Source organism: Sturnira hondurensis, unplaced genomic scaffold (genome assembly GCF_014824575.4).
Source record: "Sturnira hondurensis isolate 20B ecotype Veracruz unplaced genomic scaffold, ASM1482457v3 Scaffold0022566, whole genome shotgun sequence".
Lineage (NCBI taxonomy): Eukaryota > Metazoa > Chordata > Mammalia > Chiroptera > Phyllostomidae > Sturnira > Sturnira hondurensis.
In genome coordinates this window covers 11,620,008-11,842,673 of record NW_028095197.1, presented here as the reverse complement: position 1 = coordinate 11,842,673, position 222,666 = coordinate 11,620,008, and the positions used below count along the sequence as shown (strand labels likewise).

At 42.8% G+C, this 222,666-nt stretch overlaps 2 protein-coding genes, 1 long non-coding RNA gene and 3 pseudogenes across 7 annotated transcripts; 1 reads left to right on the top strand and 5 right to left on the bottom strand.

Annotated features, from left to right (window-relative positions):
- Positions 1-6,396: 6,396 nt before the first annotated feature.
- LOC118979854 (serine/threonine-protein phosphatase with EF-hands 1-like) lies at positions 6,397-16,059 on the top strand (annotated as a pseudogene).
- Positions 16,060-40,559: 24,500 nt separating this feature from the next.
- On the bottom strand, positions 40,560-64,513 carry LOC118979767 (uncharacterized). The gene is made up of 3 exons (XR_005064987.1): positions 64,393-64,513; positions 56,842-56,942; positions 40,560-42,213 (listed from the first exon to the last, which is right to left on the bottom strand). It is a non-coding gene; the product is annotated as an uncharacterized LOC118979767 (long non-coding RNA).
- Positions 64,514-67,518: 3,005 nt separating this feature from the next.
- Positions 67,519-91,724, bottom strand: CAVIN4 (caveolae associated protein 4). Of its 2 annotated transcripts, XR_005064985.1 has the most exons (3): positions 90,956-91,724; positions 83,437-84,636; positions 67,519-67,529 (listed from the first exon to the last, which is right to left on the bottom strand). XR_005064985.1 is itself a non-coding variant. In XM_037035997.1 (2 exons), exons 1-2 carry the CDS (start codon positions 91,361-91,363, stop codon positions 83,929-83,931), a joined length of 1,116 nt encoding a protein of 371 aa, XP_036891892.1. In that variant the 5' UTR covers positions 91,364-91,724; the 3' UTR covers positions 82,098-83,928. The 2 variants fall into 2 exon arrangements, 1 of the variants encoding a protein (XP_036891892.1); XM_037035997.1 differs by lacking the exon at positions 67,519-67,529 and having other exon boundaries at positions 82,098-84,636.
- A 143-nt stretch (positions 91,725-91,867) lies between these two features.
- On the bottom strand, positions 91,868-215,076 carry LOC118979684 (myb/SANT-like DNA-binding domain-containing protein 3). Of its 4 annotated transcripts, XM_037035880.1 has the most exons (11): positions 214,918-215,070; positions 199,121-199,571; positions 149,754-149,863; positions 140,331-140,460; positions 136,457-136,483; positions 134,950-135,046; positions 116,515-116,663; positions 114,413-114,478; positions 104,001-104,124; positions 96,574-96,732; positions 91,868-92,979 (listed from the first exon to the last, which is right to left on the bottom strand). In XM_037035880.1, exons 2-11 carry the CDS (start codon positions 199,536-199,538, stop codon positions 92,895-92,897), a joined length of 1,365 nt encoding a protein of 454 aa, XP_036891775.1. In that variant the 5' UTR covers positions 199,539-199,571; positions 214,918-215,070; the 3' UTR covers positions 91,868-92,894. The 4 variants fall into 4 exon arrangements, with proteins under 4 accessions (XP_036891775.1, XP_036891772.1, XP_036891773.1 ...); XM_037035877.1 differs by lacking the exons at positions 199,121-199,571; positions 214,918-215,070 and adding an exon at positions 170,371-170,983; XM_037035878.1 differs by lacking the exons at positions 91,868-92,979; positions 96,574-96,732; positions 104,001-104,124; ... (4 more) ...; positions 140,331-140,460; positions 149,754-149,863 and adding an exon at positions 186,064-191,138 and having other exon boundaries at positions 214,918-215,076.
- Positions 121,233-121,881, bottom strand: LOC118979686 (activated RNA polymerase II transcriptional coactivator p15-like; annotated as a pseudogene).
- LOC118979921 (uncharacterized) lies at positions 212,177-212,291 on the bottom strand (annotated as a pseudogene).
- Positions 215,077-222,666: the final 7,590 nt, after the last annotated feature.

The window sequence follows — 222,666 nt, the reverse complement described above, 5'->3', positions numbered from 1 at the left end:
GGCAACCCACCACCCACTACTAATGCCTCCAGCTAGGCTGGTAACCCACACATGGTGGCTGCTGCCTGCCCATGGCCCATGCCAATGCAGGCTGGTCAGTTTGACCCCAGTGTAGCTGGGGAGGGTCAGGCCCTGCACCCCTCCCTGAACACTTTAGGCCTAACGAGAAGCACTACAGGTGCTGGGAGCAAGGCTGCTAAGAAGGGGGCAGTGTGGGATGGGGAGAGGACATTTGAGTGGGCAGGTCCTGGGAGGTAGCCTGGCTGGGTGACACATCCCATGCCCCTCCCCTGCACACAAAGCTGTGGGAACAGCTGTGGTGGTCACCTACCAGCAGTCTGCTCATTCTTCCAGCTGCAGGTGCAGGGATGGGCATCAAGAAATCTACTGTCTATATCTACACGTAAATAAAAATTCCATTTTCCCTTCCACCTGATTGTGTCTGCACAGTTATTGCCTATGGGCAGCAGGCAGTGGGACCCCACTAGTTTGATTACACACAGACAAAAGCCCCACCTCTGGCCCCTGATTGGTCTGTCCTCATGCAAATGAGGACTCCAAATACTTGCAGTTTGATTAGCTCAAAAAGGCATAGTCCTGACTGGCCAGAATAGAGCTGTTCTGGCAATTTTGAGAAAGAAGAACAAAGTAAGAGGGATCATGATACCTGAGATCAAACTACTATTACAAGGCCATGGTAATCAGAACAGTCGGGTACTAGCAGAAGAACAGACACATAGGTCAGTGGAACAGAACAGAGAGCCCAGAAATAAACCCAAGTCTCTGCAGTCAATTAATATATGACAGGGGGCAGAAGCATAAAATGGAGTAAAAAATAGCCTCTTCAACAAATGCTGTTGGGACATCTGGACGGCTACATGCCAAGAAAATGAAACTTGACCACCAACTTACACCATACACAAAAAATAAACTCAAGATGGATAAAATTCTTAAATATAAGTCATGATACCATAAAAGTCCTAGAGAAGAACATAGGCAGGAAAATCTCAGATATTCCACACAGCAATATTTTCACCAATCCGTCCCCTAGAGCAAGGGACAGAAAAGAAAGAATAAACAATTGAGACTTCATCAAAATAAAAAGCTTCTGCATGACTAAAGAAAACATCAGCAAAATGAAAAGAGAAGCAACTGTATGGAAAAACATATTCACCAATGATGTCTCAGACAAAGGTTTGATATCCAAAATATCTAAAGAACTCACCCAACTCCACACCAGGAAGACAAACAATCCAATTAAAAAATGGGCAAAGGACCTGAACTGACACTTCTCCAAGAAAGACATACAAAGGGCCTAGAGACATGAAAGGATATGTGGCATCATTAGCCATCAGAGAGATGCAAATTAAAATCACAATGAGATACCACTCCACGCGGGTCAGAATGACCATCATAAACATACCAACAAATAATAAGTGCTGTCAAGTTGTGAAGAAAACAGAACCCTAGTGCACTATTGGTGGGAATGCAGACTGGTGCAGCCACTATGGAAAACAGTATGAAATTTCCTCAAAAAACTCAAAATGGAACTGCCTTTTGACCCAGCAATTCCATTGCTAGGATTATACCCTAAGAATCCTAAAACACTAATTCAGAAGAACCTATGCACCCCAATGTTCATAGCAGCACAATTTACAATAGCCAAGTGCTGGAAGCAGCCTGAGTGCCCATCAGTAAATGAGGGGGTCAAAAAACTGTGGTTCATTTATACAATGGAATACTAGGCAGCAGAAAGAAGGAAGGAACTCCTACCCTTTACGACAGCATGGATGGAACTGGAGAACCTTATGCTAAGTGAAGTAAGCTAGGTGATTAAAGACAAATACCATACGATCTCACCTATAAGTAGAAGCTAATTAACAAAACAAACACATAAGCAAAATATAGCCAGAGACATTGAAATTAAGACCAAACTGACAGTAACCAGAGGGGATGGGGGAGGGAGATAATGGGGAAAGAGGGGGCAAGGTCGTCAAGGAACATGGATAAAGGACCATGGACAAAGCCAAAGGGGGTAGGACTGAGGGTGGGAGGGGGAGGTGAGTAGGGCAGGAGAAAGTAGTGGTGGGAAAATGAAGACAACTGTATTCAAACATTAATTTAAAAAGTTTAAAATAAAAAAAGAAAATAACAGAACTGCTCCGATTGGTTGGTAAAGAAGCTGATGGGTCTATCACCGTGTGGCTCCAATTGGATGGGGGAAAGTCTCAGTCCTACTGGTTGAAACAGGACGCCAGAAACTGCTTTGTAAGGGCTGCTCCGAAGGCAGGAACGCCCTGCAGGCAGGCAGTGCAGGGCAAGGGCAGGTAGTTCAGTGTAGACTTCTACATGACGTGCAGTTTGTGTGAGAGGCCCCTGTGTAGAAACGGCTGTTGGGCTCCGTTTTATAAATTTGAGCCCAGTTAACCACCCAGTTACCACCACTTCTTAATAGGTAACTTCATTCTCAGGTTCCATACAATGAAGGACAATGAGCTTTTTTGAAAGCAAGGGACAATTTTATTCATTTCAGAAACCTCACACTCTAACACAAGGCCAGGGATACGCCGACAGTAGGTACTGTTGCTCAACTTCCTGGTTACAAACAGAGTTATGATATCGAATGGGACAGCCATGGAACCACTTTCTTTCCTTTGAAGAGCTGCCACATCCATTTACTGTTCAGATTCCCACATGAGGCTATTGCTCTGAACATGCAGCAAAATTCATTGTTCATCTAGACTCAGTGTCCATAACTATGTAAGCAGCAATAAATTAAACACTGTACACATCAATCGTCAAGTTGCCTAATCCAACTGAAAATCCACTGAACTCTCATTTGACTTTGTAGGTGTCTGGGTAACTGCATTCAATTCATAATTTAGTGGATGATGAGAAAAACACAGTGCGCTGCGGCACTAAGAGCCTGTCTGTTTCCCTTCTCAGGCCTCTGTTTACAGAGAACCTTGGAGTCTTACTTAGAGCTGCTACTTGATCCTCCATGAAACATGCACATTAAATCTCTAAACCCCCAGAATGGAAGTGTCCCCAAACTGGTTCCTATTGCCCTCAAATTTCTTCTGTGATTTAGGGTAATTTCTTTTACTTTGTCTCAGGAAAACAACATTAAAGGACCACATGGAGTAGTCCTTCTTTCTTTCTTTAACTCTTCAAGTGAAGTCTTGAAAATTATGTCATGACATAAGGCACTCAAAACATATAGGCCACAAGTTCTCTGAGGGTGTACAGACTTCACTTTCATAGATGTTATCCACATCCCGCAGATAGGGAAGCTGTGCTCATCACCTACAGGCACAAACTAAATGTAGACCATGGGACTATGTCACTGAGAAACCAGTAACCTAGGCACAGGGAAAAGCCCCTGTTGGTTACTAAAATATTCATCACAGCAGAAAAGACTTGCCTTACAAGAACCACAGCAAAAAATGGGAATTTATCTGAAGTGATGTTTTTAAACTACTTTGCCCAAGAAGTAATTACTATAATGAAAATATCACAATGATACAATTTATAATCTTTGGTGAACTAAAAAAATATGTCTACTCCCACTATCATTCACTTCCTATTTTGTAAACTGGGAATAAAATGACCAACTTAAGCTTCACTTCACTAATTTGACTCCAGTTAATGCCCCACAGGGAGTTATCAGCATGTCTCTCCCAACTGCCTTCCAGGGAACAAGGGAAAAATACTTGGCCTATTAAAAACAATGGACACATTCACTTCTGTGCTGGCCTGGTGAAGACCCTGGGACTCTGTTTACAACTGCCAGGTCCATTCGGCTCTTTGATTACGTCCTATCAGTGTATTCACAGCCGATCAAGCCAACAGCAGGGGACAACCAGTGTACGTGCTGCCGAAGCAAGCACAACAGCAGGAGACAATGAAGTCAACTAAAGCAGAGCAGCTTTTACGACCACACTTGCCTAGTGTCCCCCAGTCTATTTTCTGCACATGTAATTAACAGTGTTCTGTGCCAACAACTCAGACCTGAAGTGAGCCTTGGAGTGAGCCAGGCCTGGGCTTATTTTCCAGATGAAACACTTGGTGGCTGTGTTACCTTCAACACATTATTCAATCTCTCTGAACCTCCATTTATCTATAAACAAAGGTATCACCTCCTGAGAATATTGATATAAGAATCTAATACTCAGCATGTACTCAACCAACATTAGTTCATTAACAAACACTGCTCAAAACTATGTTAAAATAACTATAACTTTGACCTTATGGGACTAAAATGATGGAAATGAAAATAAACAAAGATGGGTTCAGAATTGTTGGGTTTTCGTTACATACAAATTAATTTGTCACATAACTTCAAATAGCAAATAATTTAATCAACTGATGCCCATCGAATGTAAATACGCCCTTGTGAAGACACACTGCCCAGACAGGGGAGCTCTCACACAATCAAACTCACAGAGCGGAGGGTAGAAGGGTGGTTGTCAGGGGCTGAGGGAAGGGAAAAATGGAGATATCCGATGGGTATAAAGTTCCAGTAATGCAAGGTAAGTTCTAGATAGCTCCTGCACAACAAAGTGCCTATAGTATTGGTTAAAAACACAGTGTCCTACACTTACAAAATTTTTAACAGAGCACATAACTTGTTAAATGTTCTCAGCAGAAAAAGAGAAAAAGTTGGAGCAGCCTAAGGGATGCACTCTTCACACCATGTTGGAATGGGAAGTCAAAACTTTTTTAACGTACACAATCTAGGGAGCATGGGCTGTGGTACTTCACCTTCAACAAGAAACTCTGAGAAGGCACTAAGGTTGGCACTGATCACCCAGACCTGGGACCGAGGCTACGGCACTCAGCTGAAGACCAGACAACGCTGTGTGCTCACCATCTTCCAGTCCACTCAAGGCACCAATACATAAGGTGGACTGCAGCTACCCAAGTTCTCTTCCATCATGTTGGAACACTACATACATATACATGATTCAGAATTAGCAAAAAGACTGTGTGGTTACACCATCCAGGACAACAAGGACAGACAGGACTGTGTGGGGCTGACACAAGTCCCATGCTTCTATGGTAGACTTTGGCTGCAATTTCTGCTCACATTTACTGATACTGATTTCAGTACTGAGACATTCAAGAAACAGATACGTCATGCTTATTATGTCTTAGAAATGCTACTGAAATCAAGAAAGGCCTGAAGCAAAATGCCAAACTTTACTTACATAAAAAGTTCTCCCGCCAGAATACAGACTGGTACAACCACTATGGGAAACAGCATGGAGGTTCCTCAAAAAATTAAAGATGGAATTGCCTTATAACCCGGTGATTTCACTTCTCGGACTATATCTGAAGAAATGTGAAACACTAATTCAAAAGAATATATGCACCCCAATGTTCATTGTAGCACTATTTACAATAGCAAAGATATGGAAGCAACCCAAGTGCCAAGTGGATTAAAAAGAAAGATAAGTGAATAAAAAAAGCACATGTACACAGTGAAATCCTATTTGGCCAAAAAGAAGGAATGAGATCTTACCTTTTGCAATAGCATGAATGAACCTAGAGGGTATTATGCTAAGAAAATAAGTCAGACAAAGAAAGACAAATACCATATGATTTCACTTATATGTGGAATCTAATGAACAAAATTTAAAAAAACAGAAACAGACTCACAGTGAGCAGACTGACAGCTGTCAGGTGGGAGAAGGGTTGGGAGGTGGGTGAAAAAGGTGAAGGTACAAAAAGCAGTAAAAACTGATAGTTACAGAACAGCCACTGAGATGTAGATTACAGCATCAGGAATATAGTCAATAATACCTTGATAAATATATGTGGGGCAAGGTGGGTACTTGAAGCAGCAGCAGGGGTGGGGGGACAACTCTGTAAAGTATATAATTTTTCTAACCACTTGGTTGTATACTTGAAAGTTAATACAGAATAATACTGAATGTAAACAGTAATTGAAAATTTTTAATTTAAAGAATTGTCCCTCCAAAGAGATATAATATGTGGTAATCTGAATGGGAAACTAGATGACCTCTTTTTTTACCTTTTACAAGAATGGTCTTCCCTCAAGAAAAATCCCTATGTTTTATACGGTGATTTTGTAGATCAAGGAAAAAATTTCAGAGATCCTAACAATCCTGTTTGTGAGTTTTCATGTCTATGCTGGTGACCTGCACTTAACAGAAAGAACCATAGAGACTTCTTTTATCCTCACTCGAGGACATTTTTTCGTTGCTCTTTTAGACAGGGAGAGAGAGAAACATCGATTGGTTGCCTCCCATATGCACCTGGACCAGGGATCAAACCCACAAGTGAGGTACGTGTCCTGACTGAGAATCAAACCCACAAACTTCCAGTTACAGGATGACACCCCAACCAATTCAGTCACACCAACCAGGGCCCATGAAGATTTTTTTGATAAATACAAGGTATGGCTTCACAAAAGAAGTCTTGCATAAATACAAGGTACGTGGGGAAAAAATCTTACAAATCTTGGACGTCATCTATACCTGGCTCCCAATTGGTAAAAACATCGACAATGAAGCCCTGGTCATATGCGGTGGGATATCACGGTCCAGAGATTTTAGTTTACTTGACTGTGCAGAAAGAAGCAAAATGAAATCTGTGCTAATGCCACCAATTCCAATAGATGGAGACCATGTCACTGACCTGAAGAGAAACAAAGTAGGTACTCCTTGGGGACTCAGAACAATTTAATTGGACCCCTTTCTGAACACTTAACAAAACATGAGTGGGAAGAGATTATCAATATTCTGCAGAGTGATCCCAAAGGAAAAAGAGACTGTTACACAAACACATGTATCACGGAGGGAACTGCTATTTTGGACCAGGTGTTACCAAGATTGTTCATAAATACCAGTTGAAGATACTCATTAAGTCTCATGAATGAAAGAAAGCCTGAAGCATATTGAAATCTGCCATTATGGGAAGATTATTGCTACATTTTCTGCTTCTAATTATTATGAAGAAGGCAGCAATCAAGGAGCTTACATCAGGCTGAGTTTGGGTATGACCCTTCAATTTTTCCTGTGCTATGTAACTGAGGCAATGCTCTTACGGCCTCTTATCAACGGGTGAATACTATTCAAAGCAGTGCCATCAGGATATTAAAAGAGAATGATTTCATAAAACACTGACCTCATTCGTGCTTTCCAGCTTCAAGACCACAATAAATCAGGAAAATTTTCTATGGGCAAATGGGCTTTTTCCATGGAGAACATTTGGAGGCTGAACTTAACCCTGGAGAGTCCTGAGTTCGCACCTGGTCTCCACAGACAAAGATGGTAATAGTAGCTATGTGTGTGCTCTGCTTCTGTTGTGTCCACACTGAAACGCCTGTGAAAGAGGTTCAGCCAGCTCCAACTGAAACTCTGTCCAGATACTGATCTTACCTGCAAATCACCTTTAATGTCATTGACTCTGATCACTCAGGTCTGATCTCCAGGGAAGAATTTCATTCCTTATGGAAACTTTTCAGTAGTTACTACCATGTTCACATCGATGACTCCCAAGTTGATGAGTTCACTGAAAGAATAAACTTAAACAAAGATGGAAGCATCAGCTTTCATGAGGTTTTTCATTTAAAAAAAGTTTGTATTCTTTTTATTTTTGTCTCTTTTTTAATTAGCATTTGCTTTTATTATTATTTTATATTGGTTTCAGGTGTATAGCATACTTTAGTTGCATACTTTACATAATACCCGCCCCCGATATTTTCAGTACCTAACCACCACCATCCATAGTTACTGCAGTATTTCTGACTTTATTCCCTATGCTGTACTTCACATCCCTGTGCTGCTGCTATCTGTGACAAATTTGTATTTCTTAATTCCTACACCTCTTTCTTCCAGTTCCCCAACCCTCCTCACCTTTGGCAAACACCAGGCTACTCTCTGTGCCTATGAGTCTGTTTCTATTTCGTTTGTACATTTATGTTGTTCTTTAGACTCCACACTTGAGTGAAATCATATGGTATTTGTCTTTGACCAACTTATTTCACTGGGCATAATACTGTCTAAATCCATCCATGCTGTTGCAAATGGTAAGATTTCACTCTCTTTTATGGCTGAGTGATATTCCATTGTAAATATGTACCAGTCCTTCTTTATCCGCTTGCCTACTGAGGGCTACTTGGGTTGCTTTCGTATCTTGGCTATTGTAAATAATGCTGCAATGAACATAGGTGACATATGTAATGACACATATATTCTTTCAAATTGGTGTTTTGGGTTTCTTTAAATAAATCCCCAGATGTGAAATCACTGGGTAATAAGGCAGTTCCATTTTTAATTTTTTAAAGAAGCTCCATATGGTTTTCCATAGTGGCTGCACCAAAATGCACTCCCACCAACAGGGCATGAGGTTCCCCTTCTCTCACCGTATTTGCCAACACTTGTCATTTGTGGACCTGTTGATGATAACCATTCTGACAGGTGTGAGGTAAGCTCCTAGCAGTTTTAATTTGCATTTGACTTATGATTAGTGTTGTTTTGCATCTCTGCATGTATCTACTGGACATCTGTATGTCCTCTTTGGAGAAGTGTCTATTCAGGTCCTTTGTTCATTTTTTATTGACTTGTCTGGGGTTTCTTATTGTTGAGTATATGAGTTCTTTATAAATTTTAGATATTATAATACATCATTAGCAAATATATTCACCCATTTAACAGGCTATCTTTTTGCTTTGTTAATGGTTTCCTTTGCTGTGCAAAAACTTTTTAGTTTGATGCAATCCCATCTGTTTATTTTTATTTCCCTTGTCCAAGGAGATAGAAAAAATATTGCTAACAAAATATCAGAGATTTTACCGCCTATGCTTTCTTCTAAGATTTTTATGGCTTCCAGTCTTACACTTAAATCTTTAATCCATTGTGAGTTTATTCTTGTACATGGTGTAAGAAGGTTTCTTTTTTTTTTTGCATGTATCTGTCCAATTGTCTGGCAGCATTTATTGAATAGACTACTTTACCCTATTGTATGCTCTTCCCTCCTTTGTCAAACATTAATTAACCATATAAGTGTGGGTTTATTCCTGGGCTCTCTATTCTGTTCCATTGATCTACACACCTGCTTTTATGCTAGTACCATGCTGTTTTGTTTACTATAACCTTGTAGTTTGGTGTCAAGTGGTGTGATGCCTCCAAACTTTGCTCTTTCTCAATATTGCTTAGGCTCTTCAGGGTTGTTCATGGTTCCATATAAATTTGGGGGTTATTTGTTCTAGTTTTATGAAATACAGAATTAGTATATTCATATGAATTGCATTGAATCTATATTGTTTTGGATAGTATAAACATTTTAATGATGGTAATTCTTCCTATCAATTAACCCATATATGCTTCAATTTATTTGTATTTCCTCTCATTTCTTTCTTCAGGATCTCATAATTTCCAAGTACAGGTCTTTTACCTCCTTGGTTAAATTGATTCACAGGTATTTTTATGTAATTGTAAATGGGATGGTTTTCTTATTTTCCCTTTATTTACTGGAGTATAAAAACTGATTGCTGAATATTAACTTTGTATCCTGCTACTCTACTCTGAATTCATGTATCAGTTCTAGTTTTTGGTGGAATCTTTAGGGTTTTCTACATACAGTATCATGTCATCTGCAAATAATGACACTTTGGCTTCATCCTTTCCAATCTGGATACCTTTTCTTTCTCCTCCTGGTCTGACTGTTATGACTAGTACTTCCAGTGCTACGTTGAGTAAGAGAGGTGAAAACAGACACCCCTATCTTGTTCCTGATCTTAAAGGAAATGCTTTTAGTTTTTCCCCATTGAGTAAGATGTTGGCTATGGGTCTGTCATATGTGGCCATTATGACACAGATATGTTGAGATATTATGCTGATATGTTTCCTATATCCCCATTTCGTTGAGAATTTTTTTATTGCAAGTGTGTCCTGGACTTTGTCAAATGCTTTTTCTTCATCTATGGATATGATCATGTGGTTTTTACCCTTCATTTTGTTTATGTGCTGTGTCACATTAACTGATTTGCAGATATTGTACCAACCTTGCATCCGAGGAATAAATCCTACCTGATCATGGTATCTGCTCTTTTCAATGTCCTGCTGGATTCAGTTTGGCAATATTTTATTAAGGATTTTTGGACCATGTTCTTCAGGGATATTGGCCTGTAAATTTCTTTATAGTGTCTTGTTTTGATTTGGGATTAGCATAATGCTGGCCTCATAAAATAAACTTGGCAATCCTCCCTCCTTCAAATTCCTTGAAGTTTCTGGAATAGTTTGAGAAGGATAAGTTTTAGTTCTTCTTTGAATGTTTGCTAAAATTCAACTATGAAGCCATCAGTCCAGGATTTTTGTTTGCTGGGAATATTTTGAATATTGCCTCGATTTCATTTAGTTGTAATCAGTCTGTTCTGATTTTCTGATTCTTCTTGATACAGTTTTGGGAAACTGTATGTTTCTAAGAACTTATCCATTTCTTCCAGGCTGTCCAATTTGTTGGAATATAGTAGTTCACTAAATTTTTTATATTCCTTTGTATTTCTGTAGTGTCAGTTCTCACTTCTACTCTTTTGTTTCTGATTCTTTTTTTCTTGATAAGCCTGGCTAAAGGTTTATCAATCTGGTTTATCTTTTCAAAGAACCAACCCTTGGTTTCATTGGGGTTTGGGGTTGTTGGTTTTTGTTGGTCTCCACTTTGTTTATTTTTACTCCGATCTTTATTATTTCCATCCTTCTATTCACTTTGGGCTTGTTCTTTTTCTAGTTCCTTTAGGTGTAAGGTTAGATTGTTTGACAAACAAATGAACTGGTTTCTTTGTTATCTAGTCTAGATTAGATTGACAACAATCAAAGGGGTATCTGTATCTAAATTGTTTGTATGCTCTCATAGGAGAAAAACCAGGCTCACAGAGGTATGTTGATGGGAATGAAAGAAGAGAGTTTCAAGCTCAGCATATTTATATTCATTCCACAACAATGCAAGGGAAGAGGACAATTGTTTCTGCTTTTCACCTAAGGAAAAAGTCTGAAAGTGGTCACCTGACTTACCAACCCAGCCAAAAAGACTAGTAGTAGAAGGCAATTTCACCAGCGTCCACGGAACCAGATTAGCAGAAGGACTGAAAGCTACGAGCAGTAAGCAACTATCATGGGGCTTTGTGGTTTCCCATGACCACAGCTATGATCATGAGTTGGGGTGGGATTTTGCCTCCTGAATGTACCTAGTTTGGAGGAGGGATTGTAGAGGAGAAGATGTGGCCTCAAGGGATTCAGGCAGTCCTTACACTCCAAATAGTCCCTAACTTTGCCCATTTGTCTTTCAAATCAAGCAAACCAGAAAAGTGCAAGGCAGTAGTTCTCAACAATGGCTATTCTTTGGAATCACCAGATCAGACTAACAGCACTAACACCCGGGCCCATCCAGACTAAGTGCAGCAGAGGCTGTGGGAAAGCAGCCCGGAGCCAATAATGTAAAGCCACAGCTTTCAGTGAGGGACCACAGACTTGCTCGTGCCTACATCAAATATGAAGGGGCTCCCACCTCTGCTATAGCTTTTCTTGTGACCATCATCCCAAGGAGTAAAAGGTCAGAGAGGGAATGACTAGAAAGTACAAGAACATACATACGGTTCATAAACTGAGCATCAAAATGAAAAGCAAAGCAATGCAGGCAGCCCCAAGAACATCACTTTAGCCAACATTAAACCACCGGTTCACATCTACAATGGGTATTGGATAAATCCTTTACAGGCTCCTTTCCTTCCACTCAGCTCTTTCTGCTGTTTTTGACTTTGTTCTCTCTCTAGAGGTGATCTCTGTGGATTGTGCCAAACAAGCTTATTCTGATTGAGTCACTATTAAGACACTTCCCATGACTACCCAGCCTCAGTGCAATTGTGGAGAGGATTCCCAATCCATTTAGAGGTAGCAAACCAATACAATGTTAGAATGTATTATCACAAGGCTGCTGTAACATTACAGTTAATAATACACTGTCTTCCCACAAACAGGCTAGAAGGGTGGAAGTCCTGAATAGCCCAGGATATTAATGAACTTGATTTCAGCTGGGTGCCAATGCTGATCAGCCTGGGCAATTTGTTTTTCAACCTCAAAATAAGTACACAGCCTAATTCACTTGAAATGTAAAACATAAGAAATTGGTCCTCATCTGAGTTCGATGTTCTCCTTGAGAAGGTGAGAACTAGCAATATTAGATACTCTGTGAGCTGCTTCTTAAAAAAGAGAAGCTGCTATGGGAAGATCTGGCCACACTTAAGCCAGTTATATGGCACTATCTACCCTTGAAGTATTACCAGGTGAGGCACCTGCTAAGAATCAAATTATGTCTCCCAAAATAATGCTGAAGGCCTAACCCCCAGTACCTGTGGATGTGACCTTACTTGGGAAATAAGGTCTTCGCAGGTAATCAAGTTAAGATGTGAGTGAGCCCTACTCCAGTGTGACTGGATCCTCATAAAAAGTGGAAACTCGGACACAGAGACAGGCATTTGCGGAAGGAAATGATGCGAAGCCACAGGGAGAACACCCTCTACAAGTCAGGGGCTGCCTGCGGCGACCGAAAGCCAGGAGAGCAGAACAGAACAGATTCGCCCTCACAGCCCTCAGAAGAAAGCAATCCTGCTGGCACCTTGATTTCTGACTTCTAGTCTCCAGAATTGGGACACAATAAATTTCTAGCACGTAAGCCACCAAGCTGGTTGTACTTCATTGCAGCAGCCCCAGGAAACAAATAGAGCACCAAAAAAAGTACTGATTTTAAAACTGGTGGACCATTCAAAACCATGCCAGTCATCCAGAGACCTAGATAAAAAGAGGCATTCAAGGTGGTACGTCAAAAAAGGCAAGCACCAGACAGAGATAACTGGAGAAAGTTAAAGGGGTAGAGGGAATAGGACCAGGGGCAATCTCAAAGAAAAAAAAAAAAACAGCAGTTTAGGTTCACTTCACGACCACGGATTTAACACCCACTACAGGCCAGCGCTGTCCAAGTGATTACGGAGTTCCCACCAGACTGCTGGTGATACGGTGTGCTGAGGTAGCAGTAAGCGGGATGCATCGATATCAAAGGGGCAGAGGAGGCTTACATACAACCAGGAATCTGGAGAAGACTACCTGGAGAATAGGATACCTAAACTCAATCCAGAAAGATGAGAATTGGCAGGGTGGAGCAAATACCTACTTTCATAAAGAATCCAGAGACCTTTTGGTACTATGTTGAGACTGTCTAATAGGATGTGACTTTTTTTAAAAAGGAAGGAGACACAAGCATCACACACGCACTTGAACATAAAGCACCACGAGTCGGGCACCTAAAGAGCTGGAGAGAACCTGCAGAAATAACCAGTAAAAGCAGCAGCCACATTACACGGCAGGGGAAACCATGCCAGGGGGAGTAACTGGCCCCTGCCTATGAGGACATGAGACCAGATGATGACTAAAACTTCATGTACCACGTGGAAATCAGTTCTATTTGTTCGTGGTACATGTGAGACACCCCACACCACTGCCACCTTTGAGAACTACCTGAAAACCACGGAAGACTTTACAGGGGTACATGACAGTAAGTGGGAGCAAGCCAGAGAAAACAGGATAAAAATTTACAAAAATAAATAAAGGTGTCATCTAGATATTATAGAAACTAAAGCATAAATAATATTTCAAAGCAAATTAATTGCCCTCACACCATCTATTCACGTTCAGTCCAATCGGCATTTGCTTTTTTGTCTTGTGTTAATTTGTCATCACTATCACTTACCGACATCCATTTCTGGAAAGCAACCTATTTGGGGGATGATGGCTCCAAACCACAAGCGAGGCTGCTGTAAGGACTCTGGCGAGTGACAACCTAATGGGCATCACTGGGGCCGCACACGTACACGAGCACAGACAGGCACAGTGTGGACCTCCTCTGTGCGGCAGCGCTCTGCTAATTGTGTCTAACGGAGGAGTCGGAAGTATTCTCCTATGTTTTCCTAATGATGTTAACATCTTCATGAGGTTAATGAAACCATTAACATGGGCCGACTATAAATGGTTTCCTGTATAATATAAAACCATCTAAACTCAGCCTTACGCAAACACTAGGGATTACTATTGTTGTGGTGGTTTTGTATTTGTATTTGTTACTGTGTAAAACATCGGGGCCTTTTTCTTGTTAGGGCCAGAATTAGAGACCACCAAGGACCTGATTTGATTCAGAGATTCCTAGACTGCCAGGTGGACACCAACTGGGAGTGTTGAAGGCTATCCCCCAGGTTTGGTCCCATCCTTTATGGTCTCTACTGCCCCCTGCTGGCCCACAGAGGGAGGCGCAGATCTCCAGCAACCCCTTCGGAGATGGAAAACATCAAAAGACAAGACAAAATACAAACTGTACTATCAATTACTAGGTGCTTTCTGAGTTAATACTTACAACATTCCCATGGGGTTGGTCTTATTACTGCCGTTGCACAGATAAAGAAAACTAGGCTTGAGTAGTAAACTAAATTACCTAGGGACACAGGGCTCCAAGTGGCAGATCCAGGGCAAGTCATAAATCTAACTCACAACTCTTTCTACACCTGTTGTTAACCCACTGGGAGGTATGGGACAGTGAAAGGCACATGAACTTCACAACCAGACAAATCTGGATTTTGATTTTAATTCTCCAACTTAATCCATTTAAGATAAACAAGTTACTAAATGCATTTAAATTCGTTGAGCTCGGTTTCGTCATCTGTAGAATGTGACTCACCATACCTGCCTCGGAGGACTGCCATGAGAATACATGATACAGCAGGTAAAGCACAGCACCTGGAATACAGGGGCTGCCCAGCAGGAGGCAGTTGCTACTCGAGGCCAGAGACAGAGGGCTGACAAGGATCAGCTTTCCTGTGGCTCAGCAGTTTCTTCATTCAAGAACCCAGGAAGTTTGTAACTTAAGTCTCTGGTTCAAAAAAAAAAAAAGCTAGAATGTTCAAATAATGACGCAATACAGCTGAATAGCTCCTTAACACTTACAAACCAGTTTTGTGTGTTTTTTATTTGCTCTTCACAAATAGGTATCGATAAATGCATAAATATGCCATAAATAATAGAGGAAACTCGCAATATGCCCAGCATTACATTATACACATAAAATACATGGTTGAATTTCATCTTCAACATATAGGTAAGTATTATTATTTTCCCTATTGTCTAGATGAAGAAACTGAGGCTCAGAAAGTTTAAATAACTTTCCCAGAATCACACTGTACTAAGTAGCAGACCTAGGGGCCCTCTGACCACAAAGCTCACTGCTCCAACCACTGGCTCTAATGTCTTTTCCTGAAGCAGGCGGAGCAACAGTTACATTTCCAATACACACATGAGCAATTCTGACCCGTGTAAGGGTAAGAAACTTGCTCAAGGACTCAAAGTTCTATCTGGAAAATCAGGCCTGAATGATGACCAGGGGTGCCCGCAACCAGGATTAAGTTCCTTGTCTCTGAAGATCATAGTGAGGTTAAGATAATCACTCTCCAGGTCAAATACAGATAACACTTATGAATCAAGTAAATTACATGTTTTCATTGCCTCTAAGATTCTTTTCAAAACTTTAATTCTGTAACTCCGTATTTAACGCAGGAGGACTCAGCCTTAAAACTAGAATAATTTCTTATCGAGATAAAGCAACACTGGCAGGAAAAGGTCCCTCCCACGCATGTTGGGTTTACAGAGTGACAGCTGGAGACGAATTTTGGGAAACCAGCCATCGTCCAGAAGCATTAATGTCCAAAGATAAATTAATAGTAATGGGAAAAAACCATCATTCACTGAAACTGGAATGAAGTAAAGAAAAAAACAGTATCTCTTTGCAAATCTGACCCAGCACTTTCACTATAAATTAAAATGAATGATAAATCACAGAGAAAGTGACTGGACATCTGCAGCAGAAATGAAATTATGAAAGGAAAGCGGCCCATTTGGGGAACTCGATGAATGTGGAAGCCAGTGTGAGAGGAGGCTTTCCTGCGGGTTCATCTCTCATTTGACTCTTTTACAGGACAAACGTGACGCCTCCCGCTGACGAGCTCCTTTTGAATATTGTGTATTTTCTAAGAACTAGACTGCGAAGAGGGCTATCTCCCGCAGTAAACCCAGAAAATGTCATTGTCATAGTGTCAGACACATAAGAACACTGCAACACAGGGAGTAGAATACATAGCCATAATGTCTAATTATAAATTTATCAAGTTGTGGACACAAATCTGAAACTTGTAACCGTGGCATAAAACAAATCCCAGTTTAGCCATAATTATGATTATCATAAAATCTGAATGGAAAGGAAGCCTTTATAAATATGAACTTGCTCTAAAGACAGCTTAGGTTTCTACATATAAAAATCCTCTTTGTATTTACAGTGAACAGTGAAAAGAGTATAAATAATCTACAACTACAAATAAAATAACATTGCATTTCCTAAAAGTTGTATATAAAGTGAAACTTTAAATTACTGCAGATATTGGTATTTAAAATAAACCTGTAGCTTGGCCCTTTCCCTTTCTAAAGTGAAAAGTAATGTACTGTTTCTCAGACCCTGTTGATTTATTTTTATTTTAAATTCCTATTTTTCCTTTTAATGAAAATATTTATATTTTTCTTCGAACAAGACGTTGAAGATCTGAAAGTGCATTAACTGAGGAAAGTTTGCCTCAAACACAGACTTTCCTGCTTTTCAAGGAGAGTTACCCTTTCTGTGACCACAGCATGAATGAAAGCACACTTGGCCATCCGGCAACACTCAGCCAGGAAATTGCCTTCATCCCATAACCACCATGGGCCACCGCAACATAAGGACAACACAGAAAACTGGCCAGCGTCCAGGAGCTAAGAAGGAAACCTCCCATCTACTACAACATGTTTTTAATGTAAAGGGATGAGAGGAAGTCATGTTGACAACACGGGACATACCAAATTCCAGCCTTTCCTCTCCAAGTCCGTGACAATTAAAGAAGCATTAAGTTTATCATACACACCATACTCCCTTCATATCCTACACACCATACCTTACTATTTATGCTCTTTCCCATTCCTGTTGATGGTATGGTATGTGTAAGGCTCTCCTCTACCTCCAAAAGTGCGTCTCTTGGCAAAGAGGCAAATGTAGGCGTTATTTTATTTACCTCTTAAGGCCACAGAAACAGGGAGTTAGGAGAGCTGCCATCAGAAGAGCCAAAGCAGATCCATGTGCTCTTCACACCTTGGGTGGGACATGACACCTGAAGCAGGCAACTAGGCCCAGAGGGCCCATGTGTCAGAACAAAGCCTTATCTGCCCCCCAGCGAGGAAGCTTTAAGAACCCAGCCCATACAGCAGCTGTCTATCAAGCCAGAGTGAATGCCCATCCTCAATCTCTGCCATGTGTGAGGCTAACTCTGACATATTAGTATGTACTTCATTTGCATGAGTAAACTCCTTTCTTTAAAAAAAACAACAGACTGGCAGAGGGGACGCTGTTTTTATTTTCAGAAATCCTTAGGGGGTAAAATCAACCCAAGCAGCCTAGAGAAAGAAATCAATAAATTACACACCAGAGCTTAAGGTTTCATTGTACGCTGCCTGTGAGTGGGAGAAAAGAGCAGCAGAGATTCATTGGCCCCCTAGACGGTCTCAGATAGGGTATCACTGGAGCTGGGACACTGCAGGCAGACCTGAGAAAATTGCCTTCTGCCTCCAGGAACAGAAATCTAACTCCGAAAGCAAGAGACATCTCTTTATATAGCACCTTCCTGATCTGTGGTTTATAAAAAGAAGCTGGTACTTCATTTTCTAATGGTGTAACATTATACAAATGGTAATGAGAATCATCATTTTGTAGAACAAATGTAGTCACACTTAGAAGGAACACGTGCCAAAGCTGTGTGGTGTGCTGTGAAGAAGACTGGACCCATTCTCAGAGGACCTGGGCTCTAACACTGCCCTGCAGTACCAAGCTCCCAGGGCTCACTCTGGCTCTCAGTTTCCTCATCTGTAAAACAGGGTGACTGCGAGGGCTGCGAACTGACAGCCCCTGAGCTGACTGCTGCATCTTTCTAAAAAATTTGAATTTAATCATCTTCAAATGAGGTACATGCATCATGTTTTTGTCTTATATCTGGTACTCCTTACACATTTATGATATCAATGCTTGAAATTCAAGAATCTCAAAGAGTCTTCCCCAGTCTTCAAAAGAAAGTAGTGTTTTGACCCAGTCAGCCACAGCTAATGTCTCCATATTGCATCTCTACTTGGATATCTCTGATTGAGCTGCATTTTGAAAATGAAAGAGAGATACAGGCAGCAAGTGGGAGGAAGGAAGCACACGTTCATGTGTGGCACTGTCAAGCATCACACCATGTTCTAGACATGCAAGCAGTTGGGCGTGACCAGACAGGAGGGTGTAAGGGGAGAGGTAAGCAGAAGAGAAAATGGAAGTGAGATGCACAAAAAGAAGCAAATCTTGAAAAGAGCTGTGAGCTAAACTGAAGACCTTGAACTTCGCCCAGAAAGTTGAAGGGAGAAGGCAGAAAGGGGATAAGGATCACTGAAGGTCTTTAACTTGCTGGATTTCTATTTTAAGCCTCTCTACTCTGGAGGCTGACTGGAAGATGGACAAGTACTTTCTCCATCAGTAGAAATGAGTTGGTGGAGACGAAGGGTTCACAATGCTGGCTGCAAGTTAGAATCACCTGAGAAGCTGATGAAAGTGCTGCTAACCTAGCCTCATCCAAAAAAATGTTTATTGAATTCAGTGTGGGGAGAAAGGAACTGGTAAATTTTTTTAAGCATGCAAACCTTAAGCACTGAAATTTTATCAACTATATCAAAGAAAGTTCCTACCATTCCAAGTGAAGCGTGGTAAAAAGCCATTTTCTTTGCATCTCCAGAGCCCAAACCTGGAACAAGGTTTGCAAAGCACCTCAAACAGTGTCTATCACTCTTCTTCAAATTGGTTTTATTCTTGGGTACCAAGCATCCCCTAAAAAACACAGGATTATTTCAGAACACAAGTTCAAATTTCTATTTCAGAATTTCATGCTATCAAATCATTTGGTTGTGAAATACCAGCAACTCCCAAATAAATATAAGACCAATAACAAATGATCTTACAAACCTGCAGGGGTCTCCACTGTGTGGAGACTCCAACTTTTTAGCATCTCTGGGCCACACTGGAAGAAAAAGAGTTGTCTTGGGCTACACATTAAATACAGTGCAAAACGTTCATTGAAAAATATGATGTTTTAAATAAATTAACGATTTCATGTTGGACCACATTCACAACCATCCTAGGCCGCAGGTTGGGCACCCCTGTGATTGTTTTTAATTAATCAGTTAATGAGCATATATTTAAAAATAACCTTAGTCTGCAAAAAGTATTTCCCAAAATCCCAGCATAGTAAGTGAGCAGACTCCCTACTCATTTTCTGCCTCTCTCTCCTCCTGGTCTGAACCTGAGGAGCTTGTCTGTTTATAGCTGTTTTCAAAACGAATTATTTATTGAGCACCTCCTATGAGCCAGGCATCATAGGAGACTGCTGAAGACTTTACAAATAAGTTAGTATTCATCACCATTTATTAACAGGAAACTACAGAGAGGAAAAATAAATCGCTGGAAGACACTGACCTAGTAAGGAGCAGTGCCAGAACGTGAATCCAAGTTCATGTCTCCGAAATCCATGCGGTTCTCAATCACCCGACACTGAGCTGTCGTTCCTCCCCACTCTCTAATTGTACCTGTCTCCCACCCGCAAGCCCACACCCGCACCTTCACCCTGACCTGTGGAGCAGGATTCCACTCGGAATTCACGGAAGGTAGATGAAAAGTTGAAGTAAGAGCTGGCACACCCACACACCCAACCCCAGGTCACCTGGTCCTCACTCTGGGGTGACCCTCCGATTACTGTCAACGGGGTGCCCTCTGCTGTTTAAGATTAAATATGGGTTAAGAACTGAGGGCCTGGAAGATTCAGAGGGCCATCTTATAGTGAGGAGGCCTAATCTCGAGATGGATTTGTACCTTATAAACCCTTATAAAGAAAACACTCCTACAAAACAGGGATTCACCCCCCCCACTACCCCCCACAAAAAAAAAGACACGAATCTCGGTTTCAAGATTTTGTCCAAATTCAAGCCACAAGCCACAGATCATTGTATTGGCCCTGAAATTAGCCCCCACCCCACGGTTAGATGTTGTTATTTTCCTGTGTCCTCAGGGTTCACATTAACCCAAAGTGTTAACCTGTATGGCTATCCTCTTCCCTAAAAGTATGGCTGCGAGGAGGACCAACGTCTCCTACCTCAGGCATTATAATGAAGCAGAACCCACTACAGGAAGCCCACAGCCTGGATGCGCTCTTTCTTTACCCAGAAATTATAAAACATTTAGGGGCCCTGCAGCAAGTTCATCATAAAAGATTCAGCAACATCTGCGCCCGACTAGCTACTGACAGCCACGACCCAGAAAACATGGCGCCGGCTCCGCAGGCCGCGCTGCGTCACGTGGCCGTGGCCGTGGCAGTTGGCGGGGCTGGAAGGCGCCGGTCACGCTCCTTCGCTCCTACCACCCTGTTTCTCCCCAGCACTACCCACTCCCTGGGCAAGTTTATGTGAGCAGGACTGTGCCCAGCAGCTCCCCAACAAAGCAGTTTCTATCAAAGGCTGCCTGGCCCTGCGGGCATTGGGCTGTATCCCCATCCCCCCACCCCCGCCCCCGCCCCCGCCCCCGCCCCCACCCCACCCCCACCCCCGCCCTTTTCTGAAACTTACGCGAGCGAGGTCACAGCCTGGGGACCGCCTCGCAGAGCCTTCAAGTAGGTGAGAGCGCAGCGTCCTCCCTGCAGTTTGCGCCTGCGCACAGGCTCGCAGGCACACGTGGAAGCTTCAGGCCGCTCCGCCCTGGAAACTGTCAGAACTGTGTGGAGAGCAAAACGGGCTGAAGGTCAAAACACCTGAGTTCCGTCAGGCAATCAGGCAATGTATCAACTCCTTCGGTATGCCAGACGCAGTGCTAGGCTGTGTTCTACCTCCGCCACCTTTTCACTCTAATACTTTTGTGACCTTAAGTGTGGGTTTTAAGATGGGGCGGGGAGGCGGGGATACAAGGCAGTCACCCTGAGAGCTGTTGTAAATACAGACTCGTGATACCAAAGTCTGCTCAACGACTGCCCTCTCTGCCCCGCTCTTCACCTCCCCATCCCCAATTGCATACTTATATTGGGAAAAGTTTCTAGAGGTATATAGCCCATCTCCTTCAAGAACTGCAAGATCAGCCCAGGCTGGTGTGGCTCAGTGGATTGGGCATCGTCCCACAAAGCAAAAAGTTAACTGGCCCCTTTCCTAGGTAAGGCACATGCCTGGGTTGCAGGTTCGGTCCCCCGCTGAGGGTGTGCAAGAGGCAACCAATTGATGTTTCTTTCACACATGTTTGTCTCTCCTCTTTTTCTTCCCCTATCCCCACTCTCTGAAAAAAAAAAAAACCCTACTAGATTAGATCCTTCAGAAGCAGAGTGATCATACACCCAATTTGTCCAGGACAATTTACACCTGGCAATTTTTATTGATAATATCTCCTTTTATTCTCAAAAGTGTCCCAGTTTGGGAATGTAAATTATATGGACGCCCCGTATAATAAGGTCCCCTACAGAGTCGATGTGACTTTTAACACACCTCACCAAAAATTTCAGGGCTTCTAGAAATTTCCCTACAAAACTCTACCCAGCTATTTTGAGATTCTCAGTTGGGATGTCTCTCCTGAGTGTCTCAGCCTTCACACCGAGGCGTCCATATTGCCCCCTCTCTTGCTCTGCCTCCCCCAGTGTCTCCCACGAGAAGCTATGTTCAGACCCCTCACCAACGAGGCTGTTCAGCAGCAACCAAACTAGCCCCAGCTCAGCAGAATGAAGGAGGAGAACCCCACACACCAGCTGGGGCCACACTCTGGCACGGGGCCTGGGAAGCAATGTGAACTCAGGCTGCTAACAACACCCAGAGGTCTTTCTTGCATTGTATCTATTATTACAGCACAGTGCTCTTTTTAAAAAGACCACAGAATTAGGGGCTATCGACCAACCTAAGTCATAGGCGGGTTTCCTTACACCCACCACGTGTTTTATTTGTTCATGTTGAGCCAACATTTTAAAATTAGATTTCATAGAAAAATCTGTGGTGTGCTAAAGAACCACTCATGAAAACCAAACAAATGTTAAATTTTCAAGAAGTTTGTGAGCTATCATTAAAACTTAAATTATACACACAGACACCTAAATAAATTCTACTAAAACAAAGAGAATACTTTAACTGTGGTAATTGTTGAACAGTTCAGAAAACATTCTAAAATTTATTGAACTATACACCTAAAATGTTTGAAGGGTAAATTTTATGGTATGTCAATTATATTTCAAAAAGCTGTTAAAAATTAAAGTTTTTAAAGTAATACATACTCGACAGGCATCACTCATTATTATTGTTTACTAAAATCAAGATTGAACTTGGGGTTATTTACATCCATTGTATCTGTGCAGTGGCAATTCCATCCACTAGAAAACTATTGCACATCTCTTCCCAACTGCACTTTCTGTAAAATCTCTTCAAGGCTTGAAATAAGTCGTGATGCGAGATTATTCACACCATGGAACTAGGCTAATGTTTCACACCGAGGCTTGGTTCATTATTTGTTGACTGTCTAGACTTACGGTAATGGAGAAAATGTTACTAATGCCAATTAAACTTAATAGTGTGTTGTGCCTGTTGTGTTTACATTGTGAATAGCTCCAGAATGGAGTGTTTTTTCAGGTTTTGAAAACTACCAGCCAGTTCAGAAGTCGTTCACGTCATGACAAACACGTGAACTTATCAGTGATGGCTGGTATTTTCAATTACCATTAACAAGTGCTGTGAAAGTGAAACAAAGACTTATATCAGAATTACACTCATAATCAAGCTTTTATTCGTAGTCGGATTTTGTGACCCTATTGTTGGTGAGAGAATTATAAAAACTGAGAGTGGATTTGGATTCTGTAAGTGGAGTGGATTCTGTAAGAAATAATAGTCACCCATAGTTTGTTCAATCTTATGAGTATTTGCAAATTGGGTGTTAATTATCCTGTGCATAAGTAAAATTTATAACACATTACATATATATTTATTTATATATGTATATATGCATACACTTTCTGTTGTTACCAGCATGCCATTGTCTAATATCTTCATTTCCAGGTTTCTCTTATAAAGTCAAATCTGGTAATACTATACCTATATGCCCACCTAGTAACCTCAAGTTGGCTGGAGTTGATGCAATGTCGTCTACCCCTTAGAGGGGCACACAGTCTCCAGGTCACGCACAGTCCTCCCCACTTCCTCCTGTATTACATTCCGTTTCTCATGAAGCAGAGGATACCTGCCTGACTCCTGTGGGCAGGTCCTCTCCGGGAGAATCAGACCCAAGTCCATCATGCTGAGCAGAGGACCAGTAACTAAAACAGACAGACCGACTAATGGTGGGATACCCAGAATAGATAATTAAAATAAACCCAAACTTCCCTTCAATCTGTCAGCAATATATTACCTATGGCTACCCCATTTCCATCTCTTTCCTTTTGCCAACCCAACTTTTATTCTCCATCTCCCCTCCTACTTTGCCTTTAAGCTCAACTAACTCTCCAACCTGGTCTCTTGGCTGCTGATCTTCTGACTTAGCTTTCTAAACTCCGTCTAGCATGCTCATTCCTGCCATTGTGCATCCATGGACGGGTAACTCAGCCCTGAAACCTCTCCACTTTCCACGGAAGCTGGTCCTGTTCCACTGCTCAAAGCCCTTCTCAGCTCAGCTGTAAAAGAACTCGAGTACTTAAAAATCATGAGAACAAAGTGCACTGAAAACAAAGCACACTGTTGATACATATTCTCTTTCTTAACAGCAGTATTTGAGAATTCAACTTCATATCACATTTTCCTATCACGGTAACATTATAAATGCAGTGTACAGCTCAGTCCGTTAAACACATGACTTGCCTACACTACAATACAAGCAAGCTGTGGAGTTCCTCTGTATCCTAGGTCACAGAGTCAAGAGGAAGAGGTTTGCTGAGCTCCAGGCCAGCCATGGGTAAAATTCTGAAGTGTCTGAACTCAGCCCTATTTGTTTTTTTTTAACTTGGTCTACTTTCTATTTCCCTCATACCTAATTAAATCTAAAATCTTCCACCACCCCCAGCGACCAGCTGAACTGTAGACTACACTATCTAATCTAGTAGCCACTGGTCACATGTGGCAATGAAGCACTTGAATTTCAAAGACTTAATACAAAAAAAGAATGTAAAATATCAGTAATACTATGTACATTAAGTAGATGTTTAAGTGACATTATTTTAGTACATTGGGTTAAATGAAATACATTATTAAAATTAACTTCACTTTTTAAAGTTTTTAATGTAGTCACTAGAAAATCTAAAATGGTATAGTTGGCTCACATTTGTGGCTTACATTGTGTTTCTATTGGCCAGCATGGCTCCCAGGGGTGCGATAAAACTCCCAGGGATGCAATAAAACTCCCAGGGGTGTCTGCATGCAGCTCAAGATGGCTATGAATTCAGCCCAACATAAAATCTTAAATTTACTTAAAAGCTTTTTTTTTGCTCATGAGTTTTTGTTAGTGTGTGTATTTAATGTGTGGCCCAAGACAACTCTTCTTCCTCCAGTGTGGCCCAGAGACGCTAAAAGGTCGGACACCCCTGACCCTTACTATCCAGTGTGTCATCCACTGACCAGCAACTCGAGCATCACTTGGAAACTGTTAGAAAGCAGACTCACAGGCCCACTGAACAAGATAGAGTTTGCAGTTTCAGAAGATCCCCAGGTGATTCATCCGTACATGAAACTTGAAACACACAGTTCAGGGACCCACAAACTTTTTCTTTAGAGGGTCAAATAGTAAATATTTCAGGCTTTGTAGTTCATACAGTCTCATTCACTACCACTGAACTCTGTCATTGTATTCAATATTACATGGAAATGAGTGCATGTGGATGTGTTCCAGTGAAACTTCACTTACAAAAAGAGACCTCAAAGTTTATCCATCCTTAGCTAGACCAGTGGTTTCTCAAACATTAGTATTCGTTAGCATCCCTTGGAGAACCAGATGAAACACAGCTTGCGGGGCACCATCCTCAGAGTTTCTGATTCAGTGGGTTTCGGGAAGCATCTGGGAATTTACATTTCAACAAGTTGCCAAGTGGCAGGTGCTGTGAGACCAGTGGCCACTTTGAGAGCCACTACTCGGGAATTATGGTTTTCAATTCTGACTCTACGCTGCAGCGATCTCGGAGTCCTCTTAAAACGGCTGTGCCCGGGGCTCACAACAGACCAATCAAATCACAATTTCTAAGGGTGGCCCCTGGTGGCATCAATATTTTTTTAAAGTTCCCCAGGTGTTTCTAATATGCAACCAGGCATCTGCACATAACAAAATCACCAACATCCCCTAAATAACAATGGCAAGGAGTTAGGAAGACAGAAAGAAATGTTAACAAACTAATTTATTTACAATTATTTCTGAGAGACCTATATCACCTTAACACACCAAAGACAAGTATTTTCCAGGGGATTTCTTCTTATGGCTCTCAACTTGGTAGAACAAAGCACAACTTTAAAACTTTCAGGTTGTTTGAGGAGGGGTTTTTAAGTGAGCAGGAAGAAAGACAGACCATCAGGATTTGCTCTCCTCTACTATTTCTGGTTTTGGTTTCACAAGCCAACAACTCAGCAACAGCAGGTACCAAGACTTGACTCCGACTTCTGACCTTGCTGTTTAACCAGCTGCGTGACCTTGGATAAGTCCCCTGAGCTTGTGCTTCCTCGACTATAAAACAAAAGGGTTTGACTTCTGTCCCTTTTAGCTCCAAATGTCTTTGGTTTTCCTATCTGCATTTTATAAATCATGACTTATTAGAAACATTTCAAGATTTTTCTGTCTGCGGCAGCCACGGGTATTTTTGTCAATACAGCCGGGCCAAGAGCGAAGGCAACTGTTTATCCAGCGATGTTCTGGACATGATTTTTGTTTATGTGGTAGCAAATCCATCAGCACCAAGTAGTTTGCCAGCTTTGTGGACCACCCTCAGAAATCAGAATCATGGCCAGGACCAACATCAGGAGGAGACTTCTGCTACTGTGCCAAGTTCTCAGCCACTTTGGGTAGTGATATTTGGCCATGAGAGGAGGAGGGGAGTGAACAATGTTAACCGTGGCCAAAAAGAGCAAACACTATGTCCTAGGAGAGAGGAGGCTTTACCCTGAGATGAAGGAAGAACTGAAGGGGCCCAAGAGAAGTCAATGGAGACATCCCAGCCCCGATGTGAGAATTTAGATCAAGTAGAAAGGACAATTGCTGCGTGCAGTTGGGGAGGCAACAGGGACATTCGTGTGAACCAGAGAAAAACACTCATAAATGAGGAGGAAGAGAAGCAGGCATATATAATTGGCTTTCTGCATTTATATTTTAAGCCTAACTCATTTGTAAATATTCCAAATTTCCTTAGGAAAACCAGTAAGTTTACAGTAAAGTAATAAAATCCAGTCTGATCCTTTGGGAGAACCCTGTAAACACAGGTGTCCTTGTGGCTGGACAACAGACTTTGGACATGAGGAGCCATAATTTCTATGTGGACTTTCAAGGAACACATTTTATTAACTTCACTACATATTCTTTCTACTGACTAGGCTTTTTCATGTCATACACCCCTGGGGACTAGTTTTTCAGGCAGATATTTTTTTACTACTCTAAATAATCTTGGTTTAATGAGGAATTAATTAAACTGATATAGTGAAAAAAGCAAGCGGAATGATCACTAGCCACAGCCTAGCAATTCATCTTTTAGCAGTAACGGAAATGAATCAGTGTAGAGTGAGCTCATTTCTTTAAGGGGAGTGAGCTCTCCCCTTAAAGTCCTGACTAGATTCAACAAATAGAAACTTTACTAACACATTCACCCTCTCAACAACAGTCCTACCCGCTTATTCTTCTGGAAGGAGGAACAGCAACTTCTCTGGTTGGTGAGATTGGGGTAAAATGCATAGCTGATGCACATCTTTGGCTGAGTCTCGAGAATGAAAGTGAGTCTAAACACTGGAAAGTTATGAAATTGGGCTGAATTATTACTAAGCATCCTGTTTCTCAGTGGGGGTGGGGGGTTTGAAAGATGTAGAAAGATGACAATTGTTGAAGGAGGCAGAAGCATTACCCATTCATGTTCCAATAAGGGGCATATTTGTGTTTTCATTCTTCTTTTTAATCTAAAATGGGATAATAGACTGTACATTAGTCTCCAACTTGCTTTTCTCACATGATAATGTACCATTGGAACCCCTCTAAATGAATATATGTAAATCTAATTCACTCTTTTTGCAGCATGACAGCTTGTAGTAAAGATTATTATCATTTATCCTACCATTCTTTCATTAATGGTTATTCAGATTATTGCCAACTTGGCTTTTTTGCCGCCACAAACAACATTAAATAAACATCCTTATTCATCTATCTGTTAGTATTTGTGCTTTTGTTCCACAGTATAGGTTACCAAAAGAGATTATAAGATCACATGGTATGATGTGTTTTAAATATATCTTAGCAGATGTTGCCAGATGTTTTCCCCAAAAGTTCTCCCTATTTGAATTCCAACCAATAATGTATGACTACTCATTTTTAATTTCACCAACACATGGTGTTTTCAAAGTTTCCCATTTTTAAAACACACTAATGATTTAATTTTTATTTTCCTAAGTACTAGTGAAATGGAGCACCATATTATGTATTGATTGGCTATATGCATTCTTTTGTGAATTTTCTGTACATATACTTATCTTGCCCATTTTTAAAAATTAGGTCATTTCCCTTATTCTTATCACTATTTATTAGGGCTGTTAAATTTGTCCATCATAGATGTCAAAATATTTTTTCTTTTTGTCTTCTGTCTTTCACCTTCATTTGTTATGTTCAAATATACATATTTTGAAGTTTTTTGAAGTTTAATGTCTCAGCCTCTTATTGCAATGAGGTTTTCTAGTCTCGATTGGGAAGTTCTTCCTACCCAAGGTTATGAAAATAGGCCCGAAATTTCATTATTTTACATTTCTACATTGAAATGTTGTACATATCAATCATGTATTTTTTATTGAGATAACATTTGCTTACAGAGAAAGGCACAGATCTTAAGGGCATGATTCGATGATTTTTGGCAAATGTGTACACCCAAACAAACAAAAAACATTGAGATCCGGAACATTTCCATCACTCCAAAGAGTTTCTGTGTGGCTTTTGCCATTGATTCATGGGCCTCATTGATGGCCATTGCTCTCATTTCTATCACGTACGTTAGTTTTGCCTATTACTGAACTTCATCGCAATTGAATCATGCAGTGGGAACTCTTTTGTGTCTTCTTTCACTCAGTATAATGTTTTTGAGATTTTTCCATGTTACTGAGAAGCCTGCTAAGCTGTATTCCATTGCGTAAATGAATATACAGAAGCCTGTCTACCCGTTCTTCTGCTGATGGACATTTGGGTTGTTTCCAGTGTGGGCTCTTCTGAATAAGGCCTCCATAAACATTCACATACACATACCTTTCTGTGGACAGACTGGAGAGATGTTTCCATTTCTCCCCAGGGGAGTAGCTAGGAGTCGCATTGATACATCTTCGGGCAGATGAAGATTTAAACTTTTAAATAAACTGCAAATCTTTTTCCAGAATGAGTGCACCATGTGATACGCCTATGGCAAACATGAGAGGCCCTGTTGCTTTCCATCCTCACCATTCGCTGCAGCTTTCTTCGTCTTAGCCAGGTGAGCAGGTTTGAAGTGGCTTCTCCTTGTGATTTAAATCTGCAATTCCCTGGTAACTGACACAGACCCCCTTTCATACCCTAGTACCTTTAAATCGGGTTGTTTTCCTTTCGTGAATGAGTTGTAGAGTTCTTTATACATTCTAGATACAGCCCTTTTGTCAGATCTATGCATGTGGCCTTTCATTTTCCTAATAATGCCTTCTAACATTGGCATATTTAATTTAAATAAAGTCTAATTCATTAATTTTTTGGTTTGTAGTTATTTTCATAAGAGATCTGCACTCTCTGGGTTCACAAAGATATTCTCCTATGTTTCCTTCTAGGAACTCTACAATTTTACCATTTCAATATGGGTCCTTGACTTCATCCAATTAAATTTTGTTTACAAGTATGAAATAGGCCTTGAACTTCAGTTATTTCTGAATCTTTAATCAGTTGTTCCAGCACCACCAGACTGAAATCTTCATGAAGGCGAGACTAGTCCATTCAGAATGAAAAGATAAAAAAACAATTGTAATGCCTGGAACTGTCAAAGATAAGAATTGGGCATTTTTATAAGCTGGTAAATCATAAATTGATGGTACCTTTCTCCAGAGCACTTTGGCAAAGTATGAAATCCTTAAAATATGTGTAAATTTTGAACTAGAAATTAATGATTCAAAAAGTTGAACTGGCAATTTAATGTCTAAGAATTTATGTTAAGGAAATAACTCATACACCCAAAGATTTGTGTACATAATAGTCACAGGATAGAAGTAATCCAAATGTTTAAAATCAGGAGGTAGGTAAAATAAATTATGATATTTATAATAAATTTTACAATAGAATTTTATGCAACTATAAATTTGGCTTATAAATGCTTTATGGTCCTATTGCTATACATTTGTAATATAGTAAGTCTGAATGCATTTTTGCAAAAAGATGACATAAAAAATCAGAGAGATATACACCCAAACTTTCTACTCTTAAAAGAGTAGTTTATTCTTTACGCCCACTCATTCTTCAATCCTCTACAAAATTTGGGGTTGGGGTTATAGGTAAAATTATTATTTTGTCTATATTTCCTTCTTTCCTCTACAATTAGAATATGTTGCTTTATTATATACATAATAACTTTAAAAGGAAAAAGGTGGAGCCTCCAAATCCAGTATGTGTTTTGTTCATAATTTTTCCCCAATCAACTTCTAAACAGCTGTATTTTAGGGAGTCGCTACTTTGCTTTCCTCGCCCTGTGCAGACATCGTGTGGATACACGGTGGGTATACAGTGATGCCTCTCTACTCGGCACATCTACGGTTGCCGTCACAGCTCTGGTAGGCGTGTGTCCTGTGGGCAGCCATGGAAGAATGATGAGCCCCTCTCAACACTGCCAGAGTCAGACAGGGAATAGAAGACTAACTTGAGATAAAAAGATCATTCGTAGCAGGTGTATCCAGAATTTCATGTGGAGAAAGAAAGTGAGGGAAAATTTACAATTGCATTCACTGTCCACGTGCTAGAACAAAGAGAACCTGTATCCTTATCTACTCCCGCCCCACTCCACCCAGTTTGTACTACCATTTCACACATTCGCTGCTCACACAGATAACATAAGGGGTGTGCTGTTTCTGGTTCTGTCTCCTCTCTATGTCAGTAACACAGTTTTAGCCCTGTCCACTTGACCAGTGCCTGGAACCACGGGCTTCCCTTAAAACTCAAGCTGACAGCATGGTTCGTTAGGATGTTTCCCTCTTCTGAAGTCAGTTACTCTATGGGGAAAGGAGTGATTTGGTCCTAGCTCCCAGTTACTCTTTAGTCCTCCACAGCACCAGAGCGTGTTGGAGCTAGAAAAAGTCTCAGATAATAGCAACTATCACTTACAAGGGTGCGCTTGGAATAGGCACCTTCCTAAGAGCCGTGCATCTGTATTAACACATTTAGTCCTTACATTTCTGAGGTAGCATCTATCCTCATGACAAAGATCAGGGAACTGAGGCACAAAGACATGAGATGAAACTGCCCAATGCCACATGAGAGGGATTCCAACACTGGAAGGGAGTCCGTCTGACACCAAAGTCCCCTTCACCTTCGTGCCCTGCCTCTCTGACATCATCCCTAATCCAGTGCCACCCTTCCAAAACGAACCATTACCACTCCTGGGGCAGGTAATTCAGGAAACACAGGTTGCAAAGCAATACATCGTTCATGCATCTGTCTTTTATTTTTACTTATTGTGTTTCTGACATAGAGAACGTTATCTTTATGTATCAAATCTTTCCATTCTATATTTTATGGTGTCTACCTTTGGCGATACTTCCTCACACGTCCATATGATATATATAGTCACCTATGCTTACTTCAGCCTTTCCACATTTATTTACTTACTCCATATCCTATTTACTTCAGTTCTTTTTAAACACTGATCTCTCTAATTTGGGTGCGATTTGCTTTGATGTATGAAGTAAGTGAAGCAACTTTTTCCCAAATTGTGTAGTCTGCTGCCTAGCATGATTTCTGATACATTTACCCTTTTGCACTGATTTTAAATGTAGCCTTTATCACATGAGTCTGTTTCAGGATTCTTCCTTGTAGTCTATCAATACATCTCTCAGCACTCTTTTTAATCCGTATTTTGATTTTTAACACATTTTAATATATTTTTATCCTCACCTGAGGGTTTGTTTATTGATTTTATTTTTAGAGAGAAAGGAAGGAGAGAGAGAGAGAGAGGCATCTATGTGAGAGAGTAACATCGATCAGCCACCTCCTATACACGCCTTGATTGGGATTGAACCCACAACCTAGGTATATGCCCTGACGGGTATCAAATCTGCAAACTTTTGGTATATGGGCCAACACTCCATACAACTGTGCATGCCACCCAGCCACGACCGCGCACTTTAATATTTTATGGGAAAACATCCTTGTAAATGATGCCTTTTCTACAAAATGTTTCTCAATACTTTGAAAATAATTGATATCAGTTGATACAACTTATTTTTCTTTCATTTAACAATCTGTTGATCTATAGTTGTGTGGCTTTCTTTTTAGATCTTAGATCATGTCTGAAATACTAGAGTCCCCATTTTATCTATATAAAAAGACATGTTTTGCCCTGGCTGGTGTGACTCAGTTGACTGGAGTGTTGGCCCATAACCCAGAAGGTCACAGGTTCAATTGCTGGTCGGACGCATCCCTGGGTTGCAGGTTTGGTCCCCGGGTCAGGGTCAGGGTCAGGGTCAGGGTGCAAGAGGCAACCAAGCAACAAACAAATAGCTGTTTCTTTCTTGCATGGATATTTCTCTCCCTCTCTTTCTCCCTCCCTTCCCTCTCTCTGGGGTCCATGAGCATGTTCTCGGGTGAGGAAAAAGAAGACATGTTTTTAACCCAGGAATATTTTCATCAATTATAACTTTGATAATTATTTCTGTTCTATATGCTTATATTTCCTATCAGGAATGACTTTACTTCCTAGGTTTGCTCATCTACCTCTGTTTTCCACATCTTTCATTTGCCTGTGGTTCCTTTCATCCCTTCCCCTTTTTCTCTGTATTCTCTGAGTTTGTCTCATTGTAACTGTTTTGGTTTTCAGTAATGTCACCACCGCCCATACTGCCTCTGAGGCCGAAGGCACACTACTTCAGAGCACTCCCTCTGGACCATCTAGATTCAGAATCTGGGTGCTTCTCCTAAGCAACTCAGTGACCTTAGGTGAGTTTCTGCTCCCCTCTGCACTGTAGTTTTCTCATCTATTACATAGAGATTACGTTAGTCACCAGGTCACCGAGCTGAATACAATGAGCCAATATATGTGAAGCACACAGTTGATGATCAAAAACTGTTAGCTGTTGTTATCAATTCTGCTATTGCATTTCCCCAAGTTTAAAAATACACCATGCATTAATTTGAGGTTAATTAGGAGAACAAGTTTTGTCATAAGGCCAAACACCTCCTCTGACCTGAGGGAATGATCATTCAGAGCATGTCATTCAAGGTGGCAGAGAAGAGCTGGGGTCACTCAGTTTTTTTTCAGAACTTTCTTTACATGGCCTTTTTATAATTTTCTACTTGAATCAAGGAATTAAGGAATTTGAAGAAAAAATAACTAGTATCCATGTTCAGCATTCTTTTCATGTGTGACTATGTTCCCCAGACATTTTTCCTAGAGAAAACATTAATTCAATAGAGAAGAATGCTGAGAGAGCAGGATATGCCTGGGTTATAAATTTACAGCTCATATTATTCAATGATGAGGGTCACTCATTAATGAGCTAAATACAATGGACCAAAAAAAATGCATTTTCCTTCTTCCAAGTCATTTGGTGAAATGCTAGAGCTTCATTAATCATAGCCTGAGAAAGAACATGCTCTAAAAATATTTTGACTTGATTCTTCAATAACAGAATCACACTATTTAGCTTCCAGGGGTCATAAAAATCTGTCCTTTAAGCTCCCACTATTAACAATTTTGTACTTGCAACTGCGAGTTACTAAAAATATTGCAGGAATTAGCCCGGGGTTACAATGGACACTCAGAGCTGAAATCCTACGCCCAGAAACTGCTGTCGGTTTTACAATCACCCATCATCGCTGAGTCAGTTGTTCCCGTGCGTGTCTGCTGCAGAGCAGTGATCATTCGGTGCCAAATTTGGCAGGTGTTGTCCTCGTATTCCAGAGTAGGGGCAGAAGCTCTAAAAATATCTCCCTTCCTTATTCACACAGGCACCATATTATTCTAGGAATGAATTGCATTACTCCCAACTATAGGATGGGTATGTATTTGTTTATCTTTTACACCATTCCTTGTTGCAAAAAAAATTGTGTTTATGTCGTATTTTAGGATGGAGCACTTGACCTGATGACTAGAACTTAGTACTCAGCAGATGCTGGAGAATGAATGATTCAGCAAAGCCACTCAGCCATTCTCATTCCTAGGAATTATATTGTAAAATACTAAAAACCCAAAGAAATTGGCTTTTTTTATGTTTAAGTACCAGTGCATTTCTTATGCATTTCTATTTATTTTTATAATGCTCATCCTTATCTAGGTATACAACAATAGTTTATAAAAATACAACTTTCATTGCCAACATAGCTCTTGGCTCTGTCTATCTGAGCTTTCTTCCATATGTGTCTCCCTTGGACCCTTCTCGGTATCTTTGATCAAGCTACTACCTCCTCCTCCAATGATCTCCTTATCATTTATAACATCCTGAACCATTTAAGTCCCAGCTCAAAATTCACCTCTTGTGAGAATCTTTCCCCAGAAGCCTTCCTTCTTTCTCCAACTTCACAACCCAGCACATCCACACTACATCTCAGCTGATTACCCTGGTACTTCTAGTCTCCTTTATAGCTGTTTTCAAACTACTTATGGTACACACTATTCTGTCTCTCCTTAATTGGGAATGCCTTTCAGGAAAGTATCTGTTCTGTCTTTTAGACACACACTCCCTTCCACTGCCCCATAAGGTTGATTTCCCTACACTGCATACAGTAAGAACTCAATGAATGCTTCACTGTTCAAAGATCACACTCCACAAGGTATCTGCCAAAGCTCAAAGCACTTTTTTGCTCTTGGTTCTCCGGGCAATCTATTCAGCCCTCCGATCCAGAGCCTTTGCCCCTGGCACTTCATATACACACACTTTCCTAAAACCACGGTCACATTTTGGTGATATATTCTAACTGATCTTTTATATAGACCTTCCCAACAGGACCTGACACGTAAATAAATGCACGTCAAAGAAATGTGTGCGTGTGTTTCTCTTTCTATGCCTAGAGCTTCCTTCCGCTTGTTCAGTGTAACAGTAGACTCTTTAAAAGGTGCCATCACTGCATAAAACCATCTTTACTCTGGGAGCAAAACAAAACTTCGTATTTTATTATCATGTGGAGTAGAAAACTGACTCCTGTCCTGTTCCAAGTTCTCCAATAATAATGCTAAAAAAAACTCAGTGGGAGCTTTGCAAGGCAGGCTAGAGTGTTCAGATTTTCTTCTAGTGTATGGGAAGCCACTGGAGTAGGTGGGGCTTTCTTAAAGATCAGTGAGGAAAAGAAAAGAAAAGATCACTCAGGATGCAACATTGAGAATAGTTTGTGGGGACAGAGGATAATTGCAGGAGGAGGCTAGAGAGCAGGCCCCATGAGGCTGGCTTGGACCATAGCAATCTTATCCAAGATCAGATTGGAAAATAGCTGTAAAGAAAAACTGGTGGACAATTACAAATAGGAAATCAAATGTATCTTTCTGCAATGCAGCCTTAGGGGGGAAAAACAATAGAAGTTGAGTCGATAAGCACAAAAAAACTGGAGCATTCCTGGATTGCTTGTGAGAAAGCTGAGAGACGTGCGTATGCGTCAAATGGAGCGCGTAAGATTTTCTGACTGCGCCCTGATGCTTGCCTTCTGTCACTGCCTTGCACGGGGTTCAGGAGAGTGGTCCATGTGTTGGAGAGTTGAGAAGTGCTCCTGCTGGTGGGTCAGGATTTCTCCCTGTGCTGTACCAGGCTGAGAAGGCTAATTAGAGTCCGCCTAAGATATGTTCATCTCAAGCACCTGTTTACTGTCCTTCCTCAAAGCACAAGCGCTCACATCTACAAGGACAAGTTCACCTGTGGCCATGAAGCCCTGCTCTCAGCATTCAACCACGCATACCAACTATCCATGATTTCACTCAATAGGGGTAGGTAAGATATTTTATAAGGGTGAGGGAATAGGAAATAATATTTATTAACCTCCTCTGTGTCAAATTGTGGTCGTTATTTTATATTCATTGTCTCATTTATTTCTTCCATCAAGCCAGTAAGGTAGTTAGGACCATCCCCAATTTATGGAAAAGTGAACTGAAGCCCAGTAAAACCAGGGACATACGGCCAAGGAGTAGCAAGGCCCACACTGGATTTCAAAGCTCATATTTTTTTAAGGGAGCCACATACATAATATGACTTTGCTTTCTCTAAAAGTTGATGTCTTAAAAGTGAACATTTGTGCCTTAAGATAAAATAGCTTTATTTTTGGTTTTGTTAAATTAATATATGTTCAATGGAAAAGGTTCAGATAATCCAACAGATGTCACTTCCTGCCAATGCTCAACTCAGACTCATCCATGCTTTCTTCTCTCTCTGGTAAATTCAGAGCCTTCTACAATTCTTAGTCCACATTTCTTTCAAAGCCTTCCTTGCATTCTCCACGTTGGTCCCCATCTCCCCTTAACCAGACAGAACCACTCCATCCTCCACCTCTTGTAGATCTACGCTTATGCCTCTTGCCTCTGAAAGCACCTCTACAATGTGCTGTTTATGTCTTTCTGTCCTCCACTAAACTGTGAGCACGAGGAAGGAGGAGCCAAATCTTACTCACCTTTGTGCCATGAGCATAAATGCCATGGCACCATTTGCAGCACAACCTGGCTATCGGGGGAAATACACAATCTCCATCATTACATGGAAAGGCGGCATCATGTGGCAGTTAGGAGCACGAACTCGGAGCCAAACTCCCTGGGTTCAAAACTCGGCTTGGCTCTTCCTAGCTACAATGTTGGGCAGGTTAATTAACGTCTCCACCCTTCAGTTTTCTCATCTGTAAAATGGGGATGCTGCTAGCACCCGCTCACAGTGAGACCATGAGAATTCATGAGGCAGTATTTGCCTAGAGCTTAGAAAAGTACCTGGCACTATGTAAATGTTTGCTTTAAAATATTTCTTTAAAAATAAATATTATTCAAGCCCTATTCCTGTGCTGCATCATTCAAAAGAGAAGAAAATACAACTCTGATTTGAACTCTTCAGCCTGCTTTCCGCCCCCCACCCCCACCCAATTGTTTTCACCAAGTATTTGTGCAGTCGGTGCACACGGACAGTTAACATCCCTGTCCTGAAAAGACGACTTTGGAACCGATTTCAGAGATCACTGAGTTTGAGCTTCTCATTTTATGGGCGAGGANAAATAAATATTATTCAAGCCCTATTCCTGTGCTGTATCATTCAAAAGAGAAGAAAATACAGCTCTGATTTGAACTCTTCAGCCCGCTTTCCGCCCCCCACCCCCACCCAATTGTTTTCACCAAGTATTTGTGCAGTCGGTGCACACGGACAGTTAACATCCCTGTCCTGAAAAGACGACTTTGGAACCGATTTCAGAGATCACTGAGTTTGAGCTTCTCATTTTATGGGCGAGGAACCCAAGGTGAAGTGGCTTTTGGAGGACACAAGGTGCATTCCGGACAGTACTTCATTCGCCAACCCAGCGCTCTTTCCACACAGTCTCAGGTAATACCTTTGGCGTTATTAAAATTATTTAGAGAAAAGAAATTCAGCGAAACTTGTATGAGCACAAGGCCAATGCTGATTAAATCACTGTTCTTACTCAAAATAGACTGTTATTTTCGGACCATAGTTGGATGCTACCCCTTCTGGTGAGCTATTGTGCCCTTCTCCTTAGATAAATTATCGTCAGTTTTGGAAAATGCCTCTAATTGCTTAATGAGTGGCAGAAGGAGTTACAGAATGTGAAATTGCCTTGGTGTCATGTGAGGAGAATCTCTGCCATTGTGTGCCTCTGGTAGGAGAGCTCACAGATGACTGTTACCCTTATAATGTGGGGAGATCATATAAGACAATGCAAAATGTGCACACTTGTTTTTTAAGGGTTAAAGTGACATGGCAAAGAAATTCCTCATGTATGAGAGGGATGCTTCAGGCTATACCTCCTACCCCTAGAGATCAAGTTCACTCTCTGCTCCCCTCCTGGATTCTTCATTCAGATGTTTTGTGATACAGTGAAACAAGCAAAGTCAAGGATATGAGCCACTTGGTGGGTTCACATTCAAAATCCTCCTACGTGAAGTCTGGTCCTAAAGACATAAGCAAAATCAAAAACAGCGTGATCTGTTGGAGAGATGATTCCTGGTTTTTTGCCTGCTTCTCTTTGACAAACATGATGTGCAGCTGGGAAAAAGCATTTTCATAAATGTTTCATTCTCCCTCCTCCAGGCATAGCATCGCTAGAGCGTGAATTACGGCCGCTCAGCCGACAAGCATCTCTCCGCGAGCACATCCTTTCTCATTTGTGGTTGCGGCACTGCCTGCAGTGGAATTGACTGGGTGAAAAGGGCTCAGTGTCGGAAAACACTCCCGGCATCTGCGACTGCTGACCCATCCCCTGCCTGAGAGTTTACCAGGCAGTTGATTTACGTTGTTTTTTTTTTTCTTAAAGCCAAGATGAACGGGGTTTTGTTTCCCTGCTGCTTGGTTGCAAACAGAGAGAGATTCTGCTGCTGCTGACTTCTCCCTCTTAAAATCAATCCCCCTTTCAAGCACTATTTCTGGTGTGTCAGAGTGGAACAATAAATTATTGTTGATCTTTTTTTAATGGGAAAGAACTTCCATGGTTGCTCAGTGAAAATGCTCATAACTGACATCCATCAGGAGAATCTGTTAATGTGTATTGCCTTTGCAGCTGTAACCACAGTGTTGTGGGGGACAAACAAGGAGAAAAAAACATTATGTAGCCAACCCCAAACACACACCCTCTGACAGCCTCATTCGTCTCTCCTGGAATTCCTCTCCCTGACACATCCCTACCTATTACACAAAACCACCCACAGAATCCACTTAACTTATTGAAAGGCCCTCATGAAAGACTTTCATAATACCTGGAGAAGTAGAAGTCACTAAAGCAGAAAAACGGAGTCATCTTTAAAAGGAAACCCTCACTGAGAGCTATGGCAAAGACATTCACTCTGAGAGTATTGTACTTTGGAGGACTCTGCTCCTCCCGGGTCCCCAGCGCACTGCCCAGCGCACTGCCCACTGTCCCCACCTCTGCCCACGCAGCCGTCCAGCTCAGAATGCCTCTCCCCTCTACCTCACCACCAACGCAGTCAACTTCTACCTCTGAAATATTTCTTAAATGTGTCCCCTCATCCCTAACCTCACTGTCACAGCCTTGATTCAAATCCTTATTTCTCTACAACAGGTCTTGTGGTTCTCGAAGTGGGATTCTCATACCGGCAACATCAGCATCTCCTGAGAACTTTTCGGAAATGCACACTCTCGGCCCCACCTTGGACTCACTGCATCAGGTACTCTGCGGTGGGCTCCAGCAGACTACGTTTTAATGAACTCTCCGGGAGGCTCTGATCCCTACTGGTTTGAGAACTACTATTGCACTTAAATTGCAGTAGCATCTGAACTTATCTCCTTGCCTCTTGTGTTGCCTCCTTTCCCATTACAGCACAGTGCTCCCCCTACCTGCAGGCGCAGCTACCCTTAATAAACTAGGGTATTTTATTCAGTAGTGTGGTGAACTTTTGCACCATCCTGCTCCACCCCTCCTGAGTAGGGAATTGTCCCTTTGTCCAGTGTCTTCACCCTGTGTACACTTCCTGCCTGTTGGTCACTTAGTATCCATCTCAGTTATCAGAAAGAGAGCCACCGACAGAGAGCCACACTCATATAACATTGATTACAGCGTGTTGCTATAATTGTTCTAGTTTATCATTACTTATTTTTGTTCATCTCTTACTGTGCCTCATAAAGTAAACCTTCCCATAGGTATGCATTTATAGGAAAAAACATAGTATATATAGGGTTCCATAATATCTGTGACTTCAGTCATCCACTGAGGATCTTGGAACATATCCCTCATGGTTAAGGTGGGAATACTGTATCTTCCCATAATGACCCGCCTGAATGCAAATATGCCCCATGTAAATCCCCCTGCTTAACACCCTTTTGTCCTATCCTGACTTCCTAGAACAGCATGCAAGACCCTCCCTAACCAATAAGCTCACGTCAGCAACATGCTCCAACTTGTGCAGCAGGAGGCCTGCCACCAGTGGCTCTATTCAGGCTACGGCTTTCATCCACAGGCAAAGGTTAGTGATCTTCACGTGACAGTAAGAAAGCAAAGATAAGGTATATTCTGGAAGAGCTCTTGAGTGACTTAGGAACCACTGCACTGAGTGGTTATTTTTCAGGAGATTTATTAAAAGGCAACTGAGGCTGAGAAACAGGAGGTAAAGCAGGATTAATGGCCTGTCAGCGTGAGACATTGCTGGTTGTAAGACCTTGGGTAATGAGCAACCTCTCTGTGCTTCGGTTTTCTCATTTGTACAATGGAGATAGTAATTGAACCTACCTTACAGAACTACAGTGGGTAGAAAATGAGATTTTTGAAAGTAGATTACTTAGCATAGCTTGGTACGTAGTAAGCACTTAAAAAATGTAAGCATTATTATCACTGGGACAGCAATTCTTGATATTTTAACAGCCAATCAATGCCACAAAGTATTATTTGGAAGGAAGTATATATATGGGACAAAACATGTTCTGGAAGTCAGGAAAGCATAAGATTCAAACTGCTTATATCAAGACAGTCTTTGCACTTGTCCTCAATTCACTCTAAATGGAAGGTCCACTGGAGGTCCTCCTTGGTGAAGTTAACCAAGCCTCAAATAATTTGTTAAGAATTTGAGAAGATCATGGGCAGAGCTTTTCTCCAAACTTTATTCAATGTATCCAAGAATCCAACTTTGGAGATGGAGACAAAAGTGGAAATATTACCTAACAATATCTAGTTCACAAAAGGAAACTTCATACATAGAATTATCTCAATAGCTTGGTTTCCTTTTGATCAATCAGTATTACTCATCAGTTTTTACATTTCATTTATTGATTTTCAAGACAGAGAAAATGGGGGAAGGAGAGAAAGAGAGAGAGTGCCATTGATGTGTTGTTCCACTCATTTATGTATTCGTTGGTTCCTTCTTGCATGTGCCCTAACTGGGGATTGAACCCACTGCCTTGGCTTATTGGGAAGACAATAATCAACTGAGCTACTCAGCCAGGGCTACTCTTCAGTGTTTTACTATAACTCCCACATTTTGTAGGCTAAGCTATCCTATCGGTAGCAGACAAAACTGGGAGGTGCTTCAACAAGAAAGATTTTGTTCTCCCTCCACATTCTTTCCAAGTTCCTCTAATGCTTGGCCTAGGTGCCTAGTTTGATTAGGTGTTAATGAAACAATCAAAATCAAAGAACATGACCCCTCTGCTGTCCTAACTGTGCGTCTTAGGAATAAGTCCTAGTAGCAATTAGTCACAGTGTTTCTCCCAAGCTTTCTAGGTTTACTCCATTCATTTTAGAATGCAAGTTTCAAATTTTAGAGTCTGTAATTTTGTGATCGAGAGACCTAAGTAATGGAAACTGAATTAAACTGAACCGAAGCCACTAATTTGCATACATGAGGCTGTTAACAAGAGAACTCATGATTGTTTTTAGTCATATTTTAGGACTCAAAATGAAAGTGACGACCTCGAGGCAATTTTGTCCCCATCACCTTAGTCACTGCTCCAGGGTCGTCCCGTGATTAGCAAATGTTTATCATGAATTTCCTTCTAGCCCTAATTGGCTCAGATAGCACATTTAGCTTCTCAGCCAGATTTGGGCTGCCGTAGGCAAAACAAAAAGTTACTGAGTTATAGCTAAAGAAGCCTAGCTTTGAAATAAAGCGTTTCTAAGAGGCTTATGCATTTTCTCTACGTCCATGGTAACAACTAACATTTTTGGAATGCCAGATCTGTCCTGAGTACCAGGTTAAATACATCTGTGGACCCTCTCTTTTAATCTCTACAATAAACCTACAAGGAGGCTACAATCCACATTAGCACTTAATACATGAGGAAAGTAATGTTTAGCGTGTTTTAACGTCCCCACGCTGTGAGAGCCAGACCAGGCAGAAGGACTGATGTGCCCATGCTCTGAATCACAGGGCTCTGCTGCCACCATCTTGAATCTGAAGCCTGTGTTTCTGAGCAGTTCCTGGCTTATCACAGTTCTTTTTCCGTCTTTTCACTCACCGACTCTCTCTCCTTTCTTTAGTCGCTGAGGAAGACAGGACCAACTTGCAGCGCTTGCTGGGGAACCGCCAGTTAGCACACTGGAGGGTGGCTCGGCTCTGATCAATCAGATGCAGGCCCAGGGCTCAGCCCTGCCTCTAGCCCTGCAAAAACGGGCCAGGGGTCTCACCCCGTGGAGCTCCGTTTCCTCATTTAGAAAACAGCAACAAGGTGCCTGCTTAGGGTTATTAGAAGGAAACAGGAAAATTCATGTATGCTGTCTGTCAGGAAACTGGTGGCAATCCGTTTGGTCACAGGGGTAAGCACCTTTCATAACATGTCTGGTGTGAGTGCTTGTGCGCATCTGCTGTGTCCCCAAGGAAAAGGTGTTTGAGGTGGGGCCAAAGCTCCAGAGCCACTGCTCTGACCCCTCCTCCCTCCCACCCTTTTTCTCTGAGATCTCAGGGGTCTCTTTCCGCCCTCTTTGTGTTTCTCTTGCCGTGATAAGTGGAGTCTCCTTTTCCTTCGGGGCTTCCTGGGCTTCCTGGAAGAGATGTTAGAAATATACACATATTCATCACAAGAAAAGAAACTCTTGTTCACAAGCCTTTTCTAATCTGGGGCAAAGAAACCAAGAACATGTTCACAGTGTCTTCGGCTAAGTGGTGGAAATGTGTCTAATTCTCAAACGCTGTCAGCATTTTCTCTGTACATAGAAGAAAGCCCACCACAGTTCTCCCACCAAGCAGCTTGTTAATAATGCGAAGTATCCAAAAAATATCCCAGGTGAGTGTGTGGTGATTGGGATCCAGTACCTCATCCCGATTCTTCTGGCTTTGCTGTTTATCCTGTTCTCCCGACCGCTTTTGCTTATTCTTTTACCTCCTTAAATACCTCTGTCTATTCTTCCTTCTGGCCAAGTAACTTACTAGAATGCAAAATGCTAATTTATAGCTCTTCATCATGTATACCTAATGACAAGTACACAAAAATCAACATCCTTTAGTCCCTTTGAATTACCACAATCCTTCAGTAAGTGGGTCATCAGAACAGATCTGGGGTAAGTTTGAGGGTGGGAGGCAGAGTTGAACGGAGTGGGGCGGGGGTCGTGGTGGGGAGAAAATGGAGACAACTGTACTTGAACAATAAAAAAGAACAGATCAGAGTAGTAGTATCAATAACAGTTGTTGCCACTTTCCACCTGCCATCAATCCATCGTCAGGTACATTAAGTTTGCCTTCAACTTCCGAATTCAGACAGCACCTCTACAAAATGACTTATGAAGCTGCCCTTTGATTTGCTAATTATGCAGGCTTATAGTAGAACTGCCCTACATTCAGAAGGCCTCCTCGCAGAAGCAAACAGCTCTATTAACAACCTGAAACACTGGCACAGTTATTCCAAGCCAGCAGTATCATTACATACACAAAACAAGATGAATGGCACAGTTTATGAGGCCAACTGAAACCCTTTCCAATTCAGGATTTAAAAATAAAACACCTGATATACGGCGAATTTAAGAGACAATCATTGTCCTGTGATATATAGTCACTTTTCTTTACTGCAGACTATGAGGAAATGTTTCAATCATGTTATCTGGTGTTTTTACTTTTACCACAATAATTACTATTGACAGATTCATTTGGGGTAAGAAATGGCCTTTCAGAAAAACACTGGGGGATTGCAGCAGAGCCCAGGCTGTGGGAGCAGATGTGCCTTATAAAGCAATATGTGGCATAATGAGAAAAGCATTCTTCCCTATCCTATTAATTGTTGGCTCTACCTGGTAATCAAGAATTACTGACCCTCTCACCCTCCAGCCAGCAGATATCTGTGCACTGTGATGCACCGTGGTCCAAACACAGGCTCAGCTCCGTGCAATGTTGACAGCCAGTGTCTCCGTAACATCAGCCTGAGCTCTGCCTATTCCCTCTGTGTTGCTGTATCACAACTTGTGGATAATACATAAATTCCTTCCAATAGGTGAAGAGTCTAGTAAATGATACAATGTAATTGATACACTACTACAAAGAAATTTTCATTGTTAATGACAAAGATGACTTTAAAATATGGAAAATGGTTCAGACACAGGGTTAAATGATAAAAGCAGAATGTAAAACTGTCAGAATACTAAGATTACAGATACATAAAAATGCAGTCTGATGTAGAAAATCAGGAAAAGGCAAGCTGTTGCATTGACAGCTAGGAAGACAAGCAATTTTTTTTTCTTTTGAAAATCCCCTTTAGCCTTCCTGTATATTGTTAGCATGAAAGTTATTTTAAAACCAAAGCTCACCTCTTACGAAAAAAGTTAGTTACTCCTTACCATGAAATGCGTAAACTACAAGCTGCATGTAATAAATGCGGGAATGAAACCTGCATGTAATAAATGCTGAAACTTTTTTTTCAGGTTCAAAAATAGTGTTGGAATCTGCCAAGGAATTGGCTCACATTATTCAATGTCAGACACATTTACACTCAAGTGTATTAGTGATTCCTTTGGTTGACTGTTCCTTGCCATCGCTATGGCAACCGTTTCCACTGCCATTAGTACCTCTGGGGCCTAGCTTCATATGCATGTTTTTAGGCCGTTTCTCTCTAACAAAGCAGTTAATACTTGTGGTATATCTGTATCCGAAGCCCTGGTGGCCTGTTCTGTCTCTTAGAACTGCTGAGCGTTCAGCTTCCTTCTTTTCTGCTTTTATAGGCGCTTCTGTTCCTCTCTGTGGTACATTTCTTCACTAAGTCTTCCAATCCTGTTCCTAATCATAGCTTGTTTGGGTTATTGGCTGTTTCTAATTATATCCTATTTGGGTTATTTAAAGGTTCTGTGTTTCACCCATATTTTATGTTTCCCCATCAAATGACCCTCTATCCATCATCAACAAAACAGCACATTTTCATGAATGGACCACTGCCTTAGAAGAGAATCAGAATGTTGTCGGAGTAATTGAGACTTTGGAGTGATTCTGGACGGATAATCACAGGACTGTCTGATCTGGACTTCCACGACTCCAGTCACAGGGAGTTCACAACAGCCCCAAACATCCCCTTGCATTTTCTGACACCTGGAATCACCTACTAGTCCTTTCTAATACAGACTAAGAATATTAGCTTCCTCTTGTCATGTCAGATTAATTTTTCATAGTAACGACCAATGTGGCCGGGTTGCTATAAGATGGACTTAAACTGCGGAATAGAGAATCCACTGTGCACTCTTTGCTAAGCAATAACCACTATAAAAAGTCTTGTCAATGTTTACTCTCTTTGGCTCTAAATTCTTGCAGGAATCTTTTATAAGAAAAATAATCTAAATGGTAGAAAACTGGGTATATAATTTATTGCAAAGTTGCTTATAACCACAAAAATTTGGGGAGCCATCTAAATGTCTAATAGTAGAAAAACAGGTAATATTTACCAAGTAGAATATCATGCAAATGATACATCTACAATAGTGTAGCAAGTGCAAGTAAGGTAATGGTAACTTAAAATATTAACTTAAAAAATAGGATGGGAGTATGTGCTAACTTTATAAAAAGAATAAAAGAAAATACAACCTCATAAGAACAGGAATCATGTTTGTCTTATCTATCTTGTATCCACATAACATATAATATCTGTAAATATTTGTTGTATAGGTGAGTGAATGAATGGACAGATGAACATATGTACCAAAAAATTGAAAGTAATTCACTAAATTTTAAAAAAATGATTGTCTTCAGTGTTTTGTAAATTGTTCTTTACTTAATTGTATTTTTCACCTCATTAACTTTTAAAGGCTGTTTTGGATTTATCTTCTTAGGTCTATACCCTTCCTAGGAATCTATACAGAATAAATCTATGCCTTTTTTATATAGAACCACTCAAATAGTGGAGATCAGCTGCAGGATTTCAAACAGACTTTGTATGACACAAATTCCCAACCTCACGTGAGGTTTTATCTACTTCATTCTACAGGATTAAACATTTTTAGAGTAGATAGAAAAGCTATGCAAACTCTACAACTCTGTACACATATGAGAATTCTATCCACTAAAATTACTTTTATTATTTTATACATTTTCTTCCTAATGCATGGGTCAGATATTTTACATCTTCAAAATTTGTCTTGACTAATGAATAAAATTCAGCGTATTAGTTGGCATTCAAGGCCTTCCAAAACCTGATTTCAAAGTGCATCTCCAATTTCAGGTCCCATCACATTACCCAAATGCTACACACCAGCCCAGATTGTTTTCCATTTGCTGTGTACACAATACAATGCCTCACCTTCCTGCCTGCTAAGGGCTCACACTGTGCCCTTAACTTGAACTGCTCTTTCCCCTTCCCTCTTGTCAAAATCTTTCAACATCAACTCAAATATACCGTGGAATGCTGAACATTAAATCCCTTTTACATTTCCAAATACTCATGCATTTTAGTTTTTGCTATCAAATGGATCAAAAATCAAAGCATCAATTTCTCATTGTCCTTCTAATTAGGATCTACTGTGAGTGAGCTTTATTCATGATAAACATCCATTTCACCTGGCAGAGGTTACTCAACTCCATCCTGACGGGACAGTGTGTACGTGTGTGTGTACGTGTGTGTGTGTGTGTGTGTGTGTGTGTGTGTGTGTGCGTGTGTGTGACAGAGGTTTAGATTGAGGGTTAATGTAACCAGCACTCAGCAGCATGTGTTAAATATGTGCTTTGGGCGATGGAGAATAGCACATAGAAAAAATTTCCAGGATTGTGAAACCACTGGATAACTTTTTTTTTTAATTTATTTTTAGAGAGAGGGGAAGGGAAGGAAAGAGGAGGAGATAAACATCATTATGCAAGAGATACATTGATCGGTTGCCCCTCGCACCCCCAACTGGGGACCTGGCCCACAACCCAGCATGCACCCCGACTGGGAATTGAACCTATAACCTTTCCATTTGCAGGCTGGCACTCAATTCACTGAGCCACGCCAGCCAGGGCAGATAACTTTTTCAGAAGTTCCAACACTGAAGTGTGGATCACGGAGGGTGAAGAAACAAAAAGAGAGTAGTCATTTTTTAGCCTGGTAGATGGGCCAAGAATAGCATGTGAAGGAAAAATAATAATAAATTTCAAAGGACATTTGTTTCTACCTTTTAAGGCATACTTGGAAAAACTCATCAAAAGATGACATTTCCAAATGTTTCTCTTTTACAATGATTGCCCAATACTAGCCTTCACCCTGCCAATGAGCACACACGGGAGATAAAACCACCAACCCAGAAAAACACCAACTGTCAGAAGAGACTGACACATGGCAACCTGAGTTAATTCCAGTACAGACATACCTTCACAGAAGTGCCACGCTCTCCCCGCCCCCTCCTCCTGCAGGTGACACCTCCGCAGAGCCAAGTCGTTGCCTTGTAACCATCTTCCTGCAGTCTTTTAAGGAATTCACTACATTTCCATTTTTTTATAAATGTTCACATTTTCATCTTAATCATTAAAGACCATATTTATGACATCCCCCCTCCAACTGGTATAAAAATTCACTCAAGCAGTTCATCCCCCACAAACAGAATACACTGCTCCTCACTGTGTACATCCCTAGGTCCCTCAATGAGCTTTAACGGAATTACAGTGATATTTCATCTCCCAGTGCCGTTTCCCACTAACTCACTGGAGGATTGCTAGTTCAAACTACTTCCAGGGTCCAGATAATTGATTGATGCTGACTGTTATTACTCCATCTCTCCAGAAGACCAAACAAAAAGAAATAGAATTAAATCACCGCTAAGGGGAAATCCTGAGACAGAAGGAAAAAGCTTCTTGAGCATATAAATCAAATATTACAAGAGTTTCTCTGAGGGTTTTAGAACACCAATCATCAAAGTTTTTCACAAAGAAGTTAAGTCTATTTTTAAAGCCCCAATCTCCTTGGAAGATGTGATCTTGAATGAAAGACTTCTTGATGCCTTGTCCTTCGCAAAAAAAAAAAAAAAAACCACCTATGATTAGAGCAGCAGACACTGCTAAATGCCTGCCCAAACATTCGTTCTTTCCTCTTCCTGGCCAAGAGAACATCCTCAGGCCACTAGAGATGGGAACGTAATGTGGCCAATGAGAGGTAAGCAGAAGTGATTGGGAGGGGCTTCAGAAATCGGAGTCAGCTGACATGCTCCTTTGTCCTTTGCCCTTTGCTGTTTACCTTGTCCCTTGCTTCCCACTGAAAGGCAAACTTAGAGCCTAGAAATGCAGCCACCATATCAGAAGTGTGATGAAGGAAGCCGTGTGTTGAACACAGTGTTGAACACAGGAGAGAAAGCAGAGGCCTCCTGCACTAGCTCTCCAGCCAGGGGTGGCGTCTTCCACGGTAATAGGGTTTTCCATTGTCTGTAGCTACACCCAAAGCTAACTGAGACCATTACATTCCCTCTTTCTTAAAACTACTTTTGGCTTCTATGACACACTTTCCTGGTTTTCCTCTTCTCGCATTGTCCCTTCTTTGCCCTTCTTCTCCTTCAGCCCCCTAGGGGCACTCCAGAATTATTCCTGGGCCCTTTGATAGGCAAAATAATTACCCTGAAGTTTTTCACATCCTAATCCCCAGAACGTACGAGTGTTTTAGCTAACACAGCAAAGGGACTTTGCAGATTAAGGATGTTGACATGGGGAAGTTATTCTGGATTATCCACACAGGCCCAATGAAATCCCAAGGATTTTTATAAGGGAAAGGGAGAGGCAGGAGAATCAGAGTCAGAAAAAGTGGTAACAATGAAAACAGGTTGGAATTATGTGCTTTCAACATGGAGGAAGGAGCCACAAGCTAATGAAAGCAGGTGGCCTCTAGAAACTAGAAAAGATGAGTAAAGAGATTCTGAGCTGGACTCTCCAAAAAAGGCTCAGCCCTGCCAACACCTTGATTCCATCCCAGTGAGAGATACATTTTTGACTCCTGACCTCCAGAACTATAAAAAGAATAATTTGTGTTGTTTTAAGCTACTAAATTTGTAATAACTTGTTACAGCTGCAATAGGGCATCACTACAGGCTCCAGGCCTTCATCTATCTACATAATCTTCCTCGGGGACCTCAAGGTATCCTGCGGCTTTGAAACCTACCTATATCCCAAGACCAGCAAATCAGACCTCTCCCCAGGATTCTAGATTCGTATATCCAAATTCCTTCTTGTGGGAGGGAAAAAAAGTGGCAGCCACTTTACAAAATGCAGACTTACCTAGGTTTCTTTTTGTCTGAATGTGTGGTTAACCTGTTGAACCAGTCTGTCTCCTTCTGTGCTTCCCACATGGAGAGGCGGCATCTGAGGGGAGTGAGGACGCAGTGACAGAGCAGGCCACCAGCTCCTTCACACATTCATTCTTCCACCCAAACATGGTTACAGGACCAATTTAACATGTGTCCGTTGCCACCCGCATCTTTCCCTCCCCCTGCACTCCCTCAAAAAGAAAAAAAATACAACCTCTTCTCCCTTCCAAGGCTTCTGCATCTCATTCAACTGCACCATCATCCACCCAGTTGCTTACTCCAAAAACCTAACAGCTTACCTCCCATTCATTCCTCTTTTTCTCACAACACACTTTCAGCCTACAGGCAAATCCTGCCAACTCTGTCTTCGAAACACACCCCAAGTCCAGGTACATTGCTCCCTCTCTACTGCTTTCTCTGCATCCAGGGTTCCACCTCTATCCCATGGAATGCTGTGACCGCCTCAATGACCTCGTTCCCACCCACACAGCAGCCAGAAGGGGTACATTTTCTCACGTAAGCTAGACAACATCACTCCCCTTCCTAAAACCACCTATGACGTCTCAGTGCACTTACAGTGACAACCCACCTCCTCTGTGCAGGCTTTCAGAGACGTCCCTGCCTGTTCCTAACTCTGCACCTTTCTCCCACGCCCGACCTGCTACGTGCCGGCCATGCTGCCTCCTTTAGAACATGCCAGTCTCCACGTGGCATTAGGACACTTCCACCAGCTTTTCTCTCTGCTTCAACACTCTTCCCTAATTTTCTTTCTCAACCTTTAGATCACCTTCTCAAGTGTGTCTTTCCTGACTACCCTATATATAATAGCCTGTTGTTCCCAAAACACCTATTTTAATTTTTTGCATAGCATACACCCCTATCTAATATTTTTGCTATTAGTTTACTCTGTTTCTGCCCAGGAGAGTACAGAAGTCATGACAGCAATGGCCTTCTCTTTTTCACTGGTGTGCGCTCTGATGTTTGAAAATCATGTGCCACGTGGTAGGTGTTCAACAAATATTTGTTGTATGAGTAAACCTTTTTCCTGAGACCTGTCGTTACAGTTATGAGCTGCCCTCATCTACTCATCGTTACAAGATATCTTCACCATCATTATTCTTTCCACGTAGCACTCTATTTAATTTCCTTGTTTCTTCCTCTGTCTTCTCTACTGGATGGGAAGTGCTTGAAAATGAGCATCATGAAACTGATGCGGCGACTGATACATGCAAGGCAGTCAGCCACCGTATTTGAATGAATCCGTGAATGAATCAATGGATGAACTAAAGAGAAAAAGAGGACAGTGCCCTGCTCTGCCACATGCATCCTCATGTTGCTTGCCGCATAGGAGAGGCACATGAAGATGCAAGCTACATTAACTGTCAGAGAATTCACACAAAAGTGAATTTCGAGCCTGTGTTCTATAAGGGGGCTGCTTATATGGCTCTAGTTTTCAACCCGGTGGGTGCGACAGTCAGGTAGGGCCAGCCTGAACTACGTGTCAGTGTAGACCGACACTGTAAGGGTTCTCTGGTAGGCACACTATGAAAAGTACAAGAGGACTTGTGGGAGTTCCTAAACCCTCACTTTTGTAATGAGAATAGATACAGCTCACTCGCTATACTAAAAGCCCTGACAATGTTGAGTGGCTTCAATCAGTCTCATTTCACTATGGAACTAATAATACTATCATTACATTATCATTTGTACAGCTAACATTTTCTGAAAATTGAGTAGGTTCCAGAAATTTTGTTCCGAGCTCCACATGGGGCGTGCTATTGTTATTCTTCTTTTACAGACAGTGTAACTGAGTTTGAGAAACACAAGGTCGTGTAGGGAACACATAGCAGATTCAGGACCTAAACCGGGTGTTCCAACTCCGGAGTCCGCCCACACACTTAGCCACCACACAACCCTGAACTAACTAGCAGAGCCAGGGACTGGCTGGCCTTTCTCAGGTGGTTTTCACTGGACCCTCTTCCCAATGGCTTTGAAAATGTGGCTCCCCTCCCATCCAGCCTGTCCACTGCTGGGCTGTCTGGATGTCTTATGTTTATTTCAGGGCTCTTGTTACAAAGACTTGGGTCTCTGGTTAAGTGCTTACTCAAAGACTGATTTTATCATATCCTAAATCCCTAAACATCTGGCTTGGCTTCCCTCCCACATATTCTGGGCAATGCTGTGCACGGCGGCCTGGTGGCGGAGCTCCCCGCTTCTCCCGTCTGAGTGCTCTGCAGCTAGCTCCCTTGGCCCTGATGTTCCCTGCTCTGTAGCTGAGCCCTGGCAGCAGGGTTAGCATATTGCAGCCCCTCCAACATAAAAGCAACACATCTGCTGGAAGTGGCAAGTTAAAATGGCTCCCTTTCACACGGGACAGCAACACGGGAGCAATGACACTCCCCGTGAAACACCACTGAGCGACCCCACGTAAAAAAATGCTTGATTACTTCATGCCCAGTGTTGGACAGGTTATTCTGGACTACACTACCAGAGAACAGAGCTTGTTCATCCCACCGGTCAATTCCAAATTGAAAACACTTTAATTAAGCACCATCACCAGGTACGCTCATGTGTTTGGCATCCCCACCAGGGGATGCTGTCTGCAGCGCACACAGCAAGGGCGTCGGTCTTTGGCATTTGCGCCGTACAGCGGTACACGTGTCTTTCTATAATCTGTTTTGCTCTGGCAGTTGGCCATTTACCACAAAGGACGTGAGGGCAATAGGGATAAAAGATGGAAACGTGTAGTTCTACTACTTTTTTCCTATCCCCCCACCACCAAAATTTAAAAGGCACGTGATTTCTACATCATATGTCTTTGCTCGGGGTTCACATTATGGGGATATGTGAAGAGCCTGGGAGAATTCCAGCCAAATTGGAAAAGGACAAGGCGCCAAGATAGTCATCAGTCATGTTTCCAAACAGGTATCATCAGCATAGTTTTTAAATGCTGAATAAAAAGGCATATCAATAGGGGTATGTTGAAAAACTAAAAAAAATCATGTATCTACATTTTAACTGCTAAAATCTCCTACTTCACTAAATGCAACAGGCACATTCCAAACACAGGCCGTGTAGCTTTATGAATATTAAGGCCCTAAACATAGTAGAAACAGCTGATCACAAGTATCAAAAATAATTCCTCTCTCTTGCTTAGTGCACAAGGCATCGCTTATATGCAAAAAGAAATATTAGGGCACCGTGGTGTGGTGGCTTCACACAGCTGTCAGAGGCCAGTTTTTTTATCAGTCCAGCAGGAGTGTAATTAAAGACAATAGCCAGAACAGCTGTATTGAAAAAGCAAGTCGTTTGTCTTCCCCTTCCCCCACCTCGTCTGTTCAAGTAGTTAATCTGAACACAGCATCGGCTCCAATCGTCAACACTTCTTCAAAAGGCAGAATAATAGGAAACATATATCTGCTTCCCGCTGTGGATTGTGAGGGCTGAGGAAATACTTGCTCTTATCTTACTATTGCATTATATAAAATGCAAGTAGTTTAGGCCTGGAAATTCAAACGCTCCTGAGATAGGGCAAGTTTTTGAAGAATGAGAAAAATTGCCTTAGGGAGGGAGAGAACCTAGGAAAACAGCTTATACTCAGTGTTATTTTGGAAAATGTTTCACAGCATGGTCTCCGCGGAGAAAGCCCTTATTTGGAACATTTTCCCGTGTCTGTGGTGTGAATATCCCTACCACAGCTGATGTCAGGCGACCAACGTGACATCATGGAACACAGCTGGAAAAGGATGCACGGCACGGTGCCATTAAATGGCAGGCGGTAGTACGGGCAGAATTCCTGAAGACAACCCTCTCTCACAAGCCGATACAAGCCGACTTCAGCCCACCACTGTCTGCACTATGCTCCTGCTACCCCATTACTGGAAGTAGTAAATAGCCCTCTAGTTATAACAAGTGAGAGGGAATGCACAAGAACAATATTCATGTTTTTCAACAGTAGGATTTGGTCATTTCTTTACTAACCTTCCCAAGACCTACCTTTCCACAGTGATCTCCCTCAAGCCAGAAATATGTATAGTCTAGGAACATGTTCATACGTTGTCACTTAAACAATGAAAATCCATGTTGAGACTGTATCTTGTAACCCTTTCTTCCTCTTCACGTGTGTGTAACTAGAGCCCAATAGGATACTTTGGCCGAGGCACCAAGGCAATACCGCACATGCTGAGTGAGGTGCACAGCTGTGCTGACAACTTGCAGAAGAGCTGATGAAAAAACAGGGCACAGATTTCCACGTCTGGGGGGCTGGGGGGGATGGAGTTCTTCCTCCCATCCCACTAAGCACATCTAAAAACTTGGACATTATAAACACAACAAACGGAAGACAACTCTGAAAGGTGGAGAGAAGACAGAGACCAGCTAGTGAATAACACTGGTGAGTTGCCACGCTTTTAATTCTGCCTCATAAATCCCAGAGCACAGTGGAAGCTGAAGAAGCCAGCAACCCCCAAACAGCAGAGTGTTGTTTAAATAAACCGCCCCCAGAGCCCAAGCTCTCTGTCCAAATGACCTGGTGAGGACGGGACTGTTGTGTTTCGTGACTATGCCCGTGCCAGTGTCCCAACTGTGACGTTATCACTGGAGGAAACTAAGGAAAGGGCACACAGGATCCCTCCGAATTATTTCTCACAACTGCGTAAGTGGACAACTACGTCAAAATAATAAACCTGTTAGAACAGAAATAGTTCTTCTATCAGGACATAAAAGGGTCAGAAGGCAGAGGTTAGGAAATTTTGGAGAAAGCTATCAGTTATCAGTGTACCAAGAGGTCCAATCCACCCCCCAAGGCAATAAACTAGGGGGTGTTTCCTCCATCCCTGCAAATCAAAGCAGAGGGGCTTTAAGAAGACCACTTGGGGAGTTTGATAGTTGGCCTCCAGAGATGGGAACAGATAAACTCACCCTCATCCGAAAAACCTAAAGGGCAAGATACCAGCCAGCTAGAGGCTTTGATAGAAAAGCAAATGAGAGGCAGCCGCCTGGGGCAGTGTGCATTCCCAGAGTGTGTGACGCAAAGGGGGGGGATGTGACCGTGTCCTGTGGACCAAATGGGGACCACACACAAGAGAGCTAGCAATTCTTCTTAGGTCAAATCCAAGAGAGTCGCCCAGAGGCACAGAAAGACCTTGACAGGAATAAGCAGGATACTTCTGAGCTCCCGAGGGTGAGGGAGCTTTCCTGAGCCTCGCTTCAGAATAGGAAGGACCCTGTTAGTGGAACAGTGCCTCCTCTCTCCTGAGGAAGCAAAAGTCAACATGGGGCAAAGGAACGGAAGTCCTAGGCCTGCAGCAGCCAATGCTGTATAGTGTTCACACGTGGAGTTTTATTGTGTTACCACAAGATTGCCAATGCTCATTATTGGTTCTCAGATTGAGCAATCCTATGGACTTCTGTAAATGGGACCTTACAGATAATTATTCTTAATCATCACTTAAACAGGTGAGGGTTTTCATTATTCAAATGTACTTTGAAATGGTTTTTAATTAACATAATTACAGTATAAACAGCAAGAGTAAATTCATTAAAATTAATTAATTCAGTGGAATCCCTTTTTTCTTCCTAAACATATTCTCTGATGTTGCAGGCTTTCGTGAGAAGACATGCTTCCCTAGCTTTCTCTTAGCTCCACTGCTCTCCTCACGCCCCTGCTCTGAACCCTATCCCCACCCCATTCTTCTGTCCAAAGGGGAAATTCTAAAGTCAGGTTCCAGGGCACAGTTCACACCACACTTGCTAATGGGTAGAGTCACCATGCATAAAAGGGTCAGCATAGATCTGGCCAGGTGGTTCGGTTGGTTGGAGTCCCATCCCACATACCAAAAGGTTGCAGGTTCAATTCCCAGTCAGGGCACATCCACAGGTTGTGGTTCTATCCCGGGTCTGGGTGTGCACAGGAGGCAACCAATCAACGTTTCTCTCTCTCTCTCCCTCTCTCTCTAAAATCCATTTCTAAAAAAACACACATCCTCAGGTAAAGATTAAAAAAAGGAAAGTTTTTTTTTTAAAAAAAGGGTCAGCATATGAGTAAGTGAAAAGGTGACCTATGTCCAACCATGTGCTCTGTGAGGATGACATAATGGTTCTCAAAAAATCTTAAGGGGAAAAAAGAAGGTTGTAGAAAATTACTATTGTATGATGGTATCTATTTCTTTCTCATGTTCCCTTTTCCACCCTTTTCAATGAAAAGCATTTTTACATACTTTTTAAGTGTTGCACCCAATACTATTCCATTCAAAACGCTTGAAGTTCTAATTCAGCTGCTTGTGCCCGGTGGCGCTCACTCAAGGTGAACGGCTTCCATACGTGTTTTGCGCTTTTAGACCGTGAGCTCAAGTTTAGTGGAGCCTGTCATTTGAAAGCTAACTGCCCAACAAAGGTGTTCTCATCATTTATACTTTAGCAAATACTAATATGCCAGGTAGACCTATTCATAGTCTCTACCCATTAGGATCTTTAGAGTCAGATCTACCTGTACAGTTTGGGTCAGGTAGTCAATGTCCTACTCACCATATTAACAGGTAACCATTACTAAGCAATCATTGGGTGCCAAGCACTTGATATGCATTACAGTAATCCTTCAACAACACGTTAAGGTCGGTGCAATTATTATCCCCATTTTATAGATGAGAAAAGCAGAGGCTTATAGAGAGTTTGAGAATTTTTCCACCATCACTCCTAGTAAATTGTAGAGCCAGAATTTAAACTCATGTCATCCTATATTGTAGGCTATCTTGTCACATGTAAATTTCAAAGTACTCAGCCTCAGGCACAAAGCAAAGGCAACAACATAAGGCCAACAGGAGAGGGACTGGGCTGAGATCCATAGGGTCCTCATTCATTTGGGTGTAAAACATGGGCTGAGAGTAAATAACTTGTGCAGAAGCCAGCCTCAGGGACGCCACACCCCAGGTCTGGTCGGAAGCAAGGTTTAATTTCAAGTCTCACAAAACAGGCTGACCGAGGCTGCTGCTTCCCACACCCGCGTCAGAAGGGTCCTGGGTTTTCAGGAGTCCAGCTGCAGGGAGTTGGAGGGAGAACATAAAGTGGAGGGTTCTGTAGGAGGGACAGACGTGAAAGCCAAGAAGTGTGGTTACACCAAAGCTGACTGATAGGCGGAAGGCCACCACCTAGCACACACGTTTTATTGGGATGAAGAAATCAGGATTTTCACAACATGCTGTCGTATTTGAAAACACCGCTGAGAGGGTCTGGAGGACACAGCTCTGCAAAATCTATGTTTTCTGTATTTTAAACAGAAAAGAAGGTCAAAAGAAGATTTGCTGAGTTGAAAACATGAGGCGCTCAGGGCAAAGTGGGGAATGAGCTTCGAAACAGTACTTAAGTCATGAGATAGGGAGGCGATCAATACCAAGAACATCAAGAATGCCTGTGCCCACTTACTAGCAGATGCTACCTCTTCTAGAGAAAAGGTATTTGCAAAAGCTCAGACTAAATGAAACATGGTAAAATTCTTACATCTCAATAGAATACATTATACAGCCTTGAAAATCTTTTAACTTTATACCACTATTCGCCGTCTATAAAAATTCTACCTGGAGCAATAAAAAGAAAAAACTGTATACATTTTTTCAAGATAACCATGCTCTCCCATATTATGGATACAAGCACTGTGTAATTATTAAACATTCAGATTCTTGCCCGAGGCTGATTAACCTCTGGAGGACACCCGGCAGGGCTCTCGTTAATGAAGCTGTGTGGCCAGGGGTCAGTTCCTAGGAAGGCTCTGCAGTGTCACTGTGCTTCATGATTTCTACCACCCCAGCTGGTGGCAAGGGGGACAAAGGCAGACAGAGGAGGAAATAGCCCTACTGACAGCACAGGAGTGGCGCTGCCTTCCCATGGAAAGGAAACCGCGTTGTTGGGTCATAGCCTACATTTAATAGGTACTTCACTCAAATGACTTACCATTTCATACCCTGTAATTTGAGGTGGCTCTCCTCCCAAAAGCACATTCCCCATTGACATTCCAAATGACAGCGATTTCTCCTTTCACCGGTACTGCTCAGCTAAAGGATGAGGGATGTGAAAGTGAGTACACCAGGAAACCGTATGCAGACCTCTGTACTTAACTGCCCGCCGTATCATCACGCCACCTGCCTCCGCCCTCTTTGCCTGAATGAGCCCATTTCACCCCTTCCCGGGGGCACTGCCTGCTTTCCTTTCCACTTCAGAGCTACTGCCACCTGAGCCATTTCACAGTTTCTGTCCCCCTTTTCGCTGCAGGTACAGGACTCAGTTTCCCTTGGTGCAATCCCCCAAAGTAAGCACCAGAACAAACCTGAGTGTATTGCTGTTTATCACGATGGGGAAGCAAACAGGTGTTAACCACCATAACAAATACACATAAATTATGAACTGATAGGACTACTCAGGTCCCTCAGTAATCGTGTCCTGTGATAAGTGCAGTTCTGGAGATAAGAGAAGATTCAATGTGTGTTTCCAGAAAGAATGCTCTACCATTTAGCAGCTTATGGTATAACTGTTTAAAGCTGCCTTAAAAAAAGAAGATGAAGGAGTGGAGAGGGGAATGTACATTTATTAAGTGAAAACTAAGCATAGAATAGATGCATTTTGTTTTTTTTAAAGGAGAAAATACAGTTAAACATATTTATTTATAAATGTCTAAGCTACTCCTAGAATGAAACACTAGAAAGAGAAGGGATCTGTGTGGCTGGAGGGGTCTCTTGGCAAGAAAACTTTCTCTATCCTTTTTATATCTTTTCCAGTTTTATTCTTTCCCTTCTTGACCTCTTCACATGTAAACATACCTCTCCATAGATATGAATGAATATATGATGGACAGGTTTTAATGTCAAGAATCTGAAGAGATCATGCAATTCTCTGGCATGAAAAAGATGACGCTCTCTTTCCTCTCCCTGCCGCTCCTGCCTTCACCCATCCCCCCATTGAAGGGCTGCTGTGAAGATAAAATGCCTTCCTGAAGTATAAGAAAAGATGCAGTAGGCTCTAAATGCCTACTTCCCTGCTCTTCCCCAACTCTCTCCTCCCCTCTGCCCTCACGTTACACAGAGCCTTCCTCTTCTTAAAAGTAAATTTTGAAGAAAGCTCTTGAGAGATGTTTAATACCTTGTGGACTATTAAATTGAGCTTTCAAACATTTTTAAAGACTTTGTGGAAACACAGCCCATGCTCCTGGTGCTCTTCATCTTTATTTGAGTGCCGCCAGTAATAACTAACGACCCAAAGTTTAAATGTTCTCTGAAAATGAAGTTGAAGGCCTTGCAAGTCTTCTGATAAAAGACAACAGTCTCCTTCACATAATGTTCCCTTCCATCAAGCATTGTTCTAAAGAAAATTAACATCCTCAAGTTTAGAAAAAGCAATTTGATTCAAAGGAGAATTGATTGTTACAGATGTCCCTCAACTTCTGTTGCAGCTTTGGAAACGTTCTTCCCAAGCAACCAGAAATTATTAGTCAAATATGAAAAAATGAGAACTCAGCCCAGCCATAGAAAATGTAGCAAGAGCCAATAGCTTTCGTTTCTGCAGAGCTGGAACTGAGGAAAAAACAGTAGATTAAATAGAGGCACCACACTGAAATATTTGTCATTTTCCTGATAGCTGACAACTATCTGCTCCCTACCATGAGAGAGAATTATGCATCTCCATTGTTTGCCCTAATTCCTGCAAGCTGGAGCACATCTCGCTGCCCTTTGTCAAGCCTGACCATGAACTTGACTGGCCAATGCCCGTCAGCAGAAATGGCAGTCTGCTCCTTCCAATCAGAGGCTTAAGAGGCCTGCTCTTGCTTTTTAACCTCTGCCTGAACAACAAGCAGCATCCCCTAGATGGGCTGCTCCATTAACCTGGATTCCAAAAGGAAGACTCATGGAAAAGCGCCACGTGGAACAGAGCCCCGGCCACAGCTGCGACCACAGGCATCGTGCCGCAGCAGGGGCGAGCGTCTGCCCATCCGCAGAGGGCAGGCAAGGAGATAGAGAAATCAATCTCTGCCGTTAATTGCCACTGATATTTAGGGGTTGCTTTTTATCACAAATTAGATTGTTAATCCAACAAACAAATTACAATGCACTCATCCCAAAACTGGGGAAACAAGATATCTGTGTTCTAGGAAAGGGGGGAAAGAAATGAACATTTACAGAAAATTTGCTCAAGGCCAACTCCTGTTCTAGGAGTTTTCATGAAATTGCCCACCAACCGGATGTCTGAAATAACCTCTTGACCTCATCTACAAAATGAGGCTTGGGTTCGATAATCCGTAAGCTTTCACAGTCACATTCCACATGAGTTCTTTATGGGAGTCTTTTACATTAAAAGAAAAATTAGAGAGAGAGATTCATGATACAATTTATAGTGACTACAATATATAGTGACTATAATTTATAGTCACTGCTTTTTTGAGGGAGTGGGTAGCTGGCCTAGATTAATCCCCATGTTTTCTAAATAACATGCTAGTGTTTTACATGTACCAAGAATTATTAGTGCAATTTTCAAAGGGGACTTTCTTCTAATTCACTAATGTTTGAATTTTTTTATTTCAGAATACAAACCCATCTTTATTTCCTATTTTCGCCTCCTTAATGTTATCTAACTTCCAAAAATCTTGGAATTCTTCCATTTTTAAGGGCAATCTTTAATTAAAATTTAGCTTCCTCTTATATGCCCATGTCATTAAGACACCTAGAAGTGTAATAATATAAATGTGAATCTAACTACTAATTTGTCTTTTCTAAAAGTTTATACCTGATAAGAAATATCATTAAGAGATTTCAAGTCATCAGAGTCTAGTATCATTAAAGATCAATACCATCATCATTAATAATACTTGGATATTGTTCTGAGAAGGAAAATACATCTAGAATTTGACAAATGGATTTCAAATAGTGGAAATAGTCTATTCGGGCTGAAAGAAAGCTTTTTTAAAGGCAGGGAAAGTCAAATGCAATATTCTGAAGCTAAATTCTCCACTGCCCCTCCCAATGGGGAAGGAGAAGCATCTGTAGGAAGAGACCATAAACATCTCTGAGTGACGTGAATATTTCTAACCATTTTATTCAGCATTAACTCTATGCCTATTGGGCAAAACAAGATATCTATAAATGTGCCTATCTTTTTAATGCTAGGCAGAAAAAGGTGTTGGGGCAGAATGAGAAACAGGATATTAGCAATAATATAAGGAGGCTATTTTTTCCAATGTACATCATTAAAATTCAATGCTAAGAACACTCATTGAATATGTGCCCTGTTACATCTGCATATGAAATGTAGGCACAGACTGAAAAACATAAAAGGTGAGTTAGATCAGGTGATTTTTGGTGCTGTTTTTGTTGATACATCTTTTATTTGTTATAGTAATAATTTTAAACAATTACATATAAATGCTGCTACTAATATTTTATATAGATACTAATGTTAATGTTCCATTTATATACCCTAATTTCAATAAATCTAAGTAATCATACTCTTTTTTTCAGGAAACATATACATCAAGAGTACAAGGGCTCTGACTGGTGTGGTTCAGTGGATTGAGTGCCAGCCTGAGAACCAAAGGGTCCCTGGTTCAATTCCCAGTCAGACCACATGCCTGGGTTGTGGGCCAGGTCCCCAAAAGGGGGAGTGTGAGAGGCAACCACACAGTGATGTTTCTCTCCCTCTCTTCCTCCCTCCCTTCCCCTTTCTTCAATAATAAATAAATAAAATATTTAAAAACAAAGCGCACAAGACAGTAAAATGGAAAATGAAAGCATTCACAATCCTACAAAAACTCTAAAGTAAGTCTTTTGTCTTTACATAGTTATATGAATAGAAGAGAAATAATGCAGTTTCATCTCTATGATTATAAAATAAAAAATAATGATTTTTTAAAAGAATAAAATAAAAATGGATGGATGCATAATTTCAGAATAGCCCTCCTACTGAGGACAATTAAAAGACAGGCACAAAGTTTTTAAATCTATATTTGAAATATACACTGCCCTCAAATAACTAGCAGGGCAGTGAGAAGTTGTGGGACCAAGATTTAAGAAAAGAGGGTGAAGCCAAGAGAAGTAATTCCAGAATTTAGGCCACTTTTCTCCTCAAGGCCTGGTGCCAGTCCTGAAAATGAAAACAACACATGAGAAGCTGAGAGGTGAGCACAATTCTCTTTAGCCTCACGGGCCAAAGGGAATAAAAATTTGAGCTCCAGGAATGCCAGGAGAAACAGCTCTGAACGATAGGTAAGATTCTGAAAGGGTATGAGGGTGAATGAAGCAGAAACAGACTAGCCCTCTCGAGAGCTGAAGCTCAGATTTGAATCCGGTCTCAGTTCCTGATGGAATTAAGTTGCTCTGACCAGATGAACTGTCTCCAGGGGCCAAAGGAAATCTTCCCTGGAGGAAAAAACGTCACCCAGAGCCTCAACTTACCTCAGATTTTTCAAAAACAATCAATACCTAGCTCTCATTCAAAAAAAAAAAAGCAGGCATAGAAGATGGTAAGATTTATTTGAAAAATCAAGAAAGGAAAGGAAGTAAACTCACACATGATACCAATACTGAAGTATCAACACAGATATTATTAAGTTAAATCACCAAAATGAGAAGATGGAGAATTTCAGTAGAGAACTGGGAAGAAGGAAATAAATCAAACGGAAAGTCTAGAGCTGAAAAATAAAACATTGCAAACTGACAACAAGAGATTACACACAGCTGAAAAGACAGTGACCGAGGTCGTCAGAAGGAAATATGTGAGCTGGACACAAAAAACACAGATATGAACGTGAAAGACACATGGGGTGGGGCGAAAGGGTCCAAAATAAGAGACAAGAAAGCAGTCCCAGTAATTGCAGAAATAACGGCAGAAGTTTTCCACAAATGACAAAAACATCAAGAAGTGCTAAAAACAAATACAAAAAAACCCTACCCTAAGTGCCTCATAATCACACTGCTGAAAAACAATGGCCAAGAGAAAATTTTAAACTCAACCAGAGGAAAAGATACATTACCTTCAAAAGAACAACATTAAAACAAGGGGAAAGAAAAAAAAGGCAAGAGACAGTGGAATATCATCACAGTGATCAAAGAAAATCCCTCCCAACAAAGAATTCTGTAGCCACTGGAAGTATTCTCCAGCGTTTAAGGCAATATACATTTAATGCAGAAACTGAGAGGATTTGTGGTCAGCACAAACACGCTAACAGAAATACAAAATGCAGTTCTTCGACAGAAATGAAAAGAATCCCAGGAAAAGCACCCAGAGGCAGGGCACAATGCTGAACAAAGGAAATGGTTAAGTAGGTCAACACATCTCAGTAAATGTTGACTACAAAATCATAGTAATAATGTTGTGTGGAGCTTAAATTATAGCATGTGTGGCCTGCCATTGGTAGTGCATAAGGCAGGAGGGGGTTGCTCCGCCATTTTTGCATTATCTTGATCTGGTAAAACTATATGTGTATATACATATATATATATATATATATCTCACAAATATTGGCTAATCAAAAGAAGGCAAGAAGGGAGAAAAAGAGCATAAATTAGTAGGACAAATTAGTAATAAGATGATTGATTTACACCCAAATATATCAATAATACATTCTGTGTGAATCGATCAAATACATAATTAAAAGGTTATCAGACTGACAGATTAAACATAAGCAACTCAATCACATAAAATAGAATACATCATAAATAAATGAGATCAAGAATAAAAGAGGGGTAAAATTGTGTACGCCATGCAAACACTAACCAAAAGAAAGCTGGTGTATATTCACTACTTAAGACAAGGCAGCCTTAAGGCAAGAAGCATTATGAGACAGACACAAAGAGGGACATTTTATGATAAAAGTGGCTCTAAAAAGGAAATACAGTAAGTTTAAACTTGTATGAATCTAAGACCATTATCTCAAAATATGGCCCTGGCTGGTGTAGCTCAGTGGATTGAGCGCGGGCCTGCAAACCACATGATCGCGGTTCAATTCCCAGTCAGGGCACATGCCTGGGCTGCAGGCCAGTTCCCAGCAAGGGACTCACGAGAGGCAACCATACATTGATATTTCTCTCCTTCTCTCCTTCCCTTCCCCTCTAAGGATAAATAAATAAAATCTTAAAAAATGTAAAAATAAAAAATAAAATAAAATCTTAAAAAAATATGTAAAGCAGAAATGTGGCAGAAATAAAAGAAGAAACAGAAAAGTCCACATCATAATTAGTTAGAGACTTTAACAAGTCCTTCTCTGTAACTGATAGAAAAAGCCAATAGGCCCTTGGTAAGGACAGATTTGAACAAGATTAACAAAGGACCCAGTGGGCATATATAACGGGCAGTGTACCCAACTAGCGTCAAATACATATTCTTTTCAAATACCACCAAATATCTATCAAATCAGCCAAAATCTGAGGCAAAAGTCAAGTTCTGAGAAATTTCAGAAGTTTAAATAATATATGCTATGGCCTGACTAGCTACAATGGAATTAAGCTAGTAATTAATACCAAAAAGATAAGTAAAAACCCCCTTATGTTTGGAAATTAACCCATACCCTTCTAAATAGCTCATGGATTAAAGAAGACAATGAAAGTGACAAATACTTGAAATGAATGACCTTCCCCTCAAAAAAACCCTACATATCCATTTTTAAAAATTAAGATCTAAACTGTACTTAGGAACATTTATGGCTGGTATAGCTCAGTGGATTGAGCACAGGCCTGTGAACCAGAGGATCATGGTTCGATTCCCAGTCAGGGCACATGCCTGGGTTGCAGGCCAGTTCCCAGCAGGGGACACACGAGAGGCAATCATACATTGATGTTTCTCTCCCTCTCTCTCCTTCCCCTCTAAAGATAAATAAATAAAATCTTAAAAAAAAAGAAATTAGAAAGGTAGATATATAAGAAAATCTTTGCTTATCTCCCTTTCCACATATCTCTGATTTCCTCAGAATAAAATTCTGGAAGTAAAATTGATGGATCAAGGAGACTCGTGAGGCATAGGGCCCAGTTGTCCTTCAGGAAAGCTGACTCCACTTACCCTTCCACAAACAGCATGAAAATTCTCATTTTCTTCTAAACCCTTGTCCACCTGGGTATTATCTTTTTCTCTCTTTCTTTCATTCTTTCTTTCTGTTTTCTTTGTTAATCTGGTAGGACAGAGTGTCAGATCACTAGTATATTTATTTTGCTTTTTATTTATTAGTTCGCATTCATAAACACTAAATAACAAATGTACTAGATCTCTTGGCATCCTTTCATAAACGTTTCATACCTTTTATATCTTTTCATGTCTTTTCCCAGAGCAGAAGAGAGAGGGAAAACTGGTGCAGATCACAAAGTTTTGCTTGAACTTTGCCCTCAAAGCCCCCCTGGCGTAGAGGGCGAGGGGAGACGAAGGAAGAGGCAGACCTTTCCAGACTGGCCGCGGGCGGGTTTAAAAAGCAAGGGAACTCACACGCACAAGGCTCGTCTTCTGCACCTGCTCACCGGAATCTTAAAAACTTACACAGAGGCCTTAACAGGGTTCAGTCCCGTATCCGGTCCAGACGGTCTACCAGGCATGTCCAGACTTTCGGTGTCTCTGGGCCACACTAGAAGATGAAGAGCTCTTGGGCTACATATTAAATACACTGTGACACGTAATCACAAAAAAAATCTCGTCGTGCTTTAAGTAAATTTACAATTTCGTGTTGAGCCCCATTCAATAGCCATCCTGAGCTGTGTTGGGCACCTCTGGAGCAACACACGCCTCTCCAGGTTGTGTTCTTGAAAATGGCTCCTGCTGGGGGAACGAGGGGCGGACGTGTCATTCCAAGGACAGGTGAGCAGCCTCCCAGAGCCTGGATTTAGTACCCAGGTCAACGGGAGGTCACGGCCTCTCCACTCCCTTCTCCAGCAGTACCACGTGAAAATGTTTTAGCTAGTCTTCCCTTTCAGGAGAGCCAAAAATTGTTGGGGCTTTCTTTCATCCATTTTTCTCCTGGGACACTTGTATTTTTTCACATTGATTTAAAAGAGCTCTGATGTGTAGAGTTGTTTACCTTTTCATTCTGCTTGGGTGTATTTACGTTCACCACCATTTAATACTGAGAGTATTAAGTCAATGGGTTTGCCTCTGATGGCAGTTTTCGTCATAGCCTATGTGTCCCTCCAGGGAATGTTCGCATTATTTTAATTTTTCTATCTGCAATTTGCTTTTCATAGTATCTGGATTTAGTACAGAAATGTAAAATAAAAAAAATCAGGACTGCACAATTACCAACTCACATCACATTAGGTTTAGATTCTTAAATAATTACAGAACACGAGACAAAGCACATAAAAACCAAACCATGACGATATTCTCAACCAGAGCAGTCGGGGTTTTCCCCAATTTAAAGGTTAAAGAAAAAATACGGAACTAGCGAGAGGATATAAATTCTAAAAGGCAACAATGACATAAATTCACTGTCGGAAGTTGCATACAGTTGAGACAATATTGTACCCATTGTGAAATAATGTTTTCACATACCAGATGAAGCCTACAATGCTGAGGTCTCACAAAACGAGAGAATTCCAGGGCCAGGCTGTGGACAGGCACCAGCTGTAGCTGAGTCTTCAGTGAGCTCATGTGAAAAGCCCGTCACCACAACAAACCGCCTGGGGTCCGTTTCCCCGGGGACAAGAAATTACTTCATGACTAACAATGTATGCAGCATTGTTTATATTGTAGTGTTGACAGTTGAGAAATTGTTGACATTTCCAAAAATGGGCCATCTGATCGGAGATTTTGAAATTATTTGAATTGAGGGCAGCCCATGGCTTCTTGTCAAAATAAGATCCTATTAAGCGCCTAGAGAGATGGGTCATGAGGAAGCCCAGAACGAGACCTATAGGGAGGGATACAAAATATAATGAACTGATGCTGAGGCACTGATTGAACCACCATTTTACTAAACTTTAAAAAAAATATTTACTGGTTTTAGAGAGAGAGAGGAAGGGAAAGAGAGAGAAAAACAGCGGTTTATTGTTCCATTATGTGTGCATTCACTGGTTGATTCTTGTACGTGTCCTGACTGGGGATCAAACCCACAACCTTGGTGAATCAGGACAATTCTCTAATCAACCCAGCTACCAGGCCAGGGCTATGTTAAACTTTCACATTGCACCTCTTCAGGTTTAAGCTACATGTAAAGAATTTGTGCAGTATTTGGGATAAAGTAGCAGCCCTAATTTTGCCTAACCATGCTCATAAAAGTTAGTAGTTAATATCTTCCCCGATGAGTAGATATACAAGCATATCAAAAAAATCAAATTGTGCCCCACCCAATATGATACAGTAAAATGAGCTATGAGAGCTTGGAAAAGCTGAGTGAAAAAAGGTGAGCAAAATATCTGATTCATAGGAATGCTGACTCCAGCTTCTATTTTGGCACAAATGACAAAGGAGCTTAACATCTTTTTATGGTTCCACTCTGCTCGTGGAACGAACAGCCACCCGGGCTGCGTTACGATGTTAAGCTCCTGTCAGAGCATGACTATGACAATCCGAGGCTCTGGGTTTTGTCAGGTGTCATAGACGTAGAGGGTTTCTCGACATCAGCACTTTCCAACATGACTTCCCATGGAATCCTTATACCCAGCACACACTTAACATTTGTCTGGGAAATGCTGTTTGAAATATATTTTGTGAAAGTGTGTTGATTGACATGCATAAACATACTGCCAAGTAGTGCAACACTACTTATGCACAATTAGTAACAATTGTGTTATTATATTTGTATATATTATTTTTATGTGTGTACACATAGTATAAATATACGTAATGTAAAATATATTTACATATTTTTTGTTTTTATATATGCATATGCAGTTGATCTGCATTAATCTTAGATTCCGTATCTGCAAAGTTGTCCATTTGCTAAAATTTATTCATAGCCCCAAGATTAATACGCAAGACACTCTCACAGTCATCTGCTGACATGCGAAAAGCAGGGAAAATTCTGAGATGCCTAATGGTCTCAGCTCGAGTTGACACGGCAACATCCCAGCTTTTGGTTGTAGCTCTCGTGCTACAAACAAATGGGTTTGTGTGCGTGTGGTTTATTTAGGAGTTTGGCTCTACCTCTCCAAAATTCATTTTGCAATATAAATATATGTACTGAAGCATGAATCAACACTAAAAATTCTAGAATAACAAAGGACTAAAGTTAAACACTGAAATTCTTTAAGTAGAAGTCATATGAATAATTACAGCTAGAGGCTGTAAATAGGGGAATGGAGTGTTTGGAAAAGAAGAAATAATATTTTAAAGACAAGTTTACGTACAACAACCTGGAGAGGATTCTAAGAAGATGTGATGCATGTGTGTGACCCGCAGAGACTCCACACCCACGTCCCTTCTTAGGGAGATGGGGAAATCCTGGTCCGAAATTACCTCGGAAAATAAGGAACCACCTGCCTGAAAAACTTTCTGCGAAAAAAGGTGCCGTTCAGAGGAGGGTGGACAGCCCATCTGCTTTGTTCTCCACCAGTAGTGACAATCTAAGAATTTCCCCCTCACGCTTCTTTCTCCCTTCCTTCCCCCAAACGAACCTGGCCACCGGCCACAGCAATCATCTGACCACACTAACGGGATCCAGCAAGGGCCAGCCAATTTCTTATCTCTAAAATGATTCACTTACTTCTGATTTGCCTGTTTTTATAAGAACACTGAGCAACTGTAAGGAATATGCACTACTTTTACCCAAAATGTTTTATCAGGAAGGTGATCTGTAGAAAATGTATTTTACATAATTGAACAACAATAAAACAACTTAATTTTTTTTAAAGAAAAGAAAATGTATTTTACGGTTTAAAATTTACAAAATGAATTTAACATCAGTCTGACTCGGCAATGTCTGAGCACTCACCAACTCATAAATAACCCAAAACAACCCTGCCAAGAATATTTCTTGCATGAAAAGTAAATGGCTACTGAGCTTTTTGGTTGGTATCTTGACAAATGAAATAATTAGTGTAGCAGAGACATAACAGTCCCACTCTGGGAAAGCATGCTAAGAAACTACAAGTAATTTACATCATGTATGCCCCTATTTTCCACTTTAAAAAGGAAGAGATAGCCCTAGCTGGTGTAGCTCAATGGATTGAGTGTGGGCCTGCGAACCAAAGGATCGATTCCCAGTCAGGGCACATGCCTGGGTTGCAGGCCAGTTCCCAGCAGGAGACACATGAGAGGCAACCATACATTGATATTTTTCTCCCTCTCCCCTTCCCTTCCCCTCTAAAGATAAATAAATAAAATCTTTAAAAAAGGAAGAGATATAACACACTTAAACACCCAATTCCTGAAATGAATTAATAAATATAATCTTGACTTATGTGGCCGTTGCATTCACCAACCGCGAGAACAAATGTCGGAGACTTTCAGGGTTCCAAAGATGTTACTTTATTGGCCAAGTTTAACCTGCGCAGGGGCGAACTCTCCAAAGTGTCCGGAGACACGGCGCCCACAAGGGCTGCAAATGAGAGTCGCGCCAAACGCTTACAGGCTTAGGGTTTTATCGAGGTGGAAGCAGATGTGGCGGTTAGCGGTTGGCTCATCAGCACAATAGGGTTACTGATTATTGGTGAGTTAACTCGTGCACTGGCTCATGCTCCTTTACCTGATTGGTCAGTTGAGCTCGTGCACAGGGGCAAAATTTCCCTCCCTAGTGACTGTCCAGATGGCTATCTGCCTGACTAACCTTTGCTCTTTAACCACATCCTGGAACACACCCTGCTCTTCGGGTGTGTCCCGGAGCCTCTTTGCATTAGTTAGTAAAACACCTTTTGCTTCCTTACAGCTATGTTCTGGCTAGTTACCCTTGCCCTCAACATGGCCACAATTTCCAAAAAATTTGTATCATCCCACATCATCTCTTTGCTTCTTGGAAAGACAGGTCTTCTCCCCGACTTTAGGAAAAGGTCAAATCACTCCTTTTGATGAGAAGTCAGCTGAATGTTAACCAGATACTAAAGCTTCAGAAAAGTTTACATCCCTCTAGACCAGATGTTCCAAATTTTGTCTTAAAGGGCCAGATAGTAAGTATTTTTGCAGAACGTATGGCCTCTGTCACAAATATTCATAGTTGTGCTAAAGACTAACAATATAACAACAAATGGGTGTGGCTGTTTCAATTAAATTTACTTGCAAAAACAGGCAGAGCCAAGCTTGGCTCTAGGACTACCGGATGGGACCCATCGCTCTAAACCTTTCTTCTCCAGCTCACAGTTACTGCAAAACAAAGTGTGAGGGGAGGGGCAACGAATACTCCCCTCCACCCTGTCCCTGAATCGGAGCTCGGGTTCCGGTGGTTTCTAAATAGTACAATAGCCTGTGAGAATCTCTTCTTGGTCTTGCTTGTTACAAGTGTGACAGATCGTTCCTCAGACTCAGTGAAGAAGTAAAGGAGCAGAGGACATTTTCAGAGAAATCTTCTGTAACAGTATGTGACTCAATCTCACTTCAACGGGATCCTTTCCTGGTTCAAAGAACGTCGTTTTAACCTGAAACACTACTTCTTTCTCGAAAATAAAAATAAAAAACAAAAAAAAAATTACCTATCAGAGTGTCTTAGCCTGCCACCTTGTGGCGAATTGGAGTATGGACAGGGAAGTCTTTGGACCAAGACAGCAGAACAATCTGGAATGTCTGCTTTGACAGGCACTGTAGACTCTGGGGCTGCAGGCTCTCCAAGGAGCCGAAAAAGCAAGTCTCTTGTCCTCAAGGAGTTCACAATCTGCAGGGGAGGAGACAGATATTAATGCAAAAGAACCACACAGACATATAAAATTGCAAGCATAGAAATACATTCTTACACGGCGTTCTGAAAGTGAATAAAAGACATTCAACCTAGCCAGGAAAGGTGGAGAACGAGGTGATTAAACTGAGGCCTGAAGGTGAGTAGGGACTTACCAGGCGAAAAGGTGAGGGAGGAGGGTCTGTTGAAACTGCATCTGAAGAATCCTGGGGAGACTCTGGAATAAGAGGTTGTGCCTGTGCCCCAGAAACCAGGAAAACAAGGGGCGGGTGGCTGTTCATTCCACAAGCAGAGGGGAACCATAAAAAGATGTTAAGCAGTAGGAGTGAAAAAGTCAGATTTACATTTCAAAATGCTCACACTGTGTACCAGTCAAGGTCTAATGAGGAAACAGAAACTACACAGCAATCTGGGGAAGTTTCATATCAAGCAGCATTAATTATTCAGCAGGAGATTGGCATAACGAGGGACTGGCTGGTAAGAAAGAAAGAGATGTAAAAAGAGCAGGGCAAAAGTTCGTTTACACTTGTATGAGAAACACAGAGTTATTCAGGGTTTTTTCTTGTATTATTATCTATTATTGTAATGTTCATACAAACAACTATAAGCCTACTTTCGCCTACCCTGCATAAGCACAGCAAATATAAGGAGCAGTTAACCACTTCCCGAGGAAGAGCCCCCCGCCCCCCAAGGCTGAGCCCAGACCTTTTTGGACAGGGAATGGTGTGGCTCCCTGCCTGGCAGAGATGTCACAGGGGTGGAACTTGCTGAACATCCCTCCTGCTCTGTGCCGGCGAAGCCATTCAAAGGCAGGTAACTGTCTGGAGCTTCTCTGCTATGAAACCACCTGCCAGGGATACCACAGGCAGCTCTGGCAGCTGGCTGGGGCCAGCCAGGTGCACTGCAGGAAGCCCTGCACACTGAGGGGCCTGCAACACACGCAACCAGGAGAGAAACCCCCCTCCTTGTGTTGCTCCAGTGCCCTCTACTGACAAACTATAGTATTGTGCAGGTAGCAAAGGAAACATATCCAAAGGACACCGCAATGCACCCACTGTGCACTTGAAGCTGAGAGGCCATACATTGATAACCAGCACACATCGACTTCCGAGCAGAGTGTCTTCTAGAAAAGGAGGAAGAGTGGATCAAAATAGACCAGCTAGGAAATACTTACGTAATCTAAGAAAGAGGGGAAAGTCGTAATAACCTATAAGATGCTGCAGAAAACACACTAGCAATTGCCCTGTGGGTTATGGGAAGGACAACAAAGATTATGGTGTATGTCCCTAGGCTCACTGGACTTTAAGGAGAGCTGTCTCAGAAGACATGGCTACAGAGGGTCAGTTGTCCTGGGGACCTAAGATAAAGGATCTGCAGCACCAGCTGTGCTGAGTCAATTCTTGGTCTACCAAAGGCACAGGGGTAGCATTGCTCTCGAAAGGCATCCTGTGCAGTCAGAGACCTGGCCCACCCGCACACATGCTGCCAGCGCCAGGCTTGCCGAAGCAGGCCTCCGGGTCTACAAAATTACTGGAGGAAAGTGAGCGGCACTTGTGGCAAACCATCACTCCTAGTTTCAGAAAGCTTTTATATCAACGGCTTTGAATAAGAAAACATCCAGCAAACTTGGACTTCTGGTGCTTCCTACAGACCTTCAACGTACCTGCTGTCTCAGGGTCATCTGCGGGTAAGGTCCAGGCAAGGCAGGGTCAAGTGCCCCAGCTTGTCAGTAAGAATCTGCCAAATTTCTCTAAAACATTCACACCCCCAGGGGGTAGGACTGGAGTACCCACTGAGAAGACAGGTTTGAAGTAAATTAAATTAAAACTTACTAGCTAAACACAACACCAAACACAGGTTTATTATAGTGACTCCCTCTGGGCAGGGGGATTGAGGATGGGGAGGGGATGCCACGGGCAACCAGTGCTTTTTCATAAACCCTGCTGGGTGGCTTGATGTTTTTTCCTTCAGTGAAGTGTAGGTGCTGAGAAACTTGCAAATGGATGAGAGAAAGCTGTTATCATGACACCAGACTGGAATGTTCATCACTCCAAGACCACTCCTGGGTCTGAAAGTGACACGAGGACTTGGTATTTTCTGAGTGACTGCAGTTGTAGGACCAGCCTGAGGCAGTCGGTGGGGAAACAGCAATTTCTGGGTGATTCCAGCTCTCTCTGTACGCTGGCACCCACAGGAAATGCAAATGAGAAAGAACTGCCTGGAATTTGGCTCTGCCCACTGGTGGGACCAGGATTTGGACCAGTCTGGAGCGAGAGGTGGCCTTGGTGGAGTAGAGCAAGCTCTTTTATTCCACGTAAGTTTTGCTCACTTCTTGCAGGTTGACGTTTGATAAAAGTGGAAGCCTCAAACCTAAATGCTTCCTGCTTGGGACTCAATATAGGGGCTGACAAATGTAGGTGAATAATAATGATAAACAATAACACAAGAATAAACTCTGTTTCGAGGACTCACAACAACTGTAAAGCTACTTTTGCCCTCCTCAGACCAGATCCCTCTGTCTTCAGGTCACTCTCTGTACTCTTCCAAAAACATACATGGGAGTCGAAATGCACCAGGCACTACGGCAGGGACAGAGCAGGGGGTCAAGCAGATAAATCATCATCCAAATACACGCTCTGAAACTATGATAAGTGCTCTGAAGAGCCATTCAAAGTGCAGAAAGCTATGAGATCATTTAACAAGGGACAGCTGCCCAGTGGGGGTGGGTGGAGGCAGGGAGGGCTTCCTGGAAGAGGTGTCACATAAGCCGGCATCTGGAAGACCAACGATGTTAACCAGGTGTGTGTTTGGTTGTTGGGGTGGGTGGGAGAGGTGGGGCCAGGCTAGCCAGGGCCCTGAGACAGGTGGGACAAAGGAGTGGAGGATGCACAGAAGGGCCTGTGTGTCGGGACTGCAGACGCTGAGAGGGAAAAGTAATAACTGATGACAACGCAGAGGCAGTCAGGAGCCAGATCCGGTGGAGCTGAGCATTTGGGTCTTTTTTCCTAAAAGGAATGAAAGCCGCTGAGCAATTTTAATCTCTATTTGTATAAATTATGTACCTTAATTAAGCAGAATGTTCAACTATCCCCAGTCAATGCAGATTAAACGAATCATAGAAATATACAAAATGGGTAAGAGCCAAGCTCTGTGAGTGTTAAGTGCTGAGGGCAAAAAAAACGTTTTTAATGCAGATTTTATTATACCACACTAGCCTGTTTCTCTACCTCTAATGGCTACTTATGGTTTCTCTAGACCTCACTGTTACTGACTGCTTCTAAACGCTAGTGTGTTAAGTGCTTTGCATAAATTACCTGACTTAATGAAACATTTTTACAAAGCGGGCACTGTTTAGAAACTGAGAAACACAGTGCAACTGGCCCAAGTCTCGTACTTGGGAAATGGCAGGATGCGGCATGGAGCCAGGTGTCCAATTATAAACCTAAAGCTCTTGACGGCTACACTGAAGTGCCCCAGCCAGGTTTGGGGAAGCACCCAACCGCACCTGAGCTGCAGTATTTCCACACTGCCTTGAACTTCCTCCCACCAGGCCCTACTCACCAGCTCACACAACTTCTATAAATCAGTGCCAACCTGCCACCTGTCTCAAGCCCAGGTTTGGAACATACTCGCCCTTGGATGACACATAATGAACCACAGGCCACCTCTTGAGGGCCACCCCTGAAGTCAAGAGAACTTGCTGCTGGTTGATCCCACCAACTCCTGACCTATTCTCCCTACATCAGCCTATCACTTTGATGCTATAATCTTCCAGCAGCTATATTCACCAGTTCTTGTGGATATATCCTAGAAAATGCAACATTTCCTGAATATGAGTCAAAGAAAAATAAGGAGGCAAATCCACTGTAATGTTCTAATAACGTTACTGTTGTGTCATCCTGTTCCTGATGTTCAAGTTCACCCTCCATCCTTAAGAGCCAGTGTGTTCCAAACTACAGATGTATAAACAATTATGAAAATACCCACTAGATGTCAGCCTTGAGCCACACTGAGTTTTCCTGGGACGAGGAGGAGTAAGCTATTAAGGAGCAAACATTCAGATTTTGGGTGATTTCCTTTGCAATGAGAACTAAGACAGCAATTGTAGTCAGCTTTTTGCGTGAACACTGGTTTGATTTTTCACTGACTATAAATAATGCCATGAGTAAATCAGATCATGTCAGTGTTCAACAAGGTCATGTCCTCATTCAGAGTAAAAACCACAGCCTGTACCACCCCACTCCCCAGACTCTTCCATCCCCGCCCACTTTAGCCACCATCCCCTGGTCACGCTGAAATTTTTTCCCCAGGAACACCTGCATTAAATTCAGGGCACTGTGGCTCCCTTATCCAAGAGGCTTCACTGGGCACCTTTTCTAAGGTGGCACCCAGCCTGCACCACCCTCCCAACCCTGACTTCTTCTTTTTTATTTAACAATATTTTCATTTTTTTCACTTCATAACATTTTCATTTTTAAAGATTTTATTTATTTATTTTTAGAGGGGAAGGGAAGGAGAAAGAGGGAGAGAAATATCAATGTGTGGTTGCCTCTTGCACGACCCCTACCAGGGGTCTGGCCTGCAACCCAGGCATGTGCCCTGACTGGGAATCGAACTGTCAACCCTTTGATTTGCAGGCCAGCACTCAGTCCACTGAGCTGCACCGGCCAGAGCTCTTCTTCGGGACACTTATCACTGCCTGACATTGTGTTGACTTACTGACTGTTAGTCTCTCTCTGGAATGTCAGCTCTCTGAGAGCAGGGACTTTGTCTTGTTAGCTGCAATATTCCCAGAGCCTTGACTGTGCCAGGCTGATAGGGTATGTTCAATAAATACCAAATAAATAAATGGCCTGAATTCAAAGATCTTCACAGAGGATGTCATAGTTCAGGGTCATTCATTTGTTTTCATTTGGTAAATAATACAAATAAGACACATTTGTATTAAGTGTGTATTTAACTTGTTAAATACTTAATATAAAGAAGACACTGAGGGGAGGTACAGAGACATTATCTTATTGATGAGAACCACAGTTAAGCTGCTTGCTGTTGACGCAGAATCTCAGACAGAAGGCACGGACACGAAAAAAGTTTCTACAAAAACAGCTGTGTGAATATGCCACTCGTGGCTGCTCCTTAGAGAAACTATGGGACAAAAAGGAGATGCATGCGTTCACCGCCAGGTGCTTGGTGTCCCACCCTGCCCCCCCCCCCCAGGACTGTTGATTCTTAATCCCCCTCTGGAAGAAGGTGTCTGCAGAGTAGAAGGCTTTCTTTGTGGCTAACCCGAGCCCCTTCCCCTGTTAGAAACCTATTTCCCTTGGCTTTCTCCTCCACGACAGCACAGACCACCAATACCCCTTCTCCAGATCCCTCCACTGCACTATCTAAAGGTGCTCCTAGCTTTGATCTTGAACTCAGTTGAGAGAGCTGGTGTTTGGCCTGGGAGACTCATGATTAAGTTTCACAATTCCTATGTGAATTACCTTCCCCCAGGGTGGGGGAAAGGAATCATCCTTTCTGCACAAAATTTCAAAAGTCAAGGAAAATAACCCGCCTTACGCGTATGGCCTGGTTTCCATCAAACCGTAAGAATAATTACAGGTTCCTTTGGACCCTAACCAGTTACTTAGCCTCTTTCCAGTCCTGCCTCCTCCCAGAAGCTGTCATTCTGGAGAGGAAAAAAGAAATCTTTATCATCGGACAGTGGTAACTTTTTTTTAAATCCTCACCTAAGGATATGTTTATTGATTTTTTATGAGAGGCGGGGAAACATCAGTGTGACAGCAACATTGATGAGCTGCCTCCGCACGTGCCCTGACGAGGACCGCACCTGCAGCCTGGGTGCGTGCCCTGACGAGGACCGCACCTGCAGCCTGGGTGCGTGCCCTGACTGGGGCTCCAACCCACAACACGTTTGTGCACAGGATGACGCTCCAGACAACTGAGCCACTCAGCGGGGCTGGATGGCCGTGACTTTTGAAGAATATGGGAGAATGCCTCGTAAACCTTAAGTGATTTTACTCTCTACTACAGGTAGTCTGTAACACTAGTGACCTCTTTTTACAGGAGGAAGACGTAGGAGTTTCCAGGAGAGAACATTTTGGGGCACTTCCCTCACGGATCTGCAACCTGTGCTTTGTTTGAATATATCCTCTCCTGTTAAAGAAAATGTAGTCCTATTTGCTTTCGTTGGACAAGGATAGAGCCTGTTCCCCTCTGAAGTCTTCTCCATTGCTTTGAATTAGAGCCAAGCACATCCCATGCATAACTCTGTTAATTTATTTCTCCTCTTTATGGAAACAGTCTAAATAAATGTGGCCACTTGAAAGGTGCTAATAATAATAAAAGTGACAGGTCCATTTCAACAGGTTTTGTTTTAGCCTAAAACAGTGTATCTACATGGACAGTTTGTTGAGAATTTAAAGCTTGTTCAGATAGAAGGCCCACTGAGACTCTGATACCAAAGTTATTAATATTAGCCCATGAGACTCTCCGGATAACTTGGCTGCTCCCCCAGGCTATGCTGTGGGTGAACTGCAGGCAGGAGCAATACCGCTCTGAAGGCCAAGCAAGACACTGAACCAAACCATCCAGACTGTGGTGTTCACTGTAGTCTAAATGTAAGCTTAGAACAGTATACGTTTCTCCCCTTAAAGCGAATTATACCAGGGAAGTTTGGAAACCAGTGACTGAGAACAGAAGAATCCTTACCCTTCCAAGGATAATGATGGCCACAAAGTGATCGGGAGAAAATTCAGAATTGTTTATAAGAATAGCCTACGTTGGAAGTTAGCCAACTTCCTTACCCACTCCTTCCTTCACAGATCTATATCCACTCCTTCCAGGTCAAATGGCCTGAATTGCCTCACAAAAACCCACGGTTTCACTTACCCGACCTTCATCTAACAGGTGTGCTTCTCCGGCCCTCTCCTGGGCTGTGATCTGTAACATCCAACTTGCCTTTCCTCCCCTTGTTAATCACCGAGGTTTAGCACCTTGAGTCCGTGTGCCCCCAACAGGCCTCAGGAGTAGCAGCCCCCTGCACTGGGCTACATCTAACTGCACCTCAGGCCTCAACAGCACATGCCAGGCTGTGGCTTTGAGGTGGGCCCTCTGTTCTGCTGTGGCCTTTCTGCCCCCATCTCCCTGCTGCCTGCTGACCTGAGCTGGGCTTCTCAGAGTGGAGGCCTCCGTTCCCTCTGCGCCCCCGGAGGAGGAGTGTGTGAGGCAGGCCTGTGGCTTCCCTGCCAGCCAAGACAAGGGACCCTGCTCTGCTCCACAAACCTCGCCCTCCACGGCGCCCCCCGGAGCATGCAGGAGGGAGAGAGGAGGGCTGTCTGGCGTCTTCAGTCTAAGCCACACTCTCCAACAGTTTACCAGATGCTCTGCACCTGAGGGACTTGCTGGAGATGGGCCCGGCCAGGAATGAAGATGACACTTGGGTCTCCATTTTGCTGGCAATCCCTCTATAAACTCTGCCACCAGCCAGACAGGCTGCCACCATCCCTCTTTAAGGAGAGGGATGGGGTGCCTCACACCCACCTGACGCCCCTCATACATTTGTGGTGATATGACTCAGATCTAACGGGACAGCCACCCAGGTACCCACGAGGAGCGGGAGGCTCCTGTACTGACAGGAACAGCTATTGAACCTGGCCTGGCTGGCCACCGCACCAGGTCGCAGCAGCTCTCACCGCAGTGACCGCTGCAGGAGCAGCACAGTGCTGGCGGGAACCCTCAGGTGCCAAACGAATGACGTTAGAGGGGAAAAAATCCACGCTAAAAATCGAGAGTAGCTTTTCTTTGGTGCACACAATGAGCAAGCAGAAACTTGGCCTTGAGCAAAGCGAGAGACAGGAGAGAAGCTCTCAGTGGCCCCAGCCCGAAAGGCAGTCCTGCTTCTGGTGGGCTCTGCGGTCCTGGTGGAGAGGCCAAGGGGAGATCACTTCGAAGCCGGCTTTTCTTCAAGCCTAGTGGGGAGCCGCAACGGCCCCAGCAGGCAGGCCGCTGGGGTGGGAGCTTCTGGAGTAAAGTCACTGCTCCCCCTTTCCTTCTCGGGCTACAGCCTGGGGCTATGGGCCAAGGCTGTCAGAGCCCCAGGACTGTTATCTTAGAACCCCCATCGCAGTGAGTGCCATGGCCACTTGCCCAAGTCAGAAACCCGGCTGTCATGTGCTGCCCAGCACAACCCACATCCACATTTAGCCGGTTTGCAGCTGTCAGTGCTGTAGGCGGGCCCCCCTCTCTCAGCGGGAAATGCAAGGGCCCAAGTCAACGGTCTCCCTGCCCCCGGAGAGTCAACAGAGCGACCTTTCGAAAACATCCATCTCGTTCTCCTCCGTTTAAAACTCCTCAATGGCTTTCGGTGTAAAACCCAAAACACCATCACAGAGCATCTCTAGCTGCATCTTGCCTCGAATTCTACTGGTCTTCCAACACAAGCATGGGCATCCTCTTCTCTAACTATCCGACAGCCCAGTTTGCTAGACGCTCTGCCGCTCTGCTCCTGTTCTCCTTTCTTAATGTGAGGCCCTTATCACACAGTGCTCTGGGTTAGGCGTCTCCCTCCTCCCCCGGTGGAAAAGCCCCTGAAGTGCACGGACCACGCTCTTCATCTCTGGATTTATGACACCTAAGGATGGCTCCCCAAGGACAGTGGCCCAGAAACATGAGTAAAACACAGTCCTTGCCCCTGAGAAGCACAGTCTACTCAAGAAGACATTACTCAACCTAGACTCCAGGGCAGGTGCTACGACAGATGTGTGATCCCATTTCTACTGAAACACTGTCTTCTCTCCACTTCCATCATCCTATACACAGCACTCGCCACACTGTTGAATTTTTGCTTGACTGTCAGAACACTGAGCCATGGACAACGGCTGGGAGAGAGGCAGAGAGGGTGTGCGTTCATCTTCAAATCTTCGGTGCCACCCATGGACTCTGGCGTGTGAAGGTAATAGAGATATTGACTATATGGAGTGATTAACCAGGCCCCTCCTAAGGGTGTGGGAGGTTACCAAGGAAAACTAAAACAAGAAAATGGACATTATCATTGAACTTGAAAGTCATCTCCCAGAATGAAAGGGAAGCCAATGGCATCGGAACAAAGGCACCCAGTGGCAGGGCAGTCTGGTGAGGGCCTTTGACCAGCACAGCTGATTTGAGGAGGACACCCAAGGCACATCCAAAGCCTGAGGACATTCTGCGACTCGGTTCTATCCTCCGGGGAATCCCTGGGTGTCCCAGGAGACTTCGCAGTGAGGAAGTGGTTACCCTGGGTCTCCTGTCCACTCACCAAACACCGAGGGGTTCTGACCTGGCAGCAGCAGGTGTAAATCCTCAGACGTCACGTGAGTGAGAAGTGGTCACAACAAAATTCAGCACTGAGGCATCTTCCTTTCTCATTCGCTACAAACCAGGCACTGGCACTGGCCCAATTCCAACAGGATTGAGGATGAGACCCTAGCGATCAGCCCCCCAGTCTTGACTCAAGTGTGCCAGGCAATTGATTTTGGGATCGTCTGTAATTTTTTATATCAGGTTTCAATTTTTAAAAAGCTATAAAAAATATATCTCAGAAAAAGCAGCCCAGTAATTTCACATAATGGAATTGCAGTTAACAATGACTCTGTGGAGGACTTCCGCCAAGATGGAGGCATAGGTGGAAACACTGTGCCTTCTCCCACAACCAAGTTTGGATACAACAAAAGTTTTGGAGAACTAAGACACACCCAGAGACCAGAAAACCGAATTATACGGAAGTCCAACAGCTACCAACCATTCAACGGGGACGGTAAGAGAGGCGGAGCCAGCATCGGAGCAAGGTCGGGAAGGACAGACCTAGGAGCGCAGACAGCCCGGACCTAGTCGGGGTGCGGGGCAGACTGACCAAGGTCGCACATTTGCGCACAGTGAGACGGACCACGCAGGCCCCAGGGGGCGAACCCAGTGGTGGAGGGCTGACGGCGGTGGCACACTCGCGTGCAGTGGAGCGGGGCGCGTGGCCCTGGTGACAGTGGTGGCTGCTGTGCTGGTGGGGGTCGCGAAGGCGGGCACCAGAGGGAAGCCATTGTCCCTCTTTGACCCCGCCCCCACATACAACGTCACAACCCAGCGACTGAGTTGCCCTGCTCTGGTGAAAACCTAGGGCTCCATTCCTGCTACTTAACAGGCACGAACAGCCCAAAAGATGGTGCAAGAACTCAAAGTCCCAGAGCCAATAACTCTAAGCGACCAACAGATTGCCAGCCTCTCAGAAGCCCAATTTAAAACACTATTTATCAGGATGCTCACAGAATTGGTAGAGTACAGTCACAAATTAGAGGAACTTAGTCACAAATTAGAGGAACATATGAAGGCTAAACTAATTGAAATGAAGGGAGATGTCCAGGAAACCAATAGCGATGGAAAGGAAAATGGGACTCAAATCAAGGGAGTGGACCAGAAGGAAGAACGAAACATCCAACCAGAAAATAGTAAAGAAACAAGAATTCAAAAAAATGAGGAGAGGCTTAGGAACCTCCAGGACATCTTTAAACGTTCCAACATCCGGATTATAGGGGTACCAGAAGGGGGAAAGAAACAGCCACGAGTGGAAAATGTATTTGAACAAATAATAAAGGAGAACTTCCCCAGTCTGGCAAAGGAAATAGACTTCCAGGAAATCCAGGAAGCTCAGAGAGTGCCAAAGAAGTTGGACCCAAGAAGGAACACACCAAGGCACATCATAATTACATTAGCCAAGACTAAAATGAAGGAGAGAATCCTAGAAGCAGCAAGGGATAAGGGGACAGTCACCTACAAAGGAGTACCCATCAGACTGTCAGCGGATTTCTCAAAAGAGACCTTACAGGCAAGAAGGGGCTGGAAAGAAGTATTCCAAGTCATGAAATCCAAAGACCTACAGCCAAGATTGCTTTATCCAGCAAAACTTTCATTTAGAATGGAAGGACAGATAAAGTGCTTCTCAGACAAGGTCAAGTTCAAGGAGTTCATCATCAACAAGCCCTTATTATATGAAATGCTAAAGGGACTTATATAAGAAAGAGATGATGAAAAATATGAACAGTGAAAGGACAGCAAACACACAGTTATTAACAACCACACCTAAAACAAAAGCAAACCAAGAGGACAGCTAGATCAGGAGTGGAACCATAGAAATGAAGAACACATGGAGGGTTAGAAACAGAGGGGTGGGAGGAGGAGAAGGGGGGAGAAGGCACAGAAAATAGCATAGATAGTAGGTAGAAAATAGATAGGGGGAGGGCGAGAATAGTGGGAGAAATATAGAATCTAAAGAAGTTGAGACACGTGGTTATAAACTAAGGGGGGGAGAAGGGTGGGGGAGGAAATGTGCAGGTGGAGGGGAATGAAGGGGGGAATAGAACAACTGTAATGGTATAATCAATAAACTATATTTTAAAAAAAAACAATGACTCTGTGGAATATTTTACGTGGCAGGACCCCTGCCTTTCAGGTGATAGAATCACAATGAACTTCAGGCCTTGTTCTAAGCAAACCCTTAAATGTGCATGGAAGGCAAAGAATGAAGCCGAAATGAAAATGCTGTATTTTGGTGTGTATCTTTAATTTAGGAAAACTTGTTCCAAGGAGTTCCCACACACCACAAATACAATCTCAGCAAGCTGAATTTTCACGAGCCTCTTATTACTAGTTCAGACTCGGTCTCGTTTCTCCAACCTGCAAGGCAGAGCCAGGCCAGCAGACGGTCTCAGAAGAAGGCCCTGGACCCTCCTGTGCAGGAGAGCGAGCTGGACCTCCCTGCTGTCCACTCTGTGGAAGGGCTTAGCTTGAAAGCGGGCTCCACGCACCCGGGGTCCACTGAGGCCACATCGTTCCGCCTCACACAAAGAAAGGGGGACAGATCCAGCTGCTGCTTTTAGTCGAACAAATCGTTTAAAAGGGAGCGTCTAATTTCAAAAACAAAGAGAGCGGTTAAAAATCAGCGGAAAATCTGTTGTGTTGTTTCAACCTTTTAAAATAAGGCACGCTGACGAGAATATCCCTTGCATTAGTGAGGATGTGTGATTTTGCAGCCCACTATAAATAGACATTCTTTACATCAAGAAACCGGGGGAAAGAAGGAACAACGGTGCTGCAGAAATGAGGAATATTCTAAATATGGGGAGCAATTTGAGAGACAAGCGACGTGGAAGGAAAAGTCCTTGTCCAAGAATCAGTACAAGGTCACAGTGAGGGTCTGGGGACATGACTGTCTTAGTGTTCCTGGGTTTGCACAGAGTCTACCGTGATGAAGGGCAGACAGGTTAGCATCCCCCCTCGTCAGAACTCAAATGCATCCAACGTGGAGATGCTCCGCAACATCAGGTGCGGCTACATAACGGGGCAGGAGGAAACAGACGCGACAAAAATTCCCCCACAGTCCTATTTGACAAAAAAATAGTTCAGGCCAGTTGCTCATTTATTCTGCATAGGGCTAGAAGAACAAGCTTCTAAGTTTACATTCTTCTCAACTTAGAAACATAGCCAACATAAGAAGGGTTGTTATATCAAATTCACACCATGCTGTTTGCATTCATTATTACTAAAAATATTTACAAATAAGACACTGACATTAGACTTTGTCATATGCCATTTTTAACTCAAATTTATCATGGCTTTCAGGAAATATGTGATTAGGCATCCAAGCTCTTCTTAAATGATAACACTTTTATTTATTTCAATGTATTGTTCAATGTTGTACACACTTTGGTTTTCAATATAAAAAGATGAGATGAACAATTTATGATCTTATGTATTCATGCAGAGTGAAGAAGAAATGATGCTGAGTCAAACTCCCAAACCCAAATCTCAGGGTAACTGAGTCAAATTTTTTTCAGTTGCCTTGGTGTGTGCCTGTCTCTTCACGTACGTTTATTACAATGACTACATGCGCATCCAAAACAGATCTGAAAGCTGAGTGTTGTCCGAATTCTTCAACCTCCGCAGTTCCATCATACCTTCCCTGTTATGAAACCAGGAGACTTAAACATCACCAGAAATGCGGACCCAGTAGGGCCGTCCCTGTTACTCCTTAGCAATGACATCTGCTTCCAGTTTGGCCAGGTCTGAGGTCAAGGGTGGAACCTGGCTCCCTCCCAAAGAGGCTATGTGAACTCCTGTGAACACTGGTTTGGACAGACGCCCCCTGAGGGGCTCACACCGTAAAACAGAAATACCCGAGGCCAATCCCAAACCCACCCCGGCAGGGCTGACTCCACAGAGGGCTCCTGAAGACACGGCCACAGGCTTGCGCTTCCCGCTGCTCAGACACACGCTGCTGTAGTCCCTCCCCACGGACCCGAGTCAGAGGAAAAGTCAAGAAAAAGATTTTTCAAGGGAACTTTTAAGATCCAACTCAAACCCAAGGTTTCATTTTAGTCTTTGATTAAAAAAAAAAAAAGATGTCACCCAAACCCTTATTTTTCATTCCTGATTTTGTGAAAAGGCTTCAGAAGACCAGCGTTGGTGTATGTCCAATCCAGGTCCTCACCGCTTGGTGCTCAGGGCTTTTTCGGAAGGTGTAATTAATTCGATTTGTTTTTGAGGAATCAGTGGGGCTCGTTCCCCTGGCTGTGTTTCTTGTTCCCCCAGAATGTGCACTGTTTCCTGTGACCCTCACGCCCGTGCTCGGAGTTGGGCTGCACAGGCAAACCCTCTCCTTCACTGATGAGCGGATGAGCCGGCGACGTGCCACCTGCTCACTGGAAGTACAGCTGTGATGCCAGAGCTGTATGGCATCTTACGCAGAAGCATCAAAAAGATGTGATTGCTAATTTACTAAGAAAACTGTTGATTTGCACATATGGGTGATATGATCCCCTTGGAAATTGCCTACCCCATCAAATCGAGACCAAAATTGAGAGATCATTGCAGACAATGGCCACGAATTTGCCCCTCACTTGTTTTAAACTATGGAACACCTCGTCAACCTTCTCAAGGAACCTATTTCTCTGGTGAGCAAGAGAAAGGCACTTAAAAATCTGCAGCTGCCGTGAGAGTGACAGGAGAAGAAGCTGCTAGAATCTTAGAAGCCCAGGGAAAAGTGAAAGAATTCCCAAGGAAGTGCCTGGGAAATGCACATAATATCTGTATTACCTTTCAGATTTTAAACATAAAAAATAAAAATCATAACATTTATTTTTCCTAAATAGCCTATAAATGTTAAGTGACTACACTAATTAAACTGGCACTGAAGGATTAAGCTGACTTATACTTAAAATATACTTAATTCCTCTTTAAGAAGACTGCTTTAAATCTAGCAACAGAGACTCGTCATCCTCTACCTGCACCTGGGGTTTAAACGTAACTTTTAAAGGCTCGGGGGTCGGCATCTCCCCTCCTTTGTGGGGAGGACCCCCCACCCTGGCCTCCTCACGGTCTGTTTCACTGAGCTCCTCCGTGTAGAGCTCCCCGCCGGGGCCCAGAGACGCACCCCTGGCAATGATGTCCACACCCATCTCCCTGGCCTCTTCGGGACCTTCGGTCCCCGTTTGACCTTTAGCTTTCCGAAGGCTACGTATCTTAAAAGCTTCCTTCGAGGGAGCTGCGTTAGAAATAGATTTCTTAAATCTTTCCCCGGACTGCTTCAGCCTCTCCCCCGACTGCTTCAGCCTCTCCCCTGACTGCCGCAGCCTCTCCCCCGACTGCCGCAGCCTCTCTCTCCTCTCTGGGGTCACTATCCTGGTTCTAATTCTGTTGACCTTCTTGTCAATGTTCTGCCGTGTCTTCTGCATGTTTTCTTTGGAAAACGCCTTCTTGATATTGTCAATGTGTTCCTTGCCTGACTTTTTAAGCTTGGTGGATTTGCTTTCCTCAACGTAATATTCTTCATCAGAAGACAGATCTACGGGGGGATCGAAGAGGTCTTCAGTGTCTTCCTCTTGATTGTCGGTCAGGGTTTTGTCTTTAACAACAGACAGGGAGGTCGGACACTGAACGTCCTCCTGAAGGACAGAAAGAGAAAGCATGTTAGAGGCCAGTTCTTAGCCCTTCTGCCACGCCTTGAAATCTCCTCCACAGGTGGCTGGTCCTCTGCCCACTCCTTCAATGTCGGTATTTCTCCGCGTTTCTCTTTCCTTGGTCCTTATTTCTTCTTCATCTCCCAAGCACACCCTGAACAACCTCACCCACTCCTCCACCTTCGGACCCAATTGTAAGCAAAGTCACAAATATTTTCGCTTTACCTTTCCCCTTACCTGAGGATGAAGACACATTTTTAAATAACGAACAGACTTCTCCACCTAGATGGAACAACTACATGTCCCAAACTCCAGGCCCGCCCGTCATCCTCTCCACAGCTACTTTGCTTCCTGGGCCTCTACCCACCCAGGTGCCAGCTACAAACCCCAGAACCATTGCCCCAAATCTCTCCTCTCCTTCTCATCCCACACCCCGCCACTCTCTGTGCACTGTCAACAATACTGCTTAACAACTCATCCCTCCTCCTTCCTCCTTGCCTCCACCACAGTCTTAATTCAGGTCCTTGTCACCCTGAGACCCGAATTTGTGTGGTACTTCTATCTCAAAAATGTCACCTAAGCATTTCCTGAGAAATAATTTGAAAAGCATAGCTCTGACCACATCCTTTCTCTGCTTTAAAACTTTTCAGAGCTCATCAACACTCAAGAGACAGCATTCGAACCTTTCAGTGTGATGAGAAGGCTCTTCAGTCTGAGCTAAGCCCCTTAAACACACCACAGGTCCAGCATCACCCAGCCGCCCTCAATCCCCAAACACACAGGGCGACACTGCGTACGTGGTTCTGGCTGCCTTTAATGCCCCTTCACCTCTCTTCAGCCTTGTAAAAGGTATCTTCCTTTAATAATAGATTACTATGTCCCCACCTTCCCCAAGAGGCTTAGTTACATCTCCACTCTACATCAAAAGGACAGGTATTTATTCATCTCTATTTATTCATCTCTATTTATTCATCACAGTGTGAGTTGAACTGGAGCTCTACTTATGTATGTGTCTTCCCGAGGCTTTCACTTGATGGTAAGTTCCTGAAGCAAAGACGTGTCTTATGTTTTACGCCCAGTGCGACTGGTGGATCAAACCAGAGGTTTGTGTCTTCATCCAACAAACAGTAACTAAGCACCTGCCCCACACCGTGAATGTGCTGGGAACTGAGAACAACCTCCTGTGGGAAAAAGCACCAGCGTACAGCTTATCATTTCCAAGAGAAGCAAGTTAAATAAATAAAGAGAATGTTGGATGGTGTCAAGTGCTAAGAGGTGAAAATAAAGCAGGGCCAGGGGAAATACAGTGACGGGGAGGGTGCTCGGAAAGCCCCCGCTATTAGAGTGACACCCGAGCCTAGACGGGCAGGCAATGCGTCCGTCTCCCTGGGAGGGAAGGAGAAGCAGCGAGGTGGGCGGGGTGGTTGGGGCAGAGTGATCAAGGGCCCAAGAGGAAGAGGGGCGAGGGCAAGAGAGGTAGCAGGAGGGCCAGATCCTGTAGGGCTCTGTGTCCTGTACCAAGGACCGTGGCTCTTACTTGGAGTGTGAGAGGAAGGCTTTGAAAGAGTTTTGAGGAGAGTCGTGACATGATTTGACCCACACTATAAACGGATCACTCTGTTGAAAATAGGCTGCGGGGACCAGATAAGAAGCAGGGAGAATGGTTGGAGGCCACGGGATAAGGGAGGTGAGGCACGGAGCAGGGAGTTGACAGAGGTGGTGGTGAGAAGTCGTCTGACTCCTGATCCGATCTGAAGGTAGGAGCCAGCAGGATCTGCTATGAGATTAGGAGGTGGAGTGTTAGAGAGGGTCAGTGATAGTTCTCAAGTACAAGGTCTAGGCAACTGAAGGACAGACGTGTCATGAAATGAGACGACAAAGTCGGCAGGAGGAAGAGACTGGAGGGGAAGGACGGCATCCAAACATGAAGATGCTGAGACGCCTCCTAGAAATCCAAGCACAGACGTTGAACAGGCAGCTGAGTATGTCAGAGTGGAGTTCAGGAGGGAGGTCTGGACTAGAGATGCAAATTTAAGAGTCATTAACATAAAGGTTAAATTAGAAATCATGTGATTAAAGAGATCACATTGAGTGCAGGAGTCTACATTCTGTTATTCAGACTCCCTGGGGCCATGATGTGTTTCAGAATTCAGAATATTTCATATTTGGGGAAAATAATATGATGCATTACATAACATTTCAAGTAAAATCTTCGGAGGAAACATTTTTATGGAAAAAATATGAATACTGACCCTAAGGTGGGCTAAAGACTAAACAGCCTCAGGCTATTTCAGGTCAGGTTTTGCCATCAAATGAGTTAGAGTCTAGCTGGATCTTGCTGCCAAAATAAATTGTAAAATAAAAATCAGAAATGTTTGGATTTTAGTGTTATAGATAAATGGATTTTGAACAAGTAGATCAGAAAAGATGAGAAAACCAAAAGGAGAAACATCAGCCAATGAGGCCGGAAGAAGTCCAAGAGAGAGGAGCACCTCCCACCGCTGAAGAAAAAGGGAGGCAGAGCGAGAAGTTTCAAGAGAGGGAAGGACCAACCGTCAAATGTGTCCAAAGGGAAAGAATGGGAACTGGGTTTGGGGACATGGCAGACACAGGTGACCCTGAGAACCAGCCCAGAAACACAGCTGCGGAAGGAACCCAAGTCCCTGTTTAGGGACTGTTTTTAAAACGTGACAGGCACAGCTTTAAATATCACAAGACTTTTAACTGAACCCCTGAAGTTAAAATTTCTAAAGAAAACCTGCTGGATATCCAAATTAAACCGGAGCAAAAGAAAACGAACAAGCAGGTAAGAAATATATTTGCAAGGATTCTAAAAACCGACCAGCCTGAGAGTCCAGAAGGTACCCCTGGAACCTTATTTCTTTGGATACTTATTTAAAATTAAATTCTTTGGCTTCAGTATTGGAGAGTCTAGGAGCTTAGAAAAAAAAGCAGGGTGGGCATCTCCTAGCTCTCTGATGAATCAGAGGGAGCAAAATGACTCCTCTGCCTTCCCGACCCCGGCTGCAGGGAGCGGCTTCCGCTACACTGAGTGGGCTGCTGGGCCCAAGAAGGCATAATTAGAAAAGAAAGGAGCCCCCCAAATAATTACTGCTCGTTAGGGGCAAAACCCCTCACAATCCCGCTGTGAAATCAGAGATGACTTAACTCAGGGATCACATACCCTTCTTCAATAGCACAACAAGTTATATAAAAGCAGACTTAAAAAGCAAAGAAAACAGAGGTAGAGTCAGGGAGAGCACCTGTTACATGGTTCTCTCTGCGGCAACTCCTGTGAGTCAGAGGGACCAGGAGACAGTGGTGAATACACTGTAATAATAATTGGAGGTTGCCCTGGCTGGTGTAGCTCAGTGGATTGAGCGCGGACCTGCGAACCACACGATCGCGGTTCGATTCCCAGTCAGGCCACATGCCTGGGTTGCAGGCCAGTTCCCAGCAGGGGACCCACGAGAGGCAACCATACATTGATACTTCTCTCCTTCTCTCCTTCCCTTCCCCTCTAAAGATAAATAAGTAAAATATTAAAAAATAATAATAATTGAAGGTTGTACGGTTGATATAGTTGAATTCCAAATGAAATCATAATATATTGATGTAAAAGCCCAGGTTAAAGAAAAAGATGATCTTTATAAATAAAACAAGTACTCTGGGTCATGACTGAGGATCACAGTCACACAGCTTGGGGAGTTTGGAATACAGACAAGTCTGAGAAGCATCATTAGCAACGGCCTGATCCCTCGTCTGGTGACCATGAATCTCAGTTACTGGGCCAACTGGTAGAAGACACACTGAGACCCCTGGCTTGTGTGATGAAAAAGCCAACAAAGTGAAAGTATGTTCAAAGAGGAATGATAATCATATAAGAAAGAGTAGATTTTTTTTAATGCCGATGTCCAGGATCAGTTGAAAGGTCAGTCACACCCAACTGTGGGAGATGAAACACCAAGAAAGATTGCCACCAGAAAGATGTATCCAGGGAAAACTTTTTAAGGAAAGACCCAAATGGAAACGCCCATATCCTGTAGCTGAATTACTCAGCTTCCAGTTAATTTTAGTGGCGAGGGCATCCTCAATATAACCACTCATATAGAAGAACTATGAGAATGAAGTGTAAGAACTTTAAGAATAATCGTGTGAATGTGTGACTATAATAGTGTTCTAACATCTAACAAATCATCAAATCCATATTCCATGTCCATTATTATTGGCCTTTGTCTTTTTTCTACCAGGTCACCCATTGTAGCTGACTGCTTATTGACAGACTACTGCTCATTCTGAATAACTTAATTTCCCGTAATCTTCCCAGCACTCCATCTTACAAGGAAAGAGATCTGACTTAACTGGCGCCTCTCAACTGCTTTTTCAGACCATCTTCTATTTGCTCAAGTAACTATGGGGGCCAATAAAAAGGGGGGCCAATAGCAAGTTTCAGGCAGGAAGTGGGTGAATATAGAAATATCTTAACTTTTTTAAAAGAAGAACTATGTCAACAGACAAATGAGTCAATTAGAACTTGTCAGAAACGTCTTTGCTCTCGCCTCAGTAAATCTTGATTGGTGCCTGGTCCATTCTTTCTCAGGCGAAACGCTGGACACTAAGAATGCTTGTAGACACGCCCCAGGCAAGCAGAGGGTGATATGGACCCCTTACTGCTAATGCCCTTGGAAGGTGAACTGAAGTACAGCTACCACACTCTCCAATAACAAATCCAGATCTCCATTATGCACGCTCATGCTGGAACTGGCTGCTGAGACTGAGGTGACTGGTTTTTTTCAATCTTTTAAGCCTGGGGAAGAACGGCCAGGGACCTGGAAGGAAAGGGAAATGACATGGCCCTACTACCGACCTTTGAAATAATAAGCAACACTTCTCTCTCTTCCCAATTCTTCTTCCTAAACAACCATCAGGCTCTTAAAAACAGAGTCAAAATACTCCCCCGTGACTTTATCAGTCCACAGAGGGCTATGGAGAGCTGACTAACGGGTATAGAACACTGTGCGGGGTTACGGCCCACATCCCTCGTGTGGTATAAACACCTGCCTACACAATCCAACTGTGTTCCTCCTTCACTTTGTGGTGATTCTTCTAGGTTTTTCCCCTAAGCCTATGGGTATCCATCTGCTAAAAAAAATGGTAACAATATATATACACACCAATGAACAGGCCTGCACGTATTACTGATTTTACACTTCAAACAAATTCTTTGACATGGATTTTTAGGGCCACAAGGTTTGTGAATTTTTAAAGTTCTTAATCTATACCAACAAAACTGTCCTCTAGAATAATGTTGCACCAATCAGTGCTCCTGCCAGCAAAATACTGACGTGCCTGGTTTTTTTCCTACCCTTAAACTCTGAGTGTGTTATGCTTTAGTAACTGCAAATATTTAAATAGGTGAAGGTGGAATTCTGCCCATGTATTCTGTCTTTTGTGAACTGTCTGATAATGACTTCCCCACTTTTCTACAGTGGGAGGAGAGCTCATGTTTTCCTTTTGATTTGTAAGTTTTAAAATACGTTATAGATACTGCGCTTGCCATGAATAGGGTCCTATTTTAAAAAGTGTAAGTTCAACTGTGCAGTATGTTATGCCTCATAAAAACTATTACGTGAAAAAGACTAAGTGAAAAGACTTTGTAATTAAATAGTAGGAATCACGTATGTGACTGCTACCTTTGTACAACTGTAATAACAGTAAGAAAACTAAGAAAAACAGCCTGGTTCATTACAAAATACAGTTTCTTATTATTGTGACTTATGTATAAAAATTCCAAAAGATTCCAATTTCCAATATTCTGAAAAGCTTACATTTTATTGTTCAGGGCTTTCCTGGCTCTCCATGACAAAAAGGAAAAAAACATCTTGTGAGAGTACAGGCCCTCAGTTTGCTTCTTCGTAATATAGAGGTGTTTTATACTAGCAGCTCCTTAGGTCTCTCCCAGGTCTAACACTCTAAAGTGTATGAGAAGGCATCACACTAATATGGCTAATATACTGAAAGAGCTTTACCAATATTAAGTTTCAAAGGCAAGAAATAGCCTCAGCTCTGGTCCACAGCTCATATTACATGCAATGGTTGAGAGGCTCAAAATATGGACCTGATAGTACGTTAGTTAACACAGAAACGGCTTTATCCTGAGACACCCGCTGACACAGAATTCTGCTACATGAACATATATAACAGTTAAAGAGGCAACACTGGAAGGTTCTGGGAGGATTTTTTGGCCGTTCAAGGAGGTGAGAGATTACAGTAGTAACCGAGGTAAACCCGAGTGCAAGCTTACCTGGAATATTACCACACGGAATTTGTTTTTCTTCATTATTTCCTCTTGCTTAGTTTCAACTTTCGTAACGTGAATTTGTTGCTTCTCCACCCGGGCCTTCACGTCCTTAATGTGAGCACTGACTTTCCGGGTTTTCTCAAACAACTTGTTAACGATGTAGCCCGTATTGCTGTGTGACTGTGAAAACTTCAGCAGGTCGATCTGGACGGACTTGATGGCGTTCTCCATTCCCCTGTGTCTCTCCTCTATCCTCTTCTGGCTCGCCTGCACATTGTCCACGATGGTGGCGACTTTGTCCAGCACGGTCACAATGGTAAGAGCGGCATCTTGGTCCTCATCTTCTGTCACACTGGACAGGCGGTTCTGGTGGATCTTATCAGCATTGGAAGCAGACCTATTGTGTTCCATTTTCTTTTAATTTCTCAAAGACTGCTTACCACAATCAATTCTGACACGCAGAGCCACGAGTTCACTTGATAACAGGCAACAGAGCTGTTTAAAGGGTTGGAAGCCCCACCCCTGGAGACTGGTCAAGTATTTATAACTACAAATACCCATACGTGACCGTCTGCAATATGAGCCCTTGCAACGCACTGGGGACGGTTCCAAACATGCTTACTGGCTGACTAAGGGGCTCAAATAAGACCGTGGGGAGAGAAGAGGACAGCTTTTCTCAAAAAAGTTCACCACGGCCACCATGCTACCAATATTGGGCAGAGAAGCCGAATGACCAAAAAAGCGAACTCCAAATGTCGGATGGGGCACTTCCCATTACGTACTCTCCAGCAGCATTTGTAAAAGCAGAGGGGAATTAGGGGCTAAAATTTGTCTTTTCTATTAATTTCACATATGAATTGCACTGGCATAGCAATACCAAAGAGTGCAGTAAATAAACACACCAAACAGAGGCACATAGTGAAAACATTATATTATAACATGCTTTTCCAAATCAAATATTAAAATTAATATTCAATTTTGAACATTTTTTAAAATTCTACATGCATACTTCTGAATATCTAAACTACACGTTAAACAGCTGAATACATTCTACTCACACTTCAGATCTTGAAACACCAACAATCTACTAATATATCTATTACTACAGGACAAATTTGGATAGAGAGGTCTTAGGTAATTTTTAAGCTCACTTTAAGAGCACCAATCATTAACAAGTATTTTTGCATTTTATTCACAAACACTGAGACAATTTGTTAAAACAAATATTTTCTTTAAAAATTAATGAGTATTAAAGTAGTTTAACTGATAGAATAGGCTTTATTCCAATCTGTTTGTTAAACAGACTATTTTTCACAATATCTAAATCTACTTTTCAGTGATCTCTTCCATCATTGCTACCAGATACTTTTTTGAATTATCAGAATTATTTTTCCCAAGACAGGAATAATCAAATTCCAGCCCATACATTTTATAAATATTTTACATCTAACACACACAGCTTTACAGTTCATGCGACTGGCAGTGTCTAAAAAAATCAGTTCCTAAATCTCAAAACATTTAAATGCCTATTTAAACACAGTGTCTTCTAAAATTTTTTTTTGTAAGAAAAGTAATCTGTAAACATCTTTACCTTTAGTTCATGCTTGGTCATTTGCTGTGGTCACTGTGGAAGAAGTGGGTGTGGCTTTAGAACCATTTGTGAATGGTCCAACTTTGCAAAAATATTACATTCCATGGGTAGAGAATAAGTCTTAGAGTCACCATGTGGTACAAATATATGAAATCAATTTTTATATTTAGAAACATAAAACAAAGACTTCTAAACAGTCCAAAACTGCTGTAGCTGAATATTCTAAATACGAGCCAACTGTACTACACTAAAAATGTCCAAAAATAAGGCCTCTGAAATAAATATTTCCATTCTTTAAAAAAAGACATAATAAATGTACATCACATGGTCAGTGTACATATAAAAGTCACTTCAAACCATTCTAGATGACGTATCTGAAGTAAAATGACCTAGGTTCTGCTTCTGTCGTCGTCCTCTATTGTTTTTAGGGCATTTTCTGTTGAGTTAAAAAAAAAAGAAAAAAGTGTCATTTTGTTTAGGATATTTCAGGTGTTTCCAGAGTAATGCACATTTCACATAGAAAGCCGTATTGCACGGCATCACACAGAAGGGGTGTGTGATGGGCGCCATTCGACATAACATGAGGTGAGGACGACCCCCCAGACTGCTATCTTCCCAACAAAGTGGGGAGGTAAAAGGGCCACATACATGACGCAGGTACGGACACAGCAAAGTTCACTGCCGGGGTCTCCACTGCCGACTGGCATCCCCAAGGGGAACCCATGCCCTTCCTCTGGCCCGGCAACAGCCCCGCCACAGTGACTGGTAACTGACAAACCCATGACAGCAGAAAGGATCCTGGCCCATGTACCTTCCCTGAACACTGACCGCACCCCGGCCAAGATGACAAGAACATCTTAGAGGGAGGGAAATCAGGAATATGCTTATCTAACCTCTGATCGGCATACATGGGAAACGCCTAGAGATTTTAGGCAATGACTCCAAAGAAGTCGTTCCACGCCCTGCGTGGGCAGACCACAGAACCCAATAAAGAACAGCCGTGCTGGGGGTAAGCGGTGTGGCTGCCTCTGCTCTCACTTCACCGTGCTTGTTTCTCCACAGCTTGTTTCTCCATAGCGGAGCAAATCTCACTGTGCTGTGCCTATGTTTCCGCCTGTCCCCTCGAATGCAAACATATGAGCTCGTACTGCGTACAGAGCACAGTACTACACAAGGTGGAATAAGGACTGGGATGAATTCTGGTAGTTCTGAGCTTGGGCTCTGCTAAAAACTCGCTGTGTGGCCTCCTATTCCTGTGTGTAAAAGTTTAGGAGTTAGACTAACCTCTAAAATCTCCGCCAGCAAGAAATTGATAATCCAATGGAAAGTCTTGCAGCCACGAGGTCTCCTACCCTAAAGTTCCATGTTTTGGGTCAATTTCAAGAGCACCGCTTTGCCTTGATTTAAAAGCCTTGGCGGTAACACTTTCATTTTATAGATTTTCACAAGTTTTAGCCTACTAATCCCCATAGAAAACACTCTGAGGTAGGGCTGGAATCGTCTCTATTTCATAAATGGGGAAACGGGTTGAGTTGTCAAGCAACCCCTCTTTTACCTGTCACTGAATTAGTGAATTATTAGTGAATTAGTGAATCACAGTGAACTACTGTGACCTTGGAAAAGGTCCAACTTCCTGGGGCTGTGGCTTTTTCATCTATAAAATAAGGGGGTTGAGCTACGATGAAGTCCAAGGTCCCTGCCATTCTGTCATCCTACGAATCTAAAAACGAGAAAAAAGATTCCAAGCATAAAAGAAGATAATTTTACCCCTGCAGTCTTGGTAAGTGGGTCAGCAGGAATGTCCTTGTAAAGGAAGACTCCTCACAGGCAGACAGCCCCCATGGGAAAGGGAACGGCTGGCCCATAATAGACTGCGTGGGACAGGCAGTCCTTAAAAATTCAAAGGAGACACATCCAAGTAATTATAATGTTCTAAATCCAAGAGAGCAAGGCCTTGTAGGACAGAAAACAGCACAATAAAAAAGAGAGGCCTCAAGGACGGATCTAGGAAAAAGCCAGTGAAGATGACCCTCTGGTCACGGAGACTGTGGGCGGCAAAGATATGCTAACACGGTTAAAAATGCACTGTGATGTCCCAGTGTCTGTGAAGACAGGAAACGGGTTTGGGGTATAAACTGCAGGGCATGAACTTGAAAACAACCTGCCAGATAATTTTACTATAGCACTTGAGGGTTACAGCACACTCAGAACAGAAGTACAGAGCTGAATAAAAGCTGAACTAGGATTTGCACAAGGGCTTAACTACCACTGTGATCTTGGGTAAGGAACTCCCCATCCCAGGGCTTCCGTCTCCTCATTCCTTGAGAATGAAGGGGTTGAACTCAAAGTTGCTTCCCACTGACTCTGACATACTTTGATCTTAAAGATCGCACTATCACAGGGCCTCAAAATCTCCCCTCACCTTTACCTTACTTCTTTCTTTCACCTTCCAAATCATTTACTACTCTACCCGTTCTTGCCTCTAATAATGTCCTAAATAGTCTCCCCTGACCTCACATTTTCTCTCCTCCAGTGAATGGTACAGTAGACCCTTCAGATTAATTCTCTGAAAATGTTTTATACCAAATCTCTCCCCTATTCAAAACCCTGAACTGCTACAAAGTCAAGGTGGAGCCTTGCTCCCATGCAGTGGTCATACTTGGCAAGTGTATCTCCCGAGAGGACTCAACGGGGACCGTCCTCTGGATGCTGCCACGGTAGGGGAGTGGTTTGGGATCAGCAGCACTCCATCGGCCCAGGCCCTCCCCCCTGCCGGTCTGGGTGACCACAGGCAAATGCCTTCCCCTTGGAGCCTATATTAAATGGCCACAGGCAGGCCTGCTGCTGCATGGTTTTTTTTTAATCTTTCTGCCGTCATTACTTTTTTATGTCAATATGTCCCTACTTTAATCTACTGCCCCATTTTATACTCAGTAGTCTTGCCTAAGGACAGATCATCTGTTCTACAGAATAAAGTCCCAGTGACTTTAATGCCTGGATTCTATGAAAAATATCTGTTACTCAGAGAACACTTTTTAACAAATCATTTCTAGATGTATCGTTTCAGCTCCAGATGGCTGAGCCTACTGAAGGTCTGGCTTCCGTCCAGACCTTGGCTAGAAGAGTCATAAATCCTTCATGGCCTGCCAATATCTGTACTTGATATGCTCCAATCCCCGGCCCAGAATAATGCAGAAAAGTATGCAGACGATGTGTATAAACTTATGAACCAAATCTTAAAGGAAGTAAGAAAGCAGCAAGCAAGAAGAAAGCACATGAGCCGGGGAAGCACACAGACGACGTGAACTTGATCTGCTGACTTTTCTCAGGTCCAGTTCAGTTCTCACTTATATATCCCCACTCAGTGCAGAAACACTCATTTTATGCCAACTGCATCCATTCTCAAGAGTCCTTTAATTTGGAGTTTAGTTACAATAAAGTCCAATGGCTTTCATCATAATACAGAACTGTAAAGTTTAGTAGTTAGAACTGTATCCCAGAAAATGAAGTTACATTAAGACAATGACAATAAGAAAAGCAGTTTTCTTTAACCTCTGTTTTCTTCCTTGCTGGTTGTATTTACTGTGAATAAACTATATCCTTAGGGCGTAAGACACCTTGCAGTTTGGCAGGGCTTGAAAACTTCCGGCCTCGCTCTTCTGCGCACGCGCAGACCATTCTAAAAGTCTGCTGCTCCCATCACTGTCCCTGAAAGCAGTGCTCAGCACCAACACCCAGTCCTACGATCCCTGAATCCTTTATGCCTTTGAATCGTCTCATGCTCCTCTCTACCTGCAGTCCAGGCAGGCCTGAAACCCTGGGAACGAGTTCTGGCCCATCTTCTGGGGAAGCAAGACAGGGAGAGGTCAGACCCATGTGGGAACGTTGGTGAGCTGATCCTAAGATTTTTTTCCCTGGTAGGCTGGCAGACTTAAAGTCCCTATCGTTTTCGGTGTGCTTCAAGGTTCTTCTTTAATTGCACAGCCACCCACCTCTAATTCAAGTTGGTACTTTTCAGGCCGTCACCTACCTTGTTATGCACATGACAATCGCCACAATAATGGCGATCTGTACAGCTCCAATAATCGCTGCGATGAGAACGTGAGTGAGCTTTTGCCTGCTTGGCACTACGTAGAGAATACTAAAGTCTGTCTTTTCACAGTGCTGTCCAGTGTAGCCAGATTCACATCTGAAAAGGGGGGGAGAGAGAAGTCCTATGAGAATCACAAACTGCCACAGTCTCAGGTTTCAAAATTAAAACATGCAAAAATGACAAATTTCAACAGGAAAAGAAAATCGGGCACCCTCCTTCCATCTGAAAAAAACTGCCATTTGTGGATTTCCTTAAACTTTTTTTTGATATGTCTATTTTACATGGTACTTTTTTCCTATCACTATGTCACATTAATTTTGAAAGTTGCTACGTAGTTTTTGTTACCTTCATTTAAAAATGTACATAACATTTCATTCCGTGATGGTGATAATATAGGTAACTTATGGATTCCATGTTCTAAGACACATCAGTTGTTTTCCACTTTTCACAATTATAAACTAGGTGTGGTGAACATCTTGGTGAATGAGTACTTCTCTATAGTAGTGCTATTCCTGAGGCTACGTACTCAAAATGGGACTGTTGAATAAATCGGTATGAACATTTACAGGGCTTGAACACAGCACCAAATCACAGTCACAACACTTTTCAGTGTACAGAATCTGATCATTTAAGATGCAGGCAAGAGATGAAAATAAGTTCTAATGACAGGAATGAAGACAAGTAGTCAAGCAGGTGCTAGTCTTGGAAATTATCTAATTTCAGTTAAAAGTAAATGGAAAGGCAGCGACGTCATGATGATGATAATACGACAGGGGTAAACCTTCAACACATTTAACAGAAAGTTCACCACGTTAGCCGACAGAAGTAATACATGTGAATTAGGTGGCCTTCAGTCGGAACTGACTAACAAAACATCTGAAGTAAAAAGAGCATTATTTATTAATGTCCCATACTTCATTACAAAACAAAAAGCTTTTTAAGTGGAGTACACACAACAACAAAAAGAAACCTCAGGGCAGGGATGAAACAGGGGAAGCCAGGGTTGATGTGAGTCGACAAACCCTGACCCCGAGGTTCCTAGACACCTGCCAGAAGGTGTCACATTGGGCTCTAAGCTTCCTAGCAGACCAAAGGATAGTGAGATACCTCACTATCTACCTAGCGAGGCAGACAGACAGACTATGGGATAGAAGGGAAGAGTCCAGAAATACACCCAACCTCTATGGTCGGCAGGTTTTGACAACGGTGCTAAGACCCCTCAATGGGGAAAGAACAGGCTCTTTGACAAATGATGCTGGGACAACTGGACACCCACATGCAAATGAGGGACGCTGAACCTCTTCTTCACAACATTCAGAAAAATTAACTCAAAATGGAGCACAGATCGAAATCTAAGAGCTAAAGCTCTTAGGGAAAGAAAGGAAGTAAATCTTTATACCTTTATATTGGGCAACGATTTCTTAGATGTAACAGCAAAATCACAAACACCAACAGCAACAAAAAAGTTAGATTAGATGAAATGAAAATTAAAATCTTTTGTGCATATATGGACACTATTGAGAAAATAAAAGATATCCAGCAAAATGGGAGAAAATTTTTGCAAATTATTTATCTGATAAGAGACTTACACCTAAAATATATTTTAACAACTTTAACAATTCATTAACAAAAAGACAAAAATTTCAAAATGGGCCAAAGATCTGAATACACATTTCTCCAAGTAAGATACACAAACAGGAAATAAACACATCAGTCTTCAAAGAAATGCATCTCAAAACCACAAAAAGATATGCCTTCATACCCATTAGAATGGCCAGAATCAAAAACTCAGATAATAACAAAGTTGGCAAGGACACTGTAGAAAATGTAAAATGTTACAGCTGCTTCTGAACACTCGACAATTTCCTCAAAAAGTTACATACAGAGTTAGCATTTGGCTCAGCAATACCACTCCTAGGCATTTACCTAAGTGAAATCGAAACATATGTCCCCCTCAAAACCTGCAAATAATTATTCAGGGCAGCATCATCCATAAGCAGCCAGAAAGTGGAAACAATCCAAATATTCATCAACTGGTACAAGGATTAAAAAATGTGCTATTTATTATCCATTCAACGGAACTCGTTCAGCCATAAAAGGAACAAAGTACTAATCCGTGCTACAACACGGATAAACCTTGAAAACTCTGTGCTAACTAAAAAGCCCGACACGGCAGACTACGTATCATATGAGTCCCCGTAAATGAAAAATCCAGAACAGGAAAATCTAGAGACAAAACAGATAAGCGGTTGTCCAAGGCTGAAGAGAAAGAAGAGATGTGGAAGTAACAGCTAACGGGTACAGAGTGTCTTCCTGGGGTGACAAAATGCTCTAAAATTCATGGTGCTGGTTGCAACATTATGCAAATATACTAAAAACCAAAGGGTTGCTTTTAAAAAATGAGACAAAAGCAAGCAGTAAGATCACTGACATAAAATACAACCTGCACAAAATCAAATCAAAGCAGTTGTTCCCAAGAACCACAGTCGCTGTTGTGATTAAATTCAAGGGAATGTGACCTCGTTGGCCCTCGTTCAAGAGGGCACCTTCGGTGCAGAGGACATCATCTTCAACATGCAGCTGCAACGAATCCAACAACATAACCCAGTCCCTCAGGAGTTTTCACATAATGATGTCTTTCATAGGAAGCTAATGGCCAAAAGTCAAAACTCAGTGAAATAAAAGCAATTCCATAGGGAGCTGTAACAATGCAGCTCTCTGACAGTCAAGCTTATTCCAAAGATTAACATCAGAATATCAAAACAAATGTGCAGGTCATCGATGGTTCAGGCAATCCTCCCTGGGTATCACCCCATTTTCTGCAACTGCCTTTGAGCTCTACTCTCTAAATATCTCAAGTGTCAACTTCTGGGTTATTACTCTTTCATCAGTTTTTTATCAAAGGCGGAGCCAGGTATTTGGTACCCTACCCTGTATTCCTTCACCCCACACACCCTCCACAGTAATCTCATTCACTCCCAAGGCCTCGAGTGATGAGTCATCCAATTAACATGTTTATTAGGCACCTGACCTGTGGCAGGTACTGTAGCAGGCCTTTGGGACACATCAATGAGCAAAAGAAATAAGGATCCCTGGCCTGTTTGCCCCCCCCAGCTGGGGGAGGGAGGGCCAATAAACATGTTAAGGAAATCGAGTGGTTATTTTAGAAGGTGATATGTACTGGAGAGAGAGCGCGTTAATGACATGTAAGACATGACAGAATCTGTCATGTGGACAAGTGGAAGGAGAGCACGCCAAGCAAAGAAAGAGCCGGTGCAAAGGCCCTGAGGCAGGAGTATGGGTGCATGTCATTTTCCGGGAACAGCAAGTCTGTCTGGAGTAGAGTGGGCAACGAGGAGGGAGTCTGGGGACCAAGACAGAGTGAGGGGACAGACCGTGCAGGGCGTCTGCGCTCAGTGAGATGGAGGAGCCACTGGGAGGGTTTGAACAGAGCAATGGCATGAATCGATTTCCACTTTTAAAGTCTCACTCTGGCTGCTGTAGGATACAATGAGTGGGGGGACGTCTATTGCAATGATGACAGAGAGAAAAAATGCCAGCCCGGCCTCTAGGAAGAGCGGGGACAATGGTGAGAAGTAATCAAATTCTGGATATATTCTGAAACAGAGCTAACGGGACTTCCCAGCTGAGGGGGTATACAGCATGAGACACAGAGAGAGAGAAGTCCAAGATGTACTAACGGTGTCTTGTCTGAGTAAATTTAGATGGAGCTGGCTGAGCTGAGAGGAAGAAGGCTACAGGTGGAGCAGGTCTAGGGGAGGGAAGGAAGATCAGATCAGCTTAGGTCCTGCTAAGCTTCAGGTGTCACACATCCAGGTGAAAATGTCAAGGAGGGAGAGGGATCCATGAGCCTCACGTTAAGATCTGCAACTCACGTAAATTAGGAGTCATCCACATTTCTCACGTGACCCCCTTGGACTGGAGGAATCATGGAGGAAGAGGACTAGGACCACAGCCTGCTGCACACCAACCCTAAATGGTCAAGAAGCAGAAGAGGAGCCAGCCAAGAAGACTGAAAGGAATGGCCAATGCGGTCGAAGAAAGCCAAGACAGAACATATACAACCCAGAAGCCCAGTGAAGAATGTGCATCACACAGGGAGGACCAATCGTGTCAACTGCAATTTAAGGCTAAGACCCGACCACTGAATTTAGCAACAGAACAGTCTCAGTGAAGTGTTGGCGACTTCAAGAGAGATGGGAAGTGAGGAACTGGAGACGGAGCCACCAAGTCTTCCGAGTTCTTCTACCGAGGAAAGAAAGGGGATGGTAGCTGGTGGAATTGAGAATGAAGATAGAAGAAATAAGTATATACATGAATGTACTAATCCGAAGAGGAGAACAGATGAACACAGTTACAGAATGACTGCCCGCAGCATGCAGGGCCCACTTTGAGTGGGCGACAAGTCCACCTGATGGTACACTTCTAAAACAACAGCCGTGTCCAGCTGTGTGGACACAGGTGCACAGTACAGGTGGCAGGGTGAATGGCCCCGGATTACAGTTTTTGTCAAGTGAGTGTGATGAAGCAAGGTAGGGACGACAATGACTGACCACAGAATGTAAGCTGAGTACAGAGGGGATGAGGCCAAGCAGAGGGTGAGGACCCTGGAAGGAGCAGGGTCAGCACGCTGGAGGTCTAGTGGGATGGAAGCACTGCTGGGTAGGAGCTAAAAACGGTGCACTACAGATGGAACGATTCCTGAATGTCTGTCTTCTAACTACAGCTGTCTCCTGAGTTCTGGAAGCAGCAACTAGACAGCCATCAGAGCACCCGAGACCAAGCATATTAAACAGAATGCACCATTTCCCCTTCAAGCCTCTTCCCACTGTTATTTCCCCACTGAATTTTGCCTTAGTCCAGGAAACCCCCTTGAACTGTCCTTCCCACTACTCTCCGCCAACCTCCACACCCCCACCCTCATGTCTGACTGGTCACCAAAAAGAAGGGGTTCAACCACCTTATTGTCTCTCCGTCATTCACCTGCTCAGCTCAGGCCCAGTCCAATTCCTTTAACGAGTTCAGGCTCCTACTCCCTGCTAATACACAGTCTCCTAACTTTCCGTCTTCTAGTCCATTTCTAATTAGACTGGACCAAATCTTTCTTAAATCCTTAAATGGCTTCTCGCTGCCTTAAAATAAAGGACAGGCTCCTGAGATGGCACAAATGTTCCTGTAAAACTCTCCCCTCCTCCCACATGCCCTCCACCCCCCTCCAATGTATCTACATATGCTAGCATTTTTCATATGATATTTTAATTGCTTACTATTTGTCAGTCTCACCCACCAAGTTGTACATGCTTTGGAAGGTAAGACCCTGGATCGCTGTCACTGTTGAATTTGAAACCCCAGTGCTGGGGAAAATTGGGGACAAAATAAGGACTACGCCAACTGACAAACTAATGGTGGGACAGGACCAGAAGGTCTTGACGTAATAACAGGACTGTGGCCACGACTGCTCGTCCCCACCTGTCTACTGCTGCCCAAACACACCCACCCACCAGCCACATGCATGTGACACTGAAGCCAGGTTCTTGTAGACACTGTGAATATTTCAACAAAAGAAAAAGGTCAACTGCTTTTAAGTGTGCAGAAAGAGATTCTTTAGCCTGTGAGAAATAGCTCTGGTCAGGAGAAAGGGAAAAGTTGATCACCATCACATGTCATTCAAAAATTATTTACTGAGAAGCTGCTGGGGTAGGTTCTATGTGAGGCACTGGGAAGATGGTGGCTGGGAAAACACAGCCCCTGACCTGAAGGCATTTACAGTCTAACAACATCAATCGCTATTTATTAAGTATATACTGTGTCCCAAGTGTTATGCTAACCACTTGGCGTTTAATTTTAACAATGCTAAGAGGTAGGTACTATTTTAAAATGTTATTATTACAATTTTAGAAATGAGAAAAACAAGGCTTAGAAATTTTAAGTAACTTCCAAAGGGCACAGCCAATAACTGGCCCATCTGGTGTGTCTGACTCCAAAACTTCTAACCACTATCCCACTCAATCTGCTTACTGTCAGCTACTAAAACCCTGTGATGTGAGCTGGTTTTACTTCATCCTCAAGGACATTATCTGCTCTCACCTCTCACTCAGGTGTCTCAAAAGATGCCCCGTCCTAAGAGGACAACATGTTCTGAACTTCCATCCAAGTACATACGCCCCTGTGAGACAGACGAGGAACCCACTGTGTGACTGTAAGACTGGCTTAAATGTAATGTTATGCATCAGTTACATCTCAATGTTTTAAATTAATTACCTACTCAAAAACTGGCCTGTTCTCTTCTGCAGAACTGTGTCATTTAAATGTTCAGGGGGAAAAGGAGGTTGGGGGAACCAATTCCTTCAAAGACAAGAACTTTAAGTCAGAAAAGAGCCAAAAGCTTAACAATAAAAATTATTTTACCATTAACAGTTTATAGATTTTATTGTTATTGTTGTTGTTGTTAGAGCAGGAGGAAAGGAGGAAAATGAGAGTTGGGAGAAGGGAGCTAGAAGAGTGGACAATCTGAGAGACCCAATTTCAAATGGCCTCTTTTACTTCTTAGAGGGAAAGATTCACTGGCTTGCAGGTAGACAGAACAAAAGAAAGAATACCATTTCTCCACGTTTTGATGTTGTAACAAAGAAAGGAAGAAAAGACTCTGGCCAAACTTCCAGAAGCAGGAGTGAGGAGAATAACAGCATCTCCCGTTGTCTTGGAAACAGCACCTGGCTAATTAGACCGACCTGAGGGGCAGGATGGGCCCCCAGCAGCAGCAGCCAGAAGCACTACGGGCGGACAGACACGGGACAGCAAAAAGCACCAACCCTGGCTGAGCATCAGGAAATCGGAGCTAGGGTTGCAGCCTGACTCTGTTTCTCACTTGCTGCTGACCTTGAACGAGTCACGTCATGTCTCTGAAATCCGACAGGTTTACACCCTTTCCTTTTCGATTTCTCGCATCACACCTGGTTCTACATCCTCATCCCCTTATTTTTAGAAATCTATTTTGGCATACTCTGGACTACATGTTGTTCTCCGTTTTTAACACATTCTTTAGTCCCTCATCCACCTTCTAACAGACTGCCTAAAAAAACCAAAGTAGAGTTGAAATATGACATACTTATTTTTATATTAAAATATACACTACATTTAGAATATCAAATCTCAAAACCCTAACATAACATTGTTGGTGCATATTATCTGCCAATTTCTCTGAAATGATGTGAACTTTTATATATCTCTACTGAACATAAACAGTACTTCTTGGTACTAGTTCATCCACACCTCACGCTTCCTACAGAGCAGCGACCACTGATGGAAAAAGTCCTCATCTCGGACCTGGAGTACCGACTTACCTACAAGAAGCCTTCTGAGTAGCATAGATGAATTCACACTTTCCATGGATGCAGTAACCATTGAGGTTTTCAGGGCAAGGCATGTGGTTTCCAATATAAACATCTTCTCTTTGATCGCTAGCATCTTGAAAGAACATAAACCAGGTCAATAAATAATGAAAAGCAAATTGAGAATACGGACTTTTCAAAGGTTCGGAGACAACAAATAAATTTACCCCTTGCTGGGTAATTGGGAAAGGAAATTTACCAAATAGGTGGCTAGATACGAATCAAGGTCCCATAATGCCACGAACACAGCAGGTCGACTTTTATAGACTCGAAGCATTTGAAAATGTTTGTAAGGATGCGACTATGCGCTACTGTTACTTAAAAACAGTCTGCCAAAAAAAAATACCCTAAACATCTTTGTTAAAGGCATAAATACCACTTCTACAAGAAAGGTCACGTCCGTGGCAGAGAGACGCTGTATATAGCACTGGCTTCTGGAGATTCCATCTATTCTGACCATTTACCTGGGGGCTATGCAGTTGAGCCCAAAGAACAATGGAAAGGCAGAGGGTAAGTTCTGGGATTCTGAAATTTTAGAGTGAAAGGTTTATTTTTAGAATGAACCCTAACATGCATATTCACTCTTTTTCCAAATGAAAATAGTGCTGCTATTTTTATATAACTTTTTTAGTGTATATTAACGTCAAAAAATTAAAATACTATAGAGAACAGAAATTATTTAATCACCAGAGATCCCTCTATCCAAAGCAAACCACTGTAAGCACGCTGAGGAGTGTCTGTTCAGACTTAGGTGCACTGATTTGAACTGAAATGAGTGGACTTGAAGAAAGTGGAAATGTGGTGTGTAATTCCACTGTCAGAGATGGAAAGAGTCCAGAAGAAAAACAGAAAGAGGCCGGACAGACAAAGACATAGGGACCCAGTCTCCAAAACCAGTCATACCACTCATTCCTGCTCTCTCTAGCCCCATCCATCTGTCAGCTCTCTCTCAGACTTACGCACGTATACACATTCACAGAGCCGCACAGTTTGCAATGGATTTTTCGTCCTTTTTTTTCTGGCATCTACACAAACACATTAATCCTCAACTCTATGGACCCACAGTGCCCCAATGTGTATGGCCTGTCAATTTCCCAGGTTTCCTGCCGTTTCTGCTGACAGCTCCAGCTTACAACTCGGTGTGTTATTAGCTGTGTGACCTTGAACAGACTGCTCTCTCTAAGCCTGACGTTTCAGAACTGTGAAATCAAGATCCTAATAGGACCTGCATACAGTGGGGCTTTGAAAGGACCACATGGGGTAATTAATGCATGTGAGACAGTAAGTCAACCAGCTAGCGCCTTGTGCAGCTAGCAGCGAAGGCTTATCTCTCCCGAAAACAAATACAGGTACTAGTAAAATTTGAAGAATGTTAATAAAAACCCAAAACAGGAATAAAATGGGAGGCTGTGTGCATATATATAGATATAGGTGTGTGCATGAGAAGGGGAAGAGCAAGGGCAACGTGGGAATAGAGGTGCCAACTGAAGGAAAAAAGCTGACAACTAAAACTGCAGATTTTGCTGGAGATCAAAATTTACACAAAAAAAGAAAAACTTATCATGATTACTAAGCTTAATAGGTAAAATAGTTTAGTTCTCCTCCATGATGGGATAACTAAAGCAGTGAAGTTACGTTAGCTCTAGAAGACCAAATTGGTGCCTTTTAACCTCAAAATCTATGTATTTACATTGTACTAAATTATGCCTAGAAAACGAACTACATACACTAGAATTCAAGTACAACCAGTAAACTCATGCTATTTTGTGACCTTGGTCAAACCCTTCTAACGGAGTTAAATGACATCAGCATTGTCCAACATGAGTGGAATACGAGACATTTGTAAATTCTGTGTTCTAGTCGCCATATTTTACAAGGTAAAAATAGGTAAATTAATTTTCATCATATTTTATTTAACCCAATACATCAAATAAATATCATTTCAACATACAGTCCACATTTATTTAAAGCGGTGGTATTTTTCCACTCTCTTTTCCTTAAGTACGTCTTCGAAATCCGGTAAGCACTTCACACCCATGCCACATCTCAATCCCAGCCACCACACTCTAAATCCGACAGCAGCCACACGTGGCCGGCAGCTTCCACAATGGCCAGCAGAGGACCGGCGACGTACTCACCTGTCCTTTACCGATCATGTCCCATATGTCAGGCACTCTGCTAGGTGCTTGGGATAGAAAAATAAGACATATCCTGCCCTCAAGGGGCTTACAAGGTCACCTCCGGCTTCAAACTCTGCCTCTGCTGTGATGAATGAATGAAATGCCCTCCTTCAGGCTGCTGACATCCTAAGCACCCACTTGTCTACTACAATGCTCGTGATATTGTCGTATAACTATTTGGGTTCTGTTTTATTTTATTTATTTATTTCCAGACAGAGGAGAAGGGAAGGAGAAAGGAAGAGAAACATCAGTGTGTGGGTGCCTCTCATGCGCCCCCTACTGGAGACCTGGCCTGCAACCCAGGCCTGTGTCCTGACTGGGAACTGAACCAGTAACCACTTGGTCTGCAGGCCTCAATCCACTGAGCCACACCAGCCAGGGCACTACTGGGGGTTTTAAATCAGTCTCTACCACAAGGCTGTGAGCTCCTTTGAAAATCTACACGTTTGTATTATTCTGTATAACTCCTCGCCCTTGGAACATAGTGCTTTTCTTGCTCTAGTTTAAAACTGAGAGTGCCACTCTATGTTGGAAATCAAGCCACAGGCGACTTAAGGGAGAAAGCACTGTCTCCCATGGCACTTGTCACCCCACAGTTCCTCAAAACATGGTACGTCCGTGGTGTGACACATGATGAAGTACATAATCCTAGGACTATAGAGACTGGGGGTATGTACCAACCTACAGTAATACAGCCCTATATGGTGTAGGACAACAGGATCGTGTAGGTCTAGAGAGACTGCAGTAACGGACTCATGTACTATAAAAAAGCCCCATCAACAGGCGGAAATTTCAAGAACAATGTGAGGCTGAAGCCATCAGAATTCAGCTACATGACAGCAACGAGAAAAAGTTAACAGATTTAAGAGCACGGTTTTGGGAAATTAACAGATGAAGTATGGTACCAACAGCATTTACTGAATGAATAGTAAGAGAATGTGGCATCGCCCCGACCGGTGTGCCTCAGTTTGGAGTCATCCTGCAAAGCCAAGGGCGGCCATGTCCATTCCCAGTCAGGGCACATGCTGGGGTTGTGGGTTCGCTGTTTCTCTCTCTCTCTCCCTTTCTCCCTCCCTTTCCCTCTCTCTAAAATTAAATGAATTAAAAAAAAACAATGTGACACTGAGTTCTAGACAAAGCAAAGCCAGATAAGACACAGACCTATCTAGTAAGACTGAAGTCCGTGGTTGTCACAGAATCCAAATTCAGCGTTGTGCTCGACACCAACACTAGACAGTCCATTGTACATACTTCCACACTATTCCTGTGCACAGCCATACGCTCAGCCAAGCTACAGAAGGTATTTTTAAAAGTAGTCATGATGCCTGCCCTGAAAAAGCTTATAATCAATTTAGGGAATCAATGTATACACACAGAACACTGAACAATACAAGGGAAGGGGTCCCACATGGCAGTTTATAATTAAATGTCAAAAGGTTTTACAATATATGGTGCTATGGAAATTCAAAGTCAAAAGATAATTCACTACAGGCAACATTACTCAGGAAAGAGTTCACAGAGGCTAGGACTTAAGCTAGGCCCCAGGGCATACAGACAGCTTTACAGAGGAACGGTGGTAACCAAAGAGAAGGTGTGATGCACACAACGTTCTCAGAAACAAGTAGCAGATGAACCTACCAAGAGCTGTACAGACTGGGGAAGGATGTAAGTCAAAGTTGGAAAAATAAGGTGAAATCAGGATGAAATATGACTCACCCTTAAAAAGGAATGAAATTCTGATACAAGTTACAACATGGGTGAGCCTTGAGGACATTATGTTAACTGAAATAAGCCAGTCACAAAAGACAAACACTGTGTGATTCCACATCCGTGAAGTATGCAGAGTAGTCGAAATCAGAGAAACAAAAACCGGAATGGTGGCACCAGGGCTGCCGGGAGGGGGAAGTGGGAGTGGCTGTTTAACGGCCATCCTTCCTGTTTTCCCAGATGGAAAGAGTCCTAGATGGAATGGTGGTGACGGCTGTACAACATATGAACCTACTCAATACCACTCAGCTGTACACTTAAAAATGGTTAAGATGGTACATTTTGTTATGTATATTTCACTACAGTTTTAAAAACGGGAAAAAAAACCCTCAAAAAGTGAGCCTAATGACAGGAGGTCAGGCAGAGAGAAAATGTAGCCAAATTCAAATTTAGACCTCCAGTCATCCCAGAAGTATTTATTAAGCACCTATTATGTTCTAGGCACCGTGGTAGCTCCTGGAGTTTCAGGCAATATCAATACAAACAAAATGTATGTACAAAGACCCACCAGGCAACTGAACATAAGAAGCTAGGGCTTAAAGAAAGGTCAAGGTCAGAGAACAAATTCTGCCAACGTGACAGCTGGGAGTAGATTAACTATTCAGAAGGAAAGTAACAAGGAGAGCAAGGGGAGCAGGACAGAATTCTGGTGCAGCTGCGATACAGGAGGAAGAGCATCAGCGTGCAGGCTCAGGAAGACCTCGCTCTGCCACACGCGCCACCAAACCTCTGTTCAGTTTTTCCGTCTGCAGAATGCGGATAACAAGGCTGTGGGGAGGGTTAAATAGTAACACAAATATGTGAAAGCACCTGGCACACAGTAGGGCATTCAATCGGTAATTGTTGAATGGGTGACTACCCTACTGATGTTTCTCTTGAATTACATTAAATACACATGCTATAGAGAGGAAGACCTCTGAGCACAGCCAGGCTACCAACAAGGAAACTAGAAAACAAAAGAATTCACAATCACCATAACAACATCAATAAGCAACTCAGCCATACAGCATTTAAGAGAAATCCTAGGCAGGAGATGGTACTGCCCCACTTTGTAGATGTGATGACTGAGACTCCGGATCAGGCCACATGGCCTTTAAGTGTGGAACACGTCTGACTCCTGAGCACCAACTTCTAACCATCACTATTATTTCACCAAGTTACCCTGGGAGGCGTGTAGGAAATGGACAAAAGCGAAATGTCCAAACACCTGCTCTGCACTCCAAGTAAATTAGTAACTTCAAAAAGGAAAGACAACGAGGCTTTAAAGATGTCATGAAGCAGGGGGCAGAGGCAGAGCCCCCCACAGCAAGAAATGGGCAGAGAACGGTCCCGGCTGAACAATGCTTCCAGACCAAGAGGTGACATGACAGGCAGGCTCCAGGAATAACAGCTGCAACTGTTGGTCTCTGAACAGTGTTTTGTGTGTCTGCAACACACAAAGTGTGCCTGGTCCCTCCGCAGCTCCTTCCGCCCAGAAATAAACCCACCAGCAGCAGCAGTGTTTTCAAAAACAAAGGCAAGCACCATTCTCAGTGATGATGTGGTACGAAACCCCGGCACCAGGTGGCTTATCTGCAAAGGCATGCCCCACCGGCTGGCTATCTGTCCCGGCCCATCCATGCACAACCCAAATAAGGCATGAGGAGTTGTATTAGCAATGAAGATAAGCATTTAAAGGTCAACCGCTGACCCCACAACAACTACATCAACGCTGTATCGGTAAGTCTAGGGCTCGTTAATGCCACAATTCCCCAATTAAAAAAGTCAATATACTCTCTTTCTTGCCCTATACTACCTTGCACCCCAAGCTTCATCACTAACATACCCCTCCCTTTATCCTTCCCTAACCCGAGTCCTCTTGGACCCCATCAAGTACTTTCCATCTGGGTAAAAACTCCTAGTTACCCGTCCAACATCTTCCACTCTCTCAGGTCTAAACCCACTGTTTCCCACATCCAACCCCAGCTCCTCCTTTTCTAGCCTTTCCACTGTGCCCAGTGAAGCACCTTTTCTAACGTGAATAAACTCATCCGCCTCCTCAGGCGTTCCCTCGGACAGCACTCCTTCCCTCTCCCTCATACATCAGGATCACATCACTCCCCACAACACCTCTCCTCCCACCTTCCCCTGCTGTCTCAGCCCTGTCACCTCCCGATCCACTCTCCCTCCAACAACCTTCCTCTCGGAGCAGTCTGAGCCGCTTCTGGCCATCCTCACCATGACCCTCCACCACGCCCCACAACACACACCCTCACACTTCCTTCAGTGACTTAGCAACTGACTCAGTCTTACCTTTGGATGAGGCAAAATTTTTCAAGACCCCTTTTAACAGGACATATCTAAAAAGCTGTACGAAAGTACGTAAACAACAGTCACCAAGCAGTGGGACCTTTCAGTGTCTCTGGCATCACTGGTTAGCAGGAATAGAGGCCACTGAGAGAGAGGTCATGGTGGAGTGAGGGTTGGGCTGAGGTAAAGCTCAGGAAAGAAGCAAAAATGTCTTGGCAATGAAAAGCTGTTACAGTTAAATTTGAGGCTGTAAGAAAATACCCTCTGATAAAAAATGGCCTCATTAAAATGTCATACGCCACAAAGGAACTCCCTGAGTAGACGGAAATACTATAGACTGTGGTAAGGTATAGTGCACATGGGGTGTATTCACTTGTCAAAACTGATAGCTAACATTTGTGCCTTTCAGTGTATGTAAATTATACCTCAGAAAACACCTAGAAAATAAGAATAATGGTAATCAAGTAGATGGGCATATAAAGGCAACATGAGAATGACAATGCTGATTAACTGCTGAACGCTGAGTACTGGGTGCACAGGGTTCATTATACTATTTTATGTTTATAGGTTTGAAATGCTCTCTAATCAAGTGTTCAAAATGTCACACACCCATCTCCCCACACCTCCTGCCCAACCAGCACATCCATTGTGCCTCCAACATCTATGGCAAAGCTTCTAATGCTGCAATATCAACAGCAGCCAACGGTTTTCCAACAGCCCAAGGCAAGCACTCCCTCAGCCTCCGTGCTGGACGCTCAGATGCCCCATTTCACCAGCCCGCTTCTCAGGGAGCCCGGCTTTAAAAGCTTTCTTGCTGAGCACGATCATGCGCTTTTTCCAGCTGTTTGCTGCAGCTGTGTTCCTGCTCTCACTGTGCCGCCTCCATCCCCAGGTCCCTGCCTGCCTAGGTAGTCTTTGTTGAATATGAAGGGCAGTAACATTTGCTGGAGGCCTCCTGGAAATGCCATGAGAACAACAACAAAAAAAAACACGCAAATGAAGTAAAGCACAAAACAGAGCTACCTTCGACTCTACTCCTTACTGCTGGAACATTTCTGAACTCATGTTTTGGGTTTCGCCTTCATAACTGTACAGACACTCCTTGGCCCAAGATTACCAGGGACCCCCTTGTCTTCCAATGCAATGCTTGTCCTCTAATACCTTTAGGCAGCATTTTAAACCACATGGCTACCTTTCCTTTGGCTTCTGTGCCACTGTATTCTTGGTTTCTTCCTCTGGATCCTCTTTCTGCTTCATCCTAAGTTAAACACCCTCTCATTTCTAAATGACAGTGCTGTCCAATGGAACGATCTACAACTCTAGACATGATCGATATCTGTGCTGTCCAACATGGTAGTGACTGGTCCCACGTGGCTATTCAACACTTCCAATAGCGCTAGCATGATGGGAAAATGGAACCTTTCACTTCATTTCATTTTAATTAATTTAAATTTAAACAGTCACTGCTTTAGCCAGCACAGCCCTATAATCTCTCTCATCCATTCTCATGACTTCAGTGATCACCTCTATATCCAACTGACTCATAAATTTGTGCTGAACAGAGTCACCTGGATGAGTTCCATGAGCAACTCAAACTCTAAAATAAAACTCATCACCTCCACCATCGACTCCTTCCTTACCTTACCGTGAACACCTTTCCCCTCTCAACACCCTTAGTTCAACAAGTGGAATCCATCATTCAAGTCATCTGAGCTTGAATTCTCTATCCCTCATATCTCAGTAGATGTCTATTCCTTTCGTGTCTACTAACTGATCTCCTTACCTCCAATCCAATGTATCAGGTATCATTCATTCAATTGCTTAAGTTTGTAGCTTTGCTTCTTTCAAATATATCAGCCATTTCCCACTGCCTATAAATAAAGTTTAAATTCCCTAGGATAACATAATATTCAAGACCCTACACAACACAGCCCCAAGTTATCCTTCTAGTCTTGTCTTCCACTTCTACCTCTTACGACACCTACTAACCAGACAAGAGGATTCTTTACCATTCTCTAGTACGCCCTATTACATTTGCATCCACACTCTGTTCATGCTTTTCCATCCTCCTGAAGTACCCTTTTGACCTCTGTTCAAACCCTAACCACCCTTCAATGCTCGGCTCAAGTTCCACCTCTGCCATGAAGTTTCTCAGATTCTCACTCTCCCCCACCAAATGGTAATCTCTTCTTTCCTCTTCTTTCCCCATTGCACTTTCTAACCACATTACGTTTATGACAATAACCAATTTCTACTTTGTTATATGAAGGTTATAATCATTTCGTATTATGCCACAAGCTCTTTAAAGATAGATGTCATGTATTAGCTATCTTTCGATCCACCAACAGTGTTTGGTAAAATGAAAGGTATAAAGTAGGCATATTATAAATTATACCTTGTAGATCAATTCTTATGTGTAAAGCGCTTTTCAGGATCTAAAAACTAGCCTACGCACTAAATTATCCCCGTGATATTATCAAAGGCAGAAGTATTTCAGGCAGACACAACCCCCCAAATTGCCTGAGGTGTGAGTTTCTACCCATGAAAACACAGCCCTCCTACCACAGTCATGTACTGTCAGTGTAAAGAACAGAGCTGGGCTGATCTGTCATGTCTCACGTGGGAATTCAGGAGACTTCACACTTTAAATACAGCACTTTGTATCGACATAAGGAAGGGATACCTCAGGGGCTCATTGGATATAACTGATTCGGGTTCAGTGTGATTCAAGTGAGAGAATGATTCAGTGATAATAACGGCCACAATTTATTAAGTACTTATGAGTACTGTTCTAAGCATCTAACATGTATTATCTCATTTAGTTTTTATGAAATGGGCACTATCATTATTTGCATGTTCCACATTTGTTATAAAGTAGTTTTAAAAGGTCAATCACACATCTAAAAAAACCTGTCCATTAGTACAACTAAACAAATGACTAGAAGATGCACGGTGAAGAGCAGTTGCACAGAAGTGCAGGCCTCTGGACTGGAGCTCCCAGACCTGGACCTGCTGTGGTTCCTAGACACAACCTCATTCGGCCCCAGTGTTCCTATCGGTCCTTTCCTGAGAGCAGCTGTAAGTATCAAAAGTTATTAAATAATGGATATGTAAATGAGAAGTGAAAGAGCACTGGACATGAGAGGTCGGGACCTGGAACCCAGTCTCTACTCGGACCTTTACTACATTGAAGACTTTGTACAAATAAATCCTACAAGCGCTTTGAGCTTCATCCATTCTTTGACAAGTACAGAACACTTACATGTGTGCCGGGCATTCTACTACATGTCAGGGACACACATGTGAACACGGGTCAGTCTCCTGTCCTCACTGAACCCACAGCCTAGAGGGAACACAGCTGAGTAAAAAAAAAAGAAAAGACAATTATAACCAGAGCACGTTAAGTGCTTGGATAGGGGAGTACAGAAGAGAGGCACCTGATCTAGATTTAAGGGTCAAGGAATACTTCCCAAAAGGAAATGACTTAAGCTGAGCCTGAAACGACGAATAATAACACGGCAAAGAAGAGGTCTAGGCGCAGGGAACAAGGGTGAAAGACCTGTGCACGAAGGGCCAGTGTCAACAGCAGGTTCTAGAGAAGTAAATAGGATGTAAAGAGCAAATATGAGCAATCTTTCTATGTCATTTTCTACAATTGCATGTGACTCTACAATTATTTCAATAACAATTTCAATTTAAAAAAGCATATTCTGCCCTGGCTGGTATGGCTCAGTGAATTGAGCACCAGCCTGCAAACCAAAAGGTCAGCAGTTTGATTCCCAGTCAGGGCACAAGCCTGGGTTGCCGGCCAAGTGCCTGTGTGTGACAGGTGACTGATCAAGGTATCTCTCACACATGGATGTTTCTCTCCCTCTCTTTCTCATCTCTCTAAAAACAAATAAATAAAATCTTTCTTTAAAAGTTTAAAAAAATAAAAATGCGTATTCTGTAAATTGAGAAGCACTTCAGCTATTTCAGCTAATATTATTATTAATAATGGCTGCATAATGTATATTGCTACAGAGAGCAAAGTTGGAAAGGTCGTTATAACAGAAACAGAATTATCAAGGACGACTAGTGACAACATTTCAATAATTAGCCAAAATTCAAGAAATCATGATTCAGTACCTTTCACATCTGGTCGATATTGTAGCCCATCATCTTTCTTTCCCAACAAACTAGCGTCATCTGTGTCTGTAAGAGAAAAAGAGTTTTCAAACTAAGATACACATGAGGCTTAAGTCATACAATGAAACTCCCAAATATTCCAACTGCTTGGGTCCTCCCCAGCTCTCCCCACCGTCCTGCTCACACTTTCCACCTCTCTCTGCATCTGGCGTGCATTTCTACCTCGGGCCTCAGGGCCTGCCACATTTGCACGCGTTCTGCGTGATGAACAGTCCCATCTCATTTAGATTTCACCTCGAATGTCACTGCCTTAGAAAGTCTTCCTTGTGCAAACTAAAATAATGAATACCCTAACAGAAAGGATTAATCCTTTCACCACAGAACAATGGTCTCAGGATGTACCTTCTACCACGGTTTCCCTGGAAACATATCAAATAAGCTAAATATGGAATCTCAGCTGTGTTATCAGACAATTTCGCTATAAAAATGACCCCTGACTGGTGCGTTGTATCCAGACTGGGAAGACTATAAATGAACCACAAACACCTGTGGAGAAGCACAGGTGGAAGCTTCCCTGGACACAGTTGGGGAGGAAGGGAAGATGCAGTTAGGTGGGGATGGAAACATTATACAGGGGACCAAAATAGAAGCTAAGGACAAACAACTCCAAAGGATTCTAGATCTGCATACATTTCAATTAACACAATCCTTAAGCTTGGCCAGCTGCTCCGAATTTGAAATTCTAGGTAGTACCGTTCAATCATGCTCCAGTTCCTCTGAGAACAATATTCTTTCTCTAAGCTCCTCTTTCAACCTAGGCTCTAACTACCACCCCACGAATAAAGAACAAACCATGCTACTTTCTCAAGATCAAAGCTAAGACGACTGTCTACCTATCATATCAACCAGTGGTTTCCCCTACTAGGAACACTCCTAACCCCCCACCTAGAAACCCTCACATGAGTTTATTGGGTATTTTTTGGTAGCTTAGACTAGAAGTATTATAAATAGTTGTGTATTTCACAAATAACTTGTTACCACTATAAAGTACACACTTTGGCTTACAACTCTTCCCCCTTAGCTCAGATAAAAACATATCCCTTTAATAAATCCAAAAAGGGAGGGGTCGGGGGAGGTGATTAGACCTAGTAAGCAAGAACAGTGTACCACCCTAGCACATGGGCGTGTGCGTGGACCTCGTGTGTTACTAGGAACTAACCCACTATCCTAGCCCATGTACATCCTGATGAGGAAAGAAGGCTTAAAAACCTGTCTTTAGTGCCTGAATTTTTCTGGTAGGAATGGAAAACAAAGATGTATTCTTAGTTGGGATCATGGCTTCTAAACTATGACAAAAAGCAAGAAGAACAAAAAGAATTTTCAACTGAAGGTAATGATTTTCCTTACATTCTAGAGCTTAACACCAACAGCTCTAACATGTAGGGACAAAAACTAGGGAGAGAATATGGAGACAAACTAGAATGTTCTAAAACAAAAAGATGAAGAAATATATCCAGTATTGCCCTGGCTGGTGCAGTTCAGTGGATTGAGTGCAGGCTGCAAATCAAAAGGTCACTGGTTCGATTCCCAGTCAGGGCACTTGCCTGGGTTGCAGGTCGGTTCCCCAGTGGGGGCCATGTGAGGGGCAGCCACATATTGATATTTCTCTCCCTCTCTTTCTCCCTCCCTTTCCCCCTTCTCTGAAAATAAATAAATAAAATCTTTAAAACACATAATATATATCCAGTATTTATAATGCTACTATATTTAAAATAAGTTGACTAAATTTTAAACAGCTATTATCATTACAAATTTAAGACACCCTTTAAGAACTACACTTGCATCTAGAAATCCATGTTAAGGTCAGATTCATAAGTAAATAAATAACCAAACGCATGGTTTGTGTCTTGAGAAGATGAAAATAGGTAAGAAAAAAAATCTATAATAGTAACAGAACAAAGAAATTCTAAAATCTAATAAAAGAAAATAAAGCATCAAAGATTTCTCATTTTACAAATTTGGAACACTACAAAAATGTACAAATAAGATTACAGACATATAATTTTTAGGAAAGAACTCTGGATAAGTAGAACAAATTGTACCTGTGCAATGACCAAGATGCCTTATATCAATCTGTTCTTGCTTTATACAGGATGCTTCTCGAACAAAACAGGGATTGTTATAGGAACTCCCGTCGGAAGCACACACAGGGTTGAAACTGTATCCGCTGCAATCTATATTACACACACACCTGTAGGAAAAGACAACAATCATCTATCTCTCACAACAAACATGCTCCACAATGCTGCAACCGCAGAGAGAAAGTCGCTCTTTTCTCCTTTCTGGAAGAGATGTCCACGTGTTTTAGCCGATTGATGAGTTTAAGCAAAGTGAATCCTCCACGAATGATTTCTTTCAGGTAAGAATGTAGATACAATTTCATCCAGACATTATTAATCCAATTCTCTCTGGAAGTTCCATATTAAGATACAATAATCGAGAGATGACCCAGAATTATGAGTCAAAAGTCAAGAACCTAAATCCCGGCCCCACTAATTACCGGATTTGTGTCCAAATTCTTCCTCTACGTTTTCACTTACTGGTCTGTAAATGAGAAGCAGTAATAGTACACCTGCCCCACCCAATAACTGAGGCAACTAAAAAATGACAGACGCAAAACAGGTAAAATGGAAGGCCTCAAAAACTGTACACCTGCACAACCGAGTGTCCCCTGAACCCCAGATTGCATGACAGACACGGCCATGGGAGTCTGAGGCAGACCACCCCTCACGAGAACAGGGAAGTCTGGCTGGGAATATGACACAAAAAACGCAGACACTGCTTTTCAGCCACATGGTGGATGAGCGGTCTAGACCAACTCTCCTGCTAAAAACAATAAAAAATACTGGGTAAGCCCTGGCTGGTGTAGCTCAGTGGACTGAGCGCAGGCCTGTGAACCAAAGGATTGCGGTTCGATTCCCAGTCAGGGCGCATGCCTGGGTTGTGGGCCAGGTCCCCAGTGGGGGCTGTGAGAGAGGCAACCACACATTGAGCTTTCTCTCCCTCTCTTTCTCCTTCCCTTCCCCTCTCTCTAAAAAATAAATAAATAAAATATTTTTTAAAATACTGGGTAAAATATTTTTGAACATTCTCTTAAATACACTCAAAAGTTGGCAAGGACTTAGCAGGACTAAAGTTAAATAAAGACAGAAACAGAGAAAAAGGTCAAGTGAGTTTTGCTAAAGCTGATTTTCAGCTTGAAGGCATCTGCCACACCGGGTCAATTCAATTACTGACTTTTTTCGCTTTGAGGCCTCTGGGAACAAGAGATGAAGAAGAGTCACCTACCTATGGTGGGGAGTCTGAAGACCCCAGAAAAGCCTGCACCTCAAAAAGCTGCAACCCACTGCACAAGGGTAAACTAAAAGTGAGTTGCCATATTCCAAGGGGACTGTTTAAAGGAGGAAAAAAGCGCTGCCCTGAGCCAAGACACTGAAGAGAGGGAAGAAAAATATCTCCCCTGAGCATTTGAAACCACAAGCCAGCCCTCACATGGGTCATTACAGTTTAAAATACTATTTGGGTGTTCTAGAAAACCTCAAACCCAGAACTTATTTTGGGAGTCCAGGAATGCAAGGCGCCCGAGGCAACTGACAGAGCAAATGCAACCCCCTCCAGAGAACCCCAACTGCGTGACACTAGACCTCAAACATTTTCTAAGATAGTCCCAGAAACACATGCAGCTCACACACATTTCCTCCCATAATCACAACAAAAAGGAATTAAAACACAACAAGCAGAGCAAGGTGATTTAGAAAGACCCAAACAGAACTTACAATCAATAATGGATTAGTAGAAATAAAAATATTCGGTGGTCAGATTTAACAGCAGGTTACATAACCTAAAGGTGAATGGGTGAATGACGTAAACTAGAAAAGAGGTCAGGGAAAATTACCCAGACCACAGCAGAGTCGGAGACGGAATACAGGGGACAGTAAGTGACATGGACAACCGAGTCACAAGACCTAATGAAAATCTGAACGGGGTTCCAGAAGGAGTTAAAGGACCGAGGCCATGACAATACACTCAAAAATTTCCCATCAAACTATAAAACTAAAGAAGATCATCTGAGTATCCAGAAAGCCTAATAAATTCCAAACAGGATTATTAAAAAGGAATCTAGACACTGAAATAACACAATGATATTTTATAACAACAAAAAAGAACATTTCAAAGGCAGCCAGAGAGAAGAGAAAGATTATCTTCAAAGAAGCAAGAATAAAAGGGAGAAATATCTTCAAAAGCAAAACTGAAGCCCCATGTTTATTTATACCTAAAAGACAGTGAAATAATACCTACAATGTTCTGAGATAGAATAGAATTCTACACAAAGAGAAATATCTTTTGTGAATGAGGGTAAAATAAAAGTAATTTGCAAGAAGGAAAAACTTAGAGAGTTTGCCACCTGCTGTCAGTAAAAGAAATGCTAAAGGCAGCAAGAAAATGATCCTAGAACAAAAGCTAAAATGCAAACACAAAAGAAGAAGAAAAGTATAAATATGTAGGTAACGTTAACGGAATACTGACCACATAAGAAAAAAACAACAGTACTCTGTGTGGCTGAATGTTTTCAAACAAGAAATTAAGATACATCACAATGACACCAGGCAAACTGGGCTGAACCACAGGGGCAGTGTAAAGAACACTGAGAGACACTGCCGAACTTCAGACTGTGGTAAGCTGTACATGCAAATTAAAATTACTAAGGTCACCACTGACAGCAGGAGCACCCATAACATGAAACTAAGAGAGAGAAAAATTCAGAAGCGGGCAAAGAAGAAGAAGCAAAGGAAAGGCAAGACCAAATTACAAAATAAGATAGAAAAAAATCAGAATACATCAGTACTTATACTATATTTGCATAAACTGATTTTCCAGCTAAAATCAGTTATTTAGCTAAATAACAAGATAGACTGGATAAAAATACAAAAGCTAGACTGGGTAAACACACAAAAGCCAGGTATGTGCTGCGTAGAAGATACATGTGAAATGTGATGATACGCGTAGTTGCCATGGGCTGGGGGAGGGGAGGACGGTGAGTTGCTTTTAGTAGGTGGAGTTTCGGTTTTACAAGAGGAGTTTTGGAGGTGGACAGTGGTGCAGGGCCACGACATCCTGAATGTGCTTAACAGCACTGAACCGCACACTTGAAAACAGTTAAGATGATGAATTAATTGTATGTTCTGTGTATTTTACCACAACACAACAAATAGGAAAAAAATTTAATGATACAAAAATTTGAAAATAAAAGCATAGTGAGAGACTATCCCTGGGAAAGGAAAAAGCTTGGTATGGCTCTATCTAATACAAGATGAGACCAGTTAAGACGAAGAAAGAAGGTCTCTTTATAATAATAAAAAATTCCATTTACCAGGAAATATAATAATTCTAAATATTTTAAGATAGCCTCAAAATATATAAAGCAAAAACTGATAAAACCATAACAAAAAATAGCCAAATCTACCACAGATTTTAACATGCCTCTCTCTATAGTCATACATCAAGCAGATAAAACAAAAATAAAACTGAAATAGTTGCAAGAGAAATGACATGATACTGAGATTTTCTTTAAAATACTTCCTCCAAATATGTGGGGAGGTAAAAATAGATGGAACAAAACTGGACTTTTTGAAGTTAAGTGATGGCTCTATGGGAAGGGGTTATGCTTTATTTTTTTTCTCCTTTTCTATATGTTTGAAGATTTCCTTAATCCCTGGTGAATTAAAGACCTGTGTTTGAAAGGCAAAATTACTAAGGATATAGAGGATCAAACACGAAAGACCAACACTTTTAACTCTGAAATGAAGAATGACCCATAAAGAGAACAAAAGACAACCACAAACAAAAGAAAATAGGTATAGCCCAATAATTAATGAATTATCAGTATCCATAATACAGAAATTAAAATCGATTTTTAAAAGATATATAAGAGATAGGCAAAGCCATAAATGGAAAACAGAAATAAACAAGAGTCAAAGGAGCTTATAGAAATAACATATGTGAAAAGATGTTCAACTGTTCAATAATCAGGAAAATGCAGTTAAAACTACCATAAGAGAGATACTATCACATTCAGTGAAGGAGCAAAACCTGAGAACAAGGACAATGCCACGTGTGGGCAAGGCTGGGCAGCAAAGGAAATTCTTTCTCTCCCTCTGTTTGCGGGGGAGAGAGCTCACCGACACAACCACTTCGGAAAACAAGCACCGCCACGGAAAGCTGAAGGTGCACAAGCCCCAGAATGTCACCACTAGGAAAATCTCTCACACGTGCATCAGCGGACATGAGTAAGAACGTTCACAGCAGCATTATTCATGAGCGCAAACACTAGAAATGACCCAGATGTCCACCAACAGTAAGACAGACTACAAAAAGATGTGGTCAAGTCCAACAACTAAGTTCATTTAGCAGCGAAACTGAATGAACTGTTGTGTGTATTAACATGAATGCACCCCAAAAACATAATGCTGAACAAAAGTACAGGTAGTATGATTCCAGGTATAAAAAGTTCAAAATCAATCGAAAGCCAAAGAATACATTATTATGAGACTTACCACATATGGTAAAACTAACTATTAAGAAGACAAAGGCATGACTCCACAGGATACAGCTGGGGAGGGCCACGGAGGGCCAGCTCTGAAGTATTGATAACATTCTACTTCTGGCTTGGGCGACAGGATTCACAAAAGTTTCTTTCAATTTTGTGCATTAAACCAAATGTGTACCTTTTTTTTTGAGTAATGTGTATTACTTGATTTTATTTTACACTAGGTGGTAGGCACAAAGCAATCCTCCTCAGTGAAGTTGACAATGAACTTCATTCAGATCATTTTTAATAATGCACATTAAAAAAACATACCCTTACAAATTGTTCTGCAATCCAAATATACAATAGCTTGGGGGGAAAACATTTAGAAAACAAAAGCCAATGTAAAAAGACAGATTAAAATAACCAGACCAGTTCCAAATTTTATACAGCTCTGATTTTACAGTTTTCCCACTGTATCATCAATGTCGGAAATCTGTTCCCTCAGCGGGCTCCATGGCTCAGGGATAAAGAAATGCCTTTTCTTCCTGGTTTCATTTCACCTTCTGGATCCATCCAATATTCTCTAGCGTCAATAAGGGCTTTTCCTTCGAAGTCCCAAACACTGACGTCCCTGGTTTTCCCATCTGAACCACGTTATCATCTCAGCTGCTGCAGCTCTGCTTGGAGGATGACAGGGCTCTTGAAGTTTCACCGGTCTTCTGCTTCTTTACAGGTTTTTCTGAAGTAACTTGCTTTTTCCTCTTTAACTTTTTGTCAACTTCACTGTCAGAATCGCTGCCAGAAGAGCTCGAAGAAACAAGTTCCTCTGATTTAGGCATTGCTCCCCTCCTGCTTCCCAACAGCCCATGCTCGCCCACTCATGACTCCAAATATGTGTGTTTTTATACACTTGACTATATGCTCTCCTTCACAATTTTAAAATGAAGGCACCAGAAAACAATGTAAAATGCATAGGAAGAACATTTACTAACTTAAATCAAAAATGGCTTTCATATGTTTAAAGGGTTGGGAGGGGAGAATGAAACACCACCTTGCACCACCCTCGAGGTGCAAAATAGTCACCATCTGGCCCTTTATAGAAGAACTGCGCTGCCCTGGCTGACAAGCCTCAGTGGTTGAGCTGTGGGCCTGCAAATCAAAGAAAAACGTTGCTGACCCCAGGATGAAGGGCAAAACCGAGACGGCAGTGAAGTAGAAATGGTGGCTAATGGAAGAAAGTATGACAGAACCATTTCAGGAACAGGAAGGGGCTCAGAAACAAAGGCAAGCCAGCACCCCCATCCTGGCAGGACGGCCCCATCACATGGGAGACCAGGCACTGTGAGGACAAACCCTCGCCACCGTGTTCTGCGGCACACAGTGAGATCAAATTACACTTCCAGCTCAAAAAGAGTCCCGCTCAGTGAAACAAGAGCAAAGAAGGAAAACGTTAGCCTCCAGAGGCCCCTGATACAACTGATCACAGCAATTACGGCGTCTGCAGACTGGCAACAGCGGCAGAGGGCAAGATGCCCAAAGCACAGGAGTATGCACTAAAGTGGAAAGAAATCACTTTAGTAAATACGACAAATTCAGAACATTTAACAGCCATTTACTCTGCACCCACGGTGAGGGTATAGCTGTAGCTGCCTTATTTAATCCTCATCACAACCAATTATGAATAGAAAGACTGAGGGTGAAGGAAGTGAAGAAGCCTGAGACCATGAACAAACGAGTGGCTGAGACGGCATCCTCTCTCCCAGCTGCAGCTGTTGCATACAATAGACATCCCCGCATAGGAACCGACCAATGAAAGGAGGGAGGCAGTTGTTCTACACATTTCTACCAGGAAAAGTATCTTCACTGGCCTCCCTTCCTCTCGAGTGCACCAAGGACACTCCTGCTCCCGGGCTTCCCCCTTTCCTGGAATACCCCCCCTCAGACGTCCACCTGGCTCCAGCCTTCACTTGCTTCAAGGTTTTTCTCGAATCCCAAAAGAATGGCTGCAAATTAAATCACAAAGCGTCCATTTAGGAAGTTAGAAAAAGATAATGGAATAAATCCAATGAAAACGAAAAAGGGGAGAAATATAGATATATGGATATATACACACAGATATTGAACCATAGATTTATCTTAGCAGAAATAGAAAACAAAGTTACAATGGAGAACAGCAGTAAAGCTAAAACTTGATCTTTTGAAAAGACTTTCAAATTGACAAAACAGGATGGGGAGAAAAGAGAAAAAAAAGCAATATAAGGAATGGAAAAAAACTGTAGAGTCAATGTGGATTATGGATTAAAAGACAGAAAGTTACTATAAACAACTATGTTAGCAAGTTTTAAATCAGGTAAAATTAATAATTTTTAAAATATTAACTATCAAATTTTACCAGAAAAGAAACAGAAGATGAATGGTACTATAATCATCAAAAAATTAAATCAGTAGAATTGTTGTTGTTGTTTTTTATAAAAAACAAGACATCAGATCCAGGTGCTTTTCAAAAGAAAATTCATGAACATACTTACTCCAATTGTTCAACAAAGATGTAATTCTATTATTACACAAGGTCAACGAGAGAACAGACAGACTCCCTAGTTTATTTCATAAGGCCATATAACCTGAAACGAAAGTGCAGATCATAGCTCACTGAATAAAAATGAGTAAAACAAATTTCAGCCTTGCAACAGATAGAATACCAACTAATAATGCACAGACATAAAAAAGGTATTGTAATCATAAAGCAACAATAAGATATTATTAAAAAGGTATACCATGGAGAATAAAAATGAGCTTTTGGAAATTAAAAATTGTAGCAGAAATGAAAAACTAAAGAAAGTACTGGAAAAAGAAGAAAAGCATAGCAAAAAATTTTGAAATATCTTTTATTGATTATGCTATTACAGTTCCCCAATTTTGTCCCCTTTCCCCTGCTCTGCCCAGTACCCCCATTCCTTCCAGCAATAACCCCTTAGTTCATGTCCATGGGTCATGCATATAAGTTCTTTGGCTTCACAATTCCTATACTATTATTAACATTTCCCTGTCTATTTTGTACCTGCCAATTTATGCTTCTTAATCCCTCTATCTTTTCCCCTATTCCCCCCTCTTCCCCTCCCAGTTGATAACCCTCCAAGTGATCTCCGTGTCTATAATTCTGTTCTTGTTCCGGTTCATTGCTTGTTTAAGGTTCCGTTATTGATAGTTGTGAATTTGTGCCTTTTTAATGTTCATAGTTTTCATCTTCCTCTTTTTCTTAAATAAGTCCCTTTAACATTTCAGATAATAATGGCTTGGCAATGATGAACTCCTTTAGCTTTACCTTATCTTGGAAGCACTTTATGTGCCCTTCTATTCTAAATGACTGCTTTGATGGATAGAGTAATCTAGGTTGTAGGTCCTTGCATTTCATCACTTTGAATACTTCTTGCCAGTCCCTTCTAGCCTGCAAAGTTTCTTTTGAGAAAGCAGCTGACAGTCTTATGGGAACTCCTTTGCAGGTAACTCTCTGCTCTTGCTGCTTTTAAGAGTCTCTCTTAATCTTTAACCTTTGGCATTTTAATTATGATGTGTCTTGGTGAGTGGTCCTCTTTGGGTTCAACTTGTCTAGGACTCTCTGCTTCCTGGACTTGTATGTCTATTTCACCAAATTAGGGAAGTTTTCTTTCATTATTTTTTCAAATAAGTTTTCAACTTCTTGCTCTTCCTCTTGTCCTGGCAATCCCATGATTTGGATGTTGGTACATCTAGAGATGTCCCAGAGGCTTCTTATTTTATCCTCATTTTTAAAATTATTTTCCCTTCTTGCTGTTCTGATTGAATGCTTTTTTCTTCCTTATATTCCAAATTGTTGATCTGATATTCAGTTTCATCTCCCCCACTGTTGATTCCCTGTAGATTTTTATTTCACTTAACGTAGCCTTCATTTCTGCCTGAGTCTTTTTTACACTGTTGCAGTACTCAGTGAAGTTCTTCAAGCATCCTGATCACCAGTGTTTTAAACTCTGCATNTTCATTATTTTTTCAAATAAGTTTTCAACTTCTTGCTCTTCCTCTTGTCCTGGCAATCCCATGATTTGGATGTTGGTACATCTAGAGATGTTCCAGAGGCTTCTTATTTTACCCTCATTTTTAAAATTATTTTCCCTTCTTGCTGTTCTGATTGAATGCTTTTTTCTTCCTTATATTCCAAATTGTTGATCTGATATTCAGTTTCATCTCCCCCGCTGTTGATTCCCTGTAGATTTTTATTTCACTTAACGTAGCCTTCATTTCTGCCTGAGTCTTTTTTACACTGTTGCAGTACTCAGTGAAGTTCTTCAAGCATCCTGATCACCAGTGTTTTAAACTCTGCATCTGACAGGTTGGGTAGCTCCATTTTGTTTAGTTTTTTTCTGGAGCTTTGTTCTGTTCTCTCAGTTGGGACATATTTCTTTGTCTCCTCAATTTGGCAGTCTCCCTGTGTTTGTTTCTGTATATTAGGTACAGCTGCTTTCTCTTCCTGTCTTAGTAGCGTGGCCTTTTTTGCAGAAAAAGCACCTGTACATTAGGTGGGGCAGAGACTCAGGTGATTGCCAGGGCGGGGCAACCCAGTTCACACTCGGGTGTTGGGGGAGGACTCAGAGAAGGGACAATGCTACAGCCCGGCTTCCGGAGGTCTGCCCAGGAGGAAGAAGTCGACCAGCACTCACCCTGTTTCCAGGCATTTCACTTTCTCCTGGTTATGCCTCTGGTGCCCTTCGAGCTGTTTCCCTGGTGCTCAATCTCAGAGGGGGTTGGTCTGCATAATTCCTAAATCTGTGTGGGCCCTTTAAGAGGAGTCTCCTGATAATCTAGCAGTTTCCTTCACCTCCCCAACCTTCACTGGTTTTCACAGCCAGAAGTTATCAGGATTTACCTTCCTGGCGCTGGAATCCTAGGCTGCTGGGTGGTCTGGTTTGGGTCTGGGATCCCTCCCGATTTTTATCCACTACACATGAATGTGTGACTGCCCATTCTGCCACCTCTCTGTGCCACCCCCGTGGCTCCCTGCCTCTCTGCACCTCTCCACCTGTCTCTGTATCTCCGCCCCTCCTACCCATCTGGGTGAATGTGGCTTCTCTAAATCCTTGGTTGTCAGGCTTCCAAACAGCTCAATTTTCTGAAGGTTCTGGGTGACAGCTGTTCTGTAGCCTGGTTGTAATTATTTTCTGTAGCTGTGCGTGTTTACCTATACCTCCATCATGACTGGAATTTTAAAGTTTTTTAAAATTTTTTTAAAAAATAGAAAACAGGAAAGAAAAGACAATTAAAAGACTAACTGAGGAGGTCCAATGTCCAAATAACAGAAGCACCAGCAACAGAAAAGAGAGGAAAGGAAATCATCAAAGTACTAACTCGAAGATTTCTCAAATCAGAAGTCACTGAGTTTCCAGGAAAGGGCATAACGCTGTGAAATTTCATTACACTGAAGACCAAAGGAAGAGGCCGTGGGACAGAAAACATTCCCGTGTACAAAGGGCCAGGAATCGGAATGACTCAGACTTCGACAGCAGCCCTGGAAGCCAGAAGACCACAGAACAATGCTTTCACAATGCTGAGGGAAATCGATCCTGCAGCTAGAAATATGCACTTGCCAAGTTACAGGATTAGCTGTAGTTCAAGCATTTCCAAACACCTTGAACACTTTGTCAAGAAGCTACAAAAAATACACTAAACTGGGAGAGCCAAACCAAACGGTTAAAGGCAAAAATTACAAGAAACGTAGTACCCAATGGAGGAGTGAGGTAAAGGGATTCACAGGGTGATACTTGTGGTACAACAAAAAGTTCATTTGGTCTTTGCTCCCCGTTGCTGGCTCAGAGGTCCTCAAAACCCGACTTCAGCGATAGCAGAGCATCTTGCATGATGATGAGATGACTCGTAGCTCTTTCCTCGGTTCTGAGACTCATTTGAGTCATTTTAGCAAATTATCGAGCACAGGGAAGGCCTTGGGAACCTGCAAAACAATAGTACCCTGGGCAGAGGTGCAAGGGACCCCGTCTGCGGCTAGCTTCTAAAGTGGAGACAGTCTTATGGGTCTGAGTGCTTAACCTCTGGGGTCTACCTAACTCCGAGTAGATGAGTGTCAGAATTGACATGAAATTAATTATAGGACATCCAGTCTGTACAGAATTGGCGAATTGACTATTGTTGGAAAAAAAACACACATTTAAGGAAGACCCTGGGAAGACAGCTATATACAAGATGAGAAGGACAACCAGTTCACCCTGAAAGTTTCACTCTGTAAACAGCTGCACTGCTGACTGGCATCACCAAGACACCTAATGCCTCTGTGTCCTCTTTTCAGCCAGAGGACGGAATGCCCCGGTAAGCCTGGCCCCGATTCTGACCTGTATTCAACTTGTCTTGACCAGATAGTGATGAAGTTCCTAGTCTCCCCTCTGTGCCCTACTGCCCGGACCAAAGGAGCACACTCATTTAACTGACATGTGTCCGAGAGCTGCGGGTCAGCTATGGTGAGATCATAAGAAAACACACAACTGTCCACACTCTCTTTCTGCCTGTCATCCATACCCGGAGACACTGGAATCCTGACAGGTGTCTAACTGCAGTGAGCCCTAGGTTCCCCATGGCTCACTCACAGTCCTCCCCACCGACTTCTCCAAAAGGGAACCTTGTAAACTCTCTGGGAAGCCAGAACCCAGACTCTGACCCAAGAACTGTTCGATGTATCTTCTGTAAGCCTTCACGAAAAAGCAGTAATAGCGCCCTTTATTCCCGTGGCTGGGTTAATGCTAGCCACTGGTAACATGGCAATATTCTACTTTGTACCCAAGGTGTTAGGTACATAGGTGTCATATTCTTTAAATTGCCTGTACACGTTTTAAACACCTCTGTATGCAATGTACATTTTAGAATAAAGGTTTTAAACAAAGCAGAGGCTGGTATGCGTAGTGTGCTGTCATTAGCTTGAAAAAAGGAAGGAGAGTACGTGTACATACTTGCTTCTACATGCATAAAATATCTCTGCGAGATTGAAAAAAGAAAAAGATCACAGTGACTGCCTCCAGCACAGACAACTGGGAGGCTGGGGACCAGGGTGGAAAACAGACCTTTTCGAGTAATGCTTCTTAAAGTTGTTGAATGTCTAACGCTGCATATTTCAAAGGCACGGATGCATACATAAATCACTGATTCGATGACTTCTATGACTTAGCTCAATGCCTTTGGCAAATCACCACACTGAGCCTTTAAAATAAAGACAATACTTCACAACACAGGTGAAAAGAATCAAATAAGCTTTTCTTAAAAGCCCTCTGAAATCAGCAATTACTATGTACATGTGAAAGGTATTATTATTATTGAGAAATGTCTGTCTTTTTCCTTCCTTTCTCCTTACTCTACACAAAAGTGCCATTCCTTCTCGATATGGTAAGTTTATTTAGAAAGTTAGAAAACAATGGCTTAAAATAATTCATGTGAAGTTATTCAGATTTAACAAACACCCAGTGAAGCCTACAACAGGTTCAGCAAAACACTAGTCCCTTTCACACATATTAAATTCCCAGAATGGCCCTGTGTGCAGCTCTACGTGAATAATAAAGCCCTACTGTGTGAACTGTCACGAGTCCACTAAGATTATCCCACCTTATGGCAAATTCATCCTACACAGAAATCAGCAAGACAAAGTCCCTGTCCTCTGGGGATCCACAATCTGCCAGCGATCCCAACAGTACAGAAAGTGCTATGCAAAGGTTTTTTTCTCAAGGCCAAGGAGGAACATGGAATAAAGTGACCTAACTCGTAGGGACTGTGGAACAGAAGAGCAAGAGGAGGTGCTGACTTCTAACCCAAGTCACACTTCTTCCGAGTCTAGAAGAGTAGAAACAAGTGGATGAAGAGGGGTGGGTCTCCAGACAGAAGAAGTAACGGGGGCAAAGTATCCAAGAGTAACAACAGAGCATTTGGAAACCTGCAAGAGGTCACGGAGATCCCCTGTTTTCATTTTAAAAACAAACTTCCCAAAGGAAACCTTTACTGGCCGCTGTGAAGAGCTATAGGAAGATATTTCTAGACAAAGGAGACTGTCATTGTTAACATCCCATTTATAATTTGTACAAAATAAAGTTTGATGGTGTTTATCTCCTGTGTCAGAAGGAAAAGAACAGCATACGATTGTTTTCCACTCTAATCTAAGGGGCCACAGTAGGAATTTATTAAATGTAAATAGTTTTATAAAGTCTACTATTCTACATATCCAGAGTAAGGCAATGTTAAATGACAAAAATTATGGTCATTGTTGATTAGGAGGAAATAAGAACAGAAGCATAGATAATGGTAGAAAAGATGCAAAAACATCTGCTTATAACTCATGGACACAGACAACAGCCATGGTGACAGCCAGAGGGATGGGGTGGCGGGGGCTGGGAGAAGGGGGGCGAAAGGGCAGGGGGAGAAATGGGACATCGGCAATAGTGTCAGCAATAAAAATAAAGAAAAATAAAATGAACAAAAAGTAAAAGGCGTATGTGGCTTGCAGAAAAGAGAACACAATGGCAGACGCAGATGACTGTAAAGCATTCCTCTCCGTTTAGACAAGGGAGAACATTTCTCTGCACCTTCTGAGGGACACACTCAGTCAGACCACGATACGGACCAGCCGTCGGTGTCCAAACAGGAGATGGTACCAAAAATGACAGAGATGTCCAGTGGGTGGGCTACCTGCTCATCTGCACTGTCCATCACACTGCATATATACATGGTTCTCTGAGCAACTCTGACATCTTCTGTCACTCAAGGGCAAAAAATAGACACAGCCTCTCCAAAGAGACTGACATCGAGGAGGCAGAGGAGCAGAAACTACTTCCAAAAAGTGCATCACAAAGTTCAAAAGAAGTAATTTGAGGATTTTTATAACTCACCTGCACTGACATTATGCCTGATGAGAGGCTGCTCAAGCCATTTGTGAGCTGGGCATTTAAAAGATACTGGCGTGAAGGAGTTGTATGATTATCTGGCCCATGGTCCAGGCACACGACGGACGGTTCTCTTGCAGCAGTAACTTCAGGTTAGAAATATAACCTTGTGCAAAACAGGTACTGTTTCCAACTTTTAGGACCAAGCAGAAAGTCTACCCGCTGCACTTCACAAAGGTCGCAATGGGATACTGAAACCTTGCCCACAGAGGAGTTGAATTTCTGGGAACCTCAACCACCTCCCCCGACACATAAACTCATAAGGGGAGCGTGAACGAGGACAGCCATCAGAAACCCATGCAAGGCCCGTAACGCCACTGGACAGACCGTGCTTCAGGCAGAAAGAGAGAAAGCCTCTCAGAAGCAAAAATAATTCAAGTGACAAAAATTTAAAACAGCCGCTGAGCAGACAAGAGAGATCAAAATACATGCAATTAATGAAGTCCGTGCAATTTCGCTCATGAACCTATTTCCTCTGACATTACATTTAGAATTTATTCTCGCCTTAGCTACAGTTCCTACAGGCACTTTGTTTCCTATGCCAGGGAAGCAGAGACGCAAATTAAAAGTTGGGGCCATGCGGTCAGGCTCACAGACAAGGCACAGCAACAGCACCCAGAGGCAGCGGCTAAGAGCCCTACACGGGAGAAGAAAAAATATTTTTTAAAAATGATATAAGAACCCCAAACACAAAGCAGAATGGATCCTTAAGCCGAAGGGTGAAACAAAGGCCACTGAGAACACCAGTGGCCCCGAAGAACAGCATGGTGTACACGCGTGGGCACGAGAGGGAATAAATCCCTTGTTCTGGTTCGGCTGCCTGACTGCAAGCCATTCAGCCTCTTCTGACCTCAGCTTCACCTGTAAAATCAGGATAATACTTCCACCCACTGCAAAGAGCTAAAAATAATGCATGTTAACAATGTCTAAAAACTGTAACACTGATATTGTTAAAATATGTGCTGTGCACTCTATTTAAGAAAACAATATGTCTAAATCAATTTCCATTTGAATGGCTAAATAAAAAATTGGCACTTCTCTTACTGGCCAGAAAATCGACCTACAGTAGGTACCATTTATTCCCTCCCCTCAAATGCCAGGCATTTAAACACTATTATCAAGATAAAGAGAAAAGGCTTTTTAAAGCAAGAGAAAGAGTTTGGCTGTCCTTGGGAAACTACATAGGTTATATAACATCTCTCGTGACAGGAAAGACATTTCAAAATGAGAATATATAAAATACTTTAAAATGTAAACCCATACTAAAAGTATGACATGAAATATCCTATCTATTATAGCTATATTATAGAGCAATATTTTTTAAACTATAGGTCATAATCACTACTGGATTATGAAGTCAATTTAGTGACTTCACTACCAGCTATATTTAAGAAAACAGGATAGAAAATATTATAGAACAGTGAACTTAATACTTCACAAAAATTTTGTTTTACTTTTTATGTATTATTACCATGTGTACAAGAGGGGACCTAAAAAGAAACAATTATCTTCTGGAGGGCAGGACCTGTGTAGTACAGGCTTCCTCCACTAGGTGAGTGTTCTAGGAACCCATCTGTATCAGTGTACCAGCTGGTGTTGTTGTGAGAGGCTGCATTTGGCTTCAGTGAATTTTTTTAGAAGACTTGTTCAACACATTTGCCCATTTCATGGTGGGTGGTTTACAGAACACCTTCCCACTCTGCCCTGAAGGTCCAGCAGTCCTTGACCAAAAACAACATAACCCTCCTGCCACCCCCGCCTATTCACCCGATCTTGCCCCAAGCAACTTCTTTTGGTTTTCCCAGATGAAAAAGTCCTCAAGGGGAAACATTTTGTCAGTGTGGAAAAGGCAAAACAAAAAATGGCACAAGCACTAAAAGGCATCAATACTGACAAATTCAAAAACTGTTTTGAGCAGTGGGGAAAAAAGATCTCAATAGGTGCATTTCATCAAATGGAGTGTACTTCAAAGGTTACTCAAGTTTAAACATGAGGAATAAATACACACATTTTTATAAATAAATTTTGGGGTGTTTGAGGTCCCCCCTCATATACATACATGAGTGCTGGGTCACAGCGTAAATGTATTTCTTACATGGACTCGTGGCCAAAAGCATCTGAAAGTCACTGATTAGAAAACTGATAAACTGGCATGTGGCTGGTGATCTAGGTAATAACGACACAAAAATGTTAAAGCTCCTAGTACTCAGAGGAACAAGGAGATGATAAGGAAGTCAAGAATTCAGAGCCAGGACCAGGCTGAAGAGGAGGGCACTGCTTTTTAAAGAGGCATCAAGCGATAGCAGCCCCTCTAGGAATGAAACCGACAAATACAGGCAGGCAGATGTGAAAAAAAAAAAAAAAACCCTAAAAAATAAATACTATTCTGGAACTTAGGATAATCCGCCCCACAAAACCCTCTGACTTTAGTCCTTGATAAATTTTTTCATTTGTAAAGTGAACAGCTTAGAATAGAAGACACATTGTAAGATCCTATTCAACCTTAACGTTCTCTCATTTGAGTAGAATTTATAATAATTAAGCCATGCTGTGAGGACTTGGTTTGTAACTAAGACCTTTTGTATTTAATAACTAAAATTGTATCTTTTAATAAAAAATAATACAGCATACCTTTTTAATAAATGGTAGGTTTTTACATAAAAATCAAGGCTTAATGACCAATGTCATACTTCAGCATCCCCCAGTTTTCTCTACCTAACAGGTCTAGATGGCTGGGTCAAAACTACCTTTAGACAGATGTTACTGTTCACCTGGAGGCAACCACGAAAAGCACCTAGAAGATGCCTTGAAGTATTTATATAACCTTGATACAGCTTTCTTGGTACCATGGTTCATTTAAAAGTCTTTTTTAATTACAATAACCACAGAGATCCATTTAAATCACTAAACCCAACTAGCAATTGCAATCAATTTAAATTGCAATGAATACATTTAAATTGCAATCAATAATAAATGTTTCATAGACCGAAAGATCAGATGTTCCTAAAATTTCCTTTTGTCTCCTTCCATAGGAGGAACCTCCACTTTAGCTTCATCATTTATTGTCCAGGTAAAGGCACCAGTTGTTTCTTAACGCTCATGACGGCACCAATTTCCTGGCCTGGACGTGGCTGCCACAGACATTGGTCTGTGCTCCTCCGTCTGCACGTTCTTATTATTGGTAAGCCATCCCCAATCTGTGCCCACTTCCTTTCGCTTAGAACCTGTATCTGCAAAAACAGCAATTGCAAGCTCTCAAATACATAGGCACATGCAAAATTAATTTAGTACCTACAACAGAGGTGCCCTGATTGGGCACAGACTACCTGTTACATCATGAGGAAGTATTCACAGACAGATCTGTGTTTCACCATGTAGTTTCACCTCTGGGGCCACCTCTGAGACTAGATAGAATGCGTTCTATTTCTAAGTCCGTGATCTCTTTCAGTTTAGGGATGAAAAATGATAGCAGAAAGATGTGTAAAATAGGGCTGAGTAGAGATGCTGTCAAAGGAATAAAAACAGATCAATAGACCTAGCCAATCAATCACGGACAACTATTTTGACTCTGAACACTATTATAAAACAGACCTGGGGAAACACATTGACGAGTACTAAGTCTCTACCAACACACACACACACACACACATGAAATGGTGTTTTATCACACTGTATTATTAGTACAAAGTGAGGAAGTGAGAAGAGCGTGCACCATCTATTATCTGTTCTCTCTGCAAGTCCCTTATTATTTATTTCTCCCTTCTCCTCCAGACTAATACCTACTTTGGAACACATGTTTCTCCAAACCAAACCACTCCGCTTGAAAGGGACAGACACGTGTCAATCCACGTGACCGACGTACAGAAACAGAGCAAATTCGGGCTTGGTTGAATTCACTTTCTACTGAGCTTGCTGGTCTGTTGCCAATTCTCTCCTACTTGGAAATACATACTAAGAAAATTACCAGACATTAATTTTGCCGAGTGCTATCCAAATAACCGATTTTGAACATTATATAAGAATGAAAATGGCATGATCCTAATTTGCAAAACTCACTGTGGGCATTAATGACAATTAAAGCGTATTACTACTAGTCAGTAAGTGAAAGGCTCAAATATGCATTGAAGGCTGAATAAAACACGGGACTGGAAAACACACAGCAAAAATATGTGTAAGAAAGAGTAAGCCTCTATAAATTAAGTATTTTCAAATATGCACTAGCAGTAAATCGAAGTGAAGATCCATTTGTTCACTAGGCTCCTGCAGTCAGCATTAAAGCTCTTAGAATCAACCACAGAAATGGCAAGCACCAAGGGAAATGAAAAAAGGTTGAGACTGGTAATAAATAAACAGAAACCTCATGAAAGGAAGCAACAAACACGACTGTGTGATGATCTACTGTTACTATTCTACCAAACGACACCATTTCTTACAGGGAGTGAAATGGAAAACTGAGCAAGCAACACTGCCCAGCTACAAAACCCACCTTCACCAAGGAAAAATCAAGCAATATAATGTCCGTCTGTGCGGCTGGGATTTCTATCAATAAATTTTACTTATATAATATTTACTTACTCTGATCTGAAATTTTGAAACAGTTCTGGAATGTTTAATACATGAAAACATATGTAAATTTTTATGTGAAAACTCAAGTTAAGAAACTATTTATTATTGATATTAATTGAAAGTCTATTAGTAGGGTAAATCAGAATAAGAGTATTTCTGATGAATAAAATTAGGCTTTGGTATAAAATACATAAAACTATCAGTGAAAATATTACAGATTTTACAAACATTACAAACAGATTTTTGTTCTACAATAAAACACTTAGATTGACTTAAATAACTACAGCATTATATCAACTTGAGAGAAGTCAGTAGACTAGCTGTAAACAACAACAACAAACAGAAGGCATACATAAAACAGATGGAAGCAGGTTAAATAAATAACACCTTTCTATAGCAGAATAAAAATACCTCACCCAACTCACCCAACATTTTCTGCGTCTTCATCACACTCAGCTTTGTACTTGCAAGGCCCACACTTGGAGTGCTTTCTGTGAACGTCTGCCCCTGACCCTTCCTCTTCTGTTTGGAGAGAAAAATTAAATTTTCAACCAAGAGTTGGGATCCTTCCCAGATAGGCTTCATGTTTCCAACAGCAATTATTCTATTTCTGGGGAAAATGTATCCCAGCTCTTGAAAAACAATTACTTCCAAAATACATCAATGATTGAGTCCAAAAATGTTGCCAACACTGAGTACAACACATTCTGTGAGGAAAACAAGTGTTGGTGCTAGCAAATGAGCCCCCTAACCTACGCACCAAGCTTCACTGATTTTTCAAGCTGAAATGACCATCGATGAACTTCTTCCTCAGGACATTTCCTCCATTCCCTAGGTGACCTTTAAAATCCCTTCCAAATGTAGGAGTCCAATGAACAAAATAAACTAACCAGCAAAACAGAACCAGAGGCATGGAAACAGGGGACAGACTGACAGTGACCAGAGGGGAGGGGGAAGCAGGATTCTGGTGGAACACAGGGGAAGGGACTAGTTAAAGGACATGTATGAATGACCCATGGACATGACAACAGTGTGGGGACTGAGTGTGGGAGTGGGGAGTGGGCTGCATGGAGGAGGGCAAAGGGGGGAAAATGGGACAACTGTAACAGAATAACAACAAAACATTGAAAATAAATAAAAATAAAATCCCTACCTAATATGAAATTTTAGGATGCTAGGAAATGTGGAAGCCTAGAGTAAGGTTTCGAATAGTGTTGACAGTATCACCACTGTAGTTTTTTCATTTGCTGGCGAGTTTTCTCTTTCTGTAGCCCCACAGTACCTCACGCATTATTTTGCATACGATGGATACCCATTAAAAATTACACACAGCCTCATTAAACCAGGAGACAGTCGTTCTTAATTCTGAAAATTTATAATGGACTTTGTTACTAATACTTGCTACTCCCAAGTATTAGTTTTAGACAGCAGAAATAATTCATGTACTTGTAAAATTAAATTAAAACAAACGGGAAAAATGTAATAGTGTAAACTCTAGATTCCAGCAGGGCTTCTGCAGTGCACAGCTCACTCTAGACTTTTTCATACCGTACCCTGAACGTTCCTTATGAGCTACAGTTGCTTGTGGGGGTGATCCTACGGAAGGCGCACTCTGGTATGACTGCCGTCTAACAGGAACTACACTTCCCTTCATCTGACAACGAACCTTTAGTGAAAAATAACTGCATTGGACAAAGATGCCAGGCTAAGGGGGAAAATAGGGATTGGAGAGATGGCCAAGCGGGGCGGGGGGGGTCTTTCCGGGATAATGAAAACACTCTAAAATTGGTAATAATGAATATACAACTCTTTGAATGCACTAAAGGCCCCTGAACTGCACACTTCACACAGGTAAACTGTATGGTAAATGACTTTTAGCTCAATAAAAAGAGAAAGAAAACAAATGCCCTTTACAGGGTACTTGAAACTTACCACCTTCTCCAGAGCCAGAGCCATTATCTGAGGGAAAAAAAAAAACAGAGTAAAGATGAACACTCTTCCTGAAAATTTCATCTTATCAAACAGGAAGTTTCTTATCAAAAACTCAAACTGGGATATCCATTCTCATGTGGCCCTTTTCCAAGTTGTTTTTTTAAATATATACTAGTTTATTCTCATAACCCTATTTTGTGCCTTTCTCTAAATATAAATTCCTTGGGCACACTAACTTCCATACCCCATGCACTTTTGCAGCCCCATTCAGGAAATATCCAGGTGCCTCACACAGAGCAAAGACCAATAAATATTGTGAAGTAAATGGCTAAATAGAAAATATGTTAATTAACTCTCTTCTTAAAAGGTAGAAGAAAATTTTAATTTTGTTAAAGCTTAAGAGAAATAATGAACAAGCTGTTGTTATTAGAAAGGGAGGGAAAGGGCTTTGGGTCTTGCTCCAAAAGTCTTTTTTTAAAAATCTGTACATAGCCCTGGCTCGTGTAGCTCAGTGAATTGAGCACGGGCCTGTGAACCAAAGGATCACGGTTCGATTCCCAGTCGGGGCACATGCCTGGGTTGCAGGCCAGTTCCCAGCAGGAGACACATGAGAGGCAACCGTACATTGATATTTCTCTCCCTCTCTCCTTCCCTTCCCCTCTAAAGATAAATAAATAAAATCTTTTAAAAATCTGTACCTAAAAAACCCAAAGCCAAAAGGTAAGAAAAGCCCCAGGGTGTAGAAGCGAAAAAAACTTCAGAGTTGGGGTTTTCATATTACTGACGAAATTAACTTGGAAAACCTACCCAGACGGAAGCTCACCAAGAGGTAGGTGGGAGACTTGTTACTAGTGAAATTAAAGAGCCTCCCTCAAAGTCTCCAGCAAGGAGCCAGCCTAAAATGTAACGCATGTAAAATATTTATTCTCTAGTCCTAAAAGAGCCAACATATGGCACAGAGCGTGTTGAGAAAAGAGTGGTGCTGTAGCACACAGCGGAAAGACAGCAGAGGTGGCAACTGCGGATCTCAATGCTCCAGGCAGCACTTTGCGGGGGGAGGACGCCCTGGAGAAGCCCCTCCAGTGCTTCTCGAAGTTCTCTGGGTGGGAGACAACACCCCCAACAGTGCCGCTCCCTCGCCTTCCAGCCCCTCCAGGCAATAACCAAACTTCAGATGCGGCAGAAACAAGAAGAACTGGAGTATTATCTCCAGTAGTGCCCACTGCAAAATCTTTATGGGGTTTCATAAAAAGTCTTAAATTGCATTCAATTTTGATTAATCGGTCATAAAAAAATTATGTTTTCTCCAAAGAAGGAGGAAAAGAAGGAGTGAAAGCAGGAAAAAAGAGAAGGAAGAGGGGCACTCAATTTAAAATTACTTTTATGACCAAAATTTTTTAGAAAAACATCCCCCTGTTCCTTCTGCCCCACACTGATTGGGTACAGATGTGCTAGGCAATGTGGTAAATGCTGGGAATAAACTACTAAGACAGTCCTAAGGCATGAGATACTTACTCAATTACCAATTTTTTTCAACCCACGTCCAATTTTTAAAAATACAATCCTAACACCTCCCTTTAATGTTATTTAAAATTCCCAAATAAATGATGTATTGTTACAATTGCAGAACCAGCTGAAACTGGTCTTACCCTGTTTCTAACCAGATAGTGAGTTGTTTTTCAAAAACAACAGAACAGAACTGTAAGTCGTGCATCTGAAGCACGTGCAGGAGAGAATTTTGATCTTTAGCAACATCAAGAACCAAAGCTTCACATACCACCCCACCCCCAAAGAGCTGGGACTGGGCAGCAAGCCACTGCTTAGTACAATGTGACTACTCTGATCAGGAGGTGGAGTTCTTCTTGTAAACTGTATTCCCACTGTACCCACTCCCTCCCCAGCCCACATAACTCCACACCAACCCCAGGGTGACGATGTGCCTCCCTAGGCAGGGATGCTGCCTTCCAGTTGAGAAAAAACGGATCTGGAGGGCAACAGGCATGTCAGATAAATGAAAAAAAGTGAGTTACATACAAAGAGATATGCACAAAATATGAACACACCCTGCCAGGAGATGCCATGGAAGAAAGCTTTTACAGAGGAGCAAAGGCTTAAAGCATGAGGAGTTTTCAAGTAAACAAAAGAGAATGTTATTTTTAATGTAGGGAATAGGACCAATCGAAGACCAAATGCCATGAGCATCACTGACCCACCCAGCAGACAACAAAATTGACAGGGCTAGCTAGCACCTTTGAGCTGAGCTCATTACATCTTCATTTAACTACCCCAGGAGATGATACCCATTTAACAATTTGGGTAACTGGGTCTCCGAAGGGTTAAGTGACTTATCCAACGTCATGCAGTAAATAAGAACTAGAGCCACTTTAAACACAGGTCTTTTTTAAAAATATATATTTTTAAAGATTTTATTTATTTATTTTTAGAGGGGAAGGGAAGGAGAGAGGGAGAGAAACATCAATGTATGGTTGCCTCTCGTGCGTCCCCTGCTGGGAACTGGCCCCTGCTGGGAATTGGCCTGCAACCCAGGCATGTGCCCTGACTGGGAATCGAACCGCGATACTCTGGTTCGCAGGCCCGCGCTCAAAAAACACAGGTCTTTTAAGTGTAGTGTGGTGCTTTTTCCAATCTTGTACTCCACCTTCTAATGTTTAACACTCACTGCCTATCAAAGCAGCTGGTGTCATAAACACATAGCACTCATAAATAATGCACAGTTAATTGGGGATTGCAAAGAACTCCATATTCCTTCTTGGTCTCTCAGTCAAGTCTTTGAAACACAATGTACACATCGAAGCCCAAGGAAGTGTGTAAGAACCACACCAAATGACAATCGATTGGCCTGAGAATATACACCGAGTACGAAATTTCACCGAGTACCTAATTATTAAGTGTATGGAAAAGAATTTGCACCTGCCCAAAGAAAGGTCCGGTCTTTGTCCTCAGCTCCTGAGAGAGCATCCATGTCCTACCTGATAGAAACGTCTTGTTTAGGGAGGGTACTGCCCACCTGAGATCTTAGGGTGGGCGGAGCCACACTCAACAGCCTTAGAGTGAAAGACCAACCACGTAACTTAATGTGGGGGCTTTGAGTCATGTGGTCTTAATGAACATGAAGTCTGAGATCAACCACACGGACAATCAATCAGTCATGCTTAGGTAATGGAGCCCTAATAAAAAACTGTGGACACAGGCCCTGTAATACGTGGGAAAGACAGAAAATGGACATTTCATAGAAAAGTAGTCTCCGCCTTTCCCGCTCCCCTTCGTACACTGGTTCTAATCGTCATACCTCTTGTTCATCACTGCCCCCGATACAAATGCAAATGAGAAACTTATATTGATTCCTTCCAAAATAAACCACTACCAATCCAAGAAGAAAAGGAGAAGTAAGTATAAACAATGAGGGGGAGGTGGGCGGTAAGGGTTGGCGGGCAGAAAGGAGACAGGAAAAGAGCTGGGGAAGAGACGCATCCTGGGGGGTCGCTACTGGTTTCCACGGATACCCCCACCCCTTCCCAGTAACCAAAAAATAGCAGTAAAAAAACTGGGCCTCATATCATTTCCCACCTCAAATCCTATTCTAATAAGTCAAACCACATGCAAAAGAAATGCAAAGTCCCCACAAAACAAGGCATTGAGCATTAAGAGTGTGCTGAGAAGTAACATAGTTAATACAAGACCACTGGGGACTAAAAACAACACAAAACGGGGATGGGGAAGGAGCCCCTACCCGCCCACAATCACCACCAGTGCGAACAGCACGTCTGGGGGTGCACCTGTGGCTGCAAACTCCCTTTGAGAAAATGTGGCAGAAGCACTCCCAGCATTTATTCGGAAGCACATCACGACATACCAGAGTAGCATGGTCCTCTTGCTACTACTGTTATCTCTTTCTGGTGCTTACACGCTGCTCTTCTGAGAAAGCACTCGTTCTGATACGTGTCTCCATTCGATGCACAGACGGGAATGTAATTGGTATGGCACTGCAAGAGAAACAAAAACAAATTCTCTGAGACAGGCATGAATATGCATAGTTTATTTCATATTCATGAATGCATTACCATAGCATTAGGACATACTTCTAACTACAGAGTAGTTTGTTCTTTTATTTGGTTAAAAAAAGAACTATACTACTTTCTCTTATCTTTTTTCACACTTATAATGAAAACAACTATTAGCTAGCCATAGAAGTGAGAATAAAAACCCCTTTCCTATCTACTTCCCTTTGCTTGCTATAAAGACCCATTGAGATAATTCAAGAGAAGATTCCTGGCAATGTCTGTGATGAACACTAACAATAAAAAACCTCTTTATTATGATCAAATGCACTTATTCAATATGCTGTCCCAAGGCCAATGCCATAGAAGACACAAATGCTGAGGTCTGTTCTCAGAGATCTTCCAATTTTGTTAGAGCACCACATAAACAGAAAATGTATTATATATATGTAGGTATACATACAGTAAAGACAGATCATGCACTAAATCAAAAGTGTAAACAATAAGCAGACTATCTAATACCTACCACTGTAAGCTAGAGTATTCAAGAAAAACCTTCTTAGAGAAAGTAAAATGTGAACTGGCATTTGAAGGATGAGTAGCAGTAAAACAGATGAAGAAGAAACCAGATTTAAGAAAAGACACAGGACCTACATGCTTCAAAAACTTCAAAACCTCTAAATGTCAAAAATATCATAAACAACTAAAGTTTTAAAATCTGGAGAAAATATAATATGACACAAGTTATTATCGTTACTAAAAAAGAAACAGCACGAATTAATTTAAAATAGACAAAGGACAAACTGACACCTGACAGAATGATTACAAATGGTCAATTAGTGTACAAAACCTGCTGACCTTCACTAGTAATCAGTAAAATGAGATGCTACCTTTAGCTTATAAAACTGGCTATTCGGCAAAAGAACTTCAAGCTGCCAGGCATACCAATATGCCTGTTGTGGTAACCTAAACTGGTTCGGCCTTATGAGGACAGGACTTAACAGCCCATTTCAAGAGTCTTGAGAAAGGAATGCAGTTTTGGGTCCAGAACTTCATGTTTAGGGATCTATCTGAAGGAAACTATTACAGACAGAAAATTATTACAGATATTTCCATTTTTCTTTATTTTTCAATTGCAGTCAATATTATTCTGTATTAGTTTCAGGTGTACAGCATAGTAGTTAGACAATCACCCACTTTACAAAGTGTCCCCCGATATTTCCTGTATCCACCTGGCACCACACGTAGTTGTTACAATACTACTGACTATACTTACACTGTACTTGACATTCCTGTGACTAGTTTAAAACTATCAATCTGGGCTTATTAATCCCTTCACCTCTTTTGCCCAGCCCCCAACTGCCACCCTAACAATCATCCGTCTCTTCTCTGTATCTGTTTCAGTTTCAAACAAAAATTTATTAATATAAAAAATATAAAAACAACCTAAAGCATGTTATATCTGTTCAAGTAATTAATATTACAGTCACTGAGAATTACCTTATAAAAGAATACTGTGTGACAAGAAAAGATAAATAACGTTAGGTAGAAAGCAGGTAAAATAACACCACATATATAACTTCTGAGAATTTTGCACCACAAGGCAGAATGCAAATTTTAAAGAGATATAAATAAAAGTAAACACAGAAAGTAAATTATACAGCTATAGTCTCAATTCTTGAGAAAAAATAAATATTCATAAAGTAAATCCTGGAAGAAAACATCAATAAATTTTTCACATTACTTGTCACGGTTTTTTGTTTTCATGATTTTCTGAATTTCTCAATTTCTCTCCAGTGAACATGGTTTACTTTCATCATTTACTTACTCTGTTTCTTATCTTTTTAAATTTAATCTTGACTGCATTTTTTTCCCTTCACCATTTAGTCCCCTATACCCCTCCTCCCTGCAATCTCCACACTGTTGTCCGTGTCCATGAGTCCTTTTCCCTTTTTGCTCGACCCCTCCACCCCTAACCTCCTGGCCCCCTTGCTGTCATCCTGCCCTCTGTCTATGAGTCTGACTCCATTTACTCTTAAAAAGTGATCCATTTCCTTTATGAGCCATAAATTGGACATGCTACCACAGGTCAAGCACTAACAAAGACAATGGCTAATAAAATATTTCAAGTTGACTTGCTATACATTATCAGCAGCCTCCTACATCAACTTCAATTAAAATTAAATTTTTACTTTAGGAAGCCTTCCTATATCACTGCAGTTATTCATGGATTACATCCCTTCATTCTCCTTCCCTAAAACGTACACAATAACTGGCGTGATGTCTGTAGGAGTCAATGTTACTTTGTAATCCTGCAGTGCATACTTAGCAAAAGAGACCATAAACTCCAAGATGTCAAGTGCTAAGTCTATGAACTTTTCTACCAACTCTCTGCTCAACAAATCCTTAATGACTTTCTAATGGCGTGGTCTCAAAGGTACTAACATCACCTCCTAGGCAGAGATGTCCCTATGAAGGTTTTTTTTTATTGCTACAATGATAAAGGACATTACTGTAATTTAGCAGACGGATCCCATGGATGCTAGGTGTACGAGGTCTGTCCATAAAAACTCCAGCCATTTTTAATATAATGTGAACAGTTTGCACAACATCCATGTGACCTGGCAGCCAAGGAGAGTGGACTGCAATGTGCGTGCATGAACAATGACGACTTCACTGTACTAGTCAGTGGGGGTGGGAGACTCTGTTGAGTGAGCATGTGTCCTGTGTGGCTGTCACATTCAAAATGACTGAGCGAGCAAAGCCACGAATCTCCACCAAATTTTGCTTGAGCTTGAACATTCCTCTGTGGAAACTCTTCAGATGATTCAGAAGGCCACAGCTACGGGCAACTGGTGATTGGCAGCTGCTCCATGATGCCAACGCACCCACTCATGCATCACACCTCCTGCAGAGTTTTTTGTCAAAACATCCAATCACCCAGGTGACTCAGCACCCCCTACAGCCTGGATTTGGCACCCTAAAACTTCTGGCTTTTCCCAAAACTAAAATCACCTTGGAAAGGGAAGAGATTTCAGACTGTTGATGAGATTCAGGAAAATACCGTGGGGCAGCTGATGGCAATTAGGAGAACTGTGTGGGGTCCCAAAGGTGCCTACTTTGAAGGGGACTGAGATAGCATCATTGCCCTATGTACAATGTTTCTTGTATCTTGTATCTTCTTCAATAAATATCTCTACATTTCATGTTACATGGCTGGATACCTTCTGGACAGACCTCATATATAGTGCAAAGGAAAGAACAGTTCCCCCAACAAAGACATACATGCATACATGCATACATACCATACAATTTCTGAACACTTCTCCAGCCATTCACATGGGAACTATGGTAAGACTTACCATATAGAAATAAGGCTGCTCTGTTATAACTTGTCTTAATACTAGCTTTTATTTTAGCACTCACCATAACCCTACATTTTTGTTAGATATTTCTGGTATAAAAATGCTCTAATCTGAGCCCTGGCTGGTATAGCTCAGTGGATTGAGCGCGGGCCTGCGAACCAGAGTATCGCGGTTCGATTCCCAGTCAGGGCACATGCCTGGGTTGCAGGCCAGTTCCCAGCAGGGGATACACAAGAGGCAACCATACATTGATATTTCTCTCCCTCTCTCCTTCCCTTCCCCTCTGAAGATAAATAAATAAAATCTTTAATAAATAAATAAAAATACTCTAATCTTTATTAAATCCAAACACACATTATAAGTAGCTATAAGCGTCTGACTACCGTATTGTCTTCTAGTGTAATCGCACCCAAGCATTAACATTCTGAATAATTTATAGCAAGATAATTATTTTACTACAAGTATTTTTATTTCTCCTTTACATTGCAATTATGCATTATATTGCTTTCTTTAATTATGCATTTATGTAGGTTGCTTTACCTACAAATTTCATTAAAAAACAGTAAAGAAACAGAATACAAATTATTGGTTATAAAAAAGGGTCATTAAGTCTGATCAGGCTGAGAATCTGTACGGTAATGACAAACATTGGTTCCCGAGTTTCTATCTAGTAAACACTGGCTACAACTTTATTTTTTTTTAAGATTTTATTTATTTATCTTAGAGGGAAAGGGACGGCGGGGAGAGAGAGAGAGAGAGAGAGAGAGAGAAATATCAATGTATGGTTGCCTCTGGTGCATCCCCTGCGAGGAACCGGGAACTGGCCTGCAACCTAGGCATGTGCCCTGACTGGGAATCGAACCGCGATCGTGTGGTTCGCAAGCCCGCGCTCAATCCACTGAGCTACACCAGCCAGGGCACACTAGCTACAACTTTAAATGGCCTATCTAACTTAAGTACCAGAACAATCCTGTGAGGAACGTGACTTGGTACTTAGAGCTGGCGCTCGGAAGTAACTGTTGAGTTCAAATCCTGGGTCCACCATCCACGCACCTGTAGGCTAGCACCAGTGCCCTTTTCCCCACCGGTAAAGTCCTAATTATAAATAATATTATAGTATTCTCTAATAAAGTTGTTATGAAGACTAGGAGAAATTCATCTTTAGCATTTACATGTAGCCATAGTAAATCCTCAAAAAACATTAGCTGGTTCTGGGATTGATTGCTATTATCGTTCGTGAGGCTTAAGCAGGCCTGGAGCCATAGTTCATAAGTGGAAGACCTCGATTCCTCAGAATTGTCGTACTCTAACCACTACACACTCCAGTTTTATGTCACCTGGTGGGAGTGACAGAGCGCTCAACCAGGCAATGTCCCTCAAATTCAGCCTAACAAGCGCTCAGAGCGTAGTCTAGGCAATGTCCCTCAAATTCAGCCTAACAAGCACAGACCCACGAGCGGGCACGGAGCAGGAGAAGCAGACCTGCTAGTCCCTGGCCAGTCTGTTTCCAAGGGTCCCTCTTAGGAACCTCTCCTTATGCTACGAGCAAAGGAAGGGATTTGGGCAATTTTAACTGGCAATTCCTGACTTAGGCAGAGACTCTCACCCGAGGTCTGCTTCCTCTACACTGCCTCGCTTGCTGGGGGGAAGAATGCTCCACTAGACCTTCTCCGCAGCAGAAAGAAAGTGATTTGAAGTAGTTTAGAAAGGTACGGCAGTGTACGATTCTGGGGCCACATCTATTCAAGCTGTGTACCTACTGTGTATCAGGAAAACAGTCAATAAGGAAAAAAATAAGGCTGTGATGGTTAATTTAATGTATCAATTTGACTGGGCCCCAGGGTACCCAAATTAAACATTATTTCTGGATATGCCTATAGGGGTGTTGCTGGATGAGATCAGCATCTGAATCAGCAAACTAAGGGCCCTCCCCAGTATGGGTGGGACCAGCCAACCCACTGAGGGCCTGAACAGAATGAAATGAGTGGAAGGAGGGAGAATCTGCTCTCTGCCTGCTTGCTGAAGGGGGAGCATGGGCCTCCTGCAGGCTCTCGGGCCTTCAGACCCAGACTGACTTATGTCACCAGCTCACCTGATCCTCAGACCTACAGACCTGGACTGGATCAAAGAGGAAGAAAGAAAACAGAAAAATGTCGTAAGCACTCCTCCTTATAGTTACCCAAGTTTTAATGGAAAGATGCAATGCTGATCATTTTCCTTTGCACGACATTAGTAAAAGTAGCTTTGTTTACACAATGTGGCAAGGTAAAATAATTCTTATTCATAGACTAAAATAAGTTTTAGACTTTATTTAAAATCCTGTTATTATTCATTAAAATGTGTTAAAACTATATCTCTGGAAGCTTTTATTAACACTTGAAAGCATGCTGAATCATAATGACGTTTTCTAAACGAATTGAAAGATATTGCTAAAGCATCCTCCTCTGTTTAATGGGCTTATGAGGTCATTGTTCTTAAACTGGCAAGAACCTAAGTCTAACTTGAGCAGATTTATAAACTTATAGGAAGGCAGAGTAGTCAAAGGCAAGTTTGCTCAGCAGCAGGATCCAATCATGCTGTAAGCCCTTAGGCTGTTTGCTCCTACAAGGCAAGGAACTGGACTTGAAACATCTTTATATCCTCAGCATCTAGCCTAGCAGGGAGCACAAATGAAGCACTGGATAAATGTCTACAGATCTCAGCTCCTAACTTTTATTTGCCTCTCCTGCTTTGCCACAAGGTAAGAATGCAAGGGATTCAGATAGGTGATGAGAGGATTTTCTGGCTATTCGAGCATGTTCAAAAGGTCAAAACACAGTTTATTTATAATCTTAAGAGTTGCAGGGAAAAGACATTCAGAGAATGAAAATCAGGATCATAAAGACAAAGATAAATACGGTGTTACATTTAACACTGTACTAAAAAGTGAAAACGAGCCCTGCGAACCAAAAGGTTGCCAGTTCAATTCCCAGTCAGGGCACGTGCCCGGGTTGCGGGTTAGGTCCCCAGTTGGGGCGTGTGCAAGAGGCAACCAATTGATGTTTCTCTCTCACATGGATGTCTCTCTCCCTCTCCTTCTCCCTCCCTTTCCCTCTCTCTAGAATCAATGAAAAGAAAAAAAAATTAATGAAAATCACACTAGGATAACTTCTTTAAAATACAGATGTCTGTTTCTGTAATCCATATAAACTGAAAAGGAACTGTCTCTCAGGTAAATATTATTAAGTGATTTAGTACTTTGAGGAGAAATTAAATACATATATATATATAAGACAGAGAGTATTTCTAGAAGGAAATACAAGAAGTAACCGATGTTGCCTCTGAGAAGAACAACTGGTAGTCTAGAAGGAAGGAAGACATTTTTCATTATATTTTTATATATTGTTCTAGTTGTTTACTATGAGCACATATCACTCTTTGAAAATATCAAAACAGTACCTACATCAGATTCTCACAAGACTTCCATACAAACTTCCACATATATTATATATAAATTGTTTAGACAGGTAATGAATATAAAACACTCAGCACAGTAAACAATACACAAGTACTCAAATAATGTGCTGTATCTCATGTGCACACACATGCACACATACACACGCCTTTACAAATCACCAGGAGGGAAAAATACCACCAAAAAGAGGCAAAGAATGTGAGATCTTCACAAAATAAATATATGGAACTTTTTTAATATCCCTGGTAATCAAGCACAAATTTAAAATGTTTTTTGCCTTTAAAATGTATAAACTTTCAAAGGATTTCAAAGCCTACTCCCCACAAGCTAAGGAGAAATAAGCAGTGTAATGTAGTTGTGCTGATGAGAGCGTTCGTCTGCATGGGAGCATCCTACTGACCCAAGGATTCCACATCGAATGATTCAGTCTCAGGAAGCTGTAGGACAGGTGGAAGAAGGGAACAGTTCCAGGCTTCCTGGTGCGGGGCGCCTGACACGCTAATAAAGAAAAAATCCTCCAGTCTTTCTGGGTAGCAGAACCAGAGGACAGAATTTAGGGTGGCCAGGCCCACTGGAAAGTGAGAAAGAAAACCCCTGAAAGGAGAATCACAGGGGAGTCGAAGCTTCCGTGTGCAAACTCTGGTTGGCTTCTTCTGAACCGTTCGTTCATGGGGCATATTCCAAGTAGCCCAGCTAAGGCTTAAAAACGTGAACGTTTTTGTGTTGTTGCCATAATAGGGAAAACAGAGTTTGCCTTGAGTTCAAGTCAACTGTCAAAAATAACAATAGTCTTCAGAGTAACAGAAAAGAATTCACAGCTCTAAAACACATCATTCACAATGTATAGAATAAACACAAAGTTACTCTAATGCAAAAAAAAATAGAACAGCACAATCCATTCTAGAATGAAAACACCATCCGCAAAGAGGATTTCCGAGATGTCTCAGATGTTAAAATTAGCAAAGATTTCAAAGCAACAATAATATTTGTACACACAGAAATTATGTCTGCAAGGAGTGAAAAGACGGAAAATCTCAACAGATGAATAGAAACAATCCTAAATATTAAATATTTTAACTACTAAAAGTACTTTAATAGAAACTACATTTTAGGAATAAAATGTCTGAAATTAAAAGCTCACGGAATGAGAAGAACGGATATGACAGAAGAAAGGACTTGTGAACCTGGAGATAGAGCAATAAAAATCATCTAACGCAAAAGAACAGAAAGAAGTAAAAGTTCACGACAGCTTAGGATATACACTATGAACACCGATACCTTCTTTTAAGGAATGAAGCCCATTTTAGTGAGCATCTCTTTTCAGAGGGTTCGGGGGAGGAGGCAGGACAGCCAGACACACAACACACTGGCCAGATCACTGCATGAATAACCACGGAGAGGTGGGCCCAGGACGAGGTAAGCCACGTGAAAAAATGGCTGTTGTGAATAAATGCGAATTTATTTTAAATGTGAATTAAGTCTCTTTTGACCACGAAGAACCTCTCTGACTGGATAATCAGCATACACCCACTCTCTTTTAATGAAAATAAACTACATGACAGTTTGTAGTTTTCAGAGAGGTTTTATATGCACGCTCTCTTTCTGATTTTGACTCTCACTACGACATCCTAAGAGGAAATTGGCCTTCTCCTTTCAGATGGAGCACACAGAAACCTGCCTGAGGTGACAGCTACTGCAAATACTGACTTTCCCCAGCTTTCATCCCTGATGGCCGCACCCTTTCCTCCCCTCAAAATCTGAAGCGATGGATATGATGAGAGCAAGATCATGAGTGGAAAAAAATTCTAGTTCCTTCTTGCTCCCATCTGAAATCCTGAATCAGGGACCATCTTGTGAGCAACATTCTAAAACCAGACTGCAAGTCGATCACAGAAAAGAAAAAGAAAACACTGAGTGTAACACACTTTACGGCCCTTCTTTATACACAGTGGAATCACAACTCCAACAGTCCTTGGAAAGCAAAGATCTTCGTTTGAGGTTACCCCTTCCAGTCCATCTCTAGCCCTGACCTACGCTGAGGCTCCAAGTCAGTGATGTTCTTTAGACTAAAAAGATGAGACAGCAGCAAGTAAGAACAGAAAGGGAAGAGACAGACTAGACAGGAAAGGAAAGGGGGAAAATGTCAACATTTTAAATGAGACCCAACTGCAACCTGCACCTTATTTCCCTTGGGTAACAATTATACCTTACATTTAAATAGAACAAATTTGTTTTCAATGCATTTTTATATCTATTATTGCCAGTCCGTCCTCTTAGTTCAAGGAAAGAGGCATGGAAGACACAAATAATAGCACTTCGCCTGACAGAAAAGAATCTGTGGGCTGTGACCCCTACTTCCTCATGGGGTTCAAGGTGTCTTAAGCTTTGTAATTTGGGGACAGTAGGATTATAAAATATGAGACATGTAAAATGTTTCATAATAAGTTGAGTTGTCTCACCTGGAACTGACACGCACATTTCAAACCATCTCCATCTTCTTTGCAGACACCTCCATATTTACACGATGCTTCATCGCAAACTCTTGCATCAGACTCCCTCACACTTAACTCTGTAAAAGAGGAAAAACTTGTTTCATGTAGTTCGTTGTCTTTTTGTACCCAAATATACATGTGTAAATAAATGAAAAAATGTTTAAAATCTGTAGAGCATCTCATTCATAAGTATAATAATAATAAGAAAATATACAAAAAGCAAGTTGTATAGGACACAAAACATCCAATTCCCCAGTGAGAATCTGGCATAATAATATTTCTAAAAGTAATCCAATCTATTTTGGCATCCCCAGATCTTAAAATAATCTTCTTAGTATTGTTTTAATATTTTAGATTATTTGTCCAGTGATTGCTACTTTAAGGATAACAAATAACCACACAATGTATACAAACATGGAGTCACTATGTTGTACACATAAAACTAATATAATATTATGTTAATCAGGTCCCAATAAAAAAACTAAAAAGAAAGAAAAAGGCAAGTCACATCCAGAACAATGCCATTTATATGAACCTCAAAACCATGAGAAATTAAACAATGTTTTGCTTAGGAGTATTATTTTGTATATGTGAAATATTACATGATAAAAGATTTTAAGTACTTTCATTCATCATTTTATAAGTCAAAACAAGATAAAAAAGAAAAAGGAATCATAATTCTTTCAGTACCCAGAATAAATTTAGGGTAATCATTATTCTCTCTAGACAAACCATTTTAATTACAAAAGAACTTGAATTCCAGAATATACATACACACACACACACACACACACATATATATATATGGAGCATTTACATGTACAAGATTAAAGCAATTCAAAATCTTGTTAGCCTTGAAGTGTGTAAATGACCTTTTTAATTTTATTCCACCACAGGAACCACAGCCAATACAAGCCATTCTGTGGTCATCTTGCTCCCGCTACAAGGCTGTCAGTCTTGGTCTGAAAGTATTAAATTAAGCTTTCCAGAACACCTGAGAAATTGCTTCAAGGTAGTGCTAAGCAAAGCTGCCAGTCTGGAACTGGGTAAAAATCACCACAAAGCAATGCTCCCATTTTCCATAGGGGGAGGGAGGGCCACCAAATTCTATTAAGCAAACAATAAACAATGGTTGTTCAAAACACTCGTCCCAGCACAGCGGGGAACCCATGCGTCTGGGAGCAGAGCAGCCTCTGTTAGCAGCTCTGACTGACGCTCAATAGCTGACCCCAGGAAGAGCGCGAGGTCTCCTTTCAGCTCTAGATGAAGACGAGGTCCCCACAAGCAGGTCTCAGGGAGCAACTGTCCGACGGAGGATCCCTCATCCCTGGTGGTCTGCGACTTCTAGATGTCAAAGCAGGACTTGCCGGACTGCGTCAAGGAAGCTCTACATCTAGAGACGTCTGTCCTGGTGGCATTTCATTGCCTCTCTCTGCCCCATTTGTTCTCACTGCTCTGCAAGGGTGTCTTGGGGCTTAGCTGACCCTCCAAGACAGGCAGTCAAGGACCTAAATACCCAAGGAGCTGACAGTCGACAGCACGTATCTGAGTAGCCACTCTGAACCAAGGGCAAGCATACACTTACACAAACTACCTCTACGCAGGTACAGGTTACCAATTTTTTTTTTAGTTACACAAAATTAGACTAAAGTTCAAACATACATGTAAAAAAATGTTTTTTAAAGACTAGAGGGAAAACATCACAGGAAATGAATACAGCTGTTTTGATGTTCTCACTGTTTCACAAACTACTCCAGGCACACAGACGACCAGCTTTTCATTCCATTTACTTGGGCTACGGCAGCTTCATGTTCTTGTCTCTCCCCGTATCCCAGTTTTCGCTCATTCCTCCCCTTCCCCTTTGACCACTTGCATTAGCTCCTGAGACCCCACACTAAGTGGGGTTTGCTTTTTTCCTTCCTATCTACAGTCCTCCTGGGAACTTGCACAAGGCCCAGTTCCAATTACTGTCTGGTGTACATCTTGAAACCCAAAGAAGATAACTAAATGTCAATACCAAACTGCTCTGGAAAAGAGGATAAGAATCTATAGCATCTTTGCTGAAATACAAGCTTAACCAATTTCAGGGAATAAAGAGAATTGAACAATTTCATAAATAAGATGTAGTGCATTTCTCCTTTTTCTTTTCTTTGTAGCCTTAAAGTTCTTACCGGGTTCCAATACAATCAGATATACAAAATAAGAATAAATAAAGTTTTCATTTCGTCTGTGGGTCAAGGTCATGCTGAGTTACAACTCACTGTCTTGGCTTGAAAGTCTTTGACTTGTAACATGGTTCACCGGATCTATCTTAAAAATGCAATGGGATTCAGTCTAGAACCTAAACTATTCCTGCCACTAAGATTCACATATGTCAGCAAACCTAGAGTCGTTCAGGTATCTCTCTGTATGAGGGACTAAGGAACACTTGGGGAGGCCACCTGTCCTTTCTAAGTGAAGCAGAAAAGTTTGGCCCAGTGAGCAAAGCCTGGGACAGTAGGAGTGTCCCAAACACAGGGTGGTGTCTATCACTTGGACTGCTCAGAGGCCCACGGTGACAGACAGAGGGGCCACAACGAGACTAAGACTAAAGAATGGCTTTCGCTAAAAGCTCAGAAGCAACAGAGATAGAGAGTCCTGCTTTGATGCCAACGTGACGAGAGGGGTGAAGAAGGGCTGGAACACCTCCATGGCCCTAGCGTACAGGAGCCCCCCGGGCAGGACAAGAAGGTAACAGTGTCAGGTACGTACCCCTGACATCTGGAGTGAGGCACCCCGCGCAACTTGGGGGAACAGCAAACCTCGCAGAAAGCAAAGCATGTGCCACGTGGTGGTGGCCAGAACACATTAGTGAGCCCACATAAAACACCCTTTGGTGAGCCCTGGAATAAATCCTAGGAGGGAGCGTTCTGAAGGAGCTAGAGGCCCTACATCAACAGGAAAGGGTCAAAGTCACGGAATTCTGATTACCTGATGATTAGTCATGTTTCACTTTATGCCTACCTTGCTATCAAGTCCACGTTATTTTCCTGTTTTAATGTGTTAAATGTGATTATGTATTTGGATCAGAAGCAATTAGGTATCTACTATGTATCTAATCCCATGCTAAGAATTTTGGAACACAGAAAATAGACGTAAGAGGACGCTTATGATCATCAACAATTGGTGACGAAGTCAATATACTGAGCCTGTAATTGAGGGAAGAATTATGTTGCACGGGCTGCGACTGCTCTTCAAGTTTCAAGAAGTAGGAGGTAAGAAACGGGTTTGAAGCAGAGGGTACAGGGTCACAGGCGGCAAGACTTGCACTAATCTCGAAAAACGAGTGAGATCTTCTTTCTGATTTTAAAACGAATGTAGGGTCATTATAAAGAATTTAGAAAAGACATTTAAAAATGAAGGATATTTTAACTGCCCTCAACATGGGTCCTATCAAAAGAGAAAAAACCGAGGGTGTGCTTATCTAGGAAAACAACATTAGTAAAGGAGATATACATCATTTAACATTACGCATCAATATTAGCGTCAGTGGTTCACCACTGACACGAGGAAAACTAATAGTCTAGGGAAACCAATGTGTCAGACACTAGAGGGTCCCTTCACTTAAAAAATAAGAATTTAATTTCCTCATTTGCAAGGGAAAAGGCAATAGAAAAAGTTTTTCATTTATTTAAGAGTTTTCTTCACTTATATTTCTAAACTGTCAATATCTGAGATTGCTAGCTATCAACAAAAACTAATGTTCAACAAGAATGTTAACAGAAAAATTCCAACAGTGTTTTATGAGAACACATCATTGTGAACATCACAAGCGCATGAATGTACATTTTAAATTGCTTTGTAATTGTGATAGCCAGTGCTGATCAATGGCTATCACAATAACCAGTGATTACTGTGACAGTCACTTTGTGATAGGCTTACTCTGAGTCTATTCGCCCCTTCTTACTTAATAAGGGAACTCCAGTTTTGTCCAGGGGGAATACGGTACTCAGCGAAATAATCTGTATTTCCCAGACTCCCTCACTCCGTGCCATAGTTCACGAATAAGCACCGTCCCTTCCTCCTCCATTCTTCCATCCTTCTTCCTGCCTGGGGAATACACCTGTGTCCTAGGTTGAAGCAGCTATCTTACATGCAATGGAGAGGAAAGCTACAAGCTAAAGATGATAGACTAGAAAGATAGAAGAATGCATCCCTACAAACTTACTGTTATAAGAAATCAACACTGTACTCTTATTTATACATAAAGCCCTTCTTTAAGTCACTAGTCAGGTCATTGATACATGTAATTAAAACACAGTCCTGATATAATGATTGCATGTAAACTTAAATAAGTTTTCCAAGCAGAACTCTTAAATAAGTTTTCCAAGCAGAACTCTTAAATAAGTTTCTGCTACATCATATAATAAAACTGATTTATCGAGAGCATCATGACTTCCTGGCACTCTGACTGCTCACAAACATGAGAACCACTGCCTTAGCTCAGACTCGGAACACAAGGAGTTCTGTTTTGGGATCACCTTCTGACAGTCATTTCAAAGTATCCTGTGCAGTACCAGGCATCCAGCGGGTACTCTATGACCTGTCAATAAGGATGATGATCCCATACCTGCCTTCCTGAGCCCAAGATGGAAGCTCAGCAAAACAGAGGAGCCATTACCGAGGCCCTCAAAAATCAGCTCTCCAAACAGAAATATTCTACACAAAGAAGCACTCAGAAGAGCTGCTCAAAACAAAAATATTTTGCTCTGGTTGCAAATCTGCCTTTCACACAATTCTCTCCAGGTGAGACTTGTCTCCATTTTCATTAACATCTCAAAGCCGGAAATAAGACACACTAGAGGAAGGAATACATACTACTTCCCTGTGAATCTGAGGTGCCCGAATCCCCAACTTCTAGCAGCACTAACTGGGTGCAGGCTGCAGCTGAAAACGAGACACACTGGCCCTCCAGAAGATCAAGAGTACCAGCTGTGAATACCACCGGGACTGCGGCAAAGGGGCTGCTGTGCAGGGCCGGCCCCATGGAGTAGGACTCACTTCACCAGGGCTCTGTGCCCGCTGAGTCCGCCCCTTGAGTGTGTTGCTCATAAAGGTGGTTGGGTGGTGCGCTGGTGTAGCCTGAAGCTGTCCACTTGGTACACTGGCTCTGGGGCCACCCTGGAAGTGCAGGCCAAGGTCAGCTGCTGCCTGTGTCCTGCCCAGGGCCACCCAGCATAAGCTGCAAAGTGATCTGCAGATGGTTGCCACTTTGCTGGACTTGGAGGTGTCCAGGCTCGGGGCTGCTTAGCAAGACATATGAAGCACGCTCAGGCCAAATGCTGCTTGTCTGGGATTTGTGGACCTTTGAGAGATTTTAGAAAAGTCTGAAGAATGAGGCAAAACAGGCCATTTGTATGGAAAAGCCACTAAAAGCAGCTTGGGTGAGCCCACAAATTGGGTGGGTCAGGGTCTCATCAGAGAATCAGCAGGGCAGAGAGAACAGCGTTAGCCAGGCTAACGAAGACTCAGATAAGACACACGCCTGTACCTGCAGGGGGAGGGCTCAGCAAAGGAACAATGGTCTCTGCCAGCACTTCTGTCTAGGAGAAAGCTGCCCCTCCAGCTCTTTCCCTGTAGTCTGACAATTCAGTTCCTCCCTGTATGTCTCTGCTGCCTTTCGAGCTGCTGCCCCAGCATGGAGCTCAGAGCAAGTGGCTGTGAGTAAGTCCACGCTTGGGCCCTTCATGACGAATGCCTGAGACTCCAGAAGTCTCACTCAGCCATAATCCCCGCTGGTTTTTACAGCCAGGAGTTATACGGACGTCTCTTCCAGGCACTAGAACCCTGGACTGGGGACCCTGGTGTAGGACTGGCACTCCTCACTCCTCAGGGGGAATCTCCACAGCCAAGATAACCCTCCTGATTCCCAACGTGTAGGTGTGGGACCAGCCCATCCTGAGTCTCTGCCCTTCCTTCTAGTTTGATGCGGCTTCTTCTGTATATACTGAGTCATAAAACTTCTGCTCCACTAGACTCTAGGTGGCTGTCAATGACGGTGATTCTGTGGTTTAACTGTAATTTTGATGGGGTGGTGGGAGGATAAAAGTACCATTGCCCTACTCCACCATCTTGACCAGTAGCCTATATCCCCTTTTTTATTAATTCCTTACCTCCAGCAAGCCTGGCTTCCTCCCCCTCCCTGTCAAAGGTCAACATGACCTTAAATCTAAAGATCCACAGCTTTTTTCTTAGTCTTCCAACCCTTTTCCCAGCCCTTCTACAGCAGTTAGTACTCCTGCCCTCTCCTTCTAACCTGATAAGCATCCCTCCAACTCGCTGACGGCTTCTCGTTTACCTCCTTTTCCCTTCTGCTGCCCAGCCCACGTCCACAGCACTCTCAGAACTTACCTCCAACTTAATCAACTCTCCAAATTTCCCAAAGTGTGCTAGTCCCTGTAAAACACACCAACTGTGGTACGGTGAACCCTCAAGGCTACGCTCTTCCTCGAGGTCACTCTCTAGAAAGGTCGGGAGTATCTTAGCTCCAACCCGGGGAGCTGTTCTCCTCCGGGAGGCAGTTAGAGATGTTATCCGGCCTGCATGCGCCGCCTGTATTTGTTACTCCAAGTACGTGGTCCCCACATTTCATAAAAGTGAAAATAGTTTCTATGAAAACAAAATTGAGTGCTGTGACAGACTTTAAAAAGTCGAGGTGTTCTTTAAAAATTGCTGTTGCATTAGGTGCAGGCAAGATAAAAACCTAGACTTCTGCATCCACGAGTCTTTCCGTTTCTTTTTAAAGAGATTAAAACTGGAATTTGTAATCAATGTACTATGAAAGTGATTTATTCAAGAAAGGGGAAATTCCAACTATTTGCAAAGAAAAAATTCTGGCCTTCATTCGAAATGTTGTTTAGTAAGTTTATGTTTTTTAAGTTAAAATACAATGCATTTCTGGGTCATTTTTGTGACTCCCCACTTTAAATAGCTTTCTTAACCATCAGAATCCTTAAAAAAAAATATTTTATTTATTTTTAGAGAGGGGGAAGGGAGAAAGAGAGGGAAAGAAACATCAATATGTGATTGCCTCTTGTGCGCCCTCTACTGGGGGCCCGGCCCACAAGACATGTGCCCTGACTGGGAATGGAATCTGAGATCCTTTGCTTTGCAGTCCAGCTCTTAACCCACTGAGCCACACCAGTCAGAAACAACTATCAGAATCCTAAGGCAGCAAATCTTTGCCCCACACTATACAGGGTGGGGCAAAAGGAGGTTTACAGTTGCGAGTATATGAAACAGTTTATTCTTCTATTATTACCTATTAATTATTGTATTATTATATAATATTCTTATAGTATAATATACATTATTACTTATTACTTTCCACACAAACAACCGTAAACCTCCCTCTGCCCGGCCCTGTATGGGAAAACATTCTGCCCGCAGCCACCCCACTGTGTCATCTCGTTTCCTCTCTCTCCGCTGTCTCACCCACTCCCACAGCTCCAGTCTTCAAACCCGGCTTCCCCAACCTCATTAAAGCCATCTCTCCCGCTTTGCCAGGGGTACCTCCAGTCTGCAGAGCACTGCAGGGGTAAGTCCTACACACTCACGCTCTCCGCGTACTTATCAACGTGTGGAAATCTTTAGTTCGCCTCTAGGAGGTCCCTTATGGACTCCCCACAGGACATGTTCAAACCTTTTACCTTGTTCTTAAGAATAGCCCAGTTTCAATGGGTTTACACTCACTGTCTAGATGTTAACAGTATTCAGGAAACCCTTCCCTTTTTCAGAAAAGCACACCAACCCAATCTGACAGGACCCCTGCTGAATGATTCCACTCCCCAAACGAGGCCAGCTTGTTCCCGACCCTGTGTCTAACTGTCTAGGAGACAGTCCCACAACCTCTACCCTGAAAACATATTTATATTTAAACATGCCAGCCACACCACACCAGTAAATGGTGTGGTCCAGCCATGAGATATTATACAGCTACTGAGGAGGTTGTGTATATTTTCTGTGATAATATGAAAATATGCTGATGAATGTCAAGTGAAGAAGCAGAAGACAAAACTTCATACATGCACTATGATTGTGCGTAAAAAACACATGTAGGGAAATCCAGCCAGGAAAACCCGAAAATGGCAACAGGGGCTGTGTTAACACCAGTTGAACAACGGGTGATTTCTTCCTCTATTCCATACAGTCATACTTAATGAAGGAGTGGGGGGGTGTGATTTATAACACAACCCCAGAGGCAATCTGCTATATATGGGCAAAGGAGCTGTTTGGGGGCCAACAGAACCAGTCAGGTTCACAAGACAGTTCTTCATCTTTTAGAAGACACAGTAATGGTTAGACACACAGAAAAACACTAGTCCACAGAACAAGTCGGTATTAAACAAAAATTCGCCTCTTTCCTCCCCCCAGACCAATGTGAGCGGCACCACTAATGGCACGAATGGCTGAAAACATACTTCAGGTAAAACCAAATAGTGGAACCTCAGCTCTCGAACCCAGTTCTTTCTGGAAGGCTGGGCGAGAACCAAACTGAGATGGGAGACATTGAGGAACCGAGGTTCAACTGCTACAGATTCGGTAAACAGTGACTCCAGTCCCAGGAAATGAGATGAACTGGAAATCGAACTTCTCTTCCGCTTGTTCACTAAACTAACCATATAACAGTAGTTATCCTCTACTATACAGATATGAGGGAGAAAGTAAACTGTACTCGGTATTTCACGACACCAAACCAAAAGCAGTTTATATTAATATTAAAACGCATTAACAGCAGAGATGACTAAAACTTCTCTAAGCTGTATTTAACCACAGAACTTTCCCATAGGCCCCACAATTCATCTGACTCCAGCATTTTTCACCCCATTCTACGTACCGCTTGCAGCCCAACTACCCTTTGTTCAGCACCCACTGGGAGGGTGTCAATCCTCCACTCTGAAACCCACCACCATTCCCTGCTGCCTCCTCCAGGTCTAAATGCCTCTGTGTCGGGATGCTCAGCCGAGGTGACGGGGACGACCACCTGCGGCAAAATCGGAAAGGAAAAAAGACCTAGGTCCCTGGCTGGGGAGGAACGGTGCTCAGGGTCTTTCCGGCCCTGTCCAGCCCTAAGCAGAGGTCTTGAGCTGAGATACATCTCTCTCTCTCTTACTCCTACTTCTGACTAGCTTGCCAAACCTGTGCACTTTCTGCACACAGTCACAGAAACTAAAACTGTTATAGCAGAGTGCTTTAAAAGAACAATGAAGAATCTGTACATTTCCTGACATACTATACTTTTAAAGGCAGTTTTTTAAAAAAAATATGTATGACACAACTTATTTTTTTAATGCCTACTTTAAAAATCTGGAAGATACATATGCAGAAATACAAACCACAGTTATCTCCTGGTAGAATTTAAACTTTCTTCTTTAATTCTGTATTTTCCGGAGTTGTTTTGAGTTTTACAATAAACTTGTATTTTAAAATCAGTTACATACTACAACACGTACGAATCTTGAAAATTGTGTTCAGTGAAAGAAGCCAGGCATAAAAGACCGCACACTGTAAGATTCCACTCATAGGACACGTCCAGAGTGGGTAAATCCACCAAGACCCTGAGTCTCGATATGGTCGCCAGGGGATGGGGGCAGAGGAGGGTTGGGGGCAAACTGTGAACAGGTACGGAAATCCTTTCTGGAGGAATGAAAATGCTCTGTAATTAGATATGGTAGATAGTCGTGATGGTTGCACAACACAGCAAATGTATTCAAAAACCCCCGGAATGTATACTTTAAACGGATAAATTTTATGTTATGTGAATTAGTTACCTCAATAAAAATAATTTTAAAAATCAGATAAATCCTATTACATTTTAACAGGAATAAACAGACATTACAATGGGGGTTTAAAGGGCAGACCCTGGAAACAGACCACCTAGACCAGCATCCTGGCTCAGCCCCTCGCCAGCTGTGTTTCGCGGGGGTGGTTCACCACTCGGTGCCCCATGCCTTCGCCCCCCGTGCAAGACGAGAACAACAGTACCGACCTCACAATGCTGGCAGGGGACTAGAAAAAGATACGGAAAGCACTCAGAGCGGCACAGGACACACAATAAGTGCCATCCTGAGAGTTAGCTGCTATTTCTTTAGTCATTACCAGTGCTGAAGAAGGTACCGGAAAATGAGTGCTCACACCAACAATGAGGGTGTAAACTGATAGAACCGCTCACAGAATAATGTGCCAGTATATTCAATTGTGTTTATCCTTTAACCCAACAATTCTATTTCTAGGAAATTATGATAAGGACATAAGCATACAAGAATGTATGTGCAAAATTGTTAAATCAACATTTTTTATACCAGCAAAGTGTTTAAAATAACCTACGTGTCCATCTGCTAGAATTAATTAATAAATTATTGATGAAATACCATGCAGCCATTAAAATTAAAGAATATGGTAGAAATACATATTGATATGTTAAGATCAAGATCCACTGTGGTGTGAAAAAAAGTTATAAAAATATATAGTTATAATCCCATTTATATTTTGTAACACATACCCATTTACATATATATAGATTTTTTTTAAATTTGGTGAGTACACTCAACACATTTCCACTATCAAAAATTTTTAAATAAACATAAACACAAGACTATTGCCCTCTGGCTCTACTTATAACCACTATTCCTTAGTGTCCTAAACACTAAGTGGAACAGAAGGCAGCCTGAATCCAGAGAAGTCACCCAAAAAGACACAAACCTGAAAAACAACCTGCAGGTTGGCCCTGGAGAACCTGATATTAACTATTTTAAAAGAGAATTTTAAAACAACTTCACAGAACTCTGATTCGAAAGAGCCCCAGAGTTACAGTTCCCATGATATACTCTTGGCCAATCCCGGTTCCCTGGAGTAAAGCCAGCTACAATGATAATCCCTCCTAGGAGAGCAAGGACTGAGTGAGATCTTGAACAAAAGAACAGCAGAAACTATAAATGACACTTCTCCTATTTGGTTGAAACCACCAAAACCAAAACTTTAAAACAACTACAACCTTAAACCCCAGCAAACTGTTGAAAAATAGTGAAGAACTTTAAAAACAAAAAACAAAAAAAAACCACTTAAGTCTAATTAAATGGTTATTAGGAAGCACTTATGGGCTGAACTAGAAAAAAGAAACAATAATAATGGTAAGCACAATTGCACCACCTAAAAAAATCTCAAAATATTCTGAAGAGGAAAAACACTATGAAAAATGAGCACAGGACACCAAACAACTGAGCTGACTTGTGAACAATGGAGAATCTAAATATGTTAGGCTGTGAACCACACAACTGATATACAAACGACAGCAGTCTAGATTCACTTGCAAAACAGTATTACTTGAAAGCTGACCAGGCAAAATAAACTGAATTGAAAAACCTTAAAGGAGATCTGACCTGTGGACAATAGTGACTCCAGGTAACACACAAAAATGCCAAAGCAAATACTAGTATCAAGAAAAAGGTTCAAAATGTTTCTGGTATACAATGAAGCAACTTCAGCATAAATCTTAAGTTTTTACAGAGATGACTGGCAATCATCATATTTCTTTATACTTTTCCACATTCCTCAAATTTTTTACAATGAACAGACACTGCCTTTGTAACAAAGAAAAAGGTGTGATTGTTCCTTTTCCTTCTTTTTTTTTTTTTAAACCATGGAAAAGAAAGGCTCCAAATACTTGCAAGAAAGAGGCACGGAGCTGAGGCTGAACCAATACCTGCCAACGTTTTTGAAGTCAAAAGAATATGTTTAGAACTTAGAACCTTGAAGTGACTTTTCAAAAAATGATGAAAACAACTGAGCCCTGGAAAAATACATGACACTAATAAAATATATTCAGAAATATATTCAAATAGTAGCAAAGGATTAAAATCCCCTGATAAACTAAAAGCAAATGCTGAGGGAATTTTAAGATTTAAAAAGAATTTCAAAGTGCCTAAGAAGTAGGCCAACTCCTAAACGCCTCATTTCTCCAAAGAGAGGGGCTAATAATGAAACTAGTAGCGGGAATAATGAAAATACTTTTGTTGAAACAATTTTTCTAACAATGAAAAAGAGACAGAGAGGAAGAGGAAGGAAGGAAATAGGATGATGTTATCTCCCAACCCAGCTTAAGACATTGAGAAGTCAAATTTCATTAAAGAAACCATATATATATGGCTTCCATATATATTATATATATATGGAAAATGAGCAATAAAAAGATAAACTTAAAAGCACAAGTTTAGTTATAATTTAAAAAGGCAATAAAATAAATAATGGCCAGAATATGGAAAAACTGGAACCATCGGACATTGCTGATGAAAACATAAAATTATATAGGAACTTTGGAAAACAGTTTGGCCGCTGGTCAAAATGTTAAACACTGAGTTACCATGTGACCCAGTAATTCTACCCCCAAGTACATACCCAAGAGAACTGAAAACGTGTGTCCGTGTGAAAATTTGTACCCGAATGTTCGGAGCAGCATTATTCACAACAGCCAAAAAGTAGGAACATCCCAAAGGTCCATCAGACACACAAAGGAATGAAATTCTGATACATATCATGCTTTCTAGGTTCATACAAATGAACCTACAAAACATGATACTAAGTGAAAGAAGCCAATCACAGAAGGCCACATATTGTGTGACTCCATTGGTAGGAAATGCCCAGAACAGGCAAACACAGCAAAAGACAGCAGGTTAGTGGTGTCTAGGGCTGGGGAAGTGGGGTTTGGGGAGTGACTGCTAAACAATATGAAGTTCCTTTGGGGGAGAAAGAAATGCATGTTCTAAAATGGATTGCAGAGATAACTGCACAACCTTATGGCTACACCAAAAAATACTTGGTTGTACACTTTTAAAAAATGATGATGATGATGAAGGAGGACAGCAGCACAAATATCATAATTCATTTAATGTACATGGGTAAAATGCCTGTGAACGCAGAATAGTCTACATCTGTGTGGGGAACAAATCCTAACACTTACCAGTAAAAGACAAACACAAGCCCAGAAGAGGATGGGCATCATTATGACTTCAGGAGACATCTTCAATCCACCCTACATGAAAATTAAAAAATATAACACAAAATGAAACAAAATAAAATTCTGTTTTTATTTGTTTATGTGGATTTGGGAAAAATGGGTATGTCCCAAATAGAGTAACAAAAAGATAACAACTGGAAAACCGTGAAAAATAAACCTATATCATTGTATTTGAGGCTTCAATAGGTCATGAACAGGAGATGACAAAACCAAGAAAAGTACAGAACTGACATAAAGCATATTTTAAGCTATTCCTCTGGGCAAGGGCCAACTTGGCAGAGTCAAGTTCAGAAAAAGATGGATTCAGGTAGATACACAAAGACAATACGGCAAATGTGGTAAAATCTCAACAACTGGGAAACCTGTGACTTTCCTCTAAGTTTGAAATTAATTCAAAATAAAAAGTTTTAAGTAAAACTAAGTTATATAATAAGGGACTCAGAAGCTAAGGAAATAACACTTTCTTTTCTAGGGTACAAGGATCTTTCACATAATCTCATACTAGGACCCAGAAACACACCTAGTTTTAATGCAAAAGTTAGAAATTCCATGGTGCATTCTTAGACCATAAGAATTCTTAGACCGTTGCCAACACCTCCAACTTCAGAAGAGAAGACCAAAATCCAGATTTTTCAGTGAAACCTCCAGCTTTTTAATGGTTCATAACCAGTACAATTTTTAAAAACTCTGAGCCAAATAAGTCCTCTCAGTTACCCCCACTTCCACTGTAATCTTTCCCAATGCGCCCAGCCTCTTCCCTTCTCCTTTTCATCTTCAGCCATTCAGACTCCTCTCCCTAAAACCGTGATGTTGCTCAAATCCTTTTAAAGTGTCCCTTTGTCTTCAGAGCAAGTGCCAAACCTTCAGATGAGCTTCCCAGGCCTTCCACTAATGTGGTGACAATGTGTGACTCATCTCCTGCCTAAATCCTCATAGCTCAGTATCCCAAAATATTCCCTTCACTGCCCCCTGTCTTTGCACCTTTTCTAATACCATTCACTCCATCCAGAACACCCTTCCCAACCCTATTCAGTTTCTCTGTTCATTCAGTCATTAATTCATTCCACATACACTAGATACGTCAGGGACACCATTTACTACGTGCCAGATACCATTCTCGGGAGAGTGGACACAGCAGGTAACAAAACAGACACATACATGGAGGAGACATAAGGAACACATCACACAGGAAAAGGTGCTTAGGAGCCGGAGAAAAAGAATCAGGAAGATGAGGGTTAGAGAGGGACAGAGGGGACGGAAGGTAGAAAAGGCTGCAATTTTAGGGCATCATTTTGGAAGTGCCATTAAAAACCTGAAAGAGCTGAGAGGTAAATAATTGGGACCAAAAGGTTCCAGGCCAAAAAACATCAACAGCAAAGGTCTCAAGGAAGCGTGCCAGTGTTCCAAGATGACACTCCCTTCTGCCTGCGAAGTCCAGCTCAAGTGCCCTGTACTCTCCTGAGTTTGGGGGTAGGGGGGTTAATTTTGTATTTATTTTTAGAGAGCAGGGAAGGGAGGGAGAAAGAGAGGGAGAGAAACATCAATGTGTGGTTGCGTCTTGCACACCCCTAACTGGGGACCTGGCCCACAACCTAGGCATGTCTGCTGCCTGGGAATCGAACCAGCGACCCTTTGGTTCACACGCCGGCACTCAATCCATTGAGCCACTTTCCAGCCAGAGCAGGAAAGTGTTTTTGATTCCTGCAAATCACAATGACTCATTCTCTTGACCTTGTGTCCGTATCTTCCGTAGGGTACCATGTACAGTGGAAACCGTCTTTTCAAACACATACAAAAGTAATCGCTGACCAATTAATTTAAAAAGTCAGATAAAGTGGGAAATCATGTAGAAATGGTATGTACATATTTTAGCCACTTTTAACTTCAAACACATAAATAAATGTACATTCTTTTCCCCATGGTGCACCAAAACTTATTTGAGTACGGGGATCACTTTCGTGGCTAAAGCACACCTATAATCCATTAGCTACAATGTCCATTTTCTTTTCCTTTAAAATGGAATAGGGACTTGAAAAAACACTTGCAAAGTTTTCTAGGAGCAAAATCCTTCCAGAGATTCACAAGGTTTCTCTAATCTGTCTCGGTTGTCTTTACCACAACCTAATTCAGTGAAAGGCAATTCATTCAGCCTCTTGGCTTTGACAAGTCTTTCCAAAGCATTTCATAAAAACAACTCTTTCTACATTCATATTTAATCAATTTGAGTAGTACTTATTCATTTCTACTCACAAATACCCATGGTACAAATAAGCTGGAGAAGAAACACAACTGACTCTTTCTCAGTAAGCAGAGCAATCAAATGATAAGCAAACCAGAGCGCACTACCAGTCTGGGCATCTATGCGCTGTGGAACTGGGTTAGTGTGGTTTAATTCAGATTGTTAAAATCACACCCAGTGAAAAATCTAATAAGATTTTTAGAGTAAGAAATTCATACGGCCATTTACCTGGCCAGTAAGGACATGAAAATGTACCCAATATCATTAGTCGTTAGGGAAATGCCAACCAAAACCACATCGACACACAACTTCACACTCACTATCATGACTACAATCAAAAGGACAACTGCAAGAGTCGAAGAGGATGTGAAGAAATCGGAACCCTCGGACATGGCTAGTAAACACGTAAAGTGGTGCAGCCGCTTGGAGGGAAACTTTGGCCATTCCTCCAAATGTTAAACACAGAGTTACATGGGACCCAGCAATTCCACTCCTAGGTGCACACCCAAGAGAACTGAAAACATATGTCCACACGAAAACTTATACATGAATGTTCATGGCAGCATTATTCATAACAGCCAGACTGGAAACAACTCAAATGTCCATCGGCTGATGAACGGATAAACGAAATATATCTATCCATACAATGAAATATTACTCATCCATAGAAAAGAATGAAGTTCTGATCCATGTAAACACGATGAACCTTGAAAACATCATACTAAGTGAAAGAAGCCAATCGCAAAAGGCCATACATTGCATTGCTCCATTTATATGCAATGTCCAAAACAGACCAATCCATAGAGACAGAAAGAAGAGTAAGCTGTCAGAGGCTGGGGGAAGAGAAGAACACATATGACTATGAATATATATGGGGATTTCTTTTGGGTACTGGGAGTGATGAAAACATTCTGGAATTAGATGGTAGTGATGGTTGCATCACTTTTGTGAATATTCTGAAAACACTTCATTGTATACCTTAAAAAATATCAGTGCTGTCAGGTTCAATAAATGCTTATTGATGAGAAGAGAAAGCCCAGATGTGTCAAACAGGAATTTCCACTGTATATATTTCCAAGAGACTAATAACCCCCTCTTTCAGAAAGATAAGGCCCTCAAAGGCAGGGATGGCTTCTCAGAAACAGTATCCCCTTAACATCGACTATATTTGATTACACTAAATTGGTATTCAATCAAGGCTCACTAAATAAATTAATAAATACCCACCAGGGATGCAGATGTGCCCCTACCAGGATTCCACACTAATGAGGGAAAACTCACTTTTTATCCCCGAATCCTGCACTGCCACTAGTCTAAGAGAGGGCACGTCTCCTAATCTAAAGGGTATGCTATGCATTTATACCAGCCTTCCCACCGTATCACAATGGAAAGGACACACTTCTAACTCTCCCGGAGTTTTTAAAACCTACTTCAAACTCTCTTCCTTGTCTATCACCCAGTGTGACTTAATAGCCTCTCAGTGTGTTTTTCTACCTCTTGCACCACATTCCCTAAGACAGAAATAGCTCACGTACTTCGCTTCCTCCTCCTCTTCACTCTAGAGCCAAAAAGGACCATTATCACCATCTTCATGCTACAAATAAGAAAAATGTCAATGTCTCAGGTCACCTTTCTTCAAAGTTCATCTTTCTTCACATAAATCACGCATTTCTAAACTCTCTTCTCTTTAGATGAACAGGAAACTTTCTAGTAAGTTACATTTTAAAAGAATAAATACAAATAGAGCAGTACGTCTAAAGTCCAGAATGATGATCAGAGAGCTGAGGCAAGAGGAAAATTTTTTAAAAATAAATAAGTAAAGCCTGTTTAGAATAAGAAGCGCTAAACAAAGGGCTCCCTGCTTAGGGAGGATGATGTAATATGAAGAGATGACAGGGACAAATGCAGACCCAGTCAGCTTCTTCTTCGCTGTGTTCATCTTCCCCTAGAAGCATGATCTTCAAACTGGGAAGCACAGGGTTCTGATAAAAGGGAGCTAACTAAATATTTAAGGTAAGTGGCATGGAGAATGGACAGTAATGGGATACAGAGCTAGCTCAAAAGAATTTGCTTTCTGATCCAAACAAATCACACCTCATGATACTGAAAAACTTTTAGATCTGACTGATGATCTAAACTACCCTGACAGGGTGCCAAAAACACCAGGAACAAGACAGTGCATTCTCCATTTTCAAAAAGGGAGAAATGCAAACCCAGAAAAACACTTACAGGTAAACTTGCAACATAATCCCTAAACAGTGTAGAATGGGTACATGAGTTCTTGAACACAATGATAAGAAAAGGCCACCATGAGGTCTTTAGTAAGGCAGGGTACACGACATTTGCTTTTTTAATAAGATTACTAAAATGAACAAAAAGGGAGGACGATACATACATATCCATGACTGATTCTAACAAGACAATCAATCTAATAGAATCTTTAATGATAGGCTGGTGGAAAAAATGAACAATGTTGAGCAGCAGAAGCTCGAAAATCTGTTAAACTCTTCTAGAAGATGGGTAGCTGGCTGGGAGAATGTCAACATCAACCGCTTTGGAAGGACGTTTCCAGTAAAATATCACAGAATTCCATCCCTCTCCATGATCTAGACAACTTCCATTAATTTAGTAAAGCCACAGACAAGCTGTCCACATTTGCCAGGGCCACACAGCTGGGAGTGACCCTCCACACCCAGCCTAAGGGGATTGGGCTCCAGGAAGGTGAGTAGGCTGAAATTAGGGTCCAAAACCAAAACTGAAAACCAACAGGGGGCCAAGGCTAGCACTGAGATTTTAAAATTCAAATATATAAAGGAGTAAATGTGGAAAATACCTGGGCAATAGAAGTTACACAAAAAATCTACATAATCAAGATGCATTAATAGATGTATATGTCCAGACCCAATTGCTCTAATTCTCTAATTAATCAATTTAAATTTTCCCCATATGAATCATTCCCAGATCTTCATCCTAACAAGAATCTAACAAGAATCTACAAATGTAATTTAGTTAAAACTCTAGCTTTAGGCTCAGAGTTACTCAGGTGTCTCTTAGCATCAGAAAACATTTTATTTGACCAGCCTGATTCATTGACATTTACATCAATAAACCCTTAAAGAAGGCTCAGATATTATTAAATCCAAGTCCTTCTTTTAATAGAAGAGAAAACTAAGGAAATTAAGTAATTTGCTCCAAATAACACAGCTGCTTAGCAAGGGCCATGATCCCCAAATCAGTCTCCTTTTCCCACACCACATGGTTTCTGGACCTCTATGTCCTTTCTTAAAATTTGTACTATGTACTTGAATTAGAAAGCATACACAAAAACATCCATCAACACTACATTTTGCTAAGGAAAAATCAGCTTAGCGAGAACAAATGACTACAGCACATTAGCTCACAAAATATTTTGACATGGTGTGATCACTTACAAGTTTGATAACCAATATGTTACCAAGAGGCACTCTAAATACAAATGGTTTTTATTCTCGACCATTAGTGTGTGATTACTTATTAAAACATTATTCCATTTAACATTAGAAAAGTAAAGGAAAAGTTATTACATGGATGGAAAAGCTTTTAATGGACATCCCATTGTTTGGTGTGCTCAAAATCGTGTCCCCATCATGAAACATACCATTATGAAAATCATTAAAAGACCCGAGACCTCCAAACCTAAACTGCAGGGCAAAGGTTTTTTGCATTTAGGGTAGCGCAAGAGCCTGTGCTAAGGCCGCTTGCTTCCTCCCCCTCCCCAAGAAACAAAGCCCCTTCAACAGCCCAAAGGTACAAAGGTTGCCTGGCAGGCCAGCCAGTGGATCCCCAGAGGCCTGATGTTCATCCTCCCCTTTCCCCTCCCCCTGCCTCTCCCCCTCCCTCCTGCCCAGTCTCTTGTCCCATCCCCATAGTTTAAAGAAGACAAATGGAGAATGGAGAATTGATAGAAGGGGAAGTTAGCAAGGCTGTGGCTTATGATCACTAGCATCTGCTGGGCCAGCTCCAGGAGGACCCACCCACCCCTAAATGAGACCTGGAAGCCTCTACTAACCCCAGGGCTCCTCTGGGACCCCTTCTGAAAGGAAGAGGGGACTTCACTGCCTGAATACCCTCCTCCCCGTCTCTTCCATTAGAGCCCCAGCATGCTCTTTGTTTCTAACAGCTGCGGGGGGAGGGGGGCAGGAGGGGGTGCAGGAGGCCTCAGAGTGAGGGGAGAGGTCACTCCCTAGCTCCCGTTGCTGCCAATCTCCAGGCTCTCCCGCAAAACACACAAATACACACACAGGATCATTCCTTCCTTCCACACCACCTTAATAACCCTTGCTACAGGAAGGGTTATTACGGGTTATTGCTACCACCCTTGCTACTGCCTGAGACCTAACTACCTCTTTCTATTACCCACACCCTACACAGGATGACTCCCTAGTTCCTTCCCTCTAAGTGGACACAACGGGGTTCACTCCAGGACCCGCATCCTCCAAACTCAAACTCATCCCTGGGCATGTCCCCAAGCCCCAGGTCTCACCCATGTACAACACACGAAAACACAGGGTCACTTCCTGGGCCCCAGAACTATTCGATGCTCAGACCCACAGAGCCGAAGTCACCCAACCCCCCCCCCCAGCGCGTTCACCTATGCACCCTAAGGACATACATACACATGCATACATAATACACACACACAGTGACTCTACATCGTCAATCTTCGTCCTCTGGGCCTCTGGTTCCCTTTACTCACTTCCCTTCGTCCTCAGCTCTCTGATCAGCTCTTCGAGACCCCAGTGCCCTGAGGCAGAACCTACCCAGCATTCGGTCACTCCCCTGGCCCTCAGCCTCCGCCCCCACTCCTCACGGTCACACACAGACACGTACACACACACACACACACACACACACAATCATTGCCTGAGGCTGCACTCCCTCCCCTGAGCTTTCACAACACAAACACGCGCTCCCGCGTGCACACCCACGATCACGCCGGGAGCCCCGGCCAGCTGCCTGCGCCTCGCTGAGTCCGGGCCTTACCACCTCCCAACACGCCCGGCCACCCTCGCCCGGCCACTCGACACACATGGGCTCACACACGGCCACTCCCCATCCCCAACGCCGGTCCCCAAGTCCGCACGGCTAGCTCGAGCCCTGTCCTCCATCCTCGAACGCCCTCGATCGTCCTCCGGCCCCACTCCCCGGGACCCCCACGCCGGGCCTTTCCCAGACTGGCCTCCGGGACCGGGAGAGAGGGGTTCTAGACAACGAAGGAGGGAGGGGCCTCAGGGACAGGCTCTGGCCGGTCCTACCTGAGCAGTTGATGCTCTTGCCTTTGCCGCCGGGACACTCCCCGCCGCTGCCGCTGCCGCCACCCGCAGGCTGGTTGGACGCACGGGTCCCGGGCAGGGAGAAGGCGAAGAGCAAAAGCACCGAAGTGTAGCAGCAGAAGGCGAGTGGGGGCGCGGCAGGCAGCCGGAGAGGCGCCTCAGTGGCCGCGGCGCCCATGGCTGGCGCCCCTGGACGGCGGGAAGCGCAGGGAGCTGCAGGCCCGGGGCATCCAGCCGCGCGCCAAGAACCCCACCGCTGCCACCGCGACTCCTAGCAGCCGCGCCGCTGCGCCCGGGTGCAGTCCTTCAGCATCCCCGTCCCACCCGCAGCGTCCAATAGGCCCGGGCCAGCCGCACTCCGTACACAGTCGGAGGGTCGGGGCGCATGCGGGGGTCGTGGGCGCGCGAGGGTGCGCGCGAGGGAGCGAGCCCACGTAGGGGAGACCGAGGCTCGGGAAGCGAGCGGGCGCGCGCGGCGGGTGGGGGTCGCGGGGGCGGGCCCAGCCCCTGACTCGCCTCCTCGCCTTCCCTTTGTGTCCGCGGCGGACGCCACCGCTTCACAAAGACCCCAGCCGGCCCGGTGAGGGGCGCGTGACAGAGCCGCGGGCGGGAGGGGTGGCTGCGACCCCGCCCCGCGCACACCCCCGGCGCCCGCGCTGGCAGCTCCGCCTCCGCCCGTGGCCGGCGCCGCCTCCAGGGGAGCTATTGTTCCGGCGGCGGGCGGGAGCGCGGAGGGCGGGGGTCGCGGCCACCCGGCGGTCCGGCCTCGGTGGGCTGGCGGGGCCGGGATGCTCCGTAGACATTACCCTAACAGGTATTTTTGCCGTCCATCGTGGGCGCTTTGGAGTCTTTCCTTCGCCCAGCAGCTGGATGGGAGAGGAGGGCAAGTGTTCTATTATCTTTTTTTTTCTAGGTAAAGAAACTGAGCCCTGGAGATGTGAAGGTGACTTGTCCAAGGTCGCAGAGCAAGAAATGGGCAGGACCAGAATTGGAACCCAAGTTCCGACTAAGCTATGTATAGTTCTTAGAGATGGGAGTAAATAGCTAAATTCTAGGATCCTCACCCCCCACCCCATTTCCACATAAACCAACTGAATTTAAAATTCTGTTTAAGGGGTAAAATGAAGAAATAAAAGGGAGTCACCATAGTCAAGCTGCCAAATTACTAAAAGCAAGAAGATTAATGTATGAGGAAACAATTGTATTCTTGTTTTAATCAGCCTGGGAACTTTAACTTTTTTGAACTTTCTAGTCCTGCATAGAAATATATTATGCATCAGACCGCCAGATAACCCTCTGATAACCCCCTGAAGGACCAAAGAAATAATGTTCAGGAATCCAGAATGTCCCATTACCTGACATCCATTATCCAGACCACTGGGCATCTAGAACAGCGATTTTCAATCAGTGTGCTGCAAGAATTTTTTAAACATGCAATATGTGACTATTTAGTCAGGGGCATTGACCTTTTTTCCCTTAGATTGTCATTTTTTTTTCAAAAAGTCACTACAGCCAATACAGCAATAGCCATGTGGTGTGAATGAATCAAAATTATACATTTTTTGTCAGAGCGGCAAAAAACATAATATATTTTTTGGTGTGCCACAGAATTTTAGTAATTAGTTTATGTGTGCCCTGGGATGAAAAAGGTTAAAAATCGCTGATCCACAGGATTATAATCTAAGACCAACCCAGCACTGATTCTTCTGAAGAATGTCCTTTTTACTGTAAGAACCCTCAGCTTTTCTTTCTTCTCTTGACCAATCTGATATTGCCTGCTGTGTCTATGGTTTGCAAACCTTAAAACACTTGAATAACTCTTTATCATTTCTAGCCAACGCCTCCTGTTTTCATGTACTCCCTTTCATATAGAAAGGAATATAGAAAAATCTATATTCCCTCTCTCACTAATGACAGCTAGAGAGAGAGGATTTGCTCTATACCACTCCAAGGCAAAGCTCTTCACGCGCATTCTCTACAGTTTTTAAAGCCATAGAGGGGAGTTTTCGTTCTCCACCCAGCATTACAGATGAGAGCCAGATGGGACCCAGAGAGCCAAAGTGGTCTGACCCCCAGTGCAGGGCTTTCCCTCTCCCAGCATGGTAAGTGAGACCCAGCGCCAGGCCACCATGACTGTGGGCTGAATTGTTTAAACGACCTCTTCATTCAGTCTTCAACTGAATGACTTTTTCATTCAATGATGCTGCCTCTCACCTGAGAAGGAATTTTTAAATCTCATTGAAAAACTGATAAATTTTACTCATAAAAACTTTTTATATGTGTGAAAATCCACAAGAAGCAAAGCCACATTAGGGAAATTCTTCTCAGTGTAAATAATAGGCAAGATACTTAACATAAAGAACGAATATAAACCAAGAAGAAAATGTTGACATAACAGAAAAAATGGGAAGGTATCTGTATTTTATGCCTTATCATATAAACAAACAATAAGTATATAAAGAGATATTTAAACCCTCTAGCAAGAAGAAGCAAATTAAAACCACAAATGGTTTTTTGTATAGATGATTAACAATAGTTAAAAGAACTGACAAAATATAACACTATTAATTTACACATTTTGGGGAGGACAATTCAACCATGTAAGAAAAACCTTTAAACTACATTTAACCTTTAATCTAGCAATTCCACATACTGGAGTTTATCCTAAAGAAATAATGGGACATGCACATAAAAGGCATATGTAAGTGTTTATCAGAGCCTTTTTGTCATAGTGAATATATTCCAAACGTCCATCCATGGGAAATAAAATATGGTACCTCTTTGTACATTGGGATATTATGTAGCTGTAATGAAGATGATTAGGTTAGTGTTTATGGGTATAGAGAAAAAGCAGGATACTAATGAGCAGGTACAAGAGAATCCTGTTTTTCTAAAATATCTATGTGCGTGTATGTAGCCATAGGAATAAAGTCACGGAGAATATACAGCAGTACATTCATAGTGATCACTTCTGAAAGGTGGGCCTGTGACTAATACGTACTTGTCTTTTATATTTATACGTACTTTGTCTTTTATATGTCTGCTTTGTCTGAATTTTTTTCAATGGAAGTTTTTATTGTATTTTAAAAAGCTCTTTCCTTTTAAATTATACTTTTATGATCATTCTTCTATAAATTCATATTTTTAACATTTTGTTAAGATTTACCCCAAACCTCTAACCTAGAGCCAGTGGCTTGGCAGTCGTTACAAATAAAATTTAACTTCCGGATTATGAATCCGGCGTGGTCCCAGGTTCCTGACTGCAGGGCGACAGCTGAGTGCACCTCCTCAGGCCCTGCCTCAGCAGCTCCTCTACTTGGCTTGCCCTCCCCTGTGCTGCTTTCCTGCCCTGGGTCTTAGATGTCCCATCCTCAGGACTCTGCCTTCTTCATTTGGCTGCCAACCACAGCCCAGGCAGAAATACCAAGAGGAGACCATTCTTAAATACAAAGCAAAAACCCTGTGGCCATAAATTGCAAATTAATTGACATCTGCATCCTTCTCCAGATTAGGTAAGAAAAACTCAACGCAAATTTCTCAACAGTTTTCAAATTGAAAAGGAAGGACTCTAGTTCAGAAAACAGGATTCCTCTGACTTCAGTCATCTCACCGCAGAATTAAAAGGATCTCATCACATGCTGTAATACTGGCAACCCCCAAAATGTCAGAGAGTAAGGAGTGTGGGACTTGCTACATAAAGCTGCCCAGCGGGTTTTAAACAATACAGATTTCTGAACCCTACTCCAGGCCTTCTGGAAGAAATTCAAGTATCTCTTACTGATGTTTAAAGTTCTGTAAGTAACTCAGATATACTGCCAGTTTGGAGACCTTGCTCAGTCGATTATTTCTTCTTAACAAATAACCACAAAACGTCAGCCACATGCCACAATAATCATTCATTTCTTGTAGGTCTGGGCATTAACTAATCTAGCCTAGGTTTGGCTGAATAGCTCTGCTTCAAGCTGGGCTTGACTTCTGTGTGTAGGTTGAACTCCAATCTGCTCCAGAATTACTCATTTTGGGGGCCAGGCTGAAAGGGCAGCAACCATCTAGGGAGAATTCTTTTGCTTTTTAATTTCCCAATTACATTTAACATTCAGTATTGTTATGTATTAGTTTCAGGCATACAGCATAGTGGTTAGACAATCATGTACTTTTCAGAGCACCCCCCCCCCCGCAATATTTGAAATACCCATCTGGCACCTTACATAGTTATTACAATATTATTGACTATATTCCCTATGCTGTCTTTTTCTAGCCCCATGACTATTTTGTAACTACCAATCTATACTTTTTAATGCCTTCACCTTCTTCACCCAGCCCCCACCCCCCACTCCTCTGGCAACCACCAGTCTGTTCTCTGCATCTGTGAGTGCTTCTATTTCATTTATTTTGTTCTTTAGATTCCACATAAAAGCAAAATTGTACGGCATTTGTCTTTCTCTGTCTGATTTACTTCATTTAGCATAATACCTTCTAGGTTCATCAAGGGAAACTCTCCTTATGGAGATGGCCCTGGTCTGAGGGGACATGCCCACTGTGCAAGGACTTTTCACGTCCCTGCTGTACAAGCCAACATCCCACTGGCTAAAGCAAGTCTCATAGCTGAGCTCAAAGACCAGGAGTAGGGAAGTCTATTCTTCCTAAGGAGGTGAGTGAGAGAGAGTGAATACACAATGAGTATTTTTGAACAATAATCTATAAGAAAGAAATCTTATAATTGAACACTATTATGTAGGCCCTGCCGATTGTTTTCAGCTCTAAGTAACAGAAAACCTGAACCAAGTTAAACAAGAAATTGGCTCAACTTAAAAAAAAAAAAAGGCCCTGGCTGGTGTAGCTCAGTGGATTGAGTGCAGGCCTGTGAAGCAAAGGGTCACCGGTTCGATTCCCAATCAGGGCACATGCCTGGGTTGCAGGCCAGCCAGGTCCCCAGTGGGGGACACATGAGAATGAACCACACATTGATGTTTCTCTCCCACTCTTTCTCCTTCCCGTCCCCTCTCTCTAAAAATAAATGAATTTTAAAAAGCCAGAGGTAGCGCCCTCTCCTATGCATGGGGTTTTGTCTTCAACAAAGCTCATGGAAAACACCGGATTCCTTCAAGAAATTCTGTGAGCACTGACTGCATGCTAGGGAACAAAAGATAGTCCTGCCCCAATGTCTAGGGTTGCGTGGGGGAAACATCTGAAAATTAACAGTTACCACTCAGTATGACAAATGCTAACTCGAAATGTAGCATGCACGGTTATGTGTTTGGGGGATAGAAGGAGGAAAATCCTACACATCACTCCCAGCCCAGACAAAGTCTGGATTTTCTGGACCTCCTACACAGTCTCTAGCTGCATAGCGGAGCCCTGGTAAACATTAATGAGACAACTTGGGACTGACCCATTGGCCCAGCTAGGAGGGAGTCACAGCACTTGGGCTCAGCCCAGGACCACTGGCACGGTTCACAGTGCAGCACTGGTGCAAGCTGGGGCGGACCTCTCACCCAGCGTGAGGTGTCCCGCTTCCTAGAGAGGGGGGTCTCTAAAAAGACGGAAAGAATGTACGAAGACTCGTTCGTTCAGTAATGTTTGTTGAAGGCCTCCTGGTCCCTGAAAATACAATGATGAGTATAGCAGACCGGATCCGTGGTCCTTATGACATTTACAGTCAAATATTAATCAAACAACTATACAAATAAAAGTAAAATTGGAACAAAGTTGATAAATGCTCTGAAGGGGAAGGTCAGAGGGTTTATTTGTTAGAGTGGCATCTGCACTGGGACCAGATCAGAAGGGTGAGAGGAAGGTAACCAGGTGAAGAAGTATTCCGGGCAGAGGGAGCATCATCAGCACAGGGCTGGTGACTATAAGGGTCTGAGTGACACGTCCTTCATTGACTCAACAAATACCTACCAAGCACCTACCATGACTGAGGCACTGTTCTAGATGCCAAGAAACACCAGTGAACAAAACAAAGCCCCTGCTTCTCGTAGAAACTTCTAGTCTAGTAGGAGAGACCCCATAACATTGGTGGCAAAGAATAATAGTTGGACCAAGCCATGGCAATATACACTATAAACTAGTGAAGACTTGCTACATCCCAGGGACGGCCAGGCCCTTCCCATTGGTTGTCTTTAATCTTCCTACCCACCCTGTTGGTAGGTATTATTTCCATGCTGTAGAGGAGAAGACTGAGACTTGTCAGGTTAAGTGACCTAACCAATCCACAAAGCTAGGAAGGTGGGAGTTACCTGCCTCCACTGACTCCCAAGCCCCACCACACCACTTGCTGGAACAGCTGGAGAAGCATCCTCCCCTGGTACAGGGTGGAGCAAAGACTGGCCCCACGAAGACTGCAGCCACCGAGGAGTGTGCACAAGCCATCCTGAGTCCCCTGCCAACATAGCAGGAGACTTTGTGGAGGCTTCTTGTGATTGCATGCGGGGATTATTGTGATCACATTGCTTGTAATTACAACTCCAGTTGAAAGCACTATTATTGCTACCCACATCCCCTTAATGGTCCTCAATTACCTAGATGCACAGAAGCCAAGGAGCCAGGGATTACTCATATCTGAACAAAAAGTGCTGTGGGAATCCGGAGAGGTAGCCTCACTCTGCCTGGAGGAGAATCTGTCAATTTGAAAGGCTTCTCACCCAAACAGTTCCTGTGAGTGGGTAGAGAGACCAAGGAGGCATGTCTGGGTTTTTCCTGCAGTTCTTGTCACTTGGCTGTTCAGTGTTTCTATGAATACAGAATAAAGATGTTTCTCCATCTTTCAGCAAATGGAAATTTTCAGCTGCAATTCAAAAATTTCTCCAAGGGTTTAACTCATAAAGGGTTGTATGAAAGAAATAGCTTCTCTGACAAAGACAATCACATATAAATAGTAAGAGGTGGTAGCACGGTAACTAAGAAGGTAACTGAACCATCTGAACCCTGCCGCATGCTAGCTCGTGGGCCTTGGGCAAGTTACTTAACTTCTCTAGGTCTCAGCTTTGTGATCTGTAACACAGAGAAAAAAATTGCCTTCTTCATAGGGTTGTCGTAAGGATAAAATGGGCTTGTATAGGTGAAGTGCTCAGAACCATGTTTAGTACATTATAAGTACTCAATAAATAATCAGCTAGAAGTAGTAGTGGCATAGTAAGTACATTTAAGTGTTAGCTATTATCAGTAGCAATAGCCATTAACTGCACGTATATGCTAGGCTAAGAGCTCCACATGAATTATCTAACGAATGCTCCCAAAAACCTAGTGGGGAAGGTAATCTGCCAGAGATTACACAGCCAGCGGGAAGCAAGATTGGGACTCAGATTGTGGTCTTTCTGCCTCCAAAGCCTAGAATCCGAAACAAAACTCAAGGAGTGAAAGTCAGCAGTCAAAAGAGCTCAGCTGAGCTACCTGGCTGCTGGAGAGGCCTGCAGGAGGGCAGCCTGGTGCTAGCAGGGACAGCCCAACTGCTGGGAGGAAAGTAGCCAGGTGGGCCAAAGGGAAGGACACGAGAGTCTGGGAACTTGAGAATGGCATCCATTGAGCTAAGAATTATGAAAGAGAGATAAAGTAAGGAGCTAAGCCCATGGAGGAATTAGAGCAAGTCAAACGAAGCTAAATAATTGTATTTTACCACTGCATGTATTTAAGCATGTCAGCTTGCCTCTGTATGTATATACATATGTGTTGAACATATGTCATTTGCCTGTGTGTATATATATGTAATGAGCGTATCAGCTTGTCTCTGTACATATGCTTAAGTGCCAAACATATGTCATTTTACACTGTGTGTGCATATGTGAAGAAAGAATATATATCAAGTTTCCCCTGTGAGAGTGGGTGTGCATGCATATTTGAGTGTGACAGCTGGGCCCTCTGTTTGTACATGCACACTTACATGTGTGTATCCATGCACACATTGCTGTATATGGCAACTCATCTGCAAAAAACTCATGAACTTGAATTGTGTCAGCTGCTTTCTAACTCTTCTCCCTCGTCTCCCCATTGAAAATTGTTCCCTACAGTCTGGTGGTCTCAGAACTCAACATCAGGGTCAGTTCCATTAGACACAGCACTAGGTCTGGGTTCCTAATTGAATATGTTGGAAAGGCGAAACAGTGAGACCACATTCTGCAGCTGTTCCTCTCAACCCAGAACCATAGTGGTGAGACCTAGGGCAGCTCCAGCAGTGGTGCCTCCAACAACAGCGGGAGCAGGGGGCGGGGCAGGGTGGGAGAGCGGGGACAGCAGCACTGCCATTCACCCAACAGTCACCTACCGGTGTCTATGTTTCGTGCAGGCAACCCTGTTAGGCAGTGAGGATGGAGAAGTGAACAATACAGACACAGTCTCTGTGCTGCAGTCTATCTAACAGGAAGTCAGACTTTAAACAATCATTTACAATTGTGAAGGGTGTTAAGAAGGATGTGTGAAAGCATCAGACAGGGGCCCCTGAATGTACCAGGGGCCGGAGGTATTAAGGAAATTTTCCCCAAAGTAGTGATATTTATGCTAAGCCTAGAGGCTGATGAAGAGTTAGAAGGGGATGGAGGGGGCACAGTATTCCAAAAACAAAGTTCCACCTATAAAAATGAAACAAAGGATATGGCCAGAAACAGAGGAAAGGCAGCTGCAGCTGAACCCTGGAGAGTAAGGAGGCAAATCACGCAAATAATGAAGTTGGAGACACCAGGAAGCAAGGGCTGATCATACAGGGCCTTTCAAACCAGAATACAGATTCAGACTTGATCCTAAGATTATAGACAGGGAATAACCTGCTGAGAACTGTGCTTTAAAAAGATCACTTGGTTAAATGTGTGAACTCTAAGCTATGTTAATTATATCTCCATGAAGCTGTTAAAAAAAATCACTTGGGCTGCCGTGTGCAGAATGGATTGCAAAGGCAAAACATACCCGAGAAAACCTTGGGAGAGCTAGTGAAGTGTCTAGGCAAGTGATGACTGTGGCCCTGACTAGGGAGCATGGGGACAAACTAATTAATTAGATTAAGAAGGTAAAACCAATAGAATTTAGTGACTGACTAGATGTGGGAGGGGAGGGAAAGAAAGTGTAAAGCCAGGGCTATCCCCAGGTTCAGTGGCATTTACTGAAATATCCTTCTTTGGAGAAAAAAGCAGGCTTTGGCGAGAGGATGATGAGTTCAGTTGTAGGCATATTGAGTGTGAGCGGCCAGTGAGGCATCTGTACTGATCCGCCCAGTAGCGGCTGGATTTTAAGTCTGGTGAACAGGTAAGTGTGGACATCATCAGAGGATAAATTAACTGAAGTGCTGAAAGTGGGTGTGATGACTTCACAAGGTAATATAAAATTAGACGAGAAGAGGTCCTAGACTGGAGCCCTGGGGAACTCCAGTGGAGAGGAGAACGAAAGAACTACCTGAAAATAGAAGGAAAGCCAAGGAACAGAAGTGTTTCAAAGACCAGGACATGGCCAACTGGTCAGATCCTACTGAGATGTCAAGCAAGATAAGTACCGAATAGTGTCCAATGAATGTAATCACTTGAAGTCATTGGTGATCTTAGCAAGAGCCACTCGGCAAAATGGTGGGGGCAGAATCCAGATACGAGTCTATTAAGATAAGAGTAAGAAGTTGGAATTGAGGAAGGAACGTTTAGAAAGCTTGGCTGTGAAGAGAAGAGGAACAAACCTGGAAGTGACTGTGGGCAGAAGGGGACTTTTTGATTTTATTAAAGATTTTATTTCTTTCTAGAGAGAGAAGAAGGGAGGGAGAAAGAGGGGGAGAGAAACACTGGTGTGTGAGAGAAACATCAATTGGTTGCCTGTTTCGTGTCTTCAATCCGAAGACAGGACCTGGCCCAGGACCCAGGCATGTGCCCCGACCAGAAATCTAACCGGAGTCTTTTCACTTTGCAGGGTGATGCCCAACCTACTGAGCCACACAGGTCAGGACAGGAGGAGGGACTTTTTTAGATGAGACTGTAAGATATTTAAAAGCTGGTGATAAAGATCCAGTCGGGTTGGTAGGGGCAGGGGTTGAATACGCAATACAGGACAAAAAGATACTAATCAATAGTAGAAGATTCTTGAGAAGACAGGAAGGGGTGAAATTCAAAGCACAGATGAAGTGATTGATGTTTGAGAGAAGCCGCTTTCTTCTTTGGAGGCAGAGGGAGGGAGAGAGAATGAAGGCTGAGGCAGTTGGTTTCGTGGGTGTGGTAGTAAGATAGGAATGAAATTCCAGGATCCTGGCTTCTGGGTTCTAGAGAAAGGGAGGGAGGGTGGAGTGAGGGTAGTGTGGGGTCAGGAATGTGTCTGCATCAAAAGGTAGCGTAAGGCAGCTTTGATGCCACTTATAATCTCCATCAGCTCCCTCTTAGCCTTTCCATCCCAATCTTCATCTTCCTCTTTGATGTGGGGAATTGCCTTCTCGATCTTATGCTTAAAAAGTCACTTTCTGAAAACTGGTTTATAACATGCAATGTATATATCAAATACCACTTTCCACCAGATTACTGCCCCAAGTGCCTACTTAACAGAAATTTTGGATTACATTTGAGAAGTGTGGGGGCGACTTTGCCCTCAAGTCCCCCCATCCACCACAGATGAAAGTCAACACTACCAAGACATGATCTACTTGGGGAGGGGAGGTGGCCAGCTTTTTCCAACAGAGAAACATTAAAAAATTTTGAAGTGGTCCTTTTTTTTAAGAGTTTATTTATTTATTTTAGAGAGAGGGGAAGAAAAGAAAAAAGAGAGGGAGGGAAGCACCAACTGGTTTCCTGTCGCACGCCCCAACTGGAAACCTGGCTTGCAGCCCAGGCCTGCGCCCTGACTGGGAGTCGAACCGGCGACCTTTTGCCTTGCAGGACAACACTCCAACAACTGAGCCATGCCAGTCAGGGATGAAGTGGTCCTGGATGATAAGGGGAGAGAAAGCATGTGATTTTCCCCAGCAGAGCTCCGGAGAGGTGGAGAGAACCAGAGATGGACACTAGAAGCAACCTGGAGCAGGGGTGCTGAGAGAAGAGAGTTAGGAGCCCTTCTTTCAGGTGGGCATTTATCCCCATTGGAGAAAAAACTGCCCTGTCTACTACTCACTTCCAGCTATGGAATTCTAAAGCAGTTGGTCTTCTAAGAAAGTTGGGGCCAAGCGGGCACTTTGCTTTCCGAGTAGCCAGGGTAACTTGAGGTGACCTGAATTTTCTCAAATCCAGCATACCATTTTTCCATATGAATCCTAGCAAATGGCAAAGATTGATCTAATCACATTTTGCAATCCCCATGAAATAACCGAGTAATGAATGATCGTCAACGGATGCTAAAACCATTATATGAAAGGTGGTTGGGAGACCAAGGATATTTACAAAGTCTTAAAGTGTCACTCTGCAGACAACCTATTAACTATGAGTGAAAGAAGTTAACTTTGTAATGGAGAGATCTAGCAGATATCACCTTCACCAGGTGATCAAATAAATTTAGCTTCCCCAGGGGTGGGGCAGCTTTTGATCCTGTGGCTCCTGAAATGATGTCATGAGAAGTAGGTGACATTTACATGATAGTCTTTCCAAAGGAGTTTAACGAGAATCTAATCATGAGGAAGTAATCAAATAAATCTAGAATGTAGGGCACATTGACCAGGCCCCGATTAAAAGAAATTGAATGTCATGAAAAACAATAAATAAGAGAGACTTGTTCTAGATGAAATTAGACTAAAGAGACAAAAACAACACATGCAATAAACCACAAAAATAAAGGTATTCTTAAGGCAACTGAAGAAATCTGAAGGCAACTGAAGAAACTACATATAGATGATGTTATTGTTAATATTAATTTTGGGGGTGCAGTAATGCAGGAGAATGTTCTCATTTTTAGTACATGCACGCTGAAGAATTTAGAGGTGAAGTGTCATGTCTACAACTTTCTTTCAAGTGGTTGAAGGAGAGAGAGAAGCAAACCGTTAACAACTGGTACATCCAGGTTAAAAAAAGATTTCAAAAGAACTTGATGCAGTCTATTTCTTCATTACTTCAAACATTCTTCTTTTGCCATGATCTTGGATCACTTTATGCTTATAAGCATACACTGTGCTCCTTAATGTGCTAAATTAGACTGAAATCTTTAAAAGCAGCAAAGGAAGAAGATTGCTCTGCAAAGCTCTTTAACATAAGAGAACTTCTAATTTGCGCAGAAGTAGAAATGAAGTTATGGTAAAGTGGGAGAGAAAGCCACGCATGCAATAATAAAAAGAACTTTCCTGGAAGTCAGAAAATCTTTGTGTCCAGCACTTAGCCACTGGAATGTGAGTTTCCTGGTCTCCTTCATTAGCCTGCTATGCAGGTTCAGGAGAAACAGGATGTGAAAGTCTTTGTAGACTGGAAACCAGGATGCAAGTGGAGCAATTTTTGTTATCAGGCCATGGTGATGTTCTTTGAGCAGCGGCCCTCAAACTTTGTCATACCGAACAAGCAACTGGGAAGTCTGGGTAAAAGTACAGCTTCCAGTCCTGCCCTCTTGAGATTCTGACTCAGTAGGTCCAGGCTGGGGCCCAGAATTTACTTTGTAAAACCACCCCAGATTATCTGGGCAAAGGGATCTGAAAACCACACTTAGCTGCTGTGTAGGTTACTGTGATCTAAAAGCCTCGCTACTCAATGCCCATGATGGGCCAGCAACATCAGGAGCGCACGTGTCTGGGAGCTTGAAAATGCACACTCTGGCCTCACCCCAGATCTACTGAATCTCAGTCTACATTTGTAATGAGATACCCAGATGATTCCTTTGCACATTAATATTTGGGAAACATGAATCTAAAGGGCAAGACTTATTGGCAATCTTTTTTTGCCTTGGTCACTGATTCTCTGCCTGCTTTCAGACAGAATTGGGGTAGCACCTTTGCCATTGCTGGCACCTTTAACCTCACTTAACTCTTCTCTCTGCTTCTCTTTGTTTCTAGCCCCATAGTCCTAACAGATCTTGATAAATATAACCAGGCAATTATAATAAAATCTATGCCATTAACAGGCTAACCAAAGCATACTGTCTTGGGATCTAAATCTAGTTAAGCTAGGCATGTGATTTCTTTTTCTTTTTTAGTGTGGTGAAGTAACATAAAAGTTATCGTTTTACACATTTTTAGGTGTACAGTTCAGTGACATTGAATACATCCAGAACTTTTGGTGTATGATGTTGAATAAGTCACTTAGCCTCTCCAAGCTTCATTTCATTATCTTTAATGTATGGATAACATTACCTACTCCTGTGAGTAAAATAATATACAAATGTACCTAGGACCCATAGACGATGCTCAATAAATGCTAATTTCCTTCCTTTCTTATATTTAAAGCAGGTTTTCAGACAGCCCTGGATGTGCGTAACGAATAACATCTACAGAAATCAACTGATAAGAATCTTAAAAGCATATATAAAAATCTACATATTCTGGGCACATCATTGCCTTAGAACAGGGCAATTTATAAGTAGAAATATTCTATATTCTACAGAATCAGGCAATTTGAAACAGCTCGAGTCAACAGCAGCCAATTACATTTTGTTGGGGAAATTATATTTTGGAAAGCAACCACCCTTTTGTGTCCATCATTTAGAAATTCTTGCATTGACTATATTTAGATTATTTTATAAATGGTTGAAGTACAATCATTATGCTCATATTGATAGCTTTCAGAAATGGTGCTTTCAACCTGGGGGCTCATGCAGTTGGATGAAGCATTGGAATTTCATTTGTGTACAGATTATCTTTTAAGGAGAATGTGAAATTGAAAACGGGTTACATGAGGTAAACTGAAAAGATTAGTTTAGCTTCAGAATTGGACTATTAGAACAGGGGAAGGGAATTTAAAGATCCTCTCCTCCAGCACTCTTATTTTACAAACAAGGAACTTCAGTTTATATCCACAGACCTAGTAAGTTGTCCTCAATCTCATGGTGAGTTACTGGCAAAGCTGGGACCAGAGCCCAGGTTCCAGACCTGTGTCTCGTGTCACATGGCCTTGAAGAGTGGGTGACACTTCAGCAGTGTAGGTGATGACGAAGTGGTTACAGGGAGAGTGAGAGCACTCCAGGTAGAGAGATCAACAGAATTCCATAGAGCCTGACTCTGAAACCAAGAAACGGATGGCTGTGTTTAGGAGTGTCACAGACTGGGGAGGCTGGAAGGACAGACGAAGAGGAAGGTTTGTGATGGGAGAAGAGTCTTGGATTCTCTCTTGTAACACAGAATATCAGAAGAGAGGTTTAGGAGTTTTACGGGGTGGGAGGGACTTGATTTTATAGTTTATGTGGCTCTTCCATCTTTGTATTCTCTTGTAGTCTTCACAGCAACCTCAGGGAGTAGGTATTTTACAGATGATGGTCTGATATTCAGAGATCATGTTCTTTGCAAAGCAACGATTTGAACTCGGGCTCTGAATGGAAAGGCTGTATAGTCTGATTCTTAAAAGCCTGAATTTTAAGTCTGGAGATGGGCAAACTGGATTCAAATCTTTCTGGCCCCATTTAGAAGCCGTATGACTTTGAGAGGAAAAAAATAATAATGGCCAAAATTCAGTGTTTATATGTCAGGGTCTGTTATAAACACATATTATTTATTTAACCCAACATCTCTATGGCATACCATATGTCGCCATGTATAATGTACACTTTATTGTCCAAATGTTTGAGGGAAAAATGAGTGCATATTATATATGGGCAGTATTAATTCTGTAACTATGACAATGTTTTTAATTCTTTTATTTATGCGTATGTGTTAAAAATAGAACTCTAGAAAGCAATAATGATATCCATATGCAAAATAATACCCTGGAATATGATCATCGGATTTGTTTCTACATATAAATAAATAAATAATTGAATTAAAAATTTAAATGAAAGATTTTTTTCCCTTAAAGTTTGGACCAAAACCATGGGTGTGCATTCTACATGGCAAAGCATGGTATATTCTATTATCATAACTATTTTAAAGCACCCCCCCCAAAAAAAAAAGAAAGGAAAAGAAGAAGGGAAGGGTGTGTGTCTCAGTAGAAAATAAGGAACACCCTCCCCCCAGATTCCCTGTCTCCTGATTTATACCATAGTCTCAGCTCTTTGGGTCCCACTCGTTCCCTTCCCACTTGTGATACTGTGGTAGACTCAGTCACTATGGAAAATATTCACCTTCTCCCCTCACCTTCTTAGGAGGAGTCTACTTCCCTCCCCTTGACTTTGGGCTCACCCATCAGACTCACCTTGGCCAAGGAGATATAAGCAGATATGACAATGAAACTTGAAACTTTTTCCCCAACAAACCCATTCCAATCAGTGGCAACAGCGAGAGAATCTTCACACACAATCTGGGGACCTGAATAATGTAGAAATGGGAGTCTCCCATCTACTGATGATAAACTGCACCGTTAGGTTAACGCCCAGCTTGTAAGACCAATAAGTACAGTGGCTAATACAAGTTCAGTAGATGTATTCTTGAAATATCTTATGTAAATCACCCTTCTGTACATTGAATCTCATGTTAAATGCACCAAAGGGCTATTTAAGGAAGGGCCGTGTTGAAATTTTTCACAAATATTCACCCCCTTGTCCCTGCGTGGACTTTTTGCTCTCCTGGGTGTTCCCAAACCATGGTGTACCTGGGTACCTCCCTGCAGGGCAGCATCACCACGGGAGGGCATCCACATGACAATGACAATGACAGTGTTAAAATGCTTTCCATCACTCTTTATTTCAAAAGTGCTTTGCTAACAGACTAATCTTCACAACATTCAAGGGAGGTAGATAAGTATTACACCACTTTCACAGATGGAGAAACTGAGGCAGAGATTAGTACGTTTTGTTGAAGGGCATAATCGATAGCACAAGGAAGAAAAGAACGTGTCGTAGCCACAGATCCCTGGCGACCTTTCCCATGACTGCTGAATCCCACCAACCCAGCAGGGGCGGACACAGTGTGGAAGCAAGTCATGGTGGTTCTGCTGGTCTAAGGCTACACCTCGCCTTGCTGATACCAGGTGTTGAATCTGCTGTCCCTTGGCAAGTACTTCGCTCACACACATTCTCACAGGACTACATCTCTAAAACAGGGAAGAGGGGGATCATTGTAGGTACAGACGGTGGGGGGGGCGAGAAACAGGCCTGGGAAGGAGGACGATAGAAGAGAAACCAAACTGATATCAAAGTGAGGGCAGGAAAGAACAGGAAGACCACCTGGGAAACAGCCCAACACCAAGGACAGTTGCAGCAGCAACGGAGTGTCATTCCATTTGAAAAGCTCAGACATCCAGAAATGCTATTAAAGGGTAATTCTTAGCAATGACATTACCGAGCTACTCTTCATGGCTTTGCCAGATACAATTATCAGGTCCTTCTGACATTCCCAGGAGGCAGAGCCATTCCTTTCTCCCGGTCCAGACCGAGTGTTGACGTGATTGATCTGACACTGCAGAGGCTGTTGACAACTCAAATGGACACATCCACCAGGCTGCCTGGCTTCCTGGTCTCTTTCATCTTTAAAAACAAAATGCATTTTAAGATTCTGCATGCCTGAAAAATCCCCCAAACATTTCCTGAATTTGTGATGCTTCACAGGGTAGGATCCCATGTCTGATTTGTGTCAAGGGGCCATCATGGGTATCCGCGGGGCTTACCAACCCCTCTCAGCCCATCCTCCTTTAGACAACATGAGATATTTTCAAAAAGGAAATCTGTGGATGCCAACTGTCTAGAAAAGAGCTGAAGTGCAAGGTAAAGAAATAACCTTTTCGGCTCTTTCTAGTATGAAGTCATTATAAGAGATGGTGACTGACACACCACCAGCTGCGATGGAGGTGATGATGACAAAGGCGGTACCCAGTGAGTGGGGTGACGAGGACCCAGCAGGGAGGGGCTGAAGTCAGAGGAACAGGTGAGAGAGGCAGCACAGGCAGCTGAAGAGGCAGAAGTCAGAGGGAAGAGGTGAGAGCCAAAGAGGAAATGAGGGGAGGTGCCAGCGTGGTTGAGGCTGAGTGGGAGGCAACTGCACTACTCTGTGTGTAGATCTCCCTTAAGACGGGTCAGGGCCAAAAATGCATCTTTTGTTCCTTTGTGTCAAGAGGCAGGATCATTCTTTCAAGGGTCTAACTTTAAACTTGACCACTTCGCTCCGACAAAAACAATCAACTGCCAAGTCTGACCGATTCCATTTCTGCAAAGTCCTTCACCTTGGTCTCCTTGGTTTTTACTACAGCCTCCTCTCAGTCCTTCTATGATCTCATCCTAACCAGGAACCTCCTACCTCATCTCCCAGACTCCAGTCTTCTCTAAACTCAGTTCTGTCTTCTAATCTTCCTCCTGGAGCCCAGTTCTGATCAGGTTACTGCCCAATGTGGAAAGTCTCCATGTTCTCACTGCCTCCCAATGATCTCATCATCTTGACTCTTCAATGGGACTTTGCATCTGGTGGAGTTTTCTCTCCTTTATAAATCTCCACCTGCCCCAAATGCCAGCTCTGAAGATTTAGCTTAAATGTCACCGCCTCTGGGAAGCCTTCCTTCAAGTTGCTTAGCTCCCTGCTCTGAGCTACCAATGCACTTGAAGGCATGGGCTAATCAAGTACACGACAGCTGTGTCCAAGTCTTCCCTCTCCTACTGGGCTGTGTCCATGATTTGGCAGGACGGAGGATGGTGAACAGGGTCAATACTTATGTCAGTTCTTTAGAGAACCTACCAAGAAATAATTATTGCATTTCCTTCTCAGGTAAGTAACTGCTTAAAGTGAAATGAATTGAGATAGACCTGTTCTTGAATGGAGACACTGATCTGGCTCTCAGGATGTGACAAATGCACCATGTGCTCAGAGGGACGGGGCAGGGGCAGTCAGGTGAAACTATCTCTTTTCGTGTCAAGAGACCTGGGACTGAGGTTCTACTTTGCCATTCCCTAGTCAGGTGGTTCTTCTCTCAGCATTATTTCCTCACTTCTGCATGACCTCCCACGATTAAGGATCGAATGAGAAATATCTGGGAAGTCTACCCCAGTGGCCATCAATCCCAGTCAGGTATCATAATCCCCCGAAAAGCTGCCAAAAACTATAGTGGACCAGGCCCCAACCCAGGCCAAATGAATCAGAACCCCCTGGGAGCAAGACCCATTGGGGTTACTTACTTATTAAATACTGTTTCTACTGCATAGCCAAGGTGGGAAATTGCCACTAGAAACTCATCAATGCCACGAACAGTAGAACAAGGTGTTTTAGGTCGCTGGCTTAATTATCCTTGATTAGTTCAGTTAAGAATGAGTTTGACGCTTTTATAGTTCCATTATGTGGCTGAGCCCTTTTTTGTTCTAAATTGTTGTTTGTATGCTTAAGTGATCAATTCTGAGCGAAAACCACCCAACACAATGCTGTACACAAAAAGGTACCTAACTTTCATTTTGTTTTTGAGAAAACATCTGAGGGTCCTCTCAAACCTTGCTACCCAGAAGTGTGGTGACCGGACCAGCAGAAATGGCCTAACCTGGGAGCTTGTAAGAAATGTAAAATCTCAGGTCCATCTCCAGAATCTGCCTCTTCCCGGGATCTCCAGATGGAGCAACAGGTGAAGCAAAGGCAAACTTTTCTCAGTTCACACCTGTGTCCCCAAGGCGGTGGGATGGCACGAAAGGTCAAGTTTGTCTCCTGTAAGCCATTGAAGTTTGGGACTTTATCCAGATACCTCTTCACTAAAAGGTCCATTTGGTAAAAACTATGGTAAGAACACAAGTCCTTAACAGGATCCCTACTCTCAAAGAAGCCTAGTCTTCACAGCGTTCCTACAAATAACCAGTTCCTCTAAGAGACTTAAAATATGATAACATACACAATAAAGTGATGCCCATTTGCTTTATGCAGTGCTTAAATGATGAGTGTATGTGTATGTTACTGAACGTACAGCCCCTAAGACCCAAATTTCAAAATAATGAAGGAGGGAAGCTTAGCCAGTGCTGTGAACTATGGACCCGCACCCTGGGATAATGATGACGCAAGCAGCACTCCTTCAAGACTGTGCGGACCACACTACAGTCAGGGAGTTGTAGCAAATTCTGAACCTCATCTTGACCAACTCCCTTGTTTTCTGGAGAGGAAAGAACACAGCCAAGGATTAAAAGGTACCTGAGGTCAGAGAGCGCTGGAGGCAGAACCAAACGCAGAATTCAAGCCCCGACTCCTAGTCCTGCACTCCCTGTGTGGCCTCTGCCATACCTACTCCTCCTTCCCCGGCACATGGCCTTGGACTTCCATTCTCAGAAACTGCTGACCGGCCTGGGCACCTAAGTGTCCCTTTGCTTCTGCCAGATACTGCTAGGCCCAACTTCCAGGGCTGTTTTTTTAACACTAGGCTACAGGAGAAGTTATATCACAGCTCAACCAAAACACCCACTTGTCGATCCCTATTTCCAAATGTATTGGTAATGGATTCTTTAAAAAGCCCCATGCTAACTGCGTAATGCACACTACATAGCATTGCTATTAGCAGCCCCAGAAGCACGGCGAGGGAAGGGTCCCTAGGTGGCTAAGGGTCAAAAACAGGGCAGCTGCTAAGTTGGTAGCACGAAGTAGGGAGGAAAGGACAGAGAGAAGGCCCAAAGGGGAGCACAGTGGGGAGGCAGCACCTTTAAAGAACATACACAGTGTGACTATAAAATTGCAAGTCTTTTCTTTTAATAAACCAAAATGACAGAATGTAGAAATCTAAGTGAACACTTCTCCCTCCAAGCCGTTACATTCTCAGCTTTGTGGGAGACGTTATATGAACTCCTCTTTGGAGAAAGACCTTAAAAAGGAAGTTCAGGAGCCACATCAGAAAATATCCTTCCAAATGTCGGGCTGTTTCAAATCAGAAAGTCCACACTCAGAGGATGCCACTGAGTAAACGAACAAGGCGCCCCGGCTCTCGCAGAGGTTCCTAAAGACCTCTGCCGCGCGGCAGCCAGAGAAGCGTGGCAGGGCCTCCCGGGGCGGCCGAGTTCGATGGGAGGGCGTTCGTTTGGGTAGAAAAGTTCTGCTGTCTGTTAAAAAAAAAAAATCAGCCACACTCCTTTATAGTCACACTTGCATTTGATTTAAAAAAAAATACAACAACGACACTCACACATGGTTCTTGTGTGAATTCTAATTAGGAGACATGACATTCAGAATCATAGCACTCATGGTGATCATTTTCAGAAGACTATAACAGCTTCTTTGCCATGTAAGAAGGTGCACCTGTTTACCTGAATGTTTTCTTAAATAAGTGACTACCACCACGCTAAGTGTCCTACTTGTAGCTCTGTTACAGGTTACTGACCGCGAGTCCGCGTTCCAGACAGTCTTTGCCAACACGGATTAATCCCAAGGGAGCCACCCCCACAGTCTTAGGGTGAATTGGGAAAGGGCCGGTTAAATGAGGAAACAGGCCACTCCTTGGTAAAAGTTTGTAGTTTTCTTTCCCAATACATCTTCTTTTTATTGAGAACTTCCATTTTTATCCTGTGTTCCTCCTCTGCCATCTCACACTCTCGCTCTATCTGCTGGATTTTGGCCACATGCACCTCATTCATTTGTATCAGCTGCAGTTGTAAGATGGACATTTGTTGATGGTGTTCTTCCTCATGCATCTTTTTTAAAGCACCTTCCTGAGAGGTTTTGCTCCTGTAGTTTTTATTGGCTGTTATTCTGACAGCTGAACACGAGGGTTCAGGTTGAGAGGTCCCCTCACACACTGGAAAATGTATGAACTCTTTCTCATCATCGCACAGTTCTCTATTTGAAACAGCAAATGATTCTGAAAAACAGTAGCAGAAAACATATGTTCAAAGATTTTACAGGCAGAGAGTAAATCATCCTATTTCAACGACAGGGTCCCCCACTACCGGATGCATCGGAAATAGCATCTGCTTTGGCCTGCATGTCGACAGGGGCCCTTGCCACACCTGACTCTTTAAAAACCCGTAAATCCAAAGCAAGCGTCCCTGAAGACGTAATGACAGTGTTTCATGGTGTCATTTTAAAACTGCAGACGACGGGAACAGTGGTCAGCAACTATGCATATCAAGAATCGATGACCTTGCTATGTGGATGTTAAGTTCTGAACTGAAGTGTGTGCGCAGCTCTGAAGGGGCAGAAGGCCACAGTTCGAGGCCAACAGATTGGGTTCTCCCCCCGTCGGATCTCCCTTTCCCACTCTCGGTGAGCACGCGTGCCACACCCCGCGGGGGCCATTGCTCCGTTTCCTGGTCACTTCCCTCACCCTGAATAATTATCTCATGAATGTTCTTCCTTGAGAAGTGAGTCTACCCCCCGCCCTGGCTTAACTTACCCAGCACGCCATTTCTCTTCAGCCTCCCACCTCTGGCTGTTAAGTATTCAGATCCAAAGAGACACATGAAAGTCCCTGTTATGTCACCTGTCCCTAGACACTTTTTGAATTTTTTGTCCCTCTATTCGTTTCTGAACCATCGCCCTCCCCTGAATTTTCTGCAGCTTCCTCTCTGACTGCGTCTTTTCAATGTCCTTTCAGGACTGAGACTCATGTTCCACCAACCTCTTACCTTTTCATATTCCCCTGAGGTACTTCTATTTGACTGTTTTCAATCCACCCTAAGTAACTCTCATAATCTGGTTCTAACCCTCCTTTATCTTTCTGGCTTTACTCTTCAAAATACCCTGTGCACCCTTCAATCCTACCACAAACCAGTCCTTCTTAAAGGTCATGCTTTTTTATAGAATTCTGACTCACTGCTCTGTCAGCCTGAAGTTGGGCTTCACTACCTGTCCCCGAAGCTCACCCAAACACACAGCCCTACTCCAGTCCGCCTTCCACCCCTCCCCTAACCCCTACTTCATTCGGGATCAATGCCACTCACTCTGTGGAACCTCAGCTCCGCCCCCCCCCCCCCCCCCCCCCGCCTTTCTCTGTACGGACTCTCCTATTACTACACTTAACACATACAGGGTGGGGGAAATGTAGGTTTACAGTTGTTCATGTGGAAAATAACACAATTATCAATAAGAAATAATACAAAAGCAAACTCCATGATTTATGTATGTATACCTATAAACCTACTTCTGCACCCTGTACTAGTATTATTTTGGGACTATGCCTTATTCATTTCTTTTATCCTTGGGACCACTGACTTTGCCTGGTACACAGTGAATGCCTTGTAAATATTTCCTGGCTGAAGCCTTGAACAAACATGGAAAAGAGCAAATGGATACAAAATGATGCCATTATCGGTGGTGCCATGTTTGCAGCATTGTTCTTATAGGACAATGAGATTAGTATCAATTGGGGAGTTTCAGTAAGGAAACCACTAACTCCTCAAACCCATGGAGTCTTCTAGCTGTGACTCCAAGGCTTTCTTGGGAAGTTTCATACCTTCAATAATGAGAATTGTCTCCTTGGAGGAAAAATGCCATCAATTTATTCACCAGAGTTGGCTACAATATCGTGTCCACTCCTTTATTCCAGAAGATGGGATGCTGGGAATGTGAATGGTTAGTGGGGGAAACCTAACTCCTAATCTCCTGTCAACAAAAGGAAAGTGACTACTGTTTAGACGATTTCATTCCAAGGGGTCAGATAACAAGCATCACTAGTCCCTCACTGAGGTTAAAGAAAAGGTGAAAATCTTACTTCTCAAAGAGAAGGTGAGAAGAGAGTACNCCGCCCCCCCCCCCCCCCCCCCCCCCCCCCCCCCGCCTTTCTCTGTACAGACTCTCCTATTACTACACTTAACACATACAGGGTGGGGGAAATGTAGGTTTACAGTTGTTCATGTGGAAAATAACACAATTATCAATAAGAAATAATACAAGAGTAAACTCCATGATTTATGTATGTATACCTATAAACCTACTTCTGCACCCTGTACTAGTATTACTTTGGGACTATGCCTTATTCATTTCTTTTACCCTTGGGACCACTGACTTTGCCTGGTACACAGTGGATGCCTTGTAAATATTTCCTGGCTGAAGCCTTGAACAAACATGGAAAAGAGCAAATGGATACAAAATGATGCCATTTTCGGTGGTGCTATGTTTGCAGCATTGTTCTTATAGGACAATGAGATTAGTATCAATTGGGGAGTTTCAGTAAGGAAACCACTAACTCCTCAAACCCATGGAGTCTTCTAGCTGTGACTCCAAGGCTTTCTTGGGAAGTTTCATACCTTCAATAATGAGAATTGTCTCCTTGGAGGAAAAATGCCATCAATTTATTCACCAGAGTTGGCTACAATATCGTGTCCACTCCTTTATTCCAGAAGATGGGATGCTGGGAATGTGAATGGTTAGTGGGGGAAACCTAACTCCTAATCTCCTGTCAACAAAAGGAAAGTGGCTACTGTTTAGACGATTTCATTCCAAGGGGTCAGATAACAAGCATCACTAGTCCCTCACTGAGGTTAAAGAAAAGGTGAAAATCTTACTTCTCAAAGAGAAGGTGAGAAGAGAGTACTTTGGTGTCGTCCAGAGATAATGAGTGTCTCCCTAGGAACCCCTCCCACCTCCAAGGGCTCTGGCCTCTACTAGATATCCCCCCTTATGCTGTCGCCACCGCCAGAGCCTCCCAGCCTACATCTGGCAGAGAGCACTTGTTAAAGCACGAGGTCTAACTACATCCCCTTCAGGCCCCTGAACACGTTGAAGGCAGAGACCCGCTTGCGTTCTTCCCCATAAGGAAGCCAGCGAGGGCCTGGTACCCCGCTGGGCATGTAGGAAACACACAGGGGCTGCACTGGCTGCAGTGGGCCCTGCCCCTCCCATCACAGCACAGCCAGGGAGAAAGAGCAGTGTGTTCTGAGCGGCTAGCTGAGGCTCCGGACCAAGGAATGGGAAGCACTTAACGCTAAGAACAGGGTCCCTCAGATGTGAGCATCAATTGTAAAGTGGATTACCTCATCTATTTCCTTTCTACTCTGAGATCTGAAAGTGCCTTCTCTGAAGACTGGACACATTAGGTATTTTTTGGTACCTTTAGCCTCTTTTTGCTTTGATTCCATTCCAGAGGATATCCCTGAGTTGGTGCCCTGACAATTGCTCCTCTCTCCCAGTATCTAAATGCTCATTTTCATCTCAACGATTCTAGGCTTTAGGGACCTGATGATGATGATGACGATGAGAGCAGCTACTATTTTACAGGCATTACCTCATGTAACCGCACAATGAACCTCTGAAGGATGTATTATTATAGAAGACCAAGCACAGCATCCAAAGTCATTTGGCTAGTTGAAAGAACCAGGATTCCAATCCAAGTCATCATCATCTCAAAATCCACACTCAACTATTACAACACCTAGCCTCTCGCTGCTTCACCTGCTCAGCTGATCGCCTCTGCATCTTAAAATGCAGACCCCAGAGTGTATCCACTACAAGACCATCTATTATTAAGAATATAGATGCAGATTCCGAATTTTGGTCTCTGAATTTCTCTCTAGAGCTATGAACATAAATACAGTATGTTCATGTCCAGGAGCATAGAAATGACTATACTTTAAAACTATTCTTTTTAGTTTAAATGTGGGGTAACATGCATACTTAAAGGAGAAAAAAGGCCAGGAAAAAAGCCAGGCCTCTTGAGAAGCACTGGCAGAAGCTGGGGCTTATACCTAGAGAAGCCAGACAGAGTATTAATTAACTTTCACACAAATATTAGCTCCAATGAATGGAAGCTAGTGTTTGGATGGGGAGAATCTTCTCTTAACTGGCAAAACACTGGCCTGGGAATGGCAGCCTGCTGCAAACACACACCACATGATCTCTTTCCCAGGAAGAACTAAGCCACCTGCAGTAGAAAACAATGCAATCTTGTGTAAAATGGATATGAGAGCCTAAGGGCTTTCCTGGGACGGGAGAACACAGTCAGGGGAGTGTTCTTTCATTTGGGCAATTCCAGCAAATGTAATATCAGCAGGAAAAACCTACTGTGGCAGTAACAGAAGGGGAAGGAAACGGTGTTCCATCCAAACCACAGCTCTTCTCTACAGAACAGAAGAAATGGGACTGACTGGGAGAAGGAGTTAAACGAGAGGTGGTGGATGCGCTCCGTGGAATACTGCGCACCCACTACGAGAAACAAATCAGACTTGCACGCTGCAATGGGAATAGATCCTAAAAACATCACTCCAAGTGGAAGAAGGCAAGAAAATGGTAGCGATCGCAAGATTTTTAATCTATGTAAATTAGAAATATATGCACACAAAAGAGCAATGCCTGGGAGAGAAAACACAGCCCTGTTGGGAAGGGTAAGGGACAGAGAAGAAGATGGAAGTGCTGAGTCGAGGTAAAGAGGAAATAACTATATAAGCAACACAAAAGGGGGGCTTTTCGAAGGCCGGGGATGCCGTGTGCCATCCCTGGCAGTGGAGCTGGTCCCCTGCACGTGCGTTCTCGCCCCCAAAGAGTAGGTTGGATTAAATAGTGGCAGTAGTGGAATCGATAAAGGAATGTTTGTGTTACTTAACTATGGCTTTGAGTAGCCATGTTTACGTGATTCAAATGTAGCTTTATAGTAAATAACAGCATGGGAAATTAAGTAAAAATTCTCCTACGATGTTTAAATGCTACCTGAAAGCTTAGTTTGCTTAAACAGATTTGCCATTTCGTCATCCCACCGCCCTGACCCTTTCCAGCAAGTTTTGGGGCTCCCCTTAATTTGTTCTGCGAAACTGCTCCCCAAGGATAGCCTCGTTTGTCTTAAAATGGAAGATAGGTGTCAAAGCTGAATCACTGCGCATCATAAATCTGCAGAATATAGAGTGTTTTAATATATTTAAGGGATAAATATTGGGGCTTTTTGGATGGGAAGTCCAAAAGTACATTCCTAAGTGTTAAACTGTCATTTTAAAACTACTGTGTTCGGATGCAGATGTACGTCTCAAGGAAGTCGCTGACAAAGCTAATAACACCCAGGGCGCAGCGATCAAGATGACGAAGTTGGAATCATCTCACACAGAAAACTTGTTGGAGGGAGGCCTCTAGTGGAACCGTGGTGCCCGGATCCCAGCAGTTCTCTGAGCACCTACGTGGGGCACGTGCCCTGCGACGGGTTAGAGGGTGCCGTCCCACAGCAGTGGAATACGAGCCCCAGGTGCCATTTCAATGTTCACGTGCCGCATTAGGGGAGTGAAAGGGGCGACACTGACTGTGGTAAAATATTTTTAAATCCCATGTGTCTAACATTATCACTTCTACCTGTAATCAACACAAAAAATATTAGTAAGAGATTTTACATTTCTTTAGGTACTACGTCTTCAGGATGCAGTGTGTGTATTTAGTTGGCCTACCCCAATATCAAGGGCTTACTAGCCACATGTGGCGTGTGGCCACCGTACTGGGCAGCAGCGTTAGAAATACTAATGAAAGTAAAACACACACACACACACACACACACAGGGCGATTCCATGTGTCCAAATACACCCCATGTAATGAGAGCCACAGCCTATTGCAGGTTTTCAACCTTTTCCCCACCAGGACCCAGAAGGAATGATGGACAATTCTAGCTTTATTTTTGTTTCCTAAAAGTCAGTTCAATACAAAATGAGTGGGGTAATCCCAAAACTGTCTTAACGTATAGAAGGAGTTCCAGTACCTTATCTACTAGTGTTAATAGATTGCTTTGGACACACTCCCCAACTGACAAAGCCCCTGACTCTTTACCGCCCTCTGGAGTTGATCTGAAGACAGAACAGGTAGCCTCTGGCTGTACTTCAGTGATCACCAGCAAAAAGAGAAGTTTCATGTGTCATGTGTACAAGCATCTGATTTCATATCAGTCTCTTTTACAAGTTAGTGTCTAGCAAACGTCACTACAGAAAGGACACTGTGAATCCATATTTATTCCCTTCTTACTGGAAATTTATAAACTGCTGATGACTACATGAATTAATTATATCATTTCCTCCGAAAAAGAAAGAGAAAAACACATATAGGATGAACTTTCTAGATCCTATCCTAGAATTTGAAAATGGGGAAATAAGACTGCCCCCTTCGAATAACCCTATAATTGGGGGCGTGTGAGAGGCAACTCTGTCACACATTCTCTCCTTCTCCCTCCCTTTCTTCCTCTCTAAAAATAAATAAATAAAATTTTTTAAAAAAGAATAACCCAATGAAATCAACACCCAGCCACACAGATGAAAGATTTGCAAAGTGAACTAACAGCAGCCCACACCAGCATCTTCCTTGGCAACGTGTCTCAGGGAACATTGCAACTTGAAAGGCAGCCCTGCTGATTCGGTCCTTGCTCCCTCCTCCAGGACCAGTCCCTTCACCACCTCACAGGGACTGAATGGCCAGTATGATAGAGAGTAACCAGCTGAAGCTACAGATATCTCCAAAACAAGGACACTGTCTATTAGCAGCGGGCCTCATTCCCATAGAAGCAGCAGTGAGAATGGGCAAGACAGAGTTGGCAGTGTCCATATAAACACTGTTTGCTGGGAGGTACTGTGACTTGAGACTCAGGAATCAAAATTCAGACACAGGGCTGCTACCCTGGAAAACAATGCATGATGTTATGACCTTAAGCACTATGACCACTCAGTAGGCTCCCTGGATTTAGCCTTGGTTAAATGATCAACCAGCAAACTTTTTATTGTAATTTAGATTCCCAGGATAATCTGCCTACAGGGGAAAAAAATGAGCTAACCAAAATGTTACTCAGTTCACTAGGCTATTTAGCTTTTCACTCTATGCAAGTAACATCTGTGACTTTTAATTAGCCAGCCCCCCAGAGCTCAATCTCCTCTGGGGACACTAATCAGTGAATTTCTTATCCTGCAAACCAAAAATCAGATTTCCTAGGCAAACGCTTGCTGGGTCCTTAGAGAACCTTCCGGACAGACTTCTGGCCTTCCCAAGAATTATTAAGTGTGTCTCCTGCAAATTACAATGTAACCTGGCCATTCTTATTATAAAAGAGGCAGGAATTATTGCCAATTTATCTCTATGCATTTTCCCACCCTCCTTGGGCCTGGAGACATCTCAAGAGCCCCTTAAGTCCAACCTTTTAAAGCTGTGACACACTAACTAGCATTACTTCCTCGATTATTCGACAATCTTCTCCTTCTCTAAGAACCCTATATAACATTTTTCTCTTTTCAGTGAAAGTACATTAAAACTAAAATAATTTTCTGCAGACTTTCTTAAGTTCCCAGAGGTGCCACAAACCACAACTACTTCACAGTATTATAAACGGGGGGGGGGGGGGGGGGGATGCGGGNGGGGGGGGGGGAATGCTGGTATTTAATCTGGGTGAATGCTAAATAGCTGTTTGTTCTGTTAGTCTCGCAACTTTCCTTAAGTCTGAAATAGTTCACTTTTTTAGTGTGGCCTTTTGGATGCACACCATAGGTCCTATAGTGCTTTGCCCATTATAGGTCCTCGAAAAACATTTTTAAAAAAAGCTTGAGTGAATGAAATAACATCTTCAAACAAATCCACTTTAGCATATTTGAGATAGCTCAAGATAAGCAACTAAGGCACTTCATTAATGACACCTATATTAACGTAGCCCCTTAGTTTTCTTATTCCGCAGTGATAATGGAGCTAAAAGAGCTCTCCCCAAGAGAGACAGCACAAGGACATTAACAAGTGCTTTTGTTTTTTATGTACTACGCGACTTGCATGTCCCATGCAATCCGGAGATTTTGAATTGGGAGAGTCAAGTTTGATATGAAAGTTTCTTTTTAATGAAGCCTCTTAGGATTAAGGGTTTTAAAATTCAAGCGTGGAACAGGTGCCAGTGAGAACGCACAAGCCGATACCTGGGGCCGCGGCGTCCGGGTGGTACTCGGCCTCCTCCTCCGGGGGGCTCTGCAGGAAGTAGAGGGGCTCGGGCAGCATGCTGGCGATCTTCTCCTTCCCCAGGACGTGCGTGCTCAGGAGGGGGCTCACGCTGCGCTTCACCTTCTCTCTCCTCTCATGGGCCATGATCTTTTTGGTCCGAGCCTTGATGTTCTCCCAGCACTTCTTCAGCTGTTTGAAATCCCGCAGCGACACGCTCGGCTGAGAGTTGTACTCGTGGGCGAGCGCCTGCCAGGTCCGCTGCTTGAGCGCAATAGTTCGCGCATCGCTTTTCTTACACTCCAGCACATACTTGTACTTTTCCACTAACGCAAGCAAGATGCTCTTCTCCAACTCTGAGAAGTATTTGGCGGGTTTTATGATTTCGTTGTTTTGCATTTTCCACTCTCTTTCTCCCGGCTGTTAGCGATCCTGTAAAAGGAAATTTGAAACAATAATTAGGAACTCCAGCGATAAATAGGTCAGCAAATCACCGAAAGGTAATCCCTGACTGCATTCCCTTGCCTAGAATACAGTAGTACTTTCTTTTCTGTGAATGTTGACTTATGGGAGTCTCAGGAGGACATTCGGAAGTTTACTAGCAACGGGGTTTTACTGCAAAGACGTTCAAGTAGGTCCTTTGTTGTAAGTCTTGGCCATTCTGAGAATATCAGCAAAAAAAGAGAAAAGTTAAACGTCTTTCGTGGAACTTCAGAGTGGGACTCTAGTTTGTTTGTTTGGTTCCTGCTCGGAGACTGACTATTCCCCGCATTCAGAATGTTATGCAGCTTTTCAACTACAAAGCTTCCTCAGAGCTTTGTCACAGCTGAAGACAGAGAAGCCACTGTGTAACCAAATATAACAGATAATGTAAGCACTATCAAGACTTCGGAATCACCCCAAAACGTCTGACATCTCCATCACTATGTGTGTGACCATGGTTACACCCATGCTCCCGAGGGAGCCTCAGTTTCTCCATCTTTAAAGTGAGGGTTTGGAGTCTGTGACCCTTAAGGTGTAAAAGCCACTTTTAAAGCTCCCGAGGGAGCCTCAGTTTCTCCATCTTTAAAGTGAGGGTTTGGAGTCTGTGACCCTTAAGGTGTAAAAGCCACTTTTAAACGTGTGCAAGCCTGTGTAAATAAATTATATCGTTTCAGAGGTGAAAGGGCCTGGGCACATATAGATGGAGTTCAACACCTTGCTTTTCTTGCTTTCTTTTTTTCTGGGCATTTCATAGAAACGGAATAGTACATTATGATGTCTCTCGTGACTGGCTTCTTGCACCTAGCATAATGTATTCGTGGTCTGTCTACCCTGTAGCATGCATCAACACTTCATTCCTCTTTATTACCCAATGATATTCCATTTTATGGAGGTAGCACATTCTACATTTATCCATTAATAAATTTTTATTAAGATATAATTGATGGGGGGTGGGCTGAGATGGGAGTGAAAGACCGAAAACTGTACTTGAACAACAATTAAATAAATAAAAATAAAAAATAAAAAAGATGTAATTGATGTATAACATTATATCAGTTTCAGGTATACAACATAATGATTCAATATCGGGTTGGTCAAAAAGTTCATTTGGCTTTTCCGTACGATGGCTCTTGTAGCACTTAGCTGTCTTTAACGTCATTTGAAACAATTTTGTTAGACTGTATTGTGTCACATCAGCATGCATTTTATAGAAACATCAAAATTGGTAAATGTTTGTGTAGCCATTTTAATATTGAAGATGGAAGGATATATGCAACTTTTTGGCATATTATGCTTTCTTATTTCCAGAAAGGTAAAAATGCAACTGAAACGCAAAGAAAAGATTTGATTTATGCAGCGCATGGAGAAGATGCTGTGACTGATCAAACACATCAAAAGTGGTTTATGATGTTTCTTGGTTCTATTGATATTTTGACCAAATAACTCTTTGCTGTGGGGCTGTCTTATGCACTGGAAGATGTTAGCAGCTACCCTGGCTTCTGCCCACTAGAAGCCAATAGTAGGAGATAGCCCACATATTCAAAATATCCAAATCAATACAGTTATTGGTGGAAATGAACAATGTGACTTTCATTTTATGGAAAAAATCATATGAACTTTTGGGTCAGCCCTGTATGTTTGTGTGTGTGTGTGTGTGTGTGCATGCATGTGTATATATATATATATGTGTGTGTGTGCATGTATATATATACACATGCACACACACACACATATATATATATGTATATAGTAAATCACAATAAGTATAGCTAACATCCATCAAACCACACAGCAACCATTTTTTTCTTATAATGAGAACTTTAAAGATCTACAATCTTAGCAACTTTCAAATAACCTATATAGTATTTATTAATTATAGTCACCATGCTGTATGTTACATGCCTAGGACTTATCTATTTTCTAACTGAAAGTTTGTACCTTTGACCGTCTTCACCCATTTTGCCCAAACTCCACCTCCTGCCTCTGGCAACCACCAATCCATTCTCTGTATCTATGAGTTGTTTTGTTTTGTTCTTTTTAAGATTCCACATACAAGTGAGATCATATGGTATTTGTCTGACTTATTTCACTTAGCGTAATGCCTTCAAGGTCCATCCACATTGCCACAAATGGCAGAGTTTCCTTCTTTTTTTGTGGATGAATAATATTTTATTTTTTATGAATAACATATTATATATATTGTATATGTGTGTGTGATATATATGAGGTCTGTCTGGAAAAAGTCCAGCCATTGTTAATACGATGAGATCAGTTTGCGTGACATCGATGTAACCTGGCAGCCAAGGAGAGTGGACTGGAATGAGTATGCGTGAGCAATGATGACTTCACTGTACTAGTCAGTGGGGGCAGTAGATGCCATTGACTGAGCATGTGTGCTGTGTGGCTGTTACATTCAAAATGACTGCGCAAGCAGAGCAACGAATCTGCATCACATTTTGTGTTAAGCTTATACATTCCTCCACAGAAACTGTTCAGATAATTCAGAAGGCCACAGCTACGGGCAACTGGTGACTGGCAGCTTCATCACAACAAGGCACCTGTTCATGCATCACACCTCCTGCAGAGTTTTTTGTCAAAACATCAAATCACCCAGGTGACTCAGCCCTCCTACAGCCCAGATATGGCACCCTGCAACTTCTGGCTTTCCCCAAAACTAAAATCACCTTTGAAAGGGAAGAGATTTCAGACTGCCGATGAGATTCAGGAGTGTACAGCAGGGCAACTGATGGCAACTGGGAGAACTGTGTGAGGTCCCAAGGTGCCTATTTTGAAGGGGGCTGAGGCATCCTTGTCCTATGTACAATGTTTCTTGAATCTTTTCCAATAAATGTCTCTATTTTTCATATTATGTTGGCTGGATACCTTCTGGACAAACATCCTATATACTATATGTATCACATTTTCTTTAACCCTCTTTTCAATCGAGGAAACCAAGGGCCAGTAAACTGAACTGTATTGCCGAACATCACAAAGATGGCTACTGGAGAAGTCAGGAACTTGCACTGTCCTAATTGTCTGGTATCCTTTTTTCTCTTAACATAGCATATAGCCATTTTTTATTCTGCATAGTCCTTTGAAGTCTTTGTTAACTTATTAGGAGTTACCGATTATATATTTTTAAAAATTTAAAAATAATATTACATTTTCTCCATCTCTTTAAAGGTTTTTTTAAAAGATTTTATTTATTTTTAGAGAGAGGGGAAGGGGGGAGAAAGAGAGGGAGAGAAAGAGAGGGAGAGAAACATCAATGTGTGGTTGCCTCTTGCACTGGGAACCTGGCCTGCAACCCAGGCATGTGTCCTGACTGGGAATCAAACCAGCCAACCCTTTGAATCTCAGGCCAGCATTCAATCCACTGAGCCACACCAGCCAAGGCACTTTCTCCATTGTTATTACTAAAGTCTACATACCTTTTTATTTTAATAAAAATGATATATATTTAACATACATAAATCTGATTTGATCAACATATAACAGTAAAATAATTACTACATTCAGGATAATTAACACATTGCTTCACACAGTTAACTTTTTAGATGTGATGGGAGCACCTGAAAGCCACTCTCTCAGCACATATCCAATATCAAACACGGTATCACTGACTACAGTCATCGTGCCTGTGTACCAGCTCTCTAACTGTATCCATCCTATGTAACTGCAACTTTGGTCCCTGGTCCAACATCTGCCCCCACGCCCTGTCCCTGGTAAGCACTCTTCTCTTCTCTGCTTCTCTGAGTTCCAAGCATCTGGTGTTGTTAGTGTCCCTCCATTGGGGCTCTCACCTCGGGTGACTCCATACAAGCATGGCTCCCTTAGGTCATCATGCCCTCTCCTCCCCAAGGCAGAGTCAGCATCTTCCACACAATAGGTACTTAATAAATGTCTTACCCTGCTGAAATTCTGTGTGTTTTTTGACCTCACACTTTTCTCACCTCTTTTAACCACAGGGAGCTCCCTATGAAAGTCATCTCTCCAACACATTATGACAAGAATGTCACCCAGCAGCAGTGAATGCAGCAATAAAGCAGCTGCCACCTGTCCCCGTTCGTGGAAAGGGCCAACATGCCCCTGCCCTTCTGTTCCCCGAGCCTGGTTTCTCAGAGTAACAGAAAAGCATCAAGACAGGGACGGCACAGTCCATTTAAAACCAGAAAACCCAAAAGAATCAGGAACTAACTTGAAAAGAGTCCCGTGGGTCAAGGATGGGACACCTGAACACCAACAAGGGTGATGAGAACACAAAGATGCAATAAATTATTCTTTTGACCTTCCTGCATGTTTGAAAAGTTCCATAACAAAAAGTCAGGGATGAAAAATGGCTGTGGCCTTTAAATTTACAGTACACTAATTTAAAATCACACTTTTACAAGACAGTTATTCACATACTGTGCCTGGGGAGGGGTTACTGTAGATGTGAATTCCTGAATAGCTGCAGATATGAAGCTGGAGGGGACTTGGCCAGGTCAGAAAGCTTTGCAATTGAGGCCAAGCAGTGTGGGCTTTACCTGAGGACAGCAGAAGCTGGCCAGGGTCTTCCCCTAAGCACCACCTCCCCCCAAAAGTTAAGGTTAGATGAAGTAATACTGTGATCACCATCTCCACATACCAGGTACCCTGTCTCACATTCATCCTGGGCACATACAGTATCAAAAATCACGAGTGTTAGATACATGTCAACAGGAGTTTGGCCTTCTGGCCCTGAGCAAAAGGAAAGGAAAGGAAGTTTACCTTTGGGGCTGTGTCTCTGTACCCCGGGTCTTCCATCATATTTGCTCTACTGTTCCTACAATGACCTAACCCACACCCCTTCTTCCCAGAAGATCCAAAATTAAGTTTTGCCTTCATCAGTACTCCTGTTTCCTGTGGATCAGTGTTCCCCAAACTGCAGTTTATTAACACACATCCCCTACACTGTATCTCTTCTGTATCATCTCTGTCCGCCAAGATGTTTATGACTAAAGTCACTTTCCATAGTTTTTATTATGAAATCGGTAGGTATACTGAATGGTCTTGAGCTACACAGTTCCCAGAGCAGAGTCTGAGCTGACCTCCCACCCAAACTCCTCTGCCCCAGGACATGTCAATACGCCTACCATTCCTTATGTCCCCATTCTTCAAAACATTTTTTAATTTATTTATTTTTAGAGAGAGGGGAAGGAAGAGAGAAAGAGAGGGAGAGAAACATTTATGTGGTAGAGAAACATAGATTGGTTGCCTCTCAAACACTCCCAAATTGGGACCCGGCCAGCAACCCAGGCATGTGCCCTGGCTGGGAATTGAACCAGCGATCCTTTGATTTCCAGGCTGGCGGCCAGTCCACTGAGCCACACCGGCCAGGGCACCCCAACTCTTTTTAAAAATCACTGCTATAAGGTTTGAGAATCTGAGGCACAAATGAAAAAGATATTGTTTCTTGTTTTCTTCTATTATAGATAATGCAATTTTACAGAGTTCATAAATATGTAACATGTTTGTAATGTTACATATTTATGGTTTATATATGTAATTTTTTTCTATCTTTGATAATTTCTTTTAGATAAATTCCTAGAGGAGGAAGCGTTGACACAAAAGATGCAAACACTTAAGACTTTTGTTACATCACCATCTGTCTTCCAGAAATGGGTACCAATTTACATTGCTACTAACAGCATGCCAGCATGTCTATTTCCCCACTTCACTTACCCTTGCTGTTAACATTTTTAAAAATCTGTGCCAACTGTGGAGGTGAAAAATGTCACTTTTTTGTTTAATGATATATGAATTCCAGCTCTCAGGAAAACAAGCCACACTCGGACTGAACAAAGTCCTTGCTATACTTGGTGGAACTCAAATTGCGGTAATTAGTTCTAAGCAATTTACTATTTCTTCCTCAAAATGTACAGTACCACTAGCTGCCACCAGGTGGTGGTGGGCTCATGGGGAGTCGAAATTCACGAGCTCTTGCCCTTAGTGTGGCCAGTTGAGTCTCTAATAACTGCAGTAATAACAACAGATAACTTTTTTTAAGGTTTATTTTATTCTCATTCAAGAGAGAGGGGGAGGGAGAGAGAAAAAGAAACATGGATGCTGCCTGCTAACACACTCCCCAACCATGGATCTAGCCAGCCACTAGGCATGTGCCCTGCCGGGGAACCAAACCAGCAACAGCGAGGCAACCAACTGAACCCTGTTGGCTAGGGCAACAGCAGACAACTTTTATTGAGCCTTACATGGTGGGTCAGGCATTACACTAAGTGTTTAATAGACAGTATATCATTTAATCCTTCTCCAAATAGCTCCTGAGAGCATCATTTGTTACACTACAATATTTTGTTTAAAAAAAAAAAAACTTTATTAAGGTACCAGAAGAAATTATACAACTGTTCTCAAAAGCAAATGCTCAGATTTACCAACACCTGGGGGCCATTAATAGCCTATTAACTAAACAGTTATTTAATCACTAGCTAAGTAAATCCAGAGTTACCAATTTACTTTGCTTAATTTCGTATAACAGCAGGCCTCCCTGGGCCACGTGTCTGCACTCTGCAGGGCTATAAAGGGATTCTGGTGTGAGCCAATGTGCCCCAGAGGCCCCCGTGGATCCCCAGAAACCTCAAAAGTAGGCTGTTTGTCTCCACTAACCAATTATCATTCCTATTTCCTAGATCAGAAAAGTGAGGCGCAGTGGCTTGCCGGTGGTCACAGAAACATTAAGTAGAAGGACCAGGATTCCAACCCAGGTCTTACTCCAAGGCCCTGCTGCCCTCCGCTCTGCTTTGCTCTCTCTTTTCAGAGCTAGTGGCAGCCTCTGGTGCCTTTGCTCAAATTACATGTCAAATTACAGAGTAATCTAATTGTCATCGGGGAAAGGTCCCAGGATAGAGCAATTTAGGGAGAGCTGTGCCTGCTTCTGCCTCACTCCGTTTTGTGGCTCCTCCTCTCCCCTCTCTTCCCCATCACCTCCTCTCTCTAAGTCTTAAACTCGGGGCTCTTAGTCCCCCACTCCCCACCCCCACCCCAGTGTACCTCCCTCACTGCAATCAGCACTCTGAAATGATTTCCGATGTTGATCTGATAAGAATGTCCGTTTGAAAAGTAACTGTAAAGATAATCTGGAGCTTTAAAATGGTCCCCCCCACCCCCCCTCGAAGGGAATGCTGACATTGTGCTTGAGAACTTGGCTGACAGTCTTAAGAAAACAAGCATGTCCCAGAGGGATCCCCAGTAAAAGCTCAATTCGAGGCTAGAAAGCACATTCTAGCTGAAAACGATTCCGCATTGTCCATAATGGGTTATATACAACGTAAGAAGCCTTCCCTGCCGCATCAGCTTTTATGAGGGAGACTGGCCTTACCTGCCCCCAATCCCACTCAGTACAGCCCATCTTTTTTGTCTGCAGTTCTGCTGGAGAGAGTGCCACCGCTCCCTGCATCCCTGTACTCCGGCAAGCAGCCCAGTGACCCTCATCCCGTGGGCCTCCGGCAAGCATTCAGCGAATGAATACATTCTGATATAGGTGTAAAACTGCCTGCTAGGCACAAAATGCGGATCACGCACGATAAAGCAGTCAGTACACGAAAAAACTGCATTAAAGTAAAAATGGTCAAATAAAATAGCAAAGTCCAAATGCAATGAAGCTCCCCCTTGGGCTAGGCAAAGACCCATAGACAGGACTAAATAAAAAAGCTCAATTCCAGAATGATAAAAGCACCAAAAGGGAAGAATAAGCACAATGCCTAAGCACTAACACTGACTAAACCACCAGAAGATGGTAATAAGTTCATGTAACATCCACCTAATGCAAAAAATGTTTGTAACCCCCCTCTAAAATTCATATGTTGAAGCTCTAATTTCCATCCATAGCAGCTGTCTTGGGAGAGTGGACCTCTAAGAAAGTAATTAAGGTTAAATGAGGTCATAAGGCTGGTTGGAGATTAGTGACCTTATAAAAAAGGACCCCAGAGCGCTTGCTCTCCCCTCAACCCTCCCCAGGGCTAAGAAAGAGAGCATGTGAACACACAGGGAGATGGCAGCCACCTACGAGCCTAGAGAAGAAGCCTCAGAATAAAACCTACCTTGCATGCACCTTGCAGGCATCATGGAGTTCCCAGCCTCCAAAACGGTGAGAAATGCATTTCTGTTGTTGAAGCCAATGAGTCCACAGAATTTTGTCATGACAGCCCAAGCTGACTCATACACCATCCCATGATATTTTAAGTCCATGAGGGATCAAACTAAGTCCCAAAATTTGAACAAAGACTAGAGAAATTTGGCCAGATTTTACTTCTACTTCCCTTCCTGGAAAAGGGAGTTCTTTGAAGTCAACACTGAGAAGGGGAACCAGGACTGAAGATCTGTGGTGTTGAGACTTTGGAGAGATGTCAGGACTTCCACGAGCTACTGCTTTTAAGCTGAAGTGAAATGAACCAAAGAACTGGATGCAGAAAACCTGGGCTCAAATCCCGAGGTCAGCACTCACCTCACTGTGTTACTCTGGACAAGCCAAGTAACCTGCAACTCTTCATCCGCAAAATGAGATTAATACCCCGCTCTGCCTTATCCCCTCTGCACCAATGTCCTGCAGTGGGGGGCAAAGAACAAGCATAGACTAGAGCTTCAAAAAACATAGTCCTTTCCACCCCTCCCATCCATATTAAACTGCCTACAGTTGGGCAATTGTCTTGAGTTTCATCTCAAAAATAATCGCCTTCCTCTTCTCGCCAGAAGCAGGAGACACAGATGGGCATTTCTGTAGATGTGATAGGATGTGAAGACACAAAATGCAATATCCAAAAAATACGCTGGCAACACCATGCACTGTATAGACTATCGGTTGTTTCCCATCGTGATTGCGTGACTGCCCGCTGCCGCTGCCCAGTGCCACAGACAGTAATGCAGCGCAGATCACTAGCCCGGGAAAAGAGCAAAATTCAAAATCACAAATACAGTTTCTACTAAGTGAACATTGCTTTTTCACCATCGTAAAGTCAAAAAAAATCCTAAGTTGAACCTTTTAAGTTAGAAACCATCTGTAGATGCAAATACTGACTGGTTCTTTTATTTCATAAGCACACAATTCAACAAATACGTAATAAACCCCTGCTAAAGGCTCACCACGTTCCTAGAATATGTGGGAGATACAAAGACAGGCTGAACCCTACAGTCTAGAAGCAGCACTGGCGTGCGTAAACTAGTAACTGAAACAACGGGCACACTGAAAGAGCCGTCATAATGGAGGACAAGGCGTGTTGGGTGCTCAGAGGAGGGAAGAGGTTATTTGGGTTCTTGATGGTGAGAGGACATTTGAGCTAGATCTTTAAGAGTGTATAGGATATGAACAGAGAGGGCTGAAGGAGATCATTAAAGTAAATAATTGATAACAAAGGGCCTAGACTCTGAGTGGTGGTGATGTTCATGGAAAGGAGGTGGTGCAGACCAGAGACTGTTTCAAAGCAAGAAATGACCGGGATGTGTGTGTCCACACTAGGGTGAGGGGTCAAGAGAAAGCAGAGGCAAAGAGGATACAGGAGGAGGAGCTGAGCACCAAATGTGCGGGGGCCAAAGAGAGGAGTACTCCTTAAGACCGAGTTACTCCTAGTCCAATGGGGACAAACACAACACAGCAGACTGTGGACGGGCTGGTGACAAGGCAGCGTGATGAGCACAGCGACAGAGATATGCCCAGGGCCACTAACCCAGGATCGGGAGGATCTAGAATAAGAACCTTAATTCCTGTTAGAATAGTTTGGCATTAGAATTAGCACTAGCACAGAGCGGGGTCACGAGTTGGGAAAAGACTGAAAAAGGAAAGCATACAAAACTAGCAGGTGAGTGGCAGGACATGCGGGGCCCATTCCCTGAAGGGAAGCCTGGCAACAGGTTGAGGGCGATCAATTTGCTCAGAAGGGATGAAAGAGACTTCCTGTCCTGGACTGTTGACTCGGTCTCCCGGCTCAGCAACCCCCAACGACCTTTTCTGGGAGCAACACAGATCCTGTCATGCTAAAAAAAGACTTCAGTCCAATCCTTTCACTTTACAGATGAGGAAACTGAGGCTCAGAGCAAAACAGGGGGCTCCCTGGGGCCCTCCTCACAGAGGAGGGCCTAAAAGTGAAACTAACTACATCGTCTAATTTCACCCTGGCCTCCACAGCTCCTCTTTGGAGGCTTCTCACTGTCAAGACGCCCTTTTGCTAGGCAACCTCTAGCCTTCGCCTTCGCCTTCGCCCACCATCCCATTGGAAAACTCAAGGGCACTGCTCTCAACTCTGCCCTTCATTTTGTGACCGCAAGCAAGTCCTCTTGCCTCCCTGTCGATTTCTCATCTCTAAACTGTCAAGTTAAAGGGAATGTTCTCTAAAGTCCCAGTTACGGCTGGCAGCCCATGTTAGCACCGTCGCAGGCCTGGTTTTCTGCTACCCAGTTTCCACCTCTGTGCCAAATATGCATAGACGGCGTTTTCTGATTATTTCTGACATTAGTGGAACTACCAGCCAATGCAAGAGAACACTGCAACCGAACAAAGTGAACTACCTTAGCACTTCAGACGATTTAAGGCCTGTACCCAGGTTTAACTCGGTAGGTTAAGTAGTTCCAGGTGAAATCTTTGAAGCAAGTGATCAGATCTCTTATTCACTACCATCACCCCAGCTCCCTGAAGAGTGCCTGGTACACAGTAGGCACTCAATAAATATTTCTGGGATATATGTTAAAACGAATCTGATTGTCATTTGCATTTTTTTACCAATTATATGTAGATGTTCTGCTATTTTAAATGTCTCCTCCCATCCACGTACTAACCAGGACCGACCCTGCTTAACTTCGGAGATCAGACGAGACTGGGCGTGTTCAGGGTGGTAGGGCCATAGACTTAAAAGTCTTCTTTCATAAAGGATTTATTGTAACAAAAAGTTCCTGGCTTCTTCTTGTAAATACTATTACAGCGTGTGCCGAATTTTAAGAGCTCTACTACCACTCGGCTGCCTCCACGATGTCATTTTACGCCGAAGTGAGAGTAATCAGACAGGACTGTTCCTGTGCAGGCACCTGCCTGCACCTGCCCTCGAATGTTCAGCCCTGGCTACCCAGGATGGGCACTCACCTCGGCCCTCTCATCTCCTTTCTTTCCTTCAGAGGGTTCTCCAGTCTGAAACCCTAGTACAGAACTTGCTTCCTCTAGCGTGCCGCCTCCTCTTCCCCTTCACCACCCACTCCAGGCGGTCCTGTAACTTGGAAGTGTTTATTTTTACCATCTGCGTCTGAGTGTGACTGTGAGCAGAACCAGCCTGTGTTTAAGTCAAGAGCTCCCACCCACCCCCCGTCCTTCTACCCCCATGGTTCCCTCTACAAGCCCGATGAGGGTTCTTAGAAGTTGTCACCCCTGCCTTCCCCTCCCCCACAGCTCCATCCTGGGAAGCACCTCCCGACCCAGACCCCGGCTTCTCTGAAATTCCCACGGCATCTTGATTGCAGTACCCTCCCCAGAAAGTACTTTTGTAACGCAGAACGGCCCCTGGGTAGGTGTTCCCACCCCAGCCTGTGCCTCTTCTCCAAGGACTCGCTCGGCTACTCCCACCACTTCAGCGGCAACCCTACGTCAGCCCCCACATCTCTGGGCCACGGGCCCTAAGGGCCGACCTCTTCCTGAAGTGCTCAGAGTTACTCTCACTACAACCTCTTCATCCTCTGAGAGTGAGCTCCTGAGGCCTCTTACTAGTATCTTTTGAGCTCAGTAGATCCTCAGCGTTGGTTCAAAGAAACGAGGGTGCCAGGCCCCTCCTCTGTCTTCAGCACCACCCACATTTGTGGTGGCCAACCAGCCACCCCTCTCTAACCAGCCATGATGGGCCCAGCAGAAAGCTCCAATTCTTCATAGCTAAAAGAAAATGATTGCCTGACCTCCAAACATCCTGACTTCTGATTTTAGCCACATCAACTTAGCTTCTCCAAGCAGAAACCACAACAGGCTCTCTACTCCCATGCAACCCATCATCCAGGTCTGCTACATTTTAGCTCAACACCTATCTCTCCTCCCACATCCTCACCACCCACGTCTGATCTCCCACACGTCCACACAGCTACCAAAGGGATCTTCCTAAAACACAGTGCTCATGCCACCGTCCAGGCTGTAAACCTCTGACCTCTCCCCCCCATGCCTAAGTGATAGAGTCCAAACTGCCCACATGACCCTCCAGGCCTCCGCAGGTCTGGTCCCCGAGCACAGCATGCTCCTCACTCCATCCACCCCACCCTCCTCCTACACTTTTCAACCCAGCCAGACCCAACTTACCCTCATGCCTTTGACCCTGCTGTGTTTTCCTGCCTCAGAACACGAGCTTCCTCTGGCTGGAATCCTTTATTCTAAGGCCCACCAAGGGCTCATATTCATCCCTCAAAGTCCAACCCCTGTGTAATTTTTGTGAAAACTTCCTCAACTAATGCTCGAACTGTTATGTTTATTCTATTTATAACAGCTTCCTTCTAAAGTAACTTTGAGGCAGCTTACAAACTATGCCCACACTGCAACTATATATATATATTTTTTTTCTTTTAACACTGTTTAAGTCTATATAACAGCTTGTCTCATGGAGGAGAGAGTGCCGGAATAGGTTAGACTCTGTTGCTATAGCAAGCTCAAATTGTGTCAGACAGTGCAACTAGATATTCCTTAAGAGAGAGAATATCAAAGCAGAGACAAGACACGGGTGAAAAACGACAGAAGCCAGGAAGTAGCGTAGTGATCAAAACCTCTCTCATAAGATCTCTTATACTCATCTTGCTGGCGGGAGACTAGCCCTGAGTTTTCCATCCAGAACGCGTTAGTGACTGCTCCGTGAGCGCGATGCTGGCTGTACATGACTATACAGCAGCACTTCCCACATTTTTTTGTGATTTGCTCTTGTGTCCATCACTCTCACTGGACTGGGAAATTCCTATGGGAATACATAATTCCTGACTCATTTTTGCAACCTGGTGTGAAGCATGTGACTCAGCACTCAGTTGGGGCTCGGCAGACATTGGTGGAATGAATGTCACCATGGACAGAGAAAAGGGTAGTAGTGCTTGTGGAACTTCCTACCAGACAATTGAAAAAAAAAGTTTTCGCCTCACAAAAAAATTACATGGCTGAGAAGTGGCAGAGCTAGATTTGAACCCCTGACTCTCTCTCCAAAGCAATGGCTCTTCCCACTGTGCACGCTGCTTCCCAACTTTACCATCATCGTGTACCCAAAGACCCCCTTTTTCAAGCCTGGTTTTAAAACCACCCTTTTGCTGAGCCCCGGGGAGCGCTCAGTTGGTTGGAGCATTGTCCTGTACACCATAAGGTTGTAGGTTTGATTCCTGGTCAGGGCACATGCCTAGGTTGCGGGTTTGATCCCTGGTCATTTGGGGGAGGCAACTGATCGATGTTTCTCTTATACTACGTTTCTCTCTCTCCCCCCCTTCCTCTTTCTCAATAATCAATAAACATATCTTCAGTCGAGGATTACAGATAAATAAATAAAACCGCCCTTCTCCAAGAAGAACGGTTTATTTTTTCTCCTCGAGTGAACACCCTCTCCTGCTCACTCGGGAGAAAACTGAGCCTCAGTCCAACTCCAACTTCTCACAACACTCAAGTAAGAAATGTGTCACGAATGGGCAGAGGAAAGAGTGCCTCCTGGGAGCTGGGAGCTGAGCAGGCTGCTTAGGCATCCGCACAGTGTTGCGAAGCCCTCAGCTTCTCCCCCTGCTTCCCAGCGCAGAACTAGGCCTACCCGCCTTTCTTTTCCTTCTTCAGGTTTTCCCCATTCCACACTGAACCCCCAAATAATCTCCTCAGGCCTACTCGTCTCTAACCAGGGGGACAGTGTTCAAAACACACTCATCCATTACATCTATTAGGTCTGTTATTATTTTTGAACGCATCCTATCCAACTTTAGGGTTGATGAGCCTCCCAATCTCCTCAAATACATTAAAAGAATTGCAGAAATGACACAAGAAGGGACAATGACATTGTGGGAGGCCCAATCATTTGCTTTCAACCTATCTGAATACTTTTGGGGTGGCCTGGGAGAGAAAACCTGTGTTTTCACCCCAGCATGCCCCCCCCCCCAACCTCCCCTCTCCCAAAGCAGGATGCCTGGGTCCCGAGGACTGGATGGAATCCTGGTCCAGAATGTTGCTGAGGGGGCGGACCCTGGGCCCTTCCTGCACTTCAGAGCTCCAGAATCCTTCCCTCTCCCCACCCCCCAACCCAGGCCTTGTCTCTTTCTGGCCCCAAACTCGCACAGCAGCCCTCAGTCCTAACCCAGGAACTATGTTTTTGAAATACCATTCAACAATGTCCTTGGTGACACAACAGACTTCTCGGACATGCTGAAATGCACACTCCTGGCCCTGATATTACCTTGCCTCTGGTTTTTAATGTGTGACAAATATATCCCGCCCTCCCATAAGCACTCTCCTGATACTGCAGGGACATTTGACATCTTAAATGTTACCACACCTAAGGAACAGCCCACCTTCTGAACCAGAATAGGGAGAATACATTCTTCAGTCCTACTCCTAAATGAAGGTTATTCGTGTAATTTACAGTAGCTACCTCATAGCGCCAATGTGGTGATTTAATTAGATAACTCATTCCAACTGTTTAGTACCTAGGGCCTGGAACACAGAAAGTGCTCAAATTTAGTTATTAGCATGTACGCACATTATTTGCATACGTTCTCTCCCACAATAACACCTGGGGGTAGGTATTACACTAGGCACTCCCACCCCACCGCACCCCCTTTACCAAAGCAGAGCCAAGGCTCCGAGTCAGGGAGCTTTCCCAAGGTCAGGCGGGCACCGGGCACAGTTGTGATACTGAGCCTTTGGCCACCGAATGAGGGACCCCTCCCATTGCACCCTGGAGGAAACACAAGGGGTCTTCAAGGAAACAAGTATGGAAAAGCGAGCATAGTGCCCGGCATATAGTGGGGACCCCGGGATGATGGTAAGATCGAGACACTGAGGATCACATGGATTCCTCCCAAGCTGCTCCCCAGGCCCAGGGGTCCAGGTCCCCTACCCCGAGCGCGCCACTTAACCTCCTCGAGGTCCGCGCCTCGGGGCTTTGTACGCCGCAGGTCGGCCCCACTCACCGAGTCCCTCCGCGGAGCGCAGAGGCGGCCGCCGGGCCTGCAGGACAGGGGTCGCTGCGGCTCGGCCCGGAAGCCCGCCATGCCTGCCCGCCGTCCCCGCACGCCCGGCCCGCGCCCCGCACCCGCGCCTCCTCCCCGCCGCGGCCCTCCCGGCGCGGGAGCCTCCTACCTGCAGCGGCGGCGCAGCGGCCGCGGCGACTTGGGGAGGGTCGGCGAGGCGCGAGCGCGGGCGCCCTGGGCTCCTCTCGCAGGCTGGGCCGCCGGGAGGGCCGCGGGCTCGGGGAGCGCCGGGAGGTGGCGGCGCGCCCCCGGACGGCCAGGCCCCACCGCGCGCGCAGCGGCCACAAAGCCCGGGAGCCGCCGCCCCCTCGCGGGCCGCGGGCCGCTGCGGGTCGTCCGCGCCGAGGAGGGCGGGAGCGCGGCCGGCGCAGTTGCCACCTCCCCGAGCTGCGGCCGCGGGCCTCCCGGGAGGCTTGGGGCGGGTCGCGGGGTGTCCCCAACCTAGCCCACCCTTTTCCTCTGTGCTGACATCCTTGTGCTGGTTGAGTCCCCCTGTCCCACCTTTGCAGAGGAGCTCCTGAAGGGCCTGAAAAACTGTTTCATTTCCACGAACAACAAAAGAATTCATTTGTACAAGGGATTGGCGACCACGAGCACGAGTTAGCTCAGTCTGAAATAGGCTCCTTTTCTTTTGGGACTCCCTGCTGCTTGGAACAACCAAGCCTCTGCTGCTGGGCTCATCCCAGAGTTTTGTTTTGTTTTGTAATTTGCGGGATGAATGTGTCTTCCGCTAGACTGTGAGCCCTGTAGGGCAGGGACTACTAAACCTAAGGAAATCGGAATACCGTGTGAGCTTTAGTCAATAATGTGTTAGTGCTCCTCTTCCTAGCCCCAAACTGGAGATAGAAAAAAGGAAGGAAGGAAGGAAGGAGGGAAGGAGGGAAGGAAGGGAGGGAGGGAGGGAGGGAGGGAGGGAGGAAGGGACTACAGGATGGACAATAAATTAGGTAAAATAATAAAAATAAATCAATTTTTATAAAATGCATAATAATGTATCCATATGTGTTCATTAGTTGTGACAAAGGCTCCGCACTAATATAAGAGGTTAACAATAGAAAATATTGGGTGCGGGGGGGGGTGTCTATGTGAATAGCATAGTTCAGTGTGACCTTGACAGTTTTTTTAGTCCTCGGGGAGGACGGGCTGATTGAATTTTAGAGAGAGGAGGAGCGAAACATCCCGCGGTTGCCTCTCCTGTACCTGGTGGGCGGACTCAACCTGCAACCCAGGCATGTGCCCTGTCCGGGAATCGAACCGCCACATGGGCCAGGGCTGACCTTGACAGTTTTGAGAAGTATTATCAGTCAGGTGTTTTACTGAATGTCCCTCAGTTCTTACATTCGGCTAAGTTTATGGATTTGGGGGAGCAAGTGGCTATTAGTATTTTTTAATCTGCAATTCTAGGTACATATACTAGAGAAATGTTACACATATGGAAAAAGAGTGTGAATTTTACTGACGCTTTATTTTAAAAAATAAAAACACCTATTATGCTTGTAGGATGAACAGTGGGAAGTCGAATTTTTGTGCAACATAAGCGGCAAGAAGTTTCCACTAGCGTTTCGTGGAAATGCACGAGTGTTTTGTCATCCATGCATTTATTCCAGAAATGTGTGTTAGTGACTTCTACGTGTGGGAACCCACCCGCTTGGCTTGAAGATCCACTTCCTGGGGTCCTCGTTTGATAGATACAACAGAGCTTGGAGAGTGATGGGCCGGGAGAGGTGAGAATGTTACCTGAAACCCCGCTCCCACCGCCCACATCCACACGCCAGAACAGGTAATGCAGGGGAAGACTGAGTCATTCCTGTACCTGCCAGGGAAGTGGCCTTCGAGTTGTCTCGAGGCTTGCCGTCCCATTCCCTCCTCCAGGGCACCTGTCCTTACCCCGTCTGCACTTATGTCAGGGTCAGGCCAGTCCTACCTTCTAGAAGCGTGTACTCTGGCGGGGTCAGAACGCTCCCCCATAGTGTAAGATGAGGAAAGGGGGCACCCCAACAGGGGAAAACAGCCAGGGGTGGGTCTGCAGAAGGCGGACAATTAAGCCTCATGTCTGTCCCCAGGATTTTCACTGGCTCAAAGTAAGTAGGTATTGATATACCCAACATATTCAGAGTATGAGAAAAGTAAGGGTTCTCCTTCAAAAAGCTCATATTTTTTAAAACATTAAAGAGTAAAAAGAATAGATTGTGCTATTAATGAGGAGCAAACAAAATAAATAAGTAATGATTATAAAAGTAATTATTGTGTTTTGCTTGTTGTGTTTTTGGGACAGATTATTTTTCTTACAGTTCCATTTTCCACAAGTTGACTAGTTTCTCAAATCTACAGCAGCCCAGGCCATTTCTGCATAAGTTCCTCTTTTCTCAGTGTCTACTTCACATCACCCTACTACGCTCCCCCTCCGTTCTTTCTCCCCACGCCTGTCACCTTCCCCTAATCATCGTTTAACGAATCCCAGATTGTAGGCAGGGCTTCTGCCCACATTGTTTAGCTTTGAAAACAACTTACTTTATCTCTGAAATAGATACTCTTTTAAATTCAGTTAAAAATAAAACAGCCAAAAAAAAAAGAAACCAAAAAAATAAAAAATAGAAAAAAAGCAGCCAAACTTTCTCCTCCTTCCCCTCCTCCTCCTCCTCTTCTTCCTTCTTCCCTTTCCCTTCCTTCTCCTTCTCCACCTCCTTATTCTTTTTATTTTATTTACTATTTATAATTTCCAAATTCCAGAAACCTTTCCATTTATCCAGTCTCACAAGCAAGTAATCTAGTAGATTCCTGGACGCTGTGCCCACTCCCGCACTGCCATATCTGATATATACCAAGTCTTGTCAGTCTAAGGTCCCCAAAAGTTCTCCAACTTTTCTTTGTCTCGCCATCCCCAGCCGCCACCTGAGTCCAAGCTCTCACCTGGATTACTGCTGTATTCACCCCCTTTCACTCCTGCCTTCCTGCCAATCCATTCTCCCGGGTAGAGTGATTCTCTTAATACACAGGCCTAATCTGTCATTGGATGCCTGATACCTATCAATGACCTACCTTTGTTTTAAGGATAAAAATCGAAACCTTTGATGGGACCTACAGTGTGGCCCTGCCCAAATCTTCCTGTCTAGTCTCCTGTTTGTCTTTCCCTTTGACCCACTGCCCTTTCGGCTCCTTAAACACTCCCTCCTACTTCAGGGACTTGGCACACACACTGTTCCCTCAGCCTAGTGTTTTGTTTTTCTTACTTATTAGATTTTTTTTTATTTAAAAAATTCCAATTTTATTGAGGAATAATTGGCAAATATATGCATACATGTTTAAAGTGATGATTTGATACACATAAACATTGTGGAATGATGACTAGGATCAAGATAATCAACAGGCCTATCCCCCCACCAGTTTAGCTCTTCGTGTTGTGTGTGTGTGTGTGTGTGTGTGTGTGTGTTGAGAATGCTAAGATGCACCCGCAGCAACTTTCAAGTGTGTAGGCAGTATTTTTGACTATAGTCACCGTGCTGTGCATTAGATCCTTGAAACTTCTTATAACTGCAAGTTTGTACCCTTTGATCTACATCGCCCCATTTCCCTCTCCCCAACACCCGGGAACCACCATTCCACTGCCTGATTCTATAAAATCAGATTTTAAAAAAAAATTTTTTAAGACTCTACATTTGAGCGCTGCCACACGGTATTTCCCTTACTCTGGCTTGTTTTACTTAGCATAATGTCCTCCAATTTCACCCATTTTGTTGCACATGAAAAAAGTTCCTTGTTTTTATGGCTGAATAATATTATATATGTATGTATGTAGGCACATACATACATATGTATACATACATACATATATAATGCATGATGCTACAGTGAACGTCAGCATACACGTATGTCTTTGAGGCACTGATTTTTATGCCTTCAGCTATATATCCAGAATCAGGACTGGATATAATGATAATAATGGCAGTTCTATTTTGGCTGGCTGCCCCCTCCACCAAGTGCCTGCTATGCTTCTATCAGGCAGAGGTCTCTACCAAGTTTTCTTTGTTTCCAGATTTAAATGACTACCCTCTCCTCCTTCCTCGTGCCCTTAGGCTAATAGGTGCCGCAAGCAATGTAGTCACAGACTAATGGGTGTCATCAACAATGCAATGGGTCACATACCCAATCCCTGCCCCCTGAAGGATCTTCATAAACAGACCCTGTGTTAGACAATCCTCAAATTATCCTGTTAAAGTGTGCCATCTGTTTCCCCCGGGGACCCTGACTGAAACATCACCCCAGGGACTTTTTCCTGTAACTACAGTCTACATCCCCGGTGCCAGAACGTTTCCTGATGGCCAACACAAGGGATTTTGCAATTCTTTATATTTACAAAATTGAATGCTATTTGGTTATTGGAAAATCCTGTTTTTAAGAAATCAAGACAGAATATAAAGAATACATTGGCTTTGGTCTCACTTTAATAAAACAAAGCACAATACAACAAATGTATGTGTGCATAAAAAGATTGAATAGATAATGCTCCAGTGTGGTACTAGTCACTCCTGGAGTGAAAGAAGTATGTTTTCTTTATGATTGTCTATGTTTTCCTCGTTTTCTGCAATAATCCTACATTGTTACTAAAAGGGAAAAAACACATATATAATGATATTTTAAAGCTTTTTATTTGATCCAATTATACAAATTATAAGCTCATAGTTACTTAAAGTATAAGTTAAATAAGACAAAGAAAGTATATTGCCTAGGACATCACTTGTGACTGAGTAGGCATTCAATATGTCAATAATAATTTATTGTCCACAAATCAATATTCGATATTGTGGGCGTTCAGAATGAGCCATGTCAAGATATGCCTCGGTGGTTTGCAGGTTACTTTGAGTACTTCAGGCACAGGCTCAAGACAAATTTCTGGCCCTGCTGGTGTGGCTCAGTTGGTTGGAGCGTCATCCCATCAACTGAAAGGTTGCAGGTTCGACTCTCAATCAGGGCACACACGTAGGTTGTGGTCTCTTCCCATTGGGGCATGTGGATATAACCGATCGGTATTTCTCTCTGGGTGGGTCTCTCTCTCCCTTTCTCTCTTCCTCCCTCCCTCCTTTCTTTCTCTCTCTCTCTGTCTGGAATCAATAGATATATTAAAAAAGACAGAGAGAGAGAAATTGCTGCTCCTCCCTTTTACTACCTAGAAGAATATCAGTTAGAGGCCTTGTCCATAAAGATGAACACAGATCATTTCTTTGGACTTACATGTAGGGCAGCAAACACTACTTACTAAAAGTCAGTTCTTATCATCCCGCAAGGACCCTTTGCAGCCCCCATGGTGCAATACCTCATCCTTAGCTCAGAATACCTTGTATGACTCAGCCCCCCTTTTCTGTCACTACACCTCTCCCACATGCGGGGCCTCTCCCTCTCTCGTGTAGGTGGGGTCCCTACATACATACGTATGCATTAAATGTGGTTATTTTCTCTTGCTCATCTGTCTCATGTCTATTTAATTATTAGACCAGTCAGAAGGACTTTGAGGGTAGAGGAAAATTGGTTCCTCCCCCACGTACTTCTCTACCTCACAAAACAAAATAGAAAGAGTAGAAATTGGCCTTTTCTGGATGATGGGAATATGAATGGTTATATTGTACTTCATAGCATGGTGCTCTGAACTCAGTTAGTTCAATCCTATTGAAGCCGGCAGGAAGCAGCAAATGTGTTTAGGTAGTAGATCTTTAGAAATATAGACAGGGATAGGTTTTAACTAAACGTTTCAATTGTTTTGGTTGTCACATATTTTATAGTCAACGATTAAGAAAATATGTTAGTCATATGTTGGAGGCCTGCTATAAATAAAGTTCCGGGGGTGTGTGTGTTTCAGAGTATACTTTGCTTGAGATCATAGAAAAATATAATTAGTTAAAGTTCAAACAGTGAGAGCTTAAGCAATAATAAAGGTCACAAGATACACAGCTTCTGCTTTTTGCTTTAAAGATAACATCACTGAAGCACAATTTTGAATTGTTTGCAGAATCTTGGGTCTTCAACCCAGTTCGATCACCCAACCACAGTGACAAAGGCACCGGACAAGATGGCGTCAGGACCTGAATTAATGAGACCAAGGAGAACCACTGAAGCTTGCTCAAGACCTAACCGTCACTTCTCCATCTGGCCACAGCTATCAGGTAAGCCGAAGATGGGCACTTACCAAGTACAAGGACATCCAGGAGCTATGGAGTCAGAAGCAGTCGATGGAATATGCTTCCTTCTCAGTGCAGGTTCCAAGCAGCACTGCCAGCCCTCTATGCTACACAGGGCCCCCCACTCCACCCGGCCAGATAAAGCACGCAGGCTGGAATACAAGGCCAAGCAAGGTTATGTCATATATGGGGTTCAAGTGCGCCATGTGGCTGCAAATGCCCAGCTCCTAAGGGTGTGACCTAAGGCAAGCCTGTCATCGTGGTGCTAACCAGCTGAAGTTTACCCCAGCTTTCAGTCCATGGCTGAAGAACAAATGGGACACACTGTGGGGCTCCACGAGTCCTGAATTCTAACTGGGTTGGTGAGGATTCTACATGCAAATTCCTTGAGGCTATCCTCATCCATCCATTCCATAAGGCCATCAGAAGGAATCCTGACCCCCAGTGGATCACCAAACCAGTCCACCAGCACAGGGAGATATGAGTGATGACACCTATAGGCCGCAAGAGCCATGGCCTTGAAAAGGGCCACAAGTCCACCACGCTATTGGGGGGTCTCGCCGTGTCACTTGGAGAAGGTGCAACACTCTGCGGGTCCATGGTTAACACCGATATAAGTAACATTTGTAAAATTCTTACCTAATAAACAAGTTAGGACAGTCGTGTCTGCCTAAAAGTGTTCTTTAATGTGTTAAAACTAGTTGTCTGCAGATTGTTCCATGAATGCTTTGTCAAACTATGAAAGTTAAAGTGCAATAATGCTTGAAGACTATAAGTGATGATATATCTGGTTTCTCCTAAGATAATGCTTTTGTCTTTGCTTTATCTTATCAGAGAGTAGCTGTGTCAGTGTTTAAAGTGCTGTTTGGTACAAACAGCATTTTAAAATACATGTACAGGTATAAAATAAATTCTGTGAAAAAGGGAAAAAAAAGAACTGACCGTCAGCTCCTCGCATCACACATAAACTCTAAGCCCCTCAACCTTTGCCTTCAAAACCCCTGATTACAGACCACTGGGGAGTTCAGATTTTAAGCACTAGCCTGCTGTTCTCCTGGCTTGATGCTCTGCCAAGAAAGTGCCTTAATTTCTCCACCACAAAACCCAGTGTTCAGTGTTTGGCTCTGCACAGGAGAAAATCTCTAAAGTGGAATCATCCCCAAGAGATTAAGTGACCTCCCCGATGTCATATACAGCTAATTAGTGCTCTCAGCTCACCTTTTCTCTCCAAAGACTCCCTCCAAGTGATCCTTCCTTTCCCTTGGAGAATGCCTCTTTTCCTGTACTTGTCTCTGTACCTATGACTTAGGTAATCCTATTCGTTAATCCTATTACAGGCTTTTTCGTTAAGTGATTAAGTCTATTTCTTTCTTTATCATAGTAATCACATACAATTTTTTCTTCTCTCTCTCTCAGTTATATTTTGATTCTGGAAATTGAATGAATTGGGTGAAATGGGTACTACTGATAGAATACAATGAAAGGCAATCCAAAAGTTTCAGAGTAAAATTAAATTTCGTGAAGGATTAATGCGATCAACCCTTCAAGCCTATTAACATGTCTTGTACTCCCCTTGAGAAATCACACAAATAAGTGTCCCCATCACCTTTCTCCACCTTTTTATCCTAACATGGAATTAGACTAGATGTTTCTAATATTTGTCTGAAATGAAAAATGTTCGAGAATGG

Bases quoted from the DNA above. Each gene is read 5' to 3' on its own strand.
- CAVIN4 (XM_037035997.1), bottom strand. From the start codon at position 91,363: ATGGAACACAATAGGTCTGCTTCCAATGCTGATAAGATCCACCAGAAC. The intron at 84,637-90,955 runs GTAAGCTTGCAC...TCTGTCCTTCAG, and splicing joins TCCGTGTGGTAATATTCCAG to GAGGACGTTCAGTGTCCGAC.
- LOC118979684 (XM_037035880.1), bottom strand. From the start codon at position 199,538: ATGCAAAACAACGAAATCATAAAACCCGCCAAATACTTCTCAGAGTTG. The intron at 114,479-116,514 runs GTACAATTTGTT...TTTCTCTTACAG, and splicing joins GCATCTTGGTCATTGCACAG to ACACAGATGACGCTAGTTTG. The intron at 92,980-96,573 runs GTAGGTGACGGC...TTAACTCAACAG, and splicing joins ATTGTCATGTGCATAACAAG to AAAATGCCCTAAAAACAATA.